The 276,500-nt window shown below is 46.7% G+C and overlaps 7 protein-coding genes across 10 annotated transcripts; 3 read left to right on the forward strand and 4 right to left on the reverse strand.

Annotated features, from left to right (window-relative positions):
• Positions 1-15,058: 15,058 nt before the first annotated feature.
• SYF2 (SYF2 pre-mRNA splicing factor) lies at positions 15,059-23,395 on the reverse strand. Its single transcript, XM_045859287.1, has 7 exons — positions 23,324-23,395; positions 22,988-23,098; positions 20,537-20,662; positions 19,738-19,855; positions 19,295-19,385; positions 18,421-18,519; positions 15,059-15,492 (listed from the first exon to the last, which is right to left on the reverse strand). The coding sequence occupies exons 1-7, from the start codon at positions 23,348-23,350 to the stop codon at positions 15,327-15,329; spliced, it is 738 nt and encodes a 245-aa protein (XP_045715243.1). The 5' UTR covers positions 23,351-23,395; the 3' UTR covers positions 15,059-15,326.
• A 4,739-nt stretch (positions 23,396-28,134) lies between these two features.
• RSRP1 (arginine and serine rich protein 1) lies at positions 28,135-32,683 on the reverse strand. 3 transcript variants are annotated; one of them, XM_045859624.1, is made up of 5 exons: positions 32,524-32,683; positions 31,667-32,264; positions 30,300-30,451; positions 28,971-29,048; positions 28,135-28,521 (listed from the first exon to the last, which is right to left on the reverse strand). In XM_045859624.1, the coding sequence occupies exons 2-5, from the start codon at positions 32,199-32,201 to the stop codon at positions 28,405-28,407; spliced, it is 882 nt and encodes a 293-aa protein (XP_045715580.1). In that variant the 5' UTR covers positions 32,202-32,264; positions 32,524-32,683; the 3' UTR covers positions 28,135-28,404. The 3 variants fall into 3 exon arrangements, 1 of the variants encoding a protein (XP_045715580.1); XR_006788005.1 differs by having other exon boundaries at positions 28,442-28,521; positions 29,884-30,451; XR_006788004.1 differs by having other exon boundaries at positions 28,442-28,521; positions 28,971-29,658; positions 29,884-30,451.
• Positions 32,684-64,728: 32,045 nt separating this feature from the next.
• TMEM50A (transmembrane protein 50A) lies at positions 64,729-83,151 on the forward strand. The gene is made up of 7 exons (XM_045859932.1): positions 64,729-64,887; positions 67,482-67,587; positions 70,104-70,216; positions 72,869-72,936; positions 74,736-74,828; positions 77,645-77,705; positions 82,676-83,151. Exons 2-7 carry the CDS (start codon positions 67,495-67,497, stop codon positions 82,719-82,721), a joined length of 474 nt encoding a protein of 157 aa, XP_045715888.1. The 5' UTR covers positions 64,729-64,887; positions 67,482-67,494; the 3' UTR covers positions 82,722-83,151.
• On the reverse strand, positions 67,603-68,176 carry LOC123832283 (40S ribosomal protein S27-like). Its single transcript, XM_045859933.1, has one exon. The coding sequence runs from the start codon at positions 68,174-68,176 to the stop codon at positions 67,937-67,939; it is 240 nt and encodes a 79-aa protein (XP_045715889.1). The 3' UTR covers positions 67,603-67,936.
• Positions 83,152-84,783: 1,632 nt separating the features above from the next.
• Positions 84,784-118,840, reverse strand: RHCE (Rh blood group CcEe antigens). 2 transcript variants are annotated; one of them, XM_045859495.1, is made up of 12 exons: positions 118,712-118,840; positions 116,629-116,643; positions 110,462-110,473; positions 108,579-108,757; positions 101,533-101,683; positions 100,006-100,153; positions 99,065-99,228; positions 97,426-97,563; positions 94,758-94,891; positions 92,611-92,687; positions 89,399-89,472; positions 84,784-84,891 (listed from the first exon to the last, which is right to left on the reverse strand). In XM_045859495.1, exons 1-12 carry the CDS (start codon positions 118,838-118,840, stop codon positions 84,865-84,867), a joined length of 1,248 nt encoding a protein of 415 aa, XP_045715451.1. In that variant the 3' UTR covers positions 84,784-84,864. The 2 variants fall into 2 exon arrangements, with proteins under 2 accessions (XP_045715451.1, XP_045715450.1); XM_045859494.1 differs by having other exon boundaries at positions 92,611-92,693.
• A 10,944-nt stretch (positions 118,841-129,784) lies between these two features.
• Positions 129,785-188,203, forward strand: MACO1 (macoilin 1). The gene is made up of 11 exons (XM_045859681.1): positions 129,785-130,078; positions 146,300-146,441; positions 147,864-147,990; positions 151,737-151,860; positions 153,741-153,919; positions 155,569-156,070; positions 174,674-174,832; positions 176,217-176,399; positions 178,748-178,868; positions 181,321-181,495; positions 186,255-188,203. The coding sequence occupies exons 1-11, from the start codon at positions 129,999-130,001 to the stop codon at positions 186,455-186,457; spliced, it is 1,995 nt and encodes a 664-aa protein (XP_045715637.1). The 5' UTR covers positions 129,785-129,998; the 3' UTR covers positions 186,458-188,203.
• Positions 188,204-218,212: 30,009 nt separating this feature from the next.
• LDLRAP1 (low density lipoprotein receptor adaptor protein 1) lies at positions 218,213-240,969 on the forward strand. The gene is made up of 9 exons (XM_045859364.1): positions 218,213-218,403; positions 225,940-226,082; positions 226,913-227,025; positions 228,971-229,085; positions 234,668-234,740; positions 235,125-235,211; positions 235,823-235,947; positions 237,385-237,419; positions 238,933-240,969. Exons 1-9 carry the CDS (start codon positions 218,316-218,318, stop codon positions 239,075-239,077), a joined length of 924 nt encoding a protein of 307 aa, XP_045715320.1. The 5' UTR covers positions 218,213-218,315; the 3' UTR covers positions 239,078-240,969.
• The last annotated feature ends 35,531 nt before the right edge of the window (positions 240,970-276,500 follow it).

A 276,500-nucleotide genomic window follows, 5' to 3' on the forward strand; every position in this document is an offset into this window, starting at 1 on the left:
GATCCAGAGCCCAGCTGAGAGCTGGGCAGGGTCCCCGGGGGCGGGCTGGAGACCAGGAGCAAAGGCTTTCAGATTCTATTCTGTGTTCTCGGCAGACCTGGAGCTCCGGGCCTAATTGCCAAGCTTGGGGCTCCAGGGTCAGCCCCACGAGAGGACCCTCCAAGGGCCGGGGCCAAACAAGGTGGAAAGAGCTGGGAGGGAGGGGGACCCTGATTCATGTGAAACTGAGGCCGGGTGCTCTGGCGGGACAGGCCTCTGGGAACCCATGGTGTGGGTGCTGGATCATTTCCAGGATCCGAGGAAAGAGCAGAGTGAGGAAGCGTGTGGGCAAGCGCCCTGTGTGTCAGTGGGTGCCTCAGGAGTGACCGAGGAGGCACCTCCCGCCTCCATCAGGGATCCCAAACTCAGTCACTGTTTCCGGAATGTTCTCTCTGCGTGAAGGCATGTGTAGGAACACCTATTTCTGGAGGACTGTGTATTACGGAGGAATAGACATTTCTCTCTGCGTAGAGGGTGTGTTATGGGATGGACAAAATCTGTCCTGCTCTGGCCTCTGCTTCCCAAAATCTGCTCTTATAAACAGCTCAGCAAACCACCCTGGGATGTGTCAAGAGTCAATGAACCTGAAACAGCAAAGGAGGCTGCCTTCGACATACTCTTGACTTTAAAAATTAAGGCAAACGCAGCATTTGGCAAAGGACCGTTCCATTTCAGCCAAATCCAGAGCTTTGGAACAATGTCCTGAGATGTTTCACCAAATCCGGAGCGAAGTGGGCAGGGCCTGGCTCTGGTCATTATGGGCTATTTGCAGCTTGTTTCTTTCCAAAGCAATTATCTCCTAAGCTCTTCTGACCCAGCCTGATTTCTGCAGCTGCTGCATTTAAGTTCTTCACAATCTGACGGGTGTTAGGAGACAGCTCTGGCAGGCGGCAGGAATGTGAGGGCCACGGCTTCGGTTCGAGGCCCCGAGCACCCTAGCCGCTCTCTGCGTGTCCCAGAGACAGCCAGAACAGTGCCATGGGGGCACCAGGCATGCAAGACACAGCAAGGTAGCGGTCTCCCACAGGGCCCAGCCAGGCTAGCCAAGTCCTGCCCCCTGGAAGGCCAAGCCCGTGTGGTCCCCAAGCTGTGACGGACAGATGGGGCCTGGGCCTCGGAGGGGAGCCTCAGTGCACAGGCAACACTGAGAAGACGAGAGGCATGGTGGTTGGGCCCTTGGGCTTTTTGCAGCCAGCAAATCTGGGTTCGGATCCCAGCCCAGGGCTCACAGGGGCAAGGTGGGGCCAGACTGTGAGCCTCTGAGTCTTTGCTCCCTAGTCTGAGGGGCGAGGGCAATGTACCACCCACACCGGGCTCTCAGGCCAGTTAATGAGCTCCTGTATGTGAAGTTTCCTCTACGTATGCAATGGACTTCTAGGCGCTTTTTTATATCCTCTCTGGAGACTTTTTTTTCTTTTTGTAATCCTCACCCGAGGATATGTTTATTATTTGAGAGAGAGAGAGAGGAAAAGAGAGAGAAAGAGAAGCATCAGTGTGAGAGAAAAACCTCCCCACTGAGGATCGAACCCACAACCTTTCAGTGTATGGGATGACGCTCCAACCAGCCCAGCCACCAGCCAGGGTTCCTCGCCGTGTTTAGGTTTTGTGAGCTTCCTGCCCACTCCATCCTCTGTCGAAAGTGCATCGCAGCTCGCTGTTCTGTGTCCCGCCCCCCTCCCCAGGGACCTTCCACCCAGCAGACAACCAGCCACTGCAGCTCCCCAGCCACTCACAACCGCTGGCTTTCCTGCTCGCCCTTCACCCTGCGGGCTGCAGGTCGCCTGTTGGAGACAGGTTCTCCGGAGCCTTACAAGAGGTCAAGTCAACCCTCAGGAACAGGGAACGTAACCTCAGAAACGGCCTCTCCTCTGGGGAATGTGATTCTGAAGGCCGGGTCGCCCACAGGCGTCCTCCAGCACCGTGGCCAGGTTGGGAAGGAAGGGGAGGGGGGACGTGAGGCCACAGAAAGGCCACTTATCCATACCTATGCCACCAAAGCAGTGACCCTGCTCTGCCCTCAGCGCCTGGTGCAAAAGCGAGGGCGGGGGACCCCCTTCGGGGGGAGCGTGCCTCCAGGAGTTCCCCCACACTCTTTTCTTATTATCCCTGATCCGCACGCCGTCAGCACCTCCCAGGACGAGAAACAAAACACCGAGGAACAAAGAGCAGTGCGCTCCCTGACACACTTATTTCCAGATGCCCTTGTACGGTTCTCTGCTCACCAACGGGACTTTTCCCACTGCCAAAGCTGGTCCAGGGATGTCCCCAGGAGCCTACTCCTGGGCTGGGATGCCTTGTTCTGCCCCAGGCCAGCACTGGAAGCCAAGGCCGAGAACGGGCACGAACCAATTGTCCTGGCCCACGGAGCGCATTTCCGCCTGATTCCCTTCCCGGTGCCCGAGGACGGCCAGTTGGAGGCGCATCTGTTCTGAGTAGCAGCCCCTTCCTCGCCTTTGATCCCCTGCTCCGTGTCCGCCCCGCAGCCGGGGACGGCCACACCTCCGACACGGCTCTGGCTCCTCTCGCAGAAGACCTCGAGTTAACTTAATGGACTAAACAGGGGACCATTTCTATATGATTAATTAATTAGTCCTACTAGGAAGGATAATAATATAGCATCTTAAGTAAGACTGCAAGGCCTAGCTGCCAGTTGATATAAAGAATACCAAGAATAGCACGGGTACAAAGACATCAAAGACGGAGGGAGCATGGAGTCGCCGGCCCAGCGCTGACCACGCCAGGTTTAGGTCGGGGGGGTTCAAATCCAGGGTTCGACTGCTTAACCGAAGAGTTGCTTGCCTTCTCTGAGCTTTTCCTGTCGGGGACAGATGGAAGGACGGAGGTGTGTTTGTCAGGGCTGTTTGGAAATCCAGTAGACATGATGTATGAAAATTGCCCAGGACAAAATAGGCTCATAATGTACTTGGAAAATATTGCTCAGGAAATTCCAGTACTGTAGCTAGCACTAAGGACAGAAATAAATAGAAAGAGGTCTGTCAGCTGTGGTCCATTCTGTTTTATCAGCAAATGTCTTATTTTTCAGTGCACTGTAAATCTGAACCCTCACCTCAAGACCTTCGAAAGTCCCAATAAAAATCATCTTAGGCTCTGATCAATGTGGCTCAGTGGGTTGGGTATCGTCCCACAAAGCAAAAGATCACCACCAGTTCAATTCCTGGTCAGAGCGCATGGCTGAGTTGCAGGTTCGGTTCCCCGTCGGGGCGCCTACGAAAGGCAACAGATCAATGTTTCTCAAAAAAGAGTCATCTGTGTTGATTGCAGATGGACAAATCGTTTTTACCTACAGATAAGTAAATAACCTATGTGTAAAGGTGATTCTGGTTAGTAGATTTGCCGGCTGGCATTTGCACATTTGAGCATTAGCACATTGGTTAATGGTCCAGAGCATCTCGGTGCCCCTTGGTGCCTCACCCAGACCTCTCACCTCCCCCGCACTTCTCCTCTCCCCTCCGCCCCACCCCCACACTCTTGGCCAAGTCACTGCACAAGGTCTTCCACCTTGGACACTCAATTGTCCCGGGGCTGGTGACCCAGTCCCTCATAGCCTTGCTAGATAATGCTTCGTCTAAACCTGAACCTTTTTCTGTAAAGGACCAGATAGTAAATATTTTATGCTTTGCAGGCCACGCAATCTTTCAACTCTGTCTTTGTAGCCCGAAAGCAGCCATAGATAATATGCCAATGAGTGTGGCCATGCTCCAATAAAACTTTATTTACAAAAACAGGTGATGGGCCAGATCTGGCCCAAGAATCTAAATAGTTCTTAGGTGTTGCCCTGACCAGTGTGGCTCAGTTGTTCAGGTGTCTTTACACAAAGTGAAAGGTCACCAGTTCAAGTCCCGGTCAGGGCACATGCCTGAGTTGCATGTTCAGCCCCCAGTCACGGCACATATGAGAGGCAACCAAAGGATGTTTCTCTCCCTACTTTCCCCTCTTTCTAAAAATAAGTAAATAAAATCTTTTAAAAATAAAAATAAAAAGCCCTGGCTGGGTAGCTCAATTGGTTAGAACATTGTCCTACTACATCAAGGTTTTGGGTTTGATTCCTGGTCAAGGCACATAGAAGAATCAACCGATGAATGCATGGATGAGGGAATAACAAGCCAATGTTTTAGTGTCGCAGGTTCGATTCCCGTCAGGGTACATGCCTGGCTTGCAGGCCATGACCCCCAGCAACTGCACATTGATGTTTCTCTCTCTCTCTATCTCCCTCCCTTCCCTCTCTAAAAATAAATAAATAAAATCTTTAAAAAAAAACAAGCCAATGTTTCTCTATCTCTGTAAAATCAATCAATCAATCAATTAATCAGTGAGTAGGTGTTAGTGAACTATAATGGTTCCTATAGTAGATCTAGAGGCTCACATCCTCACTACCCAGCTCAGGCTTTCCATGATTTAGCCCTGAGCCACGACCGATGGGGGACATTGTAGACACTTGGAAAGGTCCAGCATGAAATACACTTGCGACATGGGTGCTTTGTCACCCACGGGTGTGTCTGTCAGTCACACCACTGGTGCCTAAAGCCCACCACACCTCGTCGCCTGCAGTGCTGGCATTTTCAGGCTGCAGAAAGTCTTCAGGCGTGACTGTATCAGTGGCTCTCAAGCTCGAGAGTGCAACAGAATCACCCAGAAGACTTGTTAAAGCACAGGTTCCTGGGCCCCACTCCCAGAGACTCTGACTCAGTTGGTCTGGGCTGCAGCCAGAGGAGTCACATTTCTAACAAATTCCCAGGCAATGATGATGATGCTGGTTTGGGGACCAGCTTTGAAAGCCCATAGTGCAAGCTACATGTTGAAAACCTAAAAGCACACTGCCACCTAGTGGACTGTTCTTAGTAGTGCCCTATGCCAATCTTTGATTTTGAAAGCGCACTGAAAATCACTCATCTTTTGCCATGAAGAATCAAATTCATAAAGCCAATTTGTCATTTGTATACCTGGAATTTTGTAACCATATTCCAAGTTTCTTTAAAGAAGTGAGGGAGGTTCACAATATTTACAATAACTTGGCAACAATTTTATATCAGCTTAAACCAGAAACAGATTCTTTTCTACCAGGAGAAAGAAAAAACATTTTAAATATCTAAATAAAACAAAACAGTCTGTCGTCTGGCCACTCTCCTATTGCCAGATGCACATGCCTCTCCTGAAAGGCAAAACCCACACCCCAGCCCTTCAGCCTGCAGTCGATGAGCCGCGTCTACCAGGTGCAACCGATGGCGTTCAGGAAACGGGCCAAAATGAGCCCATTTCAGACCCTGCACGCTGTGCTCTTTGCACGCACAGGGCAGAAGCAACGGTAAAGGACCCTGTGACGGGCAACTGTGCAAATGTGGAAACTTTGCATTTCCACATACCCAAGTGCAAGTAAGTGCTCACTTCCAGCTACCCAATCCAGCAAGAGGCCAGGGTCTATAACTCCACCTGGCACAAAATAAAAGGGCACCACCGTCGCCAATAGCAGATGATTTGGGATTCCGTGCTTGGCAGGCTGCTGGGTTTTCGTCAGTGTGGAGAAACATATTAGGGCCCAGCTACAAAGGATGGCGTGGTACCAGGAGAACGGAAATGACAGGGACCGGAACAGTTTTTGATGCCAACAGTTTATATTTGATCTCCAGATGCGATGCAGCTGACAGCTAATTAGTTCAACTTAGATCTACACAGATTCCCCTGCTTTTTTCCACACATGCTGTGGGCATGCGAGTGTGAAAATATGTCTGCCTGGGGTTGTGCTTTGATTGAGAATTCTCTGGAATGAACGCACTTGGAACCCCTGAGAACTCTGGAGCCCCGGCACGTGGAACATCTGGTGAGATGGTCTTTGCCGCTCCCGCTTGGCCGGAGAGCAGGTAACGCACTGGCTTTCTTTCCTCGAGTGGCCGACTCCAGCCTAGCAAAGCCGGAGCAAATTGTTCAGCTTCATGGATCAGTGTACGAGGCCACCGTTAACTGCAGACCTCAGTGGTCAAGAGCTACTGGATGTGAATTCTGCGGCTACTAATGAAAAAGCAATTGTGGTACATTAGCTGGTGAGCTGTCTGGGAGGAATGGGAAGGACACGCAGCGGAGATGGGAGCCCTCACCAGCACAAGAGGTAGCACAAGCTCCTCCCTCCCCTCTGTGGCTACACTCGAATGTTACAGCTTCTGGGGAGAGCAGGGGTATCAAGACCCTCCTCTGCTCTGGCCCCAGAGGATCACAGCTAACACTTAGGGAGCCCTACTGTGCGCTAGGCATTTGCAGAAGCACTGTACTATTCACAACAACTCTCTGAGGCGGGGGCTATTATTTCCCTCATTTTGCGGACGAGGAATCTGAGGCATGAAATTGATTGCTCCGGGTCAAAGAGTAGCAGGTGGAGAAGCTGGGGTTTGATCCTAAAAGTCCTTCTCCAGTAGGTCATGCTCTTAACCACCACGCCATAAGACGTTATGAGTTGGATTTGGTCTCTAAGCCATCCACGGCGAGCCAGACCCTACCGTTGGGTCTAAGGAAAGTCACGTGTGGCCTTCCGCCCCTGAGATAGAATTACACTTCAACCCTTACCATGAGGTCGTTGTAGACTAAGTGGATCTCCTGCCCCCTGACTTTGGGCTCAGCCCTGTGACTGGCTTTGGCCAACAGGATGTTTCACTGTGTGATTCAAACAGGGGCTGGACATGTGCGTGAGCCATTGGCATACCCCTTTCCTCACAGGCCCCAGAATGAGATGCATGGAAGCATGCATCTGGCCTGAGGCCCAGAGCCAGGCCCAAGAGAACCCAGCCTTAACCAGCAAACCCCAGCCTCCCCCCTGTCGGTTACTACACACCATCATGCGCTGATTCAGCTCGTGATCCCCTTCCAATCCATGACACACCAGGAAAGCTTTCCAGAATCAGTAGAGCCTCCAGAGGAAGAATATTTAGGACTTTTGCGCTTTCGACCTTGCTCCTCTCTTCCTCCTTGGACACTGGTGTGAGGACATTATGTCTGGTGCTGAGCAACATCTGGCGACCACGAGCAACAAGCACAAAGGAAAAGAGACAATGCCAAGGGTGCCTGAGCGACAGGAGGACTGACCCTAGGTCCCTGATGATCTTATCAAGCCACTGAGTGATCTCTCCCACCTCTACATTTTCATGCAAAAAAAAAAAAAAACCCAAAACAGTCTTTTCTTTGTCCAAGCCTGTTTGCTGAGATTTCTATTATTCACAGCCAAAGTCATTCCTAACTACTATTGACTTTCTTAAGTATGGGAACACTTTTATAAATGCCACGTCTTCACATCTGCCCCTCTTTGCTTTAAATTGGCTTGTCTCCCCAGAACAGCAGGAGGGAAGCCGCAAACCCTTGTTAACATCAATCAGTCCGATGCTTGCCTGCCACACTCGCCCTGCAGCGGCAAGTTCAGAATCGCCCACGTGAGAAGCAGCTTAACTAAAATCGACCCTTGAATTTTGTTCCGTTGATATAGCCAAGCTTCTAGCACATCAGAGGTGCTCGATACAGCTTGTTACATGAATCACTTAATTCAATTGTTGCTATTTCTCCGGATCACGAGTGTTCCGGAGAAATGGGCAATCACCAGTGTGTCTCTTGGGACTCATCTCCAGGGACCTCCTGGAAATCACTCCCAAGTGAACCTTGTGAAGCCTGCGTGTCAAACAGGCCTCCCAAACTCAGTGGAAGTCTTCTCGTGATATGGTTACAAACAGAAACCATAAGAGCTTTCTTGAGATATAATTCTCACACCATAAAAAGTCACCTTTTCAAGTGAGTGCACAGTTCTGTGGCTTTTAGCATATTCACAAAGTTGCGTAACCATCACCACAACTATAATTTAAGAACATGTTCATCACCCCAAAAGGAAAATCCCTACCCATTAACAGTCCTTCCCCTTCACTCCCTCCCTCACCCCACGCAGCCCCTGGCAACCACTAGCCTCCTTCCTGTGTCTGGATTTGCCAGTTCAGGACATTTTATATAAATGGACTCATGCAATGTGTAGTCTCTTGTGTCGGACTTCTGTCATTCAGCAAAATGTCTTTGAGATCCCCCATTGTGGCATGTATCAGCGCTTCCTTCCTTTTTATTGCTCAGTGCCATCCCTTTTGTGGACCTGCCCCACTGATCCATTCATCGGCTGGTGGACATTCAAGCTCTTTCTCCTCTTTGGCTGTTATAACGAAAGCTGCTGTGAACTTTTGCTTACAAGTTTTGCTTTTTTTTTTTTTTTTGGCAATATGTCTTTAATTCTCTTGGGTGCAGATGCAGGAGTGGAATTGTTGCATCATGCGGTGAACTATGTCTTTCCTTTGCAAGGCCCGTCGCAGCAGCTGTTTCCCAAGGCAGCTGCGCACTTTCACAAGCCCACCAGCCGTGAATGGAAGGTTCCAGTTTCTCCACGACCTCGTCAACACTTGTGATTATCTGTCTCTTTGATTATAGCTATTCTGGTGGGTATGAAGTGATACCTCATTGTACTTTGTAGTTCCCTGAGGGTGAATGGTATTAAGCACTTTTTGTGTATTTATTGGCCATTTGTATCTTTTCTTTTAAAAAATGTGCAGGCCTGGCTGGTGTGGCTCAGTGGGTTGAGCGCTAGCCTGTGAACCAAAATGTCACTAGTTTGATTCCCAGTCAGGGCACATGCCTGGGTTGCAGCCCAGGTCCCCAGTTGGGGGAGTGTAAGAAGCAACCAATCAATGCTTCTCTCATACATCGATGTTTCTCTCCCTCTCATTCTCCCTCCCCTCCCTTCTCTCTAAAAAATAAATAAAACCTTTTAAAAAGTAAAATAAAATGTGCACACATAAATTTAATCATATTTACAGGCTAATTTTGCTGAAAACTTTTGTGAGGCTGAATTATAAAACCAAAATTATTTCTCCCTAGTAATGAACAAAATATTATTAAAACCTGATTGATTCACAGGCAACTGATTTAGGATGCTTGTAGCAGCAACAAAGGAAAAGATGATTCTGTCTTCCCGGCCACTAAAGTTCTATCATTTAGTACGTCTGGTGAAAAAATTCAGTATAGTTAGGCAAAAGTTTTTTTAAAATTAGTGAAGAGTTTTTAAAATTCTAAATGGCTTTTTAAATGGTTTTTAAAAACAAAACCGACTTTGGAGCTATGCTCCTGGATTGCCACAAGGGGGCGCTAAACAGTTATCGTGATCACTTTTTCCTCCACCATCCTTTTTGCTTTCAGGCGCGGTCCCTAGCACACCGGCCTCTAAGCAATAGAAGATTAGACCGGTTCTTATTTGAGACCTTCTGTTTTATTAATAAAAATGAGAAGTGTTAATACAGGACTTTGTAAAAAAAGCGATAGTATATTTTAAATGGTTTACATTTATTTTACAAATATGTGATAAATATCTTCCATACACTCTAGGGTATGTTTCTGAGATTGTTGGGTATTTTTTTGCATCTCTCCCCAAAGGACCATTTCTAACTGAAGAAACATACATCAGTTCCCAATACACACACACACACACACACACACACACACACACACACACACGTTTTAGACAGGCGAGAGGCTGCCAACATCTCCCAGTTTCTTGTGGTCCCGCAGCCTGCAGAGCCCCAACCCCCTGCAAGCTTCCAAACATGAACATGACAGCTCCATCCACAGGGACCAGAATGAATCCAAAGCTAAACTATTTACCCAAAATGTGAACCTTTTTATAAATAAGAGGGTTTCTTTCTTCATTTATTTATTTATTTATTTATTATTTGACCGCAAGTGCTGGTTCTATTACAGCAAAAAGCCAGGTGCAACCTCTGGTGCCTCTGGTCCCTCTGGTCTCAGACCCCTGGGTTCTGCAAGTAGGTACTGTTTGTCAGAAACTGGATTTTGACTCTAACTGGAGAAGTGGCCTCTGCAGAGCATGAACTGAATCCTGTAAACGCTTCTGAAGGGAGCCCGGAGCAAGGCCAGGGCTCAGAACAGCAATCAGCCATTTGCTGTGGACGGGGCGGGGGGTGGGGGGACGGGGCGGGGCGGGGCGGGGGTGCTTCCAAGCTCCTGGTTTCCTACCTCTCCCAAGCTCCAGACTGGCAGAAAAAGGAGTCTTTGCTGGTCTTATTTAAAAAATAAAAATAGCCGGCTGGTGTATCTCTCCACACCATGCCTCTCTCCTTTCTTGGAAAGTAAATAAGAACTTTACTCTCTAAAAAAATAATAAAATAAAAAAGCCAAGATGGGGGGTGGGCAGGGAGTAAATCATGTGAAAATCCTACCTCCCTCGGAGACTTTGGAGCTTTCTGAATGTTCAACAATGTGGCATTATCTTGCTTTGCAGGTGAGGAAGGAGAGCAGGTTGAGTAGCAGAAACGCCCATGAGGATAACATTTATGTTCCTATTGCTGCTCTAACTCATAAACCCACTACGAACCAGGCACTGGTCTAAGCACATCACCCACTAACCCTCCCAACAACCCTGCGAGGTAGGTACTATTCACACTCTATAACTGGTCAGACGGAAACACGAAGTGGGCGGGTGATGCTCTGGGCCAGATAGGGTCCTCCCCAAATTCATACGTGGAGTCCCTAACCCCCAAGTGACTGCATTTTGGAGACAGGGCCTTTAAAGAAGTCATTGAGGTTAGGTGAGGTCATAAGGGTAGGCCCTGATTCAATAGGACTGATGTCCTTATTTAAAAAAAAAAAAAAGGAGGCAACGCCACGATTGGGTGAACAGGGAGAAAAGGCCTTTGAGGACACAGTAAGAAGGACACAGTGAGAGGACACAGTGGCCATCTACAAGCCAAGGAGAAAGCTCTCACCATAAACCAGCCCTGCTGGGCCCTTGACCTTGGACTTCCAGCCTTCAGGGCTGTAAAAGAATAAATTTCTGTCCTTTAAGCCACCCCATCCGTGGTATTTTGTTATGGCAGCCCCGGCAGACTAATACAGGTGACCTGCCCCAGATCTTTTGCCTGGCAAACGGAAGAACTGACATTCGAATCCAGGCTGTTTGGCACCTTAGTCCAAGCTTTCACTGGCTTCTGCACAGTGCTTTGTGCCCTGAGAAAGGAGAGAGCAAGAGTCTTATCGGAAAATGTGATAATGATACAGGAACTGCCAGCACTCACGGGCATTTACTCCGCACAGCCCACCTCGCTAGGTGCTTCACGCGGATGATCCATTTAACACAAATAACAATCCTGTGAGGTTAGTGCTGTTATTGCCCCCATTTTACTAAGGCCTTAAGAGGACACCAGTGGGGACAAGCTCACTCCAGAGCCAGCTTGGAACACTGCCACACTGCAATCAATTACAACTATTAGAGATCATTTTGCTACAGTCAGTACCTCCACCTGGCCAAAAACCATTCAGCTGGGCCTCCCAAGTGAGAGAACACAGTTGAGTCAGATAACAATTAAGCCCCACTTCTCTGCGATGGCCTTTGCAATAAATGAGCCAACGAGGTGGCTGTCCCCACTAAGATGTCACAGCTTTGGAGAAAAAGGCCCGTGGAGAGGCAGCCCTGCCCTGATGGGCAGGGGCCGGAGCTTAACCCAGTTAGGACTGCTGCGTCGGGGGGGCGAGCAGAGCCACCGCGCCACCAGGGTTAGCCCACCGGGGTGTTTTCAGGTTCACCAGTTCAGTGGGGGGTCTCTTTTGCATCTTCATGTCACCTCTTAACTTCTTGATCACATGGAGTACAGTTACACTGTTTTGATTTCTTTGTCTTATTCTGAAAAATTGTGTCAGTTCTTGGTAAGTTTAATTTTTCTTCTCATTCTGAGCCCTATTTTTTTTAAGATTTTATTTATTTTTAGAGAGAGGGGGAAGGAGAAAGAGAGGGAGAGGAACATCAATGTGGGAGAGATACATGGATCAGTTGCCTCTCGTACACCTGCAACTGGGGACCTGGCTGGCAGCCCAGGCACATGCCGTGTGCCTGGGGATCAAACCGTAACCTTTGGGTTCACAGGCTGCCACTTGATGCATGAGGCACACAAGCCAGAGCACCTATTTCTCTCTAATTAGACGCTGACATTGTGAATTTGATGTTGCTGGGTATTGCATTGTTATAGAGTTTTTAAGTAACGATTCTTGATCTTTGTTCTAGGATGTAGTTAAATTACTTAGAAACAGTTTTTCAAGTCATCTGAGATTTTTAGGCAAGACCCAAAGTATTTACTCTAAAGATAGTTATTCTCTAATACTGAGGTTGGTGGAAGAACACTAGTCCTGGCCAAGTACCATCCCCCTAATCCTTTCAGGTGGTTCTGCCCTTGACCTCAGGTCGTCCCTCGCACCTGCGCTGGTCAGGACTCTGCCTGGTACTTGAAGAGACCCTCTGCTGCCGGCCGCAGTTCTGTGTACAGCTCTCTCCTCTCCAGCACTCTGCACCCCGAGCTCTCGCCGCTGTGGTCTCCCCAGACTTGCAGTTCCATCTGCTCAACCAAGGGAACCACCTGGGTTCTCCCTCCGCGCGCGCGCGCGGCCTGGGAGTTCTCCGAAGGCGGTCAGCTGGGGAGATCCGGGATCTGCTTGTCTGTTTCGTCTTCCGGATCACTGGCCTCCCTCGCCTGACTTCCGGTACCTTGAGAACTCATTTCATATTCGCTGTCTTTTGTTACGGGTTTCAGTCGGCAAGGTAAGTCCATTCCTTGGCACTCCATCTGGGTTGGAAGTGGAAGATGCTGTTGACTCTTTCGATTAGTTTTTTAAAGATTTAATTTTTTTTGAGAGACAGGGAGGGAGAGAGAGAAACATCGACGAGAGAGAAATATTAAACAGTTGCCTCTCGCACGCTCCCAACCAGGGACCGCCCACAACCGAGGCACGTGCCCTGGCCGGGAATCAAACAGGGGACCTTTTGGTTTGTAGGACGATGCCCAGCCCACTGAGCCGCACCAGTCAGGGCTCAATTAGATCTTATAATTGTTGTTTTTTTTAAATAGGAAAGATGGCTTTCTTTTTTTTAATTTTTTTCAATGATTTTATTTATTTATTCTTTTAGAGAGGGAAGGGAGGGAGAAAGAGAGAGAAACATCAATGTGCGGTTGCTGGGGGCCGTGGCCTGCAACCCAGGCATGTGCCCTGACCGGGAATCAAACCTGCGACACTTTGGTTCGCAGCCCGCACTCAATCCACTGAGCTATGCCAGCCAGGGCTTTGTAATTGTTTTTCACATAGGCCCGGTGACTTTTCATTAAATTAGTGTCTAAATGTCATAATTTTTACTATTGTAATTGGACTATTTCCTGTATTTCTAGGAGTTTATATCTAGAGTGGAGAAAAGCTATTGATTTTTGTATATGTAACATTTAATTTGCTAACAGATGTCCTGAAATTGAATCATGCATTGGTCATAAATTTATTCGGTGTCCTAGCACAGGAAGATGAGAGGCTGGCATCTCCAACTGGCGCAGCCCCTCAGCAAAGCCAACAGGGTCCCCGTCAGCACCATTCTCAGCAGTGACTTTCTGCCTAATGAGCTTGTTACTGGATGGTACGAAACGGCTGCTACAGCTCCAGGCTTCTCGTGTGTGATCTAAACAGAAAGAAAGAAGGTAGAAGCAGGGACTGGCAACTAGCCTATCAGGAAAGTGAAAGATTTCTCAGAATAATTAGATTGTGTCTTATTAGCCAGAACTATCACATCTGACCACCTGTAATAGCACGTCGGTTTTGGGAAGCAAGTCTTTAGCCAGAAATTTTACCACAAATTCACAGAAAAACTCAGGGTCTGATTGGTAGCAAAGAAAGAACTGACATTGGACAGGGAAGTAGCAGGTCTGCAGGTAGCTGCTCTTTCATTTTTAGAATAAACCCTGTTGAGCCCTGGCCAGGTAGCTCAGTTGGTAAGAGCATCGTCCTGATACATCAAGTTTGTGGGTTTGATCCCCAGTCGGGGCACACACAAGAATCAACCAATGAATGCATAGGTAGAACAATAAATAGATGTTCTTTCTCTCTCAAAAAACCTGTTAAAAAAAAAGAAATTCTGCTTGCTCATTGTAAATTCTTTTATATGCACTGCCAGATTCTACTTGATAATCTTTTGAAGTTAATTTTTCAGAGCTATTGCAGTATTCAGGATCAAAGACTTTAAGGTATTGGAAATGGAAACATATTCAATGTATTTTCAGAGGCAGTAGCAGGGCTCTATGATCAGACCTGACTAAATGTACACAAAAATGCAGGAAACTGAGAATAGCAAGTACTTTGTAGACCTAAAAAGGAAATAGTCCCCAGTACTGTTAAATTGCCTTTAAACACTAAAGCTGAAAAATATGCGAAATTTTCTGAGTTTCAGATTTCTCTTAATTTGGCATATCCTTGCGTATTTGGCATTTTAGTCAACAAGTAGGATAAATTATACCAATCTCTCTGGACTTTCATTAAAATAGTATTGTGGGGGTTTTTTTAAAGCATGTATATATTTCAGATAAATACTGGAATTTATAAAATTACACATCTAGTAATTGCTTCAAAATAACATGGGAGATGTGGAGGGGAAAGTAGATAAAGATGAAATGATATTGGCCATGAGATGATTACTGAAACTGGGTATTAGGTATATGGGGTTCATTATATCATCCTGTTTTCTTTTGAGTATGTTTGGAATTTCCCATAGTAAAAAAAAGTTTATGAAATGGAAGCATGTATATTTGTGTGTATATATACAAATTGTTTTAAAAAAATAAGCAGAAAGCTTAGTAGGAGTTTTATTCCACAGGATTATTTGCTCTGTAAAAGGGGAACGGTCCATGGTCAATTTTCATGGCAGGAGAGTTCTGTTCCTTCCCAAACTGGGTCACGAGCAGCCTGGGCCCAGCCCGCACCGGCCCTCCAGTAGCCACTGCCACCCTCCTCGTCACTGTCCTCAGCTTCCTAATCCACAGCCCCAAACAATTCCTGAGACCGGCTCGAGATCATCAAATTCCTAACATTATTCAAAGCAACAAGACTCAGTTAATGTTTCCTACCAGCAATCTTAAGCCCAAAATGTTTCAAAGATTAAATAATCACACATTTAAAATACATAGAAAAATAATATAATTAGATTTTATACAAAGTAGATGATTACAAAACAAGCACACTACAAGAAATACAGCTTATATCCAAGCACAAAAATTTGGAAATATACATGGAAATATATGCTTAAGAAAAAACATTTATTTAAAATTCTGAGTGGGAAGACATAAAATGAGTTCTGGTTTACTGGTGTAACTTTGAATAGAACTGCAATTTGCTAGCAGAAATTTTCACTCCATTCTCAAGCTTCTAAAAACAGTTCCTGGAGGAGATTAGACGGCTGTTCCTCTTTCCAAATTCTGTTTAATCTCAGCTGTATATTTCCCATAGAATCTTTCTGCCTTCTTGTTGAATTTGGCATTCCTTTCATTAATGTAGTCGATATCTGCATCGTCGTTATAAGGTCGTCTCCGGCTATATTTGTCTCGTTTTTCAATTCTGAGGGAAAAAGAAAATAACTCATGAAATCTAGAATATGCCTTCTTTGAGGGTCTTAATAGAACATGGACAAATAGTTAAGAATAGAACCAGTACGCTTAAGAGTAGAACAGACTTCCGGCCAAGACGAAGACATAGGTAAACACATTTCGCCTCCACACACACCCACAGAAAAAAAATTACAACTACACTACAAAACAAGTATCACCCAGATCTGTCAGAAAACTGAGCTATACGGAAATATGACAACCGAGCATTTAAAGCCACATTCACCCAGACGGGTGGGAGGGGTGGAGGCACAGAGAAGCGTGGAGAGGTGGGGGAACCGACGGTCCCACATTCTCGTGTGGCAGATAAAAATCAGGGAAGATACCTTTGGGCACAAGCAATTGCAGCCCCAAACCAGACCACCCAGCCCAGGGTTCCAGCACCAAAAAGATAAATCCCCGTAACTTCTGGCTACAAAAATCCACTGGGGGTTGGGGCAGAAGAAGAAACTGTGGGATTCTCAAGAGACTCTTCTTAAAAGGCCCTCAATAAACTCAGGACTCAAGCAGACCCAACCACTCTGGGAATCAGCACCAGGGCAACAGCTGGAAGGGCCCAAGTAGCACACAGGGAGAAGGAGAAAAAGTGCAGTGACAGGCAAGGGGGCGAGTGCCTGGGAGACGGCTCCCTCTCGGGCAATCTCCAGAGGCCAGGCGGCGGCACTGCCCCCTCTGTGAGCCCTCCCCACACAGAGCCGCAGCAGGGAAACCTAAGGATCTACCCCACACCATTCACAGGTGCCTTTCCACAACAGACCACGCTACTGAGACACTGACTCGCAGCAGCTCCACCTAACACACAGAAACAAACACAGGAAGGCTGCCAAACTGAGGAGACACAGACATAAAGAACAGAACAAAACTCCAGAGAAAGAACTAAATGAAATGGGGATAAGCAACCTATCAGATGCACAGTTCAAAACACTGGTTATCAGGATGCTCCAGGAACTCACTGGGTACTCAGCACCATAAAAAAGACCCAGGCAGAAATGAAGGTTGCATTAAGTGAAATAAAGAAAAATCTACAGGGAACCAACAAGTGGAGAGGATGAAGCTGAGATTCAAATCAACGATTTGGAACATAAGAAGGAAAAAATATTCGATCAGAACAGCAAAAAGAAACAAAAATTCAAAACCATGAGAACAGAATAAGGAGCCTCTGGGACATCTCCAAACACACCAACATCCAAATCAGAGGGGTGCCAGAGGGAGAAAAGTAAGAGTAAGATATTGAAGACTTATTTGAGAAAATAATGAAAGAAAACTTCCCTAACTTGGTGAAGAAAATAGACATACAAGTCCAGGAAGCATAGAAAATCCCAAACAACTTGGACCCAAAGAGGACCTCACCAAAACACATCATAATTAAAATGCCAAAGGTTAAAGATAGAGAATCTTAAAAGAGAAAAGCAGTGAGTTACCTACAAAGGAGTTCCCATAAGACTGTCAGCTGATTTCTCAAAAGATACTTTGCAGGCAAGAAGGGGCTGGCAAGTAGTATTCAAAGTGATGAAAAGCAGGGACCTACAACCTAGATTACTCTACCCAGCAAACTATCATTTCGGATGGAAGGGCAGATAAAATGCTTCCCAGACAAGATAAAACTAAAGGAATTCATCAACACTAAGCCCTTATTATATGAAATGTTAAAGGGAACTATATAAAAGAAGATCAAAACTATGAATGTTAAAATGACAACAGATGTACAACTATCAAGAAGTGAATCTAAAAAACAAACTAAACAAGCAGAATTATAAGAACAGAATCACAGATATGAAGATCATCTGGAGGGTTATCAGCAGGGAGGGAAGGGGGAGAATGGGGGAAAAGGTGCAGGGATTAAGTACAAATTGGTAGGTACAAAATAGACAGGGGGTGTTACGAACAATATAGAAAATGGAACAGCCAAAGAATTTATATGCACAACCCACGGACATGAACTAAGGGGAGGCAGGGGGAAAATTGCTGGAGGGAATGGGGGTACTGGGCAGGGGGTACAGGGGAAAAATGGGGATGTTAAGAGCATAATTAATAAAATATATTTAAAGATAAAAGAATAGTATATTTTAGAGGAGGGGGAAGCAGTTTTCATCAAGATCAAGTTGAAACTACTAATTACCAGCACAACCCTAAGTACCATGAAATCCAGTACTAACTCATCTTCAGAATGCTTCTGAAAGAGCATGACAGCATTGTCAGAAACTGGACCCATGAAGTTGCACTTAAAATAAAATGATTACAATAATTATGTTAGTAATAACCACAGCTAATATGGAATGCACAGTATGTGATAGACACTATTCTTAACACTCCATGTGCATTAGCTCCTAAAATACAAATTCATTCTGCTCTGCCTAATATTCATCCCTATTAGTATAAGAAACACAACTGTGGCCCTGCTGGGTAGTTCAGTGGGTTAGAGCATCGTCCTGGTACGCCAAGGTTGCAGGTTCGATCTCAGTCAGGGCACATACAAGAAACAGCCAATGATGCATAAATAAGTGGAACAACAAATCAATGTTTCTTTCTCTCACCACTTCCTTCTCTCTAAAATCAATAAATAAAAATTTTAAAAAAGAAAAGAAAATGTAATGGAGGTACATTTACTAAAACATTCTTACTTCTTCAAATCCAATAGCAATGACTGTTACATAGAATTTCTTAAAGAAGAATTTTCCCAGAGCATTTGAGATCTGGCTCCCTGGCATAGGTCCTCAGTTCGGCTCAAATAAACTGTTATAAAAATTCAAATAAATGAATAAAAGAGGCTAAGCCAGAAATTAACAAGTATCATATCTGTCTACTTAATTCATTCTAAGCTCATTTTTTCTGTTTCACCATTAAGCATTTATAGTTTCACACGGCTGTACTGAGTACTTACTGTTTTTCCAGATCCGTGACCATCCTATCAACTTCCTGTGAGGAAGGCACATGTGTCCCATGAAGAAGACTGTTGGATGTTGGGAAAAACTCTTCTCCACTGAAAAGACAGTAACAGACTTACAGTAACACTACAAGCGCTCCATAGCTCCAAGTTTCAAATAAACAGCCATTCACAATGAGAGAGAAAATATATACACATATTTGCTGTGGGATCCTACCTTAACTTAAAAAAATAATACAGAATTGGAAGGGACTGAATAAATCACTGACTCTGACACCTTCATCCTACAGGTGAAGAGCCAAGGGCCAGAGGTCAAAGGACTTGCTTCCAAGTTCAGGTTATTTCTCTTTTCACTGCAACAGGGTCAGCCAGCTACACCACCTGTTTTGAGAGCTTCGCTGGGACAGTCACACACATCTGTTTCTATATCCTCCACGTTGCTGTCACATCACAGTGGACCTGAGTCATTGTGACAGAGGCCATATAGTCAACAAAGCCTAAAATGCTTACCATCTGGTCCTTTGTGAGAAAGTTCAGACATGCTGGTTAAAGCATTCTGCTTCCTAAAATAACACCTGAGTGACTATGATAATCTGGGTGTTAACCGCTCAACACCCAGTCTTAGAAAGCCCTGCTAGAAAGAGAGCCAGGAGGTAACCTTAACTGCTGTGGAGTGAGCAACAGTGTTTTAGGACCAGAAACCATTCTTGGACAGCTATTCGACAGCCCACACCTGAGCACTACCTAAGCATTATGTATGCGTCTATGTTTGTGTGTGTAAACATATCTATACATACACACACACAAATGTATCTATATTACCACAGAATGAAAAAAAAAACCAAACCCTGCATTAATCCCATCAACTTACTGCTTTTCTCTCTGCCTCTCGTATGCTTCCATGTCGGGTTTGATCTGTTTGGTCAACCGATGGTACTGGCGTAACTGGGCAGCAGCATAATCTAAAAATAACATGAGAATCAGAGACAATATACTTCCCTGTCTGGTCATTACTACACAGGTTAAAAAAATCAAAATTATTAGTAGCAATATACGTACAAGGCACCAATCTGTGCACAGTATCATCCTGAAGATGCCAATAATACAAACCTTAACTCCACCATGAAGAGTAAAAGAACCCAGGTGATAGAAGTGCAGCCTTTACTGCTACCCTGGGAGACAGGCTTGTGTTCTTCTCGGGTCTCTGTCTCTCAGAGAAGATCCCTGAAGGCGCCTATCCTTTCAAAAATCAGAAACACTGAAGGCGATGCTTATCTAACAGGCCCGTTCAAATAAAGTAAAAGCTAATTTTACCTGAAAATCCCAGGTCGGGGTTTTTTCTCTTCTTTTTCCTCTCCCACCTTTCTGCATCTTCTGCACTGATCGCCAGTAGCTTCACTTTCTCGTAGTCTTCCCCTCTTGCCGCACATTCCTAAAAAGAAAGAGAAGGTGGAACTTGCAATTATGATGCAAGCAATTATTTGATCTATTTTAAATCAAGAATGATTAAATAAAGGTATCTAGCAATACTTTCAAAATAATGATTAATATTCAAAGAAATTTCAAGAATCTGCTATGGTACTTAAGAAATAAGCACACCAAGTGAACAATCACGCCCTGGCTGGTGTGGCTCAATGGACTGAGCACCAGACTGCAAACCAAAGGGCTGCAGGTTCAATACCCAGTCAGGGCACACACCTGGGTTGCCGGCCAGGTCCTCAGTATGAGGTGTGCAAGAGGAAACCACACATTGATGTTTCTCTCCCTCTCTCCTTCCCTTCCCTTCTCTCCAAATAAGTAAAATCTTAAAAAATAGTATTTATTCAACATTTATCAGGTGTCAGAACCTGTTTTAAATGTTTTACATGCATTAACTCATTGTAATGCATAATTGACTCAATTATTATTATAGTGTAAATTTTATTGATGAAAAAACAGAGGCCAAGCAGGTTAAATAACTCGCCCAAAGTGTTGCAGCTAGAACAGGCAGAGCCAAGATCTGAACTCTGGCAGTCTGGCTCCAGAGCCAGCGTACAAAACCACCACGCTCTACTGGGTCAGTACAACAGAAACCGAGTAACCCACTTAGGAAGACAGCAGAGGCATTCCTAACCTTTTTCTTTTCTTCTTCCTGTAGTTCCCACTCCAAACGAGCTTTTCTGGCTTCCCAATTTGCAGGTAACTTAAGTCTTTTATCTTCTTCCACAACTTCCTGATGATTTAATTTACGGGCTTCATTCTAAAACCACAACACAAAGTTTGTAGCTGAAACATGAAAGTCAATCCAAACAGATCTTACCTTCTTTGAGGGTCAGGTAAGGCACACTGACAAGGGGACCTCATTTTATCCTAAAAGCAAGAGAGAGCCATCAAAGGATTTCAAGCAAGGGAACCGTCTAACTAGGTCTGCATTTGTATAAAGTCAAGAGAAATGAGCTGGACTGCGCTGGTTTGCTGCTCCAGGGGCCTGGGGGTTACCGTCAGCCTTGCCTCTATACAGCTGTGTGGCCCCTGTGAGCAGGCCGCTCAGGGTTAGATGGGACAAGGTATCACGAAGTGGGGAAGGACTACTACAGTGGCACTACACTTTGGATGGCATGAAATAATATTAAATCCCATGGTGAGAAAGATGTTCTACTTTCAATTCTCTTTTAATTCTGATTAATTCGAGGAAAAGCTTCAATTTGGAACTGGGGCTTTAATATCTATCTTAGTATCTCTAATGTCTCCAAATCCCCTGTCCTTTTAAAATATTTTAACAGTTTATATCATGGCAAATGAAATTTTCCATTTGGATTACTCCGTGAAGAGTCTGTTTTAAAACAAAATCAGCACATCATCTCAAAGACAAATGCAGTTAGGTGTCTCTTAGGTCACAGGCTGGCGGCAGCCAGTGCAGGAAGCCAGGTCACCTAATTTCCCACCAGGTGTTCTTTCCACAGACCATCCAGGTAAATATTTAAGTGTTTAATTCTGGATGAGACTAAGGTTTGGGAGCAGAATACTCCTCTCAACTAGCATCCCTCAGTCACTCTTACCTCTGGCAATGCCCCCCAGGTGAAAACCCCAAGAATGCACCTGAAGTCAAAGCTGTGTCTGCTGCACTGAAGGAGACAGCAAACTAGGGAACTGCAGGCATTTCAGTGAGAGGGTTTTAGGAGGGGCTAGTTGTAGGGTTTGGGTCTGTATCGGGTGACTGGGGGGAAAATTCATGGAAGCAAGGCTGTGCTCTGCATTGGCACTGTCAGAAAACAGGGCATTTTATGATGGGAGTATCTTAAGTTTTGACAGACGAGGCAGGATTAATGGTTTATTTGGTAATAATGGTCTATGAAATGATGTTAGTAGAAGAGCAGGGTGTGGTCGTTTCTGTAGTTTGAATAGTCTTATTTTTGTCTGACTCCAACAGACAGACAAACGCTGAGGTTTGGTGGAGCCACAGCCAGGCTGTCTGTCAGGTCACTTCAAGTTGAAAGAATCAAGAGCTGCTTTTCCCCATCTCCCCCCCACGCCTTCTCAGCTCCAGCTGCAGCTGGTTTCTGCTGGACTCTTTTCCCTACCATGAATTCTCTTCCTTTCCATTTGGTCCCTCTCCTTGGATATTTATTCCTCCAACCTCTTTGTCCGATAACACCTTCCCTCATCTTCTAAACAGTAGTTTAGGTGTCTTGTACAAGGCACTCTCTGGAACCCCTCACACTGGATTAACCTCTCACCTGTACTTCCAGGGCACCCTGTTCCTAACTCCAGCGTGGCACTTACTACGACATAATTTCTAGCTATAAAGTTCTCTCCTCTTAAGAGAAGAGGCCTTGTCTTCCTCAGCTGGTTCCCCACTAACTAGCTAAACTAGTGACACTATAGACTTTCAGAGATTTGCTGATTGTTATTGAATGAAGAGGCAACCAGCTCTCTTACTAACGTTGGACAAGTTTCATCCAGTCTCAAGCATTTTCCCTAGGTAAAATGAAGAGCTTATTAGAATACAGCAGGGAGGCTGTTAGCAACAGAGACTCCCAAACTTAGCCCGGATTAGTTAAAACAGATGTAGGTGAGATGGGTTGGAGCAAGTGTGTGTGCAGTTGACCCTTGGACAACGCAGGTTTAAACTGCAAGGGTCCACTTAAACCTGGTATTCTTCAGTACCTACATACATTCTGCCCTTCCAGTCCGCAGGTTTATTTTCACATTCCCAACCGTGGACCGAAAATACAGGGGATCCTGAGCAACATGAGGGTTATGGGTGCTGCCCCAGCACAGTCGAAAACCCGCGTGTTTTCATCCTGCGTGGTTGATTCAACCTAAATATTGTCGAAGGGCCGACAGCAGAGTCCAAGTTATATGTGGATTTTCGCCTGCGCGGGGGTCTGCGCCCCTAACCCAGGCGTTGTTCCAGGGTCGACTGTACTTTCAAAAGTGATCACAATGTGTTGCCAGGGTGAACATGGGGAGGTTATCCTTCACCCAGCCCTGCGGGTCTGTTAAGCACGCTGATGCGACTTCCTCGTCCACCCACATTCACGCAAGAGGCCAGACCAATGAGATCTCAGCTGGCGCTACTCACCCGCTTCAGATGCAACTCCCGGAATTTGCGCAGTCTCTGCTCGCGCTTCTGGGCGGCCAGCTCCTCCGCCGCCGCGAGGGGTTGTTCCTCCGCCGCGCTGTCCACCCTCATCTGCGACAAGGAGGACAGACTATTGGCAGGGCCAGTACGGCTTCTCCCGGGGCTGCCCAGACCAATTCCCCGCCGGTCCCGAGAGGCCGCGCTGGGCCCTCACTGCCGACCTCGACCCCACAGTGTCTACTACTCCCTGGTCCGGCACCCAGGATCTCCTCCTCCCCTGCCGCCCCCTGGTAACTTCCCCCACAAAAACTCTTAGATATAGCCAGCAAAACTTACCTTCTCGGTAAGAGCCACAGCCGCCATCACAGACTCCCTCTCCCAGCTTCCGGCAACAACCCGGCACTTCCCTTCGCCTTCCGACAGATATTAATAACCTACAGTAAGTCCCGCCCTTTCCTGGTAACATCAGAAGCTTAGGACCAATCCCTGCTCTTTCTAACAGTGAGCTGCTTTCGATTGGGCAGGAGCTTGCGCAGCCGCAGAAGACCGCAGAAGACCCGGTGAGGCGGGGAGAGCGCTGGGAGGTGCTGGGAAGGGGATGACGAAGAAGAAATGGCCGACTCTGAGTCTGGTACAAAGTTGCTTTAAATACGTGCTGCTCCCGTGAGCAGAAAGTGCTTATTCTAAGTGTCACCTTCTCCGAGGCAGTTCACCCTTGACTACCATGTCTCACGTAGGCCCTTAACTATCATACGGCGCCATTTAATTTCCTCAATAGCATAAGATAATTTCTTTGTTCATTTTCCATTTTCCGCATCAACGTTGTAAACTGGGGCAGCGCGGAAACGTACATCTTGTTTCCTCTTCTGAGTCCAACAGAGAAACTGTTCCAGAATGAGTAACAGTACTTTGAGTTAATAGAGTAAGGTGCTGGATACAAAAGGAATAAGTGAAAAAATTTTTTTCTGCACTAATAACCACTAATTAAATGTAAAAATGGAAAAGCCCCCAAATAAAAAGCTATCTAGGTATAAAATTTAAACTGTAACACGAAGAAAAACAGTTTGAGGTACAGCACTTAGAAAACTAAACGAAAGCTCATTGAACATATTTTTTCGTAGATGCTTTTCTAAAGATACTGCCTTTCACTCTTGACTATTAAGACCAAAACAGAAAGCAGTTTTGATTTCTGCATGTTTCCATAGAATTCAAAAATGAGAAATATAGATGAAGATGATTTTATAATGCCGTTTTTTATAACATTTATGAGATGCCATAGGAACTTAACTATGCCCATTAGCCTATAGTAAAATGCTTTCTTTGTATGTTGTTTTGCTCAGTCACAGAAACTATCAATGATGTTAAGTGAGGACTTACGAACATGTCACTGTGCTGACATGAAAGATATGTTTTTAATAGCCCTGGCTGGTGTCGCTCAGTGGATTGAGTATGGGCTTCCCAGTCAGAGCACTTGCCTGGCTTGTGGGCCAGGTCCCCAGTGCAGGGGGTGTGAGAGGCAGCCACACACTGATGTTTCTCTCCCTCTCTTCCTCTCCCTTCCCCTCTCTATTTATTTACTATTAAATAAAATCTTAAAAAAAAAGATGTTCATAATATATACATATAAAAAGGTTTGTATAGACACAGAAAACAATCCAGGATGTACATCATACTAATTACAAGAATTGGCTCTGAGGAATGGAAATAGCTGTGGTATTTTGACTTTTTTAAAAAATAATTTGTGACATATACCCATTTGTGCTGCCCAGTCTCAGCAGAAGAAAAATGAACTGCTGTAGTTTTGTCCTTCAGCATTTTTCCTTTTTTTTTTCTCTTCTAAGGTTTTATTTATTTACTCTTAGAGGCAGGGAAGGGAGGGAGGAAGAGGTAGGTAAAGAAACATCAGGTTTCCTCCTTAGCGCCCCCAACAGGCCCACAACCCAATGTGCTCTTAATATCTTTGTACTGAGGCAGAAGCCTGCCATGCTTCCAAAATTGTGTAGCTTTTGTATCTTAAGGTATTTGTTTGTAAACCTACAGAAATAAGATAATTAAAAACTAACAGGGGGAATGATAGAACTCAGGTGTTAGTTTAATTAACCTTCATTGATAGGCTTTAGTGACTAATGTGGAAAGCGGTCATTCCAAAATGGTGAATCATTCAAAGACTCCATTCCTTTATTTTTTAAAAAAAGCCTTTGTACTAAGGAAAAAGAAAGGAGGAAAAGATGAATAGGGGTAGGGTCCCCTGGCTGGTGTGGCTCAGTGGATTGAGTACTGGCCTGTGAACCCAAAGTTGCTGGTTTGAATCCCAGTCAGGGCACATGCCTGGGTTTACAGCCAGATGGCCAGCAGTGGGCACACAAGAGGCAACCACACATTGAGGTTTCTCTCCCTATAAAAATAAATCTTAAAAAAAAAAAAAATAAGCCCTGGCTGGAGTAGCTCAGTGGATTGAGCACGGGCTGGGAACCAAAGTGTCCCAGGTTCGATTCCCAGCCAGGGTACATTCCTGGGTTGCAGACCATAACCCCCAGCAACCGCACATTGATGTCTCTCTCTCCCCCCCCCTTCCCTCTCTAAAAATAAATAAAATCTTTAAAAAAATTTAAAAAAAAAATAGGGGTAGGTTTCATAGTTCATAATGACCTGGTTTTTTAAAAAATAGGATTTCTCTAGAGAATTACACTCCCAACAGCCACTGCAACATCAACCAAACACATACACACAAACGGGTTATCAGTATCATTTGAGAACTACAGTACTCTGAAGATGATGGCATGGGTAAATATTGGGTTCGCCAACTCGTTTGGTTTGTTACATAAGATGGATCTAGTAGCATTTAGTTGCCTTTACCTTCAAAATAATTTTGCTAGATTGTATTGTGACAACTGTCCTATCAGTGTGCAGTAAGAAAAAACATCCAAGTTGGTGAATTTTTGTGTAGCCATTTTAATGTCCAAGAAGAAAATAAGCAACATTTTCAACATATGCTCTATTTCAAGAAAAGGTAAAAACGCAACAAAGATTTGTGCAGTGTATGCAGAAGGTGGTGTGACTGACTGAACGTGTCAAAAGAGTTTTACGAAGTTTCATGCTGGAGATTTCTGACCTTGGATGAAGCTCTACGGTCTGGTTAAGTCAGTTAGAAGTTGATAGGGATCAGATGAAGACACAGAACAATCACCATTATACCTCATGGAGATAGCTGACACACTCAAAATATACAAAATCAAAGTTACTGGTGAAAATGAAAAATATTTTACAGGAAAAACTAAATGTACTTTCTGGCCAAACCAATACTAACAGGGTGCTCAGATTAGCCACGTTTTGTTACAAATCTAAACCAATCAAATCTTGCACATTTTGAGAGGTAGGGGAGCATCAATGGGTTGCCTCTTGCATGCCCCCAACCGAAAAATTTCTGAAAAATTTCTTGTTCGAATCCTGTGCTGCTGGGCTTAAGGGATGAAAATGTTACCAAGGCTATGTAAATAATGACAGTAATTATATGTCCAGGACTGTACATATGCAAATCATTATGGATTTAAATTTTATTGTTTCAGCTGGACAGGTGTGGCTCAGCAGATTTAGCCAGGCCTACAAATCGGAAAGGTTGCTGGTTGATTCCCAGTCAAGGCACATGCCTGGGTTGTGGGCCAGGTCCCTAGTTGCCCTCAGCCCAACATAAAATCTTTAAAAAAATAAATTTCATTGAGTCAGATTTAGAGCAGCTCTATCCAACATTGTATTCTTACAAAAATATCTGCACTAACCTCTAGCCATCTCTAGCCTGTCACTGATGAACACCAGTGGCTAGTACAACTGAGGAATTTCAAGTAATCACGTGTGCATAGTGGCTCTTACTGAAAAGAGCAGGTAAAATGGACAGCTTTAGTTGATTAAATCCCACCAGCAGGGGTATCCAATCTTTTGGTGACTAAGCCACACTGGAAGAATTGTCTTGGGCCACACAAATGCATTGCAACATTAATCACACAAAAAAAAATTTTTTAAGTAAACTTACAATTTTGTGTTGGGCCGCATTCACAGCCATCCTGGGCTGCACATGGCCTGCAGGCTGGACACCCCTGCTAAAGAACTTTTTCCGCCTAAATGTTTACTGATTTTAGTGTGAGAAAGTTTGTTGCTTCCCATACACACCTGGCCAGGGACTAAACCTGCAACTTTAAGTATGTGCTCTGCCCAGGAAATGAACCAACATTTGCATGTACAGGACAATGCTCCAACCAAGCCACACAAGTAACCATTGTCTTTTTTAGACTGGAGAGGTCCAGGAACATCAATGGGTTGTCTCCTGCTCCACCCCCAATGCCCAACCCCCACCAGGAACCCAGCCACAAGCCAGGTGTACCCCCACTAGCAGTCAACCCACCCACCTTTCAGGTCACAGGCTTGTGCTAATCCACTGGGCCACACCAGCCAGGGCTCATCTTTTAAAAAAAAAAACAACTTCTACTTAACTTCAGCCTGCTCATCTATTCACCTAGTATCTGTGGGTGTTTCGTTTGCTGTGCCCTGGCATACAGGTACAACAAATTAAGGTGGCTGGCATCTTACATTCAATTCAAACATTTTATCTAGTAAGGCAACACTTGTTTAAAAATGGCTTAAATCATTTTTGGTGTTCACTAATACATATTAATGTGCAAAAACTACATGAATGTCTGTAGTCAGTCTGTATCGACTTTCGGGATCTTTGTATTAACCTTATTTTTAAACTGTGTTTAGTTCCTTCCCAGCTACAGTATTAAAAAAATTTCAACTTGAATCAATCAATATAACCTCAGATTCTCTACCTTAGCAAGGGGTGGTTTCCATTTGAACCAGCTTCCTACCCTAAAACTAGCAGTGTTCAACTTCCAGGATAACACTATACCAGGAACTCAAATTCTGACTATCACATCAACTGGAAATAGTTAAGATTCAGGTTCTAATTCACATCTCAATGAGATTCAGCATTTCTCACAAACTCCCAGGTACTGTCAACCAAGCCCTGTGCTATCACAATTTACGGATTTCGATCTGGGAGTAGCAAGGCTTTAACCAAGAGATACCCCTCCTTTTCTTCATCATTAAATAAAGACCCATCGCATAATACATGTGTAATAAAATGAGACAAATAGTAAAAACACAAACTTTATTAATATATACAATTACTGTTTCATATAAATTTAATTTCTGTGTAACCAATTGATATTACACAAAATATTTACAAGAATATACAAAGACTCCCACCTGTATGTAACCCTCTGGTCCATCTGTGCTCTTATCTGCAAGAGAAATCTAAAATGTTAACAATTTCCTCTAAATTGTTCACAGGAATGATATAATGCTATACAAAACAAACTTGCAATAAAGTGCATTTCAGGCAACCTTAGCCATCAGTTCTTTTTTTAAACAGGTTTCCACAATTCATATGGACTTTTTTTCTGGGTTTTTGGAGATCCTGAAGAGGTCTCTTCAGCAGTAGCTTTAGCTGATTTCTGAAGCATTGGCTTTGCTACAAAATTCTGTAAGAGAACAAATTTGAGTCAGCTTCCCAGACATACATATTGTACATACTTAAAATATCTGCTTTTTATAATAGAATTCCATTTAAGATTGAAAATAAAGAGACACCAACCAAATGCCATTTGTAACCTGACTCAAACTGCCAGGCCAAGAAATTGTGCCAGGTAAATTTAGACATATGCAGGGTGTATCACAATAGTGGTGTCGAAAAAGAATATGAAAATATTCAAACTGAGGATGTGGAGATTAGATATAAGAAGCCCATTATACTGGTCACTTGTAGAAGCAGCACAAAAATATGTGAGAGATTTCTGTGAAGTGGTTTAGTAGGCCTGAATTATCACTACAAAAACAGAACAATGAGCCTTCCAACAAAAATAAAAACCCACACAATGGATAGATGTCCTAAGTTCAACCCTGAGTGGTCAGGGCTTAGATATATACGTACATTAAAGCTACTGCTTTTTTGTTGAGAGGACTTTTCACTGGCATTTGCAGTTCCATCTTCTGTTAGCTTTTCTGACAGCTAGACAGGAAAAGGCAATACATTAAAAAACAAAAAAAAAACCAAACCACCTTTGATTTACAGTGCAATATACAAAACAGCCCAACCGTATTTAAATTTCGTTGTAAAGACAAAACAAGTGGGATCTAACCATACAGTACACAATCTAAACAACACTGTACTGTTGATTCCCCCGTAACAAAATTGATGTATTAAACGGACCTGATGAAGACACATGTCCCCATAAAGCAGTCTTTTATTCCCAATACAAGTTCGAATAACTCTGAAGGGTAAAATCAGTAATAAGAAAATACCTAGTTTTAAAGAATTAATGTATTAGCCAGTTTGACACCTAATCATTTGAAGAAGCAATGAAGATCTTACTTGTCTGGCACTAACACAGGCATACCCATATCTGAGTGTGAATGGTAGATTCATCTAGATAATGTTTCTCTTGTTTTAAACTGAGCATATCAATTCCTAACTACCTTACATTTTTAAAGCTATGGATTTTATGCTTTGGGTTTCAACTAAAAAAGCACAGGGTAATTTGCCAATGCACATTTACTTCTGGAGAATAATAAACTTATCTGCAAGTGAAGCAGGCCTCTTCTGTAATCTCTCAAAACATCTGGAATACATCGCATATATTACAAAAGGGACATCTATATCACAGATGCCCCAAAATTACAAAGTGTACTTTAGTTTAAAAATGGTCTTCTGTATCTTATCCAAACAGCACCTATCCCAAATTCTAGCATGCACATGGATCTATCAACAAAACTAAGCTTTCGGCATGTGAACATAAACTTCAAATTAGTTAAACCTCTGATGCTTATGCCCATGTATCAATTACCAACAGATTTTCTTCAGCAATGTCTGGAGACCACATTCATGATTTCTATAAGACAGAAATAAAGCAGATAAACTATACTGTATGTTGAGTACAGAATTTCTGGGAACATAATGCTGCAAATGAAAACTACAGATAAATACTCTAGAGACTAGTTAGAAAAATTCTTCAGTTAACTACATAGAATCAAAATACCAGCTAAAATCATGACAGCAATACTCTGTCAACTAAAAATAAAGGTCGTTCATCTATTTTCATGGGAGAGACTAAGTATTGTCAGACCTGCTATTTTGACTTTAACAAATATTTAGCTAGCCTTTCTCAAAAACAGTTCAAAGTAAATCAAATAAAAATGCTAATCAGATCTTTCTGGAAGTAGCTTTCTGAAGATTCTGTCTGGATAAACCTAGAATACTTACCTCAAACTTTGCTCCTTTGTTTGGTATGGCTGTTTCATGGTTTGTTTCCTTAAGCCCGGGAACAACTCGGAGGCTGGGGGGCAATTCAAAGTTGGTTGTTCCTAAAGCTTTTGCTGCATTGGCTTTTGCTATTTCTAACAGCTCCATTCGATCTACAAAAGAAACACAAGGTATTTCTTAATCTTGCAGCATTTCCCCAAGAGGACTTAGAATCACAAAATAAGTCTGTATTTATTTTGAACAGCAAAACTAAAATATTTTAACATTTCATCTTCATGTGTAAAAACATCCTTGTTGGGGGGAGGGGGATTCTGTTTTTGCTAAGAAAAATAAGCATCCCTAACGTAATCGTAAATTTCCCTTACCAAAGCCTGAATTTCATACTGTTTTTGCATTCTCTTCAAATATGTATTCTGAACATTTTTGGTCAAAAATATTTTTATGCAGTACAACTGTCACAACTAATGAGCCAATATTGATAAATTACTAAATCCATTTTCAGGCTTCAAGTTTTGGTCTTGACCTATCATGTTTTCTGTTCCATAATCCTATCCCATAAGTCATTTGTTTTTAAAATACTGAAAATTAATTTTTTCAGTAATACAATATTAACTTTTCAAGAAGGAATTTACATTTTGTCATGTAACTTTTTAAGTTGAATTTACCGGGGCGATGTTAGTTAATAAAATTACATCCCTTTCAAGTGTACAATTCCACAATAAGTCATCTGTATGCTGTATGCATATTCACCTCCCACACAGCCAAGGTCTCCTGCCCGGGCCCGGGCTTTTTAAGCCCTGGACGCAAGCAGAGTCCTCCACATCCGTAAGACTGCTTGCTTCTTTGAGCCACAGGAATGTGAAGCACCCTTACACATACATAAGAACCTGCCTTTCAGATGATATAAGTAAGGTTAAGTTAAGCTTTCTGACTGAAGTCACTAAGCTCGGGCCTCTTAAAAAAAAAAAAAAAAAAGAATGCTTTTTGTACTCTTCTTCCTGTTCAATGATTAACTTATTAGCAGAAGCGTAGGGCTGGTGAACTAACATTTACAGGTCTCCACTAAGAAGTGCCAGCCGCCAGGATAAAAGATTATTTCTATCCTGAGCCAATTAACACCTACAATTTAATCCCAAGGGGTGAGAACTGGTGTCCGTTTAGACCGCACCGTACTGCGGTTTTTAACTGTTAGCCTGCTAGTAATGTCCTCCTCTCCTCCTTCCTCCCAACGGAACTGTTAAGATGTCAAGCACCAAAGGAAAAAAAATACTAGTATTACACAACCACCTTGGCTCCCAGCCTACTCATACTGTCGCCGCACCTAGAAGGTGCCTAGGGAGAAGCGAACTGGGCAGCTCCGGACTCACCTTTCTCACTTAAGCGAAACGGCGTTGGGCTCCGCGACCTCGTCCTGGATCTCGCCCGCCAACTCCTGCGCTCCTCCGGGTACACGGAGCGACCGAAGCCATAGTAGCGTCGCCCCCGCATGACCGCGTAGGCCCTTCGGTAATACGACCGTCCCCGAGAGCGGGACCGGCTGCGGGATCGGTCCGGCGAGGGAGACGGAGACCGGTAATACCTCCTGGAGGAGACGTAGTGCCTCTCCCGGTGGCGGCGACGGCGGCTGCGGGATCGCGAGCGGCTCCGCGAGTAGGACCGCGAATAGCGCCTGTACTTCCTCTGGTGGCGTCTCCGGGACCGGGACCGAGACCGGGACCTGCTCCCGCGCCGGGGCCGGCTCCGACTGCCGGACGACCACCGGCTGGAGACGCTGGAACGGGACCGCGAGCTCCTGGGAGAGCGGCTCCCGGTCGCCGACGACAGCCGGCTAGACCGGCCCGAGGCCGACGGCGACTCCTCGGGCAGCGAGCCCGGCCACATAGCGCTCACGTAGTTGGACATCTGGGCCTGCAGCTGGAAGCTCCCCTGCCTTTCAGGATCCTTCTCGAAAGCGCGGTTCCTGAACTGGAGAGGGGGAGGGGAAGGAAGTGAACTCCCGGAAACAAGGTCTGCGGGCCGTGGGGGAGGGGAGCTCGAGAAAGGAACCGGGACTCGCCAACTCCGGGCCCTGGCGCCGCCAGACGCCGGCCCTGCCGCCAAGCCAGCAGCCCCCCTTTCGGCGCCATGCAGAGGCCCCCACTTTCTCTGCCACGCAGAACCCCCCACTTCCTCTGCCAAGCACGCTGAGGTTCCCGGGAATCCGCCCCGCCACCAGAAAACTTACAAGCCACCAGCACTTCGCTCAGGACAGAGAGAAAGGCCCAACGGACGCCCTCCTTCCACAGCGAAGGACGAAGAGGAAATTTTTGCAGCTGCTCCCGAGACAGAGGACACAACCTCCAGCTACAACGACCAGGCGCGAACTGAGCAGGGAGTCCGCTGACGCGCCGAAAGTACTAGAAGCTGACGTACGGAGCATGCGCAGAGACGTTGATGCGTGGGCGTGGCTTCTTTGTGGCCCAACCGCCGCCCTTTGTTCTCGCTCTCCCCACCCCCGACCCTCCCCCGCTCCGCGCACTGGGCCCCAGGACGCGCATGCGCGATCTAGCCGCCAGGGCGTTGGTGCTCTGTCTCGGTACGCGGTGTCCTGTGCTTGTTTTGTTTTCTTGGGTAATACTGAGGGTGGGGCGGCCCAGCCTGCAGCGCGACGCCGGGCTGCGGGACTCCCTACCCGGCTGCTGCCGTCTGAGTCGTTGCCTGCACCTCTGGGCAGCTCAGACTGGGCGGTGCTTCCCTAGACCCTTCTGGCCCACCTTCTGCTGACCTGTGTCAGGCTTGCGATGGGGGAGGACAACCACGTCCTAACTCACCAGGCTGCCTGACCGCGGCCTTCTCCAGGACTCACAGGATCCCTGAAAATTCATTGTCAGCTTAGAAAAGTTGTATTTCCATGTTTTGTCTAGTAAATGTTAGAAAGGTGGAGACAGAATGTAAAGACACCCAGTTGACCTTTAACAAGAGGGTTGGATTGACTGAGATGTCATTCCAAGGACAGTGCGCTTGGTGTTGGGGATTAAACAACCGGGACTATTTTATTTCCAAAGATGTATAGATAGGATACATCCTATCCATACTTGTTGGTATTAATAATGCATGACAATTGCCTTGAGATAACTTTTCATTGAAATGAATTAATCACATCTGCAAGAAGAGACATTACATGAGCTTCTTTGCAAGTCAAGGGTGGCATTTACGGAAGCCTCTTTCTTTGGAGGGAAATAAAAACTCAATTTTCTTTTGTTCACCTTCATCCCACATTCCCAAACTTACCGCGGAATCCTCACCCACCCCTGTGATCACCCTTGCTTGGCACTGTCCGCAGTATCATCCACGTCTCTGAGGAAGTATCCTGATGGAAATACAGGCTGTTTCTTTAGGAACATTTCTCTAAGTGCTATAACAAATGGACAGAAGGCAGTGCTTATCTACCATGAATTTTTGTTGAAAGTTCTAATAAGGCCGTTTGAATAGACAAAATGAGTTTGAAATGTGCAGTTTAGCCCTGGATGGTGTGGCTCAGTGGATCGAGCACCCGCCTGCGAACCTCAAGGCTGCCAGTTGGGTTCTGGTTGGGCACACGCCTGGGCTGCTGCAGGCCAAGCCCGACTCAGGGGCTTGCGAGAAGCAACAGATCTGTTTCTCTCGCACATCGATGTTTCTCTCCTTTGCTCTCTGCCTTTCTTCCTTGTCTAAGAATAAGTAAATGAAATAAATAAAATGTGAAGTTTAACCATGGCCTGGTAGCTCATTGTCCCTGATAATGTGCCCCAGGTCAGGGCACATACAAGAATCAACCAAAGAATGTGTAATATGTGGAACAACAAAACGATGTTTCTCTCTCTTTCTCACTTAAATCAATAAAAAGAATTAAAATGTAAAGTGTAGAAATGGTGTGTCAAGGGAAAATAATGTAAAATTGTGTGAATAAGAATATAATCTCGAGCTCTTAATCATGAATAAGAAAAGAATGGTAGGAATCGCTGTAGAACACAACAGTCAACTACATGCCTAAAATAAGGTGACGAGGGAAATCTTGGATGCCAACAGTAAGAACATGGAATAGCCCCCGCTGGTGTGGCACAATTGGTTGGGTGTCATCCTGGAGACCAAAAGCTCACAGGTTTGGTCCTCAGTCGGGGCCTGTGCAGAGGTGGCCAATCGATGTTTCTCCCTCCCTTCCCCTTTCTCTAAAAATCAAAATTAAAATAAGTTTTTGTTAAAAAAGTACTCACCTGTTAAAAAATATATTGTACACACAAGAGGAAATATTACTCTGCTCTTGTGTAGAATACTAGTGTATTTGTTTCTAGAATACATGCAATCTACCTGAGTTAAACTCTGCAAAGGATTGTGTCAGTGTTCCTCTATTTTGCCAAGCAATATAATCTTCTCTGAGCATCTATCCACACATCTGATTCAAATCCAATTTCAGTTATCATTAAAGCATCTTGCACAGAATTTGTGGGCTAATTTCATCAAAAACAACATTTTTACCATAGTATATATTCTCATCCAAGAACGTAACACTTTTTTCCACATTAAATAGATTTTATTTTTATTTGTTTTTAGAGAGAAAGGAAGGGAGGGAGAAAGAGAGGGAGAGAAACATCAATGTGTTGTTGCCTCTCACACATCCCTCCCTCTGGGGACCTGGCCGGCAACCCAGGCATGTGCCCTGACTGGGAATCCAACCAGCGACCCTTTGGTTCTCAGGCCGGCACTCAGTCCACTGAGCCACAGCAGCCAGGGCCACATACATTTTTTTTAATGTCCTTCACTGTGGTAGGCAGATTAATAGCCCCCAAAGATGTCTACACCCTAACTCCCAGAACCTGTGAATATGTTACCTTAAAAAGGAATCTTACAGAGTGATTAGAATCAAGGACCTTTTGAGATTATCCTGACTGAGTTTGCCCAATCTAACCACAGGAGAGACTCCAAGCAAGAGAATTCCATGCGGGCTGCTGAGTCTGAAATGTTGGAAGCTGTGTGCAAAGACCGGAGAGAGGCCTCTAGGAGGTAGAGCTAGCTCTCCGCTGACAGTCGCAAAGGATACATCTCAGTTCTTCGACCTCATGGGACAGAGGCCTCCGAGAGGGGTGCAGTCCACCTTGACTTCAGTCCATTAGGACTTTTCAGCCACAGAACTGTAAAGGTATTAAACTTGGGTTCATTTAAGCCACTAAGTTTGTGGTAATTTTTTACTGAAGCAATAGGGAACTTACACGTTCACTAAAATGTTACATCTTTTTTCATATACATCTTACACTTGTCTCACTAGATGTGTTCTTGGAACTGGAAGAGTTGGCATTTGTGCTGCCTGTCACTAGCAGAACCAATTATTAGAGACGAGGGTTGAATCTTTATGGGTGTTTTATTCAGATGGCCTGCGATCTGGGAAGACAGCAGGTTATGTGCCCCCCAAAACACTGTCTTAAACATCTCATTTCAAGCTGACTTTTTTATAAGGAGAAGAAAGGGGTGGGTAAGGGGTTTGGAGAGAAGGTTAATTGGATAAGAGTTTCAGCCCAGGGTAATCTTCCTGAAACTTTTTCTTTTGTTGATCAACAATTCTTTATTTGCATTATGGGGTCTCCCTCCCTGGAACACAGAGCCTGGAACACAGCGCCTCAGATACTCTCTCCCCGGGGTACAAAGGCTGACTCTCTCGTGGGCCTCCTGGAGTCACGTGGTCATGCATTCCAGTTCCTGGAGCCTTCCACGCACATTAGTCACTGAAGCCTGTCTACCAAGGCTAAAACCTTGAATCCTTGAGATCCCCTAACATTCTGATATAATGCAAATGGTACTTATGGATTGTGAATAGGATCCTTTTTGTTCTGTGTTCACTTTGTTTTGTATTTATATGCACAATGCTTAGCTAATCTTTGCATCCAAAATGGGAGATTTTTTTTTTTTTCAGTTGATAGGTAAAGTCATCCTATTTAGGCTAATTACAATGTTGATCTCATCTCCTCCATTGATATCTATTTTTTATTTCACTTCACTTTTTTCACTTTTTCCCATTTTATTTTGCCAGCCTGACCAAGTATCTCTTTTTTCCCCCCTCCCACTATTCATTCAGAGGTTCTGCAATGCTTCAGGAGCCTTTAATAGTTTAATGTGTATCTCCTTATCTGTACCAAACATATTTAAATTTGTTCCTCCCCTCCTTCCACAAATATTTAGAGTACTTATTGTATTAGATTATGTTGGGTAAGTTAAGAAAAGTGTGTTAGTTCTTTCCCCTACCAAACATTGTATGATGAGTCAACCCATTTGAGTAGTGCTTTATAACACATTGGACAACCATCATTTGCTTTCCTCAATACACCAGGCTGGCTTAGATTTGACCTCTTGGACAGCCTGGCTCAGATATTACACTTTATCATGCTTGCAGTTTTGCTAGGAGCCAAAGTCACATGCCACTTTCAAGACTGGTACTTTTATTGTTATATGATAAAGTCTCAAAAGTGGAATTGCTGGGTTAAAGTGTTAGCTTAGGTAGCTAGATATTAATAAAAGAAGAAAGCAAAGGGAATCAGACATTATTAAGCATAATAAACTGGGTGGGGGCCGGGGAGCTGAATCAGACAATGAGCTTGCCTGCTTCACTAGGAGGTTATAGCTTTATACACTGCCCAGGGCATCATCTGCCCTGCAGAACAATCCTCTTCAAATTGGTAGGAAGGATCACTATCCGAGGAGGAATAAAAACAGCAGGAGAATTCCTCTGCTGGGCCCATGTAAGTAGAAATCTAGAGGGTGAATGGGGAGCTACTTCCACTTTGAGGCCTGGGCAGTAGGACCTAAGATGGTGACCATAAGTGGTAGTGTCTAGCCTGGGAAAGGATCAGACTTGATAAGCAACACAGAACCCTGGAAGATCCTGGAAATGGATTGGTTAGGGGGAGGATCCTACACAAGGCCGGGAACCATCGGGAAGTTGATTGGTTGGAAGGGGCACCTAGTCCTGCCCAAGCCTGTGTGGGCCACGGTATAACACCGGCCAGTGCACAGCACCAGCTGGGAAGACATGGACTAAACCAATGGCAAGAAATGTCTGGATACTGACCCTATTCCTCCCTCATGGCTCTTCTGGCCAAATCCCCAAGTGGCTGCCCGCCCTCAATCTGAATCCTGATCCTGAGCCTCCTGTGTGACCTCATCTCTGACTCCTCCCACACTGAGCTACAGTTGCCAGTTCTCCTGTATTGTTTACACCCGTTCAGCTGCCATCCCCAATCAGGTTCAGAGTGGCTCAGTAACTCTGGGAGACTCCCCCCCCCCACCCCCACCCCCACCCCCACATCAGGATACTACCTTAAAGTCACACCCACCTTGCCCCAGGTGGCAGCACAGCTATTAACAAGCTATTAAACTAGCTACCAAGTTGCCATTGTTATGAAAAGTATCTTAAGATATATCATCCCCTTCCCCCCTTTCCCCAGCCATGAGCTCCAGCAGAGGAATGTGCTCTGTACCCTGCTTCAATCTCATAAACAGGCCCCTGCCAGATGCCCTCCCATCCACCATCCACACTCAGTTCAAATTATGCTGTTAAGGCAAATATCCAAAGATCTCCCTTCTGGAGTAGGTCTTTCCATCTGAATCTCTTAGATAGGCAAGGGGCAGGGTCAAAGTTTCTTTCTTAATAACCAGCTTAAAAGTCAATATCCCAAAAGGCAAAACTTTTGTTCCCCTTCAGGGGACTGGTGCTCAAGAGATTTTTAACTTTAACATAATGCTGTCCTTAAACAGACACCTAAACCAATCAGCTATCCTATAAAAATGCATAATCTCTCGCTAATGGGGGAACTCAGTTAAACATTTCTTTAGCTTTTAGAGTTAATGGGCTTAGTGATTAATGCATATGGAAAGCTGTTGTTCCAGGAACTGGAATGCATGACCTGGCCTACCCTGACTCCAGGAGGCCTGTGAGCAATGCAACCTTTGTGCCCCAGGAGGACTGCCAGCCATCAGGAAGATATCGAAGATATCGGAGCCACTGTGCTCCAGGGAGAAAAGAACAAAGAACTGCTGGGATGCTAGGAAAATCTCAGGGCTGCAACTTTTATCTGACTAACCTTTTCTCCAGAATTCCAAACCCCTTACCTACTTTTTTTCTCCCTGAATTCCAAACCTCCTACCTACACTTTTCTTCTCTTTATAACAAAGGTCAGACTGAGATGAGATATTAAGATGGTTTTTTTGAGGGTATATAACCCACTGTCTTCTCAAATCACTGGCCATCTGAATAGAGTGCCCTTAAAGATTCAATCCTTGTCTCCTTGTATTGGTTCTGGGAGTGACAGGCAGCGCAAATGCCAACTTTTCCGGTCTCAACACCCCTTATGCCTGCAGAATACAATGATGGAATACTGCCCAAAATGAACAGCTTTAGCTTCCTTTTTTTTTTAAGAATTACTTTTTAAAATTTATTATTTTTAACCTTTTTTAAAGATTTTATTTATTTATTTTTAGAGAGAGGGGAAGGAAGGGAGAAAGAGAGGGAGAGAAACATCAGTGTGTGGTTGCCTCTCACATGGCCCCCACTGGGGGCCTGGCCTGCAACCCAGGCATGTGCCCTGGCTGGGAATCGAACTAGTGACCCTTTGGTTCGCAGCCCATGCTCGATCCACTGAGCTACACCAGCCAGGTAGCTTCCTTTTTATACCTTGCAGAATCCCTTCTCATGAGGATAAATTTATTTACTAAAGAAAAACTTACTCTTTATTTTTCCTTGATCTTCTCCTGAAAATATTTTCATTAAAGGCACAGGAAACCAGTGTGCATGTGACACTGGCAAGGGCAGCTTCCATGGGGTGCTGGGAATGAGAGCCGGGTCGGAGCAGGCTCGAGAAAAACATGGAACAGCAAGGGTCCGAGATGATGGCTAGGAAGAGCCTGAACTCACCCCCCTTCCCATGGATACCAAATCTATACCTACATGTAGATCTTTCCCCTCTGAAAAAGATCTGAAAACCAGATGAACTGCTCCTCCATGACCAAAGTGTAAAGGACCATGTGGAGACAGTAAGAGAGGCAAAGACATACTCTCTTCAAAATACCTCACCCCCAGTGCGGGGACACATGACAGGGAGGGATCTCACCAGTCTGGCCCTTCCCCCAGAGGAGCCATGGGTTTATGCCCCACAGCAGGCCCCAGCCTTTGGAATCTGCCCCAGAGAGACCAACTCTCCAAACATCTGGCTTAGAAAACCAACGGGGCTGATGACCGAGGGGCCCAAAGGGCTATAGGGAACAGAGATTCTCCTTTTAAAAGGCTTGTATGGGATCTCACTTGACCCAGTGTGGCAGGAGACGGCACAGGAAGAACTCTGAGACTGCACTGCTGTTACTGGCCAGCATCTAGCATCCTGGTTGCCAGGGGACACCTTTTATCACTTAGGTAGAATGAAGAACACACCAAGGCAGGGAGGAGGAGGGAGGCACGTCTCACCCACTAACTCAGCAGTCCTGAGCCTGGTACGAGAACACTGCCAGGTGTCCCAACATCACAAGAAACACTATGTTAGCAAGGAAGGAGGGAAGTCCTTGAAATTCTATGTAGCATTTCCACTACCTGGGAAAGAAAGCTTTGAATCTGTGCTTTCATCCCAGGGCCTGGAATGCAGGAGAGGGTCCACAGTGCCCAAAGAAGCAGCCCAAAAATAACTTCGGGTAACTGCCTCAACTTTAATTAACTGCCTCCTGGCATGTATCTGTTTTACAACAAGATGAACAAAGGGAGTCTGGAGCAGGATAAGGATTCGGGCTGACAGCCTCCCACACATATCTATGTTTGGGTAGTCGTGTCCGCCTGGGAAAGCTGGCCCACATTCACCCTCCAATCGATATGTAACTTATTTACTCCCATCCCAGATTCAACTATGTAAGTCCTCAGAACAAAGGACTTGCTCCCTTGGCCCTTGGCTCTGGTCACCAGGCCTCAGGCCACCCAGGCCTTCAGCTGCCCTTACTTTTGCTGCCTGCTTTGCCCTGACCCCATGCTCTTCACTGCCCCCACCCAGCTAGGCCTGCTCTCTTCCACGGGGACGGATCACTAATAGACTCGGAATGCACGCTGACGCAGACCCCGGCTCGTGGGGTCTGCCACATTGTGGATGAGACACGAGACAAATTCACACGGACTACTGAGTCCTGTGGAGGAAGAGGGACGGCACGGCTTCTCTCTCAAGAGGAGAAAAAGCCTCGGAGCACCTCAGCCACTCTCTCAAGGAGAGAACACCCCGACCCTTGACTTGACGAGCTTTTATTGGGTTCCATTTGCACAGGAATAAAGCTCATCAATCATTGTCGGGCAGAAATGATTAAACAATAGATAACATTCAAAGAACTCTGGGGGCTTATTCTGAGTCAGGTCAGATAGTTAAATGGCCATAAAACTTTGGGGAACAAACTCATTTCATGCTTGGACCCTTACCATTTAAATTGAGGGTATTAGCAAAGTAGGTTTCATAGGATTTTACGCATGCTTTCTTAGGCCTGATCACCCTAGGGACTTGCCCTTTCCAGCACAGGGTGGCACCCACCTCCAGCATTGTTTCAGGCTTAAGGCATTGTTTCAGGCTTAAGTCAGGCAGGGGAAGTAAGGCAGCCAAGAGATTAGGAGATTTTCTCGAAGACAGAGTGAGGACTTGGGCTATGTCAAAGCAGAGGTGTGAGGGTCCATCACCCCCTTTTTCTATAGTCCCCCCAAGTCCTTCCCTGGGCCCCCACTCCATGATCGTGCCTATCTTAGATCATCCCTCCCTTGAGGAATCTTACCCATCAATGGCTGACGGACCAAGCATTGGGGGCCAGGCAGGGTGAAGTAAAAGGAGTAGAAGCAGCGCCCCTGCTGGGGAGATAAGCTTTGTCTCCTTAGTGGCTTATGGTCCCAAGGTGGCTCACTCAGCCTTAGCCATTGGGCGCTGGGGGGGGCGGGGCGGGGTTACAGCTCCTGAAATCAGGCAGGGCAGTTCCCAACAGCACATTAGTAGATTTGCTGATCTGTAATTCTTTACATTTGTCAGTAAGAAGAACCATGTCTCTCCCATGAACACCAGGACCAGCACAAAAACAGAAGTTTGAAAAGCGCCTGAACTGTACCTGGAAGAGATGTATTTGCTGATCTTAAAGCGTCTGCTGGAGTAGCAGGGGACAGTTGAAATGACACAGACAGAGGTGCTGGTGGACATCTGCTTTTGCATTCTCCATCCAGCCTGCTAGCCCAGGGGGTGAGCTTGAACTGGGCACCCTCTCCAGGCCTTGCTAGGACAGGCAGTAGCCAGCTGTCTTGGCACACTCCTGCCGCCTTACTGAAACTGGAGAGCAGGGCAGCCGTGACACCCCCTCACTCTCTGGCTGCGGCCTGCTGCACTCCAGCGACCACAGCTCTCTCCCGCTCCCTCTCTACAGCCTGGGAGTGCGGTCCCCACAGACATTCCTGCTGCACTGCAGAGGCCCATGGGCAGGCCCAGTCGAGGCATTTTCTTGCCACCTTGCTGAAGACAAGGAGCGTCCCCCCACCCCTACACTTTCCACCAAAACCAGCAGGAGCCTGCAATCCACACAGGGAACCCTTGATCAGCTGGCCCTGATGGCCCAAGTAGCTGGCCCTCCTGGGCTCCATGGGGACTGTAACAAGCCCAAAGACAGTTCTTGGCAGGCTACCACCTTCAGGACACAGCAGAAGCAGCAGAATGAAACACGCCCCCAGTCTCCTTGAGAGAAAAAGTCTATTTACTAATTCTGGAGCTTCAGCCTGACGGACAGGCCTCAGGTGTCCCGTATGTCTCTAGTCCCATAGTCTCTCTATTGAGCCGTTTGTTCCCAGGGAACCTAGGCAGGGGCGCACGACCCTTGCCCACAGATCCACAACATGGGAACAGTTTACCCAATATAGCAGGTAGTGCTACAGTCTGAATGTTTGTGTCCCCACCCAACCCCCCCCCCCCCCGCCTCAAAATTCATTTGTTGAAGTCTAATCTGCAAGGCGATGGCATTAGGAAGTGGGGCCTTGGGGGTGATTAGGCCGTGAAGACAGAGCCCAAGAAAGCCACCATCTGCAACCCGGAAGAGGGCCTTAACTAGAACCCGACCCTGCTGGCAGGACCCTGGTCTTGGACTTCCAGCCTTCTGAACTGTGAGAAATACGTTTCTGCTGTTACAAGCCACCTGGTCTGTAGTATTTTGTCATAGCAGCTGGAGCAGACTGAGGCAGGTGGGAAGGCAGCCGTGAGTACAGGTGGAGGTAGGATGATTAGCTCGGTGGCAGCCACTTTCGGATGTCCTCTTGTGATTTTCACTTCTCCCGGCGAAATAACAGCTGAGGTTTAAGAGGGACAGGAGGGTTCGAAGGTCTGAAGAGGAGGGAGAGGGGGAGGGGCAGTAGTCATCCACAATGAAGCTGACTAAGCTTTAGGACAGCCGGGCCTCACTCACAGCCACCTGAGGTGAGTGAGCATGAGACTGGGTTAGTTAAAATGAGACTAGTTAGCATTATTTCTTCTCCAGCATCTGACCTCTTACCATATTGGAGGTTTCCAGTATTTAAATAAATAAGAGTTAATGCTGAGTTTATATTGCATGCACAGAAGAGATTTTTTCAATTTGCTACTTATGTACTAATTGGAAATGCTCTCTAGTAGATTTTATTAAAAACTAAGGACTTTAGACAACAGCAAAGAGTAGCACACCCTAGTTAAGTTTTTCTGATCGAGGTGATTAGAATAAAAAAGGATGTTTTTAGTGCCTTTATTTCCCTTGAGGATGTTGTTGCTGAATAAAGATGGATGTAAAACTGACAGTTAGCTTTAAATCTGTGCATTTATATATTATTTCCAGAGAAGAGGGAAACTGGGCCCTGGCTGGCATAGCTCAGTGGATTGAGCGTGGGCTGGGAACCAAAGTGTCCCAGGTTCGATTCCCAGCCAGGGTACATTCCTGGGTTGCAGACCATAACCCCCAGCAACTGCACATTGATGTTTCTCTCTCTCTCTCTCTCTCTCTCTCTCCCTCCCTTCCCTCTCTAATAAATAAATAAATAAATAAAGTCTAAAAAAAAAAAGAAGAGGGAAACTGGAAGCAGATGGTAACTTCTTTAAGGGAGCCATATTAATTCTCAAGAAATTTCTTTCTACAATTTGGACCTATGCTTGAATATGCACTCAACAAGCATTTTCCTCAATATTTCCTTTTTTTCCAGTTACGGGAAAATCACAATTAAGTTAAACATGATTTCTACCTTGAAACAGATCATAGGCATCTGGATGTTACACTGTTTTTAGAAGAGACAGATATTACTTTTAAAGAACTTTGTCCTATGCAGCATCCCATAAAAGTAACACCAGAAAAGAGAATTTTATGAAATTTGTAAAATAAAAAATTCAAACATATTAATAATTTTAAATATACACAAAACCTTTCTGGTAGGGCCTCTACTTCTTTAACAGGAAACTGTGCTCAGAGAGATGGCTTTGTCACAACTACAATCAGGTGCTTTGTGGAATCTTAATGAGAATATACAATTAGAGTCTCACTATTTCCATACTTCCCTCTTTGACGATCACTTGGTGCTTTCGAAGAGTTAACAGACTGCTTTGAACAGTGCTTGTGATTCGTTCCTCCTTAAGACAAGGCCAGAGCCAGGTAATCACCCAGCTGCAGGACACACGGATGGACAGCGCGTGGCAGTGTTTAAAAGCTCTTCTGAAAGCTGATGCCGCAGCCCTGTGCGCCGATTACAAATGCACCCCGGCTTATATTTTTCTTTTTTATTGCTAGGTTTGTCATGGTTTGTTGTTGTTGTTGTTGCCAAACAGTATATGTAAAATGAACATGAGGTTTTCTTGAACAATTCTTTTTTATGTTATCCTCACCCAAGGATATGCTTATTGATTTTAAAGAGAGGGGAAAGGAGGGAGGCAGGGAGGGACACACCAACCAGTTGCCTCTCCTGTGCACCCTGACCAGACCTGACCCACGTCCTGAGCACGTGCCCTGACTGGGAACTGAAACTGCAACCCTTGGGTTTCTGAGACGACACTCCAACCGACTAAGCTACACCAGCCAGGGCTCTTGCACAATTCTTAATAGACACATGATCAGAATGTAAGCTTGATTGCTTAAGAAAATAACAAACACAATTTAGTCACCAGATATGATTGTATGTAAGTTGTTACTGTGGCGTATCTTGGTTTGGCCAAAGTATTGTTTTCACGGACAATTCTGACAGACCAAGATTCTTATTGTTTCCATTATACTTTAGAAAAATGCACACACATGCCAAAAATAAAGATGGGAGGAAAGAAAAAAAATTAACAAGCTACCAAATTACCAAGGTTTAGCTTATATAAATGTAGTTGTATATATAAATTTACTGATTGTTAATTTATTTTTCTAGGGCTTTTAAATGTTCAGCATTATTTGAATGAAAGAGAATTAATCTGCTGGTTATTTCAAAATGAAATGCAATTTTATTTCATAGGTTTTTCTCCCTTGTAGTACATAGTGAATTTAAAGCCACCCCTAAAACACAGAGACGTGTGTGTGCGTGTATCTTCCTCGCTGTCCTTCATGTGACAAGATGATGCCACTCGTAATGACTGAAGTCACACCGGGTAGCTCAACATCAGAAATGTATCTTTTCACAGTGCTGGAGGCTGGAAGTCGGAGACGGAGGTGCCAGCAGGGTTGGCTTCTGATGAGAGCCCTCCTCTTGACTCTCAGACAGCTGCTGTCTCGCTGCGTTCTCCCCTGGACACGGGCGCTGCTGGTGTCTCTTTCTCTTTTTAAGAGGGCGCTTGTCCTTTGCATTAAGACTCCACCCTGATGACCTCATTTAACCTTAACGACTCCTTGAAAGGCTTTATCTCCAAGTCGCAGGCGGGGGTTCCAAGTAGGAGTGGGTGGCGGTGGTGGGGACACACCCACAGCAGCAGCCATTAACAGACATTATGAAAGGATCATTTTAATTTTCTATTGTTGTCCTGGACATAAACTCTCAGTGTGTCTCTGCCTTTCAGATATGCTGCCGTCGGGAAGACTCTGCTTTGAGAAAATGTCATTGCTCGTGTTCCACGTTGGCAGCTGCATTCCGATTGATTGTAACACAGACATGTCTGTGGAGCGCTCGGTGTGTTTCAGGAACCGTCTCAGATCCCACGGACACATGTCCGAGTGAACCGTAGCCCCGTTATGAGTCACTCACAGTCCGACGAGAATTCAGAATATGGCCACCTTCAAGGACATCTAGGAGGCCAGGAGTCCCGGGCTGTGAACAGCCTTACCCAATAATCCAATTTACTTGTTAAAGATAGTGTTTTATGCATTAATTCACTTACTTAACCAGTATTTACTGTTAACTTTAAGCCTAACATACAAGCAATAAACAAATCGGATAAAGTGCCTGGCCTCGGGAAACTTGTGTTCTAAAAGGAGAGACAAACATGAACAATAAACAAACAGATGTGACTAATGGTAGGTGGTAATACACGTTTTGAGTTCAAACAAAGCTAAAGAGAAAAAGGACAACTTGCTATGAAAGGCAGGATGTGAGGGAGGACACCTCTTAAGCGGTAACATCTGGTCTGAGTCTGCTTAAAAGGGGTGAAGGGGTCAGCCCTGTGGGTCTGTGCAGGGTGAACACTCCGGGCGCAGAGGACCATCAAAGAAGCCTGTGGGGACAACGGGGTGAGGCTCCCTCACCTGGAGGTCCGGGGCAAACATAACTTAGCAGAGTTCATATAACCTCCAGCAGGGCCCGCATGGGCAGGACGAAGCTCTGTTGTGTAGCTGAAGGTCAGTATCGGCAGCCAGCCTGCTTTGTGTGCACTTAGCACATAAGGGGGTGGGACTTCCCACTGTGAGACTGGGGCCTGCTGTGAGACTGGGGCCTGCTGTGTGAGACTGGGGCCTGCTGTATGTGGATCGTCCCACCCCAGAATAAAGGTATGTCAGACACCCCAACAGCTCCATGAATTTTCTTCTGTCTGCCGGAGTCCCATGTGAACCTGCTCCTTGAAAGGCTGCAAGAGGAAGCCAGCGCTAGAGTGCAGCGTGGGGCGGGGGGAGAGAGGCAAGTGATGATGTTGGTTGGCGAGGTGGCTAGGAGCTAGAGCATGAAGGATCTTGTAGGATTTTACTCTGCAAGATGAGAAGCCCCTGAAGCATTTGGAGAACAGAAGAATAGAATCTGGTTTCTATTTCAGATCCTCTCTAAGGCTGCTGTGTGGTAAGGTCGCTGTGAGAGACATGATGGGGGAGTGGAGGCCTGAGATGAAGTAGGGACGCAAATGCAGTGATTCGAGTGAGAAACGATACTGCTTGCACTAAAGCAACAGCTGACAGCGTGCTGTGTGTGTGCACGTGCACGTGCACGGGTGTGTGTTTTAACATAGGCCCAACAGGTACTGTTGTCACAACCAAACAGCAATTTTTAATCATGAAATCTTACATGTAAAAAATAACCAACACAGGCAATAGCCCTGACCGGTACCCCTCCGGTCTGTCCATGTCAGGAAAAACAGGGAGAGTGTGAGAAACAGTCTCGGACGAGGGAAGTAAGGAGACACCACAATTAGATGGAACGTGGTATTCTGGACGGGATCTTGGAACAGAAAAAACACATTAGGTAAAAATTAAGGGAATCTGAATAAACTATGGACTTCAGTTAAAATTATGTATCAATATCAGTTCATTAATTGTAACAAATGTACCATAGAAATGCAAAATGTTAATGGCAGGGAAGCTGTACAGGGGAGGTAATATGGGAACTTTCTGTACTATCTCTTCATTTTTCCTGTAAATCTAAATTAAAAAGAAAAAACCCACCAGTGTAACTCACACACACGTATCCATGGAGATAGGTGTTGGTGATGATTCCGCAAGGTAAATATACTCAATACCACAGAACTATACACTCAAAAATAGATAAGAATGATAAATTTTGTTACGTATATTTTACTACAATAAATAAAGATGTTTGACATTCTTAATTTTTTTTCTATTCATGAGGTTTAGAATTAGACAACTTATTTGAGTCACAGTACTATTAAATGGCAGAACTGATATTTGAAGCCAGATTTGACTACCTCCAAAGCCTTTTATTTATGTTATTATTTTTAAAGATTTCCTGGGGGGTGGGCTGGAATGGGAGTGAAAGACAGAAAACTGTACATGAACAAGAATTAAAATTTTTTTTAAATAAAGATTTTATTTATTTTTAGGGAAGAGAAGGGAGGGAGGAATAGAGCGAAAGAAACATCAGTGTGTGGTTGCCTCTCATGTGCCCTCTACTGGGGACCTGGCTCACAACCCAGGCAGGTGCCCTGACTGGGAATCAAACTGGCAACCCTTTGGTTCAAAGGCCAACACTTAATCCACTAAGCTACACCAGCCAGAGCCCAAAGTCTTTAAAAAAAAAGATTTTATTTATTTATGTTTTGGAGAGAGGGAGAGGAAGGGAGAAAAAGGGAGAGAAACATCAATGTGAGAGAGAAACATTGATCGGCTGCCTCTCTCATGTCCTCTTGGGGACCTGGCCCACAACCAAAGAATATGTCCTGACTGGGAATCAAACCTGCGACCTTTTTAATTTGAGAGTCAGAGCTCAACCCTCTGTGCCACACTGGCCGGGGGCCCCAGCCCTGCCCACCCCAAAGCCCAAAGCCCATTTCTTAACCACCTGTATTTTTTAAAAGATTTTATTTATTTATTTTTAGAGAGAGGGGAAGGGAAGAAGAAAGAGAGAAAGAGAAAAACATCAATGTGTTGTTGCCTCTTGCATGTACCTATTGGAGACCTGGCCCCCAACCCAGACATGTGGACCAACCGGGAATTGAACCAGCAGCCCCTGGTTCACAGGCCAACACTCAATGCACCAAGCCACACTATCCAAAGCTTAATCATCTGTTTTATTGTTCCTTCATTAGTGTCCCTGAAACCCCTCCTCCTCTTGCACTTTACGTATATTCCAAGGTCTTATCTCATCCAGAAAGCTCTTCCCCATGTGATTCTATACTGCTTTAGGTCCAAAGGTTAATAGCTCATGTTCATTCCTTCAATAAACATCCATCGAGGGTTTTCTAGTACCAGGAATTATGCTGATACCTGCACTCCTGCAGTTGTCACCACAGCCTTGGGAAAGAGGTATCGCTATAAACCTCAGAAAACTGCAGCTCGGAGAGGTTAAATCGCCTGTTCAGTACTGTAGACTTAGTGGGTGCCCAAGCCAGTCATTAAACTCCGATGTGTCTAGCTCTAAAACCAAAGCTTTTCACAGCTTCCTTTGTTCACTGGAGACAGCATTACTTTTGTTATTTCTTGAACTGCGTTTGCTGTGAGGGAAGGTTCATGCCCCACACTGTTAGCTGCTTGAGTCACCTTACTCTCTGATCATCTGTACTTATATCTTGTCACTGATCATTTCTCCTGCTTGTCTTTTATCTCTCCCATAAGATCTCAGTTTCATCCGTGCATGGAACTTGTTTTTATCTGTGTACCCTGGCATCTGAAGCTGAAGGAAACTGTATGCTCTTCTGAGCCTCTGCTCTCTCAGGGGCTACTTTTTGAACGTAGCCTTGCTTTTGGGTACCACTGCTCATACTTTTAGGATGAATGATTGCACATTCACTTTCACTGACGGTCCCACAGTCATTACAGGCACGACTCAGTTGCTCATGGAGTTCTTCCAGCTGACTGATCTCGATTAGGAATGAGTTGATGTGTGAGTGGCTGCTGAACGGCATTCAAAACTCTCGAGAGCACACAACACAATAGGGAGGTTGTTATGATAACTATGAGGAGAATGGTAGCCAAGGATTGAAAAGTTCCCCAGAGCAGAAATTCCCAGGAGCCAAGATTTAACTAAATAAATCAATAGATGAAGTGTTGCCTATCTGATGAAAGATTCACATCTGAGCTTTAAGATCTTTTCATTTGTGGTAACAATTCCTATTATTAACACAGAGACAACAATTTTCACCAGGTACACGTATGCTCCTCCTGTGTTGGGCAGTTAGGGTGCTAAGATGTCTGTCTATTTTGTAAGACTACTGAAACGAGGTGGGAAATCTTGCTTTGTAAGGCTTGGAGGGAATTAGCTTCGTCTTTGAAGGGATTTATAATTCAGACACCCATGTGAGTAATCAACTCTCTGATAAATGAATGGAATCCAGTATTGTGGGTAGTGAGAACACTGGTGCGTCTTGGATTTCTTTTATGACCTGTTATGAATAAGTGAACCATGACTGGTGGTTTCATTTTCAGAGATAGTTTTTTGTATCTGAATGTTGGGAGTTAAGAGTCCCAATCCACAGTGTCCGTTCCATTCTGGGGAAAGTTCCCAATAAAGGGCGGTGCTGCAGTGGAAAAGCAGTCCCATTTCTCTTCAGGATAGAATCCGATTTTGATGTTCTTGGTTTGGGCAGTTCGTTCATCAGTGAACTTGGGTTTTGTCAAGAACCACGATCAAGCTTCCAATTACTGAATTCAGGTACAGGAAGAGTGTGCTGAGGGGTTAGGCATTAAGGAACATCCAGTTGGGGAAATTTTACTGGGGTCACAGTATTGGTAATGAGTGTAGGTAGAGCAGAACCTTGTACAATTTGTCGAGAAAGCCTAATCCAAACAGTTTCATTACATAATTGAGGAGTGATAAGTCCCAAAGAAAGACCACCAGTTTGATTACTAAAAGTACAGAGTCGAAATTTTTCTTTTATTTGAGGATGAATAGGAAAAATAATTGAAGACGATGTGGTAGTTACACTTTAGGGATGTGTCCATGTTCCATACGGTTGATTCCAAACTGTTTTATCAGCAGGATATAACTGTAAGAACACATCTGGTTCTTTATCAGTGTGGGCACATTCACAATATTCTACTTGATTCATCACAGATGTTATTTTTTTTTAATTATTTTATTGTTGTTCAATTACAGTTGTCTACATTTAGCCCCCACCACTCCCCCCACCCCAGCCACCCCCACCTCCCTCCCTTGCTTCCACCCCACCCTTGGTTTTGTCCATGACTCCTTTATAGTTGTTTCTGAAAACCCTACAAGTGTTATTTCTTGTAGAGTGTCTGTTGGGAACTGCCCTGGTTTCAGGGGCTGTAGCCACCCTCCCCACCCACACACCCCCATGGGTAAGGCTAAGTGAGTGACCTTGGGACCATAAGCCACTAAGGAGACAAAGCTTATCTCCTCGGCAGGGGCACCATTTCTGCTCCTTTTTCTTCACCCTGCCTGGCCCCCAATGCTTGATCTGTTAGTCACTGACGGGTAAGATTCCCCAAGGGGGGAACGACCTAATGCAGGCACAATCATGAGGAGGCCCCAAGGAAGGACTTGGGGGGCTACAGCAAAAGGGAATGTTGGACCCTCGGCTTTGACAAAGCCTGAGTCCTCATTCTGTCTGTGAGAAGCCTCCTAATCTCTTGGCTTTCTTATTACCCCTCCTGACTTAAGCCTGAGATAACGCCTTAAGCCTGAAACAATGCTGGTGGTGGGTATGGGTCACCCAGTAATGATTTCATCAGGTGTCAGCTTATATTTTCCAAAAGGGGTTGATTTTATTGTTAAGAGCTAAAGGCAACACTTTAGGTCAAGGTAATCCTGTGGTCTCACTTAATTTTGCTAATGTTAATTTTAGAATGCCGCTGAAACATTTAATCTTTCCTGAAGATTTAGGATAGGGACAGTGGTGGTGCCATAATGTTTGAACAGCATTTTTTTCATTGTTTTATAACCTGTCCAGTAAAGGGAATCCCTTTATCACTTGAAATTAAGTTTGGGACTCCTCAAAGTGGAAGAATATTTTCTAATCGTTTCTTCGCTACAGTGGTGGCATCAGCTTTCCAGCACGGAAAAGCTCGTGCCCATCTAGAAGACATACACACTACTGTTAAGGACATAGTAATAGCCCTTAGAAGGAGGCAAATGGATAAAGTGCAACTGAAAATGTTCAGGATGTGGCCCAGATGTGGGGGAGCAGTTCCTGGAGCCACTTTCGTGTACTTACCCGGGCTACGTGATTGGCAGGTTAAACATTGATTATAGATTTTTGCACCATCTTAGAACAGTGGCTCCACCAATACTGTTTCATAATTTGAATCATTTTGTTCATCCCATGGCAAACAGTCATATGGACTGCTTGTAGAGTGGTAATTTGAGGAATTCGAGGAGCACCAGGTGGCCATCCAGTGCCTCCCAGTCTTCTTTTAATATTAAATTTGAATCCTTCTTGGTGCCACTTTTGTTTTTCCATATCAGATACATTTGTTAAACAAGTTATCACAAGCTTTTTGGGTCAAGTTTATGCAGTTCATTCAAGTTAGAGTTTGGTACATTAGGAATCTCTTGAGTTGCAGCCTTCGCACTAAAGTTGGCCATAGCATTTCCTCAATATTTACAGTCCGATATGTATGCACTTCAACTTTTATAATAGCAACGTGCGAAGGCAGTAATAGTATAGATAGAAGATCAATAATCTGAGGCCCATTTTTATAGGCATGCATTTTTGATGTTGGGAATTCCCTCTTGTGGAGGACGGTGAAGGCGGGCGTCAAAGCCAAGGTTGAGTGCTTGGCAGGGCCGCACTGACTGCTTGCGTCTGCAAGGCAGATCGGGCCAGCAGTGACAACAGCCGGGACCCACAGGGATTAAGAAGGGGACAGTTAACCACAAGCCTCAGCTGAATGCGGCTGTAACTTTTGCAGAAGAAATATTTATCATTTAGATAGCCTGGGAACAAAGCAATTATGCCTGCAGTTTTTCCCTGAGTCCGCAAAACGTCCTTGAGCTTTATCTAACTAACCCTTATAAAATAAACACGGAGACCATGTTCAGGGTCAATCCATCAGAGGATGATGTCCCACCTGGTCCCCACTTAAACTGTCTGTGTCTGTGTGTGTCTTAATCTCCCGTTGCCCGCGCCCCCCGCCCCCCCCGGACCTCCTCCCCTCGCTGGTCACAGCACCCTCTGTTTCTACAGCAAACCAAAATCGTGGACTACTGCAAAAGCATATCCACTATTGTTATACTTATTTACAGTTTTACCTTTGGGTAATTCACAGGCTGGAGTGAGGACAAATCATTTTGCAGGTTGTGTTGAATTAAAGTGGAAAGAAACTTTTCTTTTTAATAATTCATGTTGGGTGCTACAACATATTGAGCCTGATATTTTCCTGCAGAATTTTTGGCATAGGAGCCATTAATATAGAATATTAGTTAATTGCAGACAGGCTAATGGGGGAAGTGGTTCCTGTAAATCTAATCTAGGAGTCAAATTTTGAGAAATTACCATAATTCAACACAGTTGTGAGCCTCTCCTTTGTTAGGTAAAGGTAGGAAGGTAGCAGGCATTAAAGAGTTATAGCAAAGAATGCATAAGTTTGGAGGGAACAAGAGTAGAATCTCATAAGATCTTAGTCTACTGACTGAGAAATGCTATGAATGCTCCGTATTTAGTAAACTTTCTACAGCACAAAGAACCTATAGATACAAATCATTCCCCTGAATGCTCTGGAGGAGGATTCTACACTTTTGGTGGCCACACCTACTGCTGATAAACAATTTGCATATGCTCTAGCTGCTGGGTGTAGGATATAGGGCTGTTTTCTCTTCCATGTTCTTTTTTAAAAAAAATATTTTATTGATTATCCTATTACAGTTGTCCCAATTTTTTCCCCTTAGTCCCCCTCTACCCGGTACCCCCATTCCCTCCAGCAATCTCCCCATTAGTTCATGTCCGTGGGTCATGCCTATAAGCTCTTTTGCTACTCCATTACCTACACTGTCCTTAACAACCCCCTGTCTATTTTGTACCTACCTATTTGGGCTTCTTAATCCCTGTACCTTTCCCCCGATTTGCCCCTTCCCCCTCCCAACTGATAACCCTCCAAATGATCATATCTATGATTCTGTTCCTGTTCTGCTAGTTTGCTTAGTTTGCTATTTGGGTTCAATTATTGATAGTTGTGAATTTATTGCCATTTTAATGTTCATCATTTTCATCTTTTTTTCCTTATATAATCCCCTTTAGCACTTCATTAATTGCTTGGTGATGATGAAGTCCTTTACTTTTACCTTGTCTGGGAAGCACTTTACCTGCCTTTCCATTCTAAATGATAGTTTGATGGAGAGAGTAATCTAGGTTGTAGGTCCTTGCTTTTCATCATTCTGAATACTTCTTGCCAGTCCCTCCTAGTCAGCAAAGTTTCTTTTGATAAATCAGCTGTCTCATGGGAATTCCTTTGTAGGTAATTGTCTGCTTTTCTCTTGCTGCTTTTCTCTCTCTATCTTTAACCTTTGGTATTTTGCACATGATGTGCTTTGGTGGGGTTGTCTTTTGGCCCATCGTGTTTGGGATTCTCTGTGCTTCCTGGGCTTGTATGTCTATTTCCTTCACCAAACTAGGGAAGTTTTATTTCATTATTTTTTCAAATAAGTTTTCCATTTCTTGCTTTTCCTCTTACCCCTATGATTCAGATGTTGGTGTGTTTAAAGGTGTTGCAGAGGTTCCTAAGCCTCTCCTTGTTGTTTTTTTTTTTTTAATTCTTTTTTCTTCCTACTGTTCTAAGTGAATGCTTTTTCCTTCCTTGTGTTCCAGATCATTGATTTGATTCTCAGCTTCATCCTCTCCAGTGCTGGTTCCCTGCAGATTTTTCTTTATTTCACTTAGTACAACCTTCATTTCTGCCTGGGTCTTTTTTATGGTGCTGAGTACCCAGTGAGTTCCTGGAGCATCCTGATAACCAGTGTTTTGAACTGTGCATCTGATAGGTTGCTTATGCCCATTTCATTTAGTTCTTTTTCTGGAATTTTGTTCTGTTCTTTCATGTGGGCTGTATTTCTTTATATCTCCATTTTGGCAGCCTCCATGTGTTTGTTTCTGTGTACTAGGTCGAGCTGCTTTGACTCCCTGTTGTAGTGCACCTGCTAAGTTGTATGGGGTGAGCCTTAGGTAATTGACAGGGTAGGGCAACCCGTGTCACACTCTGTTGGTCTGTGTGGGAGAGGGCTCGCAGAGGGGACAATGCCATTTCCTGGCCTCTGGAGTTTTTCCCAGGAGGAAGCTGTCTCTCCACTCCCACTTCACTTTCTCCCCATATGCCATGGGTGCCCTTCCAGCTGTTGCCCTGGTGCTCAGTCCCAGAGAGGCTGTGTCTGTGTGAGTCCTAAGTCTGCCGTGGGCCCTTTAAGAGGATGCAGTTTCTTCGGCTGCCCCAATCCCCACTGGTTTTTACAGCCAGAAGTTATGCAGAGCTATCTTCCTGGCAGTGGGACCCTAGATTGGGTGGTCCTTACTGGGACTAGGACCGCTTGCTCCCAAGGTATCTCTCCCATTTTTTATCCACTGTACATGGATGTGAGACAGTCCATTCCCATCTCCACACCTCTCTGCCACTCCATGTCTCCACGCCTCTCCACATCTCCACCCCTCCTACCCCATCTGGAGGAATGTGGCTTCTTTAAATCCTTGGTTGTTGGACTTCCACACAGCTCAATTTTCTGATAATTCTGGGTGATATTTGTTTTGTAGTGTGGCTGTATGTTTTGCTATAGTTGTGCATGGAGGCAAGGCATGTTTACCTACACCTCCATCTTGACAGGAAGTCTCTCCCCTCCATGTCCTTGAGTGAGGACTCCTAGATGAATAAGGCAAAAGGGCTTAGTATAGTTGGGGAGCTCTGATATGGGAGGATTTTATAAAGCCCATTTGAGTTCAGTAGATGTTTCCTCCTGTTTTATTTCCCAAAGAAGAGCTTCTTGGGCACTATTTTTAGTTCATAGAATGGAGAAACCAATAAAAAAAATTGGGACCCAAGACCTACAATATCCCACAAGTCTGAGGAACCATAGGTCTAGTATAATTTTGAGTGGTATTTATTCTTTCTGAAGACAGAGAGATTCCCTTTGCAGGTAAGTCATGACCTAGATAATTAACAATCTCTTGTGATAATTGTGGTTTATCTTTCAAGGCCTAAGACCTCTCATAAGCCAGCTGCTATAATAGATATGTTGAATTGATTCCTGACTTCTCTTTAGATGAGGGACAAAGAAGTAGATCATCTACATATTAAACAAAGGTAGAATTTCTGATTAATTGCAGAGTATAAAACTTGTGTACAGTATGAGGGAGCCTTGATAAATCCCTGATACATTACTGTCCAAGTATACTGTTAATTTTTCCAAAAAGAGCAAATAAATATTGACTGATCACTGGAATGCTCAATAAAGCAGAGCATAAGTCTATAACCATAAACCATTTGGATTCAGTTGGTGTATTTGCCAACAAAGTACTTGGGTTTGGTACCACCGGAAACTTCAGTATCATAATCCTCCTGAACAAATCTCCACCCTGTCCATGTGGTTTCTTTACAAGCAAAATAGTAGTATTGCAAGGACGGATACAGGAAATAATAAACTTCTGACTTATTAAATCTTCTATTACAAGGGTGAGCCCCTGTATGGTTCAAGTTTTAAGGGGTACAGAGGCAACTTAGGAAGTGGTTTACAGGGATCTGAATTTTAATGGGTTTGGTACTTTTGAACTTTTCCACAGCTATGAAGAGACCCTTTGAGTATCAGGGATTTCAGAAAGATCTATAGCATCTACCCTTTTATGGAATTTAATAGTTTCTTCAGGACAATCAATTTGGGCTCAGAGGACACATAATAACACTTCGGTGTCTGATGAGTCTGGAAATTCTAAGGTTCTTTCTCCTGAGGAAAATTTAATTTGGCCTCCTCATTTAAAAAGCAGGTCTTTACCTAGGACATCCACAGCGAAAGTGTCACATAATAGAAAAATACAGCTTTCAGAGAAAGGGTCAAGGGTGACACTTATGCGTTCCAATAAGGGAACTCTTTGAGTTTGGAAACTCCCCCCCATGGACATTTTTATTACTCCAAAGAAGTTCTTCATGTATGATGGTAGGGTGTAAAGTAGATAGAGTTGTTCTGGTATCTACCAATATGGGGCAAATTTCCCCATTTAAGTTTAACTTTTCCATGTTGATTTAAAGCAATCATTGGAAGAAGCCTACTGGGCAATTCCTCAGAAGCCTGCTATTGTTGACAGCTATCACAAGAATCTAAGAGGTGAGGGCTTTCTCTCATAGGGCAATAGGGTATTCAAAAGTGGGCAGTTGTATCCCTTTTGTTTACGGTATTGTGGCATCTCAATGAATAGGGGCAAAACTTGGGAGTGGGAGTGCATCTTGTAAAGTTGGGTCAAGGTAATTGTTGCAATTATAGGGCCCTGAGTTTATTTGCTCTAAAGCCTTTTTTTTTCTGTTCTGTTTTTCTCGTACACCATAGGGTAAGATGTTGAAGCTCTAGGAGAGGAGTGACTTCCCATTCTAATCTGTTTCTTTTTTAAAAAAAATTACTCTATTCATTTTTAGAGAAAGGGTAAGGGAAGGACAAAGAGAGGGAAACATCGATCGGCTGGCTTCCCCATGCCCCCAACCAGGGACCTGGCCTGCAACCTAGGCAGGTGACCCTGACTGAGAATCGAACTGGTGACCTTTCGGTTCCCCAGGGCGGTGTCCAACCCACCGAGCCACACCAGTCAGGGCCCTTTCTAATTCATGTTTCTTTAACAAATCACTGAGTTCTGGATTAAGCCCATTCACAAATATGGGTAACAGGCAAAACCAGTCCCAGGGTCTTTTGAGACCAGAGCGTTGTCTAAATATTACTTCTGAAAAAACTCAGAAACCTGCTACTGCTCCATCCTATTTTGTTGTTGTTTACAGGACTGTATAATAGCTGAGTCAAGTCTCATAGGAACAACTTTGGGAATTGCCTCAACAAGCAGTAGACTTTGTTCTTTGTAGTCTATACCTGGAGGCATGTTTGGTGGGGGTCATCAAAATCTTTGGTATTGTCTTCCCAATATTTCTTTCTTCATTTTATTTTATCTTATTTTTTTAGAGAGAAGGGAAGGGAGAGAGAGGAACACCAATACGTGGTTGCCTCTTGTGCGCCCTCTACTGGGGACCTGGCCTGCAACCCAGGCATGTGCCCGGACTTGGAATCCAACAGGCAAAGCTTTGGTTTGCAGGCCAGTGCTCAATCCACTGAGCCACACCAGTTAGTGTCTTTCCAACATTTCTTGAAGCCATATGCTAAAGCATCTCCTGGATTCACTATCATTTGAACAGTTTGGTATAAATCAGGAAGTCCAGGATCACAGGAACCAAAGAATAATTTAAAATTCTTTTATAAATTTAGTTTGGTACTTTTTAGCATCTGAAAATTATTTACAGTATCTGGAAGCTTGGCTTGAGACCAGGTTTAAATTCTGCTGAGGCTGGAATCCCTGGTTCATTAGAAGGTCTTATATTAAAGGGCATCTAGTTATTTAGTGGGTTTGGAGAGAAAGGGTAAAAGATCAAAAGAGTTCATGGGTTCAGGATAACCAAGTAGAGAAGGATAGAGAGGAGCGGTGTTGCTAGTTGGAGGCCCCTTGAGTCATTCATGTCGGAGCTTTGGTCTTTATCACTGGCTCACTGTAACGATTATTTTAGAGAGGCTCTTTCAGGGCCATTCTGCCTTTCGGAGGCCTCCATACCAGTGAAAGAAAGCATGTCATTGCTTTTGAAAGGTTCAGGATCATCTCTTTTCAAGGGTTCCCCTAAGGTGAACAGTCTTATCTAAGTTAAATTTCCTCTAAAGTGGCCCCTGTAATACCAAGTTATCATCCTTTGTGGAGCTCACCCATTTTTCAAAAAAGGGACAAGATCCTGGTCATTAGTGGATATACACACAGCGAGCAGGAGTTTTTGAGGGAGGTGGGGAAAGAATTTTTGATCAGTCTCTTCTTTGCCTTTAGAGTGCCTGAAATAACTATATCTGGAGGGAGCCTATAATTTTACTTCCATCTAGAAACCCAGGGAATCATGTGTTTTTTTCCCCTTAGAAATAGGAAGTTGACCAAGAAGCTTTAACAAAACACAGGAATGCACAGTAAAGACAGAGAGCTCAAATCAAAGAACGGAAATCAGATCCAAGAGAGTCTTATCCTAAAACCCTGTGGTCCTCGTGGTCAGTGAGAACACTGAGCACAATGGCTCCGTAGGTACTGGTGCCTCATTACCTCTGGCCTCGGGGTTCACGAGGGGGTTGTCTATTTCAGATCCTACTTCTGGCACCAGAAACTGCCAACAATAAAATCAGATCAAAATAAAATTGTGAGTTTATTGTACATACAAAAGAACAGTTCACAAACTGGGGAGTCTTCAGACTAAAAATAGCAAGAAGCTCACAGGCATGTCATTATAAGATGGCTTATAATGCAAGATTGAAGTTGTTTAACTTACATTGATTAGTAATTACAATGGGGGTTGCCAGACAGTAGGGGATTGATTAAAAATGATAAAAGACTTTTAAAATTTATTTATTTTAGAGAGGAGAGAGAGAGAAACATAGGTTTCCTATTCTACTTATTTATGCATTTATTGGTTGATTCTTGTATGTGCTCTGACCAGCTTTTGAACCTGCAACCTTGGTGTATTGGGAAGATGCTCTAATCAACTGAACTACCAGGCCAGGGATATTTATTCTTAGAGAGAGAGAAAAGGAAGGAGAAATAGAGGGAGAGAAACATCAATGTGACAGAGAAACATTGACACTGATGTGACAGAGAAACATTGATCGGTTGCCTTTCAAATGTACCCTGTCCAGGGATTGGACCCACAATCCGGTCATGTGCCAGATCAGGAATAAAGTTGGTAACCTTTTGCTTTGTGGTATGATGCCCAACCAACTACGCCACACTGGTCAGGGCAGAAATGATTTATTTTTAAATTGATACTATTTATTTTAAAGTGATACTATTTTACAAAACCAATTTCAGTTTCATTTATAATTATCAAAGACATTTATAAGAAATGACCTAAATTGTTTCATTTATGTTCATGAAATAAACTACATTAAGTTTTGCTTACATGGCCTAACTGGTTTTGTCTGCTCCAGGGGATTTTAAGCTCAGTCTCCATTTTATTATATTTTACCTGATCTAATTCATCCCAAAAGGCCTTTTCCTACCCCCTCAACAAAAAGTGAATCTTTGGTGGTTCTCATTAACCAAGGATAACTGGTACTCGGGAGGTAAACCCCCCCAAAAAATCACCTTAAAACAGGGACCGAAGTACCATACTTAAGAAGGATAAAAGGACCGATTGTAGGAAGAACCAATGTGGGATAAAACCATAACCAGTCAAAACAAAAACAAAACACACATACACACTGTAATAGACAATAACTATACACAAGTGTTATTACTTTAACATAAAAATATGAAAGACAAGTGTTTATATACTTGAAAGCAGTTACATAAAAGCTATTATTTAAACTAAATAGGACTAGTTATCAGTGACAATTAGTAATAATAGACTAATTATGCAAACAATATATGAGAAATATATAACAATATTTTTATCTAGTATATCTGTCCTCTGATTCAGCAAATTTTTAAAAACTATTGGATATTGAAATTTTATAGTCTATATTATTCCATATTTTAAAAATATTTTATTTATTTATTTTTATTTTTATTTTAAAGATTTTATTTATTTTTAGAGAGCGGGAAAGGGAGGGAGAGGGAGAGAAACATCAATGTGTGGTTGCCTCTCGTGCGCCCCCTGCTGGGAATCTGACCTGGCCCACAACCCAGGCATGTGCCCTAACTGGGAATCTAACTGGCAACCCCTGGGTCCAGAGGCCAGCTCTCAACCACTGAGCCACACCAGCCAGGGCTCTGTATTCTTAAGATGTAAAAATACAAGACTCTTTAAAAGGAGAACATAAATACAATAGGAATAACTAAACAAACGTTACTTATATTTATTAAAAAATAATAATGACAAAAGTAAAATAAAGAGAAAAAAGAAAAAAGTGGAAAACAATAACAATGCCATGTTTCTTTCAGTCCCATGATACAGTAGAGACTTTTGCTCTTTCTGCTTCCTTTTCCACTGATACTTCTCTGAGCTGCCTGCAGCCTTAGGATAACCTCCTTTTCTTCTATGCAGTGGTACCACTGAATACAGTCAGATGTAAAACTCTCTCTGACTTGCAGCTGTGCTCTTATCAGGCCCACATTACACTGATTCCTGGTGTCAGTCCAATGTAATGACCTCGATCCAAATACCCTCTCCACGAACACACCTGAGCACAGGATACTTAGGCTTTTGCTTACTAGCAACAGCAGGTGTTTAGACTTGCAGGAATTCGTTTCCAGCTCTCCAAAGATGTCCACTCATTTTTTTATTGACAGGCTTGTTTTGGTAGGCCAGCTGTTTGTCAACAAGATCCTTTGCATCTATAAATTTATCATGCAGGTTGTCCATGTCTAAAATGTTCATCATTTTTAAACATTCTGAAGCACCCAGGATGTCACCATAAGCTAAACCTTTCTTTCTCGGGGAAAATGGTTTTAAAGCACAGAGGTAATTTGAACTTGTGAAATCCAAACTGGGTTCCAGAAAAGTTATAGTTCTAGTAAAGAAATTGAGAAAGTCCTGTTTAACTGGGGTGCCTTTTTCTGGTGACATTTTTTTCAGTTCTAAAGCAGTCTTCTTCCCCCAAAATGAGTCATGTTTTCGCTGTACGAGTTTTCGTTGCAACTTAGACATAACATCAAATAACTTGGGTGCAGACAGTTTATCCTGTAGGCTCCTTATGGCCTTTTCAAAGATCATCAAGCAGTTCTGGAGAAACAGCATATAAATTTCTGTTGTACTATAATCCTTTTCCCCATTTTCATTCTCAATGTATTTACAAATTAGAGAAGGCCATTCTTCTTTTCCCACACTTTGAAAATAGGATTTTAGGGCAGGCCAGCATAGTAACATCTTTCCTAGGGCTCGCAACAATGATAGCAGTCTTGCAGACATATGTTTAGGGAGTCTATCTCCTTCCATTTCTTCAAAGTCAAGAATCTCATTAAGTCCTTCTGTATATTTTGAGGAAGCTGAAAAGTAACCAAAAACTTTCACTATGAAAGCCTCAGTGTCACAGGAAAGCAAGTCACACCCCTTTTTAGCAGTCTTGTGCATGAGGTGAGCAGGTATTTTCATTTTCTTTGATAAGAAGTTTGCAGACTGAATGGAATTTGCTGGAATTTACATCTGTACTGTCTGCTAAATGTGAAGACAGGTGAGCACAGTCTAGTTTGTATTTGGACAGGATATCAACGATCTTCTGTATAATATTTTCTGAGGTTTCATTAAAATCCTCATAGAAATCAAGAAGACAATTTGACTCCATTTTTCAAATCAAAGTACCTAAGAGCAAGGGGGAACACTTTTTTTGTTGTCATGATTATAGAAAGCATGATTGTTGGTAAGATCCAACAGAATCAGCTCTCCTGTAAGGGGCCAACACATCTGTGATCAAAATTTCCCCTTCTGTTCGTCCACAGGACATTTTAGTTGCAACTTCTGAATCAGGAAAAGGAATTCTACTCAGTCTCATAGAGCAATCAAGAGAGCGATATGATAATGCCTGTTCATTTGTGGGGTATGCGCAAGCTAACTCAGCGGCCGCCATTTTTGATCGAGCACTGGTATCTTTGGGGGAGACCAAAACACTCTGGACTGATTCAGAAGTACTTGCTTGTCTCATCCCAAACTTGTAGGATTCAGTCTCCATATGTGTTTCCACACCCCCTTCTCCACCAGGCCCAACCCCAAATGCTTTCCTGCATATTGTGCTCTGTTTGGTTAACTTACCTCCCTAGTCCAGCCGTATGTGTTCTTCCACCTGTCATTAAAATAACATCGTCCTTTAGTCTTCTTTTTCAGTATTGTCTGGGTCATGCTGACATTTGCATTGTACTCACTCTCATTTTCACAATCTGAACTCTTGGAAAACGTGGTCACAATATTAATAAAGCTAGAAATTAAACTAGTCTATCTCTATATAAAGCACAGCAGTTCATTGGACCGTTGACACTTGTGATTAGAATTTAAATTGCTCTGACAGGACGCTACAATGACTCCATTACTGAGAACCACAGATCATATTTGCCCATAGCAGTGGTCAACAGGAGGCAGACAATCGCCATTTGTTGTTAAAAATAGTGTTGTCTTCAGCATCTTTTTCCAGGGGCCATAGTATGATTTTTGTTCCTGCCCCCCGGTCTTTGGCACTTATTTCTGAAAAACAGGATGTTTTTCACCCAGGAGGGCTTTTTTGGGATATGGGACTTTCTGTGGCAGCCCCAATCTGGTATGGTCAGCCATCAGAAATAAAGTGCATGACTCTTCGATTTTCATGAGTGTGTTTTCAGATCTGCTATTTTGACTTTAGCAATTATATTTTGCTGGACTTTCTAAGAAAAGTAGCCAAAGATAAATCAAATAAAAATGGTCAACCAGATCTTTCTGGCAGTAGTTTCTCTGGAAGTTTTGTTTGGGTAAATCTGGCTTACCTCAAACATTGCAGCATTCCGTACAGCTGTTCCACGGTTTCTTTCTTGAGCTGCGGGGACAGTGCTGGGACCAGCTGGCAAGTCAAGATCGGCTCTTCCTAACGATCTAGGTGTGCTGGCTTTCGTTATTTCTAATTGCTCCATTTTATCCACAAAGTGCAAAAGCAAACACTTGCTAATTCTATAGCATATTCCAAACAAGATAACAATGACAAATTAAGCATGTGCTTTATTATAATAGCAATGTAAAGATGCCCACTTTACAATCATGTTAATACAAGTAAGTGTAGAGTGGAGACGGAAAACAGGAAAAGCTGATACTGTTCCTCTCACAGTCACTAGTTAACTTATTATAATTGGAAAGTAAGATTTGTTAAATGCTGCTCAGAGCTGCTAAACTAATGTTAAGTCATTAATCTACATTAAAAAAAGGGTCCGATAAGAATTTCCTGCATTGGATTCTCCCATCCTGAGTCACTTAACAGTCACAATGAATCGCTGAGGGGTTAGAATGATGTCCATTTAGAAATATGCTACGGATCATATTATATACAGTTTTGTCTTCTAGTCAGTTAATGCTCCTGCCCCCAAATCCCAACGCTCCAGAGATTTCATGTTTCTAAGGAAATTAAAGGACCCAACAACGTTGGCTCCCTAGTTTACTTGTACAGTATACTGTCTCCTTCCATGTAAAAAAGGTGAATCTGCATGCCTCTCTTAACGACAAAAGACCGACCCACCTTCTCTGCTTCTCGACCTCTTTCAGCATCTCTCCCTCCGACTGTTGCATTCTTTCCCATACACCGTGGGGTTAAAGCCTTAGTACTGTCACCCCCACGTGATCACGTAGGCCCTTCTGTAGTACCTTCCCCGAGATCCAGACCTGCCGTGGAATCACCACCGGCTCGGCGATTAAGACTGCAAGTGGCGGCCTGGGCTTTCTCTGGTGGTGCCATTTGGAACGAGACCAGTTCCGACTCCATGATGGCCCCCAAGAATAGACACTAGAACTGGACTGAGAGCTTCTCAAGGGCGCCAGGCGGCCACAAGTCCTTCACATATCTAAGCCATCATTGCTTCCGTTTTTAAAACAGGGTCACTTCCCCCAAGCCCCCATTATCTCTTAAATAGTGCTTCTGACCCTGACAAGTTTCCGGCGTGTGTGTGTGTGTGTGTGTGTGTGTGAGAGTGTGTGACACTGGCAAAGTCTGCAGACATTCTTGGTTGTCACAACTGTGGGAATGATACTGGCATCAAGTGAGCAGAGGCCGGGGATGCAGACACATACCTACAGTGCACAGACAGCCCCCACAGGCTTATTTGTCCCAAATTGTTGGTAGTGCCTAAGCTGAGAAACCCTGCCTTTAAAGCAAAGGGACACACACACACAAGTCAAATCCCATAAATAGGTCACGGCACAGGGGTTAGGGACGCACAGTACCTGAACCAGGGCGTCCCCACCTCGCGGGAGTGACTTAAAAAACACGGTCACAATATTCACAAAGTTAAATTCACAAAATTTCACTCTGAAATTAGCGCCTCTTGGAGGGGGAGCTACAGTGAGCAAGGAGCCAGGTTCTGAGAACGTAGGACTTAAAAACCTTCAATAGCGCTGTGGAGCCGCGAACCTGGACCCACATTTTGCACCACGCGGGACCCTGCACTTCTCCTGCCACCTACACCTGAGATAATTGCCGGACTGACCCCAGCATTAGAAAACTTACCACCTCACTCAAGACCGACATAAAGGCCCAACACGCATCTCCCTTTCGAAACCTTAGGACAAAGAGCTACTTCTGCCATCACTCTCTAAAGTGTACTCAAATTATTTTTCCTAGGCACTCAGCGCTTAGCAAAGCCCCTGTTGCCTACTCCAGAGCGTGCGCAGAGGCATTCATGTAGTGGGCGTGGCTCCCTCTGGCCCCACCTCCGCCCTTTCTCCTCCTACACTCACGCCACTCCCTCAGTCGCTGTCTCCGCTTGCGCAACCTAGCCTCGGGGGCGGTACTGCTACATCCGGGTGTCTGACGGCCTGTATCTGCGGTGGCTTTGTTTTTTTTGGCTAAAACTGGGAGAGTGAGGAGGCCCCGCGCGGCGCGACACGGGGCTCCGGACCGACTGCACGGCCAGGGCTGGACGTAAGTGCCAGGCGGGCGTGGGGGAAAGGGAGGAACCCCCGCAGGCCGGATAGTGCACGGACCCAGGGCTCTGCGCCCTGCTGATGCTGACTGGGTAGTTGCCTCCACCTCTGGGAAGCTGCGTACTGGGGCTTTGCCTTGTTGGACCGTCCCTGGCTACTTTCTCCGGACCTGGTCCGGCCGGCGATGGGAGAGAGCAACCGCGTCCGGACTCTGCCAGGCTGCCGGACCGCGCCCTTCCCCGGGACTCCCAGGATCCCTGAAAATCACATTGCTTCCCTTACTTTACAGCTGGAGAAACTGAGACCCGGCTGGTTCACACTGCGAGCTAGAGAGAGCTAGTTTCCAGGTCTTCCAAGTCCCATTCCTCTCTCTACACCTAAAATCTCTAAGGTCTGGGGGGCGGGGTTTGGGCGAGCGTGCCGAGCGAAGGAAAATGGATTCGAGGCGGGGTCCTTGGGAAGAACCGAAAGTAGTACATACTGGCGTGCTGCTCCTTCCAGGGGAGAATAAAATGCGTTCTAAAAGGCAAATCAGCACTGGTTGTATCACAGTTTTGAATATTTAATCTTAAATAAGGTCGTTACAGTAGGTTCCATTGCTCCTTTTTAGGATATCATGTTTTTAGATGGTCATGATTGCAGGCTACAGAGTAGTTTAATGGACGGGTTCAGATTCGCCCGAGGAGTTTGGGTGTTCCTAGATTATTAGCAAGTTTTACGTAACTCTGGCTTTTTCATACTCTGAAATAGATACTGTGGCTGTGTCTCAAGCCAGGTCTGTACAGCTCAGCTCGGAGGAATGTTTTATGTAATTTGTTAAAAGACATTTTAGGTCAGCTATGGTCATTTAGCAGTGTATTCTTTTTGGTCTGAATTAATATTAATTTCAATTTCGTACTATCTTTTGGCCGAAAAGCATCTGTGAGAATCAGAGATGGAGATATTAAAAGGAAATGGGTGTTCTTTTTGTAGAAATTACTCCAAAAACCAGGCTTGGAGAAGGAAAAAATAATGAAGTGATGTGTGTAGAAGACCTGCAGTACAGTATTTAATTTTTTAAAAGACTTTATTTATTCATTTTTAGAGAGGGGTAGGGAGGGAGAGAGGAAAACATTGGTGTGTGGTTGTCTCTCATGCGCCCCCTACTGGAGACCTAGTCCAAAACCCAGACATGTGCCCTGACTGGGGATCTAACCGCCAGCCCTTTGCTTGGCGTGCCGGCACTCAATCCACTGAGCCACGCCAGCTAGGGCAGGTATTTAATTTCTTAATCTGACTGTGAAGAAACATGTTCTCAAATAAAATGTATAAATTCCTAACAAATATTTTTCACCTGACTGCATACTTGAACTCAAGCCAAAGTTTATCATTTGTCTCTCCACTGTTAGTGCTTCTGGATTGTAAATATCAAAATCATACAATAATTTGGTTTAGGATAAAATTAATAATCATTATAAAAATGTTAAATGTGGATGGACATCCACATTTGTACATATTAACTATACCAAAACCATTTCTTATTTTTTATTGATATGTAATTGGCATATAATCTTCATAGTTCTTGATGTACAACATAATGGTTGGATATGCTTATACATTGCAAAGTGATCGCCACAGTAAGTCTAGTTGACTTCCGTCACTACACATAGTTACAAAGTTTTTTTCTTGTGATGAGAACTTCCAAGATCTACCCTCTTAATAACTTTCAAATAATACAGTACAGGATTCACTGTAGTCATGATGCTGTGTGTTACACCCCCAGGACTTCTTATTTTATAAATGCAAGCCAAAACCATCTTTTAAATTAAGAAAAATACTGAATGGAAAAAAGAAGGGAGAATACTGAAAATACTGAATGAATCCTAGTTTTATTTTCCAAATTTATAATGTGGAAATTTATCAAAAGCTAACTCAAAATGCAAGCCAAAACCATCTTTTAAATTAAGAAAAATACTGAATGGAAAAAAGAAGGGAGAATACTGAAAATACTGAATGAATCCTAGTTTTATTTTCCAAATTTATAATGTGGAAATTTATCAAAAGCTAACTCAGATATTCTGAAGAAGTATACGTAGCCAGACTATATAGTACAGTTGACCTTTGTACAACATGGTGTGAATTGTGCAGGTCCACTTATAGATGGACTTTTTTCAATAAATATACAGCTCTCTGCATCCCCGGTTTCCCATCCTAGGAATCCACAGATGCAAGGGACCAACTGTATGCATTGTTCCACACTATCATATATGGGGACTTGAGCATCCTGGGATTTTGGTATCTGTAGAGGTCCTGGAACCATTACCCTGTGGATACTGAGGGATTGTAGTTCAGTTTTTAGAGAGTCAAAAAGTTATCCTTGGATTTTCAACTGTGTGTGTGTGTGTGTGTGTGTGTGTGTGTGTGTGTGTGTGTGTGTGTGTGTGTGGCGGCGGGGGAGGGGTTGGTATCCCTAAACCCCCCTGTGTTCAAGGGTCAACTATATTTGTAATTTAACTTTTACTAAATTATTTCTGCACTGTTTATTATTTTCTAAGAATATAAGTCAGGTTTGAAGCAAGTAAATAGAATATTTGTTTGTTTGTTTGTTTGAAGTGACCTGAAGAAAATGTCTGGATTTCTGGAAGGGCTGAGGTGCTCGGAATGCATTGACTGGGGGGAAAAACGCAACACCATTGCTTCCATTGCCGCGGGCGTCCTCGTAAGTGTCCTCGGGCCTTCGGGCCGTCGTTCTTTTGGTGGGTTTGGTTTTATGTTTTAAATTCTGCATGATGCTATAAAGTCTGTGCTATGTATTTTATCTTTGACCACTGACTTTATTTTAATAAATGTCGTCACTCTGTTTTGTTTATGAGAGTTACTCATTTCACTCCAACTCTTAGTGGAAATCATGGTTTGAAATTTGATTAGTAGATCAATTGACTTTCTTTAACTGCGTGGTATAATAAAAGACAGTGTATTTTCTTTCATTATTATTTTTAGATATTATTTATTTTATCCAAGATGTGCTTGTTGGGATGGTTCCCCACGCGTCTTGATTCAGGGTACTTTTAGTGCTGGAAGGAATTTTCTTCTGTCAGGCTGGCTCTTCCCCCTGCAGGCCGACAGAGGACAGTGGAGTAGCCAACACGCAGAACTTCCGTTTGTGCTTGGCTGAAGACGGCGGTGATTTTATAGCCTCCCGGGCATTTCACATCCGGGAAGTAGGAACTGGGGCTCTGCACCAGGCGCTGCTTCTTGTGTCTCCTCTCCTCCTCTTCTGGAGAGGGATGAAGGAGATCCTTTGGCATGTTGTGGTGGGGAGGTCCTCACTGCCGGAAGGGTTATTTATTTGCATTTTAGGGAGAGGGGAAGGGAGGGAGAGAAACATACATGTGTGAGAGATACATCAGTGGGTTGCCTTGATTGCCTCTTGCGCGCCCCTAATTGGGGAATCTAGCCCCCAACCCAGGCATGTGCCCTGACTGGGAATTGAACTGGCGACTGTTTGGTTTACAGGCTGGCACTCAATCCACTGAGCCACACCAGCCAGGGTAAGACAGTGTGTATTTTATACGTTTACTCATTATATGGATTATGCCTCCTCTTAATGAGTAAATTAAGTTACCAGGAAGTGTTTTAGAAACAGGTCAAATTAATTGAGATATGATTGCATCTCTCCATAATCGGGCTAACTTTCTTAGTCTCATTATTAAAAAAAAAATAACAGAAAACTCATTTAAAAATACTGCTTAGAAGTGACTTACAATATAAAATTGTTTACATGCAGATCCCTCAAGGCACCTGATATTTGTATTTTATGATACTATATTGTAATATGCTCCAGGTGAATTTTAAGTAAACAAACAAAAATCTAAGTTTAAATATCTGTTCTTTCCCTGTTGCCTGATACTTATAATCTATGAAAATTATTATCCTATATTATCCCCAAGTAGTCGTCAAATATAAAACTGCTATAGAATTCTGGTCTTATAAACATAAAACAAAAAAAGCTTTGAACTTTCGTCTACAAAGAAAATAAATATCTTGAATATATTAAAAGGGTACTTGTGTTAACCAGTAAAAATGTCATTAATAGAATTATGGATCTGTCTGTAACCTGATAAAAATAACTCGATCAGTCTAAAATCGTTATTTTAAAGTAATTGTCAGAAGATGGCATTTCCAGAAGCAGCTGGGTCAGGACTGGGAGTGGGGGCAGGGAAAGGGGTTACTTTCACAACCTCCTAAGCTACTTGTCAGTATTGGGTTAATATTTTATAAGTTTTTGCTCAGATGATGAAAAAACATTTGTGCACTTTTAATGTTTTTCATAATATATTTGCCCTTGATAATCTCCATGACCAAAATTCAATTAAGATAAATGATACGTTGGTGTTAAGTTGAATTCGGCATCGCACCTGAAGCCATCGGTAGGCTGCACTGTAACTAACCAGAAGGAAGAGCAGAGCTGCAGCCTTTCCTCACTCGCAGCATCAAGGGAACAGCTCAGCTTCCATCAGCAACAGTTACTCTCTCTGTTACTTTGAATTTGTTTTTTTTTTCAATAAGTATATCTTCCTGGAGGCTTATCAGCAGCAGGCCACTCTTTTTGTCATTTGGAATCTGAATCCTTTTTTTCTTTTTCCTGCCATGAGACATTGTAACTTACTTCTAGGTCACAAAATTCAGATTGCAGACTTTATTATGAAAAAATAAAATGATGACTAAAGTTGACTTAGAAAGTAAGATCATGCTAATAAATTTTCACTGCTGTCAGACTTAAGGGTATATAATATTTAATTATATATTAAGTCATATACCAATTACATGTAAGAAATTGCTAGAACAGGCCCTGGCTGCTGTGGCACAGTGGATTGAGCAGTGGATTGAGCAGCACTGGCCTGTGCACTGAAAGGCTGCTGGTTTGATTCCCAGTCAGGGCACATGCCTGGGTTGCCGGCCAGGTTCCCTGTTGGGGGCGTGTGAGAAGCAACTGTTTCTCTAACATAACGATGTTTCTCTCTTAACTCTTTTCCTTCACCTCTCTCTAAAAATAGATAAATAAAATCTTAAAAAGAAATTGCTAGAACATTCAAGAAAACTTGGAAATTTATTAGAAGGCATCTCTTTGGTATCTGGCTTTCTTTTTAGTCAGTAATATGTGAAATCAATACATGAAATTTCTCCTTGGCGTCACCTTTTTTGCTTGTTTGTTTGTTTGTTTGTTTGTTTTAGTTTTTTACAGGCTGGTGGATTATCATAGATGCAGCTGTCATTTATCCCACTATGGAAGATTTCAACCATTCATACCATGCCTGTGGCGTTATAGCAACCATTGCCTTCCTAATGTAAGTGTCATTGTGAGTGACACTTATGACACAGATTGTCGCAAAATAAAAATGTTTTACATATAGTTGAATGGATTTAAATTTTTGAAATGTTATTAAATTAACATATCGGGCATGGTTTAAAAGTGAAATGGTAGAGAAGGACTTACAAAGAAAAGCAACAACCTTCTTTTCTTCCTTTTACCTCTCCTCGTCCACTTCTGTCTCCCAGCTTCTCTCAACTATCCTATTTCTACACTGCCAGTGTTTATAACATTACTTTCAGGTCAGTAACCATGTGCTTTGTCTAAGGGTTTGTTTATTTACTCATTTAACAAATACTTGCTAAGCCTTTATATTCCCAGACTCTGCTGTAGAGACAGGAAACAGTGACTAAAATGGGAACATCCATGCCTTTCTGGAATTTATACTCGAATGAGTAAGGCAGATAGTAACAAGAGAGAAACGAATTAAATACATAGCATGTTAGATAATGATAAGCCCTGGAGAGAAAAAGCAGAGAAGGGAGATAGGAGATGTCAACAGGGGGTGTAGAACCCTGGCTGGTGTGGTTCAGGAATTGAGTGCCAGCCTGTGAACCAAAGGGTCGCTAGTTTGATTCCCAGTCAGGGCACATGCCTGGGTTGCGGACTGGGTCCCCAGGTAGGGGCACGTGAGAGCAACCACCCATTGATGCCTCTCTCCCTCTCTTTCTCCCTGCCTTCCCTTCACTCTAAAAATAAATATAATCTTAAAAAAAAACCAAACAGAAGGTGTAGATATTTTAACTCAAGTCAAGGAAGGCCTCACTAGAAAGGTGATTTTTGAGTAAAGACTTGAAGAAATGAAGTTCATCGTGGGGATATATGAGAGAGGATCATTCCAGACAGAACAGCAAGAACAAGGGCCCTGTGGCATGGAGACCAGTGTGACTGGAATAAAGGGTTAAGGTAGTAAAAGCCAAAAAAGACTGAAGAACTGCTCCAGACTGAGGAAGCTAGAGAGACATTAGACATCAGAATAGAATATACCTCCCGATCCTGGGCAGGATCCTCCCTCCCTCCCTTCCTTTTTAAAGATTTTATTTACTTTTAGAGAGAGGGGAAGGAAGGGAGTAAGAGAGGGGAGAAACATCAGTGTGAGGTTGCCTCTCACGCACCCCCAACTGGGGACCTGGCTCGAAACCCAGGCGTGTGCCCTGACCCAGAGTTGAACCAGCGACCCTGCAGGACGGCACTCAGTCCACTGGTCCGCACCAGTCAGGGCTGGACAGGATCCTTTTGCTATTAAGAGCATTATTGGGGCAAGTGGGGAACTTGAATACGCTCTGAAGATTAAATAATAGCAGTGGTAATGAATCGTCGTTCATTTCCTGATTTTGATGATCGTGTCGTGGTTCTGTAGAAATGTCTCATTTGTGGGAAATATATATAATTGTATGTCTCGTTTGTAGGTAGTGCAGTTGCTGGGGTTGTGGGGCATCCTGTTGACAGCTTTTAAATATTTCGGGAAAAGATTTATTTGACCTGTACTTAGAACTTTTCTGTGAATTTGAGATTACATGTAAAACTAGTAATAACAGAGAACAAGTAGAGATCATTTGAAAATGTGCTGAACAGTTAAGACTGACAGGTCAGGGTCATGGCTGTGACAGGAAGTTACAGAGTTTGTTCAGATGGCTCAGCAAGAAGAAACAACTAAGCACCACTAACCTAGGATCATCTGCATTTTAAAAAATATGAAGCTTGTTTTAAACTATATTTTATGTGCCAAGTAATTGAGTTAATATAGAGGTCACTAAAAATAATTATGACCATTTTGGTCATTCTAAAATTTAGATTGGAACGAATTAAGACTTTATATTATTGTGAAAAAGTTAAGGTTCAGATTTGTAACACCTTTATCAAACACCTGCCCTGTGTCGAGCCCTGTGCTGGGCGCTGAGGATAAAAGTGGGCAACAAGGTGGACACGGCCCCAGCCCTTGTGGAGCTTACATTCCAGTGGTGTGTGTAATAGGTATGTAATGTTTAACCGTTTAACTTGGTATATTATAAACATTTTCCCGTTTTAAACATTTAACATTTTTTCAAAGGATACTTCTCAAGAAGGCAAGGCCATCTCAGTTTAGAGAGGTGCTCTGTGAAAGTCAATGAAAGGCATTTTACCTTTGGAGCACCTATAAGGAATTGAAAAAAAAAACAGGTTTTACCACTGGAATATCTTTGCATTGAGTATGTCTGATATGTACAAATGGAAAACTAGATAGGCCCCAGCTACAGACTGTCCCAGTCTTAGCAAGATAAAATTTTGAGAATTTTTAAAAATTGAGATATAATTGACTATTTTAAGAATTCCACTCTCACATTTAAAAAAGTATCAGAATCATGGAAAGGACTTGTTAGCACTCAGATTGCTGAGCCCCATTCCCAGAGTTTCTGCTTCAGTAAGTTTGGGTGGGGCCGAAGAATTTTCTTTCTAACCACTTTCTAGGTGATGCTGCTTCTGCTGTTTGGGGACTTGCTTTAGAGGGTATCTGATTGAAGGGACTTACTTAAGGTCATATGAACCCTAACCTTGAACTTGAGGAACTCTGACTTGTATCTGGTAATCTGATGTTGTGGGTAGTCTCCTCTTGGAGGCGGAGACCCTGATCTTGGTTTCATTTATACAGGATTAATGCAGTATCTAATGGACAAGTCCGAGGTGACAGTTACAGTGAAGGTTGCCTGGGTCAAACAGGTGGGTGAGTGCAAACAGTGTCTTACTATGCGTCCTTAAAGTGAGCATTATACATGGCAAGGACCCTTGTCTGACTCCTTCAGATCAGGGATTGGATGGAGGAGTATCGAGAGCAGAGGGTGTAAGTTCCAAGGCACAAGGTGAAAGTTGCATTTGGTCAAAGTTGGCTTCAAAGTACAGAATACTCAATTTTGAATATATAATCCTGTGCGATAGTGTGTAGATATAAACATATACAGTAAAGAACTGTATGTAATGAATATATATGCAAAATAGAACTTATAGTATTTTCAGTAATACCATATAAATTATTTTCTTCCCTTTTTTGCCAACCTTATTGGATTGAATTAGCATTTGGAAATAGTTTAGAATCACAGGTTTTAGTGTCTGTTTTAAAATTTGGCATCCTAACCATTGCTAAGGGTACAATTTGACAGTGTTAGGTACATTTGTGTTGTTGTGCATCTGATCTCCAGAACTTTTTTTACCTTCTAAAGCTGAACACAATAGAATTTCAGTGCTTAGATTCATGCAGGCCCTTCCTCCTCAACCGAGGAACTCATGGCCCCTGGACCGCATTGCCACGGCCTTGCCTGGGGCAGGCAGGGCACAGGACACTGGCGCCGCTTCCTGGAGTCCAGTTCGCACACAGATTTTAGGGGAAGGACATTTATTAAGCAATTTAAATGATAAACTGCAAATATTACATTTATACAAAAATGAATTTGGATGTGGGCAAATTGCAAGTTTTTTCTTTTTGTTTTTTAATGAAACAGGAGAAGCTACTTGTCAGCTCTGGTCGATGTTTTCAGACTTCTTGGTTCACTCTTCATAACTAAACTTAAATAGAAGAGGTACAGAAACGTCGACCTACCGTAACCTTGCAGACTGAGGGAGTGGGTGAATGTTAGCCGCCAGTGTTGGTACTAGGGCAGTAATAGCCGGAGGTAGGACTAGAATGTGGCCATTGTACCTCTAAATAAAATGTGTTAGCTAACGTCGCTTTGGGGGTTCAGAGACAATTTTATTTGTTTTAATATCACATCTATGAGCAACAACTTATTTCATAAACACTGTTTTATGTTTTGGATATGAAATCAGAAACATATATAGCATCTATATGCAGTGCTTCATTGAATGGGTCAGTGTTTTTATTAAAATTTATTTGTGCTAATTAAATAAACTCAGAATTCGTTTTAGGCAGTATAATGATACCATTTATTTTATAGCATATTTTCATAAATATTACAAAATGTGATTTAAGTCCTCTTCTATTAACAAAATTTTAATGCAGCTTTCCTAAGAGCCAACTGCAATAAATTTGAATTTATTTTGCTGCCTGACTTCCCAGAAAGTGAAACACAGTAGTGTTTAGATTCACATATTGATGAATATGAATTTAATTTTTTGTTAAGTATACCTATATTTTTGTTTGAAAATTCTCTTGAAGGACTTTAAATTTTGCAGCAGTTTCTAAAAATATATGGAGAATGAGCCTGTTAATATGGTGAAAGATACTTTGTAGGATGCTTATTGGATGATGGAGAACAGTTTTTCCAGGTGTGCATTTTTAGGGAAAAGTAAATACAGGCAATGAAAACACATAGACCAGCCGGTGAGGAAAAGGCCAGTGTCTGCGCTGTTGGAAGATACTCGGCACATCTCCTGGTCGTCTTATTTTAGACTAATGGCAACTATATGTTCTTTCTCTTTGGGTCTTTGTTTTCTTTTTGAAGAGTTAACTGAACTGACTGCTGCTGAATGAGAAACAATCCTGGTAAAATGTTGATTCTTTTAAGGTGCTCGCATATGGCTGTTCATTGGTTTCATGCTGGCCTTCGGTTCTCTGATTGCTTCCATGTGGATTCTCTTTGGTGGCTACGTTGCTAAAGGTAAGAGAGAGCACAGTGTGTATGTCACTTCGATGGAATACTGAAATTGAGCATTAATGCTGGTTATTTTAGAATAAAGCGTTTTTCATGCAGCTGGGCCAGCTACTAGCAATGCATTTGTGCCTGAGAACTCCCCTCTCTCTACCAGTGTTTTATTTTGTTCGGTATGTTTTTAGTATCCCTCTCTTCTATATTTCTTCTTCTAATCCAGAGCCCGGAAGGAATGGGACACAGCTCCAAACCTTGCTCTTCTTTGGCTTCCAAAAACCTCAAAAGCAGAATGTATAGGTTCTCCAGCTATTTGGCAGGTTTTGACTTGCTGAGTAATATCCATGGAAAGCTCTAATATCCTAGAACTGAAATTAATTGAGCTAATAAGCTTTCCTGATAATGATATGATCTCCTTTTAGAAAGAAAAATGAGTTAACATTTAATGTGCACCTGCCGTATGAGGCCCACTTAAGGCAAGCTCAGGAAAAGGCCTGCCTTTAGACTCTTGGCTGAAGTTTCACCTGAGGGACACCAGGAAAATAGGAAAAACCACTTCATGTGCCAAGCAAAATTGACTATGCTTATCAGAGTAAAACTGCAACATTAATGATTTATAAAAACGGGACCAGCAAAGATCTGATTTAGCTCATATTTAGCCCTTTACTTCTTTGAATAAAATGTGATTCCTGAATTAAAATGAGTTTCCTGAACTTTTATTAAAATCATTTAAGTTTTATTGTTAGGAATGATAGGCATTTTAAAATATTTGTATTTTTTTCTGCCCTGGCTGGTGTGGCTCAGTGGATTGAGTACCGGCCTGTGAATCGAAAGGTAGCTGGTTCAATTCCCAGTCAGGGCACGTGCCTGGGTTGTGGACCAGGTCCCCAGTTGGGGGCATGTAGGAGGCAACTGATGAATGTATCTCTCACACATCAGTGCTTCTGGCCTTCTCTTTTTCCCTACCTTCCCCCTCTCTAAAAATAAAGTCTTTAAAAAATATATCTTCTATTAAAAATTTATATTTTTATTTACTTTTTTTGAGAATTTTTTCAAGGGTGCATTTGAGCCAAATTGAAGACATGCCAGGAAGCAAGATCTCAAGTGCTCCCTGTATAATTTATTATTAAAACCACATTGCCAAAAATGTAGAATAGAAAGAACTGAAAAAAAAAAACAAAACCCAACTGTAATAATCTTACTGCTCTTAAGTATTTTGGCATGTTTTCTTTGGTCTCTTCTGTTTTTTATGTGCTTATAATTGTAGTATAAATAAAATTTGGAGCCCTGCTTTTATAAATACAATTTTGGAACCCTCCTTATGTTAAGTAGAGAACTACTTGACATAATATGGTAAGTAGTTCTTTTGTTGCAACAAAAAATCTTTGCTACCATCATATCTTAAAAAGAAAGAAATTACTTTCTCTTTCATTTCAGTTACATACTTGTTCATTGTAGAAAACTGAGACCATAAAAGAGCTCAGAGATGAATATACAATTACTGATCATTTTTCTTATTGAGATACAACAACTGCTGCAGAGTTCCTTTTTGTAGGGAAATGTTTACCTCATAGAATTTTAAGATTTTTTTCAAAAGGCTTTTGGAGCCAGGTTATGCTTGGAGAATCATTAGTAACATCTGTAATTTTATAAAGTCGCCTTTCTTCAGGGTCTCTATGAGCCATTCTAGTGATAATAGTTATTTAATGTAGAAGAGTGTGGTCTTGTCGTGAAGGCCTACGCAAAGGAGCTGTTCCGGTAAGACCAGAATAATTAAAAAATGTTCTGAGGACAAGTTGACAGTTCATCTCGTCATCATGCCTGGATTCATCAGTTAGTGAGCACTTATTGACAGCCAGTAGTGGAAATGTGTGAGAATTTTAACTTCAGGACTAAACCGGAACAGAATGTTCCTCTGGCAGTCTTGCCCGTCTCAGCCACTCTGTCCCCCCAGAAGTGCACCCCAGAGCCCTGGGGGTCATGGCCTGTCGGAGCCGATCCCTCTCTCCCCACTCCGCAGCGATCCAGCAGCAAAGCCTGTTCTGATGGACCTCGCATTGGACCCCGTTGTACCTTCCCCCTTGTGCGCACCCTGGTTCAGTGTGTGACAGTCCCCTGCCTGACTTCCAGAAACAGACTGTGCACAGGCTTCTGCTTCTCCCCTTGGCCCCTTAGTTGACTCTCAGCACCGCAGCTAGAGGGACCCTGTTAAAACGTGTCAGCTCACGTCACCTTTTCCCTCCAGCGCCCTCTCACCTCACCTGGTAAAAATCGCAGCCCTTGCTTGCCCTGACTGCACGCCCTGCAGACCCCGCATCCAGCGCGCCCCTCGTGTTTCTCTCCTCCACCTCTCGCTTTCTCTCTGTGGCCCACACGACCATCCCTGCCGCACCGCTGTGGCCCCTGCCCCCACTTCCTCCCTGTCCGTATGTCAGGGTCACCTCACGAAGTCTTCTGGCCACCTGTATGAAATCATTCTCTGTGCCATCATTTGCTGCACTTCCTATATCTTTTTTCTCCTTGTTTATTCTCTCTTGTCTAGCTCCATGAAGGCAAAAACATTTGCCTGTTTTGTTTTCGGCTGTGTCCTCAGCATGTTAAACAAACAGTGCTGACCCCAGTGTGCACTCAGGAGGCGCTTGCTAAATGAGTGAAGAGGTCTGGCAATTACCAAGTCCCTACTAGACGCTATCACGGGCATCAGGTCGTTTAATACTCAAACCAGCTGCGGTCACCAGTAATGTCATTATATTAGGAGAACTGATGTTCAACACAGTGTCAGAAACTAAATGTTTTGTGATGATAAGCCTCTAAATTTTTTTTAACAGAAAAAGCCATAGTGTACCCTGGAATTGCTGTATTTTTCCAAAATGCCTTCATCTTTTTTGGGTAAGTTTGTTTTGCATTTTTCATCCTATCTTTCTTTTCATTTCTTTTTTCCTCCTAGTTTCTTTTACATCATTTATATATTTAGTTGCTTTATTTACCCTCATCCAGTGCCCCTCTCCCATGTTATTGTCATAAAATATGAAGCATGAGAAAGATATTTTTAATAATGTGGATTAGTTTGCTGCCAACCTTGAAAACATACATTGGTTTTTAAAGTTGCCACCGTTGCCCTGGCCGGGTAGTTCAGTTGGTCAGAGCATCGTCCTGATCTGCCGGGGGTGCAGGCTCAGTCCTGGGTCTGGGCACATGCAAGGATACAAATAGATGTTTCTTTCTGTTTCGCCACCCCTCCTTTCCTTCTCTCTCCCTCCCTCTGCCCCTCCCCCTCCCTTCTTCTCTCTAAAATCATTGCTTAAAAATAAATTTAAAAGGGAAATAAATTGAAGAGAGATCCGCTCAAGAACCAGGAGTTCTTTACAAAAATGAAATGGCCACCACCTCCCCTTAATGAAGGACTGTGGTTTGTGTAGGGTTAGTTACGTAACACGGACAGTGTTCGTTTTAAATCTGTATTTCTAGCAGGTGCTTTTAATGAAAAAGCTGATTTAACACCATTTTCCTGAAAACTTTGTTTCTGGATGCATTTTATAGTTCTTTCTGTCCTTGGTGTCGTTGGAATTTGTACATGATTTCTGAGGTGTAGTGGAAAAGCCCTAACACGTTTTTATCCTTCTGACGAATGACAAAAGATTAATAAAGCCCCTAAAAGCCTTAATACTTCTGTCAATAATCTTCTCTGGTGTTTATTCTTTCTTGGACGCTTAGGGCCTGCTTTCTCCTCTGTCCTTAGCCTTTCTACCCGCTCACACCCAAAAAGACAAAAAACAAAAACAAAAAACCCAAACTTTTGTCCTGTACATCAGGAGGTTTTTTTTGTTTTGTTTTGTTTTAAAATTTTATTTATTTATTTTTTTGAGAGCAGGGAAGGGAGGGAGGGAGACATCGGTCGGAACCTGCAGCCCAGGCCTGCGCCCTGACCCAGGGTCAGACTGGTGACCTTTCACTTTGCATCAGGAGTTCCTGACTCCACTCCGTGGCTAGGTTGCTGATGGTGGGGGACCACCAGCCAGCTCCATGTGCCAGACAGTGGTGTTTTTGGGGAGAGATTTTCAAAAAAGTCCCTAATCCAAAGCAGTTTTCAAAATTGCTGTATTCTAGGACAGCCTGTTTGAGGACTTTGCTTTCCCTCTCCTTTGTCACCCCCAAAAGGAAATAGAAGCCCCATGTCCCCTTGAACCATGCATGAAATGTTGATTCATAGTTGCTCTTCAGTAGTAGTAGTCAGCTGTTGGTATTCACACTTACTCCATTTCACCATCAGACATTTTCAATTTTATAAAATCAGTTTGGGAATAAGAAAAATGTGCACTTACATGGTGCAAGATACACAGCCTCTTGGGTCATACCTTGTGTCCTAAAACTAGTGGGGAAACCTCAAAAGAATTAAAAAATACATATTTAAGCCATTGATTTTATGCAGAAAATAATAATGACCAAAGTTTATTGAGTAATTATTATGAGCAAGGCACCATTCTTAGTGCTTTGTATAGAAGCTCTCAGTTAATCCCTATGACAACTCTGAAGGTGGCTCTCCTATTATCCCCATTCTGTATGTCAGGAAGCAATCACAGAGAGGTTAGGTAACTTGTTTGAGATCATCATAAGGTTAAATTTGCGTTGACTCTAGGGTCTAGACTCTAGCAACTATGATGTTGAAATTTGAAATTTGGGATGAATTCACTTGACATTTTGTCCCTTTTCTGGGCCTCCAGCCAGTTGTTTAGTATTAGTTCTGTTACCTTCCTTTTTATTTATTTATTTTTTAAATAATGCAACACTGTACTTGAAAAATACAATATGGGTAAACCTTACCTCCTAACTAATGAAGTAAAGTTTGGGTGAGTTTGTTATCTTGTAGGGTGATGTAGCTTATGTTTATGAGAGGGACAGTGTTGATATTTAGACTTTCTTCTCCATTCAAGCTGCTTTGTTGAGGTTTGAGAATTTTAAAGCTGACATTTGAGAGAGAGAGAGAAACATCAGTATGTTGTTCCACTTATTTACGTATTCATTGGTTGCTTCATGTATGTGCCCTGACTGGGGATCAAACCTGCAACCTTGGCGTATTAGGACAACACTCAAACCAACAGATCTAACCTGCCAGGACCAGGTGTGAGCCCCTTCAAAGATGGACCCAGTCTCCTGAGCTCACCACACCAGTATCTGCACAGGGTTGGACGTAGTCAGGGTAATAACTCAGTGCCCTGCAGCTTCAGGCAAAGGAAGGCAGAGTAACAGGGCCAGAGGCAGGAGTAAGAAAGGCTTCAGGATAGAGTGATGGGGAGGGGAGTTACTGAGAACCAGCCGTGGAGAGACCGACAGCAGCCTTCTTTATTTTAATCGTTATTTATTCTGGCAGAGATAAAGGGTAAGTGCCACTTTGAGATGCTTTTGGCAGAGAAGTTACTCCGTCACAGCAGGGAGGAACAAAGGATTGAGGAGGAGGATTTGCGGGAAATTTTTAATCTCTTCCAATGAGGGAAGAAACACATAAGTTCATTCAGTAATTATCACATTTCACAAAACCTTAGAACGTAATTACTGATTTCAGATTAGTTATAATTAACTTATATGCAACAAGTTTGGTTAATTTCTCATTTGTTACTATTATACTTATTAGATCTTAATACTATACGGAAATCAAAATTAAATGCAACCAGCGGACACCGTCTGACGGTGCAGGAAGGACTGGCGCTGGCCCAGGAAGCTTCGTCACTGTTTACGTCTGTTGACTCGTGTTCACTGCGTCTCTTTTAAACTGTCTGGAGAGTAGAGCCCCCCAGTAACCAGTTCGCGGTTTGGGGGGGCGTGTTTGTTTTGCAGCAGTAGGTCTGATACTAACTGGTAGAGCAGAGATCAAATTACCTTTTCAGGTTTAAATCCTTTATAAGTAGAAATTAATGTACTTCCAAGAGAGACTGTGGCTGACTTGCAGGTTCCATTTTTGTTCTCATCAAAAGCAAGCAGTGTTTACCTTTACAAAGGCCTGTGAAACCCGTTTTAAATGCACGGTTATGGTTGGGGACTGAACCGTGAGTGTACGCTGGTGGTGGGGGAACAGATGAGAAAATGAAGTGAAAACCAGCACGTGCCTCTGAACCCTCTGCTTCTGTCTTCAGTGTCTCGGTCGCACTGTTTACCCACGGCCGAGCCGGGTTGAGTCTGCCCCTGGGTCATCCTTAACCCGTCCTCCTTCTGTCCGTTTCCTTTGTTTACCTTCAGCTGCCGTCACCCCTTCCTCAGCGGTTCCCTTCCCTTGGATCTAGTTCTTGATGTTGTCGTTAATTTTTCTTCTGAAACACAGCTCTCACCCTGTCAGTTTCCATCGTAAAATGGTTACAACTCAGAGCTGTCTAGGGAAGAGAGCAGCACCAGTGGTTGCCCAGCTGGCTTCTGCCCACAGTGCTGTTTTATTGCGCCTTACAGCACTTTTTCTTCTACTGAGCTGATATTTAAAATGTAAAAATCAAGAGATTTTACATAAAAATCTGAATTTTTGGCTTTTCTTGAAAAACTGGAAGATCTGGCAACCCTGGGCCCCACACCAGCAGCAATCCGCTGGAGCCGAATGGTTGTTCCTTTTACATGGGGGTGCATCTCCGCACTGCCCCGCCTCATTCCCTGCCTGGGGCTGATTACTGCTTGCCCCCTTTAGTAGGACATAGAAGCTGGCCCCTGCTTGCTTGCTTTCATTTTCTTTTTAGAGTGGGGAAGGGAAGGAGAAAGAGAGGGAGAGAAACATCAATGTGTGGTTGTCTCCCAAGCGCCCCCTACTGGGGGCCTGGCCCACAACTCAGGCAGGCGACCTGAGTGGGAATCGAACCAGTGGCCCTTCGGTTTGTAGGCTCACAGTCGACCCACTGAGCCACGCCAGCCAGTACTGGTACCTGCCTTCTTGGCTTATTTAAGGCACCTAAGGCCCCTGTAGGCAATTTTCCACACTGGTCAGTTGGTTTACCAGATCCTGGCCATCTCATTCCATATCCTGGTTGTGTCTTAAACTATAGTCTAGCCATATTGGATTCCTGCTACACCTCAGATGTATGTGAATATCTTCTTATGCATATAATTGCGATCCTGCCCCTCTTAAACTGAAAGCTTGAAGACAGCTATAGATATATGTCCACCTAAACCCTGGACTGGAAGTTCTATGAGGGCCTGTTCCTAACACATTGATCTCCTGGGCTTTTCCTGAGGCCCCATGGTCTGTTATTCCTCTTTGCCGTTTGATATACTATTTCCACTTCCTGAAACATCTTCACCTCTCCACTGGTTCCTGTACACACCAATGTTCCATTTGAACTTCTGCTTAGCCAGAGTTTGTCTACTATCACCACCTCTGTAAATCCTTTTCTGACACCTTCAGGCAGGATAAATTCTCTGTGTTTCTGTGCTCCCTTAACATTTGGTATATATACCTACCCCCCCCCCCCCCAATACTTACCACATGGTGTCGTCAAGAATGTGAGCAGCTCAGGGCAGGGACTGTATCTTATTCCTACCTTTACTGCCCTAGCACCGTGATGCCCAGAAAAGGTTTGTTGAATGAATTTGATAAAAGTCAGACGTATAATGGTTACATACTAAAGCACTGATTAACTTTTTAAGGGTGACATATGTCCCCCATACTCCCAGGTAAGGATGTGGGGAAGCTGGTGATAAGTAGCGCAGCTGGGCACAGCGGGAGAATTTACTGCCTCAGAGTGATCAGTTTCTGTTCGAATACGTCCCCTGGTTGTTTTCATACAACTCATCGGTTCTTCCTTGTTGCTCGTTTCCCACGTGTCCAAATCTCACATGTTTTTTTCCAAACTCAGCTAGTCCTGTGATGTTTCTCGCTTTGTTCACAGAGGGCTGGTTTTCAAGTTCGGCCGCACCGAAGACCTGTGGCAGTGAAGGCACCTGGTTACTGCTGCTGCACAGCGGCCCTGCATGGTGTTTTGTTTTTTGTTTTTTTTTTACTACCAATTTTTTTGTAATGCCATTTCCTAAACTTATTTCTGAGTGTAGTCTCGGCTTCAATTTGTGTGATACTAAAATCATGAGAGATCCCTATTTAAATAACAACAAAAATCTATTGTGGTATGCATTTGAGTAACTTATAAAATGTTGAAAAATATTTCACACGAGTAATTTTTATTGTTTTATCATGGTATAATTTGTAAAAATAAAAATAAATTACAAAAGAAATTATGGATGTACCTTATGAGTATTTGTCATATCCAGGGTCCAGAAATGCCCCGAAGATACGTGTGTGTTTAAATGTGGGCTCTTCTGTGTCAAATACTAAGTGAAATACAAACATTTTCTTGTTTTTATAAACTAATCAGTGGTCAGGAGTCTGTTTTTTCATTGTTTACGCTATTACAGATGTCAGTGGTCAGAGTTCCTTCTCACTGTACTTTGTTTCAGTTGTGCCAAAAATTCTGAAAACATTTCAGTGTAAGTAGTTGTTAAGGGTCTCCCAGGGGGTGAGTGAGCGTGTCGGGATAGAACAGCTCCTGATCCAGCCACCAGGCTCCTCAAAAGTGTCCCTTGTGTGCCACTGACCTGGCGAGGGTGGGGGAGGTGGTAATGACTCAGCTGTGACACATGGTGCTGGTGGGGACACGCAGTCACTCCACATCTGCCATTGATGGAAAGAAGAAAAGCATAAGGACTTGACGCTGTACTCAGGTGACGAATTTTGTTGGTTTGATAATAAGTTGGATCCCATGTTTCATTGTGTCTCTGAACTGAACCGCCACTAAGCTCAAAACAGACCAGCCAGGTCAGTCATATTTATCAACAGTAACTACTGGGAATTCTTGTAGTGTGCTCCTCTTTGGAACTCTGTTATCGCCCAGGCTCCCCACCTCGGCACATGGGGTTTTTTGTTTTAAGGAACTAGCTAACTAGGGGATATGTGTTCTTCAGACCTACAGCTTGAAATGTTTTCTTTCATAAAACTTACTGCAATTAGCCCTTCATTAAACACAAAATATCTCTCAGATGACTTACATCTCTCTTCCATGCCAACCATAGTTATCTCCCTGTTTGCAGTAAGCTTTGGATACGGCCTGGTCATCTGGGTGCTACTGGAAGAGGTGCGGTTGCTGTCATCTCACAGAAATCGGTCACGGGGAGTTTTTAGATCCATAGGATGTGAGAATTGGACGGGGTCTTAGAGGCTGAAGGCCACATTCTCTTTTTATGGATGAGAGACCATGGACGTTCAAATGATTTCCTTAAGGTCATGGAACTAGTTGAAATGATTTCCTGAAGGTCATGCACTAGTTTTTTAACATTGAGGCAGTGCACCTCCACAACTGACCACAGTTTCCTTCCCCACAGTTAAATTCCGCATGTGCTCCGGGAATAAGAGCTACCTTGAAACTGCTGAAATAAAAGCATGACGTCTGCAGGACTAAATGTAAATGAGTTCTTAATTTTGCCCTGGCTGGTGTGGCTCAGTGGATTGGGTGCTGGCGTGTGAACCAAAGGGTGGCGGGTTCAATTCCCAGTCAGGGCACATGCCTGGGTTGTGGGCCAGGTCCCCAGTAGCAGGCACACAAGAGACAACCATACATTGATGTTCTCTCCCTCCCTTCCCCTCTGTCTAAATAAATAAATAACAAAGTCTTAAAAAAAAGATAGTTCTTAATTTCACTACTTTTTATCTGCTCTGCTGGTTGTAGACAAGAGTTAACTGGGTAGGATACTTTATTAAGCATGAAAAAAAAAAATCTAAGAATTGTGAAAATTGAACCAAAATCTTAATTTTATGTTGCTTGCACCCAAGGAAATACTGGTAGCATCATTTTTAATGAAACCAAACATTCACTTAAAACTTATGAAATTACCACTTAGACAAGTTCTTAGTCCTTTATTTTAAATACCAAATCTGTCTCTGACCTTATTTTGTTATACACGAGGGGACCGCGGTAACGAGTGTGTGTTCAACACACACACACACACACACACATGCACAAATGTGGGCAACAGTAGAAGGAAGCTCTCGTGTTTTGGAACAGGCCTTGTTTTTCTTGGATACTTTTGCTTAAAATCCAACAGCCAAATGAGGAAACTGTAAAAGCAAAGCAAACATTTTATTACAGATGAACCCTCTACTCTTAAAATTTGTACACATATTGATTCTGGCTTGATCTTTTGAAATTTACATTGACACGCATGTCTCATAAAATCAACTGGAAGAGTTCCTAGACAGACCTCATTTTGTATAGCTCTTCACATGGAGCATTGCTAAACAGTCATCTGGCTTTATTTGAACACCTCTGGTGACGATGGACTCACTACCATTTAAAGGAGTTCACTGCATTTCCCAGACAGTTCAAACTGCTCATTTACACCCCAACACCCACTGGGCCTTGGTACATTCTTTGGAAAAGCATTTAAAAAATCTTTTCTTCTGCATGACAGCTTTCTAAGTGTATGAAGATTGTTCTTAGGTCTCCTCTGAGACCTTCTGCAAGCAGAATAGATCCTGAATCCTTCAGTTATGCCGCATTACAACATGACCGCTCATGAGGTTGTTCGGATCACAGAATTCTAGAACTGGACCTCAGAGTAGCAAACGTGTGTGGGGTGTTTCCTATGGATCAGTGTGCTTACACTTCACACACATTCTCTCCTCTAAACCCTTACCCCAACCTAGTGAGACATCACTATTATCGCCTCCAGTTCAGAGATGGGGAGACGGGCGCTCCAAGAGATCACAGAGCTAGAGGTGGCACCCAGATCTGTCAGAATCCAGCATGTGGACTTTGATCTCACTCATGAGAAAACATGAGTACAAATGAGGAAACAGAGCCCCAGAGAAGTAAAGCGCCTTGCCTGCGGGCACCAGCCTACCAGGGAGGGATGAGCTAGGACTAGAATTCGGGTCTGCCTTCCCGAACAATGCTCCGTGCACTGGGCCTCTCCGAGAGGCCGGGAGTCACTGGCAGGCTCCTCCTCTGTTTTCCGGCTCTGCCTGAACAGTGAGCTCTTGTTGTGGCTGAGCGAGCATGTGCTGGGCCCTTCCTGTGTGTAGAACGTTTCTGTTCAGTCAGGAGCAGGGGTGATACCAGGGTGACAAGACTCGGTTTTGAGAATTTTGCATAAAACAGCAGGAGGCGCTCTTAACACATTTTGTCATGTTTTTGTGCCAGAACAGTGGTGGCGTTTATATTTCTTGGCAATAACATTATTTTAAAAAGAAACTGCAAATACTGATTCAGAAGCCAGTGGAGGGTCTTTGGCATCTGGCAGTCATTCAGAGTCCAGCTCGTGAGGTTCATCCTACCATTGCGCTGAACTCTAGAACATTCACGTTACCGCATAGTTTCCCCCACGGAAACCTGTGGGAGCTCCCAAGTTGCCCGAAGGGATGCTTCAGGGGGCTCTAGCCATCCTTCCTCCTTCTCTTCGCCCACTTTCTGCTGAGCCAGGTTGCTCTCGCTCTCAACATTCCCCTCGCAATGCCTTTCACTTCCTGTCGCTTGGCCAAATCCAACACAACTCCCACCCAATGTTCTATTCTCCCTGACCTCCCCAAACTCATGACCTCCTCCTCTGATTCTTCGAGCAGCTGCTGCCAGAATCACTCTTCTTAACAGGAAGAGCTGCGCACATGGAAAGAGCCAGTCCTTCCAAGTGGCCGAAGCTGCAGTTTCTTTGTTTATACCCCTACACAAACAACACTCGGAGCAGCGACTGAGCCACGGTAGTCCTGCAAAAACAGTTTCTCTCTTCAGAAAGGTTCGCTGTGGAGTTCATTTTCATAAGTGGATATCAGTGGGCCCTCGAGCTCTCGGAAAGCAAGAAATAAAATCCCTGGTTTATTAAACTGAAATAAAGAGTTGAAGGAAGTAATTTATTCTCTTAGTGAAAGCACAGGAAAAATTGTGTTGTGAACTGAATTTTTGTAAAGCAGCACATGGGTTAGGATCATTGCAATCTACAGGAAGACAGAGAATTCATGGATGCAGTTCCTTGAGACCTACAACCCTATTTTACATGGAGCTGCCTCTCTAGCACTCCACACGAGGGCTCTGTCACATTTTAGGTAACTCATCTGATGGAATTAGGGAGTGAACAAGCGCCTCGTGCCAGAACCGTCCCAGGGTGAGGTGGGTGCCCCATCCCGGCGAGCGCCAGGTGTGGCCCGGACAACCTGGGACAGGTGCATCCCTCCTGCCCCCCCAGAAGAAGTCTGGTTCTGTAAAATGCAAGAAGGGCATTCAGTAATGTTTGGAGTGTGTTTCTGGATGGTTTACAAGAAAAAAAAAATCACTCCTGGATTTATCAGCTCTGAACTTTTAAATTCTGCCTTCTGTAATGGATATTTGGCTTTTCAAGTGTAAGATGTAAGGGCTAGACTGCTGAATAAATGCTTATACTCGGCTGTGAGAAAGGAAATCAGGAGATGGGGTGGGGGCAGAAGTAGTTCTCCAGTAGGTGTCCCCCTCCCTCCACGCACACATGCTGTGTCCTTGGAGCCAAATGGATACCAGTCCAAATTCCTCCCCTTCCACTTACTACCGCTGTCATTCTGGATGAGTTACTCCTGGTCTTTAAGATGGAAACACTTACTCTTGCACAGGGTTGTTGCAAAGATAAGATCAGAGAATGTTAAACACATCCAGCACAAAAATGGAAACAGTAGGCTTGCAAAAAATAATGACAGCTAGTATGCTTACGCATTCCTTCGTGTTTGACTAAATACCTAGTAATAAATTTTCATATGGGGGTTTGCAATTTACCCAGTGTGTTGTAGTTACAGACGTCATTATCTCCTTTGATCTTCAAACAACCCAGTGCGGGAGAACAAACGTTACTATTCTTACTTTACCAATGAGAGGGGGTGAGGAACTTGCCTCCCGATTCCTTGTAGAGCGGTGGCTGGAGTCCAGGACCGCTCATTTCCCGTACACCCTCTGCTGCTGCAGTGGCTAGTGTTAGGTGGGGTGCCCCAGGTTTCCTTTACTGGTTCAGCAAAGATGTACTGCCACTCAAGTAACTGAGCTGGATATTTGTCCTGATTGTGGTACCCCTGGTTGGTTAGCACAGTGCTTGGTATTTGTATATAATAGTTGCTCAATAAATAGTTGTGGAACGAATGGGTGGATTAAACCAGTTTTCTGAGTCCTTTCACGAAATCACCCAGCTTCTCTGCTGGAAGGGTAGGAACACTCGCAGGGCGCTGGAAGAGACTGGTTGCCGGGACCGGCGACTGCAGAGAGCAGCTCGTGCAAGAGGAGGCAGGTCACACACCACGACGTGGATGGCTCTCCGAGTAACACGGAGCGAAAGAAGCCAGACGAAGAAGAATATATACCATGTGGTTGCATCTATATCAGTTTGTAGAAAATGCAAACTGGTCCATAGAGACGGAAAGCAGGTCAGTGGCTGCCTGGGGGTGGGATGGGGTGGGGTGGGAAGGGAATAGCTCCAAAGACTCCAGGGAAAATGTCTGGTGGTGATAAATATGTTTGTTATCTTGACTGTCTTCATGGTTTCCAGGGGTGTAGAATAGATGTCAATGTATCAAGTTGTAGACTTGAATATGTGTAGTTCATTGCCCTTTATACCTCATGAAACTGTCTGAAGAAGAAGAGGGAGGAGACAAGGAAGGAGAGAAGAGGCAGGCTCTCTCTGCAGGTTCTCTCTGTTTTGCCCCGACAGACTCGAAGGCCCAGGCCCATGGTGAAGATGGCTCTCTGTCCCGTCAGCGCTCAGTGTGCCTGCTCATGGGCAGAGTATGGGTTGGCCTGGGACTCCGAAGGCCTGCTTCTGGGTTGCGCCTCTGCCACCCGCAAAGTATGATGCTGGGCATCAGCCCGGCCTCTCTTGGCCCCAGCCTGCCATTTGTAACAGGCAGTATAGCTGCTCCCTGCTTGCCCAGCCGACCTCGGCTTCGATTGGGAGATTGCCTGGAGTGTCGTCAGAGTACTCTGTGAACTGCGAGTGCAGGTCAAAGAAAGCAGGGCAGTGGGGTGACGTGTCTAGCCCAGTCATGACAACAAATGCTACAATGTAACACAGATGCTCTCAGTCCAGTGACTTGTTTGAGCTCTGTGTCCCTGGCTAAATGACCCCAGACCTCTGTGCTACAGGTTTCCTTGTGTCCACCAGCTGTGATTCGTAAGAGTCGTTCTAGATTCAGTTCTGCTGCTCGATGAGAACTCGGTGAGTCCTGGCTCCACTCTGAGCGTCTGTCAAACAAGGGGATTAGACCCGCTGGTCTCAGCAGTCCTCTGGCTCTTGCGTTCAGGATTCTAGCACCTTTACATTAAACTGTGTGCCCACTCCCATGACTCCAGGTGGAGAGAAGTGTGGCAAGAGTCCGTTCTCTTATGCCTGGCCTTCCATGACTCTGAGGCATCAGGGAAATGGTAGCTTTTACCGCCTGCCTGCCCTCCCCCCACCACGTGCACACCATGGATTTGCTCCTCCCGTGTTTTGACTTTACTTCATTTTCTCGTGTTTTTACTTTACTCTCGTAAACACCGAATGGACCTGTGGGCCCAGATATCTTTTTAAGTTCATTCACTCAAAAATCTATGACATTAATATGTGAAAAAATGTCTTACCTCCCAGAAAGCTTGGTCATCAAAATATTTAGCCACGTGAGGTGCTCTCCATATTCTGATGTTTAAGAGTAAACCTGTGCAAATTCATAAGTAAATGTTCAACATTGAGGGCACAGCATTTGTTTATCTCAACATTAATCAAAATGTCCTACGTCAACTATGGTGCCTCAACAGAAATCCTGTTTTCTTCCACGACCAGGAGATAGACAAATCGAAGCACCGTTCTTCCTGGACTCGCTTCATTTATTCCATAGACACCTTTTGACAGGAACTGGCAAGAGCAATTATTTCTGAAAGATTGAGGTTGCACTGAGAGGTGTAGGGTAACCGTGGATGCGACACGCTCCCCCAGATAGAATAGAGCTGTCCTATCCCATGATGCCCCCACTTATAAGCTTCTCCATTTCAAACGCGAGAACTACCATGGAGAGCCACTCAAGGTGGGCACCCCTGTAGGTCCAATAAACTCCTGCCAACTGCAGCTTCAGATCCCACTTGTGTAGTTAGGAAAGTAGTTCAGGACAGTTTGCTTTGGTGCCTGTAATTTTCGCCTGTCCAGCTTCTGCCCAGAGAGCCTGGCTCTATGGATTCCCCCAGCTGCACAAACTCTGCCGAATTTCCCAGGATGCATGAAAGGACAGATCACCTTTCCCATGAAGCAGGGAAGTGCCGTTCATAGATTTATCAGTGTATTGTTAATGATGATCGGTCCCAGTGTATTCAATGGTAAGACTGGCAAGAGTAGGCATGCGCATATTCATATTTTCTTTTTATCGTGCATGCCTTCAACTGATATTGGTAGGTAAGGTGCAGTTACCCAGAATTACTCAGAAATGATCTCTATCGCCCACGTCAATTTTCCAGGTAGATGAGGCTTACATATCACTAACGAAAATCCATCTGAGTACATAAATCCACAGTGCATTTCTTGTCCTATGAATTACCACTGAACAAACACATTTAGACCTTTTGAACCATTGCTGGGAACACCGACCAATAACATTTCTGTAAAACGCAGAGCAGGGGTGTAGCTGTGGAGGGTTGTTGGCCTGCTCGTCTGCAGGCCAAGCCTTTTGCGTTCTTGTGTCTGATTTCAAGAATGTCTCTTCCTCTGTGAGGCTGTATGCTCTCACTTCTGACACCCCAGTGTGCCTTACCTCCTGGAACCGACCCCGCCTCCAACCTGCTGTTTCTGGTCTTCCTGAACCGGAAACCCAGCAGCTACGCCTGATGGGACTGTCCCTTCAATAGCAGAGACAGGCCTCCGACGATGGGGTCTCCTGACCAGTACAGTGCTTGGCTTTCATGGGGCAATTTGGGGCCATTTGGGCTGCTTGGGGGCCATTTCCCCTTTTGTTATCCAAGTTCTTTTTAATCACCAGTTCCCTCATGCCCAAAGCAACATGCAAGGAAGAAAGCTCATTGGTTTTAACTCTTAAGGGAATAATATAGGTGTCATTTCCGCTCTTCTCTTAAGTGTAAGGAACTCCCCTACCCCCAGGTCCTTTATAAGACAGTGTCAGTGTCACTTGGGTAACAGAGTGACTAATGGTGAATGAGGAAAGAACCCAGGTATAGGGTTTCGGGATGAAATACAAGATGCTCAGCTAATTTTGAGTTTAAAAAAAATGACTACCTTATACTTTCATTTGCTCAATCTGACAGCCCTACCCAGGATAGAATGTCAGCTTACGGAGGGAGGCATTTCGCTTTTTGTTCCAACGATTGTGTGTGTTCTTTTTTTTTCTCTTTTTTGTTTTTTTTCCCTCTTTTGTGTTTTTTTCCTTTCTTCATTCATCTGTTCTTAATTAATCACCTCTGCCTCTGTCAAAAGCTGAGGCCAGGTGGTGCGGTAAGGGTATTTTAGACAATCTCACTCTCTAAAATTACCCAGGTAGCTCCAAAAAGTACCTTCATATATATTTTAGAGCTGAAAGGAAGCCAAATGATTAGTTACCATAACCTTTTCACTGTACAGGGAAGTAGCTAAGCCCAGAGAAAGTAAAGTGATTCGATGCCACACGACTCATTAGTGTCTGCCCATGCTATTTTGCCTCTTGTTTGGTGTCCACCCCCCAACCCCCCCCACCCCCCGTTTAGGCACACAATATAGGAGCGCCTAGTCAAGAAAAGCTGCTCACTTATAGAACGAAAGTCAACATTTCTGAACAGGATGCATATTTTCACCTGGCATATAAGATTGGCAAATTAATAACACCTCAAGATTAGCTGCTGTTCTGTCATACTGCAGGGGCAAAAACCGACTTCAGTCCTCTGTTTAACGGTCTCCAGTGGCTTTCTGCCTTTCAGAGTGACCTGGCTCCTCGCTCCCACTCTGGTCTCAACCACTGCCACTCTCCCCCTCCCTCCATGCACGTCAGCTCCACTGACCTCCTCTGCCGCTCCCTAGACATACAGAGCATGCTCCGGCCTCAGGGCCTTCGCACTTGCTGTTCCTTCTCGTAGACTGCTGTTCTCTAACATGAGCTCGTCATAGGTCTCCCTCCTTCTCTCCATTCAGGTCTCTGCTTAAAGGTCCACTGACTAGACAGGCCTCCCCTTACCACCCTCCCGGAGGAACAGCCCACCCTCACACTGACTCTGGTTCTCTCACGCCGATTTATTTCTCTTCATAGCACTCATTACCCTCTTATACAGTATGCATTTATTTGTCTGTGTATTGTCAAATAGAATGTCAGCTCCATGTAATCGGGGAATTGTTTTATTCATTGCTGTGTCCCTAGTGCCTAAGAAAAGTGTCTGGCTCATAGTAGATATTGAATAAATATTTGTTTGAACCAAACACTCTTATGGACACCCTTGGGGAATAAAAGGTAAGCATTTTTAGGCATAAAAATTTCCTTGGCCTTCTGTACAAAACTGGGTAAGATCACCGGCCCTGGCCCTAAGGGGCTGCAATGCCACCACAAACTCCTATTTATAACCTTAGCACAGTCTCTTCCTTTCCCTAGTCCTCAGAGTCCACACCTATTGCAGTGACCTTGAGGACCTTTCCATTTCTAAAATGATGTGATTCTGTGTTTGTTTGTTTGTTTGTTCATCCAAGTCTGAGCCCTTGTGTCATTTAGCTGGAGCGGAGGAAGTGGGTTTGCAGGGGACGGGATGGGCTATCCACCTCCAGCCACGGGGCGGGTGCACGCACAATCCAGGCCCTGTCCCTGGGCACTGTGGGAGGGTGAGCCCACACTGACCTGTCAGGAGACCAGATGCCAGACCCGTGGCCACGTACAAGCCGAGTGTCCCACTGCTGATGAGCACCTGGTGGAAGCTAGAACTGACAAAGCAAAGATGGTCACATTCAGGTATCAGGCGGCAGATGTCGTGGCGACAAAAAGCACTGCTTGCATGAGCAGTGACACTGTCAGGAAGGGCCATCAGGAAAACAATGTCCTCTTCCTGGTGGTACATTTCCCTGTCATTTTCCTGCAAAGCCATGCTGACATGAAGGAAGGGAAGGGGCAATGCCAAGATCCTATTTGGCTTACTTTCATCCTCAGAGCCCATGGATAATGAACTAGACCAGGAGTTAGAAAAAACAAGTTCAGGTCCCAGTTTTGTCACTAGTTGCGTGACCCTGGGAAGGTCACTTAACTGCTTAGAGCCCAGAGTTTCCTCATTAGGCAACTGAAGATCAAGTCAAGGAGGGGTGCAGTTTGGTTATCAGACCCATCTTCCCTGCCTGCCCCCCTTGAACGTGTCCCACTGTTCGCTCTCCTTCAAGGCAAGCTTGGGACTTCACTTAAAACAAGGAGGTGGCCCTAGGAGGACATGTACATGACCTTGCAGTTGACAGAGATTTCTTACACAGGGCATACAAGAGCTAAACATAAAGAGAATAATGGTAAATTGGACTACTTTAAAATTCACAGCTGTTCACCAAAAGACACCCTTAAGAAAGTGAAAGGTAACCTACAAAGTGGAAGAAGGTATTCACAACACATGTATCTGACCAAGGGTCTATATTCAGAACATATAAAGAATTCCTACAAGTCAATAAGAAAAAGACAAAGGACACAATAGAAAAATGGGCAGAAGAACTTGAATAGACATTTCAAAAGAAAAAAACATTCAAATGTCCTAAAAGCCTATGGAAAGTGCTCCACTTCGTCAGTAGGGAAATCAAAATTCAAACAGCGAGTCTGATGGTCACATGGCTGACACGAGGGGAAGGAACCATGGCGTGTGAGAGAACACCTGGGCAAAGGGGACTCGCGTGGGCACATCGGCGCAAACCACAGCGGAGAGCTGGTCGTGCCCACTGAAGTGGGTGCGTGAGTACTGCACGGCCCAGGAATTCTCCTTCTAGGCACACATTCCCTACAAGGGCTACCCATATGTGCCCCTAAAAAGCGTTAGAACATTCATAGCAGCAATACTAGAATGTTCATAGTAGTTCCAAACTAGAAACTACCCCCATGGTCAGCAATAATGGATCAATAAATTGTGCTGTACTCACACAATGGAACGTTGTTTTAACTGTGTTTTCTTGGATTCTACAATTGGTCTACTTGGTGCTCACTTTTCAATCACAGTTTACATTCAAGATTACCTTCTATTAGTTTCAGGTGTACAGCACAGTGGTTGGACAATCACATGCTTTACAAAGTGACTCCCCTGATATCAGAATTTGCACTTCTAACCAGTTCCCAGGTGATGCTGATGCTTTGGGAACCACTGCTCTGGGAGAGCCAGAGTCACAGAGTTTGGGGTCTAGAAGGACAAGTGGTCCAGACCGTCCAGGTCAGCAGCCCATGAGCAAAATTTGGCACATGCAATTTTTCTAGAGATTTTGAATCTTTTGCCAGTGCTTTGGGAGAGTACCTAGTACTTTCCTGAATTAACTTATTAAATCCTCTTAACCCCATGGCTCCCGGGCTCAGGCAGCTGCCAACAACCGTGTGCGAGGAGCTGGTGACCTTCACTCACAACTGGTGACTGAAGCCCAGAGGAGTTAGGCAGCACGCCCTGCTAGTGAGAGGTCAAGACGAGCCCGACTCCCCGGCACACTCCTCACCATGACCTCCACCATCCGAGGTTGAAAACTGGACTCAACTGGCTTGGGCCTGATTGCCCTGCTCTGTCTGCTTTTGGGGAACCTCAACACTATCTGCCTCTGCCTTGCACCCGGGCTTCCCTCTCGGGAAGAAGTGGCCTGAAGAGGTGGTGACCCCACACAAGGTAGGGGCCAGGCGGAATTTCTGAACAATATTGGCCAACACGCAGTGACTGTGGTCTGCTGAGTACCTGGCCCTGAATGCACGCCCTCCAGCTAGGGGCTCTGGGCACATTTCTTCCTGAGTTAGGTGGGGGTATGAAGAAGGTGAGGCAAGCAACTCACATGAGAGACCCGACCCGGCTTGCCTTGCGCATCATCAGGATGATGTAGGTGATCCCTCCGAGCAGACCCGGCAGGCCAAATGTGTAGTGCACGCCGCAAGTGTCATGGATGCCCAGTAAGTGGTCAAAACACACCTGGGGGACAAACATCATTATAAACAGATTTACATGTGAGACTGGCATATCCTACCCACCCTTTCCACAGATCCTTGGCATCCCAGGGCCACCAAAAGGAGATGGACTTCAGGGCTCACCCAAAGAAGCCCTTCTCAGATTTGACTGCATGCTCACATCACCTGGGCAGCTGGTTAAACTACAGAGTCAGATTTAGCAGCTCTAGGGCCTGAGATTCTGCATTTCCAGCAAAGCCCCAGGGAATGCCAGTGCTGCTGGCCCACAGACCCCAATCTGAGAAGCAAGAATCCAGCCCAGGCACTACTCGCATTTCGGGCTCTACTTCTGTGATATGAAGGGGGCTGTCCTGTGCGTTGTAGGATGTTTAGCAGCACCCTTGGCCCGCACCCTCTGGATGCCAGTAGCACCCCCAGACTAGTGTGTCAACCAAGAATGTCTCCAGGTAACGTCAGTTGTCCCCAGGAATAATCGAGGCCTCCTGCTCTAGCCGCAACCTACCTGCCGTTCCAAAGACAACACGGCTGATTCGAATAAAAATCAGAAGAAAAGAATCTGACCATACCTTCAGACTCCCATTCAATGCTCCTCCACCTCACCACTTGGCCTCCCAGATGGCCAGGAGCCAACAGATGTGGGTTCAAATGCGCACTGACCGGGCTAGTTCCTGCTTTAGGCTCCCCGCGGTCTTCCAGATACAACTCCAGACCCCTCGACTAGCTCAGGAGATAGATACACCTGAGCGCCTGCCCTCTCTCCAGACTCTGGTCCCACCGCGCTCTCAGGTGAACTCAGGGCTTCAGTCCTGAGAATGTCTTCCTGTTCCCCGTTTGGGCCACAGGCTCTTCTCACTGTCGAGCCTTTGAACACGCTATTCCTTCTGCCTGGAGTACATCTCCCCCTTCTTTGCCCGGCTGATGTGAGTTATCTGTCAATGCTCAGCTGAGGCATCCTCTGCTCTGGGAAGAATTTCCTGACCCATCTCAGGTTGGGTTAGATGTGCTCCCGGAGCAGCTATCACTCTGAGTTGTGCTTATTTGTCAATTTGTATTCACTACACAATAGCTTGGGAAGTAGGGTAGAGGTTAAAACATACGTGATGAATGAATGCATGCATGAATGAATAAGTGAGTGAATGAATAAATTAGTGAATTATCTTTTTTAAAAACATCTCACCCAAGATCATGCTTATTGATTTTAGAAAGAGGGGAAGGGAGGGAGAGAGAGAAGGAGAGAAACATCAATGCAAGAGAGAAACATTGATCAGTTACCTCTTGTACTCACCCCAACAGGGGACCGAACCTGCAACTTAAGCATGTGCCCTGACCAGGAATCAAACCTGCAACCTTTTGATTTATGGGACAATGTTCCAACCATTAAGCCACAGTGGCCAGGGCTTGAATCATGTTTGAATCACTCCCCCGGTGATAGAGTCAGGAAACTGAAGCGGAGAAAACAGCAGACTCTGAGCCTGGTGGTAACTTACGCATGTTTTGCTGCGCACCTCCCCGCTTTCATTACAGGGCCGCCAAGCCAGAGGAGATAAAAGACATCTGTTCTCAGTGAGATGAAAAGCGGACTGCCCCATCTCTGCTCCAACCAAACTGTTGGTGAGTTCCTCCTGGAGCTGAAACTGCCTCCCTCGATATCCACTGCAACCAAAGGCAGCTTCCTGTGCCGCCCGGGAGTGGCTCCTCTGCTTCCTACCAAGCCTTCAAACCCATGAAGACTTGTCATTCCTAAATATTTCTCTAAGAAGTGTATCATAACAAATTGGCTATAATAAAGTGTTTCAGTATCATCCATGCCTGTCGAATATTGCAGGAAGAAAAATCCATCCACTTAGAAGAACTAAACAATCAGAAGTGGACATGACTGGGCTCTGGGTCCTGCCCATCTTTCTTCCAGGTGCTGCCCTTCCCGCCCCCCGTTCTCATGGTTCATGGGCAGCAACCATATATGTACGACATGCCCCACCCACCCCCACCCCAGCCAAAGGTGGGCACATGACCTAAGTTAGACCAATGAGCCCCTTGTTCGAAGAACTTGAAATCTGGGCCAAGAGATGCCGCCCAGCTGCTTTCTTGAAGAGACAGACTACATTCTACCCTGTGGAATAGCAGTAGAACAGAAAGGAAGTCTACAGAGAGAATAAAGCAGATATTCAGGTGAAACAAAGAAAGAAGAAGATTAAGGATTCCTTGGGCTCCCCACGACACTCTGCCATCCCTGGTGCCAGCCATTCCTGAGTCCCCAGCAGCACCCCAGTCCTTGGGGTTCCTGACATCCCGATGGCCTTGTAATGAACTCTCCCTTCTGTCTGAGCAAGCTTGAGTGGGTTCTGTCACTGGCTCCCCAGATCCTAACATATGCACCATCCAACCTGGGTGAGTCCCTCCCCCAAACTTTGAAGCCAAATGGAGAGAGCGCCAGCACCTGTCTAATGCAGCCCATAGTACCATATGGTGGCCCACCGTGGTTCCAGGGTCCTTCTGGTCTAAGACAAGGCAGATGGTGTTAGTCGCCCAGCTCCTTACCGGCAGGTACTTGGCTCCCCCGATGGAGATCAGCCCAGCCGTAAGCCCCAGCACCATGGCAATCCAAGGCTCTAGAATCTGGTGACCCGGGATACTCATAGCCACACCTCCCGCCAGCACTGCATTGTGGATGTGAGTCTGCAAAGAAACAGCCTGTAGGTGAACGCAGGGAGGCACAGACAGGACAGCACCTTGCCCGAAGCTCTTCATCCAGCTGGTAGTAAGGCAACACTGTAACGTGCTCCCTGCTCCGATGGTCCTGGAACCAGCCACTCCCCTCTGCTGAGACTACCTGGCCTGTGTCCACGGCCTTATCTCACCCCACTTCTCGGGCTCAGGGGGCAGTCGCCCTGTTGGGAGGCATTTAGGGGATCAGCTCGAAGGAATCATTCCTCGGCACTCGGCCGCCCTCACACTCATTGGGGGTGGGTCCTTGGGCTCTGCACAGTCCAGCACTTCAACGTTCCTCCGGAAGAAGGGGTTTGGGGTTACACCTGCTTAATACAGGTTATTGTGAGAACTAAATGAGTTACCACACATGAAACCCTTAACCCAGTGCCTGGCATGGAATGCAAGTTAATGCTCAAGAAATAAAAGCCATAGTTAATCTGTTTTTGTTATATTTATTGGCTACTTGGTGCCTATGCCACTCTGCACGACTGAACCCAACACACTGGGTCCAGAATCACATCTGCGCTGCGCCCTTCGCCCTGCAGAACTGGGCCTCGCCCCCTCTGACGCTGCTCACCCCTGCCCTGCTCAGCTCTGACCAGGTCCAGGAGCCTGGGCCCTCTGACCAGCCTCTGGGCTTCCCCGGCCCGCTGGCCGAACCTGCCTCCCCGGATGGCCCGACGTTATCTGATCCCAGACTCCTTGTCACCACAGAGCTCCCTTGTGGGGACACCCACCTCCCCTTAGCACCGTTAACCCGCCATCCACAGCCACATTCTCTCCACTCCAGGCCCCACCGTCTGTCTGGACTTTTCCCCGCCCCCCTCTGGCTGGCTGACCCCCGGCCCTGAGCATCACAGGAACTTGTTTTCTCTTTCACTCTACACTCTCACCATCTCCCCCCGACCCCAGAACTCACACGTGGTCTCCCAGCTCCATTGATAGCAGCAGCTAATGTTCGCCCAGCACTTTTTCCATAGAAAGCGCTTGACAAACCAAATTCAAGTGGCTTCACCAGGTCCACGTAGCCAGATTAACATACTTCTTTACTTCCGATTTTTATCATTCCAATCTCGAAATTTCTTGGGGTAAGGGGAAAGTTGACTAATTCTGCTTTAGTTTTTCTCTGCTGACTCTTGCTCATGGGGGCTGGCTTTAGTAACTAGCAGAAACGGGGTTCAAACCCGGGTCTGTGAGATGTCAACGCTGATGACTAAATCACCACCCTACCCCCACCCCTACCTGCCCCCGCCAGCAAGCCTTTGATCAGTGCACAGTCTCCCAAGTTCCAGTGCCCGTTTTACCACGCAGGGCTCTTCCTCGCGCTCCGTGGCACAGGACACAAGGCTCCGTCACCAAGCATGCACTTTCCCCAGCCACGGGGCCGGTGCTGCGGGGAGCAGGTGGGAACATGTGTGCGGGGCCTAGAAGACCCACGTGCTGCCCAAGGAGCAGCCCCTCTCCTCACCATGTTGATCTTTCCTCGGGGGTGAGCCAAGGCCGACATGGAGATGGCCGATACTGTGCTGGCTGCGAGAGCGTAGTAGGTGTTCAATATGGCATTTTTCCTTTCATCTTGTGTTAGCAGGATGGAGTTGAAACTCGGCCAGAACATCCACAAGCAGAGGGTGCCTGCGGGGCATAGGCGGTCATTGGCCAGAACCAGCATTCCTGCCCCCAGAGCCCGAGCCCCTGCGGACTTCAGACAGAGACTCCCGGGGCTGGCAAATCTCAGCTTCGTCACTCTCCCGCTGTGTGACTTTGGGCGCGTCATGTTCCTTCTGAAATCTAAAGTCGGTGGGGCCCAGCTAACCTACTTCACGGGCAAGGAGACTAAGGTCCTGAGGTTTCAGATCACCAAACCCCAGGCCTCCTGACCCTGGCCTTGTGATGGCCAAATGCTTATTTCAAAAAATTAACATGCTGCTTTCATTCAGCCCCACGGCCTGACCTTCAGTTGCCTGCTGTCAAGCGCACTGGCTGACTTCCTCTGAGCCTCTCCCCAGCGGTCTGAGTTCAGCCTTTTCACCGCAGCTTCTCCAAGCACACCAAGGTTGCTCCTCTGTTCCCACCCCTCATCCTTCCTCCACCTCAGTGTGGGGGGAGACCCAGCTTTCGTCACTCGTCCAATTCCCTCCTTTCAGTTGAGGCTGAACAGGTTGGATAAACTCATTTAAATTTAAATGTGGGGAGTGTCTCCTCTCAGTTGGAGAAGGATGAGGAGAGGACCCTAGAGCGGAAGGCCTCAGTCAAAGGTCTGAGTTCATGGACACCACGTGGGGAAACAGGTCTTGGTAGACGGGCTTCAGACGCCCCGGGCAGGTTGGTGACCCAGAGAAGTTTTCTGCAGAGCGCTTTGGAGCTGCCTGCTCAGTCCGGGTGTGAAACCGCCCACCACCTTGTCCTTACCCAGCATGGCAAACAAACTGGGGCTTACTGCCCTCTGGTCTTTCTCCTCCACTCCCTTGGGCAGAGGTCTTGAGAGGCACCAGGCCACAGTGAGCCCGAAATAGGCCGCGAACACGTGGATGTGCATCAGGCGTAAGTGGTCGTTCGACTGCAACAAAACCCAGCGGGAGCAGTGAGTGTCGGTGTCCCCTGCCCTCGGGCAAACCCCGCTGCTCCTCGGAGACAGCTCTGAGCGTCGCTTAGGAGGTGGGACCTGAAGTCACGAGATTGGTGTTTGGAGTTTATCCAGCCCAGCAGTTCCCCTGTCAGAGGAGCCCTATGAGTAGCTGAGTGTTTATTCCAGGGAGGGTGCAAGTTGGTTTTATGAGTGGCTTTTATTTTATATTTTTATCCTTACCCAAGGACTTTTTTTCATTGCTTAGAGAGAGAGACATGAACAAGGGTGTGAGAGAGAAACATCAACTGGCTAACTGGCTGACTCCCATACATGCCCCAAACAGGGATTGAACCCACAACGTAGGCATGTGCGTTGACCAGGAATAGAACCTGCAGCCTTTCAGTGTATACTCCAAGCACCTGAGCTACTCTGGCCAGCGCTAATCAGTAGCTTTCAAATGCTTTTGGCTGAGGTTCGCTTAGCTTAGGTGGGGCCAAAAGCCACAAGACCACACACCCTCACTACTTCCTAGTTTTCAGCAGAATTTCATGGAGTTATGAGTGATATGAACCTTGCAACATGAAACAGCCAGACTTCTCCAAACTGAACCGAAGTTTTTAGTAAATTCTAGGCATATGCTAATTTTGCTTTATGAATATCAAATTTAGTCATCTTTCCTGACTCACTTAGTGGGCTACTCCTAAATCCTGTCAACTGGGCCTTCAAAAAATATCCCGAATTGGCAGAAATTTTACCACCCCCGCTCACTGACCTCACCTTGGTTTAAGCCACCATCACCACAAACCCAAATTATTGCAACAACCTTCTTAACAAGCAATCAAAGTTAACATCCTCAGGAATGAGACAAATGCCACTACCTTGCTGAATGATCTCGGATAGTGCCTTCCCCTCTCTGGGCATCAGCTTTCTCACCTGTGACCAGCCTGCTTTCACTTGATTACACCTGGCCACAGGGTCTCAACTTACAGGGGAAGAGCTGGGAAAACCACTTGGTCTGGCCTCGGCCTTAGACTTTTGACCATTTTCCCCCATGAGGTCACATGTATCATTAGTGGTACACACTGACTGGTCTGAAAGAGGAGGAGGGCCATGCAGCTTGCTGGACCACAGCTGGTGGGGCCACCAGAATGAATTATCTTTTTATACATCCCATAATTATCTTGTGATTCCTGCAGTATCATATTTTGGACGTTAACAGCATTCATATGCTGTGTTTAAACATTTAGCACAGGCCACGTTTCTGTAACCTTATTTGGGCCTGGCTTTATTTTTTTTAAATCCCAGAAACCTCACCACATGGAGGCCACCCTTTCCACCTCCTCACCCTTCCTCACCGAACCACGACTCACATGGAGGACTTCCTTGTCCAACGTCCTGGTGGCGCTGAAGACGGTCACCTCTATCAGCACCATCACCAGGAGCTGCACTAGGTTGGCCTTCCCCAGGACAGCACCCGCTGAGATGAGCACGGACATAGCGCTCACGGTGGCCCGTTGAATGCTGGAGAGAGAGGGCGAGACAGTGACAGCTAAGGAGGAAGGATGCCTGTCATTCATCCACTCCTTTAACAAACGCTTGTTGAGGGTCTACTACTCTCTACCTGGCACTGTTCAAGACACTCAGGGCGCGGAAGGAGAACAAGAAGGCAAGGTTTCTGCCTCCGTGCAGGATTGGTGCTGCCCGGCCTGGGGTTTCCTTCGTCCCCCTCTTCCATCAGGTTGGCGTCTACACTCTGAGAGGCTGATCTCGCATCCACACTGAGGATGCTCAGAGGTTCTCACAGGTATGTTACTGTGAGTTACAGAGGCCAAATGTTCCCTAGGGCCTCCTCTCAGGGATATGACAACCGGGACTCCGCTTACAGCTTCTCTTCGGCCGTCATCACTTACAAATGCTCGATAGAGGGCGCTCTTCCCCTGCGTACCCCGCCAGCCACCTTCATCTGCTCTCCCACCGGGTTTGGAAGTAGGACAAGCCTGGCTTCCAGTCTCAGCTTTTCCGCTTGAGTGGCTATTTAATCTCACTGAGCCTGTTTCTCCATCTGTAGACTGATAATAAAATTATCCCATGGTAGTACTGTGGGGATTAGAACAAACATTTGTGCATGTGTATCTAGCACCATGGCAGCACAAAGAACTGAGGAGTAGAAGCAGGCATTATTAGCACCATTACTGATTCCTTCCTCCCCTTGACAAATGAGCAAGCTCAGTGCGGGGATTTGGAGGGAGAACACAGTTTTTGTTCTTAAGGAACTTACGATTCAGCTGGAGAGACAGAGCTGACATCATGAACCCTGATATCACTATTTGTGGTATAAGGAGGCTAAAGGGAGACACTGAAGACAGAATAGTGTGGACTAGACTAGTCAGGGAGGGCTTCCTGGGGGAGATGGCACTGAATACAGCAATCCGTGGTGGTTAAACCAACCCATCCTCCCCTGGGTACCTTTCTCTGAGACCCGTCCCTCCCTGGGAGTTGATAATGATGAAGCTACAACCACCACTATTTTCTAATAATCAAAATAGTTTATATTATAACTTAAAATAAGATTCTTTCACATAAAAAATAGCAAACTATAATTAATGCTTTTTCTACCCTCTTAGGAAAAGGACATTAAAAAGTGCTGGACATTAAGACATTAATTGCATTTCTTATATTTAATTTCCACATTTCACATTTGCTATCCAAATTTTACCAAGATCTAGTTCACCTATCCTTTATCTAGGATTTCACATTGTATTTATTATTTTAGAATTGCATTTATTAGCCTGTGGTTATTGAGCATTTGGAATCTGGCTAGTCCAAGTTGAGATGTGTTTATAAATGTAAAATATATCAGAATTTGGAGAGTCAGTATGAAAAAAGGAATTGGAGAACATGATAATAATGTGTTGAGCATCATGTATAACAGGCTCACAACCGCATCGCCTCATTTAAATTTTTTTCAATTACAGTGATATTCAATATTTTATATTAGTTGCAGGTGTAGAGCACAGTGATTAGACATTTATATAATTTATGAGGTGATCACCTCATAATTCCAGCATCCACCTGGTACCACACATAGTTATTACAATATTATTGACTATATTCCCTGTGCTGTACTTTACATCCCCATGACTATTTTGTAACTACCAATTAGTACTTCTTAATTTCCTTACCTTTTCCACCCAGCTTCTCAACCCACCTCCCATCTGGGACCATCAGTTTTTTTCTCTGTATCTATGAGTCTGTTTCCGTTTTGTTTCCTCATTTATTTTGCTCTTTTTATATTTTTTAAAAGGTTTTATTTATCTATTTTTAGAGAGAGGAGAGGGAGGGAGAAAAAGAAGGAGAGAAACATCAATGTGTGAGAGAAATATTGAGTGGTTGCCTCCTACATGCCCCCAAATGGGGACCTGGCCTGCAACCCAGGCACGTGCTCTGACTGGGAATCGAACCAGTGACCTTTCAGTTGGTAGGCCAACACTCAATCCACTGAGCCATACCTGCCAGAGCTATTTTGTTCTTTAGATTCCACATACCACTGAAATCATATGGTATTTTTCTTTCTCTCTTGGACATATCCCACTTAGCATAATATCCTGTAGGTCCATCTATGTTTTTGCAAGTGGTAAGATTTTTATTTTTATCGTCAAGTAATATTTCATTGTATATATGGACGACATCTTTATTCACTCGTCCGTTGATGGGCATTTGGCCTGCCTCCAATCTTAGCTTTGTAAATAATGTTGCAATGAACATAGGGGTACATACAAATATTTTCAAATTAGTGTTTTGGATTTCCTCAGATATATACCCAGAAGTGGAATTGCTGGCTCATAAGGCAGTTCTATTTTAAATTTTTTGAGGAAGCTCCCTACTGTTTTACATAGTGGCTGTACTAATTTGCAATCCCACAAACAATGCATGAGAAACTTTCCACATTCTCACCAATACTTGTTTGTTGATTTGTTGACAATAGCCATTCTGCCAGGTGTGAGGTGATATCTTACTGTGGTTTTAATTTTCATTTCTCAGATGATTAGTGAGGTTGAGCAACTTTTCGTGTGTCTATTGGCCACCTGTATGTGCTTTTTGGAGAAATGTCTATTCAAGTTGTCTTATTTCTTTCCTTTTTTTTTATTTTTTAAAGAATTTACTTATTTATTTTTAGAGAAAGGGGAAAGGAGGGGAAAAAAGAGGGAGAAAAACATCGATGTGTGGTTGCCTCTCACACACCCCCTACTGGGGACCTGGCCCACAACCCAGGCATGTGCCCTGACTGGGAATCGAATCAGTGACCCTTTGGTTTGCAGGTTGGCACTCAATCTACTGAGCCACACCAGCCAGGGTTGCTTATTTCTTAATTGGATTTTTTTTTTGTGTTGAGTTGCATGAGTTCTTTATAGATGTTGGATGTTAACCCTTTATTGGATGTATTATTGATTAATATATTCTCCCATTCAGTAGATTATCTTTTTGTTTTCCTGATGGTTTCCTTTGCTGTGCAAACCTTTTTAGTTTGATGTAATTCCATTTATTTATTTTTACTTCTGTTTTCCTTGCCTAAAGAGATATATCAGAAAAAATATTACTAAGAACAATGTCAGAGATGTTAATGCTTATGTTTTCTTCTAGGAGTTTTATGGTTTCAGGTCTTACATTTAAGTTTCCAATTCATTTTGAGTTTATCCTTGTACATGGTGGAAGAACATGGTCTAGTTTCTTTTTTTTTTTTTCACATATTTGTCCAATTTTTCCAATACCACTTGTTGAATAGACTGTCTTTACCTCATTGTATATTCTTGTCTCTTTTGTCATACATTAATTGAACATACAGGCATGGGTTTATTTCTGGGCTCTCTGTTCTGTTCATTGATCTGTGACAGGACTTATCTGAACAGCAGCCATTCTCAGACAGCAGCCATTCTCAAATAAGCAGTTATCTCAAGGTCGCATGGTAACCCCTGCTTTCTGCTTCTGTATGCCTACTTTCAGCAGCTGCACTCCTTCCCCCTCCTCCTTCTGCCTTTGTAACAAGAATATAAGCGGGCCCCAGCCTGAGCTCAGAGCCCAGAATTTGGAGATGATCTCCTCTGGGTCCACATGCGTGAATAAAACTCCACTTCGCAAACTCCGACGCTGTCTGAGTCGCTTTCCTGTAACAGATCTATGTGTTTGTTTTTATGCCAGTGCCATGCTGTTTAAATTACTATAACTACAGGGAACTGTTCCACGTGGTATGGGGAATGTAAACCAGCCCCTGATTCAGAAAACCAACGGGAAGTGAGGTCAGCACACAGGACCCACACTCACGGATAGGTTCTCCCGTGGGGATTCAGGTCTGCATTGGACCTAGGCTGCTATGAGGCTTGCTTTTGCTAAAATTTCCTCACCCTGAATTGGGGCAGAAAATGCTTACTGCATGTCTCTAAAGTAACTTCCTAAAGTCTGTGCTAAACCTCCCAAGTATGGAGTGTAACCAGTTCAGCCACTTTTCCCCTTGCATCTGAAACATTCTTCTCTTTGACATACATTCTTTCCTTTGTTATCTGTAAAAGGTAATCACCTAGAGGGAACCTGTGCATTGTAAATGAGGACCATCCTCAATGTAATGTACCCAGAAAAGCAACAGAAGCCTGTCCAGGCAGGGGTCGGGGCCCTCTCTCTTACACAGAGAGCAGCCATGCTGTCCCTTTTTCTCCACAGGACTTCTGCAGTCCGTGTTCATCACAGCCACAACGCACGGACCCCGCGGGCCAGAGTCCACATCACATAACCTTGAAGTATAGTCTGATGTCAGGCAGTGGGATTCCTCCATCTTTTTCTTCTTTCTCAAGATTTCTGTGACTGTTTGGGTCTTTTTTGGTTCCATGTAGATTTTAAGATTATTTTTTTTCTGGTTCTGTGAAAAACATCATTGCTATTTTGATAGGGATTGCGGTGAATCTACAGATTGTTTTGGGTGGTGTGGACATTTTAATGATGTTAATTCTTCCAATCCATGAGTGAGGTATATATTTTCACTTATTTGTATCTTCTTCAATTTCTTCCTTTAGTGTCTTTTAATTTTCCAAGTACAGGTTTTTTACCTTCTTGATTAAATTTATTCCTAGGTATTTAAATTTATTTTTTGGTGCAGTTGTAAATGTTGTTTTCTTAATTTATCTTTCTAATAGTTTATTATTGTTGTACAAAAAATGGTACCAGTTTCTGAATATTAACTAATTTCATATCTTGCTACTTTACTGAATTTATTTATTAGTTCTAGTAGTTTCTTGGTGGAATTTTTAGGTTTCTCGCTACATAGTATTATGTCATCTGCAAATAATGACAACTTTCTTTCTTTCCAATTTGGATGCCTTTTATCTCTTTTTCTTGTCTGATTACTGTGGCGAGGATTTTCTTGTTTAGATTTTAATCCCCCAAGTAACCATCTATAAATGGTGCTAGGGCACCATTCAGTACCTCCATTTCACGGAAGAGGACCCTGAGACTAGAAGAGGAGAGACTTTTTTTGGCAATGCCCACACAGCTAGCCAACAACAACTGTGAGGTTCAAACCTAGATGGCCTGGATTCAAAGCCTGTGCTCTGATGTCCGAACACAGCGGCCCCAGTGTTTGCTGCCAAAGTAGAGTCCTGGCTCAGAACTTCAGAGGGAAGGTCAGAGGGCAAAGGGCAAGGGAAGGAGTCTCACAGGAGCCAGGGCTTATTTAGAATCCCTTACTATGTGAGGAAAACAAAGGGCAAGTTGAATAAGACTGGCCCCTGCCCTGAAGGAACTGGTCATGGGTGACTTGAGGCAGAACCAATTCAGTGCCAAGTCAGACTGCATAGAGTGGGTGAGGCTGAGGGAAAGGGAGAGTCTCCATCTGGGCAGCGGGCCTGAGCACCACCCACCAGCCCAGTCCAGCTGGAAAGGTCAGGAAGGAACCCATCCTTCAAATCTGTGATGCCAACCTCAGCAGGGATCATGGTTGGGAGGATCCAGCCAGTCAGAGGTGGGGCAGGGAAATTCACTCAGGCTGCAGATGACCTTTTCTCATCCTTCTGGATTGAGTCAAGAATAAACAGGTCCCCGCAGGCAGGACCACAGAAGAAGGGAGCCCACAGACGCCTGTAGACGGAGGATTGGGAGGCTGACGGCTTGCGTGACCTTATGCCCAGGCCACAGGAGCACCAGACCAGGGCCACCACCGTCAGAATTCCCCCAGAACACCCTTCCTTTATCACTTCCCATGTTGTTACCAAGGCTATTGAATCCCCATGGGGATTTGCTCTAAAATGATTTAGAAGAAAAAAAGTGGAGAGGTTTTTGTTTTTGTTTTTGTTTTTTTTCCCAGGGCCAGTAGGAAGCTAACCAGACTGTTTAATGTCATGACTACTTAGATTGTGCTGGAAGATAATTAAAGCTAAAGCCATGTCACCACTTAGCGATGTGACCCTAGGCAAGCGCCTTCTGCTCCCTGAGCCTGGCCTGTACACCCCTCTGGAAGCGTTACACAAAATAGTCAGTCAAGTGCCTGGCACAGTGCCTAGGTCAGTGGCTAGCTCATGGACAGATGTTCAAGGGCAGTGCCCAGAGGTTTAGCAGGGTCTAAGAGGGGAGGACGGAGTGAGCTTGGGAGGTGACAGGTTCTACAAGATACCTCAGATGGCATTTCCAGTCATCCAGGCAGGACAGGGATTCAGAGTTACTTAAAACAAACAAAAATGATTTGAGGAAAAAGTTGTACCTAGTTACTCCCATCAAGTGCTAGCTAATGCTTTCTCTTTTGAGTGCCCAGCTCGACAGATACATACACTCCCTTGTATAAACCACTACCCAAGGGAACAGAACATTTACTGCACCCCATGAGGATCTTTTGTGCCCCTTCCTCACTCATAACCACCGCCTTCCCCAGACAACTATCATTCTGACTTCCAGTAACATGGGCTAATTTTGCTGGTTCTTAGAACTTCATATAAATACATCTAAACGGATCAAAATAAATTTAACAAAAGGCACAGCTACTTCTTGTCGATCAGCATTTGAGAACTGAGAGTCCTTTGTTTTTAAGAGACTGTCTAGCTGAGTGTAGACAGTTTCTTAAAATTTCTTTTTCTTTCTGTCCTATCTCCATTCATTTTCCTTTGAAGCCATATTGATTGGGTAAGTTTACACAATCGTATTCGGTAGTAACGAGAGGACCTAGGGAGAGCAGTAGATCTGGAGTTGTCAGATAAAATATATGATGCCCAGTTAAATTTGAATTTTAGATAAACAGTGAGTAATTTGTTAGTGTAGGTGTGTCCTAAATATTGCATGGTTTTGATGCTAGAAAGAGAAGGGGTCACCCCGGCTTTTCCAGAACCCACCCTCTCGGGCCCCGTACTCTCAAGGACCCAAAAGCGATCCCACTGCCAGTTACCTGGACAGTGTGATGACCACTTTCTCAAGGGAGAGCTGGTCCAGGAAGCCGTCCACCAGCACTGCCCACTGCACCCCGAGGGCCAGCATGCAGAAGTTGAAGGCCACGCTGCTCCAGCTGTATCTCCACAAAGACGAGGTGAGGAAGCCCAGGCCGAGGGCCGCCATGACGGTGACATCCTGGAGGAAGACTGACGGAGGTGACATCGAGGAGGAGGAGGAAGAGAGGCAGACAAGGCAGAGCAGTGATTTTCAACCGGTTTCATCTCATGGCACACAAATTAATTACTAAAATTGTGCGGCACACCAACATATACACTTTTTTGCTGATATGACAAAAAAAAATAGGTATAATTTTGATACATTCACACCGGATGGCTATTGTTGTGTTGGCTGTTGTCATTTTTTAGTTGGACAATCTAAGGCACAGGTGGCAAACACAAGGCCCCAGGGTCGAATCCAGCCCTCCACCTTGTTTCTACCCAGCGGCAGCGCCGAGCTCTCGCTGAACTGCTCTGGAGTAGTTACATTGATACAGCCCTAAAATTACATCCGGTCCTCTGAAGGCAACTGCGAGGCTGATGTGGCCCTTGGTGACAATGAGTTTGATGCCCCCGACGGAAAAGAGGTCAGTGCCCCGATTAAATAGTCAGGTGTTGCTTGTTTTGAAAGTTCTGCGGCACACCGGGTACAAATCGCTGAGGTAGAGGGTGGTGTGAAATTAGAGTTTTACAGAATGGCAGCTGGAAGGGACATTTAAAGATCATTTGAGAGAGCTTGGTCACGTTACTTCACCTCTTAGAGCCTCAGTTTTCTCATCTGAATAATGGAGGGTTCATGCCACATGGGGCCAAAGGAGGGATCAGATGAGCTAGACTGGTTAAACATAAAGGCAGGGCCTGCCTGGCCCGTCAACAGTGCTCGGGAAATGTAGCAATTATTATTACTACTAAACATAATGATGTGAGCAAGTGTAGAGCATCAGGGCCACTGGTTGGCACACAGCTGACACTCAGTACAGGTAATTACTTCTGCTATTGGGGATCGGGTTCCACCTCCTGGTCACGAGCATGAGAAAATAAGGCTATAGCGGCCAGTGGCTTGGCTCAGGTCATGCAGAAAAGAGTGAAGAGAAGCAGGGCCAGAGGTTCTGTTGGCAGAAACCAAATTATCTTTGCAGAAAACAGCCATCTCCCTTTGCTGCCTGCTGAGTCAGACCTGGTGGGCCAGCAGTAAACACCAGGACCACCTGGGTGACCCACACCTTCCTGAACTCAGGCCCAGTGCAGTGGCCGCTGTGTCAGGTGAGTACAGGAGACTTACCTAATGTTAGAGGGAGGTCCTGCGAAAGGAAAGGGGTGGATGCTTTGATTTAAATCCAGGCCTGAAAAATGGTTAGCAGCTTGGTCTCTAGCACTAGGCAAGCTTGGGTTCAAATCAGGACTCTGGCACTGTCCAGCTCTGATGTCTTCAGCTGGTTCTTTAACATCTCTGAGCTTTAACGACAGCCTACATTTATTAAGTGTTTATCTGGTACCAACACTGTTTTAATCATTTTACATAAACCATCTCGTTCAGTTCTCACAACGACCCACAAGGTGGATGCTGTTATTATTACAGTTTTTTAAAAAAGATTTTATGTATTTATTTTTAGAGAGGGGGGCAGGGAAGGAGAAAGAGAGGGAGAGAAACATCAATGTGCGATTGCCTGTCGCACGCCCCCTACTGGGGACCTGGCCTGCAACCCAGGCATGTGCCCTGACTAAGAATCGAACCAATGACCCTTTGGTTTGCAAGCCCATGCTCAATCCACTGAGCTACACCAGCCAGGGCTTATTACAGTTTTACAAATAGGAAAACTGAGGCCCAGAGGAGTTAAGGAACTTGCCCCAGCTGCTAGAGCTGGGGTTTAACCCTAGTGGGTCTGCTCTGAAGGCTGCGCATTCAACTAAAACACTATCTGCTCTGCTAGTTTTTGTGTCTGTGAAATGGGAAAGATAACCACACCACTTGCATGGTTTGGTGGAATCCAATGGCACAGTGCACAGAATCACTCTGAACAGTAAAGGCTGTTTTATCAGCAAACACCAACTATTTTTACACGTGTATAAATGTCTGCAGAGAGATCTTGAAGGAATTTTTTACCTTTATGGATATTGTATCTGGTTGGGGAAAGTTTTGCTTTAAAAGAAATGTGCAGTGTTTAAATTTGCTACAACCAGTTGTAGACAGTAAACAACTTCAAAAAAAGAAAAGAAAAAAAGCATCGGCTCTGAGTTCAGACAGTTCTGGTTCATTACAGCCCTATCATTCCCTATTAGGTTAAACCATACTAAATTGCCAACCTTTGACCATTTTTTGACTAAAAAATGGCAGTTTATATGTTTTGACTTCACAGCCGTGTGGCCTTATAGGTTGCTGAGTTTCCTCATCAGCTAAATAAGGGCAAACACCGCCCCCCACCCCCACCCCAGAGGGTGCTGGGAGATGTGAAGGAAGTAACTTTTGCTCCAGTTCGCAGCACGGTGCCTGGCACACGGAGAATGCTCGGTGGGTGGAGGCTGTTGCTTCACCACCACCGTCACCATCACGGCAGTGAGAACTCACCTGGTCTCCACGGGTCTCCAAAGTCTCAAAAAGCCCCCTCCGTTTACATTTAAATTCATTTGCATTGAAAAACACACACGCCTAGGGTCTAGCACATAGGGCTTGGGTGCTTGCTGATGTTCCTAATCAGACAACACCAGGATGCAGGAGGCCTCTGGGGACCTGTACCCATGCAGGGGACTTGGGGAGTGGCTGAGAAGGGGGTGTTCAGGAGGATTCAACTTCCTGTACCTTCTTCTCTGACAAGAGGGAGGAGGAGGGTGCAGGCAATGTGTCAGTTTCCGGCTGGCATCCTCCTAGGAATGGGGCTGGGCCGGAGGTGTGCAGGGCACGTTTTGTACGGGGCTTCCTCTCGGGGCGGCTCGGGCTCCTTCAGGAGCCAAGCGGAAAACCATGTGTGTGAAGGGCGCGATGCCTGCTTGGCAGTGGTGCGGCCTACAGCCAAGTGGATGCTGCACACCCCACTTTAGATATTCAAATTCAATCTTTTATTAAATGCTACTGTTTAAACAAACACCCTTGCCATTTCACAGCAACACTATAGGCATAGGGTTCAGAGTTCCTGAAGATTGCATGAATAGAGAGACCCTTCCATTTTCCTCCCATTTTATGAAGGGGACCAGAGAGAGCCTGTGACTTCCTCAGGGCCACACAGCATGCCAGCAGCAGAACCAAGCTCTGAATTCCTGGTACAGCGCCCTTCCACCAGGGTAGGCCATTTCTTGCTCTTGTTTGCCCTTGCCTGGCTAAGAGACCTTAGGCAAGTCCCTTGCCCTCGCTGGGCCTCAGTTTTCCTGTCTGTAATATGGGAGTTGGGCATGATACTCTCTAAGGACCTCACCATTCTGGAATGTTCAGAGGAGGGTATCAGTGGGTGAGGAGAGGAGGGTTGCCAGGGTGAGGGCAGAGGTGGGGCCCTGAAGATGAGAAAGTCAGAGGGCCTTGGGTGGGGGCTTCATCAGGCGCAGCTGCCACCCCTGCCAGGTCCAGGAGCTCAGGGTCTTCCTCCCCAAGACCCCACACCATCCCTCAGCCAGGGGAATGAAATTAGGGTGGCGGTTTCTGGAGCTGTTGACAGAGCCCGTTCACCCCACACTGGTCAGTAAATAACGTTCGATTTCAGGCCCCTTCTTCTTTTATCCCCTGCACCCTCCCCTGCCCTCTCCCAGCCTCCCAGGGTGCTAGGTCCACACCCGCTCCTCCCATGTCTCACTGCCCGGACCCCCACCTCAGGGCTGGGTCCCAGCTCTGGGCACCCCTGTTGATGTCAGCCGCCATCTCTTGGAGACTGGGTTACACCCACATCAGAGGCTGGTCTGATAAGCTCCTGACTCTAAGGTGTCCAAGAGTGATAAGGAATGGACGTGCTCCAGGGCCCCAGAGACTGGGCCTTGGAGGGGAGTTTTGCAGTCTAAGGCATGACTGGGAGAAAGAAAATCTAATCTGGGAGTCCAGCAGCGTGAGATGAGGCAGTAATTGCCATCACTGTAACAGCAGACACATATACGGTGCCCTCCGCACATCAAACTGTTGTTCTAAGCACCTGACAGGCTTAACCTGCAACAACCTTGTGCTATAAGGGCTTTTTATTATCCCCGTTTTACAGATGGGTAAAGGGATGCACAGGGAGATGCTGTAACTAACCCAGGTCACACAGCTAGCAAATGGTGGTGGGAGATCTGAACCCTGACCTTTTGGCTATCACCACCACACAATCTGGCCTCTCCAGGCAGTATACGTAGTGTGATGGTGAAGAGTGTGGTCTCTGAGTGAGCTTGTTAGAGTTCACAGTCTGGCTCTGCCTCCGCGCCCCAGCTTCTTAATCTGTAAAATCGGAACCTACTCGGAGGATTGCTGTGAGCCCTGAGCTCGTTGGCTCACGCAGATCACCGAACCTAGCGCTGGGTGCATGGTCAGTGTGAGTAGCTATCATCCCGTGCCTGCCACTTGTTAGCTGTGTGACTTTGGGCAAGACCATGCCTGCCCTCCCCTCTCCCCCGCCCCACCTCTGGCCTGGGTGCCCCAGCGATTCTAGCTCTGTGTTCCCACATACCCTTGCCCCTCCTCCTGGCCTGATGACACTTCAGCACCATCACCTCTGAAGCCAGGACCCCCTTCTGCCCTCAGCTCTGGGCTTGACCTCCACACGGTGCTTCCCACTGCTGGCTGGGCAGACCTCTGCAGGCCCGGGGCCAGGACCTGTCTGTGGAGCCTCATGCTGCCTTCCCCTCCCCGCACCCTCTACTCCCACCCTCACCCCCACAGCAGCCTGGGAAGAGAAAAAGAGATTTCCCAATCAGAGGAAAGCCAAAGCTAAGATGTGGAAGGCACGAGAATTTGATGGTATTCTTGAGTCACTGGCAAAGTTCCTGTTGTCTTTCCGTAGATCTCCTTCCGGCTTCCAAGGAGTATGGGGAGAGCTGGATGGTAGTCACAGCGCAGGGCCCAGGCTTGTCCCTAATTTGGCAGCCTTACAGTAGGCTCTGTGTGACAGATTTTTACAGGAATGCCCCCAGTGACTCATGCCTTCCAATGTAGACACCTCCCACCTGGGTTGGGCCTTGTGATTTGCTTTGGCCAATGGGACATTAGTAAACATAATACAAATAGAGATTTGAAAAGCACCTGCGCTTTGGGGCTTGCCCTCTGCTGCCACGTGAAGAAGTCTGGTAGCTTGCACCACCCGGGCTAGCTGCCAAACATGTGAATGAGACCATCTGAGGCTGTCTGCCCCAGTCAAATCTCCAGGCTGGAGATGCATGAGTGACCTCAGGTGAAACCACCAGAAGAACCACATTGCTGAGCCCAGCCCAAAGTGCCAAACCACAGAATCATGATCCTTGAGCAACTCAGATGGTTGTTATGTTAAGCCACTGAGTTTGGGGATGGTTTGTTATGCAGCAACAGATAACTGATACACTCTGCTTTTCTTCAGTGTCTCAGAGGCACCTCAACCCCAAGCACAAAATAGACATGTCATTGTTCACTTATTCCAAAGTCTGCCCCTCCCTGTGCCTCTCCTTTCACGAACTGGCACCTCCGTTCGCACATCTGAAGCTATCTGTGACAACTCCTTCATTTTCACCAAGCGCAGCTGATTTTATCTCTTTCTTTAATTTTGTTTTAAAGATTTTTTAAATTCATTTTTAGACAGAGGGGAAGAGAAGCAGAAAGAGAGGGAGAGAAACATCAATTGCGGGAGCCTCTTGAGCTCCCAATATTGGGGACTTGGCCAGTAACCCAGGCATGTGCCCTGACTGAGAATTGAACTGGCGACCCTTTGACTCACAGGCATGCACTCAATCCACTGTGCTACACCAGCCAGGACTGATTTTATCTCTTGAATTCAACTCTTCCTTCTCGTTTACTCCTCCCACCCATTTGGCCTCATCGTAGGTCATCCAGACCAGTGGTCATCAGAGTAGAGAACACACACCTCAGAAGATGCTCCAGACAATTCATACGGATTGCTGAAGGGGATATTAGTACTTCTAGCTTTACTTATTTTTATTTAAAAAAATAAAAAATTGAAGTCTATTAATAATAAAGGCTAATACTGTATCAGAATTTATATGTGTTAATTATTTCAGTCCTTTCAATAATTTGATGAAGTAGGGACCGTCATGTCACAGAGGTTGAAATGGAGGCAGAGAGAGGTTGAGTCATTTGCTCAAGGTCTCACAGCTAAGAAGAGGTAGAGGCTGGATGTGAACCAGTCTAACCCCAGTTGTTCTCAAAACTTCGTTAGAATCACTTTGAGAGGTTGGTAAGACAGAGTGCTGGGCCCCACCCCTGGAGTCCCTGATCAGTAGGTAGGGACCAGGGCCTGGAAACCTGTTCTTCTAACCAGTTTCCAGGGGGTGCTGGCCTGGGGGCCACACTTTGAGAACCACTGATCTACGTTATTCTGCCTCTAAAGGCACTTGGTGAAGTTTGCAGCACTGCAGATATTTAATATTTACATTAACCCAGAAGCCTCCTCCTACTTGCACAGGATGTCAGATAGCTTGGAAGCTGTCCTAGCTTTAGAAGGTGTCCTGAGGGAATATGAAGCCCTGGGAAGGGGTTAATTCGTGTTTCTCCATATTCATCAGGTTGCAACTAATTGCAGGTTTTAAAAAAAATCTTAACTCTTTATTATGGAAAATTTCCAGCACACGCACAAACAGAGAGAGCCTCCCATGGCCCGTTCCCAGCGTTGATGACTGTCCCTTAGGGTGGACCTTATTTTCGTTGTCCTTCTCCTCTTGTTCTCTTCTCTCTGCTTTTCTTTCATTCTTTCTTTGGCATAAAGTAGACCCCAGACATTATTCCATTTCAATGTGCTTCTCTAACAAAGAGGGGCTTAAATAAATCCCACTATGCTATTACCACATCTAACAAAACTAACAACAATTCCTGTGTATCTTATAATATTTATGCTATACTGATTCCCTGATGATCTCCAAAATGTTTTAATTTTTTTTATTTTTTAAAAGATTTTATTTATTTACTTTTAGAGAGAGAAGAAGGGAAGGAGAAAGAGAGGGAGAGAAACAGCAATGCATGGTTGTCTCTCACATGCCCTTTACTGGGCCCTGGCCTGCAACTCAGGCATGTGCCCTGACTGGGAATCGAACCACTGACCTTTTGGTTCCCAGGCTCGTGCTCAATCCACTGAGCTACACCAGCCAGGGCTCCAAAAAGTCTTTTTTAAGAGTTGGCTTGTGTAAATAACTTATTGTAGTTTACTTGGACTAGATTAGATTAAGTTGATTGGCAGATTAAATTACCTAGTTTTTAACTAACTAACCACAAAATGGACTAGTGGCTTAAATGAGTTTTGCAATACTTTCCCTTGTGCAAATTCTTTGTCAGTCACATTTAAGGTTTTAAAAAAATGTCAGTCTAATCAGCTGTCAAGAAGTCAGTCAACATAGTTTGAAATTATCAAGAAGACTCTGAGGAATGAATTTCCATCCACTATCAGTAATGGTTACCTTTAGACTGACATCCTCCTGATCAATAATTAGAAAATATATTTCACTTTGATCTTTCAAATTTTCTAGTTTGAATGTATCTACATTATAATGTACAAAATATATTTGTGCACCATGACATATAAATCTGGTGTGGACTAGAAAATGTTCTGGACTATAGGGAACCTATCCATTTGTATGGGGAATGCAGCCCAGCCCCTACTCGGAAAGGACAGTGGGGAGCAAGGTCGTCACATAGGAGCCACACTCACGGATAGGTTCTCCCGTGGGGAATCAGGCCTGCATTGTACCTAGGTTGCTATGAGTCTTCTTTTGCTAAAATTCCCTCACCCTGAATTGAGGCAGCAAATGCTTACTGCCTATCTCTAAAGTAACTTCCTAAAGTCTGTGCTAAACCTCCCAAGTATGGAGTGTAACCAGTTCAACCACTTTTCCCCTTGCATCTGAAACATTCTTCTCTTTGACATAATTAGCAACATCCTTTCCTCTTATCTGTAAAAGGTAATCACCTACAGGAAACCTGTGCATTGTAAACGAGGACCATCCTTGATGTAATGTGCCCAGAAAAGCAACAGAAGCCTGTCCAGGCAGGGGTCGGGGCCCTCTCTCTCACTCAGAGAGCGGCCATGCCGTCCCTTTTTTTCCACAGGACTGCTGTTATCCATGTGCATTTGTTCATCACAGCCACAGCATACAGACCCCATGGGCTGGGGTCCACATCAGTGGACAGTCTGAAAAGCCTGAAGCCACCACACCGGTGTCCCCCCTGGAGTCATGCCCCGTCTCCCACCCCCTATGCCAGCCCTGGGGCGGTCTCCTCCATCACCCGAACCCAAACTCATTACGTCCTCTTAGGTCGGCAGAATGAGGGTTGAATTCCTAACTGAACCCAGTGGGCCCACCACGCCCTGCCGCCTCCTGATGTTCCAACAACACTGCGTGGTCAAACCCCCACCTGGTCCGCTCCAGTGAGAGCACGTGCAATGGTTCCTGCTGTGCTCTTGACCTTCCGTTCTCACATGGTTAACTCCTACTGAACCTCTAAGACCTGACTGGGTAGTCACCTTCCTGCATGGCTTGTGGGCCCTCCTCTGTGCTTCCACATGGAGTGAGTGTCTGAAGACACTTTATATCTGTGGTAGCTGCACAGCACAGGAGTGAAGGACTTAGACCTGGTGCCAATCGACAGAGTTGGAATGCCGGCCCTGGCACCTGCTGGGTGTATGACAGGTGACCCTATGTCACTGTAAAATCGGGTCATGAAACATAATGGCCAAGTGTATGACACCCAGACCAGGCTGACTAAATTTAAATTGCGGTGCTTTTGCTAGCCAAGTGACCTTGGGCAAATTATTTAACATCCACACACCTGATTTCTTCATAGGAAAAACGGAGATCATAATAGTGTCCATGTCATGGGGTTATTGTGAAAGTTCAGTGAAAGCATTTAGAATAGTGCCTGGTATACAGTAAGAGCTCATTAAATATTAGCCCTAATTAGCATGTGTCTGGATCACACACTGGTTGTGATACAGGATTGAATGAATGAACGAATAAATGAATGCACTGAATCACACTGTATTGGATTGAAAAGAATTAAAGTAAGTGGAAATGAATTAGAATTGTGCCCAGGCCTTGTCTGTCTATAATACAAGGGCTCCGCTGGGCAAGACCATTGAGTCATTTAGGGGTTTCCCTCCCTGAGTCCTACTTTCCACTGCTGAGGGCCCACAGGTGCCTTCCCTTTGCTTCCAGCTGTCAGCAACACTTAGTTAATATCACTAAGTAACAAGCAAGTACTCAACCAAACTCAAGCATCAGCTTTATCTCAACAACATTGCTCAAGGAGGACTGTCCATTATCATAAACAACGTGTTGCCCACTGAGATGCTTGAAAACTTATCTCAAGTTTTGTAAAAAGCAAAAGCCACACCACTGTGGACATCCATCTTATTTACTGTTGCTGTCATCACTGTCTGAATATTTTTAGCCACATGTAAATGACCAGCCATCCTGCACTCCCCTTCAGTCATCCCTTATGGATCTGGAGGATGGAATGCAGACCCTTCAGCCTCCCAGTGAGAAGAGTCCTGTGGGTGGGGGAGGGGCAATAGAGTAAAGCCTCTAAGAGGAGGTTGGTATAGAAATGAGCAAGAGACTCAAACCAGATAACAAAAACAAAAAAACCCGACAATGTGAAATTCCTTGCCACTAAAGAGGGAGAAGTTGTGGGGAGCACAGAATTATGAAGACTATTTGGCCAGGGGAGACTGTGAGGGCACAGAAAAGGAGGCTCCTCACTCTGCCCTGACAAATCAAGGAAGGCTTCGTAGAAGAAGCGATGCCCGCGCTGGTCCTAAAAGAGAGCCTGCGTGGTTGGCGACGTCTTTGTGCAATCTGTGGAAGAAGGTGAGCGAACCCCTTTCCTTGGAGACTTGGTGGAAAGGAACACTTAGGCTCCTGGAGGACCACAGACCTCCTTTGCCCCTGCCCCTGCTTGCCTCTGCGACCACCTCTCCTCCGGGCACTCACCTTGTTCACTCCCCACGGTCTTGTGATCCTTAGAGGTACTGTCATAGTTGGTGAAAAAGAAGAAGATGAGAATGAGAGCCACCTCCAGCATTAAGGTCCACAGGGGCAGGCGGCCCCGCATAGACCTTGGGTACTTAGAGCCCATTCTGCGTGCGTCTCTGTGCATAGTTCCCCCAGCACCAGGCACTGCCCCTCTGTCCTCACACCCACGGGAGGGAGTGATGGGGAGATTCCCGCCAAAGGCCTTATCTCCAGCTGCAAGGCTGGCTCTGCTGGCCTGCCTATGGAGTTAACACAGGAGCAGAGGGACTACGACAGCGAGGGGGAAGAAATGCATGTATTCCAACACTCATTCATTCATTCACTCACTCAATCGATCATTCATTTACTTATTCATTCAACAAGAGGTTGCTGCCTTCCTACTGTAGGGCAGGCATTGTACTCGGCTTAAAAGAAGGTATCTATTCACTTGGCACCCAAACATAAGTTCACTTCCTTTAGTTTACCCTCACCATATTCCTGCAAGAAAGGCAGAGAATGGATCAACACTCCTGTTCTACAAATGGGGAAACTGAGGCTCAGAGGAGGCTTTGGATTGGCAAAATTTCTCTTTAAAGCCTTATCACATGTCAGCATCCAGTGAGCTCTTAATAAGGATGTATTAAATGAGAATGAATGGATGCATGAAAGCAAAGTGTAATACTAGGCTCTGGGGAGGATATAGGGAGGTCCCCTGGAGAACTAACTCCTCAGAGTTACATAGCTGAAATATGCATTTGAATCTGTACTTAAATCTACTTGTTTCTAAATCTCTTAAGGGGAAGTGGGAGAAAAGAAAGGAGCCTTGGATCCAGCTCTAATAAAAACCCGGCAGGAGTCCTGATCCAGTAATGGGCAAAAGCTGCCCCCACCTCTGGTCACCTCCTCACAGAGCAGCCCAGGACTCTGCTTGGGGCGTGAGCACCACGGGGCATTGAGGGGGGCCACTGGCCTCAGCATCGCCAACTCACAGTGCTGGACATCCCTTGAAATGGGATTTAGACTACCTGCTTTCTAACTCCGACCCTGCAGCTAATTTCTCCTATGGCCCACATGCCACAGCAGAAAGTCTGACGTATAATAAGCATCGAGAAAGGAGGAAGAGAAGGAGAGGGAGGGAAGAGGGGAAGGAAGGAAGGAAGGAAGGAAGGAAGGAAGGATAATTTCCTTATCTTTTACACTGGCCCCAGCCACTGGCCAGTATAGACTGAATTTGTGGGGCCCCAGAGAATAAAGCTAGGCTAGGAGCTGCCGGGAGGCAGATTTTGTCCCGCCATGAGTGGATCTTCATTGATCATTACAGCTGCCCAATGAGAGAGAGTGCTCATGAGGTAGTGAGCACCTTGTCACTAGAGGAATACAAGCAGAAGCTGATGGTTACTTGTCACAGATGTCCGGAAAGCGATTCATTCATACATGGATGGCAGCAGATTTTAATCACCCAATATAATCTTGTCATTTTATGTTCCGATGAAGAAACTAAGACCCAGAAGGCCATACAGTCAGTTGACCTCACTTCTTGCACAGTGCAGCTTTATTTAAAAGCAGAAAAAAATGAGAATAACCTAAATATCCAATAATAGGGGACTGGTTAAGTAAACCACAGGCACACACTTTGCCACCAATACGATGGTTCTGAACACATGTGGAAAAATCCAGAGGAAAATGTTTTTTAAGGTTTATCAAAAGTGGCGCAGAGGGTATTCTATTTGGTGAAAAAGCAGGTTACAGAACAGCGTGTATGGTATATTCCCACTTTTGTAAAATAATAATGAAACAACATGTTAATGCACGCCCGGGGGAAAATGTAGCTGCAAACCACTAACACTGGTTACTTCTGTTTTAGATGTTTTCGGGGGCGAACACTTACTAAGCGTTTACCATGGTATTTACCAAGTTGCTAGGCACTTAACGCGTGTAAACTCAGTCATGAACTGTGAGATGGGAACTATTAGTCTTACGTTGCAAATGAGGAACCTGAGGTGCAGAAAGATTAAGTGACTTGCCCAGGTTTACAGGGCTGGTAAGTAGTAGAGCAAGGATTTAATCCCAGGCCGTCTGACTTGTGCGTCTGGGTGTTTAGCCAATTGACTCTATCCCGGATAACTTCTAAGTCTTCTTCCATTTCCAAAAGTCTAGGGATGGAGGACTCTGAGCCCTCTGCTACCTCAACAGTAAATAAGGGAGCAGGTGTCCCGACTCCTAGTCTCCATTCCCTTCATGGCCACTCGGTTCTGATTTCTGGCCTTTTTCTGGCCATCGGCATTTTTTTTATGACCTGGGTACCCTAAGAAGGGAGTCCCCTGTGTGGGGGGAAAAAGCGAATGTGACCCTGCTGGCCTGGGTCCTGTACCAGCAGCTTGTAAAGCAGACAGCTAGACCTACCTAAGGGGCACCAGGCATCCCTTATTTATAGTTCAGCCAGATGAGCACAAGATTTCCAGTCGCCAGCAGCCCCTGTGCCTGGAACCTCCAGATGGTTGTGTTTACCAGCTGACAAACTCAGTGTGAATGGCAGCTGGTTCCACAGCCCTCCAAACCCCTGTGCATCCCGATCCTCAGTGAGGGCCTGGCTGCTTGACAAGAGGGCCAAGCTGCTCGCTGAACAGAGAGAGCTTTAGTTAATAAGGGAGATTCCCACCCCTCATGCTGTTGGCCTCTTGCAACAGATTTGTTCAAAGGGGAGTTTTCTCTCTCCTCCCCTGACTCTTGCAAAAGGCCCCTGTTTTCTGACAGCACTTCCAGGTTGTCGGCAGATCACCCAGGAGAAAAAGCACATGGGATTTAGAGCAGCTATGTCGTCAAACACGTAGAGTTAAATGTTATCTGTTGGGTCTAGGTGGGAGGCGAATGGCTTCACTGAGCAAACCTTTCAATGTTTTTTGTATATGTTTGAAATTTTTCGTAATACAACCCTGAGAAAAGAGCACTGTGCACCTGCTACTCCCTCTGCCTGAAAGAGTCCTCCCAACAGATATCACCAGGAGAACGGGGGCTTTTGACTGTTTTATCTTCAGCACCTGGTGCTCGGTCCACAGTAGGTGATTAATAAATACTTGGTGAATGACTAAGAGCTGCCATTTCTGGAATGCCAAGCACTGGACCAAGGTTTTTGCATACATTATTTCATTTAATCTCCCCCTCAAGCCTGCGGGTGTAGGCATCCTCACACCTGCTTCACAGGTGAGGAACGCGCTGCTCGGAGAGATGCTGTGAACACCCAGTCACATAGCGAGCCCATGGAAGAGCTGGGACCCAGCCCACATCCATCCCACGCCACGGCTTGCGCCATTAACTACGTTACAATTCTGCCTGCCCTTTACCAAACCATTTGCAGCTGCAGTGTCCTTATGAGTCAAGTGAGATGAGTTGCTCTGCCTTCCCACAGGATTATTATTCTTGTAAATATAAGAATACACGAGCATGCTTGGCACCTGTGTTGTAGAAATGAAGGTGAGCGACTGACGTCATGACGGCAGCCTCCAGGGCTGAATGACCAGGTGTGATGAATCAGGTCAGATGGACTTGCAGCTTTCACATGTGGTTGTGCATTTTACGTAAAAGCAGGACTCTGTGAGAATACCCACCACGCCCTCCTCACCTGAGTAAGACATTGTAAAACTCAGTCAAGGGCAATGACCAAGGGGATAAGTGGTCCCTCCATTGTCCCTCACAGAAGCCTGTCCATACCGAGGGTATGATATTGCTCTGGGCACACTCTGGTTCAAGTGTGGCTAAGTCAACGATTCATTCATTTAACAAACATGAGCTTCAGGGTAGGGCAACCTGGGTTCAAATCCTACCTCTGCTGTGTGACTGTGGGTAAGATGATCCCTTTGTCTGTTTCTTCATCTGTAAAGTGGAGGAAATCAGCATCAGTCTCGTAGGGTGCTTGTGACGATTAGATGGGGTAGTTCACATAAAGTGTTGGATGTGTAGAAAATGTTCCATAAATGTTAATAGTTATTATTGCACAAGCTTGCTGCGTTTACTCTAGAAAACTGAAAATGCAGGAATGCATAAAGCTCACATAAACATCCACGATTTCAGAATCTCCAAAAAGCAGCTCTACTTCTTTAGGCACATATTCTTTCAGAATTTTTTTGATTCATGTGAATTCATTTTTGTCCCTACAAAAATGGGATTATATAGCGTCACTGTTTGGTAGCTTGATTTTTTTTCATGAACAGTAGATCAAAAGCAGTTTCCAAGCCAGGAAACTCTTTCCACAGCACTGCAGCATGCAGGCTAAGAGCACAGAGCACAGGCTCTGACACCAGACTTCCTGAGTTTGAATCCCAGCTCTATCACACTTACTGTGCAACCTTGGGCAAATGACTTCACTGCTCTGTGCCATAGTTTTCTCATCTGTGATATTGCACCAGTTACAATCTCTGCTTCATAGAGTTGTTGTGAGAATTGCATCAAAAGGCATACAGGACCCGGAGCAGTGACTTAACCCAGCAAGCGCTACGTGTCATCAGTCTCTATGCTACGCTGACTTCCGTGGTGAGAGTGTGTGATCATTTGTTAGACCAGCCCCTTTTGTTAGATAGCTGTGTGATTTCTATCTGGTTTCCATTCTAAACACTACAAAGAACATTGTCTATGAACAGGGTTCTCTGGGGGATACAGATACATGTATCCAAGTGGCCATCTCAATGTCTGAACTTTTCTGTGACCACTGGGGTGGAGCAGGAATGAAACTTGAGGCAGTTGGGCCAGCTCTGTGTGGTGGGCTTGAGGGGGTCACAACTGCTGAAAGAGGTGGGAATGCAATTTCCTTATTCGTAAATCAGGGTGTGATGATGTGTCTCTAGGCTATCCTGAGCTTGGTTGAAGCTCAAGTTCAAATTCCAACCCGTTGCCCATCAGAAGTCCTAGGAAAAGAGGAGGGATAGACCTGAATTCCTGTCTGGTCCTTAGTCTTTTGAACGAGAGCAAATGAGCTGCCTTCTCTCTTTTACTCATCTGTAAAATGGTCACTGCTGATCTCCCCTTGTTTCTGGATGGTGGCAGAGGTGTGGGAAGCTGGGGGGACTCTGTAGCAGGCCAGCCTCATCTCAGGCCAGTTCTGTGCCCTTAGTATCCTGAAGGGCCATTTCAGGGCTCAGAGAGAAAAGGCTGGCATTTGGCTAGAGCTAAAGGACCTTGTGCTGGGGTGGATCAGGAAAAGAGAGGGTCCAGCTAGGGTGGGAGGAGGGAGAAGGGAATGGAGAAGGGCATTCTTTTTTTTTTTTAAGATTTTATTTATTTATTTTTTGAGAGGGAAGGGAGGGAGAAAGAGAGAGAGAGAAACATCAGTGTGCGGTTGCTGGAGGCCGTGGCCTGCAACCCAGGCATGTGCCCCAACTGGGAATCGAACCTGTGACACTTGGGTTTGCAGCCTGCGCTCAATCCACTGAGCTATGCCAGCCAGGGCAAGAAGGGCATTCTTACTGTTGCCTGTGCTTGGGCTCTTGGCAAGAAGGCCACTCCCATCATTCCACTCCAGTCAATCACCAGACCAACAGCATCTACCAACAGCCATCTACAGGTGCCAGAGCATGCACCTATAGCATCAAGGCTTGGTCTGGTTCAGCTTGTGCCTTAAACTAAATTCATCTACCATACCAAGTGCATGACCTTGTTTTCTCTGAGCCTCAGTTTGTTCTCATCTGAGAAACAATGGGGCTGACATGACCTGCTTCTAAACATAGGGTTAGAAGCAGAGGGATCTTGGATAGGATGGACACGTGACTAAACTAAGGACCCGATGAGTTGGCATCTGAATTGGGACTGGAACCCATACCTCCAGATTGATTTTTCTGGGGCCATCACCCTGAGATTCTCTTTACCCTTTCTCTGCTCCCATGGAGTCCCAAGCCCAACAGTAATTCTTAGCCACACTCTCTGATAGCTCCCAGCTGCTCCACACTTCTGCCAGAGTGTGGAATGCCCTTGTCAGGAACCCATTTGATGGTAGGCTGTAGGGAACCTGTCTGTGTGGCAGTGGTGAATGTAGCCCAGTCCCTGATTCGGAAAACGGACGGGGAGCGAGGTCAGCACACAGGGGCCAAACCCAGGGACAGGTTTTCCTGTGGGGAATCAGGTCTGCATTGTACCTAGGCTGCTTTGAAGCTTGCTTTTTGCTAAAACTCCCTCACCCTGAATTGAGGCAGCAAATGTCTACTGCATATCTTTAAAATGGCTTCCTAAAGTCTGTGCTAAACCTCCCAAGTATGGAGTGTAACCAGTTCAACCACTTTTCCCCTTGCATCTGAAACATCCTTCTCTTTGACATAATTAGCAACATTCTTTCCTTTGTTATCTGTAAAAGGTAATCACCTACAGGGAACCTGTGCATTGTAAATGAGGACCATCCTTGATGTAATGTGCCCAGAAAAGCAACAGAAGCCTGTCCAGGCAGGGGTCGGGGCCCTCTCTCTCACTCAGAGAGCAGCTATACTGTCCCTTTTTCTCCACAGGACTTCTGCAGTCCGTGTGCATTTGTTCATTGCAGCCACAACACACAGACCCCACGGGCCGGGATCCCCATCAGTAGGCTAGACCTGTGGACTCCAGAAAGCTGGCACGTGCCCCTAGAGCCTCTCTCATTTTTTTCTCTGGATTATTCACCTGTCTGTACCACAGTGTGCCAAGACACTGTCCTAGACAATAGGGACACAGAGGGGAGTGGGAAGAAAAATACAGGTTTAGCCCCTAACCTCAAGGAGTTGTCTGTCTTGATCTCTGGCCCAGATAATCTGGAACCTTGAAGTCATAGAGATGAAAGCTATTCAGATACGTGCTCCCCGTGGAATCTGGAGCCAGGATCCAGGATCTCACAATGTACCCATCCACAGCTTACCCTTCAGATCCTTTTACAATGATAGGCAGTCTTGGTGAAAGTTTGAGCTGAGTTTATCCCTGGTTACCCAGTGCCACTTTATCAACATGCCAGAGTACAGGCAAGGAATGAAAAACAAGTATCTTATTAACAGTAATTACTTGCTGTCACCTACTGAATGTCTGGCCCTGAAGTTCATTATCCCGGAAGCCTTAAAACACACCTGAGTGGAAACAGAGGCTCCAAGAGATTCTGTAATTTGCCCCAGTTAGTAAGTGGCCCAGCTGGAATTTCAATCTTGGTCTGAAGAAGCAGGTACTCTTGCCATTTTTCTAAACTGCATCTCTGCAGGGTATGAATCCACTCCCCAAGAAGCTTTTCAGATGGACAAGTCTCACCCAAGAAACCACAAATTAAGAGCAGTACTGATGGAGATGATGCTCTGTGTAAACGCAAGGTTGGGAAGGAGGGAAGACAAGGTCATAGTGGGTTTGAGGACAGTGAGCAGATAAGGCTTGTTTGCCTGGGTAGGCCTGGAAAAGGAGAGCGGGGCCCTGCTGTGACCAGCTCTGGTGCTGTAATAAAGAAAATGGGTTTTATCTTTTAGGCACTGAGGGACACTTGAAGATTTGTGAGCAGGAGAAAGTAACAGAGAGAGGTTGACAATGCATTTGGTATAAATGACCAGTTCCTCCTTGGGGTGGGTATTGATTAAAGGCGTGTTCACAGGGCAGGGAGAAGTCTATCCATCCTGGGGCAAAACAAGATGCCATCTACCTCCTGGAATTTTACTTTATTATTTATTTATTTATTTATTTATTTTAAAATATATTTTATTGATTATGCTATTACAGTTGTCCCATTTTCCCTCCTTCATTCCCCTCTGCCCTGCACACCCCCTCCCATACACATTCCCCCCGCCCCCCTACTTTAGTTCATGTCCATGGGTCATACATATAAGTTCTCTGGCTTCTACATTTCCTATACTATTCTTAACCTCCCCCTGTCTATTTTCTATCTACCATGTATGCTACTTATTCTCTGTACTTTTTCCCCCTCTCTCTCCCTCTCACTCCCCTGCTGACAACCCTCCATGTGATCTCCATTTCTGTGATTCTTTTCCTGTTCTAGTTGTTTGCTTAGTTTGTTTTTGTTTCTGTTTTAGGTGTGGTTGTTAATAACTGTGAGTTTGTTGTCATTTTACTGTTCATATTTTTTATCTTCTTTTCTTAGATAAGTCCCTTTAACAATTCATATAATAAGGGCTTAGTGATGATGAACTCCTTTAACTTGACCTTATCTGGGAAGCACTTTATCTGCCCTTCCATTCTAAATGAAAGCTTTGCTGGAAAGGGCAATCTTGGATGTAGGTCCTTGCCTTTCATGACTTCAAATACTTCTTTCCAGCCCCTTCTTGCCTGCAAGTTCTCTTAAGAAATCAGCTGACAGTCTGATGCGAACTCCTTTGTAGGTAACTGTCTCCTTATCTCTTGCTGCTTCTAGGATTCTCTTCTTCATTTTAATCTTGGGTAATGTAATTATGATATGCCTTGGCGTGTTCCTCCTTGGGTCCAACTTCTTTGGGATTCTCTGAGCTCCCTGGACTTCCTGGAAGTCTATTTCCTTTGCCAGAATGGGGAAGTTATCCTTCACTATTTGTTCAAACAAGTTTTCAACTTCTTGCTCTTCTTCTTCTCCTTTTGGAACCCCTATGATTTGGATGTTGGAATATTTAAAGATGTCCTGGAGGTTCCTAAGCCTCTCCTCATTGTTTTTGAATACTTATTTCTTCATTCTGTTCTGGTTGAATGTTTTTTTCTGCCTTCTGGTCCACACCATTGATTTGAGACCCAGTTTCCTTCCCATCACTGTTGGTTCCCTGTACATTTTCCTTTATTTCACTTAGCATAGCCTTCACTTTTTCCTCTATTTTGTGACCATACTCAACCATTTATGTGAGCATCCTGATTACCAGTGTTTTGAACTGTACATCTGATAGGTTGGCTATCTCTTTGTCTCTTAGTTGTATTTTTTCTGGAGCTTTGATCTGTTCTTTTGTTTGGGCCTTTTTTTTTTTTTTGTCTTGACACACCTTTTATGTAGTGAGGGGCGGAGACTTAGGTGTTCACCAGGGTGGGGCAATCCCATCACTGCAGTCCAAGAGGCAGCAATGGTGCTTGCTCCAGTCTCTGCTGGTTTTCAGTCACTTCCCCCACTACCCACAATCAAATTGGGCCCTTCTGGTGCTGATTCCCGGGTGGGTAGGTTTGTGCACATTCTATGACCCTGTGGGTCTCTCCAATGAATTCTCCTGTGAGGCTGGGAGCTTTTCCTGCTGCAACCCCCACAGGTGTTTTCAATCAGAGGTTTGAGGCTTTATTTCCCCACATTGCGAGGTCTGTCTTGCTCCCCCGTTGTTCCTCCCGGTTTATCTGCGCGCAAACGTTGGACCACCTGGTCCGCAATCCACAGCCTTATCTGTCTGCCAGCCATCACCTTGCCCTCCTCAGTCCTCCAGCAGCTGCCTTTCCAGGAGTCCTCTCCACCCGACTGCCCGTCTTTGCCCCTCCTACCGGTCTGGATGAATGTTTCTTCTGTAACTGCTTGGTTGTTGGATTTCCATACAGTTCAATTTTCTGTCAGTCCTCATTGTTTTTTGTTTTTAAATTGTTGTCTTTCTTTTGGTTGTGCGGGAGGCACAGTGTACCTACATATGCTTCCATCTTGGCCTGAAGTCTACTTCCTGGAATTTCAAAAAAGTGCTGGAAGACCACCTAACAGTCTCACTGTTTATGAGTGGTTAAGTTGGCACAGCCACTTACTAGGAAATTCTGTAAACATCGGAAGTATTTAGGAGGGGAGCATAATAACACTTAAAAATGCCTATATTAAATACAGAATACAAAAATGAATGTCTAGTATTATTACTGTTCTCTTTAATAACAACAGTAATAGAAATATTATCCATGGGAGAAAACAGAAAATTAAAAATATAGAATACTAACAGATAGTAGTTGTGTTAGGGTGAGGAAATAAATGGGTGTTTTTTCCCTCCAGTGACTTTCCTACCTCTTCTGTTTTCTTTAATGACATACACTCTTCTTTTTCTCTTAAAAAAAATAACTTTTCTGTGTTTTCTAGTAATGATTTTGCCATGCCTACATTGCAGGGGAGTAATGAGGAACAAGTGAACAACAGATGCAAAACACCCTGTAACCGTGCCTGGCACAAAATCGGTGCCTTGGGAGTGTCAGGTGAGAAAAGTCACTGGCCTAGCTTCTCCACTTCCGAGGAGCCTGGCCGAGGCCTGGCCGTGCAGCTGAACAGCCTCCCGCCTAACCCTCAGTCTCTGCAGCCCCGGGGCAGAAACACCTCCTACACCGACGCTCGCCCTGTCCAGCAGGCGCAGTGCCATCAGAGCCCGCAGCCCTGCCCTCCCTGCGGACGTGGAACCGGGCTGCACCGCCCCACACACCACACCTACAACCCTGAAGAACGTCGCGCGCACCCACGGCTCCGCCCCCGTGACGTAAGGCCAGGGGGCAGAACCACAATAGCCCCGCTCCGCACTTCCTCCGATTGGCCGTAGCACTGTCATCAGCTCGCTAGAAGCCGGCAGTGTGAGTGCGTGTGCGTGTATTTGTGTGTTGGGGGGGGGGGGGGTTGCTTTGTCATTCATACTCCCAATCCGAGGTGACGAGGCCCGCCTGGCGGAGAAGAGGTCAAGGATTTGCAGAGAAGGTCCCCAGCGCTGAGGCCGGAGGCTCCTGGATAGGAAGGGTGCTGCGAGCCCCTTACATAATGACGCGACTGACTGGAGCACATGTCAGCGCAGGACAAGCACTTGCCGCAAACCCAGGCCTCGTTGGTGCTATGATAGATTACAATGAAAATAGCACGGTATGCTCCAGTACGGATTACAATACAGTGAAACGCATTCCAATAATCATGAAGTGTACCTTCGCAACAAGGAATAATATAGGATGTTATATTTATAGGGCCTATTTATAAGCCTCTATTTAAATCTTTCCTGATAGGCCCAGGCACCGGCCCAGACACCATAGTGATTGGTGCATTTTCCTGTCCTTCAAAGAGGCGGGTTCTAGAGTCCGGTTTGCCTCAATGGGCTCTGGGATTGGCCGACAGTGGTATAGCAGTGCCTCCGATTGGCCCCAAGGGCTGTCCGTTGGAGCCTAGTAGGCGGGGCAGGTGGCTGGCTGGTGCTGGGGCGGGCGGCCCGGAATTGTCATTTCTTTGTTTCCGAAGGCGGAGGAGGCTCTGAACCCCCCCTTCCCGTCCCACCCCCCTCCCCCTGGTGCTGGCTCCATGTCTCTGTGACCGGCCCCAGGGGTAGAGTCCAGGCCCGACACGGGGCGGGCCGGCGGCGGCTGAGGTGAGAGACGGCGGCGGCAGCACCCGGCCCCCCAGCGGGAGGATGAAGCGGCGGAACGCCGACTGCAGTAAGCTCCGCCGCCCCCTAAAGCGGAACCGTATCACCGAGGGCATCTACGGCAGGTGAGCGGCAGTGTTCCCTTCCTCCGCTGGCCTGGGCCGCGCAGCCCCTGGCCGCTCTGGAGGGCCGGCCCCGTTATGTAACCCCGACTAGGCCGCACGCCCGCGCTGGGGGCTCTCCCTTGGAGCGCTGCACTGGGGGCCCTGGCCCGCCCGCTGGGGGTCCCTCCCGGGGGGCGCGGGGCGTGGCTGAGGGCCTCCTGCTTGGCAGGCAGGGCGCGGCGGGCGCGAGCTGAAGGAGCCTCAGCACCGCCGTTGGGAGCGCCGGGGGGTGGGGGGGGCCCCCACTGGGGGGGCAAGGGGGGAGGGGTAGTGAGCCCCCTCCTCGTCGGTGCTCCCAGCCAGCGTTGCTCACCCTGAGGGCCATTCCGGAAGCGGACCGGCCTCCACTGGCCCCACGGCCCGACTCTAGCTTGGGAATCACCACCCTGAGCCCAGAGGCTCGAGGACCATATGTACTGGGGGGGAAAAGGTTGACAAAGTTAGGAGCAGACAGTGTCCCTGCGGTCCTCCGGCAGACCGGGCAGATGGCCACGTTGCCCCTTCTTTCGCCTTCTACTTCTTTTATGGGATCTCAAACTTGGCCCTGAGGGCTGAAGCCGATACACTCAAATCATGCCCTGTGGCCCCACTCCAGCCTCGAAAGGAGCTGATGATCATTTCGTCAACAAGCGTTATTTTGACAGTTACGAGCGAATGGCTTTCTTCGAACCTTTCCAAAGGGGTTTTCTTCCAATTCGCATTTTTTTCCCCTGAAGAAAAGCAGTGTCCCTTTAAGTAGAAACTGAATTCAGTACACCGAGGTGGGGGGGGGGGGGGGAGGACAACAGGTTCATGGGGCAACTTAGTGACAATCACAGCTTCCCTGAGCAGAATTTGTGTACGACTGTTATTTTCTGGATCTACTCAGAATCTTAATTCTAAATGGTCCTTGCCTTGATAAAGAAATTGTTTCAGTGGAGAAAGTAATTAGTTTACAAAGGAGAATTCTCAGCCTGTGAGTATAGGTTTAAATGAGCCTTCGTGGTGTTTTACAGTTCAGCTCTTTCAGCTGTGGGACTCAAGGAAGTACGTGAGGTAGTTTATGACACCCTAGTTGTCTCAGCATAACTGTACACCTTGCACATGCTACTGTTTACACGAATGGAATGAGTGCTTTTTCACAAGCAGCTGACTGTTGTAAACATCGGGGGGTTTCTTTATCTCCAATTTAAAAGCATTAAGAAGTCAAAGTGAAAAGTTCTTGAATATATTCTTATGTAATGAGCCATAGATCATAGAAATCATTCATTCATTCAACAAATATATACACTCAGTGCCAGGCCCTTTCTAGCCGGTAAGAGTACAGCAGTGAGTAAAACAGACCAAAATCCATGCTGAATCAATCAAATCTGACCATTTTAACTGAAACTGTGAAAGAAAACAATTTTTTTTCTATAAATTTAATGGATGGAGGAGAGGTCTCTTCAAGTTACACACACTCTAATTCTTTAATAACAAAATGGCTTTTTTCCCCGGCTATTGAAAAAGATTTGAACAACTAAATAAAAGATTTGAAAAAGATTTGATACAAGAATAGGAAAAAAGTATATACAGCAGAGTTGGTAGACAAAGGACATCTGCAGCATTTGATTGGCTGCTATTTACAGTAATATATGAAAAGTATCTCCATTTATAGCAAAATTGGCAATCCTGTGTTTTTACATGTCTTCTGTTATATTTCAACTTCTCTTTGTATTTGGACAAATACGCCCAGTTTAGTACCTGCCCCATTGCAACCACTCACTCAATCAGTGTGAGTAAATGTGAGGAAGTGAATTCATTGTCTAAAGAAGATTATTTTACTGGTAATCTTTTGCAATTTGAATTCTTATGTTAAAGATTAATAGTAAATACCTTATGCAAGTGAATTAGAATTTCATGTGTAAAATTTTAAGAAACAAACAGTGCTTCAGCTCTCAAATCTGTTTGGCATTGTTTAATTGTTAATAAAAGACCTAAATATATTTTTACATCATATATCAAATTAGTGTTTCAGCTATCTGTTTCTTAGTTTATATTATGGAGTATTGGACTGAAGAATGGGATCATAGGTTTTTTTTTCCAATTCTGTTTTTAAGAAGAGAGTTAGAAGGGGTCTGGGCAGTGGGGGAATGGGGACATCTGTAATAGTGTCAACAAGAAAAATAAGGAAAAAAAGGAAGAGAAAAAAATTTTAAATTATTTTTAAAGCAAACATAATGTGTGGGCCAGTTATAAATTAATGTTTGAGCTTGTGTGAATATCACATTTCTGTTGATCATCAAATTTAACTCTGTACTAAACTTTTTCACACCTTCTATTGCCCATTTTGTTTCTCAACATCTAGCCAGTTTTGGTCTCATTAAATAGAGAGCTTTCTTCTTGTTTGTTCCCCCCTGAAGCTCTGTTGACAATTTTGAGAACTACTTTGTCCACTTTTACAGCATAACCTTTCATGGACTTCTTATTTTTATGTTTTCAGTTGGTACAACTTACTGAACTTTGGGATAGCAAAGAGGCAGCCGTGGTGAAGAAAGCACTGGACTGCTGGCATCAGTAGATCTAGGTTCATTCTCAAAATGCCACTTTGGAAAGGACAGGGAACCCCAGCTTTGATCCCCAGTTCTTTCATCTCTCCAATGAGTTTTGAGGACTAAAGGAGATATGTACAGTTTGTGAAACTCTTCAGATTCTAGCATGCTATAGAAATATTGTTTGCCGTAGTATCACATGTTAGACCTACCCTTTAAGGAGGAAGGAAAGACTATAAGATTTGATACAACTATCAACAAAAGTCCAGTAGTCAAAAACAAGTGTCAGTTGCTGCTTGGTCTTGTTGAAGGAAATTCTGTTGCTGATAATGCTTTTAATCATGGGCTCTAATCCAACAACTGTGACCAAGGTGATTGTCAAATGATATTATTACTGCCAATACAATGGTTGTGATAGAATTTTGTTTCAGGGGCATATGGTAGAAGGGAAATTATTATTTTAATGTGAGCTACATTTATATATGTGCCTATCATTTGAAAATTGACTTGTTAGGAATATGTTATTCCAGTCAAGTTAATAATCAAGAATGAGAGAAAGGAAACAGGAATGGTGATCATTTTCTTTTATATAATAAAGAGCTAAAATATCATTAAAAAAAAATCTGAGCCAGCATAGAGCCTGGCACAGTAGGAATTCATTGCTCAATAAATGTTGAATGAATTGATAAATGAGTATAAGCTAATCTATTCCCCTGTTTTAAGAACCTACATTGTCTGGGGAATTAGGGAGGGTAAAGGATATGACAGATAGTTCCTTGTCTTCGGGAAGTTTACAGTCCAGCAGGTTATAGTAATTCCCTCTTAAATTTGTGCAGTGGTTTTAAGGTTCTAAAGAACTTTGAGTTCTGTTCAAATAAAAATATTTGTGTTGAATTAAATATTAGTTTGCTATTTTAGTGGTTAACCTGATACATTAACAGCTTTATTTTGCCCTGTGCTATTTTATGGTGAAGTAGACTCTAAGTGAGAGAATATTTTCTGTCTCAAATGAGATAGATGTGAAAGCACTTTGCAACTTATGAACAATAGTTATTAAAAAGGGAATGTAAAATGAATAATTCCACTTAATGTTACATGTTGGGTTTTATGGCAGTGATTCTCTCCCTGGATCTGCCTTCACACAGGCACCAGGCACTCCCAACAGTCATATCCAATTACATGCAGTGATTCTCCAGGTGGAGTGGAGTTGGGGTGCTATGTAGATTTTACAAGCCTTAAGGGGATTCTGTGGATTCACCCACCCTTCACCTTGCCATATCCTCACTCCCTTCCGCCTGAAATTACTGACTTATAATAGGAAGATGAAGAGATAAGTGTGGTAGGTAGAAGACAGAGGCAGAAACATTTATGTTTCAAGTCTCTGCAGCTAAAATTGTTACTTACATAAGTAAAAGTAAGCATTTTATGTAAGGCATGTGTTTTAAGCTTCAGGGAACTATTTTATATCTTTGTTACTGATGGTTGAAGAAAGCACTTCTTCACTTACGAATTTATGAATACCTCTGTCACCGTGCTTGGTTCTGTGTGTAGCATGTTTCCTGAAGCTGAGGTAGTGCAATACTTTACGTGTCTCTTACTTTTTTGTTTGTTTGTTTTCTTAATGCCTTAAAACTATGACTGAGGACTCAGGACTTTACTGGCTGGCAAATACATATACAGGGTCTGGCAGAAGTAAGGCCTGCTTAAGTGTGGTTGGTAGGATGATAATATGGGTGTAATAATTTATAGCTTTAATTTGAACATTTCACCTAAAATGTCATATGGTGTGCTTGAGTGTGATACTGTTATGTTACAGAATTACATACTCATGATTTTGTAATAAAATAGGGGCGTTATTTGTGCCGGACCCTGGTATATAGGATAACTTTTCCCATCTTTGTTTCAGAGGAGTTTCTGGGCCTTTAACTTTTTAAATGGTCAAAGTTTGCATCCTTTTTAGCTTCCTAATGTCCTTTTTCAACCCTTGTCTCAATGATCTGGTCTCCACAAATGTCTCTCGACTGCTTTTTCTGCCTTCTGAATGTTGTTTCCTAAGCCTAGTTTTAGGCTCCTTTGGGATATGCTTATTAAAGCCACTGGAGGCTGACATGACCCTTGGCTGCCTTGATTTTACACGTGTTCTGCAACTGAAATCCCAGATACTAATGTTGCAACCTCAAAGCCTACTTAGCCTTTTGGTGGTCTTGGTAGGCTTTAATTTCAACAATGCTGGACCTGACTTAAAAGTGATAAATTCAGTATTGTTTTAGAGGGGTATTGGTACAATGGAGAATTGAAATGTTTCACTAACCTTCCCAGCGAGATGTTTAGCTAAACCCTTTTATTTGTAGTTTTGGTTAAATATATTTAAAAAACCCTGCCACACTGGACTTTTTACCTTAATTTTTACTAGTAGTGTACTATGTTAAAAATAAAAAAAGTATTGATACTTTCTGCCTGGGCCAGTGTGGCTCAGCTGGTTGGAGGGTCATCCTGGAGGCAAAAGGGTTTGGGTTTGATTCCTGGTCTGGGCACATGCCTAGGCCGCAGATTCCGTCCCCAGCCCAAGTGTGCACGTTGCTCAGTCCAGGCCTGTCCAGGAGGCTGCCAGCCGACGCTTCTTTCGCACGTTGATGTTTCTTTCTCCCTTCCTCTCTCTAAAAGCAATAATAAAAAAATATGTCCATGGGTGAGGAGTTAGGAAAAAACTGCTTTCTTCTAACTTTCATTTATGATTCTGAGCACTCTTGGCATTTAGTTTCATTAGATGTTTTAAAAATTCCTTTTAAGTTGCTGCTACCAGTTGAAGCCGGGAAAGGAGGGAACATGATCTGTTTTGGATTATTTGCTTAAAAGCTTCCTGTTTTATCAATGATACTCTCCTTTCTCTTCATATTGATTCCTTAAGGGCTTTCTTGAACCTCACTAGATTTGGAGACTGACTTTAATGGTATATTTAACAACTTATTTTTTCACTCTTATTATAGGTCTGTATACGGTGGACCCAATTCATATTTTATAAGTACTTACATTTTTAGAATTTTTTCTCTGTACATTTCTCCCATATCTCCCTACTGATATTAACCCTTTGGGGTTTTATAAGTGTATTTTGTTTTGTTTCACGTCATTTTCTAGGCTACCATCCAGGCGATACTTAAGGGCATGTAACAAGATATAACTTGTACAATATGTGTCTTATGGAATCTGGAGGGTCAGAAAGAGATTTTACCAACGTAGTTAAAAACTCAAAGTGAAATACTATAATTGGGTTACTTTTCTTGATGAAATGTAGTATGCTCTTCAAATATATTGATTACTCTCTAGGCTCACTAGATTTGGGTGTACTCAGTTTACTTGGATCATTTTCAAGAAGTAGGCCCAGAAGAAAAGTAGGTTGTCTGTTCAACAAGCTGCTTAAGTGTAAAGGAACATACCAATGGTAGAAACATAAATTCTTTGCTAGACTTTTTTTTCCCCATCGTGGATTCTTCAAATACCTAAGGAGTGATGATTTCCTTAAGGTCTCTTATCTTTAGGCACGTGAATCCTGCTCATGGGAACTTCCAAAGATTTAACCAACTGTTAGAGTATATTTGTTGAGGCATTACATCTTTACTTTGGCATTTACCTAACTGACATCAAATTGACCTCAGCTCATCAGCCTTCTAGGATGCCTGTCATCCCCAGTCTCTGAGACCCTTTCATAGCACTGGCCTCTGTTCCTTTGTATTTTTTCCTGTGCTACTATTAAGGATGATGTGTTCACATTGAGTCATGAGACTGTGACATCAGAAGTGATTTATCCTCACCCTATCTCCTTTGTTGCCTTTTATTTTTTTAGAGGTTTTGCACTTAGTAGTGGATTGAAATAGTGCAATAGCCCACTTGATGTGTATCCACAGATACCACCTATTCATTTGAGCTATTTAGGATCTGTTTCCTACCCAGCACAGGGAAGGTGGCTAGAAAAATCTCATTCTGTTTTTGTTTACATTTCACTAATTTTCTTGAACTGTATATCCCTTAGTGCCTTGCTCAGTTTTTAAATTGTATTATTACTTTGCTCATTTTCTTTAAAAAAATTTTTTAAATATTTTATTTATTTTTTGAGAGAGGAGAAAGGAGGGAAAAAGAGAGGGAGAGAAACTTTGGATGGATGGGTTGCCTCTTGCCCACTCCCATCTGAGGATCTGGCCTGCACCCCAGACATGTGGGAATCCAACCAGCAACCTTTTGGTTCACAGCCTGCACTCAATCCACTGAACTACACCATCTGGGGCAAAAAATTTTTATTTATTGATTTGAGGGTGGGGGAGAAACATTGATTTGTTGTTCCACTTATTTATGTGATCATTAGTTGAGTCTTCTATGTGCCCTGACTGGAGATCGACAGACAACCTTGGCATATTGGGATGATGCTCTGACCAACTGAGCTAGCTGGCCAGGGCATAATCATTTTCAAAATATTTTTTAAAACCAAATAAGCTGCTCAGTACTGAAGTCAGTACTTAGCCTGTCATGTATAGCAAGGACACTTGAACTCTAGCAAGAATGAGTACTATGTTCATGGCCATATAAAAAAATCTGGCCTGAGATGAGAGAAATACAGGGTTGGAGTCTTCCTTCTCAGATGTAATAAGTAGTATTTTCTTGTCTTTTTCTAAGCTTGATAAGGTATAACTCATTGTTCATTGTGTTTCTGACTTTTTAAAGAAATGAGTTGTCTTTTTATTTTTAAATTACATGTTTATTACAGTGACCATTCTGGGGCTGTGAATATTGTTGGAAATCTGTTTTCAGTTGTCCCACCTTTTGTGCCATTATGTTATTTCTTCAAAGAACATTTGATTTAAAAATTTTTTTTCTACAGAGCTTCATTGTATGTTTACAAGTTGTTTACAGATTTATAATTTATGAATTAAAATAAGGGTTTATTCTCTCACAAAGTACATCTCATTTTTTAAAAAATTGGTTCTGTTGGAGAATTAAAGAATCGTGTAACTTGAATATGCATGAAGGAAGGGATATAAAGAAGGAAAGTAATATTTATTGAGCATCATATGTGAGATGAGAAACTCCAGTGCAATGGATCAGCATGTGGGCTTTAAATTCATATAAATTGGGTTCAAATAATGTTCCTGAACTCTAGTTCACTTAATCTGCTTTAACCTTCAGTTTTCTTAGCTGTAAAACGAGGATAGTAAATTCATCACCTACTTTATAGGATTATTATAAGAATAATTGAGATAAGCACATAAAATACTTAGCATAGTGCTCGACACAGGGAAATTGCTTAAAAAGTTACTTGTTGCTTCTGCTTTTCCTGTAATATTTTTATCTTCATTTTCTTATTTAGTTCCAATAAGGATATATAAGTGTTTTAGCTTTGGTTTCACAGTGAGAAAACTGAAGGCTGGAGGTTTAGTTACTTTGATAGAGAACCACATCTGTCCAACACCAAAGTCTGTCCTCTTTTATTGTCTTGTGTAGTTTCATCCTTTCTGAATGGTGGTTATGTGTAATAACTTATGTGATCCTCTTGAATTCACCACTACATGTAGGGAAAGGTCATTATCTTCATTATCCAGGTGAAGCAACAGGTACCAAGAGTGTCTTGTACAAGGCCGTATCTATCTATCTTCCTGCCTACCTACCTATCGATATAAAGGACATTAGTGAGATAATTACTGAAATTTGAATAAGGTCTGTAGATCACATAATAGTATGGCCAAAAAGTCCATATGTTTTTTTCCATAAAAGACACATTTTTCATTTTCATCAATAACTTTATTGATTTGGATATTTTGAGTATGTCGGCTATCTCATTTCTGGTATAATGTTGATTGTTCTCAATTAATGTCTTGATTTGAGCGCTATCAACTTCAACTGGTCTACCTGTTGAAGCATTGTCCCGTGAGAAATCTCCAGCACAAAACTTCACAAATCTCTTTTGACACATTTGATGAATCATAACACCTTCTCCATACACTGCACAAATCTTTTTTTTGTATTTCAGTTGTGTTTTTACCTTTCTTGAAATAATAAAGCATAATATGCCAAAAATGTTGCTTATTTTCTTCCTTCTTCAATATGAAAACAGCTATACAAAAATTCATCAGTTTCGGTAAGGTTTTTTTAATGGACACTGATTATGACAGCTGTCACATTACAGTCGGACAAAACTGTTTCAAATGACGTTAAAGGCCGCTAAGCACTGCTACTGGAGCCGTCTTAGAGAAGAACCAAACGAACTTTTTGGTCAACCCAGTACTGTTGCAGTGGATAATTGTGCTATGGTTATAAGAGACTGTCCTTGTTTTCATGAAATTTAGGAGTAAAGAGCCATTTTGTCTACAATTATTTTTAAATAGTTTAGAAATAAACTAATATGTATATATATATATAGGGACAGAATAGGAAGAGAAACTCGATAAAATGGCTTTATCATTTGTAAAATCTGGGTGAAATACGATTTATGCAGCTTTTCTCTAAGTCTAAAATTACTTCAAAATGAAGAGTTAAAAGTAACACATGCTTGTTATTAAAAAAAAATATGACATGTATAACTAACGTAAAAGACCTTAGTACTCCTGCTTTGGAATGATCACTGTTATATGATTTGTAATTATAGTTTCTTTTTTTTCTATATAAGCAAGCATGTATTTCTTTATCGCAAAAATGGGATTCTTTTTTACATAAAAGTTTCTTTGCATTTATCCCCACTTAATCTCTTGTCCATTTATTTACCTCCAATTTTTTTTTCCCAGCAACATAGAATTTTATGTAGAATTCACTTGGTTCTCTGTGGTCTCCTAAATCCCATTTCTGTGTTCTTTCAGTAGTGCCCTTCAGCCTATCAGTGTTCTGTTTCTCAGGTTTCTTTCCTATGAAATGGTAATAACTGCCCTGCCTATTTCATACTTGCAAGGATAAAATGCGATAATTGATATGAAAGCATTTGAAAAAATTGCAAGTGTGATATAAATGAAGGCATGGTGGTTAGGTATTAAAGATGTGAAGCGTAATACTTATTTCACTTATGAAATGAATTTCTAATGTCCATTCAGCATTAACAGTTTTTTTAGGTACTATGGGTTGTTTCTTCCTGATATGCTTCTTAACCCCTCTCCACCTTAACCCTGTAGAATTCACACTGTTGAAAGTGTTTTTGAAGCAGAAATTTTAAAATTCTAAATTCCCTGGTTGAATTATGTTACACCACCTGTCCTTGATATTCCTGTAGTCTATGTAATCTCTTACAAAAGTACAGTGAAACTTCGGTTTCTTGAGCCTCTCGGTTCTTGAACAATTTGGTTCTTGACCAAGTGTTCACCAAAAAAAGTTTCAGTTTTCTAACAAAGTGTTAGGTCTCCATTCTCTACCCGACAACGTTTTCTTGCTGATAGCTGTGTGATCAGTCACGTGTCTCTCAGGTGACAGGAGATTCAGTTTTCGAGCAAATCGCTTCTTGAACAGTTTTGGGGAACGAATTAAATTAGAAAACCAAGGTTCCACTGTTCTGTACCACACAATTCTTAAAACTTTTCTTAGTGATTTTCATTCTAGGTTTCTTTTTTGTTTTTAAAAAGTTTCAGGTTTAGTTTTCCCTTTTAAATTGGGCATATTTCACACTGTTAGATTTGTCACTGCAGCAGCTGTGTATGTTTCAGTCTGAGTTTGTGCGTGTGTGTGTGTGTGTGTGTGTAACTGACTGTGGAAAGGTTCTCTGTGCAATCTGCTCGGGGCTTAGAATGGAGAAGAGACAGAGGGAATAGCTAGGTCCTCCCAGGCTGCCCTCTTCTGGGTTTTACACAAGGATGTGCTTGCAGAATGCAGCACTAGTTTTAGTCCGTTTTATCTTGAGGCTCACGCACAACTTTCTGTGCTCCACCATTTTACGGTATTAGAAATTAAGACAGAAAAAACATAAAACAATTAGTAGTTCTTATAAAGATAACAATAATTAATCCATGAGAAGAGTGATGTGGTTTTACATTTTTCCCGATTTCTTTAATGTCAGGCTTACCAGAAGACACTCTGAGAACCCCTACTGTAGTCAGAGCCAGTGGCAGGTGGGCCAGATGGAGTGATAGTTTGGCATCCAGAGTAAGGCTGATGGGAGTCGTTTCTCCGTAAAGAATAGTCGGAACAGATTGGGAGCATGTGCTTGGTAACCCTTCAGGCGGAAGCTGCATTTGTTATCTTTGTTGATGTTGCTTTGTTAGGCACCTTCCCACTCACCTGTATATTCCCTCTCCCTTCCGTGTAAGTGTGCTTTGATAAAAGCCCTACTGTGGCCCTGAACACTCCTGTGCACTGCAGGTCATTTGCCCCACGTCCGCAGTATGCAAGGTCCCGTGCTGGGCACTGAGGACAAGGCAGGGAACAAAGTGGGCAGGACCTTACATTAAACACTTAATCACACAGAATGTTATTTAACTAGAAATTTGACTATCCTTGTGGCACAGCATGCTAGGTAAGCATGTAGTAGGGTAACAGTCTTTACTTTGGATCAGGGAGTGCTTTGCTGAGCACGTGATGTGTATGCTGTGTGCTGAAGGATGAGCAGTAATGGAACTGTACCTCCCGTAGTTTAAATTGTACTTAGGTAGGGATTTTGTCTGTGCCTCAGAAAGAAATGTAGAAAAATGGAAGAATTAACCCTAGACAATTTAAATATTCCCAGTTGAGGGAGGTATACCTGCCAGTTTGGAGATCATACCGATTATCTGAGTAGATCGTTGTTTTCTTTCTGAGGCATTTTGGAATTTAGTGGAAGCTCCATGGCAATGAAAAGTTTATACTGCAGACCAGTACTTCTCAAGTTTTAATGTATGCACAAATGGCCTAGGGAGTCTGACTCAAATACAGGCTTAGATTAAACAAGCTTGGTGTGGGCCCTAAAATACCGCTTTTCTAAAAAGCTTATACATGATGCTGATGCTGCTGGTCCGTGGACCACACTTTGTGCAGCACGACTATAATCACACATAATAAGGCTTTAGAAGCAATACCAGTTGGATAAGAGGCTGGATGAATATTCTAGAGGCGATATCCAATAGGGAGCAATATTTCTTTTTAATTTTTTTTATCCTGACCTGAGGACATTTTTTTATTGCTTTTAGAGAGAGGAAGGGAGAGAGAAACATTGATTGGTTGTCTTCTGTACACACCTGGATTGGGGCTTAGACCCACAACCTAGGTATGTGCCCTGATCGGGAATCAAGCACCCAACCTTTTAGTTCCGGCACAGCATTCCAACCAACTGAGCTGTACCGGCCAGAGCCAATAGGGAGAAATATTTGATAACAGAGAAGACAAAACAGTTTGGTGCAAGTATTGTGCTACCTACAAAAAGCTAAAAGCGATTCTCTGTTACTATTACAGAGATGACAGAAAAGCTAGGGATTGAGATAGATGGCCTCTAGCAGAGCCAGTGGAATATTCCAGAGTTGTTTCTGTGGTGAGGACCAAGTGAACTAAACGATCATTAGTCTGCCTAGAGGAAAGGTCAGGTACTAAGGATTGATGGCCGCCTCATGATAATTATGTGGACTCCACAAAATGATCTAAGTGACAAGCAGCTACAGATACTAGAGAGGAAAGTGCACTTTACTTGGAAAAAGAAGAATATTTAATACTACTTTTCATTATTCATAGATCATTAATCCATAGATGGAGGGGTACTGCCATGTAGATTCAAGTAAAAAAAATGGTTGTAAATGGCAAAGGTAGGAATAGAATGGGGGAGAAGGAAACTTATAGTTAATATGCACTTTGAAAGAGTCACCACCATGAAGCCTGTTAATTGCACATGTCTCTTCTCTGTTTCACTGGAACCTAGAATAGAGGCTTGTAAGACCATCAGAAGACATTACTGCTCTGCCCTTGTTTCCTATATCATTATGCAAAATATCTTTTTGTTGCAGTTAGGCTGTTAAGGCTTTGTTTGAAATGTTTTATAGTTCTTAGCAAATTTATTTGGGTCAGAGAATTAAAGTAATGTCAAGTTAGCCTGTCATTATGAACTGTATGTATAAAATATTTTATATTTAATCATATTTTCTCCCTGGTTTAAAAGAAACATTTTGGAATGCTATAATGGCTTAAAAACCCATCTACTTTTTCCCCCTTTTAGGATGTCGTCTCTTTGGATTTCACAAAATCATATGACCTTCAGTGTATTTGAAGAAAGGAATCAGGGTTTCTACAGTGATAAGCAGTTATTTTAGGTTACTTGTCTTTTAACTTTTGTACATTAACCTATAGAAGGATAACAGAAATAATTTACTGATAAAGAGGGCTAAGAGAATATTAAGTCAGGCGACTGTCATAAAGCTTTTTAAAACCCTATAATACAGAATTAATAGAATTCTTCAAGACTCGTCCTAGAGTAAAATCGTCTTTGTTAATTAGATTGCCTCTTGATTTTGGGACGCAGGCCTACCTAAAAGGGCCTGAGGAAAGCCAACAGTGTGGCACATGTTTGCGAAAAATTATGTTTCCTTAGATATCTGTGCTTCTAAACTGTGACTCAGTAAGAACTGGGTGTCAAGGAACATCAGAGGTATTAGAGTAGTAGTTTGAAACGGTATGAAATAGGTAAAAGGGAACCCCCTTGAAGTTACAGAATTGAAAAAGAGTAGTCACGCCCTGGCAGGGTGGTTCAGTTGGTTAGAGCGTCATCCCGATAGGGCAAGGGTACGGGTTCAACACCCCCATCAGGGCACATCCAAGAATCAACCAATGAGTACATAATAAGTGGAACAACAAATCAATTTTTTTCCTCTCTCTTTCTCCCCCTTCCTCTCTCTGTAAAAAAAAAAAAAAAAATCAAATAAAAAAATAAATCAATACAACTTTTTAAAAAAGAAAGAAAAGAAAAAGAGGAGTTGCTGTAGCAAAGGGGATCTTTTTTGTATTGGCCTAGATTGAAATGACTGAGTAGAGACTGCCATTCTGTGGATAGTACTGTCTACTCAGTGATATGGAATGTTGCCGGTTAGACTGGGATCCAGCCATGCCTTGGGAGCATTTGGGGCACAGAACGGTTGGTAGCACTCTACCTTCTCCATCTGCGGGATGGTCTGACTCGAGACGTGAGGTACAGCTACATTCCAGAGGCAGCCCCATGGAAAAAAGGATTCCTTAGAGAAGTAAATGCCATTTCTTAAATGCCTTAGAAACGTGGATGAGGAACTATTATTTATTCTTTAAAACCTAGAAACAATTCTAGAAACAAGGAAAAATTCTTTTAGTTTTAAAGCCAAGCAGCTTGGCAATCTAGTTGCAAACTTTATTTGTGCTCTTGAATGCCTGTGAGGGGTGGGGGCTCCACTCTCAGAGCTTCCCCCGGCCACCATGGATGAGAATAAGTCTACCAAGACATAATCTGCTTGGGGAGGAAAGGTGGCCGATCTCTCAAAGGAGAAGGGCCAGGAGCCTTTTCCTCAGTGGGCTTTTATTGGGTTCAGTTTGCAGAGGAATACAGGTAAAGCTCGTCTATCATTGTCAGGCAGTAAGGATCAAACAATAGATAACATACCAAGAACTATGAGGGCTTATTTTGAGTTGGGTTAGTTAGCTAAAGGGCTATAAAACCTTGGGAAACAAACTCATTTCCTGCCTGAACCCTTATCAGAAAACTGAGGATATTCTTAGCAAAGCAGGTTTCACAGGATTTTGTGCATTCTTTCTTAGGCCTGATTGCTCCAGGGAACCTGCCCCTTCCAACACAGGGCTGCACCGCCTTCTGTCATTGTTTCAGGCTTGAGTCAGGTAGGGGAAGTATGGCAGCCAAGAGATTAGGGGACTTCTCAAAGACAGAATGAGGACTCAGGCTATGTCAAAGCCGAGGGGCAAGGATCCATCACCCCCTTTTTCTGTAGCCCCCCCAAGTCCTTCCCCGAGGGCCCCCTTCGTGACCATGCCTGTCTTAGGTTGTTCCTCCCTTGAGGAATCTTACCCGTCATTGGCTAACTAGTCATCCGCTCGGGGCCAAGCAGGGTGAAGTAAAAGGGGGCAGTATGGCGCCCCTCCAGGGAGATAAACTTTGTCTCCTTATAGGTTTAGGGTCCCAAAGTCTTGTTACTCAGCCTCAGGCACAAGGGGTTAGTTTTTGAAACCAGGCAGGGCAGTTCCCAACACCTGTGTGATTCAGTTCCTTCCAATAAAATTTGCCTTGCTCTCCACTGGACTAGTGATGGGATTTAATGAGTGAGAATGAGGGTCCTCTCTTTATCTGGCTAATGTGACTCTAGTGAAATGGAACTAAAAGGTAGGATTTAGGATTCCAGTCTGTGTTCTCCTGGTTTGTTTTAGTTTCCTCTATTCTTCAATAAACCTCTTAATTGAAACTTATTATCAAGCCCCAAAAGTTCTACCAAGAATTAGTATTGGAAATTGACCCTAGCTGCAAATTATGTGTGTCATTATGATACCGTATCATTCATTGAGGGCCGGATGTGTCTGTCCTTGACATCTTTTCCTGTGTGGCTTCAGAGGGCACAGAAAGGGCCCTCAATGTTGGATCCTGTTTTTGTTGTTTCCTCCCCCGACCCAGGTATAAGTGTTTTTGTACCTTACTTTATTTCAAACTTATTTATTAAAAGTTGTGATTTGTTGCTGGTATATATACAGTTAATTTAATTATATCATTATTGGAATATTTGTATTGCAAAACACCATGCAAGGCTCTAGCCCAAGTGAAAGTGAATTTTATTTCCAATCCATCTATTTTAGAAAACCTTTAAAAAAACCTGAATTTAACTTGCTCCAGAATCAATAGGGTTAAGGACATGGAATTTAGGGGCTTATTCATAGGTAGAAGCTGAAGACTTCTATTGTCTGTTATACAGATAATGAACTAGAAGAATGGACTTTTAGATTACATAAAAAATATTTTTTAAAATTCAGTCCCTTACCTTGTTTTGAGTTGTGCAGCGGTTAGATGTATGTTCTGACTGGTTTGGCAAAGTGTGTTTCTGTTTACCGTAAGTCCAGAGGGAAGTGGGAGTGCATGTCTATCGAACAAGGCTGGGATGCTTCAGGGGTTTTTTTCTTTAATGGATATTTTTTGTGCCCTCAGCCCTTAGCGTTGGCATCTGCTCCCTAAGTTGGTTTCTGGCTATTTTGGGAAGTCATTTGTTTTTAATTTGGTTAATGTGGATGAAAACGACAGAGAGGCAAGAGGAGAAGAGGGGGTGGAGGGAAACAGGATTCTCCAGGCGTGTGGGATGCACATAAAGAACGTCAGAGACTTCGGACAGGTGTGGAGGGCAGGGAGACAAGAAACCAGAAGCCTTTCCACGGTGGCATTTTCTTCTAATGAAGAGCAGCTTGAGCACTGTAATTTTGACAGTGTTGCAGTATTTCAAAGTCAGAGACTTGGCACATTTTAAAATAGTGGCGAGATTTAATTTTTTCCATCTTAAATGGAATTAAGTATATTTGGTCACCATCTCACTTTGATAGCTGTGGGCCCCAGAATGAACCCCAGAGCTTTGGAAATTTAGACGGGCCAGGGCAGCGTCTCCTTTTGTCCTTTATCTCCCTTGTTTTTGCGGCGTATGAAGATACTTTTTGTCTCTTTTAAGCAAAACAATGTGTTTTTTTCTCTTTCTAGTTCTTCACAGGTGACCTGAAATTAATTCTTTATTTTTCTATTTTGCAGTACATTTTTATACCTGAAATTTCTGGTGGTGTGGGCACTTGTCCTTCTGGCAGACTTTGTCCTGGAGTTCAGATTTGAATACCTGTGGCCATTTTGGCTTTTCATCAGAAGTGTCTATGATTCCTTCAGATACCAGGGACTGGTATGTTTATTAACTCATGAGCTTAATAACCCTTCTAAGAAAGTCTTCAACAAATGCTAATGAAACTGTTTAAAGTAGATTTTATCAGTTATACTTAGGTGACTATTGAGCTAAATTGGGTCTGTGGACTGACACTGGCCTCTCAGGCTGTTTTGTCTAAACCCATTGATCAAATCCTGATCCTTCCTCCTCTGTCACTGTGGTGCGGAGAAGGGGAGGGAAGGAGGCCTTAGGGAGGGGACAGAGTAGTAGAGGAAGAAGGATTGCCCAGTTCTACTCTGAAGTATTTCTGGAGCCCCTTTCACTGTGTGAGTGAGTGGCTTCGAGTTAGAGCTGTGCTTCCCAAACTTTCTGGTCTCAGAGCCTGTTTACATTCTTAAAAATTATTGAGTACTCACTTCAAGGAGCTTTTATTTATGTGAGTTGTATCTATCCATATTTACTATATTAGAAATTAAAACAAAAACTTGAATATTTATTCATTCACTTAAAAACAACAAAATCATTCTTTTAATACAAATTAAATTTTTTTAATGAGAAATAAATTTATTTTCCAAAACAAAAAATTGGGTGATTGACTATAGTTTTGCAAGTTTATATAATGTCTGGCTTAATGGAAGACAGCTGGATTTTCATATCTGCCTCTGAACTCAGTCGATTGTAATATCACATATCATGTAGCTTCTGGAAAACACCATCATGCTCCTGAGTGAATGAGTGTGGAAAAGGCAGATAACATCTTAGTGTTATTATGAAAATAGTTTTGACCTGGAAGACTTGCTGAAAAGATCCCAGAGACCCCCAGGGATCTCAAGACCGTGTGTTTTCAGAACTACTGACCTTGTGGTTCCGTTGTGTTACTTAGCCGCATCTTAGACCTCTTTCTCTTCCACCTGGGCCCGGTGCTTTGGTCAGAACAAACCCATGCCTCGAAGAGACAGTTTTGAGCTCCTGTCCCATTGGTAATAGGTAGAGGCACATCCAGAGGCAGGCTGCATTATTAAAATATTAACATCATAATTCTCATTACTAGTATGGTTCATCTGTACTCCAGAAGCCTACCCTTTAAGCGTGAGGCTCTTTAGGAATGTATTGTGAGGAGAGGAGCCTTTTCTGTGTTAAAATTCCAGTCTTCAGATAACCCACCTGTGGAGTCCAGGTAACCTTAACTGTGAACTGACTTCAGTTTGTTCCAGTCCAGTTAATCTTCATGTTTTGAGGCTATAAATAGGATTACTCTTTAGTATTAAATTAACCACTATTTTTTATATGGTTGATTTTAAATGTTTAAAATTTCCTGTTATAATTTTCTCTGTAGTTGTTTCATGGAAGTTTTAGAGATTTTGTCTGATACGCTTTTTTATTCTCTGTTTGAAAATAACAAGTTCTAAGATGTGTTTTTTGTTTTGTTTTTCCCTTTAGGCCTTCTCAGTGTTTTTTGTTTGTGTAGCGTTCACATCAAATATAATATGTCTGCTGTTCATCCCCATACAATGGCTTTTTTTTGCTGCTAGCACGTATGTGTGGGTTCAGTACGTATGGCACACAGGTAAGTCTTACTGGTTTCTCAGATGGACAGAAATCTTAGATTCAGGCTCTTTAAATGTGGTGATTAATCTTTGAATAAATTATTTAGAGTTGAGTTTAATGCAGGCAATTTAAAATTGTCTTTTCCTAATAGATTATAATAAATTGTGTCTTTAAAATATATTTTATCTTTTTCTCATTATTGATTCAAGAGTTTAAGCCTTTATGATTTGGTATCTTGATTGTTACTGTCTCATCATTTTTTTTTAAAGTGTAATTAGTTGAAATCTTATTTGGTACAAGAATCCCCACAGGATCCCTTGCACATGGTGTTTAATCTCTGATTGAAAACCTATAGTGACAAGGAACTCATTACTGTCGTTTTGGAGCAGCTATAATAGGAACTTCTTTCTCATACTGAGCCAGAATTTTCTTGTGACTTTTTTTACACTTTTGACCCAGTAGGTCTTGACTATTTTGGGGCTCACTGATCTCTTAGAAGATGTAAACAGGTTTTCCCCAGAAAAAAATATATGGGAAAGTACAAAACTTTTCCTTAAACTTTCAGGGAGCCTACAGGCCATCCCCTCAAGGCCAAACATTGGACCCACAGAAGGAGTATAACCTCCATCCATGTTAACATTTCTTTAGAGTTAGAGACACCGCCATATCCTCTCAAGTCTTCCTTTCTGTAGGCACGACACCTCTGGTTTCATCAGCTTTTCGTCGTGTGTTATTGTAAGCACTTCACCATTTTGGTCTCCCTAGTTCTCTTAGCCAAAATTTCCAGTTTCGGTATGTTCTGACTTGAATGGAGTTACATAGTCACCTCCCTTCTTCTTAAAGCTATACTGTTGTTTCAAACTAAGATGGGATAAGATGTTTTGACAGCTCCCTCCACTGTGAAAGCCTGAATGTGGGATACATGAGGATGTGAGGATTGGCTCCCAGATCATTTAACTTGCCTGCAGAACTGCATGAAACTTGATTCTTAGGCCCAGCTGCAACCTGTAGGATTTTGACCACTCACGGAGCACCAACTAATAAAAGCTCTTTGGAGCAACATTCATCCTCTCCTCAAAGGTGCTAAGAAGATGATGTTGACCCACGTAGAAGATACAATTCAGCTGTTATTTAAAGTCTCTACTAAGAGCGCAGTTTTCTTCATCTCCATCTTTACCACTCTTTCCTAGAGGATTGATTTATGAGCTAGCATGATGGCTTCTTAGTCTGCTTTCCTTTAACTCAAGTGATTTTTCTCCACACCAGTTTTTGCTTGTATTTCTTTGTCTTGGGCCTCAGTTTCAAGTGAGTTGCCATTTACAGTTTTCATTTTCTCTAGGTCTCAATTTCTTTGTCATATGAAAGTAGAGTAATCTAGATAATGTTTAAGGGAGCCATCCAGCTCAGATGAGCTGTGACTCTGATGAACTATTCCCATTCCCTATGTTACTGTAATAATGTCTCAGTAGTTGAGGAAAAGAAAATACGCACGTAACTATTAATAGAACCTATTGGGAACGAGTTCAGTGGGTGACTCACAGGGCAGCAATGGAGCTAAGATCATAAATGATACTTGTGTCTCTTTAGCCTTAGGCTCAGAAATGTATGTTGGAATAGCTGAGCTGTGAAGTATGTTTTAATTAGGAGTGATTAGTGCTCAGGCAGACAAACAAAACAGACTGTGTTCTTATTGGGCCTGACAGATAGTGCAGTTTATATAACAGGATTAATTTCTCTTCCAGTTGTTAAAATTTTTAAATTCTTTTTGAAGAATATTAGGAATGGTTGATGAAATTATGTATTGCCACAAAAGAAGATAATACTATATTATAAACTTCTTTCCTTGCCGTTCAGAGGGAAAAAATAGGATATAAAACTGTGTACATGACTATCACACTTGTTCAAAAATATTTTTCAACATAGTTTTATTATGTTATTTGATAGGTTAAGAAATATAGGTATTTTGTCTAAATTTTTCTATTTTTTTCTGTAATGTGCTTATTATGTTTGTGATAACTTTAGCAATTAATTTTTAAGAGGCATTTTGAAATGAATTTGAAAATACATTATCCTAAAGGTTGCTATTTGTCTTCTTACATTGTAAAAATAACTTGGTGTATGTGTGTGTTAAATCTGCAAGAATGATTCAGTCCATTAGCTACCTTCACAGAGCTTGGGGTGTGTTCCTTCTTCACAGACTAGGTCTAAAGGGACTTAGGGTTATTCTCATTAGAAGCAGACTGTATTATCTCTGTAAACTTGGACGCAATTTGTGTAAATTCTGGGTCTTACTTTACTCTTCAGTAAAATAAGGAAGTTGGACTAAATTATCTTTTTTCTAATTCCAAAATTCTATGAAGTTTTTGTTTGTTTCATCCCAAAGATCCTTAGCAAAAAGCCCTTTAGTCCTTCAGGTGACTAATTTTTTCCCTCCTATTCTCTCCTTCATAACTACTTGCCTTATATAGTCTCAGAGGAGCTCTTTCCACAGTTACTGGACCTCATGCCTGTGTAGTCCATCTTTGTAACATACCCCATTGTTAGTCACATCCTGACAAATACGGACCTAGCCTGCAGATATTGAACAATGTTCCATTATTTGCATTTTATTTATTCTGTTGCAAGTTGCTTTTTTTCTCCCTTGGAAATTGTTTTTAATTACAAAAGGAACATGAGCTTGTAGTTAAGAAAATAAATTTTGAAAAGTACTTAAATGTCAAAACCATTTCTTTGTGCTATAACTCATTCTTACTTAATTATTTATTTGCTTGCTTACTTTTAGAGAGAGGGGAAGGGAGGGAGAAAGAGGGAGAGAAACAGCAGTGTGCAAAGAGATACATGGATTGGTGCCTCTTGCACGCCCCCACCCCGGGACCCGGCGTACAACCCAGGCGTGTGCCGTGACCCGGAACTGAGCCAACGATCTCTCAGTTCGCAGGCCAGCACTCAGTCCAGCGAGCCACACCAGCCAGGACTAATCATTGATTTTTTTATGTATCACTTCATAGTAATACAATTTTTTATTCTTTTGAAAGCTGTATTATGTTGTTATTATATAGATTTACCAAAATTAAACAGTTCCCTATTGATAGACATTTAAATTAATTCTGCGTTTTTACTTTAACAAATAATAATACAATGCATATTCTTATACATTTATCCCATGGCTCTTTTATATTTCTGTAGGGTAAATTTCTGGAATTGGAATTTCTAGGTCAAAGGTATAAGTATTTTAAACTTAATTATAATGCCAGATTGCCTTCTAAAAAGTATGTCTCAATTTATATTATTGCCAAGTATGAGAATGAATTTTGCTCAGACCCTCCCTATACTATTACATCTTTTAAATTTTTGCTTAGCCGATAGGTTAAAAAAATGGAAACTAATTTTTAAGGTGGGACTTGTGTCTTCTAATCAGTAATGAAGTTGAGCATCTTTTCATGTTTAAAGCCTTCTGTGTGTTTTCTTTTTTACTTGGATTTATTGCCCTTCCATTGATTCATTGGAGTTCTTTGTATGCTAGTGCTGTAACTTCTTTGTTTTACATATATTGTAAATATTTTCTGCCAGAATGTTTGTCTTTTATTTCTGCCTATGATTCCACAGTATCTTTTGTTATATAAAAGCTTTCAGTTTGGATTAAATTGCTTCTTAATTGGTTTAAAAGTCTTAATGGAACTTACTGTAGTTGAACTAGTCTTTCAAACAACCCATCTGTTCTATTAATGTATCATTGATGTTTGTCTCTCTGCTGCTTTCCCACAGAAAGGGGAGTGTGTTTGCCCACTGTGTCCCTCTGGATACTCTTTGTTTATATTGAAGCAGCAATTAGATTTAAAGACCTTAAAAATTTTCATGTAGACCTTTGTCGTCCATTTGCTGCTCACTGGTGAGTATTACATATATTCTTGATCTTTAACTCAATTCAGTGTTTTTAATGTAAATGGTAAGTTCAGTTGTAAATTTTTTCCTTAGAGATTTTACATGAACCCAGAAGAGCATGAGCCCTCTATCTAGGCAGATAGGTTTTTTTAATCCCGGCAGCTGTCCCCCAGCAGCCTTGTTGCCTTGGGCATGTCACTATCTCTAAGCCTTAGTTCTCTAACCTGTATATTGGGGACCTGTCTCATGGGGTCGTGGGAAGATGAAATGAAGTGATATATGTCATGTGTTTTTTTTTTTTTTAATTGATTTGAGAGTTAGAGAGAAACACTGATTTCTTGTTCCACTTATTTATGCATTCATTTGTTCATTCTTGTATGTGCCCTGACTGGGGATCAGTCTGGAACCTTGATGTATCTGGATGATGCTCTAACCAACTGAGTTACTCAGCTGAGTTACTCAACACTTTTTTTACTTAAAGTGTTTTCTTTTTTACTTAACTTAATGCCAAGTACAAATGTTAATCTATTTTTATTATAATCACATACTGATTTCCAAAGGTGTCGATAGAATATATGGCTATTTCATAAGCTTAAATGAACTTATAATTTTCTTAGCTAATTTACAAAAGCAAGAGAATATTATTAATAAAATTTAAAGGAATATTATTTTTTATGAAATGTAAATGAATATTAAGATATTTTATTCATTTAACCTTAACCATGAAACATTTTTTTTAAATCCTCACCAGAAGATATATATTTATTAATTTTAGAGAGAGGGGAAGGGGGGAAGAGAGAGAAACATTGGTGTGAGAGAGAAACATCAATTGGTTGCCATTCGTAGGTGCCCTGGCTGGGGCTCAAACCCAGGCAGGTGGGCTTTGATATACAGGTGGCTCCAGCCAACTGAGCCAGGGGAAACAGTGTTTAAAATGAGCTTGATTCTTATTTATATGTATTGTGGAAAGCACCACTTAACGTGTGTTTCTTTTGAACACACCAATTTTTGCTAATACTAAGGCAGAAACCAAGATAAACAGGAATCAACTGAAAAAAAAAGTTTCCAGTTTTTTAAAGCCTTTTCACAAATAAGTGAAGTAAATAAACCTGGTCAATAAAACTTGTCACTGAAATTGGTTGTGAGGTCACTTCTAGACTAACTATGATTAATAAGTTTTAGAATTATTAAAGTTTAATATGGGTTTTGACAGTGCTTGCAGAGGCTTTGAAACAGACTGATGAGTTGAATGAAAATACTTCAACTTTTAATCCCAGAGATTAGAGTTGTAAGTATAGCTGTTAATTTGATGTCACAAACTGATAATATCAGATACTTATTTAAGTGATGGACAGTTTACGAAATAATTTTCCAGAAATAGCTGGTGATAGTGCCCTTCAGGCAGCAAGATTAAATTAGTCACCTGAATTTGACCCTGTCTTCTGGTATTAAAAACCAAAGGATGTCCTTTTGGTTTTTTAATGCTTTTAATGTTTCCTTATGACCCCTTATGAAATCTCTACCCCGTTAGATCTTAAAAGCATAGATGCTCAAGTTCTAATACTGCACAAGGCAGTCCAGTGTTAATGAACAGCATTAGCCACTGTATCCAACAACACCACGGTACTTCTTGAGTTAGTCTGAAGAACGCCGAAGTCTGATGGGCAGCCTTATGTCTAACAGTCCTCCTCTTTCCTGGGGCTTTGTTCTGCATGCCAGCTGCTTCTGATTTCCACAGCAGACATCACACTTATTTATGTGTTGACTGAGTGCTCAACTGTCATCATCTAAAATTTATTTCTTAATTTCAGTCATAGGTGTCCTCATGTGCTTGATGCATGTGTTTTTTATTGTTAACTTGGAATTATGGCTGGATTTTCTTTGCAGTATTGGGTACCCTGTGGTGACTTTGGGCTTTGGCTTCAAAAGTTATGTAAGCTACAAAATGCGGTTAAGGAAGCAAAAGGAAGTGCAAAAAGAGAACGAATTTTACATGCAACTTCTTCAACAAGCCCTCCCCCCAGAGCAGCAGATGCTACAGAAGCAAGACAAAGAGTCTGAGGAAGGTAGGTCTTTACCCTAAAGCTGTTGGCTCAGTAGGTCAGTTATTATTAGGTGGCAGGACTTCTTTTTTTTAAGTTGCTGAGATTTTGGAAGATTACCAAGGACTTCCTGTTTTCCAGTATTCCTTTTTTAGGGCCATTGATTTGTTTGGTCATGAACTAGAGTGTGGGTGATGTTTTATACCTACTGTCAGAAGATCATGTGCCTTTAAATATGTGTCTTTTATATATATATTTTATTTTTATAGCTTATTTAATGTTTAAGTATTTTACTTGTTAATAAATATTTTAAAGTATTTATTCTCAGTAGCAAAATAGTATGTATAATTACATGAGTTTGTAACTGAAACAAGCCAAGAATCAAAGCATAAGATAGAGAAGTAGATAAAATTGTTTTATAAGTCAAAATTTTTCTGAATAGAGCAAAAATGAATAGGTTCCATTTTAAATGGTTCATATAATGCAGTGTGGAACCTAAATTGAACCTTTTCTATAAGGACTTCTCTAATAAGCATCTACCGTAATCAGTTCAGTAGATGAATTGACAGCAGTTTTTTTTTATTTTTTGGTTTGAGAACTGGAAGTTTGGGCCATAGTTTTAGTTGATATATGCCAGATCTTATTCTCTGCTGTGGTGTGAAAATACCTCTTCAAGTGGACTTTGACAAATTAGAATGTGTAGACCTAATACAGAAAATTTTTTACAAGTTTCCTAGTAAATGATATAGACTTCTTATTATGTTAACCCTAGAGTCAAGAAAAAACATGCCCTGGCGGTGTGGCTCAGTGGGTTGAGCACTGGCCTGCGAACCAAAAGGTCACTAGTTAGATTCCCAGTCAGGGTACATGCCTGGGTTGCAGGCTAAGTCCCGTGTTGGGGGCATGTGAGAGGCAACTGATCCATGTATCTCTCGCCCATTGAAGTTTCTCTCCCTTCCCCTCTCTAAAAGTACATAAATAAAATCTTTTTTTAAAATTTAGATGTCTTATATTCTTTTTTAAAAAAGATTTTATTTATGTATTTTTAGAGAGGGGCAGGGAGGGAGAAAGGGAGAGAAACATCGGTGGGTTGCCTCTTGAATACCCCCAAGTAGGGATCTGGCCTGCAAGCCAGGCATATGCGCGGGGTGACTTCTTGGTTTGCAGGACAGGTGCTCAATCCACTTAGCCACACCTGCCAGGGCAGGATTCTAACATCACTCTTCTTTCGTTTCATTTAATCTCTCTTTCCAATAAAGTTATTAAGTTTGTTTAATTCAGACTTAAGCACCTTTTAAAATATGGCCTCTTAGGAATATGATCTGCCTGTGTCCTCTCACCCCAGTGATAGACAAGTTGGATTTGACTGATAAGTGAAGTGTGACTTAATTATAAAATCCTCATCTTATTTTTGAGGCAAAACCTTTAATGGCTTTGTGTTTAGAAATGATGACAATTTTCTGAATGTTCAGCTTCACAAATTTATTTGGATTTGCTTCTTGAAGTTAGCATAATGTCGTATAGTTACTGCTTCTAAATGAAGTTGCAAATTAATGCAGTGAGTTTCTAAGCGTAGATAATACAGTTTGTTGAATCAGTTGATTCTGTGGTTTTATACAACTAAATATTCCGGTGTGGGTTTTTTGTTTGTTGGTTTGTTTTTGGTATTGTAGCAGCCAAAGGATTACCTGATATGGATTCCTCGATCCTCATACACCACAATGGAGGTATCCCAGCCAACAAAAAACTTTCCACAACTTTGCCAGAGATAGAATATCGAGAAAAAGGGAAAGAAAAGGACAAGGATGCCAAAAAACACAACCTTGGAATAAATAATAACAACATTCTACAACCTGTAGACTCTAAAATACAAGAAATTGAGTATATGGAAAACCACATCAACAGTAAAAGATTAAATAATGATCTTGTGGGAAGTACAGAAAACCTCTTGAAAGAGGACTCATGCACTGCTTCCTCAAAAAATTACAAAAATGCCAGTGGAGTTGTGAACTCCTCACCTCGAAGTCACAGCGCCACAAATGGGAGCATTCCTTCTTCATCTAGTAAAAATGAGAAGAAGCAGAAATGTACTAGCAAGAGCCCAAGTACACACAAGGACTTAATGGAAAACTGTATTCCTAATAACCAGCTAAGCAAACCAGACGCACTGGTAAGGTAAGTGTGCCTGCTGTGTCCTTCCCAACACTTTCCAATAAACTTCACTTAGGTCTTGAAAAGCACGCATTTCCACATGGGCCCGTGGAATTGTTTGTGATCAGATACTGTGACTGTTAACTCTGTGGCCTTTGACATTTGAGAGTATTTCACAAGGGTTTGTTGGCCACCAGTGCCACTGTCCTGAAGCATTGACTCTAGCTCTTTCCAGCGTTCTGAGTTAGAGGTAACAATTACTTTCCACATTTGACAGATTTACATGTAACTTGATTTTCTAGTGGTGTTGAGAAACATCTCTTTAGTTTTGTCCTTTCATTTTTGCGTATCCAAAGCCCTTGTGGAATAGACATGAAAAGCAGAGTGTGTATCTTGTTGATGCAAATCTCTTTGAATAGATACCAGTGGGGTGAGGGAAAGATCCTCTTTACCTCCTGGTGCTTGTTTTTGTTTCTACTTAATATGCAAATTATTCCCCAAGTAACTCTGGGAAAGTTAGGTTTGAAAAGCAATCTCTTTCTAAAAGTTCCATAGGTAAATACAATGTTAGACATGGATTTTAATCACAAATATTCCTTTTTTCATTTTTAATTAAAAGAATAATAACATTATTGTATTGCCTTAACTGGCTCAGACTTAATTTTACTATATTTTATATTTTTATGTATTCTATAAACTACTCATGTTCCTTTTTCCTCATATCTTTTAATTTGGAAACTGGAATCTGAACTGGTGCTTTTTTTTTTCCCCCAATATGCAACTCAAGGGGGCAGTTGTAACTCCCTCCACAAAATTGTCTTATATTCCTCTCCCTTTGGCTTGCTTAAGAGCAGACATTACATTCTAGGAGGGAAGGTGGTCAGTGTTATAACTTATATAAACTAGATTATTAATTTGTTTTAATTTTCTGCTTGGTGGCTAGACTAAGGGAAACATATTTAGGTTCTACTGCGAAGGGCTCTTGACATGTTACAGCCTCCAGCCACTTCTGGAAGCACACTGTGCTATTGCTGGTGCCAGGCTGGTATCCTCCTCTGTCTGTTGTGACATCTGCCCATCATGCTCTGCAGCAAAAATACTCAGCAGAGAACCCTCTTCTAGATGCCTGTGGGAGAGAGACCAGTTAGTTGACCTTTTAATTCACTTCTCCCACAAACTCACTGTATGCTATAAGTAAAAGCTTTTGATATCTGTCACAAACTTTCTGATATCCTTTCTCCTATACAAGTTTAATAACAGCAGTCAACCTGAAACAGTTTTCCTCTGTTGGGTATTGCAGAGAGAGCAATCAAGTCTCAGTCTTGTACCATTTCACTTGGGCCCCAGTTGTGGTTGTCGTTTGACTCTACTGCCTAATCTGCCTTCAGTAAAGAAGTTCAAGGACTCGCTCAGATGGCCTGTTTTCCATATGTGGGTCCAGTGTCCCAGGCCTCTTCCTGTGGTCACTAATGTGATGTGCTTGATCAGAAGGATCCCAGAATATTACTGTTTTAGGGAAGACCTTCTGTCAAATATATAAATAGAAAATATTGCATTTAAATAGTTTTATAAGCTTCCATAGGATTATTTTCAACTTGTAACATAATATAAAAAATAAGGAGATGATCTAAATATCCAACAAGAGGGGACAGATTTAAATAAATTATGGTTCATCCATTTGAGGGACTTTTTTTTTTAAACATCAGTGTGTGGTTGCATCTCATGTGCTCCATACAAGGGACCTGGCCCGCAACCCAGGCATGTGCCCTAGACCAGGAATCAAACGGCAACCCTCTGATTCACAGGCTGGCACTCAACCACTGAGTCACACCAGCCAGGGCATGAGGGACTTTTTAAAAAAGATTTTATTTATTTATTTTTAGAGAGAGGGGAAGGGAGGGAGAAAGAGGGGGACAGAACCATCAATGTGTGGTTCCCTCTTGTGCGCCCCCTACTGGGGACCTGGCCCACAACCCAGGCATGTGCCCTGACTTGGAATCGAATCAGCGACCCTTTGGTTCACAGGCTGGCGCTGAATCTACTGAGCCACCAGCCAGGGCTATTTGATGGACCTTTAATACAGACATTACAAAATTATATTTTTGAGCTATATTAAACAATATAGGGAAGTGCTTGTGACAATATTTTCTAAAGAAAGTAGAAAGCAATTTTATTTAAAACATTTTTTTTTAAGTATACATAGAAAAAGGGTTTGAAGGGAAAGGAACCAAAATGATAACAATAGTTATTGCCCCATGGTAGTATGTGGGTTTTATTTTTTCTTTTTACTTTTCATGCATTTTCAGTTTTTTCTATGATGAACAACAATGAAAGTTTATAAAAAGATGACTTATTTATCTGAGCAAATTATCCAGCTTGGCTGTAGGAGACCTTATCATGCTTCCTCTGGCCCTTCTTGGCTGTCTCTTATTTCCTCTTGTTTGACTTCATGTATGTTTTGATGAGTATTAATAAGACTGAAACTGATCCAAATCTGACATGTTTGAGTTGTTACCTAGAGAGTGCATTTGTTATCTTCAGATGGAGAGGGTGGACTCAGTGTTCTCTAATGCTCCTTCTGACGCAAACCTAAACAGGCTGATATGTATAATATATAGACCCTCTGCTACTGCAGACTCACCAGGGTTGTACACAGGTCCAGGCTGGCTGTGACTTTCAGGTGCTGGCTGGCTATAGGGAGAAAACTGAACTACCCTTTTAAATGTGCTTTTTAAAAAAATCAGCTGGGCCCTAGCTGGTGTGACTCAGTGGGTTGAGCACTGGCCTGGGAACCAAAGGGTTACAGGTCCAATTCCCGGTGTAGGGCAGTGCCTGGGTTGTGGGCCACATTCCCCAGTAGGGGGGCGTGCGAGAGGCAGCCACACATTGATGTTTCTCTCCCTCTCTTTCTTCTTCCCTTCCCCCTTCTAAAAATAAATAAATAAAAGCTTTAATGGAAGCCATTACTGCATCATTAGTGGATTGATCGTAACACATTGTATAGCTATGTCTGTCTCAATATCAATATCATGGTTGAGAACTGCTATATTTGAGGAACTGATTCAGTGACTTTTGAGGGAGGAATTCATTAGTACACCACTTTCAAAGAGAATCTTGTAGCTTGATATGGCTGTCAAAACAAGATTTGATGGTTATTCCCTTAGAAGGGTCAGGTTGTCCTTCAGGTCTTTATTCCATTTATCCAAGCTCCAAAGATGTTCTCTAGTGTACTGTGCACCACAGGTTGGCCAATGACTGCACACAGGCCAAATCTGGCCCACTGCATTTTTGTGAAAAGTTTTATTCACTTACATAGCATCTGTGGCTGCCTTTGCACTACAGTGGCAAGAGTCCAGTAGCTGTGTATGGCCACAAAGCCAAAGGTGTTTACCATTTAAGCTTTTACAGAAAACATTTGCTGATGGATCACTAAGATTAAGGAATATGGGTGAAGGCAATGAACTTGGGAGTAAGTGTTGCCTGTAGGATCCTTCCCAGGAAAAGTTCAGGAACTTGCTAAAGCCAGTCCAGAGCCTGTTTTGGTTTGAGAAATTTTGGTTGGCCAAAAAAGTTTATTTTGTTTTTTCTGTACGATGGCTCTAGTAGTGCTTAATTGTCTTTAACTTAATTCAGAACAATTTTGTTAAATTGTATTGTGACAGCTGTCATATCAGTGTGCATTTAAAAAAAAACTTACCAAAATTGGGGAATTTCTGAACAGCCACTCTCAGATTAAAGATTGAAGAAAATACACATTTTCAGCATAGTATGCTTTATTATTTCAAGAAAGGTAAAAATGCAACTGAAACACAAAAAGATTTGTACAGTGTATGGAGAAGGTGTTGTGACAGATCGAACGTGTCAGAAGTGGTTTGTGAAGTTCCTTGGTACTATTGACGTTTTGGTCAGATAATTCATTGCTGTGGGGCTGTCTTATGCATTGGAAGATGTTTTAGCAGCACCATTGGCCTCTACTAATTATAAGTCAATAGTGGGAGATAGCCAACATACTCAAAGTATCCAAATGAATAGTTCTTGGTGAATATGAAAAACATGTTTTTTATTTTACAGAAAAAACTAAATGAACTTTTTGGCCAGCCCAATACATATCTTACAAAATGACCCGATTTCTGCCAGCCTGATTTCTCAATTCTTTACCCAAGGTTTTTAGAAACAGACACATAATGTTGGTAGCCAAAAATATCTTTAATTCTGACATGGGTAAAATTCTAGACAAAAATAGAAAAAGCAGTGAGGAAGATCAATTTTTTTTTTTTAACTAAGTGCTGGGTTAGAAAGGAATAATGTGAAGTAGAATGAGATTTGCTTAAGTTTTTTCTTCAGTGGTCATTTAAAAAATATTTTAAGAGTGAAAAAATATAGACAGTTTAGAGGAAAGAAGAAAATAATCCCACTGCTCGACACTAATTACTGTTAAATTTTGTTGTACTTTCATCAACCACATTTATATAATTGTGGTCACAGTGTTGAGTAGTTTTTTGTTCTGCTTTTTCACTTACACCAGATAGAAAGCCTTTTCCCAGCTGAGCCTAACCCTCACTTTTACTTGATGTGGAATATTCCATGGCGGGTCTGTGCGAGCATTCAGCAGCCGCCCCAAGACGGGGCAGATCACTGTGGGACACCTGAGCCGCCGTCCTGCAGTTTCAGGGCCTGCAAGCAGGAGCGCCAACAGATTTGTTTGCACTTGGCACCCGGTTCCCTCTCAAATACAGCCTGAGACTGTGGGTTTCTTGTTGGTGATTGTTACTCGTTTCATTTTCCTGGTTAAGGGAGAGAATTTAAAACTTTGAGTACAAAATATAAAGTGATCCAAATTCTGTAGAAATGTTGAAGCAGAAGTCTCTTCTTGGTTTATTTCTATTTCACTTTTTTCATAGATTTGTCTTTTTTTTTCCTTTATTTTTAGCGCTAATTCTTAATAAGATTTCAGCTCTTTAATGTAGTTGAATAATGTCTGGTGTGAAGAATCATAAAGGAAAAGTATCCGCTGTTTGCCTAGTAGCGATGCATTCAGCACAACCAAGTAGAATTTAGAGTAATGATTGTTTTTTTTGGGAACTGTGAGAGTTCTAAAAGGCATCTAAACTGCCTCCACAATCCTTTTTATCAGTGAGGTAAGTGAGCCCTAGAAGGTTCAGTGGCGAGTCCAAGCCACCCAGCTGGACTGGCGGCACCAGGACCAGAACCAAAGTTCCTTGACTTCTGCCTTTACTTTTATACCATGCTGCTTAAAAGAAGTTTATCGACCTGCTTTATTTTTCTACTTTATATTTTTGTTACAAATGTACCCATAGCTAAACTTGGTTCGAAGGATTGACACCAGACCTAGATTTTGTGCTCCAAATGCTAAAATTTATAGAAGAAATGCTTAGAATCTCAGAACTCATTTTTCTTTCTTCTAGAGAGATGCTGTTCTAAGTGTTTTTAAAAGTCTTGCTCTTGCCAAAGACACAGGGGCATACTTAGAAGAGGAGAGGGCCATCTACTCGTACCCTTGAAAGCTTACAGGGTCTCTGAGAATTTAGCCCTGGTTTGGTCTAGCTTTGGAATTAGTCTGGTCCAAATAGCCTAGAGCCGCTGAGCATGGAATGTGCCTCTTAGGGATAGGATGTCGTAGGCTTAGCTTGACAGCAGCAGATCTAAACGCCATGAACTGGAATGCTTAAGACCATGGATGTAACCATCAACTTAACCCTGAGGAGAGGCCACCATTGATTGCTTAGAAGACCTGGGGTCCTGGGTTGTAGATAACTGAAATAGTAAGTTCCAAGAAAGTTTGAAGCCGCAGAATGGGGGAGAGCCTGTTCTTCAGGGGAAATTGGAAGTCTGGGAAAAGTTACAGTATGTTAAATACTCATGCTTTTATTTCTCTGTAATTTCATTGGTTATTTCAAATACTGTTGGGTTGGCCAAAAAGCTGGTCTTCTGTAAGATGACTTCCATAGCACTTGATTGTCTTTAACTTCATTTGAAATAATTTTGTTAGATGGTATTGTGATAGCTGTCATATCAGCATGAATTAAAAAAACTTAGTCGATTAATTTTTGTGTAGCCATTTTAATATTGAAGATAGAAGAAAATAAGCAACATTTTTGGCATATTATGCTTTATTATTTCAAGAAAGGTAAAAATGCAAAAAAGATTCATGCGGTGTATGGAAAAGGTATTGTGACGATTGAATGTGTCAAAAGTTGTTTTCAAAGTTTCATGCTGGAGATTTCTCCCTGGACGATGCTTCACAGTTGGGTAGACCAGTTGCAGTTGATAGCAATCAAATTGAGACTTAATTGAGAACAATCAACCTTAAACCACATGGGAGATAGCCAACAAACTCAAAATATCCAAAACAGTAAAGTTATTGGTGAAAATGAAAAATACATCTTTCATGGAAAAAAACCATATGGACTTTCTGGCCAAACCCAGTAAAAGTTGGTGGTGAACACAATGTCATGGCTCTTCATTCCACTTTCAAGTCCATATAATTCTTGTATTTATGTTTTATGATTTTAGGTTTCTCTTAAAAAGGGGGGCGAAGATAGCAAAAGCTAAAAAGTAGTCAGCTTTCCCCTTTGACTGGCCATGCTGGTGGCACAGGTTGACCCAATGTGTTTGACTAGCAGTTCAGCCTTTGTACTTCTGAGTGGCCTTATCCTCCAGGCACCAGCATTTGAGGTGGTTGTGTAACCTCTGGCTTACGTAAGGCTGCTTAGTGTGGTCTTGCTGTTTGGGGAAAAACCACAGGAGATAGTTTACAGTACTTCATATTTCTTATTTCCCTACATTTTAAGATGTTTACACACATTCAACAATTAGATATCCATTGAAAAGAAAGGACCATTTTTTATGTACTGATTTTTAATAATCAGCAGATTCAGTATAACTTAGTGTGAATAACTATGAAAAAGAACAAAATGAAGAGAATCCAAGAAGCCCCTGTGTTGTCAAATTAAAGAAGCATTTCAAAGCAACAAGGAAAATTGAGGGCTAATGCTATTTACCAGAAGAACAAAGAGACATCAGTTCTTTCTGCAACAGATATATCCACCTTTCCTTTCCCTTGTAGCTGTTGGGATACTGGCCTGGATTCTGGTTAGGAGTGGCGGGGGTGAGGGGGGGTGCTTGCTCTTAGTTCCCAGGGCAAGGAAGGGCAAGGAACTTGTTAGTTCCAAGTTGGCAGATAGTGGGGAAGAAGATTTAGATCATGGAGCCCAAGACTGTAGGTGCAAAGAAAGAATAGAATCCAAAGCTGAGACCTGGCTATGGGGAAAAACCTCACTTTAGGAGGTAAGGCCTATGAGCATTCCTGAGACAGGTACCTTGGGGGCAGGGAGCCTTTTATGAACCATTCCAGCCCTCCCCCAAGGTCCCAAAGAGCCCTAAGTGGGGAGTCACAGTAGTTTAAGTGGAAATGGTTACAAAGTATTCTCTTGAAAGGTGGAAACCCATTTTAAAAGAAGGTAATTGGAAAGCCCCCAAGATGGGTTGTTAAAGAGGAGGAAGTAGCAAAACAGATTATTTAGTATGTACCCATAACAAAATATGGGAGGATACAGTTCTCATGTATATAGAAAATTATTTGGAATGGTATATACCAAATGGTCAAGTGGTTGTAATTGATTATAGGGGATGTTTGAGTTCTACATTGTATGTTTCTGTATAGTTTGAATTTTTACACAGCTTATACCCATAGAAGAATGTGTCCTTAATGAGGGCAGCAGTCTTCTTTTCTCCTGTCTGCCACAGTACACTGTGCTTTGCACAGAGTAGATGCTCAGGAAATACTTGTTGAATGAATATTACCTTTGTGCAGGGAGAATATTAGGGGGTAGGAGATGGGCCTCAGTACTTTCATTACAGTGTAGTGTTGTCTTCAGAGTTTCTTCAGTGTAGCGCAGAGGCTTTCAAAGTTAGAAAAACCTACATATTACCTTGGACTGGGCCAAGGACCAGACATCCATTGCCATTGTTAAAATATTTGTTGTTCTTGAGTAGGTTGTTAATTGATTTTATTTCTAAAATATGTAAGACCTTCCACACTACACTACTTTCCTTGGTATTTCCCAGAAAGCTGCAATTCAGTACTGTCAGTACTCTTTTCCAGGGCTGTGCAGGAAGTTGGAAGTTCAAGAACTTCTAGAAGTTACAAGGGACAAGGGGAGAAAACTCCGAGAGACTGCTGTCAGAAACGCCATTTGATCCAGCATTGGTTAGTGGGAATCTGGGCACAAGCCACATCTCAGCCAGGAACAGCCAGGGAGGAAATCTCAATTTGCCTAGTCTTACTCAGCTATTCAGCTTTCCTAATGAGTATTTCTTATTCATCTATTCAGCTTCTCCACCTTCTACATGCGCCCCCCTCCCCCTTGCTCTTTGTCTCCGTGGTATCATGGCAGCAGGTGGAGAGAGCGTAGATCCCATGTTTCTGTTCCAACCTTTTCTCCAAGCAAATCCCCCAGGTTAGAAAATGGGCTGACTGTTTACATATCAGCTCTGGTGCTACAGTGTAATTTGTTTGTTTTCTTTTATATTTGAATACATTTTGTTGTGTGTCAGGAATACTTTGCAGAAGACAGTCTGACCTGGGAGACAGTGATACGGGTGTTGGGCCTTTGCTCTGGCGGCTGTCCGCACATGTATTACCGGCTCTGACAGACTGCTGCTCAGAGTGACTTGCTCCACGCCCTCCCCAGTGAGTACTGACTACCGAAGCAGCCCTCTCCACTTCTGCTGGTGCACAGGATAATTTATTCCTCACAGTGTCATTTCCAGCTGAGAGCTAAAATTTAGTGAAAATGTACGACATTTTAGGATGAAGATTATGAAAATGACACAGAGTTTCTAACTAGATTAGGTTGAATGTATTGGACATATAGCTGCTACTAAGTTATTTAGGAATTATTAAGTGGAAAAAATAAGCAGAAGAGCCAAGTTTAATGTGTTCCATGGAAACAAATATTTGATTTATGTTTGTCCAGCCTCGTCTCTGAGCAGATTATGGTCTCACACCTGATTTATTTTCATTTTCTTCCATCCTTATAATATTTAAGGTACTTCCAAGTTTTACTTAGTTTACTCTACTTATATTAATTCACAATATAGTTTGAATTTACTGTAACTATTGCAGTGATTTATAACTATAACATTCTTGGATGTAATCGTGGTAATAGAAGCATGATCATTACATTTAAACAGGCTGTTTCTTGGCTTGAAACCCCTGTAGCACTTTAGAAATTCATTAATGAAAGCTGTCATTAATGAATTCAAGCCAGCAGTTTACTGAGTGAGCCCATATCCAGGTGGTCAAAGGAGATAATTATGTTGCATGGATAAATAAATTATGAAATAACACATAAGTTATTTGGGGGTTAGAGTCCATATTAGAAACATTTTTATGTTGAGTACTGAGAGTTTATTCTGACAAAACCGATTGCAAAGTGTCCTCCCTAGAATTCAGAAGGAGCTACTATAGAACTTCGTGTTAACTCCTGAGTCAGTGCCCCTGCTGACACATAGTGAATTGAGATTTCCAGTTAAGGGGATTAGAGGTGGATTCCCTGAAGGAAAAGTACTCTAAGCAAAAGGAACTATATTCTTTAAATGTTATTTATGCTCTCATTTAGAAACTGGCTATTTGAATACTTTGACATCCAGTGTGGGTATACTTCAGCCTATGCACATCTCTTGGGGATTTCTTAGACCTTTTTTCTAGACAGCTGGAACTCTCAGGATTAAAACAAATGTATTTTTTTAATGGGGAAAATGACAACTCCTCTCATAAGGTATATTTCACCTTTCCTAATGGAGTGCTGTAACAGATTTGAAACAAACTCAAAATAGTTAACTGGAAAGAGCAGGTGTTCCAGACTTAGCCCCTGAGGGCATGGGCATGAGGGGCAGGCCAGGGTTGGCAGCATTTGGATAAACTACTGCACTGGGCACCTGCGAGTTTGGGAGCACAGACCCTTCCAAACAGGACAGCCAGCTGTGGCCTGGGGGGATTGCAGGCCCAATGTTGCTAAATGTGGTATTTTGAACAGATGCTGAAAATAGATTATCATTATGTGAAATCTACCAGTTAATTTTTTTTTTTACATTATGTGGGAGACGGTCAAACAAAACATCTTTATGGACCAGACTGGCTCGCCAGTTTGCAACATCTGCACCTGCCCCTTCCTGTTATTCTTATATTTTGCTCCCTCCTATCCCCTGACCCCACGAATCAAAACTTGACTCTTATAGGAAGGACTTTTCTGTTAGGGATTATCTGGTAAATCCCATGTACTAATCTACCATCTATAAATGGGACTTTTTTGCCTCCTCCTCTCCTCAGTTCCTTGTGCCCCTGGAAAACATGCACTTTTTGATATTTTTCCACCCCCTAGTCACAGACCACCCTTTTTATTATTTAATCCTCACACCTGACTATGGGACTTTCGGACTACTTAGAGGAGAGGGGACAACCTTGTGATAAGAAGGTGGTTTGGGTTTCTGGTTGGTGTTCTTCAAACAATACAGAAGTGCTTAGGCCTCCTGTACCTAGGACTGGAGACTTCTTCCATGCCAAGATGGTTTTCTGCCATGATTTTAGAACATAAAATACACAAAAATTTGGGAAGTGGATATTAGTTGTTCACAGACTTCACAGGCCACCTAGTTTAGAGCCTGGACCCCCTAGCACCATCCTTGTAGCATGTGTAATGTCAAGCTTGATGTCAGAGCAATAACGCCTGCTCTTCTCTTTCCTCAGGGAGCCAGAGCGGGGCAGTAAACTGTAGCTCTAGAATCGAGATTTAGGGAAGCTGTTGTTTCAATGAGAAACTCGTTTCAATGAGAACTAATGAATGTGATGCAGATTTAGGAACTGAATTGTTGTCTACTTCAGAAAGTTAAGTTCCCCTTTTTTGGAATGACCTAAAATGTTTGTCAAGTAGAAGAGTTGGATTTTCCCTGAGGCTTTCAGATTATTCTGAAACTGACCTGTAATGTGGGAAAAATCTAAGAGGAACAGTGAACATTGAAAAACCATGGAAAGTTGATTAACAGCCTCCTCTTTTAAAATAACTTATCTTCCAATTATAAAATAAGAATTCAAATGTTAGAAATAAGTTACATATATTGATTATATTTAAGATAAAGAAGAGAGCCACTATCTTAATATATCGGCTCTGAGTCATTTTTCTCTGTCTTTTTCACTGACTGTGTCATGAGCGTTCTCTCTTGTCATGGCTTATTCTTCCTCAGTGGGTTTTTTGGGTTTTGTTTTTGGGGTTTTTTGGTGGTTGCTTTTTGAAAGGCAGGAACAGTTTGTTTGTTTGTTTGTTTGTTTGTTTTAGAGCAAGGGAAAGAGAGGGAGAGAAACTTCAATGTATGCGAGAAGGGATGTGCAAGAGAAACATCCATCAGTTGCCTCTCTCACACCCGCAACTGGGGACCTGGCCCCCAACCCAGACATGTGCCCTGACCAGGAACTGAACTGGCAACCCTTAAGATTGGTGCTCAATCCACTGAGCACACTAGCCAGGGCTCTCAGTGGTTTTTTTAATGGTTGTATGTCAGTCAGACAGACACGTGAATGAAGACACAATTTATTTAGCCAGGCTTCTGTTGAATATTTAAGTGTTTCAGATATTTTTATTATAAATAATGCTGCATCAAACATACTTTTACCTCAGTCTTTGTGTGTATCACCAGTCCTCCAAATAAATAAATGTCTGGGAGTAGTATGCTGCATCAACAGATAGGAACATTTTAAGTACTTTTGATACAAACTATCAAATCTGACTGCATCCTTTAAGGACCTTATTAAAAGTACTAGTTTGTGGCACTTATAGCTTATAGTTTTATCCTTGAAGGGCTTCAAGAAGTCAGTTTTTCATTTCCCAGATTGACCAGTTGTGTGAAAGTCTCTAGGATTCCTTTTCTGCATTTCTTTGCATATGTTAATGAAAATGAATATGTTTGCCTTTTGTGTTTAACAGATTAGGGGGCAGAGACATAAGTACTTTGTAATCTGGTCACCGGGCTGTTGCTTATTTACAGATGCTTGTGCCTGGTAAGCAATGGTAGTAACCACAGTGCAGTGAGACCTGCGGCAGCTTCATCTCACTGTTGCAGAAGCTGTGGTTTATAGGATATACTGGAGCAGCTTCTAGTCACTGATGAGATACCTTCACATTTTTATGTGAATGGCCCATGCTGCCTGTCCGATCAGTGTGAATGACTGGAAAAGAAGAGGGGAAGGAGTTAGGGAGAGGGGACACAGTATTGCTTGTTGGGACAGAGCTTTGATATATGAGCTCAGCTTTCTGCATAGACAGCTGTGCAGTCCCTAAACAAGTCTTGTCTTGTGTGATTAATGTAGACCAGCAGGTCTCCTAATAGGATTAGGTACTTACCAAGATGGAGCAGTTGCTGTTCATTCATTCTTCTCATGTGCACCTGCCTGCTTGGTAAGCAAGAACCCACTTACCCCGTCTCCTTCAGCCATTATTTAAACTAAATATCTGACGGCCCGCTGTGGATAGGTTTCCAGAGCCTCATTTGTCATAACACTGACCCTGTTCTATCTAAGCACTGAGGAGATGGACACAGAGTGAGGGTTAGAGACATGGTCTGGAAGAATTGGAAGAAATTTTAGAAATAACAGTTCCAGCTTCCAGTTTCATAGCACTGTTGGCCCCTGGTTCCTGGCTTCAAAGAACTTACAGCCTTTTTCGAAATAAGATACACACGCAGGAGAAGATTAAAAGCCAGAACAAATTAAAAAACAGCACCAGGCAATAAGGTTTAGTCCCAAATGAGAGGCATCAACGGTAAGGGCTTTCAGATTTCGGAGAGAGAGGGAACTTGGGGCCCTGGAGATCAGTGCCTCATGCTGGAGAATGTATTTAGTTTGTTGTTTGTTTTTATTTTTTAACTGAGCTTCAAAGAATGAGTAAAATTTGAAAATCGGAGGTGGTTCCTTCCAGATGGGTGGTGCAATTAAAGGTAGAAGATATCTGGAAACAAGGAGTGGGCCGTTTTGGCTTGTGTGGCAGGTTTGTCAGAAAAACCCACCTTTCAGGCACTTGGCAGTCTAATCTGTGGATGACCCGAAGCCCTTCTCTTACAGAGCAAGCAGGATTGTAAGCTCTGCACTGTCTTGCAGAGCCTGTACAGCATCTCCGTCACCAGCACTTCAGAGTTCAGAGACAGCCAGCAGAGCCAAGGCTCCTTGTCTTCCTGACGAGTTCTTGGGGTCAAGCCAGCAGCCCATAGCAATATACACTTAGGTAGTTTTCTGGAGGGCTGGTGGAATGTGACTCATGGAGTATTCGGGGAACCTAGTCATCCCTCGGTGAAGTCCCGGGTGAGAAAAGGTCTCCCTCTCTTTTGTGAGACTTGCTTCCTGGGGAGTTTGGTGCCCCACGGCCTTCAGGTTCCACTGTGCTTCCCAGTCAGGCCTCAGAGCCTCCGGCTTTAGAAAGCTTTGGAATTACTGGCAGTACCCATAGGAGACTTTTAAATTTTCAGTGAAGTCATAGTACTGTGGGCTATGATTCTAGTAATTCGCAAAAGGTAAGGATTACAGACATTTAGACGTAAATATCTTCCTACTTTTCAGATACTTAAAAACAATACCCCTTTCAACTAAAAGCTGGCACTTGAATACTGTACTTTGTTTTACTATCAGGTGTACTTAAAGATATTCAAAGATATTTTTCCTACTTAGCCTGCCTGAAAAGCTAATGTTGGAGTTTCATTCTTTTGGAGAGTATTAAAATATAAATCTTTTTCTATTAAGATTAAATAGTCATCAACCATTTATATTGTAACTTCATTGGGAAGAGTGAGGGAGAAGATGGGATAGACTTAAGGTTTGGAGTAGGTAAGAGGGATCTCAGCTGGTCAGTTTTGCTTGGAGGTCAGCCCAGCCCGTCCGAGTGCACACCAGAGAAAGTTGTGCCCTCCACGGCCCCACCTCCTGCTTGTAAGCTGGCGTTCACCTCTAGCTTCACAAGGTTAGAGGTTGAGTGCTGTCTTCTAAAGTTATCAGTGAAGTGGCTAGGAAAGATGCCTGGACCCAATAGTTAACATTTTGAGTTGGTTAGAACCCTGGCTCATCTAATTGGCACAAATGGACGTATTTATTGGACACATAGACTCTGGCTTTGCCATGGGCCCTGCCTGCATCCCAGGTGGTGACCCCATCAGGCAGCCTTTGTAGGACTGACAACGAGTGCCACCGGAGTTGGGAAAGCAGGAAGTGCATTTATTTCCTTCCTAAGCCTTACCAAAGGTTGGTTAAGATCTGTCTGGCCCAATTTTTGCATGAGACTGTAGTTCTTCTGGAGGGAACTCCCTTTTTACCCCTTAATCTTCTATTGTGTAGGGAAGAATGGGATTTAGCTCTCATAAAAGGGGTATGAGCTCATGGATGAATTTTTTTCCTCTTTCTTTTGATCCCTATTTACTGAAGTGAGTTTTAGAGCTATAAACTATTACTTTTGCCTCATGTTCTTCCTGACCACTTGCTTCTAATTTAGTTGCAGCTGTTGACATTTTAATAAAATCCCATGAATACATTTGAAGACTTTACATTAACCTCTTAGCATCATTTTAGCAGTACTTCTGGGTGTGTCACACCAATAAATTATATATCTGCTTTTTTACCTAGGAAGTCCTGACCTTCAGCACCGAAGGGTTAAGTGTACCAATAAGACAAGTAGTAGCTATTTGTCTAATAAGTGCCCTGGCACTTGACTGGCTTGATTCAGTTCAACTTACTGATTCACATAATTCTTTTAAAACTCATTTATACTCCTTGTAATGAGCATATGGAAAACCTGAGCTATATCTTAGAAAATAGGACTATATAGTACATTCACATGATGGAATATTATGCAGCAATTAAATTGTTTATGAAAGATTTCTAATGGTGTGGAAGGCACTTTAATGTAAATTGTGTATATGGTACTCTCTCGCCAATATTAAAAATATTTATATGTGTTAAGAAAGAGAAAGGAAAAAAGACATGCAGAAAAGAAGTAAACCAAATGTGAATAGTGAATGGTTCTATCTGGATAAGAAGATATGAATTAAATTTTTATTCTTTATACTTTTCTATTGCTGTATGCAGTTTTTTTATATTGACTGGGTGTCACCTTTACAATAAAAAATAAATCTAAAATAAATAAATAAATCCAATAAAGAATTATAAATCATTTTAACCACATATCTCAGTAAAGGCTTAAAATATAGTGAACCTTTAATGTTAAATTAATGCCTTCTGTAGCAAGACAATGAGAAACTTCCCCACATAAATTTTAAAAATTACTTAGAATTTATCATTTAGTCCTTTAAGTTATCTTACATGCCAGTGTTGTTGTTGTTGTTAATAAAGATTTTACTTATTTATCTTTAGACAGAAGGAAAGGGAGAGAGAAAGGGAGAGAAATGTCAGTGTGTGGTTTCTTCTCATGCGCCCCCTACTGGGGACCCAGCCCACAACCCAGGCATGTGCCCTGACTGGGAATCCACCCGGCGACTGTTTGGTTCATAGGTTAGCACTCAGTCCACTGAGCCACACCAGCCAGGGCTTTGTCGGTGTTTCTTCAATTGGGTGATGCTGGTACTAACTTACAGGTTTTGCTGCAACTTGGAAAGCAGTAATTCAGAGTTTTACAAAATTGATGGTAGCAGTTATGAAAATCTAGAAGCTTTTCTATTTTATATCTTGTGAAATTATTTTATATTTGAAAGTAAACTTTTTATTGAATTATGACACACATTCACAGAAGTACATAAATCAAGTATACAACTTATATTTTCAGCTTACCCTTGTAACCACATCATTTATTTTTGTTGTTTTGTGCTCATACATAGCCTTGACAAAAATTTCTTAGTTCTACTTTTTATAAAAAGATATATTGATGTTCAGTGTTCTGTGGTCTCTAGAAGTTACACTCCAGATATTTTGTACTTTTTGCTCTCATAATTACATTAACTCTTTGGGCTTTTACACTTTGCAAGGAGCTCTAAAATTTCATTCAGAATATTCTTATTCTTAGTTCACGGCAGGAAAATTGGCAATTAAAAATGCAAAAAGAATATGCAAATTACTGACACCTAGCCTGCGCAGATTTAATTTTTCTTTCATCCCCGATGGGCACATGTTTTCCTCTAGTTGGCCGGTTGTGTGGAACCTGACTCCTATGCGTGTGACACAGCTTAGGTTTCTAATCTGAAGAAGCAGATCAGCAGCCAGCGGTAAGTGTGTCAGGCTAGAAATCCTAGACCAGGCTGGGAGGAACTTTAGAGATCATTGGCCTCAGATGGGGAAACTGAGTCCTAGAAGGTTACACGCCTTGCCCAGCCAGGGTCACAGAATTGACGCCAGAGCAGAGTCTAGAATCCGGATCCTAAACGCATTACTACACCATGTAGGTTCCTATTCTCGCCTTAAAATTCACCCTTTCTACCGAAACTGCAACTGTCAGACTGTGAAATCAGCTTCGCAAGAAAGGTAAATTACCTAATACGTTTTTCAGCCAAGCTTCTTAATGGGGATAACCTGACAGCATCGACCTGTTTTGGAAAATATCCCTTGGGTTACTTCGGGTGAATGAGGGATGGTGTGGGGTGGTGTAAATGCCAGTCTGCAATTGTTTAGAGCAGTTCTGAGAGGACATTCAACTGGGTTAACCCTGGCAATAGGGAAAGTGTGGCGTGATGTTGACTTGTGACCCTTCCCTGGGGAGCGAGCTGGGTCAGGAGACCCAGTAGAGCTCCTGGAACACAAGGTCTCCAGTTTGCGCTCGCGGTCGCTGGGCCGGGAGACTGACTACTGCGTCTGGGAGAAGACCATCGATGTTATAAGACTTTCTGTTTTTGAGGCTTTGTTTTAGTTGGCAGAGGTAGAAAAGTAAATAAGGCTACTCGTTGGTTATCTAGGAGATGCCAGGCAACATATATTTAGTAAGTATTGATGACTGGTGGGCCCTGGGGATTTGGCGCTTAATAAAACGTGTCTGTCGGGACTTAGTCTGTGGAGCGGGCAATCCCAAGGAGAGATCACCATTGCCCTCCAGAAATCCCGGTTCTGTTGGTATGTCGTATTCGTGAAATGCACAAGTCTCATCAGAGCTAACTGATTTTTTTGCCTAATTGTAAATGTGTAGGAAAAGGTACCTGTGAGTCTCAGATGGCAGCCATCCTTGGCCCGACCCTCAGCGCCACTCACCAAAGCCCCATCCCACAGACCCACTCTGTTCTTTTTCACTCTCTTTCCACAGAGCAAGCCTTCCTCAGAGGCTGGACTGATTGCTCGGCCCCTCAAATATCTGTGGCTGCTCCTGCCTTTGAACTTTTGGACATGTTTCTCCCTTGTTTAAAACACGCCCTCCTCCCCGTCTGTTTCTGCAAATCCTGCCCAACCTTTGAGGCCCAACTCAGTTCCCATTTTCTCTGCTCAGAACTCACGTGGCACTTCTGCTCCTACCGCGCCATGAGCAATAGAACTGCAGCTCGGCTTGCTGGTGGAGAGTTGACTCCGGAGCTGTCCTGCCTGTGTGACCTTGGCTGGAAGCTTTCCTGATCTAGATTTCTTCATCTGTAAAAATGGGAATAATAATTGCATTTAGCCATAAGTTGTGCAAATTGAATGAGTTTATACTATGAAAGCCGTAGAGCAGTGCTGGTACGTAGTTCTCCTTAAATACTAGTTCTAGCAGTTATTCCTTCTGGCGTGTATTCAGTCATGGTCTTTCTTCCTTGTGTTATTGCTTACTCATTTTAATTATCTATTTATTGGCCCTTCATGATATTGAAACGTCCTCTCTTGAAGAAAGGGGCTTGATTTTACACTTTTTGTTGACCTTTTCTAGCAATACATGTTCATATAATAGTTCCCCAATATATATCGCTTAAAATGAAACTATTACTGTATTAAATCAAGTGGATGGAACAGGAGTAAGGAATTGAGTAGAAAATACAGGCTTCAATTCACAGATGGAGTTTTTTTATGATTCTTAAACATGCGATTTGTTCTTTTTTTCATTGTCATTGAGTCTAATGAGCTCTTATGCCATAATCACCGGAAGTGTGAGCATCATTTAGCGAGGATGCTATAGTAATTTCAGGAGGTTGTCTCAGACATTGTTTTCTTCCAGGCCTGTGGTGGGATGGAATCTCAGACAGTAGATTCTGATCTCTCAGACTATCTCAAAGCAGGTGGGTCGTGAGCTGGATGTTACTAACATTCCCTTGCTGAGGGGCATGGGAAATTTGCCAGTAGGGAGGGGACCTTGCCCTTCAGCCACCTTCTTTCTGCCTTTCCCGCCTCCTCCGTCAGCAGCTCAGATGCTCACAAGCACCGTCTTCCCCTGTCAGGGTTCACAGACATTTGGGGGAAATCAAAAGGTACCCTCCCAGGGGAAGAGGTGGGGACCCAGGCGGAAGCTTTCAGTAAAGAGCTAATTGCAGGCGGGAGTTGTGGTGGTGGCAGGAACTGCCAGAGGGGTCCTCGGCTGTCCACCCAGCAATCCAGGACTTCAGCCAGGGCCTCCGCAGGGCCTCATGGGTGCCCGCTCCGCGGTGAAAATGCTGTGTTTCTCCTTCTCCTAGGCTGGAACAAGACATTAAGAAGTTAAAGGCTGACCTACAGGCCAGCAGGCAAGTGGAACAAGAGCTCCGAAGTCAGATCAGCTCCCTCTCGAGCACCGAGCGAGGGATCCGCTCAGAAATGGGCCAGCTCCGGCAGGAGAACGAGCTGCTGCAGAACAAGTACGTGTGCCCGCTGGGCCTTGGGTGCGCCAGGCGGGCTGGAGCGCAGGGTCCGTGACGACAGAGGGACCTAGCAGAGGGGTTTCTAAGTAAAATGTTTAACGTTTCATTTAGTACCAGATAGTCAGCATGTTATAAATTCTGTAAGCACTTACTTCATTTCAACAAGTTTATTAATATTGCTGTTTGTCTTCTGTCATTTAATAACTTCTCAGCTTAAAGTGTTCACCGAGCTTTTGTGATAATATAAGTAGAGTTAACAAGTATTTCTGCCACAATTTAAAGCTCTTGCTCCACTGAGTCAAAGTTTCCCAGAGAATTAGACTCCATTTTCTTTGATTTTCAAAATTAAAAAATGACATTGAACTTTGAGTTTATTTGAAGAGGCAGGCAAAAAGCCAGGTCTTCTGTGTGAATTCTTATGCTTTCTATTAATTCTTTCTGGAATTACCTCTTGACTTAATGTGGGCTTGCCCCATTGAAAGAGTAGTCCTTCAAGCCTGAGTCTCAGGGTCGGGTTCCTGGGTGGGGGGGGGGGTGCGAGGGGCAACTGATGGGTGTATCTCTTGCACGTCAATGTTTCTCTCCTTCTCTTTCTCCCTCCCTTCCTCTCTCTCTAAAAATAAATAAAATTAAAAGAAAGAGTAGTCCTTCGACACTTTTAAGGAATATAACTCAAAAGCTAAAGCATTATAGGCAAATAACCTGCCCATTTCTTCTGACCCACATATGTGATAGCTCTAGCACTGATAGAGAACATCTCACCCTTATTGATATATTTAGATAAACTCAACTTACATGGATCTGTTGAGCTGGGAATGGTCTTAGGTAAAGAAGGTAATACGGCTGAAATTCCTATCTGAAATGAAGCGTCCTATGACTGTAAGATCTATTTTGGGATACTCTGAAAAGAGTGTCTCACAGCCGGAAAGGAAAGGCTACAGCATAATTACATTCAGGCAAAGACAGACCTTCCCCTGCCTCCCCTTGGCCTCAGTTTCAGCGAGGCTGGTTCCATTAGCTGTTCCTCGGTCAGACTCAAGTTCTTCAAGGTGCTTTGGGGCACTTGAATTAGTTCTACAGTTATCTTTCCCTCTGATAGAAAATTGTTTTACCACATTTTTTGAATTACCTTCTGCAGGTAGAGCAAAGGCTAGGTCTGCTTCTGAGTCTTGTATGGCAGCTTGCCTATTGATACTAAGAATTATTAAATAATAATGACAACGTATTTTCCCTGGGCACTCTGGTAGTTGATATTTATGATTTGCTGTTCAACCCTCTTGTTTACTTTGGCCTTAAAATGATCAGGAGGAGCAGCGTTTTCCAGGGTTTACAGTGGGTATTTGTAACCGTAAAACTCTGTGTGACAATCATCTCCATGTAGGTTACATAATGCTGTACAAGTGAAGCAGAAAGACAAGCAGAATATCAGCCAGTTGGAGAAAAAGCTAAAAGCTGAGCAGGAAGCCCGAAGCTTTGTAGAAAAGCAGTTAATGGAGGAGAAAAAAAGGAAGAAGTTAGAAGAAGCTACTGCTGCCCGGGCTGTCGCGTTTGCTGCCGCGTCTAGGTATGTATGTCCATATCACCTGAGTGCTTCACCTATGGTTAGCTTTCCTTGTACCAAGACAGCCGTGGGAATTTGATGCCTCAGGCAGCACTGGAAATACAACAGTCGTGCACAGATGGATTGCTTTTAAATAAGGTTTTATTAGCTGGTTTAAACTCTGTCCATGCAAGCTTGTGCTCTCTTATAACAACTTCATCCTCAGTGACCTCATCTATAAAGTGGCGTGAGGGAGTCACCATGCCTCCCCCGCCTGGGTTTCCAGGCACTTTCTTTCAGACTGATAACGACTAAACACTTGGAAAGAACCAGTCCGGGATTTTATTCCCTTTATAGAATTATTATTATTACTCCCTACAGTTAGTTGTGTTTCTGGAGTTTTTATCTTAAAATGGAGGAAAGGTAAGATCTTGGTTCCCCAAGTACTGTGTACTGACTTCTCATGTTTTCGTTGGCTATCAGCAAACTGTCAAATGAGCTGGAAAAGATGGGGGCAAAAATGAGGCCTGGCTGGTGTGGCTCAGTGGACTGAGCACCAGCCTGTGAACCAGAAAGTCACCCATTCAATTCCCAGTCAGGGCACATGCCTGGGTTGCAGGCCAGGTCCCTAGCTGGGGGCGTGCAAGAGGAAACCATGTATCTCTCACACACTGATGTTTCCCTCCCTCTCTTTCTTCCTCCCTTCCCCTCTCTAAAAAAAGTAAATAAATAAAATTCTGTTTTTTCTTTTCTTTTTTTAACATTTTTCATTGTTCAAATAAATAAAATCTTTAAAAAATATGTTTTTTTAAAAAAATGAAACTTAGTCACTATTGAATTTGTGAAGTGATGAGAGTTAGGGACTGCTTCCCTATACCACTGAAAAGTATGCAGATACTCCAAAACCTGCTGTGTAACTGCCATCTGAATATCGGCAAGGAGGGGAGAGAGATAAGAGCCTCTTTGTTTTTGGCTTTTACTTCACATTATCACTTTTTTTCCTTTGCTTTCTTGACTAGTGAAGTCAGCTGCATAGTGGGGGTCAGTTATGGGTTTACAGATGCAGAATGAGGGTAAATTATTAATATTTATTTCATTTTAAGTTTCTATTGTAATTTATAGCTCTGTGATATAAGTCCCCTGGCATTTGCCCTTGGGTTTTGCAGTTTTGTATTTGGTGTGTTGGCCTTCTTGGGTTCTGGCATTTGCAGGACAATTGATGAATCATCAGCTTACTTTTCAGGAAATAACAGCAGGAGACAACTTTTTCTCATGTGACCCTGTCTCCCCTCAGCAGACTGTAACTGCAGACGGCTGAGCTCTCTTGGCCGTCAGCATCTATATAGACACACAAGACCTCTACTAGTCTGCCTCACCCTAACCCTAACTTAGTGTGGGGTTTGGGGGGGTTGCTTGTGTGTTTGTTTGTTTAAAGATTTGTAAGCATCTCTGAAGCACTTACAATTGCAGTTTTCCCTGAACAACTATCTGGTATGGCCCATGCTGTCCTTAATTCATCTCATACCTACACTTCTTTCAAAAATCCACTGAGGAGGGTGGGACCGTTCCTTAACCTCTTACTTGTAGTGCCTCGTATGCTTGAGAATCAGTAAATTGGTTTTAGTCTCTATCCTAAATCCTTTTTGTTTCCAGTTAGGCTTATTTGTTTTGGTCTTATCCTTAGATAGTCTTTGTTTGCCATCACTGGTGTAGAGGTTGTTTTTATTCTTCAGTAAATCTCAAGGCATTAAGTCTCTCACTGGACCTACATTTTTGGGTAGATAAGGACACCTACTTTCTTCATCAGGCTGTCTGAAATCTGAACAGTTGGTCAACTTTGGACTAGTCTTTGCCATCATCTGTTGTAGATTATCCTTGTTATAGCTTTGAGAAGCCACTCAGTGCTGCTCCCTTCTTATTTTTTATTCCAGGCCTATGGCAACTTCATGACTAAAGAAAGGTGCAAGTCCCAACTCATAGTCCTTTAAAAGTGAAAACTTTTTTGGCTCACTGTCCCCTGCTGGGCATGCCTGTCTTTGTCTTGGCAGTTTGTGTGCATTGTCTCAAGTCATATGACCCAGTGGAAACCTCACCTCTTAATCCCAGTTCTCTGACCTACCAACTGGGTGACACTGGGCTAGTATTATATCAACGCAACCTCAGTTTTCTTTTTTATAAAATGGTATAATATACCATAAAGAAGGTAGTATGGATAAAGTACCTAGCTTGGTACCTGGCTCATATTAGATACCCAGTTAATAATTATTTTAGAGAGTTTGTAGAGAGAATAAGCTGACGCCTCACTGACTCTGGAATATACAAGAACTATAGTCTTTCAAGTGCCCTTATTTCCTTCTCTTCTTTTCCAAAAGGGGAGAGTGCACCGAAACCTTACGGAGTCGGATCAGGGAATTAGAAGCAGAGGGCAAGAAGCTCACGATGGACATGAAGGTGAAAGAAGACCAGATCAGAGAACTAGAACTGAAAGTTCAGGTAATGAGAGAACCAAAGACTTTCTTGTACTCCAATTCCTCTTCTGTGTTTGATTTGCGGTCTGTGATATAACGTGGAGAGGGTGCCTTTTCATACAGGCAAATCCCATTGCATGTGACAATGTCTGTATAACAAAAGGAAGCTCTAATCTTGTCCAACTCATTCATATTGTATTTAATTTAGCCAGATTCTAATACAAAACAGAAATGTTGATGGTCCCTTGAGATGTTTTATACCAGAATTTTATATAGATTCACTTCATTTTTTTAGGTTATAGGCCAGGTTAGTGTCTTTTGAAATTTATACATATCTTATTAGCCTAACCCTCTGTCCATCGCCAGGGAATTGACCATTCTAGGTGGCTCTGAACCTTCCAGATTGCAATTCTGAGCAGTGCATGGTGAGGGAAGCTTCCAGTGCTGTGGGCATAGCCAGTTTTGGGACCATGTGTACCATAGCCAAGTATTTGGCATTGGCTCTTCAGGGGAACCTTTAAACCTAATGTCATGCATTGTAAAATTATAGTAATTTGACTCATGTGGAACTGGTAAGAAATTACTGGCAGGTCAGTGGAGTAGATAGATGACCCAGAGAGAAAACCTAAAGTGTGCAGGAAAGGCTGCATCAGAAATGGGTGGGAACAGTGAAGAAAAAATAGCAAAATTAGAAGATCATCTCATATTATACAAAAAGAAATTCCAGATGAAAAGTTGGGAAAAAAAGAAACATTTTGTTTTAAAGTAGGTAAAAATATGGTAGAATTTCTTTGATTCTTGAAATAGGGAAGACTTTCTAAACAAAATTAATGGAAGAGGTGACAGAAGGAGGCCAAACTTTGGGTGATGAGCACACAATGAAATATACAGATGATGTATTATAATACGGAAACTTACACAGCCTTATTAACTATTGTCACCCCAATGAATTTTTTAAAGATTTAATTAATGTTTTAGAGAGGGGAAGAGAGGGAGACATCAATATGTGGTTACCTCTCATGTGACCCTACTGGGGACCTGGCCCACAACCCAGGCATGTGCCCTGACTAGGAATTGAACCAGCGACCCTTTGGTTCACAGGCAGGTAGTCAATCCACTGAGCCACACCATCAGGGCCCAATAAATTTAATATAAAAAATGAGATAAATGAAAATTTACACTGCAGTCATAATGGAAGAAATCACAAGGCCAAAAAATATAAATGAAAAAAGTCAATTGGAGAGGTTATAGATAGATGTTGCAACAAATATAAATATGGAACTAATACTCTTGATACGTAAATAACTCATAAAAATTGCTAAGCTCAGATATACAGAAAAATAGGTGATTTGAACAGTTAATTCCAAGAAGAAATATAAATGGCTGATAAGAACATATCCATATATCCTTACTACTCATCAAAGACATAGGTTAAAATTGGATATCATTTATCTACTATGAAGTTAGCAAAGAATTTTTCAATGCCTGAGTAAGCTTGCAGTGAAATAGGCCTCATACATCACTGATGGAAATGTAACGTTCTGAAAAGGGTTGTGTACTTTTTAAGTATTTCCCTTTTTAGGGCTCCAGCCTAAGGTGAATATTTTAAAATCTCACTAATGATAGATATACAGAAATGTTCATCATGGTAGTATATAAATGCAAGAAATATGGAAACAGTCTTAACAAATAGGCAATTCACTTAATAAACTATGGTACACACACACACACACACACACACACGTGTGTGGGAATATTATACAGCCATTAAAAATACATTTTCAAAGAACATTTGAGATTATATAAGTTTTTTAAAAACTATACAAAGCTGTACATATACTGTAACTTCAGTTATGTTAAAAATACACATATGCTTAAAAGACTAAAAGAATATATATAAAATTTTTCACAATGTTGGGATTTTGGGCAATTTTCCTTTTTTTTCTTGAACTTCAGTATACTTTAAAATTCTCTGTAGTAAGTCTGGATTCCTCTCCTAAAATGAAGAAATTAAAATATCTATATACATATATTTAATAAGTGCATTACCAGATGTTTTAAGTGGACTTTTTCTGCACTATGCCCTGTCAAAGTAATTAACATTTTTACAGTTTTTAGTGCGGGGTGACAGTGTAGTTTTGGCAAATTTGATGACAATATTATAGCAACATTTGCAACTTGCCGCAAGGAGAAAGCCAGGAAAATTAGCCTTGTAAGAAAGTGTTTCACGTGGAGGCTTCACAAAAGCCCAGCATAGGCAAATTTATCTACTAAAATGTTTGCGTATGTACACATTGCCGTATACACCCATTTTGCACCCCCTCTAAGTGGTGAGGTCTGAACCCATGGAATACTAGTGTTCTGTGTTGTAGGGGCCAGGTCGGTAATAGCAGGATTTTATTTGTGATTTCAGGCTAATGTATAGACATCGATGCCAAAACTGTCTTGTAACATTGCTGCTTTGATGATATTGATAGGAGCTTCGGAAGTATAAGGAAAATGAGAAGGACACGGAGGTGTTGATGTCAGCTCTCTCAGCCATGCAAGACAAAACACAGCACCTGGAGAACAGCCTGAGCGCAGAAACAAGAATCAAGCTGGACCTGTTCTCCGCACTAGGGGACGCAAAGCGACAGCTGGAGATTGCCCAAGGTAGGAGAGCAGCGGGTCCCAGGTGAGGTGGGTGTGCCTGGGAGTGCACAGAGGCACAGGGAGCATTTCCGTTTGCTCCTTCAGCAGTGAAGTGCCCAGTATTGACATTCAGGAATCATCACATGGATCCGTTCTTGCAGACATATTTTGAAGTGAGAACATGTCATACAGCAGGAGCAGGGCATACAGAGAAGAGTATGAGCTTCTGTGCTCAAGGGGATCGTGGTGTTGTTGAAAAATTAGGGAACTGCAGAGTTACCCGGAGGTGCTGGTGGCCCCAGTATGTGCGGGGTCTGTGGGAACCTAGAGAAAGGCAGGGACAAAGCCAGTCTGGGGAGGCAGAGCGCTCGGGGAAGCTGATGTCCGAGCTGGGTCCTGAAAAGTGAGAAAGGACAGCCCAGTGAAGAAGGAGTTTAGCCGGGGAGAGAGCTAGAGAGGCATGTAAACTGAAACAGCTCCAGCAAGGCCCTGGCCAGGAGGCTGAAGCTAGGAGGGCCAGACGTGTTCAGAACGGACATTGGCTCAGCTTGGCTGGAGCGAAGGTTACAGATGAGGGACTGGCGACAGGAGGGGAGAGTCTGGAGAGCTGGCTGTTTACTCGGCAGTTATTTACTGAGACCCACTGTATGCCAGGTACTGTGACAGTCCCTGAGGGCACAGACAATAACACGCAATCATATGTCAGATGGTGATGATGCAGTGAAGAAAACAAAGCAGTGACTAGGCGGCAGGGGTGTGTGCGCGCACTCGCGCTAGTTTGACGTGGTGGACAGGAAAAGTCCTGTGAGCAGATGGCCTTTGAGCAGAGACTGAAAGAAGAGAGTGAGTCCTGTAAAGCTCTGGGGGGACAGCACTGCAGGCAGAGAGGGAGCGTGTGTGGTGGCCATTGGGGCGGCAGCCTGAGTGACGGGAGAGCTGGCAGCCTCAGCAGTAGCAGGAGCCACATTCTGCCGGATTACGTAGCCCATAGAAAGGACTTTGGACTTGACTCTGAGTGACGGGATATTTTTGAAAGGCTTCTGAACAGAGGCATGACATGAACTCATGAAAAGAAATTTGGATTTTTGTCCAAGAAATTGATTAGCCACCAATAGATTACTGGAAAAGAAAATCTAAACAATTGACCTAGTAGAAAGGAAAGGGTATTTCAACAAGTACTTACTGAGCGTTCACACTCACTCGCTATAAAGCATTGTCCTAGGAGCTAAAGGGGAGGCAGGCGAACCAGGTGTCGTCTAGGGCAGTGGGGCTCAGACTATTTGGTCCTAGGGGCCTTTATGCTCCTAAAATTACTGAGAATACCGAGGAGGGTTTTTTTTAACTGGATTATATCTGTCAGTATTTATCTATTAGAAATTAAAACTATAAACATTTATTTCTTAATTCATTTTAAAATAAAATAAGCATATTACTTGTTAACATTTTTATGAAAAGTAACTATATTTTCCAAAAAAATTAATGAGAAAAGCAGTGTTGTTTTATATTTAGTAAATCTCTTTAGTTTCTGGCTTAATAAAAGTAGATCCATTCCCATCTCTGTTTCTACATTCCGTCTGTTGTAAATCACTTGTCAGGTTGGTTCTGGAAGGTTTTCCTGTGCCCACGAGGGACTGAGTGTGAAGAAGGCGAACAATGTGTTAGTGTCATTGTGAAGACAGTTTGGACTCTGTGGCCCCTGGGAGAAGGCGAGCAAGCAGCAAGGCCCGCGCCACCGGGTAGAGGCAGAGGACTTGAAAGGCAGGAGGAGAGATCAGGGGTAGCTTCAGGAGGGAGGGTCACTGCGTGGGCTTTGGAGGATAATTCCGAGAGCAGAGAGCGGCAGGGAAGAGCGTTGTTAACCTGAGGGAAGAGCATAAGTGAAGGCAAGTGCTGGGAATGTCCAGGTGGGCAGTCCAGTGACCGCGAGCTGGGGGACCTGGAAGAAGATAGTGGGAGGTCAGGAGGACCACGAGCGAAGCCATAGAGGAGAACAGGAGAACGTGTTCCTCCATATCCAGGAGGAAGGAGTGACACTTTGTGGCTATTGTTTTGGAAATCAGTTTCCAGTGTGAAAGATGGATTGAAAAGATGGAGTGGAGGCAGAGAGGTCAGTTAGGAAGCTACCACGGTCTTGTAGGAGGTGGTGAGTGTGGGGGAGGAGGATGGTCCACACAGGGCAGGGAGGGGGAGAGCTACTGGAACCTCTGAGGAATCAGAAGAGAGAGTTTGGTTGGGATGTTTCCACGGGGAGTTGCTTCTTGAACACCCAGGTAAAAATTGTTCAGTCAGTGGGAATTTTGGGCCTAAAGCCCAGACAGAGAGGACCAGAGCCTGGGCGGGGGATGGGATATAGAAACTGTGAGAAGTTAGCGAAGCAGAGGAGTGGCTTGGGATGTCCCCGATGGTAGAGCAAGAAGAGAGAAGGGAGGTGAGAATTGGGACCACTCCTCTGCGGACTCAGAGAAAGGCATTTGAAAAGAAGGTTCCTGGAAATCCTGCTTTAAAGCTGAACTTCTGATCGTACACTGTGGGGTTTTTTTTGTTTTTTGTTTTGCCCGTTTGGCTCAGCTCCCTGAGAATTGGCCACCTCTCTCTGCTGCAGCCTGTGTACTTGGATTTGCAAACTTGGAAGAGATTCCTCGCCCCACCCCTTGCAGTGAAGCAGCACCTGGTCTCGGAGTAGCCAGGGGAGCTCGGTTTAGCAGCCTAGGAATTCTTGTAAAGCAACAAAGAAGCAGAGAGAAATGTCTTTTTCAAAGCTCTGGCGGTGTTTGCATATTATTGATTAAAGAAATCAAACTTAAATCTGTGTAGAAAAAAGATCCAGTGACTCGTATATCAGATGCCAGAAGGTATTCTGTTCATCTGAGGCTTATTTCGTTAAAAGGGAAGGAGGATTCTGAGGCTCCCTTAAAGCTGAGGGAACATGAAAGAAGTCACAGGGGGCAGGTCCTTTCCAGGGCTCTTGCTGCCGCCGCCCTCAGTACTTCCCTTCACTGCCATGCTCAGAATATTCTAATAAGAACCCAACTTTGTAATTGAAATCAAACCCATGTTCCTTTCCTCCTTTCTACTTTCTATATCATTTGATTCATCCTGGTTCCAAAATGACTTTCATCTCTACTACATCCTTTTAAAAAATATGGCACCATGTTCAGTTACATTTTTAAATATATTACCATCTTCCATAGGACTGGGATGCAATTCAAATTCAGCCTCTTTCTTTTCTAAGCATTTAAGTTTCTGAAGGCTATTCCTAAGTGTTCTCCCCCTAAGAGACCAGGGAGCTTCAAAGAGTGATGGAAATTGCATGGGCTTTTAAAAAAAATTATTTTTAGAGAGAAGGGAAGGGAATGAGAAAGAAAGGGAGAGAAACATTTGTGTGTGGTTGCCTCTCGCACGCCCCCTACCAGGGACCTCACTGGGAATAGAATCAGTGACGCTTTGGTTCACAGGCCGGCATTCAGTCGACGGAGGCACACCAGCCAAGGAGGAAATTGCATGGGCTTTGGAACAAAGTGGTCCTGGGTTGAAATCCTGCTCTACCTCTTACTAACGGAATGACTGGGCAAGATATGTAACTTGCAGTGCCTCAGCTTTATCCTGGGCTGGGCACTAGGGATGTAGTAATGGAAAAAAAAAGTAGATAGTCTCTGCCCCCATGGAGTTCATGGTCCAGTGGAGAGACAATGGACACAAATCGTTACCTAAATCAGAACAACAGAAGAACTGTCTTCTGTTACCTAAAACAGAAGAACTCGGGAGGTAGGAGTGCAGACAGTGGAGCCAGGCTGCAGAGATTTGAATCCTGCCCCTGCTCAGCTTCTCTGTGCCTCCGCTTCCTCATCTGTAATGTGGATGATGATGATGATTTCCACCTGATAGGGTTGTTGTAGTAAATAAGTAAGTTTGTATGTGGAAGTACTTAGAGCAGTATCTGTGCATATGTGGTAAACACTGTAACATTATTACAAAGAGTAAGAGTAAGGTGACAGAAAGGGAAGAATGAGAGTGTGTTGAGAATCTGGGAGTTGGGGCGGGTAGGTAGGGTCTGGTTTAAGTGGAAGGGTGAGCGAAAGCTCAGTGAGGAAGTAGAAACAGAAACCGAGAAGAGTTAACGGCAGAGAGAGCAGGAGCAGCACTGAAGGCGGAGCAGCCCTGAGGCAGGCCGGTCGGCGCCGGCGCTGGCGGGGAAGAAACCCGCGCAGTGAGGGAGAGGGCCACAGAGGGCCACTTGTTTTCTGTTAAGGGAACCTCCAGGCAACGTGTATTGTTGGGCCTGATTCTGAGACCTCAGTCGTCCTGTATTCCTTGGTCTGACGCTCAGAGATAGTCTGCCCTCCCAGAAAGGTACTTCGGCTTGAGAAGGAGAGCCTCAGTTCAAAGTCAGCAAGCTCTTACACTGGCGTCGTGACCTGCCACGCTCAGAACGCGGCTCCTGGAAATGAGCCTCTTCGCTTAGTCACACCTACACATACGGAGTCCCTTTTTACCTGTAAACCATGGCCCTCAGGCCAGACCTTTCCTTGTACCACCATGGGCCAAGAATGGTTTTCATGTTTTTCCATGGTTAAAAAAATAAAAATAAATAAAAAACGTGACAAAGACAGTATGTGGCTCGCAACACCTACAATATTTACTGTTTGGCCCTTTATAGGAAAGTTTGTCTGCCCTCACAAACCATCAAAGCTGGGGTCACATCCGCTCGGGATTGGCCCAGAAGGGCACTGCATTGGGTTAGCTCTCCCTTCTCACTAATGGTGGGTCTTTGATCTTCCAGGACAAATTCTTCAGAAAGACCAGGAAATCAAGGACCTAAAACAGAAGATAGCCGAAGTCATGGCCGTCATGCCCAGCATAACGTACAGCGCCGCCACCAGCCCCCTGAGCCCCGTCTCCCCCCACTACTCTTCAAAATTTGTGGAGACCAGTCCCTCTGGACTCGATCCCAATGCCTCTGTGTACCAGCCCCTGAAGAAGTGACGGCCAGCGTGTGTTGTGCCCAGCAACGTGGTTACCAGAGGCATTGCAGAGGAGCATCTCTGGCAGTCAAGATAAAAAGTTTATATTGTATTTTGTGGGACTGTATATGTTGTCGTTTTTAAAAAGGGGGGGAAGATAACATCCAAGTCTGATTAGAACTGCCCATCGGTTTTTCTTGTAAATTTTTAGAAGACCTCACAGAACTTTGCAGTTTATTTTTCTCGGCCAATACATTAAAACCGTTCTTGGATTTCAAGTAGCCAATTTTGCCTTTTATGTATTCTTACAGTTTCCTCTTGAAGAAGAAAAAAAAAGCAGGGTTTTTGCTTCTCAATCTTCTATTTTTGTTCTGTTTTGTTCCTGAATAAGCAAAACCTGCCCGTTGGATCCACATGGGGTGGTAATGAGAAATTTTAGTTCTTAGAGTGAAAGAACTAGTTAAATAACCTAACACAGTGTTGATCATACAGCTGATTCAAGAACGTGATTCTTGATACCACAGCAAACAAACATCGATCACCCCTCTAAGGACCAAACAAGTTCAAGGGGTGGCATGTAAGCCGAGGGGAGAAACTCAGGCGACGAGACAGCCGTGAGACAGGGTCGGGTTGTGTTTGACCTGTCCACGTTCCCGCCCGTGCGTCCAGTCCCAGACAGTTGCTAGCAGCAGTCCTGTTCACAGTGCCTTGGGAAACGGCGTTTCAAGAGGAAACTTGCTGACGTTACACTGTCTTCCCCCTTTCCTTCACCTGTCTCCTCTCTGTCTCCGGCTCACTGCAGGCCCTGCTGGGAGACCGGAGGGTAGCCGGGCTGTTCGTTCCCACGCGGCCACTTCTGTTTCTGTTTGTAGAAAGCACGGCAGTGTTCTGGAGTGTTCTGGAGCGTTCTGGGCTGTCAGCACCTGGGACGGGGCGGGGCGGGGCGGTGTCTGTGTACGAGAGATTGCGATGACAGCTAATAAAAGCTGCAGTTCCAGGCTTTTTGTTTTCGTTTTGTTTTGTTTTCATTTCATTTAACTGTGCTTTCCACTCTTCATCATCTTGTGTTCGACAGTTTGGGAGAAACTTGACTATTCCTCAGCTCTTGTGCCAAGGGGTATTTTTTTAAAGAGTTTTCAAACAAACTCTGCACAAAGATTTCAGTTTCAAGTGTATATTATACATTGGTAGAAAAGTGTTTGCACTGGCAACTTTTGGAAGTGTTTAAGAATCAGGGTGGGGGTGGGGGAGGGACTGGGAGAGGGAGGGACAAAGCAAAATTGTATTTGGAAACTAGAAAAATTAAGAAACCAAATAGATTGGTTTTGCTTCCTCGCCATGGATTCTGGAAGGACGTAGTTCTTCTAAAATTTTCCTGTTAATTGGCATGTACGTCTCATTTAAAGCAAATTAAGTAGGACAAGCAAGTCAGCAAAATAGAAGTATTAAAAAGAATCATCCTTTTAATCACAGATCTTATTTTGGGATTAAAAAAAAATCTAGCTTTAGCCAGGTGTGCATGTGCTGCCATTTTGCATTTCTGAATCATCTTGTGTAACTGTCACCATGGAAGTGTTACTCAGAATTGTCATAGGTTTTTTTTCATCTTTGTGCAAAAACATGGAAAATTGTCACTGACTTTGTGTTGAGGTTTCCCCCATTTTGCTGCCTTTTGGGACGCTATTTTCGTTAAATACTTGGTCTTGGCTGCATTCTTTTTTTTCCCCCTGTGGGGTTCAAAAGAATAAACATTTTGTTACAGATAAAACTAGTTTTTGCCTTTTTAACTCTTCAGGAGGGCACGACAAGTTAGAGTGTTCTGAAGGGACCTTAGGTTGTCGCTCTTGCTCTCTCATCCCAGCACCCTGTCAGGTGGCCTTGTCCCGTGCGGTGGGGAACAGACGCAGGATTCGGGGTGAATCCATCCAGGGTGTCAGGTTGGTTTCGATTCTAGTCTTATTAAAACATACCCATTGCCCTTCTCTTTCCTTCCCCTCCCTGCCATCCCTCTGTCCCCCCGCGCCCCCCCGCTTTCTTCCTCTCGGTATCTGATTAGAACCAAGGCTGACCTGTCTTCTGGTACAACCCTTCTTTCCTAAAAAATCATGTTAGTCGTGGGGTTGGAAGGCCATCGGTGAGATTAAATCTTGAGAGCAAATTTTATTCCCAGCGTCCAGAATCTTGTCGACCCACTTTGGGACCAATACCCTGTCGGGGTTCCTGCCTTGCTGCTGACCCCGAACTGACCTCCAAGGTCACCACTTCGAAAGCCCCCCTTGCTTCTGGAGGCTTTGCTTTCATCTTCTGAGAGGCCAGGTGCCTCTCCTGGCCCCGGTTTTTCTCTCGGCCATTGTTACCATTGATTTGGGCTGCAGTTTTTGAAAATTCTGCTCTTGGCACCTCATCTCTGTCCCGGTCGCCGGAGAGCCTTCCTGAGCCTCAGCGACGGAGGCTGTCACGGACACAGCGCGCACTGCTGTCAGCAGGAGTCCTCGGGGGAGAGCTTGGGCTCGGCTTGTGCCTGTGCCTGTGCCTTCCCTGGAGAAACGCACCTGCCTGTAGCGTTCTCGCTGGCACATTCTTCTCCACCGAGGAGATCTCCAGTTGTCGTCTTTGTTACTTTAGGCCCGTCCTAAAATGGTTCCGTGTCTTAATACTTTATATTTATTACTTGCCATAAAGCCGGGTTTGCCATCCGGGATGGTTACGGATTTACCTACAGAGCAGGCCGAGCATGGTTTGACTGGCTGAGTAACCTCTCTTCACTGACCTAAGGGGTAGCTCTTGTGCGTGTCCATTCCTTCTGTGCCAGTCTCTCCAAGGGGTCCTACAAAATGAGAATAAATGGTTCTTCGTGGCTCCCATCCTGGAGGAAAGGAATGGTCCTTTCCCTGACCACCCCAGTTTCCCATGCTCACCAGCTGTGTGAGTTGGGCTACGGCAAGCCACAGGGGAGGGCTGAGCATTTCTGACAGCTGCTGTCAGATGGCTTCTTGCAAAACGCACACCATATCAGAAAGCGCTGAAACAATGAACTAGAAACCTACCCCAAAGTCGATTCAATGGAGTTCAACTAGTAAAGTGTTTTCAAGGGGGCCTGTGGTGGCTAGATCGGTTTACAGTTAAAGGGCCTCTGAGACATAAATGCCTGGTTTCCTGTGACTCTCAGTGACATTTCCCCTCTCAGATGACTCTAGCCTGCTCCAGGCCATGCGGAGCCTGTGACAGTGGCATAGGTAAGCCCTCTCAACGAGGACAGGAGTGTGCTCCCAGCTCTGCCGCCTTCCTCTCCGACCCCCTTCACCTCTCTAGGCAGGTGCTGTTTCCTCGCCTCAAACAAGCAGTATTTGTGCTGGAAGGAGTCACTGTGGGAACTGGGTGAGATGATGCAAAAGCACTCTGCCAATCATGCAGGGCCTTCCAGATGGAAGTCCAGAACTGTGGCCCGGGAGTCCTGGTGAGGCAGGGGACCTGGCTGAGAAGGCCTGTTCCTGGGCTGTCTCCATCCCCACAGCCCGACTCCTGGGTGGAGCTCCTCAAAAGTGTGTGGTCTGCAACTTCACTTTGCTTCGGCCGCGACAGCATCCCTGGGGCCTCTTTCAGACCCCCACCCCCCCCATCTGAATCTGCAGTTTTACAAGGTCTCCAGGTGATTCGGTTGCATATTAATTATTTGCAAGCCCTTGTCTAAGTGGCTGTCCTAACCTAAAAACTCAGCACTGTCACTCTCTTCCAGTTTGGAAAAAGCCAACCCTCAGGCTTCGAAAACTCAAAATTAAGAGCTTAATTGATGAGCGGCAAGCTGGAGATGAAGAACTCTAATAAGCTTCATACATTTTGCTTATTTTATTTCCTCTCCATTAGAATGTAAGCTCTAGGAGGCCAGAGACTTTTCATCTGCTTCTGCTGTCACCCCAGCAGCTGGAACAGTGACTGCCATGCAGGAGGTGCTCAATGAATGTCGAACGAAGAAGGTTAGCTCATAGGTTAGACAGGCAATCTGCAATACTGCATCTTAACTGAATCTGAGCATCTCTGCAATAGTTCTAGTAGAGTGACAGTAAAAGTAGAACTGTTTCTAGAAGAGAGGGGGAAATTTGAAGTGGCACACTTACCATGACATCATCCATCTATCCGTCTCTGGTTGCCTCTGAAACCTTGTTTTCCTTGTGAGGTTCTCTCTACCAACTCCTGCTTGACCCAGCCAGCAGCAGAGATTTCCCCAACAGCTGGGTGTGTTGAGAACAATCACTCCTCTGGCAGGGAAGCTGCTGGGGGCCTATCCATTCTTCACCCATTTGTAGCCTCAGACCCGATTTCCCCCAAAGTGCCAGCCCCGCTGCATCTTAAGTCAACAAGGGAATTTCTCATTTTGACAGTAATTGAATTAGAAAGCATCTCCTCCAGGAAGGTATCTGGTTAAATGAATGTCCCAGCGATCTCCTTCCGTCTGCCCAAGGGGCCAGACTTCTTTTCTTGCCTCCTCCTTCCGTGGGTTTACTCTGCTCTTGCTTTATTCCTCCCTCATTGGGGGTTTCTCACTTCCCTGCCTTCGCCTGAGGTTCGAGTCTCTTGTCCCCTCAGGATGAGCTTGCTAGGGTTCTGGAGTCACCCTGTCATGATTCCTCCGATCTCTCTCCTAAGAATCCCAGGCTTAGCACCACACAGTAGAGTGTGGCCTCGTAAGCCCCATTCTGGAAGCCCGGACTGGTTTTCCTCTCGGAGATGGTCCCTTCTGTCCCTGTGCCCTAGCGCTGCAGCCTGCAGACGTATTAGGGGTGAGAGGGAGGGGGGACTGAGTGTGGGCAGGGACTCATGTGAGGTGTGTGTGGCCCGGCCCGGCCCCAGTGCCTTCAGCGTCATCCTTGCTTCTCCACTCCTTTCCCCTTCAGCCTTAGGCCTCTACGGTTTGACACATCATCTGGTACCAGGCCCATGCTTACCTAGAATAATAGTTCTCAAACTTGATGTTTCACCAGAACTGCCTGAATGGCTTGTGAAAACGCAAATTTCTGGGCTCCATCCCCAGTTTCTGATTTAGGATGTCTGGGATAAGGCCTGAAAAATTGTGTTTATAACAAATTCCCAAATGAAGCTGGGATCCAACTTTGAGAACCACTTACAAAGAGGAAGGGCTGCCCCTGGGCCCCAGCCCCGCCTGAAGCCATCCCCGCAGCCGCCACCAGAGGGCGCATGCCACCTTAGGGAAGGTCTCCTTCACCTCAACAGCCAGCTCTGCTGGACAGCTAAGGTTCTTCCTTAAAGAGTTCTTTCTTTTTAACTGTAATTCTTGTTATAATGTATTAGGAAGAAGAAATGTTGATCTAAAAACCAACATGGAATCTCATAGTCCATCTCTGACAAGTGTCAAAGGTCTGACGGACCAGCCTTTTGAGGGTACCCACGGGGCAGTTAAGATTATAGGTGATTTTCTTCATTTTTATACTTCACCATATATTCCAAATTTTCTACCTTAAATTTAATATTGCTTTTATAATAGAAAAGAACAATGTTTTTAAGACATATTTTAAGTGTAATTAGAAGCCAAAACAACTTAAAAAAAAAAAGCCAACAACAACCCAAGGGGGAGCTCCGGGTGGCCGGCCTGAGGTAGAGAGGTCCTTAGCTGGAACTCGCCCCCACTTTCCTGCTTGTGGGCTGTGCCCAGGTGTCTACTGCCGGGGGAGGGGACGGCGGTATGGGTCACAGTGGGCTCCGTGCGCAGAAGACCTGCCTGGAACCGAGGAATTGGGTTACCTGTGAGGGCTCTGTCCCCTCTACAGTTCACCTGTTGTTGCAGCCGGAGCCTGAGGCCGGCCTGAGCACAGCATGGTGTCACGTCCACCCCAGGGCTCCCTGGGCGGGCCAGGTGGTGGAAGCCGGCCAGACACTAAACTTAGAGACTCGGCGGCCCAGAGGTTCCTATCTAATGGCCCCTGGACGTATTCTGTTTGAACAGTATAGAATTGAATGACTTTGAGCTGCCATTTGAAACTTGGGAGATTTCACGTTATCCAGATTTTTGTTGTTGCTGTTGTTTTCCGCTGAAAAATCTGCTGAGCTGGCACCTGGAGGCAGGCACCCTTCCCTGTGCTCCGCAGAGCTCGGCTCAGGGGAGGCCTCTAGTCTCCACCCGGCTGCCCACCAGAACCACACGGGGGGCTTTTAGACATGCCCACCCTGAGTCCCGTCCCCAGAGAGCCTGACGTAACCGGGCTGAGGAGGAATCTGGGTTTTTTTGTGTTTTGTTTTTAACTCTCCAGGGGTTTCTTGATGTACAAGGGTTGAAAAACTGGGAAGTAGAGGGTAATAATAAGAGGAAGCCTCAGTCCCAGCTGGGGTTTGGGGCCTCAGGGGATGTGTCAGGGGGTCCGTGGCCTGGGCCTTCGACCGACCGGGACTTTGGGTGTTCTTAATGGGCCAAAGTGAGACGTGAGGGTCGCTGCTCTGTCTGCCCACCGTCCCCGTGGAGACCCCTGTTGGCTCTCGTCTTGCTTTGTCTTCTTGCCCCTGGGCTTCCCTCTGGGCTCCTGGCCTGGATTCTCCTTGCCAACCGCATTTGTCACACGGACCTTCACCAGTTTAAGTTGTTAGCCCTCCAGTGTCCCCAGAAGAAATTCCGTCAGCGTGATCTCGAATCTGTTGTTACCACGTGCTCTCTTTTCATCTGCTCTTTTTGATATTGCAAGGCCAGTATAAACCCAAAGGGGAATTGAGTGGAAAGGGAAGGGGTGGGCACAGAGAGGGTGGTCTGCAAGCTGGGAAGCCCACTGGGAAAGACAGGAGTCGTCCACTTGGGCTCTCGGAGGGGGCTGGGCCCTGCTGCTGGGGTGAATGGGTGGGTGCGTGACCCAGGCTCTCTCAGGCAAGAGTTCTGGGAGACTGGGATAGGCCTGAATTATTGTTCCCAAGTATCCCCTCCATTCCCACGGAAAGGATTATACATTCACCCTCCTGGGTGTCGGGATTGGCTCGTGGAATTGAGCGGATACCCCGTGCTTCAGATCTGTGCAGAGTAAAGCACCCAAGGGGGTCACGTTAGCCTCTTGCTGTCTCGGCCAGGAGAACGGTATTTCCCTGATGGGGGCCACATCCTGGCTGAGAGCCGAGCAGAGTGGAAACCAACCCTCAGACCTGTGAGCAAAAAATACACGTTATTGGTGTAAGCCACTGAGACACAGGAGCTGTTTGTTACCACAGCGAAAGCTGACTAACGCAGGGAGAGTCCAAGCTCTCTGAGCCCCTGGGATGGAGAGCAGGAACCTCAGGAAGGAACTCTGGGCCCCTCTGCTTCATGGTGGGAGACATAGCTTGTGGGTGCTCCCACCCACCTCGGGCTACACGCATAGCCAGAGAGGTTGTTACAAAAAAGAAACCAAGGCGCTGCTGGGCTGGGGACCGAGAAGCCCACGCTGGCTACCTTACCAGTAGCTCTGGCAGCCAAAGCCCGAGGCAGTGAGTCCTAGCCTTCTGCCCCCAAGGCCCCTTCCATTATCTTTCTCTCCCATGAGCTCCCTGTTAAAGGATTTTACCAACAAACAGCACTAGTCCAGTGTGTAACTTACGATTAATGGCAGTGGACAGTGGAGGTGAAAAGCAAGAGAATTTAACCTTTCAAATCGCCTGTGCAGCCTTTTTGAAATACTTTAGGAGTGCACCTTACAGCTTCCCTGGCCTCTGTATATCTGGGCCCCCCGGCCAGAGACCACCAGCTTCATCCCTCCCGTCCCTCAGAGCACACCCCTCCAGCCGCTGGCACTGGCGTCCGACATGCCCTCAAGACTCAAAGGGAGGGGCCCAGCGCGGACACTTCTGCAGCGGAGGTCCTGGGTGGGGTGAGGCTGCTCTGGGCACCCATCGGCCCTGACTTTGGACAGACTGACTTCTTTGTGAGAGCAGAGGGGTTCGGTGTGACCCCCACCCTCCGGGATGCTTTCTGTGGTACAGAAGTTGAGCCAAGCTCAACTCTCTGTGCCTCGCTTTGTTCATCTGTCAAATGGGCACGATGACAACAGTCCCTGGGACACAGTGTTGCTGTGAGAATCAGTGCATCTGTACCTGCCGGGCCCCGGGCTAGGTAGCACTTGACCTCACTCGCCACCTCACTGGTCCTAACGGCTGTTTCAGAGGGAATATACAAGCAGAGGGCTGGCAAGTTGCAAGGATAAATGAGTCAATTCAGGCAAGTCTTGAAGCTCATTTAAAAACGGCTGTGTCTGTGTGTGTGTGTGTCTGCACTCACCCTCTCTCCCTCCCGGAGATCTCACCTCCCCAGTTTCAGGGTTTTAAATTCTGTTTGTTGCTGACGACTCTCACCCTCTCCAGTTTAGACTCTTCCCAACTCCGGGCTGGCATTTCCAGACGCCTCTTGACATCCTTTCTGGGATGTCTCACGGGCACCTCTGACTCAATATGTTTAAACTGAGTTCCCGATTTCCCTCCAAACCCTAATTTTCTTGTCCACTTTAGTCAATGGCAACTCCACCCTTCCAGTTGCTCGGGCTGTCCCCGGGTCCTCCGTGACTCCTCTTTCTCTTGTCCCTGACGTCTAATCAGTCAGCAAATCCAGTCAGCTCTACCTACAGAATGTTTCCAAAGCCGGATCCGTTCTCACCTCCTTCGCCGCTGCCATCCCGGTCTGACCCACCATCCCCTGCTCCCGGTCTTTTTCAGTCTTCTTGCTTCGGCCATGCTCCTTAGGGTCCAGTTTCAACAACGCGGCCAGAGAGATGCTGTCAGAGCACAAGTCAGATGGTGTTAGGGCCCTCCAGTGGCTCTCCATCCACCTTGGAGCAAAGGACAGAGTTCTTAGAACGTCCCCCTAGCCTATGCACACGAACCATCCCCGCCCCGACCTACCTCTCTGACCTCCTTTCCTCCCGCCCTCCCTCGAGTGGTGCCCCCTCACCAATCCCGCCGAGCTCGCTCCTGCCTCAGGGCCTTTGCATTTGCTGCCTCCACTTTTTTCATAACCATTTTATCTTAGAATAGTTTTAGATTTTACAGAAAAATGATAAGATAGTACAGAATACCCCATACCCAGTTTCTATTATTAACATCTTAATATCAGTATGGTGCATTTTGTTACAATTAATGAACAAATATTGACACATTATTGCTAAGTCCATACTCAATTCAGATTTCCTTAGTTTTTACCGAATGTTCTTTTTCTGTCCCAGAAGCGCATCCTGGATGCTACATTACACTTAGTCATCCTGTCTTCATAGCCTCCTCTGGGCTGTGACAGTTCTGCTCTCTTTAGAATGTCTGACTCACATCCTTACGCCTTTCCGATCTTTATTCAGATATTACCTTCTCAATGAGCCCTGCCCTGACCAGCTAACCAAGGAGTCTCTATCCCTCTCTCTGCCTTTATTCTTCTCATTACTTATTTCCATCTATCACCTATTTACTCATATTTAGTTTGTGGTTTGTTTGTCTCTCCTTACAGAAATGTCAGCTCCCCAAGGACAGGAATTTGTTGTCTGTTTTTGCTCCCTGTTATATCCCTGGCACTTCGAATCATGCCTGGCATATAGTAGGTGTTCAATAAATGTTTGCTGGCTGAAAGAAGGAGCACTAAAATCTGACTATAAGCTTCCAGATTCCCTTTCCACCCACATTCTGCACTCCCGCCCAATAACATAAGAGAATCTCTCTGAGTGCTGAGGAAACAGGCTCAGAGACAGATGTGGGGTCACACAGGCAGGAAGTGGAGAAGCCATTGGCTTCCTCCCATCTCCAGCCTGTCTGAGACTCACATCTTGGTCCAACACGGGACTCCTCTTTTTTTTTTCACAGTCGGGAAAGGCAAGGCCTGGAGCAGGGGCTTTGGGTACAGTTGGCAGGGGGAGAATAATTCAGCCCAACCAGAACATTATTCACATTCAAGGAGGGCTCTAGTGGGCAAAGTGCCTTCTTGGTGTGGACCCCAAGAATAAATGCACCTGTTACAAAAGGCTCCTGGTGGCTAACTGGGCTCAAATTTATAAACAGCGCCTAGCAGCCACTGCTAAACAAGGGCCTCCCAAGCACGCCATGCTTCAGAGAGAAGCTACACTGAGCTGCCTCCTCTGCTGTGTAAGAAGCGCCTGGGATTATAAATGAACCAATGGGCTGAAGACCTGTCCTGGCCAACTGGGGCTGCACAACCATATCCTGATTTGCATAATTACTGACCAATCAGAGTACTTCCATTTCAACCAGTCAGGAAAGTGGTTTTTTGGACCAATCAAACCAACAAGATTTGTAGACCTTATATGCATGTAAATAGACTAAGCAGGGACCAGGAATGGACAATATTCTGTATATAAACCAGTTTCAAGTCCGCCTCAGGCAATCAGTTTCAGTTTCCATCGAAAACTGCACTTCCCTAGCTGGAGCTGCAACCCAGACCTGAGGTGGCTCACCCTTTCCTTTCTACAGCTGAGGAGTTTCACCAGTGAGCTTCCCACCCCTCACCGAATTCCCAAACTGGGGACAGCGATCTTCAGTTGATACTGGCTCTGGCCTGGGACCCTCACCACAGCTGAGCAGACTGAGGCCCTGCCCCAGCCCACACCGCCAAGAGGAGGAGCTGGGCAAGGAGGCAAGTTTTCTTGACTTGGAGGCGCCAGCAGCTCCTGTGAGCGAGAGGGGATTTGTCTGGAGTTCTCAGCTTCGGGCAAAAGCAATGAGTGGGCAAAGGTGGCCCCCTCCAGGCACCCGCTAGTCTTCTTCCACCCAGATCCTGCCTTTTCTTTGGGGTACTCGAGTCTCTCTTTAACCTCCTTTGTGGCGGAATTAACTGCTCCTCACTTCCGGGGCCAAAGAGAATCCGCCTATGGAGTCCTTCACACCACCCTGATTGGTGTGGGGATGAGCACTCAACCCAATAAGGGCCAATGAAGTGCGAGGAGACATTAGCTGGCCTTCCTTGAAAGAGCGCTTCCCCTCCCAGCGGGACCAGCCGCAAGCTCTCTCTTGCCCGGGGCCACGTGGTGTGAGGATACTGATGCGTAGTTCAACGTGGCCGAGGCCCTTTTCGGCAGGCCGTCCTGAGCTTACAGGAGGTGCTGAGTGAGGAGGAGCCATAGGCAGCGCTCACCCCCTGGTGCTCACCGGACCACAGAGCCTAACCTGGACTAGGGATCTCATAGGTGTCAGGCGTGGCGCGTCAGTAAACTTCCTGAATAAAGGGATGGGTGGATGCATGATGTCTGCCCTCAGCTTTCCATCCCAAAGGGGCTGCTGAGCTGGACTTGTTACCTCTCCTTCAGTTGCTCCCCATCCCAAATGTCTCTAAGCCTCACTTGCCTAATCTGTATAATGAGTGTGATAATAAGTATCTACCTCCTAGAATCATTGTGGAACTAAGTTCATACAGGTCTGGCCGTGGTATATATAACAAATGTCAACAATCGTCATTAGCATTATTTCCTCTGGGATTCTCAGTTTGCTCAGCTGTGAAGTGGGAATTCATTTATTCATTCTACAAACTGCTGATCATCATCCTTGTGCTGGGTGTTGATTTAAGATCTGGAGCAATTACAGAGATGAATGGGCCATGGGCTCTGAAGCAACTTGTATTTCAGGCATTTTTTTCCACTAAAATATTACCTTAATTTAAAAAAAAATTACATGAAATAATGTATAAGCCTGATTCCTTAGAATTTTACCTTGTTTTGAAAAATCAATGAAATTTTTATTTTAATGGAGCAGCCAAACTACACCTCCACCTGGCGGCAGCAAACTAAAGTCACAGGTTGGTTTTGTTTCATCTGAGGTGAGTGAACAAACACTGCAAGATCAATTTTCAGACTTGACGAGAGATACCCAGGCCATTTCCCCCTTTCCCTATCTCCCCACCCTTTGCTAAAACTCAGCTTCCGTAGTTGAAGCTTCCAAGTTCCCAGCTGTTTGCCTGAGCCCCACCTGCTCCAGTTTCCCAGCAGAAAAATCAACTTGTATTCCTGCTTATCTCCTGCCCCTTACCAACCCATTCTGCCCTCCTGCTTTACATGGGCGCTAACATCTCCCCAAGCGCTCAGCCAAGCCCCCAGCCAAGCCCCCACGGGGGATGTGACCTTGTTAAGGGTACAGATGCTACACTTGGACAGCTGTGGGTTCAAATCCCCGTTGACCATTGGCTGGTTGTGGGTCTCTGGACCTCTCTAAGGCCTGGCAGAGCTTCAGTTTCCCCATCTGGAAAACAGGGTAGAGTGGGGATTCAACAAGACATTTCTTAATCTTTTTATTACATGTCTTTCTGTTAGAGCTGAAGTAGGTGGAGACAGGAAATGTTGGGGAGGAGTGTGGAAGCAGAATGCCCCTTCATTGCACTTCCCTCTTGGGGGCCTTCTCCAGAAATGGCTAGGACCCACCCTGTCTGGAGCTCCCTGGCAGTCTCCAGTCCCCATGATAGTCGGTCCAGTTCCCTCCTCTGGACTTAGTCAGAGTCTCGTCCCCTACACCTTGCACCATCTTGTAGCTCACTTAGCACTGAAAGGAAAATGACTGAACAAAGGTCCTTTGCCCCTTCCCGGGAGCCCGGAGAGGGTAATGCTTCAATGCTCCTGAATAGCTCACAAAAGGTAGTATTCCAGGCACTTGTGAAGGGGAGAAGTTTCAGAGCAGGGCTTCCCCAACCTTGGCAACACCAGAGCCTGCCCTTAAGCTCAGAAGGCGGCCTCCTGTCCGGAGCTGATGCTGCCTGGATCTTGTCATGTGACCTCGGACAAGTCATTTCTTCTCCCTTGAGCCTTGAATTCCTCATTTGTAAAAAGGAGCTCTCCAATCCGGTCCAGCTCAAAGAACATGACTGCTGGGGCTGCTGAAGGGGTGGGCAGAGTGGGCGTGTGCTCCCCTCCCCTGCTTCTTTGGGGAACCCTGGGCCCCTGCCTGGAGGAGGAGGCACCACTTTCCTTGGGGATGTGGATCCCAGCGGCTCTGTGATGCTCCCCCGCACTCGCTGTGGGCAGCCAGAACTAAGTGCTGTATTAATTATTACCAACTCCCTCTGGGAAGCAGATTCAAAGTGAGGTCACCATGGTAACCCAGACGTTGCAATGTGACCAAATTTTTTAAATGCTCAACATGTTCCAGGCAAATTACCTCTTAGTGGAAGAGAGAAGAATGGAGCCTCCATCCCACACCTCAGTGGCCTCTGGAAGAAAAGCCCAGGAGCTCCCATGGGGCCCAGAACCTTTCTACAAGAGAGGGCGGGGTGGGGTGGGGCGGGGCAGGGCGATGAGAGCCTCTGCCCTGAGAGGCTGGAGCTGCTCTGGAATGACATCTGGGGTCCTGAGTGAGGTCTGGCCAGAGAGCCAGAGGCCTGGGTTCTAGCTCCAGCTCCAGCTCCATCACTGTCTTACCTACAGCCCCAGGCTGGTGCCCTGCCTTCTCTGGGTCTGCAGTAAAGCTTCACCCAGTAGTATTCCTTCAAGGACCAAAGGACCACACATTGGGTTGGGGGAGTGAGGGAGAGGGCTGGGGGTTTGCTAAGACAGAGAGACCTGGATTCAGAACCCGCCTCTGCCACCCGTCAGCTGTACCACTTTGGGCCACTGACTTCACCCCTCTGAGCTCTGGCTGTCTTGTCTGTGCACAGGATGGGGGCAGTGCAGGGGCTAGTAGTAGTCCCCCCTCTTTGGGGTGGTTGTGCGGTTTAAATAAGATCCATGGAAAGCACTCAGCACAGTGGTAGGTGCTATTGTTGCTGCTACTGAGTAAGTGTACCAGGCCCTGAGTTGAGCAAGGCGCACATGAGGTCACCACCTTCCTCCCATAAGACAGTTGCTATTGTTAGCCCTGCTTTACAGATGTGAACACTAAGTTCGGCAGAGTGAGGCAACTCACCAAGGTTCACAGACACCCATGGGTGGGGCCTGGATTCCAACCCAGGTCTGTCTGCTTCTAGAACTCAAGCCTCTCACCCTTCCCCACGTGACCTGAGGAGGAAATGAGACCTGTGTTGAGTGTCCGAAACAGCGTGTGGCACAGGGTGGGTGCTCATTAGATAGCTGGGCACCCATAGGCACATCCAGTTTTCATGTCATAGCCACTGTATTGTCCCTGACCTCCTGTCTTCTGGGACTTGGGGACCCAGATCTGATGGGTTCAGAACTTCCGTGGCTCAGGCAGTGATGGGGGAACTAGAGGTAGAGACCCCTGAGCAGGCCCTCCCTTCGGGCCACTGCCCATGGGAGTGCCAGTGTCTATCTGCATAGCAATGGCCCTGCCTTATCTTCTCGCCTGTCCCTCTGGCTGCAGTCACACTACTGGGACACAGCTGGCCAGGAGCTGCCACTGACCTCAACCCACCCTAGTCACTCTCTGGCCTTGGATGCCTCCCACTGACCCTTCGCTGCTGGGTCAGCGCCCATCCCACTTACCCTCCCGGCCTCCGCAGACAGACCTGGCTTTCCAAGGACAGAACGAGGTCAGGCGTGCCAAGTGATGGATGGATTTAATAGCCAGCCATTCCTACCACTAGCCCATTAGACCTGCATTGTCCCAGGCCCATGTAGGGGCCAGAGTCAGCCTCCCCAGTCAGGGCAGAGCGGTCAGAGGGGTGGAGACCACCCTCCTGGCCTGCTCAGGGCCCTTCCAGGAGCCCAGAGCAGCTCAAAGGTGAAATCTTGGCATAAGGACACCCCAGTTTTAGCCCTTCTCCCTGACGGTGGTGCAACCTTGAGCAAATCACTGCTCTTCTCCAAGCCTCAGTTTCTTGCATCTGTAGTGTGGGGTGGCTAATCCCCATTGCCCATCACCTGGGGTTGCTGTGGGGACTGAGCCAAGAGCAGATAAGATCTCAATTTGTAAATCTTGGGGCATTGATAATCTGGCTGCTGTCTGGGTTGGCTTCCCCCGGAAGCAGACTCTGAGACAGGGATAAGAGACGTCCCCTTAGGTGGTGATCCCGAGAAGCCCACGTGGGAAGTGGGAAAGTGGGGCAGGGGAGGATGAATCCGATGCAGGTTGTGCCCACGAGCAGGCTGCGGCAGGTAACGCAGCTCGGCCCTTCTGGAGACCCGGGAGATGGGGTAGAATGGGCCTCTCAGATTTGTCCTAATCAAGAGATGTTTAGGCTGCGCTATTTGTCCACCAGCTCGCAGCCACCTTTGGTTGAGGGTGCTCCTAAAGACGTAATGTCCCAGCACTTCCAGCCTGCCCCGGGAGAGGACTGAGCGTGTGCTCTGACAGAGAAAGGCCTCAGCTGTAGGTAGTTACATAGGCGGCTCTCACGGGTGCCCGGGAACCGTGATACTGAAGGGATGAGGGCAGGGGTCCGCACACACGACCTCTCTCGTTGTTATCCTCACGTTGGCCTGAGGAGGGAGGTGCCAGTAATACGCCCATTTTGCTAAGGAGGAATCTGAGGCTCAAAGAGGTGAAGGTCACTTGCCCCAGGCCACACCAGGGGTAGCACCAGCATTAGAACTGGCTGCAGGGCCTTTGGTCTTCTCACTGCCTCCCAGATCGGCAGGACCTGTTTGCACGTGGGTTGGAACCAGCAGCTAATAATGTTTAACAACGGAAGGAAAAAAAGCACAACAAAACACTGGCTTATAGTGTTTGCCAGTTGCCATGGTATAAATACTCCCACCATGGCTAATTTCAAGGTACCAAAGTGACACCTGTCACTGAACACAGAGATGAGGAAAGATGCTGACACTGGGCTCTCCTGAGCTGGTATGAGCTGGCACGCCACTGGTTGGAACATTTGTGGTCTCATCTCCTGCCCAGCATAGCCCTCTGCACCAATCAGAGTGAATTCCTCTCTAGGGTACAAACACGTCACACTTGTTCCAGCTCCCACCCCTTTGTTCTCTTTCTGGGGTGCCCTTTCGCCCTCTCCATGTGCCCAGGTCTTACTCATTTTAAGAGCCTGCTCTGGTCTCACTTCCTCCAGGTCGTGTCACTCAGGATAAATACCACCAGCTGCTGTAAAACCCCATGATCTCAAGAATTTAACACGATCTAAGTTTATTGCCCCCTTGACCTGCAGTCTCCTGCAAGTGGTGAGGGTGTGGGGGCCTGTCGGGGAAGGGCTTCTTGTCTCAGCAGCCACTGAAACCCAGATTCTTTTAACACTTCAAGTCCAAGTGCACCGCAGAAGTGGGAGAGGGCATGGAGGACCACACAGGGTTTGTGCCGAGGCCTGGAACTGATGCTCATCACTTCCGCTGACTCTGTGGGCCGAACTGCCCCTCCTACCTGCAGGGGGGCCGAGCAGTCTGGTTTACCTGGAAATGTGGTTTTCTTCCAAGGGGAGAATGGAACCATGAAAACAAAGCCAGCTTCTGCTTCTACTCCCTGAGCTTCCACAGTCCAACCAACTTCTTTCTTTTCTGGAAACTGCTTCGGGTTTTGACTCAGACTGCCCAGCATGGTTATTGGGTTGGTCTTTTCCGCCTTCATGAACTCAGAGAGGCTGAGCTATGAAAGGTCCCTAGAAGCTGGTTTCCCAGCGCTTGCTTCAGGTATGAATCACTTATGGCTTCAGGGTCCCCAGGCCTGATAGCACAGGTCTAGAAAGGTCCCAGCAATCCGTATTTGTAATTAGCTGGTTAGGCTGTTCAGAGCTACAGCTCACATTGGAAGCACTGATCTGGTCCAAATGTCCCATTCCATGGCTGTGGACACTGAAGCCAGGAGAGATGGAGGAATTTTCCCTAATCCATGGTCTAAGTTAAAGCTGGTTGTGAAACTTGAACCCAGGACTCCTGGATTTTACCCCCGGGCTCTGTCTATACAGTATAGTGTATGTCCCTTAAAAGCCCTAATTGTAGACTGCAGCACAAGACACTGGTGGATACTGAGTCTGTCACAGGTTGTTACGATGACCTTTGTGTGGTCAGAGACAGTGGTTGAACATAAGATCTACAGCCTCAGACATGGGCTCAAACTTGGTCTCTTCCAACTACTTGTTTTGGGATCTTAGGCAAGTCTTTTCATTTCTCAGAGCCTCGATTTCCTCATCTGGAAAATGGGGAGGATAATAGTACCTATCCCGTTGGGTAGTTAGGAGGGTGAAAGGTAAGAGGAGCGCCCAGGGCAGTATTTAGGAAATTCTTTTTTCTTTCTTTCTTTTTGGTTTTCTGTGCTCTTCTCTACATATACGCTTTATTTTACACACTTGTGCACACATGAAGGCTACCAACTCGGAAGGGTGACCTACAACTCCCCGGGGGATAGGCGGGGAGGGAGAGATTATGCAGAGAGCATAAGACCTGTAATGCTACTCGAAGAGGAAGGAAGAGTTGCACTCTGGCCCGATGTCATTGGGGTGCAGAGAAGGAAGTGAGGGCCCCCGTGGGAAATTTCTGATAAATACTGTTGGCTCTGATCGTCTGCCGAGGTGAGCGATAGCACTCAAGGAGCACGAGAGGCATCTAGAAATGACCTCAAGGATGAGGTTGATCCAGGGGAGAGCCTTATCCGGGTATAGTTTCGGTCACTGGGCAGCCGGATATTTCATGACAGTCGGCTCCCAGAATGTACACGCCAAGCCCTTGGAAACTCAAGTCGCACCACCTGATCTCGGTTTTTATCCAGTTTGGCGCTTAACTGATTGCTTCACAAATCTCCCCAAGCGGTGTGCATGCATATTGAGCCGGGGCTTTGCTTCTGTGCACAGGGGCTGCGTGGGTCCCAGCCCGGGGGAGGATGTGTCAGTCCGGGGAGGTGAGGCTCTGCCGTGGTAACAAATCATCCCTGTGTCTCGGTGGCTTAGAACCACAAAGCTTTCTTTCTCAGCCACTCTCCATGTCTACCGTGGCTTTCCTGGAGCTCTGCTCTCAGGAGGCACCCGGGCACACAGGGTGAAGGAGCAGCTGGCAGCTCGAGTGCTGCTGTGCCCTGTGGCTGACGGAAAGGGGGCTCTGGAGGGTCTCACTTGGGCAATAAAGTCCTCTGCCCTTGGAGGGTTTCAGTTCCTCGCTTGAGTCTGAAGGCAGATGCCAGCTCCCTGAGGCACATGCTTGGGCCCATCTCCTACCCCATCTGCATAAGGGGGATTAGAACAGTTTCCACCTCACAGGATTGGTGCAAGGGACTGCCCGACATAATGCTCTGGAACTCTTAGACCAGTGCCTGGGATGGAGAAAGACTTGATAAATGATAGGTTGTAATAGGCAAAACGTGCAAACAGCCCACATGTCCATCAGCGGGTGAATGGGTAAACAAAACATGGCTCACCCAGACAGTGGAATACTGCTAGAGCCGTGGAATGAATGAAGCGCTGACTGATACGTGTTACGACATGGATGAACCCTAAAAACACTTAATGTGAAGTGAAAAAGCCAGTCATACAAGGCTTACACCATACAATCCCACTTATATGACGTGTCCAGAACAGGCAAGCCCACAGACACGGAAAGTAGATTAGTGATTGGCAGGGGCTGGGGGTGGGAAGGATTTGGAGTGACTGCTTACTCAGTACAAGGTTCCATTTGGGGGAGGTGGGAATGTTCTGGAATTAGACAATGTGGTTGGTTGTACAGCTTTGTGACTAAAACTCACTGAATTGTACACTTTAAAATAGCGAGGTTTGTTATATGGATTAAATCTCAATAATATAAAATTAAGTAAATACTTAATAGCAATAAATAAATAAGGGGTAAAAAATACTCTTCTCCCCCCTCCAGAGTTGTCTGTCTCTGCCCCCCAAACCACCGGGGAGTCCCCTTCATTGTCCTTACCTTTATGTTGTCATTTCTGTGGATGGGTCTGTCTCCGGCCCAGGAGCCTTCAAGGCCACGGTGGAGCCTGGTCACTTTCGTTCCTGTCTGTGGCACCTGCTCCCGGCAGGCGGTGCCAGGTGCATGGCCTGTGGGCTGGCTCCTCTCATCCACAAAGCTGTGCCTGCCCCGTGTGTGGCAGGGGAGGGTAGTGCAGGCCTGGAGCAGGCACGGCATGTCCCTGGGGCTGGGGGCCTCCCCTTTGCAGTGGGAAGCCTGGGAGGGAAGAGCCCTCTGCTCTCAGCCATTCAGGCCCTCCACTCAGCAATGAGGAAGGCCGGGTGCAGGGAGGGGGCACTTGTCCCATGTCACATGGTGCGGCAGTGGCAGAGCTGGACCAAGACCCCAGGCGCCTCACGGCAGGCCCAGTGCCCGTCTGTGTGGTGGTGCATCGAGGGCCGGCAGCCAGGCTGGGCAAGCACAGGGAGGCTCTCGGGTCTTCTCTGAGCCCCTCCTGCCAGACCGGCGACGAGCCTGGTGTGTGAAGATGCGGAGGGGACGGAGGGCAGGTGAGGCTGGGGAAGGCTGAAGTCAGGAAGGGACAGTCGCAGACGCTTGATACTTCCTGTGTTTATGTTGCTCTGATTGCAGGAGGCAGTTGTCACCACAAACATGCAGCACCAAACCACGTGCTTCCCTTCACGTGGGCCCCTTCCCACAGTGACCTTTCTGGAATCAGGGATCCCTCCTCCTCGCTCCACGCCCACAGAAGGGGGTTCCCCCATGTCAGGGATGAGGCTGGACCCTGAGACGAACCAGCCCTTCTGGGAGCCGGTACCACAGCCAACCCCAAAGGCTCACTGAGGGTCGTACCCATCCCGTCTTCCAGAGGCTTTGCATTCATGTACTTATTGAGCACCTACTGTGTGTCAGCTCCTCTACCACATGCTGAGTTTAAAGGGCATTGAAACTGGTTTGTCCAGAACCTGCATGAGACAGGAGCAACCAGGCTGAGGCTGGGGTGCAGCTCTGGGACCCGGCTGGGCCCTGCAGGGTCCCCGATCCAGAGGCCCCAGCTCCTCCCACCCCAGCTGCGAAAGGTAGTTCGTCCAGGGACACGTCCAGGACTCCCCGAGGGCAGAGCTGCCCAAGGAGGAAGCACATTATGAGATGGGGTAGGTGGGGCACAGGTGCCGCATTAAAGGGGGAAATGATCCATTTCTGCTGTGAGAGGGGAGTCTCCGTGGGTGTTCCCCATCTTCCCACCTTTAACACCTTTCTGACCTCTGTTCCCTTCCCTTTGGAAAGAGATTCTGGCCCTCAGGTTCAGAGCCCTGGATCCAGCTAAATTGAAGAATGCTGCTTGATTAACATCTTACTCCTGTGATTGCTTAGCTTCTATTTACAGCAACCATGCAGTTTTCCATTTACATAGTTTCCTTGGAAAATACATTATTTAAGTAGGGATGAGTTGATTTCTCAAAAAACACCAAATCGCTATCAGTACAGGCAAAAGGGCAGCGGTTTGGGATGTTTGCGAGTTTGGGGAAGCACAGCCCAGGGCGTCTGGGCGGTTTCATCCTGGTTCCCTTCTGCGGGAAGGACCCTGGCCTGGGCGGCACAGCTGACTCACGGGGCCCTGAGTCCTGTCTCTCAGAGCATCCGGGTGTCAGGTGTCCTGTCCCAGAGCAACTCTGGGGAGGGTGCTGGTGACCCTGCAGGCCGGCTCATGGGTGGGAGCTCAGTGCGTGAGCTCAGTCAGCAGCCTGGCCTGGGGCCTCTGAGTCACCTGTGGCTCAGGACCAGGAAACCATTGCCCTCCTCTCTTCCCACCCCTCCCCCGTAGCTTTTCCTAGAAACCCCTCAGATGGAAAACAAGGAGTCTGGGTACCTGGCCTTCCTCCTCTCCCCCTCCCATGGATTACTGTCCTAAGTAAGGCCTCCTGGAGGCCCTGTGCCACCTCTTCCAGTTCAGCCCCCTTCCAGGACCACCCCCCGCCCCCCACCCCGAGCCTGGCTTCCCACTGCTGGGAGAAGCTGCCCTCACCGAGTCTGAGGTGGTTTCTGGCACCTTCCTTTAAAATACCACCATGACCACCACCAATGTCTGTGGGAACCCTGTCGGACAGGGCCAGGACGGGGTGAGCCTGGTGGGTTGCCAAGGGTGCAACATTTATGGGGGCACCCTTCTCAGGGACCACCCTGAAAGCGAGGGCCTCCTTTAACGTGGGTGCTCTAGGCCCCTCGTTGCCCTGCGCTCGTCCCAGCCCTGGTGCGGAACTCCAGAGAAAGAAAGCCTCCCAGTTAGAACAGTGTTGGGGGCGGGGCAGCAGGGAAGCCCTGGCGATCACGCAACATCCCAGACAGGCCGGTCGGCAAGGCCGCTGCCTGAACACGACTGTGTGCAGTGAGGGCGTGAGGCCAAGAGGGACGTGTGGCTGGAATCCGGCCTGTCCCCGCTCTGCGTCTGAGCGCTATGGCTGCATCAGCCTGGAGGAGGGGCACCTTTCTGTGTTTTGTCCACCAGTACATACTCTGTCCTTCCCACAAGCGTGTCCGATGTGCCGGCGGTGGCCCTGAGGGCCCCGAGAGGCCAATGTGAGTAGAGGAGCGGGGACCTGCCCTCCCCGGTGCGGCAGAGCCAGGCCCCACGTTTCTTGAGTCTTTCCTTCATCCCCTCCCCTCTGCTTGCTATGGCCCTCGTAAGACGTATTAGAGAGCTGGGTGGTTCCCGCAGGCAGGGGTGAATCTGGAATATGCTGTCCCTTTCACGCCCCCTCTCGTCTGCCCCTCTCTGGCCCTGCCACGCAGAGTTAATTCCCTCCTTCGTTCTCGCAGTGGCGTGGACGCGCCTCCACCGCTGCGTCTGCCTTCCCCGCTGGACTGTGAGTTCCCGGAGGGCGAAGACCGCGTCCTGTAGCCTCAGGGGTTGCATGCTGTGCGTGTGCTCTGTGTGCGTGACCCACGTACCCTGGCAGCCCAGGAAGCTCGCTCTCAGCACCGTGAGGGCAGAGCACTTAACAAGACATACACCATTAACCGAAAGTAACTGAAAAACAATTCCAACTGTGAGTTGCGTCTCTCTCATACTCTTAAAATCCTCTCTCTCCGCATCCCTGTCACTTCTCCACTTCAGGCACTCTGTGACGCATAACCTAGAAACCGGTTTGTCCACAACCCAGAGTCACCGGGGGGAGCAAGAGCGGATGTTGCAGGTCGACTGGCCATCCTCCAAAACCCCATCCTCCTCTTCCTCGTGTGCACGTGGCTGCTCTGCTAGATGACATTTCCCAGCCTCCCTTGCAGGCGTGGCCACAGGACTAAGGAACGGTCATTGGAATGTGAATGGAAGGGATGGAGGCCACTTCCCGGCCTGGGCCTTAAGCCACCGTGTCCCTCCTCTCCTCCTGGCTGGCTGAAACCAGACATGGTTACAAACTATCAACACGGCAGTCAAGTGGGGTGGGAGGAACCCGAGTTTCTGAATGACTGCATGGAGTAGAAATGCCCTCTGGATCAAGAACGTTCTCCCTGGGACTGTTTTGTGAGAAAACCACTTCTGTGTTCTTTAAGCTGCTGTGTGTTGGCGTTTCTGTGCCTCGGCGGTGTAGTTTTACCCCCTAAACCAGAGAGCAGGGGAGGGAGAGACACCGGCCGAATGGTCACACCAGAATTCTCCTTAGGAGAAAGGGGAAGCAGAGTCTGGGACCGCTCCCACATAACAGACTCCGTGCCGTCACATGCTGCAGAATGACTGAGTGGCCGGGGGTGTGGGCACTGCAATGAAAGATGACTGTTTCTTGTGCAATTAAAGGGGAAGGGGGAAGAATGGGGTCACAGGGCATCAGGGGGGCAGTGTTACCAGCAACTCAGATGCAACAGAAGCAACGTTCATCTCACCCAGCACTGTTCTGAAGGATTTGCTGCCCTTCCCTGGCAGGAGAACAAAGCAGACCCCTCATTCCAGAAGGGCCTCCCGAGAGGAGAGCAGCCGACTTGAGCAAGGTCACCCTGGCTGTTATAAGTGGAAGGGGCCACAGAAACCCCCAGAGAGGATTTGGTGCCAAAAAGATTTGAAACTGGAAGCAGATGGGGTAGCCAGCAAGGGAAACTTCCCGAGGTGGAAAGATTAACTCAAGAAGCTGCAGCCAAAGACAATGGATGGAAATGAGCGAGAAGGGATTCCAGGAAGGAGAGAAGCCTGTGGTCCAGGCACCTGGTGAACTTGCAGCTTGCAGGGCAGCTACCACTCACACCTACAGTGCTGGGGGAGGGGCGGGGCTGGCAGGAAGCAGACAGGCTAAAGCACGGAGGCCTGAGAAGGACCAGGAATGAGGGAGACAAGGCTTGCTGATATAATTTGCAGACGCTGGTGCAAAATTAAACATGGGGCCCTTGTTCAAAAAGCAAAGAAAATGTGTCATTAAAGGTACACAGGAAACTTTCTATTTCCTTCTGTGAGCTCTAGCTCTCTCTCTCCTTTCCACTGTGGTTTTTATTTGGTCGTTAATGTCACTCTGAGTAAGGAAAAATGTAACATTTAAATGATAAGCATGAGTTTTATCATTCCTCTTTATATTGCACAGTATCGGTTTTAAAGGCAAATCTGAGAGCATTTAACTCGAAATTGGAATCGCGGAAAATACGCAATTTGTATTTAATGACTCTTCCCCAAGCATGCCTGCCCCAGTCTGCCGGAAGAGGCAAACAGGAAGGCATCACTCCAGCCAGAGTGAGGGAGCTGGCGCTCCCGGGCACAGGGGCACACTTGGCATAAAGACTCTCATAGCACCCAGGGGGCCCCACCGCACTGCCGGGGACACGCCCACTCTCTCTGGAGCCTTGGCAGATGGGCAACCCCCAAAATGTTTTTAAACGGCCATTCCAGGATGTGCTCAAAACCTGGGTCGGGGTCTCGCCCCACTGAGACATGGGCCATGATGCTGCCAGCCTCACCTCAGGACACTGTGGGGCAGGTGCCCCTGATCTCCCTGCACCTGTCCTGCGCCCGTGACCAGTGTCTCGCCAGGCACCAAAGACAGCCGCAGTGTGGCAGGGGAGCAGGCGGCAGGAGCCAGGACACAGAGGAGCTGAGGCCAAGTGGTTGGCTCATGCTTCCTTATCCCATTGAGCTCACTTATAAAACACTAAGATAAAATTAGTGAGAATTTCAAGACAGTGATGGCTGAGCATAACATGCCAAGCACAGCCCTTCTGAGCATGGCATCCATGCAAGTGCAGCAGCAGCTTGCGGAAGCTGGGCCTGGAAGGGCAAAGGTTATTTTAAACGAGTGTTCAGACCAGACGTTGTTCACAAGGTGTTCAAGCGAAGACTTGAAGGACGAGAGGGAGTGAGCCACTCGGGTTTCAGAGGGAGGCATGTTCCAGGCAGAAGGAACAGCAAGTGCAAGGGTCCCGAGCTGGGCGCATGCCTAGTGTGTCCAAGGGAAAGTAAGGAGGTCCATGTGGCTGAACTGTGCAAGGCCTTGGGGGGAGGTTTAAGGATTTGGGCTTTTAGTCTGAGAGAAAGGGAGAGCCAGGGAAGGGTTTTCAGTAGCGGAGTCACACGATCCGATGGTTTTTCAAAGGATTCCTGCTAGGTTGAAAATACGCTGTAGGAGCAGGAGCACAGCCAGGGGGCCACTGCAATAACCCAGGAGAGGAATGGAGGTGGCTGGGACCGGCCTGGGAGGATGGGGGCTCAGATTCTGGGTATTTCATAATAACAATCTAACAGATATTTATTGGGTCTCCAGTGTGCGGCCTGTGGTTCAAGACTCAGAGTGTTAGTTAGGCCAGAAAGACAAGGTCCCTGCTGTTAATGGAGCTGGCACTCTGGTGAGGTAGCGGCGGATGATCAGCAGAGAAGGAAGAACAAGAAAAATATTGGGCAGGGATCGTGCTTCCACACAATTAAAATGGGGTGACTGGAATACCTCGGATGGGTGGCCAGCAGAGAGGCATCTCAGGGCCTCTCCGAGATGCTGTTTAAACTGCAATTTGAGTGACAAGAAGGAGCCACCTTGGGATCAGGGGGAAATCATTCCGAACAGAGGGCAGAGCACGTGCAAAGGCCCTGTGCATTAGCTCGGGCTGCCATAACAAAAGACTGTAGACGGGGGGGCTTAAACAACAGAGGTGTGTTTTTCCTCATAGACCTGGAGGCTTGCAAGCCCGGAGCACGGTGCAGGCTGATTTGGCTCCCGATGAGAGCTCTCTTCCGGGCTTGCGGACCGCCGCCTTTTTTGCTGTGTTCGCACGCTCCCACCTCAGTGCGTGCACACACATTCTTCCTCTTCTTATAAAGCCACAGTCCAGCAGATCAGGACTCCACACTTTGGACTTCATTGAACTTCCATTATCTTCTAAGAGCCCTACCTCCAAGTACAATCATGCAGGGGCGGGGGGTTAGGGCTTCAACATAGGAATTCTCGGGGAACACCACTCAGTCCAGAGCACCCAGAGTAGTTGGGAAATAGGCTTGGTCTATCCGAGCCAAGATAAAGTGCAGGTCGGCGGGCAAAGAAGAGAGTGTTTCAGATTGAGGTGGGACAGGCAGGCAGGCGGGGGTCAGCTCATGCAGACTTTATAAGCCAGGCTGGGAAATTGGGATTTTTCTCTAAGTGCTGACCATTTTTGAGCCCTTCCTATGTGCCAGGCACATGCTAATGGCCCTTTGGGCATGCGTTTATTTAATCCTCAAATAATCCTACCAAGTAGATATATTATCTCTGCTAACTGCACAGGTAAGAAGACAGAAGCCTGAGCAGCAGCGTTTAGAGAATGGAGACAGCCTGCACTCACCCCCTGTCTGCTCGGGCCCCAGGAGATGAGTGCAGAGCAGCACTTGGCCGAGCCAGGAGGATGGGCCCTCCCGACTGGGCGGCCTCGGGAGCGGACACTGGATTCAGTCCAACGGAGGCACATTAAGCTCCGGGTGCTGGTGAGGGGTTACGAGGCCTCCGCATGAATCAGTCACAGCCTCAGGGAGTTAGGACAGTTCCTCCAGGTCAGGTTCTCAGGTCCTCTGTATCCAAATCTCCTGGGGCACAGATTCCTGAGCCCCACCTGTGGATACAGAGGCTCTGAGGGAATTGCCTAGGAATTTGCATTTTTAGTAAGCATCCCAAGGAAACCACTGCTACAGGGGCAGGGGGCACGGCACGGGCCGGCAGCTGGAAAGGGGGCTCCCAGGGAGACGTGCGTCCACATCACCTGTGGAGCGGGCCCCCGCTGGTCTGCCAAGTACAGCTGAATGACTTCTCTAAGAAAGCGGTGTTTCAGCTGGGTGTTGAAGGGGGAAGCGTTTTCCAGGTTAGATAACTGGGAGAGGAGAGCACTCCGAGCAGAGGGAACTGCACAGGCAAAGGTTTAGAGGCCAGGCATGAGTAGGGAAGGGAAAGACAGCAGGTGAGACGAAGGTGTGCACAAACTGCGACCAAGGGACACTGTGACCAGGGTTAGCTTCCTTAACCTGCAACAGCTGTGGGGACAGGACTATTGCAAATTGGCCCCTGTTGGCCACATGAGAGCCTCCCTCCCCTTGCCTAAGCCCCTAAGATTCACGTGATGGATGGATCAGCTGGGCCCATTGGCCCAGCTTATGTTCTTCCTTCTGAGGAGGAGATAGATGAATGATTTCACAGGCTTTTATCCCAGAGAACAAAGGGGCTGGAGGATTGGGGGGGGTGAGTGAGGACCTCTGAGGTGGGCATGGCCCACCTGATGGCCCTTCCCTGGGTGGCCCGCAATGTGCTGGCTGGGAAGAGGGCACGGGAGGCAGCCTGTCTCTCAACTGGGGCCCCGAGCCTGCTCTGGCTGCGCTTCTGCTCAGTGCAGTCACACCCAGGAGGGTCCCGGAGGGGCACTGGTACTGGGTGGATCACAAGAGCAGACTATAAAATATTCAGGAGCTTTGCAAGCTGGTTGTTAAACTTGATAACTTGAAATTGGCCGTGCATGATAGGTGTATTTACACGGTGGAAATTGGCACAAAAATCAATCAATCAATCAATCAATCAATCAATTGGGACCTTTGTAAAATACAAGGAAAATGATCTAAAAAAAAGGAAAGAAAGAAAATCCAAGATATAAGCCTTTTTAATTATGAGGTTCATAACATAACATTACTCTATCAAATTGCTCTGTAAGTTCACAACCCTTAACTTCTGTATTCAGTTTGATAGAGATGGGCTTGTCCGGTGGTCTTTGTGACAGCCAGAGATTTGGGACAAATGCAGGCTCTTCTAGTAAGAGCTCCATCCCATCTCAGAAACGAAGAACCAGTTGCTCAGAGAAGGTAAGTGGCCTGCCCAAGATGACCCAGCTGGTGGTGGTGGCAGGGCTGGAATTCAAACCTGCGCCGTCTGCCTTGCTGCACCCACATCCGTCTGGCAGATGCAGCTCAGTCCCTAGGCAGAGCCCCTTTGACCAGGCCCCTTAGCCTTGCCCTCCTCTTAATACAAGGTCAGGAGCCCTGAAACAGGGAAATGGAGCCAATATAAGAAGGGAGCTTCCCTGCTCAGGGTCCCACTGCAAGGCGGTCGCAGAGGCAGCCGGCCTCCAGGTCTCCTGAAGCCAGTCTGTGCTCAGTTCTGCCACTCTGCCTGCCTCTGTGTCTGTGTGGTGACCTCCAACACAGACAGTGCCAAGGAAGGCAAGGGAAAGAGGCAGGAAGAGGCAGGGGACTTATCAATTGCTGGCAGTTACATGGTGCTTTGTCGTTTTTAATTAGCTCAGCAGCTCCATAGTCAGCGACTTCCCTGCGGCTGCCCAGGCTGAAGGAAAAACAGCCGCTGGTCCTACCCAGGATGGCAGTTTGGCCGGGCAGGGGCCCCTCAGGGGCGCCTCCCACAGCCCTGCAGGTGCTGCTGCCTCCCCACGCGCAGACAGTCATCCACTTGCCGGACCCACTCGGAGAGCCAGAGGACAGAACTTAAGTCACATGCCTGGATGTGTCCTGGGCGCCTACCTCCGCTGTGCCAGGTACTGGTCAGCTGATCCAGGGAACTCTGGGGCGAATGATGGTCTCTAGGCGTGCTGAGCTGCTGGGGGAGGCAAACAGGTTCAACAAAAAACATTAAATAAGAATGATACCCAGAGTTACCATTTGCTGAACTCTTGCCACATGCCAGGCACTGGGCTAAGCATTCCCCACATATCCCACAGAAGCCTTATGAAGCCCTCTAAGGCAGGTATTATTCCCATTGCACAAATAAGGAAACTGAGGCCCGGTTAGCTAAAGTTGCATATATATTGTATATATACGGAGAATTTCATTCTAGAATCGAGGCACATAGTACTCTAGGGTCAGACGTTACTGCCTAGGAGTGTGTGTGTGTGTGTGTGTGTGTGTGTGTGTGTGTCTGTGTTTTGAGGTGTGAGGTGAGGTGGTGGGTAGTTGTGACTGGGAGTACTGGGGAGAAGGCCAATTAGGTGTTCTGGGCAAGCACGGGGAGGCTGGGAGACTTGAGAAGACAATCTGCCTGGATGTTTCTGGAAGAGGAAACAGCATGGAAAGGGTCTGAGGAGGGACGGGTTCAGAGGCAACTGGTTGGGGCTGCTGGGTCAGTGGGACACAGCAGGCAGGAGAGGCCCTGGGGACTGGGTGAAAGGTCAGAGCCAAGTCTAAGCATGAATCCCCTTGGGCATCTGACTTACCAGTAACCCAGGCTACCTCTGCTACCTTGGGACAAGGCTGCCGCAGACCTGGGCCCAAGAGGGGCAGGGGTGGCCTTACCCCACCAATGGGGAGTGGGGGTGGGTCGCAAAGGGGTGAGACTGGATTACCTACCCACAGGTCAGACTGGCCAGGCTGATTCCAACCCCCAAGGAAACTCCCTTCCTTGGGGGCCAACCAAGAACTGTGATAACAACCACTCCATCTTCACTGTTCATTCTGGTTAGGAAGGTGGTTTGAGTTTTATTAAAATGTGCAACATATATAGCATTATTATATGCCAGGCATAACTCCAAAGATGAACCGAACATTAACTCTTTTAATCCCACAACCACCCATGAGGTATTGTGTAATCCTATTTATTTATTATAACTCCCAATTGACAGGTGAGGAAACTGAGACCTATAGATTTAAATAACTTGCCTAAAACCATAAAGAAGCAGGGGAATTCTAGATGGGTGGCTCAGCTGGCTGGAGCATTGTCCCGTGCACCAAAATGTTGCAAGTTTGATCCCTGGTCAGGGCACATACCTCCGCTGTGGGTTCAGTCCCTGGTTGGAGCGTGTATGGGAGGCAACCAATCGCTGTTTATCTCTCACACTGATGTTTCAATCTCTCTCTCCCCACCTTCCTCTCTAAAATCAATAAAAACCTATCATCAGGTGAGTATTTAAAAAAAGAGAGAGAGGGTGGGGATGGTGGGGAGAAGGGATCCCAGGCTCCGGTATCCACTTAACCACTGTGCTCTGCTAGTGGGGGCGAGAGTACGTACTCTGCTATAAAAACTCCCATCTTATCGATGGAAAAACTGAGGCCTGGCCAGATGCAGGGACTGACTGGCTCACAGGGCAGTAGGGAGGACACATCACTTGAGGAGAGCAGGGCTCCTGATCCTGGCCTAGGCTCTGTGTCGGGCCCCACTGCAGGTCCAGGTGATAGCTGCAGAGAGGCCGCCAGCTCCGCCAGCTCCCCGGCACCCACTACCTCACCGGGGTCCCGCAAGGGCTCAGAGGGGGGAGAAAACAGTGAGATTGTAATTTTGACACCATTTTCTTAAACTTTTTCCCATAGTTAGCTTCCCCTTCCCTTTCTGTTTTTTTTTCTCTCTTTCTGATTATAAAGGATAGATGATTATTGTAAAAATTTTCACAAAGATCAGATAAGGAAAAAAAAGAAAAAGAAAAATCATCTTAAAATTCCTTTAACAACACTACTGGCATATTTTCAAGCTTTGCTCCCTCTCCTGTGTTTTAGAGGCATTTGAACGGGGAGGCAGGAGACTTGGTGCTTCGTCCTGGCTTGCTGTGTGACCTTGGGCAAGTCCCTATCCTTCTCTGGGCCATATCTTACCTGTGAAATGAAAGTTTGGACACGATGACCTCAGAGGAGGCCCCTCATAGCTCTGACCTTCTGTTTCTGCTTGTTTCTGGACTGGCAGAAGGGGCACTAGCAGGCTGCCCCTCTGCAGGGGTGCGTGGCTGACAGCTCACAGCAAGTCACCTCCGGGAGGATGCGGTGGCCCTGAAAACAGCCTTCACTGCAGGCCCAGTGTTCCCAGGCCTGCCTGTTTTACTGGGCCCATATGGTGCCCCCTGCCAGCCGGACGTCACCAGCTGCACTTCAGCAGCCAGTCCTGGGTGACTGCTTTTCCAGTAGGCTCCAGAATGTTCTCTCTACTGCCCCAGGACCCAACTGGCTCGGGGTAAGAGAGCTAGGGGGGCTTAGCCCTGAGCACCTACCTACCCATCTCCACAGCCCTTTGTGGGAGAAGACAGCTTGGTGTGGCAAAAGCTGGGGAGAGGAAGGGTGGAAAGGAGGGAGAAAAGAGAAGAACATTGACTTTATTCCAACTCCATCTGGACCTCCGGCGAGGCATTTGCGATTCAGAAATGAATCAGGAAAACTTAACTGCTATTGAAGGACACAAGGTCGAACCAGGGCGAGGAGAGTAGAAACAGACAGCAGCGACCCTGGCAACACCATCAGCTCAGGCCTGTGGGGTCCCACAGGGAGAAGCCTAACCAATGGGTGGTATTCGGGGAAGACCTGCTAGAAGAAGCAACTTTATAGGTGAGTCCTCAAAGACAACCCCTGTTATTTAATCTTTACAGACAGCCCTGGGGAATAGCTGTAACTGTTGCCCCTTTTACAAATAAGGCTCAGAAAGGTGAATTCACACCCACCAAAAGAAGGAAAGCTGGGCTCCAACCCGTGGCACTCTGCTCTGGCTTCTGGGCCTGGGTTTGAGTTTGATCCCAGCCTCTGAGTCAAAGAGACTCTCAGTGAGCACTTCTCTCCTGGGCCTCAGGCTCTTACCTGCAAAATGGGTCTATTGCTGGCTGCAGTGTTGTTGCAGGGGCAAAGGACACAATGGCTGAAAAAGCACCTAATTTATAAACCGAGAAAAGAAATATCAACAAGGCCCCCTATTCGGCTGGAGATAGCTCCGCGCTTGGGGTCTTTTCTCAGACGCAGAAACAGGACTCCTGCCTTCTAAGCCAGGAGCAGCCCCAGAGGTTGAAGCTTGCCTTTCTGAGGCACCCCCATCTAGCAGCAGCCAGAACAGAGTATATGTGCTCTTCTTTGACTCCCTTCGGTAAAGCCTGACTGGATGGCACAGGGTCCTAGAGAGAATTCTAAATTCCGGAGTTAGAATATCTGTGCTTGAGGAATTCTAGCACCCAGAATCCTCTCCATGTGCCTCCTAGCCGGCAGGGCAGGGCCTGGGTCTCTGTCAAGCAGCACCTGGCCCTGGCAGAGAGGAGGGATCACTAGAGATAGGATCTGTCTCATTTTACAGATTAAGACTCACAGAGGGAAAGGACTTCCTGAGGTCACACAGCAAGTCAAAGCTAGAGCTAAGGCTTCTTTCTGTATACCTCAGAGCATAACACCCAGACCATACCTCCTCAAGGCTACTTGGGAAGTGGGGTGAGCATGGGGCGGCCGAGGGTGCCTCAGTGACACCAAGGAGCAGCCTGGGTGCTGCTGCGCTACTAGAGTGCAACTGGTCTTGCTAAGGCGAACTTTTACAGCCCTTCCCCGTTCCCAGCAAAGTTCTACAACCTCCACCTCCTCTTCTAAGCTTCCCACTGCCCTGGGCATCCTCTTTCTCTTGAACAGGACCCTTATCTCTGGACCTCAGTCTCCCAATTTATGAAAAGGTTTCCAGGTACCCCAGCGGAGAGGAAGGCGGCTGGCGGACCTTCAGACTTCTACGGGGTGAGTAGTAAGGGAAATAGGGAGAAGGAGGAAAAGACGGGCTTCCTAGGGCTTTCAGCTCCCTACCTTAAGGGCGCCCTTTGTCTGGACAGCCTCGGGGAGCAGAGGCTGGGGCCGCTCTGAGAGGGGCGGGGTCGGGCTGTCGGGGGCGGGGTCCTGGGCGGGTCCCGGCCGGGCCCTCGCCCCGCCCCGTCGGACGTCGGTGCGGAGCTCGCGCTCCGAGAGGAGGAGCGCGGAGCCCACGCGCCGCCCGGCCGCTGCGGAAAGTTTTCCCTGACGGAGTTTTGGCGGCGGCAACCGCGGCGGCCGGAGCGGCCATGGACGCGCTCAAGTCCGCAGGGAGGGCGCTGATCCGAAGCCCCAGCATCGCCAAGCAGAGCTGGGGGGGCAGCGGCCGGCACCGGAGTGAGTGTGTGCGCGTCCGCCGGGGCCCGGCGGGGGCCAGGGGAGCGGGTCAGGCCGCGCGGATCGGTTTCTCGCGGGCGCCCGGCGGGACAGGCGGGGCCTGACCCGCTCCCTGAGGGGCTAGGGGTCGCCTGGGGTCAAGTTGTAGCTCCCCTTCCGTGCCTGTTCGGTGCCGGGGGGCAGAAGGGACAGAAGCCGGGGGAAGAGACCGGAGCTCGGAGCCACCAGGTGCAGGCGGCAGTGGGAAGGGGATTGCAGGTCAGGAGGAGGGACCTGCGCGCCCCCCAGCACCTCGTCACCGGGCCGCCCAGGACTGTTAGGGGATGCAGGAGGATCCCCGCGTCGGTGCCCGGGGAGGGGTAGTGGGCGCAGGGCTTGGGAATATGCTCCCATCCCCTCACCCCTGCGCCCCAGCCGCGACATTAGCGGCCGGTTGGAGCCCACTTTGCCCCCTCCACCTGTCCAACCCAGGAGGTCATCCTTTGACTTCGGGCACCCAGAAACGGTCTCACATATGAGCTTGGGTTCGCAGGTACCTACTTGAAGTTGTGTCGAGTTTAGCCTAGGATCTCAGGAGATCCCACACACTCGGCCATTAGATCCCTGCGTCCCCTCCTCTAGCCGAGTCCAGGTGTGGAGGTTGGCCTCCTGGCTGTTTTGGAAACCTGTTTTCTCTCTCACCTCCCCCCTCCCTCGGGCTTCGAAGGTCCCTGGGCGCCCGGGAGAATTACAGTCTCGACACCACCTCTCCCCAGGGCGTCTGGGAGGCCGGGAGGGGCCTCATCCGGCCTCCCTCCTCTCCCCGTCTCGAGTTACTCTGAGGGAACCCGTCACCTGGCACCTTCCCCCGAGGCCTGAGAAACCCAGCCCGTCTCTGCGTTTTCGCTAGGACAAACGGGGTGGCTTGCCTGGAGTCACACAGGCCTCCCTGGCAGATGTAGAGCCAAAGCCAGGACTCGTACACACTCCCGCCCCCTGCCAACCACCTGAACCTTGGCCTCTCCCCCCACCGGGAAACCACTGACAGAGCCACACCTCACCCCCTTCCCCGTGTGTTCCAGGGCTCGGCCAGGGGAGCCGGAGTTCCCTCTGCCCAGGAGTGCCAGCGTGTCTGGGCCTAGAGAGCCGGCCCTGCCCCTCCTCTTGAGCTCCTGTTCCAGCGGTGGCCGCCTCCTAAACCGAGACTGGCACTGGAAACAGGCTGGTGCCTGTGGGTGGGGGCGGGGTCAGAGACCCGTTAGGGCCGGGCCGGGCTTGTACCATCATCTCCCACACTTAATGACTCCTGAAATAGCCCCTTTAAATATTTGTGGGATTTGACCAGGACCTCTGAGAATAATGAACTGTTGCGGTGGGGGAAACCCTGCCATTTTCTCCTGGGATAAGGGAGGGAGGGGGTGCTGGACAAGTCAAGGAAACTGAGAAGTTCCTCTCAATCTGGGGAACTTGAAATTTGAAATCTTTGTTGGTAGAAGAGAGTTTCTTTTGCCTGCTCTGATCTTGGACAAGCCACTTGTCCTTTCTGATCCTCAGCTTCTTTCTCTGTAAAACAGGCATGAAAATGTTTTTTTAAATCTTCACCTGAGGATATGTTAATTGATTTTTTTTAGGGAGAGAGGGTGGGGGAGAGAATGAAACATCAATCCTGTGTTCACCCCAACCAGGGATCGAACCCACAACCTACGTATGTGCCCTGATCAGGAATTGAACTTGCAACCTTTTGGTGTAGGCATGATGCTTCAACCATCTGAGCCACCCGGCCAGGGCAGGATAAGAATTCTAACCTCACAGGGGTGTTGAAGAGGTTATTGATAACCTTGCCTCCTTCTGGAGTCTGATTGGTGGTTCCTTCTCCCCACTCCCCTTCCCCCACTTGTTATGCGTACCTTTCATATGACTGTTACTGTGGTGGGATAAGTTTGGGGGTGGTCTCAGAGCCTGCCTATCCCTGCAGAAGAAAGGAGAGCAGAGTCCCCCTCTCCTACAGACCCCAAATAAGCCCAGAGTGCTGTCCTGGGGCTTTCTGGACCAAGAATGGTCTGGATCGAATCCCCACCTGCCCCTCATTGTTAAGTCTCAGTTTCCTCATATGTAAATTGTAAATAACCTCAGATTGTTTTGGTGGGGGTTAAATGAAATTGTGTTTTGCCTGGCATAGGGAAAGAATTTGATAAATGATAACTACCGTTTTTGTCATTTAATGTTTTATACAGCGTTCTTGTTTCTGTTACTTCATTTGCTCTTGTGAGGTGACAGCAAGGATTCTTATCAGGCCCATTTTAGAGACACAGGAGCAGAGGCTCAGGGAAGTGGAGTCACTGACCCCGACACACAGCTCCACATGGTGCCTGAGAGGCGGTGCTGGCGGTGCTGGCGGTGCTCCCGGTCCCCGGCCCTCCTGTCTTTTCACTGTGGCTCAGGGACTCGGCTGCGGGAGGGGCTGGTGCAGGCCCCGTCCCAGGTCGGGCTGGCAGCCACAGGATGGAGAGGGAAGCTGTGGGGTGTGTCTGGGGTGGCATGTAGGGGCAGCCTGGCCGGGGGTGGTGTCCTTGGGCTCAGACCTTGAGGGCCCAGTTGTTTTCGGGCCAAACCGAAGCCAGTAGAGATAAGGGTGCACTTGACACCTGCTGCCAGCTTTCACCTGCTCCTCGCCCCTCAAGGTCCTCAGCTGGGGTTGGCATGATCGGCCTTTTATTTGTGGCGAAACTGAAGCCCAGAGAAAGGAGGCAGGTTACCTGAGGTCACACTGCAAAGTCAGGACCCCGGGCTTCTTTGCACTGAACCTCACGGCCTCCTGGCTTCCAAGGAGGATTTTCTCCGTCTCCCACGTGTGGCTTCCCCCTCATCTTCTCGGGAACCGTAAAATTACTATCTCGGTCCCTGGCCAGGGATTTTCCTTTCTTCCAGCTGTCTGAACAGTGACTCACCCTGGCCCCTCAGGACCTTTTCCCCCAGAGGGTCCTTGTGACCCTCAGGCTCCTGCGAGGGTTGTGTCAGCCTATCGGAGAACTCCATGAGAACAGCTAAAGAAGTAAGAGGCACGGGTTCACCCAAGCTAGTTCACGGTGGTAGGTGGGGGGCAGAGGATCTGTGCATACTTCTTTTTAATATTCACAATAAAAGATACAAGTAAACCCTCAAACCTCAACAGTAGTTGTCGAGCACTGACTGCGTGTCAGACACCGATAGGTGCACCGGGGAGTCTGGTGAACGAGCAGGTCTCCTTTCCGTCAGCATTCACCCTGTGCTGGGGGAGGCAGGCTGGCCGGGATGCGAAGGAGTAGCCCGTTGTGGGCGGTGGTGATTCTCTGAAGAAAGGTAAAGCAGGGTGAAGCCATGATGGGGCAGCTGCCTTACATAGGGTGGTATCTTCATTCCGATTCTTCTAGAAGCAGATGCTGAGACAAAGATCTGAGTACAAGTCATTTATCTGGGAAGAGGTTCCAGGAAATGTTAGGAAGAGCGAGTAGGGAAGGGCGTCCAAAAAGTGAACACTGTGGACCCCTTCCCACTGTGGGTGGGCGGCCAGAGCGCCATCCTGTGGGGAGCCCTGGGAGGAGGTGTGGAATGGGTTCCGCAGTCACTCTGTCTCGGGGCGGCTCCGTCATGGGTGGGCTCAAGGCTGCTGGACACGGGAGCTCGAATGTCCCAGTCTGCATGGGCATCGGTGTCTCCAGCAGCCAGAAGGCTGCAGGCAGAGAGTGGTACGTCGCGTTGCATGTGTGGAAACGGTCCCCACCGAGGAGATAGAGGTGGGCACTGATAGTGTCAGTGCAGGAAGGCGGGGAATACCTCTCAGAGAGGGTGGCTTTGGAACACATGGGTGAATACGAGGAGGGAGGGATCTGGGAAAAAGCATTCCAGCCAGAGGGACCAGCAAGCACAAGGAACATTCGACTGGAGGCTGGGATTCTGCTTCTCACAGGTCTGGCAGAGGAGGGGTATGTGGCTTGATGGAGTCCGATCACCTACTGGCCACTGAGGGCGCACCAGACATTCCTTTCAGGAAGCCCTGCAGGGCAGGATGTCCGCCCCTCCTGGGCTCTCCGGAGCCCCACTCTGCCTCGCATCAGGAGGGCGTGGTGGGCTGCAGGAGTGGGCAGAGGGCACGGGCTGTGGGATTCCAGACCCAGCACTGTCAGTTGCGAGCCATGGCCAGGCTCCTCTGTGCTTCTTCACCTGTCAGACGGGAGCCCTAATGTCTCCTTGACACTTTCATAAAATACTGCAAATGGCTGTGTGTACATTAAAGCTCTCTGCATTTAACCCTTGGAAATGACCATAGCTCACACTTCAGTGGCGCTTGGTCTGTACCAGGCATGGTTCTAAGACCACCTCCTTCCTTCCTCACCACAGCCTCATGGCGTGGACAAAGTTATCATCCCCATCGAGAGAGGGACAGAACCGGGGAGATGAGGAGACTGTGAACCCCACAGCCCACTATAGACCCTGTTGTTTTAAATTTGCTCTTGATAATCTTAACAACTTATGAAATTCGCCTAGCACTTTTCACACCCTGAACTTTTTTCTGATGATGTTCCCGAGGAACTGAGAACCCATGTGTCAGATAAGGAGACTGGCCTAGAGAAGCAGCCACACCCCAGGTCACAGCAGAGCCTGCGTCCTCTTCTGACCTCTTCTGAGATGTCACTCTGAGAGTTCTGAGGCTGTCTCTCCTCCAGGCTGGGGGAGGCTGGAGGCCAGGGCCCCGGCCCGAGGTTCCCCCAGCCATGGGTTTGGCTGCCACTCTGATGTTCCGGACGCCAGCCAGGCCAGGGCACCGGGGGCAGCAGAAGGGGCACAGGGACACCCTGCCCAGCTCTGACTGCTGGGCAGGGGGCCTTAATGAGGATAGGGCGCATGCTTGCAGCCTCAAGTTAGACTGGGCATATGGTCTGTCCCCAGCTAACTCGGATAGCAGGTCATCTGTAAAATTGCAAAGTTAAAATAGCCTAGTCATTACCCACCACAGGGCCAAAAATAACCCGGACCGGAACAAGGCTGTGGACTCAGGCCTGTGTTTGTCTGCGGGCCTCTGAGAGCTCTTCCTGAGGCCCAGCCTCCTCCTGGGAAGGGGCCCGGGGCCTCCAGCCTACGTGAGGCGACTGGACAGTGAGCAGGGCGGGCATGGTGGCGAATCCCGTCTCTGTGTATATGGTGTGCTCTCAGGTGCTGGTTCCTCAGAGAAGGTGTGGGGCATGAGAGGCCACACACCTCATCAAAGAGATGAGTCATGCCCAGAAGTACAGGAGTGGGGGCTGGCTTCCCTGGAGGAGAAGGAGGATCCCTGCGGGTCCTGGGAGGGCGAGGGGGTGGGAGGTGGGCCAGGGAGAAGCAGGACAGCCGGAACAGCAACACTGGGTGGGAATGCACCTTTCTGTACCAGTTTCTGGGGGAGACAGGGATGGATGCCCTTCAAGAGGAAGACGTGTGGTATGGAGGCAGCCGCTTGACTGTGGGAGGAAGACAAGGAAATCCACACTCAGGAGAGGCAGGAGCTGCCCACCGATCAGGGGGCTGGGGCCCGGTAGCAGGCATAGCTCTGGGTGGGGCCTTCTCCTGAGCACGTTACAGTTTATTACCTCATTGAAAGTCAAAACAGCCCAGTAAGTGAGAACTGCTGTTTCCTCCCACTTTATGGATGAGAAAACTGAGCTTCAAGGATGGTAATGAACTTGGTAATGAACTCGCTCAAGTCTGCTCGGTGTCAGAACGGGGATTCTCAAGTTAACGCCCTTGCTTTTCTAGGCCATACTGTGTCAATGAGGTTTCGTGGAGGAGGCTGGATTCGAGCAGTCTCTGTCAAGCGAGGGGAAGGGTGTTTGTGGCAGAGGGAACTACATGAGCAAAGGCACAGAAGTGGGAAAGTAAATGTTACATCATGAGGAAGGCGCTCTGCATGGTTAGAGCTGCTTTCGGATGTGAGCACGTGTGTGTGAGTGTGTAGGGGTATTGTGGGAGGGAAGGCTGGGGAACCTATGACTCCCCCACGGTCACTGTGGGAATTGCCTATAGTGGGTTAGGAGCTGGGGGTCCCTTTACTTGTGAGAACCTGCACAAGTCCCATTCTTCTCTGGGCTTCCGTGTCCTCTGTCGAGGGCGGGGTTCGGCCAGAAGGTCTCTGAGGCTGATGAGTGGCAACCAGTCTACTCAGGCCCTCTTCCAGGGGACCACAGAATTGGGAAGGGGTCAGGCCAGGGAAGGAGGAATGCAGAAAAATGTCGAGCATCTCAGAGGTCAAGGAGGGCTGGGGAATGTTTTGACAGCAAAGAGGTCGTCTGTGACCTTGGCAAGCTTTGGCCCTTTGGAATGGAAGCAGCGGAAGTGGCTTTGGCCATAGGCCAGGAAAGGGCTGAACTGGAGGAAATGGGAGAGTGGGGACATGAAAATGGTGGTGATGGGGGGACGTTTGCCGTAGGGCAGTGACGGATAGTGAAATGAACAAGGCCACTGCTGATTGGTATTGCCTGCTTAGAGCCTTGTGCTGAGAACCAGTCCAAAGCCTGGAAATTAGAGGGAATAGAGAGGTCTGCAATTGATTAGCAATGTCTGCCAGGGACACAGAAGATGGACATGGCAGCACATACTTTGCCATCCCTGCTTAGATGGACTTGTGGTGGGAAGTGGTGGTCTGGGTATCTCCCAACAGCGGAGAAGCCTCAGGAATTAGGAACTGAGGGAGGAAAGACCTCTGGCTCTAGGAACTTCCCTCTGACCTTTTGCTAACATTAAGCTAGTTTGCCTCATGGGAAGATAATATTGACTGATGGCCAGGCTTTGGGCTTTAGACAGATAGACAGCTAATTGGACATGTTACTGGTCTTTTGAGCCTGTTTTCTTATCTGTGAAATGGAAATTAAAAATGCCTGCTTGCAAGGTGGCTGTAAGTACTAGAGATAATGGTAAGAGCTGCTGCTTTGTGATTATTGCCATCCGTTACTTGGTAGCTCTGTTGTATCCTGATGGCGGTGGTGGTTCTGATTTCTTCTCGAGGAGGGCCCATATCTGAGTGACTCCTGGGCTCCCTTTACTCGTTATATGGGGCCATTGTCTGGTGACTCTGCCTCTCTGAGCCTCAGTTTCCTAATCTCTGAAGTGAGGATAATATCAACCTTGCAGGATTACATTGAAGATTCAGTAGGAATATGGTATGTTTTGCCCTCAGCAAGTGCTAGTATTGAATTTGAGTTTAGGCTTTGAACTTGAAAGCATGAGTTTGAATCTCGGCTCCTGTACTTGCTGGCTCTTTGGACTCGGTTATGTGATTTCGCCTCTCCGAGCCTCAGTGTCTTTGTAAGTGGGTGTGATAAAGTATCTGCCTTCTAGGTCCTCATGAGGCTTAAAGAGAACATTTTCTGTACCACAGGGCATGGTACACGCTGGAAAATGTTCATTTGGCCCTTTATTAACTATAAAAAGAACAGTGATGGGGGACTCTGCCATCCCTTGCTGGGTCTCCTGGGAAACGGGCTGTGAGAGCTGTAGCCGGGATGGGCCTGCCCAGCAGGGCCTGAGGGCCTGTCCTCTCCCTCCCAGAGCTGCCTGAGAACTGGACAGACACTCGGGAGACATTGCTTGAGGGGATGATCTTCAGCCTCAAGTACCTGGGCATGACACTGGTGGAGCAGCCCAAGGGCGAGGAGATGTCGGCAGCTGCTGTCAAGAGGATCGTGACCACGGTGAGCCCCAGCTGTGGGAGCCAGGGCCAGCTTCTTTCCGGAGTGCCGATTGTCCCCTGCTTATCATCCCAATTGGATGTGTCTGACCCGTCCCTGCCCTTGAGTCCCCTTGCATCTGGCTCAGGCACTCTGGGAGAGGGTAGCAGTTAGACTTGCAGGGGGAACCCTGGTCAGTGCCCACGTCTCTAGCAGTTGTGGCCTTGCCCTGCCCCAGCCGCCCCTCCACAGCCCAGGCCCCCTGCCTAATGGCTGGTGACTTTGTGCTAGGAAGGAGTGGGGGAAGTTACTGTCACCCAGTCACCTGCTCTGTAGCCTGAGGGGCAGGTTAGCACAACAGGGACCAGATTTTCCCTTCTGCAGCTCTGAGCAAACGTGGGCCCTATAAATTCACCTCCCTTGGTGGTCTCAGACCCCTCAGCTCAGGCCCTGGCGGGGTCCGTGGGTGGAGCAGAGAGTCCCCAGGAGTCTTCCTGCCGGGTTGCGATAGTCCACTCAGTGCTCAGAGTCTGAGGTCCCTCCTAGCTGTGTGTCCTTGGGCAAGTCCCTTAACCTCTCTGACTCCATTTCCTCCTGGGAAGAAGCACTGCTGCCCGTGAGGATGCCTCGAGGTCCAGTGCTTGGCAGACAGCCGGTGCACAGTGAGCAGCAGTTGTCCCCTTCTCTGTTAGAAGAAGGTGGTGGCTGAATCGTCTTCTCAATCACATCTTCCGGTCACCTCAGCTGAGGCCTCACATGGGCCTGGAGTCCAGGGCTTGGAGCAGCTAGATGAAGCCATGAGGGTGGGTCCTAAGTGAGGCAGGCAGGCTCCTTTGACCCATGTCTGCCCCAAGGCCAAGGCCAGCGGGAAGAAGCTACAGAAGGTGACTCTCAAGGTGTCTCCACGGGGGATTATCCTGACCGACGGCATCACCAACCAGCTCATTGAGAACGTGTCCATTTACAGGTATGCTCAGCATCGCCCACATTCACTCTGCTACTGGGGGCAGTAGGAGTGTCGTGTCTGCAGCAAGGCTCTATCATTCCTGTCTGAATGACCGTGGAGACTTAGTTTCCTCATCTGTAAATTGGGGTGGAAACAGATCCTGCCTCACGGGGCTGTAATGAAACGTGGGTGCACAGCACCTGGCTTACATCAGCACTTGGTTAAATGGCAGGGGCTGCTGCCCTGATCACTAGTTGCAGCAGGCAGCTGAGGCCTGATCAGGACTGGGAACTGTGCCCTCCCACCCACCCAAGCAGGCTGCTGCTGAGTCAGGCTTGGAGCAGAGAGCTGCAGAGTCATGGTCCACTCCCTCTGCTGTGAATGCAGCAGCTCTGCTCTGCACGTCCGGCCAGGTGTCCAGGATTCCACTGAATTAAATGAGGTGATATCTGAAGGCAGAGTCGCAGGCCAGAGTGTAGATGGTATCAGTTTCGAAGGAGGGGGGAGGCAGATCCCAGCCCTTGGAGCCTCAAGCTCTCCCCATCCTCTCTTGGCTGGTCAGCTGTAGGGTTTCAGAGCTGGAAGGGACTGCAGGGATACATATTACAAACAGAATCTCAGGTCCAGAGAGGGAATTGCCCAAAGCCTCACAATGAGGTAGTGGCTAAGCTTGGACCAGGACACCAATGCCAGAGTTCTGTCCAGCCAGCCCTGGTCTGCCAAGCATCCCTCTACCATATTGCTTTGTCTCTAAGCAGGCGGCTCAGCTGTCTGGAGCACAAGCCAGTACTGGGGTGGGGGTGGGGTGGCTTTCGAGTTTCTGGCTGGTATTTTTAACCTTAATTCTGTCTGCCTCTGATACCTGGGTGAGGTATTAGACCCAGCCTTGCCCCTCAAAGAGTTTCCAGTCTAGGAGGGAATGGAGGGGAGGAAGTAGGAGATAGGGTATAAGTATTTCCCAAGAGGGAAGAGAAGGAGGGCCCTGCCTGGGGAAAACCTGGAAAGGCCTCTTGGCAGAGGTGGCAAGCTGGATGGAGAAGGGTGGTCGACCATCTTGGGAGTCTCAAGTGGTGCTGCTAACGCCTATGTCAGTGCCTGTGGTTGAAGCTGGGCCCACACTGGGTAAGGGAGTCTGCTGAACTCCTATCCCCATTCTGGGCTGCCAGTTCCCCTGCTGACTGAGATTCTCGGCATGACTGGAGCCAGCATGGAGGGGTCAGGCAAGGGAGGCGAGTGTTGCAAGAGGAGGGAGCTCCTGGACCCACGGGGGCTCCTGGTCTGGTCATTCCCATACACCTCACCCTACTCCCAGCTCTTCCACTCCATCTAATCTCCAGGAGAATCTGCTAGACTCAGTCACTCTGGGAGGGACAGGCTTAGAACTCTTCTGACCTCTGGTCAGGGGCGTGATCAGAGGGCAGGGCGGGGAGGGGGAGGCCAGGTAAAGGGCCCCAGTGGGTGGGCAGTGTTCCACTTCCCTTCCAGTTGGTCCCCACAAACCCTTAAGAGGTAGTATGGCAGTGGTTACGGCCTCTGGAGGCAGCAGGTGAGGTCAGGTTTCAGCTCCGCCACTAGCTTGGCGGTCTAAGACTGCTAGCTTCAGTTTTCTCATCTGAAAAGGGGGAATAATAATAGAACCATCTCAGAGGGCAGCTCAGAGAGTTAAATGAGCTGATATCTGAATGTTGCCTGGTACACAGTAGAGGCTCAGCTATTATAGTTTTGGGGTGTGGCTCTGTAGAGCAGAGAAAATGCCCCTCTTCCTGTCTTTGCCCCAGTCCTTCCTGTCTAGCCTGGGTTGTGGCCTGCCACCCCTGCCTCACCTTCCCCCATAGATAGCCCAGAATACCAGGCCCAGAGGCCAAGGCCAGCTCTCTGAAACTCAGGGGAGATGTCCTATGGGGTGTCCTGGAGGTTGTCAGGCCCCCATGCAGGGATCTGGTGATATTTCCCACTTGCCTTTCAGGATCTCCTACTGCACGGCGGACAAGATGCACGGCAAGGTGTTTGCCTACATCGCCCAGAGCCAGCACAGCGAGAATCTAGAGTGCCACGCCTTCCTCTGCACCAAGCGGAAAGTGGTTAGCAGGGCGGGGCTGGGACTTGGGCAGGCTCTGCCTGCCTTGGCAGCCTGTCCTCGGGGGCCCTGTCTGGTGGGGGGGCAAGACCAAGGTGACACATCACTGAAAATGTGAAATCCCTGGGAAAGCCACGTGGGTGGTGAGAGCCGGGGGGGCACCAGGACACCTGACACAGTGGGCTGTGAGCAGTGACAAGCCTGTGTCCCCAGTGAGTGCCCTGGGCCCCTTCCTCTGTCTAACACGATTTGTTGGATTTGAGATTTGGGGGGCATCTCCTGTTAATAGTGTGGTCTGGAGGTGCAGGGCCTTGTAAGGATTAGTCCTTATAGATGGGTGATCAGAGGGTCCCAGGATGAAGGGCAAAAGCTCTTCCTGGGAGGCTCGGCTTCCTGTGGCCAGAGCAGGGAGGGAAAGGGCCACTGTTTTGGTATGTTACGTGCTTGTTTCAGTGGTGGGCTTTAAGGTGTCTCATTTAATACTCACAGCAGCGCTGTGAGGTGGGGGCAGTTGCTGTCTTCATTGTTTTCATTTTATTTTTAATGAGAAAACAGACTCAGAGAGGTAAGCCGTCTTGCTGAAGATGACAAGTATCCAGGCAAAGTGAGGGTATTTCCCCCTCCTTACATGGCTGTAAGGAGCCAGGGACTCCTGGCCCCGTATCCAGGCCGCCCCCGGTCACATCTAGCAGGGACCAGTGGGAATCTCGGTGGTCTCTGGGCATGTGAACTTTGGGGCCCGCACACAGCTGGAGCAAGTGAACCTTTGGTGTTGAAAACCTCCTTTATTTTCAAGGCTCCCGAAGTCTGAGCATTTGCCCTGGAAAGAGGTTCCGGACATGTATTGATTTTAGTATTGGCCTCTATTAACCTCTGTGTACGGAGCCCGGAACACCAGTCCCCATGCCCTACGGTCCTGGGAGTCAAGGAGACACGATCTCTCCCCCTCCCGCCCCCCCCACCCCCGCTGTCATCAGGGTCGTCAGTCTTTAAACGGATCCCCAGACCTCCTGCCATACCCATCAGGCAGGCTTTAGATACATTTCCTATTGCTGCTGTAAGAAATTACCACAACCTTAGTGTTTATTTTGTTTTGTTTTTTCATCTTTGCCTGAGGACTTTTTTTATTGCTTTCAGAGAGAGGGAGGGAGAGAGAGAGAGAAACATCCATGTGAGAGAAACAGCCCACAGTTGCCTTCTTGTATGCGCCCCCGACGGGGGGATCGAACCCGAGACCTTTTGGTCTACGGAGTGACACTCCGACCTGAGCCACACTGGCCACCACAGACTTAGTGTTTAAAAGAACACAGACTTACTCTCGCATGGTTTTGGGGGTCAGAGGTCTGAAATGGGCTGGCGGGGTTGTTTCCTTCTGAAAGTTCCAGGGGAGATACGTTCCCTTGCCTTGTTAGTTTTAGAGGCCACTGCGTTCCTTGGTTCACGGTCCCTCCTCGCGCCTCGGCCCCTCCTTGCGCCTCGGCCCCTCCTCGCGCCTCGGTGTCAGCAGCGTAGCATCTGCCAGTCTCTCTGTTTCCCTCATCACATTGCAATTTCTGACTTGGGCCCTCCTGCCTCCCTCTCATAAGGCCCTTTGGGATTGGGCCCACAGGGTAATCCAGGATAATCCTCCACCTCAAAATCCTTGATGTAACCACACCTGTGAGGTCCCTTTTGCCTTGTGAGGTTACACTCAGTTTCCAGGGATTAGGATGGGACACCTTTGGGGGCACAGTTCAGCCGGCCACAGGTCTCACTACAGGAGGAGACAGGTGAGGGGCCTGATCCTAGCTGATGTACTTACTGTGTGACCACAGATAAGACCCTGCCTTTCTCTGGGCTGCTTGCCCATCAGCAGAATGAGGAGGCCACCTCAGGGACCTCCAGGTTGGTTCTGAAAGGCCCCGGTTTCTTTTTCGCACCTTTTTTCTTTTCTGCAGACTCGGTGCCTCCAGCCACTTACCCCGTGCCTCGTTGATGCCACGTCCCTGAGTTGTGGTGACTTCTCCCGGGATAGTAGACTCCCGGCTTTGTTTCTTGTGAGGCCACACTAACTTAAAAATACAGGCTCATTATGAGCCCATTGTTCGTCTTTTCCTCCCCACTGACCAGAACAGACACTGGGCAGGGCAGCTGGCTGTGACCATTGCTCCGGGCTGTGCGGGGGGTGGGGCGGGGCGGGGCGGGTGGGCGGGGGAGCTCCCAAGATGCAGAGGCTTCCTCTGGGAAAGGGAGGTTGGGGGGTATAAGAAAGCAGATGCTGGCCCAGTGGTGAAGGGAGGCCCGGTCCAGGTCCAGAGGACTTTAGATGGGGCTGATCAAAATCAGCCTGCCCCAGGCCAAGAGGTCAGTGCTGAGGTAAACAGCCCAGCTACCGCTTCATGCCGACAGCAGAGTCCTGACCGGGCAGAGGGAAGGGCCCCTGCTGGACATCTAGGCCCAAACGCTCACCCTTCTCAGCAGGCTCTCATCTGTGTCGGGGATGACTGGCTGGATCACGCCTTGTTCTTCTTTTCTGCCCTCTCCTGCCTGGCCTCCCACCTTCAGGGAGGCCCAGGGAGGCCCCTTGAGGAGCTAGCCCAGCCCTGGGTGGTGGAAATAGGACCGTCTGATGCAAGGATGCGGTCCCTAAGGCCTCAGCTGAGCCCAAGCCGGCAGTGTGTTGATGGCCTGGTGGCCTGGCCATCATGGAAATCCCGAGATTCTGGGGGCTTAGTGGATGTTTCCGAGGAGGAGGCAGCAGGTGAAATGGCTGCCTCTGGGTTTGCTGGCAGGGACTCCCACGGATGTTCACTGCTGTCTGTCCTGGGCTAAGCCCTGCGTCGGGTGCCAGGGACCCAGGAATTGGCCATGGAGACGTGAACTAGGCAGTCGGGGAGAAGAAGCTGGGTTCAGAAACCGGAATACGGGGGTCTTGGTTCTAGCTGGAGGTTACAAAGTCTTGCTGGACATCAGCAAGACTTGCAGATAAGGGGCATTTTGAATTGGGCTTTGAAGGATGTGTATAGGTAGAAGTTCGCCAGGCAAGAGGGTGGGGGTGGTGAGAGGGTGAGTGCAAAGACACAGCGGTGCAGAATTTAGTCGAGTGAACGGTAGTTGAGGACTCAAGTGTCACTGGAGCCTGGCAGGATGGCAAGGTGGAGTCAACCTGCAGGGGAGCCTTGAATTTGGATGTTGACTGAGTCCTCACTCCTTTTGGCCCGGGGCCCACAGTCTCTACATCCCCACCCTTTCTTGCCTGGATGTCTGAATGAGCAAGATGCCCATAACCCATGCAGGGTAGGGGGCAAGGGGTTCCTCCCTGGGTTGCCCACCAGTTCAGCTCAACTCAGGCAGTTCCACCCCCGGGCCTCCCTTCCCCAGTGGCCCCTGTCAGGCATGGCCAGGATACGTCTCTACAAAGCAACATTTCTATTTCCCAGCTGGGAAGCCTCAGCAAGCACTTCAGCCTCTAGACTCTGAAGTGAAGGTGGAGGGTTGTGGTGCAGGTGCACTGGTGGTGAGCAAAGTGATACCCTTAATCCCAGCCCGGGCAGGGCGGGGTAGAGCTGTTCTCCCTCACGTGGCCATTGGCATTTCTTGGGTAATCCTTTTGTGCAGAGATTTATGCATCTGGGCCAGCAGAGTGATAGGGGACTCTGAATACCAGGCTAGAATCTGGGATCCTGTGGTCCTATCCCAGTTCTGCAACCCTAAACTAGACCTGGCCCCACTGAGGAGCTAACAGCCTGGTTACTGGGAACAAGACAGGGACATGAAAAACTGGGCAAAGTAGAACCTGGTTAGGGTGACAAGATAGACCCACAGGCCAAAGGCACTGAGAGGAATAGGCAAGGAGGACTCCCGCCCTCTGCCCCTCTCTCATCTCCCCACCACCATGGGCAGGCTGGGGCAGTCGTTCCTTCTTATGCTGCCCGACTTCCTGCAGCTGCCCCAGGAAGCGGGGCCCAGACCCCTCCCAGTCCCTGCCCGGCCTGGGCTTGCGGCCACCTGTACACCTTCAAACCTTGGGTTATATTTGGTTTAACTTTCAGTTCAGGAATTCAGGGTGAGAGGGCAGGAATGTATGCAAATGAACAAGCAGATTTATGCAAAAATGCTACTAGGCTTGTGCCCACAGATTTTTCTGGAGGCAAAAATAATGGTGTTTCCACCTCCCTGCCACACTGGGTGACCAGCCCCTGCTTGGGTGTATAGTGGTCTGACTTGGGCTTGTAATTAGTCCATATTTTTAGTTCATGGGCAATTCTCAATGGTAACTGGGTCTATTAAACTTGATTCAGACGTGACAGCTTAAATTGTAAACAGCTGTGAAGAGTTTCATACTTAATTACCATATTTAAGTTTTGCCATAAAGTGCCTGTACTTCCATCAAAAATGTAAATGACGGAGACATTCAAATGAGATTTTATACTTCGTGAAGTTTAATTGGCGTGGATCAGTCAGCTTGTTTAGGGATTTTAAATGAAAAAAAAAAAAGAGTTTTAAAGGCGGTAGCCACAGATTCATTTCTCAATTAAAGTAAGTTGTCTGGCAGAGTGGAAGGGAGTGTGGCAGAGGCTGGTTCAGCCTGAACTTGTCCACTTGAAAGGGTCTGCTGTTTGCTTCCCAAGGCCCAGGGTTTCAGAAGGAAGCTGGCTGTCGCTTCCAGCAATAGCTGTGAGCTCTGGGACTCCCACTCCCAGAAGCTGAACCGGTTGAGTAGAACCAGAAAGGAAGGAGCCGAATGCGGGCTGGGGGTCAGTCCTGGCCGGAGCGGCAGGCCTCAGGATGCCTGCCTCCTGGGCAAACTCAGGTCAGCCGGCATGCTGCGCCTCTGGAGGGCTCAGGGAACCAGGGTGATTCTTGCCTTTAGTGAGTACCCAGATTGGGCGACACAGGCATGTAAGCTGGTGACACGAGGGAGGGGGTGACATTTGAGTTGGGTTTGAACAGTGGATGGGAGTTCCCCAGGGGCGAAGGGCCAGGGTATGGCCCCTCCTTACAGGTGGGTTATGGCACGGACTGGTTTTGATCCCCTGCCACGGGCGCTCATTGACCTCTTGCTTTTGCCAGGGAATGTGTGAGCCTCCAGCTGCCTTTCTGGGATTCAGTTATGAGCCCCCTGACCCTTGATAGCAATAACCAGTCTGACCTTTGCCTCTGAGGCTGTGGCTCATTCAGACGGTGCTCGGAACCTTTCCAAGTCTAGCTTTTCTATTCTTTAATTCCAAGAGTTAAGTAACTGTGTGAAGTCCTCGAGTAATGAGGGAGGGCTTCCCAGAGAAAGTAAGCCTCATAGTTAATTGAATTTAGGGAAGTCCAAAGGGAAGGGAAAAAGCCATTGCCAAGGCAGGGGCTGGAATGAGGGCGGGACCTTGGCTAGGCTACAGGTGGTGAAGATGGGGCCCCAGCTGTCTGGGGAGGGGGCAGCTTCATTATGACCCTAGCTGCTTTGTGGCCTGGGAGGGGCCGGGACTCTGCCTCCATCTATCGGGCATTCTGGAGCCTTGGAATGGAGCCAGGGTGGGCCCGGCCAGCCTCCGGTTCAGACGTGCTGTTACCTGCCTAACACTGCACCTCTGCCCGACCCCACTTCCTGTTTTTCAGGCTCAGGCTGTCACCCTCACAGTAGCTCAGGCCTTCAAAGTTGCCTTTGAGTTTTGGCAGGTGTCCAAGGAAGGTGAGTCTTGTTCACAGACATCACGGGTGAGTGGGGGTGTGGAGGGAGCGTTGAAGAAGGCTGGCAGAGCAGTGTGGGGCGCAGAGAGGACGGGAAAGGCCTGGGCTGGCTCTCCCCCTTGTCATCTACCTGCTTCGCGGCTTTGGACAGGTCCTTGCACCTCCCTGAGTCTCAGCGTCCCTCTCAGAGGAAGCGGGAACCCCTCCCTCTCCCCCGCCTACCCCAGGTGCTTGTGGGGATTAATTGAAATCTGCAGAGTTCCTTTCCTTCCAATGGAGACCTGAACTTGCCCCCTGGGGTTGGCCACAGCCTGCTCCCTGCCTGGCAGGTGCTGGGGACAGTGCTGGGGGCAGAGCTCTGCAGCGCTGTGCCTTGCTCCCGCAGAGAAGGAGAAGAGGGAGAAAGCCAGCCAAGAGGGAGGGGACATCCTGGGCGGGGGCCGCCGCGACAGCACCCCCTCGTTGAAGAACCGTGAGTCTTGCCAGGGGAAGGGGGGCTGGGATCAGCTGCATGGCGTGGGGTCTGCCCTCTATCCAGAGGCCTCACTCCCTCCTGGGCAGGAGCAACCTCTGGGTTTTTAAAATTTTTTTTAAATTTTAATTGTTGTTCAAATACAGTTTTCTGCCTTTTACTCCCTTCCCAGCCCACCCCCATAAATTGTTTTGTTAAATAAATAACACATGGTAGTTATAGAGAAATTAGAATATGTCAATAAGGGAAAAGCCTCATTATGGTGCATGTTCTTCCAGATATGTCCCTAGGCAAAAATAAGAATATATGTATATATCTCTCGGTATATATTTTATATTGTGTTGTGGGATTTCTTAAAAAACCTCACACTTGCTGTGGATATAAAGGTTGCAGCCTAAACCAGTAGTTGGGGGAAGGTTCTCATGTTGTAGGCAGGTGTCCAGCGGCTTTGGGAGGCGCCATGGTGGGGCTCTGGGTGGAGACTGGGAATGGCCATGCCCAAGGAGGGGGTCAAGGACCAAGGCAGCCCAGGACGCCCCAGGATGGACCAGGAGATGCCGGGAGACTGGAGGCCCCTCTCCCACTGACATGTCTGACCGGACCCCTCATAGTGGTTGCCACTGGGAACCTACTGGACTTGGAAGAGAAGGCCCCGCTCTCCCCGGTCAGCGCTAATACCACTAATGTGGACGAGGCGCCGAGGGCTCCAGCCTTGAACAACAGCAGCGTTGTCTGGGTGAGTGTTCCTGCGGCCTGGCGACCCCACGGGGGTCCAGTGGGCCTCAGCCTGATCCCTGGATGAGGCTGAAGGGTGGTCCAGGGCCTGGCGCCATGACCTACAGGCATCTGAGAGGGCCAGACCCAGCCTAGCAGCCCCCAGACCCAGGGTAGGGGGTGAACAATGTCCCCTTTGAACCCAGGGCTGTGTCCCCAACAGGCCTGGCTCCCAGCACAGCTGTCTCCTCACAATGCCCGGCCTCTTGGGCAAAGCATCCACGGCTCAACCCACCGGCAGAGGAGCCAAAGGCTCCCTTGTTCTCTGGGCGGGCAGAGTCTGTTCCTGACACCCCTCCCCCCTCAGCCCTCTGCACGAGGAGTCTGAGAGATGGGCAGGCAGCTGCTGGCCCTGACTTGCTCTGTGACCTCGGGCAAGCCTGCTGACCTCTGTGCATCTCGGAATTTTACTCCTTCAGTGAGGGTGCTGACCTCCGTCTGCAGAAGCTCCCAGAGGAACCTGATTTTTTTAATTGAAATTAAATTTTTTTTTCATTTGGAAGTAATTTTAGACATAAAAAATGTTACAAAAACAATACAAAGAATTTTTGGTCCTCCTTCCTCCAGATTCCCCAAACCTTAGCATCTCATGTGACCGCGTCACAGCGATCAGAATCACGGCAGTGACACTGACATGGCATTATCGTGTCATCTGTAGGCCTCGTCCTTGTTTCTCCGCTGGCCCCCGCAGTGTCCTTCCTCTGGTCCAGGGTCCATTGCCGAATCACGCATCACTTGTCATATCTCTTCAATTTAAAAAGTCTGGTGCGTTGAAGGACAGGAAAACTGTCCAATCCTGCTGCCCGGTGGGGGCCACCCGGCGTCCGCCGGGCAGGCGCTCTGCGCCTATCCTGTGCTGCCCGGAGCCACCCTTGGCCCCTGTCCAAGCCTCAGAGAGACCGTGCCGGGGCCTCCCCCATTGTTTTCCCACCTACGCAGTTATCCTTGAGCTTGGAATTTGGGCTGGGCTTTTGGAAGTGAATGAAAGCAAGGAAACCTTCCCCACCCTCTTCCCCTGAGAATCCGAAAGCCTTAGTAGGCTTGCGGTCCAACCCCTCATTTTATGGAAGGAGAAGCTGAGTCTCAAAGAGGAGTGGTGACTTGCCTGAGGGGTCAGTCGAGCAGTGACAGAGCTGGGAACTGAGCCCACCCAGTTGTCCAGGCACCGGGGTGCCCTTTCCCCTGTGCCACATTCCAGGTTTGGGCTCACGGGCTGAGATGCGGGCTGGTGGCAGCAGCCGGGCGGGAGGCCTGCCCGTGCCCGTTCCGGCAGGTTCCCACCGCACTTCGGTGCTTGCGTCTAGAGCCCCCGTAGCTTATCCGGGGCTGGGACTAGTCCCAGCTGTGAGCACGGGCTCCCCCGCCCAGGGCTCACGTCTCCCCCTCTGTTTCCCCCAAGGAGCTGGATGACGACCTGGATGAAGCATTTTCAAGGTAACATCACCTGGGCTCCTTATGCTGGGGAAGGAGGCCTGGCTTTTGTGGGCTGGTCTCTGGGGCCCTTGCCATGTTTGAGAACGTGAACTCTGACCTCCTCCGGCGTGAAAATCTCCACTTGAATACCTCCAGGGTGGGGAGTTCACTCTCTAGGGTTGGCCGGGTCTGCTAGAAAGCTCTTGCTGCTGAGTCAAAAACTACTCCTGGTGGCTGCTTTACTGTCAGCTGAGCTGAACTAAACACACTGCTCTAGCTCGGGCTGATTTTTCTCTTCCTCCACCTGCTGTAACCTTTACACATTAGCTTTTTTGCAGGCTTTATTTCCTCCAAAGGTTTTACATTTATGGAAAAGGGAAGGGAGAAGGCAGTGCTTACTCAGGCTCATGAAGCATTGCGCAGAGGAGGAATGTCGGGCGGAGCAAGGAGCTATTTCCGTCTCGCCTGAGGTGTGAGCCTTTTCCTGTCTTCTCCCAGGAGCCAGCCTTGTGGCCCTGGCCACCTTCGGCTTGGAAAAGGCCACCGAGAGGGCTGAGGAGAGGCCTGGGCAGCCCAGGGTTCCAAGTTAGGCCTTCCTTTCTCCCCTGGGACACTCGGCAGCCCCTACATCCCTCTCCCTCCTCCCCCAGCCCTTCCTGCCGGAGCCAGCGGAAGGCCCTGGTCCCAGGGCGGGGGCACCTGCGGCTCCTTCACGGAGGCAGAGACGGTCTTGTGGCTGTTTCCCGGCCTCACTGGCTGACTACCGCCCCCTCGTTTGAAGACAATCTTTCATCCGCTTCTTCCAGATTACCTGAGTACTGTGTAGCCTTTTACTAACAACTCTGAAAATCAGCCAAGCCTTAAACAGGGAATGATACCACCCTGTAATCCCGCAGCCCAGACTGTGGGGCTTCATTCGTGCTAATCCTGTTCATATGCATTTTTTTGCATCGATCAGCTCGTCATATTTGCACTTGGGTTCCTGATTTGCACTTACCGCTGCCTATCAGGAGCAGGTCTGCAGGCTGTTTGAGACGCCTCCCTCCTTCACGGACTGCCTCACATTCTTTTAGGGGCAGGGACCGTCGTTTACCTGACTCCCCTCCCCTCCCCTCCCCTCCCCTCCCCTTAGGCTGCCTCCCTTTTAAGTTCATTCTTGAACAGCGCTGTGTCAAACGCGGTGATAGCCAGTAGTTTGTATGGTCACGGTTGTGCCATCTGCCTCCCACGTGTGTCCCTCTCACTGTCCTCGCCAGTGCAGCCCTTTTCCTGGTCTTGAGCATTTCCTGATGGAGCCGGGGACGGTGTGGGTGCCCTGGCCTCTCTCTGTGGCAGGAATGCCACTGCCTGCCCCATGGTTTTCTGAGCCGTTTGACCTCGAGGGTAGACTCCAGCTCTCCTGACGTCTGGGGCTTTCTCCTTTGGCCCCCATGCCCTCTCACTCCTGACCCTGGTGCTGGCGGGGCTGGACTGACTGCTCGGCCCCCACCAGCCCCTTGCCTGGGCCCTCGGCTTACACAGCTCTGCCTTCCAGGCTTGCCCAGTCTCGGACGAACCCTCAGGTCCTGGACACTGGACTGACCGCACAGGACATCCATTACACCCAGTGCCTCTCGCCCGTCGACTGGGACAAACCCGACAGCAGCGGCGCTGAGCAGGAGGACCTCTTCAGCTTCTGAGCACCCAGAGCTGGCAGGACGTGTGACCAAAGCCACCTGTGGTTAGGATGGGACAGCCCTAGGACCCCCAGCCACCCCTTTCTGGTGGGCAGCACTGTCAGCCTGCACATCAAAGCTGCAGCCAGTTGAGCAAAGGGAAGGAGAAACTTTTTTTTTAACCCCACTCTTTCTCTAAGAACTGAAGGATGCCTTGAATATTTATTCAGTGACTTCTGGTTCAGCTCGGATGCGGGTTTTGTGTCAGGCACGAACGCTGTGTCATAGCCAGCTTCCTGCCTTCTCTTAGGCGAGCTCCGCCCTGCTGTGGGTATCTGGACGATGACCAAAGCCTTTCTTGCCCCTTTTTTCTAAGGACCCGGTTTCCCTGAAGGCGGCCCTGCTCCTCAGTGAAGGTAGTCGGAGCATTTGTTCTCATCGCCTTTTGAGCACGGGAGCGCACCGCAGCCTCGGGAGAGGACTGCAGCCTCCAGCTCATCTGCTGCAGGGGCCCCAGCAGGCCTGGGCTTCAGCCCCTGGCCCCGCGGCTCTCAGAGGCAGGGGGCAGCCCCTGACCAAAGACGACACACAGCTGGCACTTTAAAGCACACACAGTAGGTGTGGCTCCTGGGGGCTGCTCCATGGTGCTGCATGCAAAGAGCATCCCAGCTGCCCTTCCACGAGAAGGGGTCCAAAGTCCCGGTGGGTGGTCCTGTCAGTGCTCCGAACAGTGTGACTGGCTGCCCACAGACCCCCAGCATCTGGCTGCAACAGTGGCGATCACCTGTGCATGACCACCCTCCATCAGGGTCCCCCACCCCACCGTCTCCCCCAGTGGTGAGCTGTGCTCACTCTTCGGCATGTCTGCACGTCCCCGTGTGTGTTTCCCTGAGTCCCACCTCCCCTACTTCCTGGGGGAATGTGTGAAACCTCACGCCCAGATTTGGGGAAGAATATTTTGTTGCCTTTTTATGGATGAGAAAACCGAGGCCACCAGCGTGGAAAGGGTAGAGTCCAGAGCAGAGCCCAGACCTAATGCCAAAGCCGCCTTCTCACCTGTGCCTCACACAGTTCACACCTCCTTTCCTCTAGCTTTGTTGTGCTCTCAGAAACCAAAAACCCAGCTATTTTCTGACCAAAGTGTGTTTTGTAACAAACCATCTGGTGCCTTTCTACAGAAGGGGCGTGAGCCTCTGTGCCCTGCTAGCTGTCTGGTTGCTGTTGATTTCCGTGAAAGTGGAAGCGTTTGAAGTCTGTTAATTTGGAGAGTTAAACAAAACCAAACTCAGAGCGTCCTGACACTCTGACCCTGGGTTGGGACACACAGGCAGCGGTCTGTTCAGGGTCTTCCCTCCTGCCTCCCTGTTCATCCCCGCAGGGCGGCCCACAGCCTGGAACGTAGCCACGCAGCCTCCCAGGCCTGGCTTTGCTGGCCCGAAGTAAGTTAGTGCTTGTGGTTGGAGCAGGTTTCACCCACCCAGGGGTAACACACACCGTTCCTTAAAATCGACTTGTCTAAGCACTTGAACCAAAACACGAAGACAGAAGTGCCTGGGTGCAGGGCGGGGTGGCATTTGTGGGGTCTATACCAGAATATAGGCGTAACTTCCTTTCCTTGCCCAGATCCTGTACCCCCGCTGCCCTTCCCAGACCTTGGTGTCGGGCCCTGTGTTTGTCACCAGGCAGCAAGGTCGGTCCTGACACGCGCCGTCCTTGGCACCAGGGCCCAGAAGCCCCAGAAAGGGCTGGGCCGTGTTGTGTGAACGGGACTGTGGCCTTCGCTGTGGTCTCCCGCCAGCAGTGGTCATGTGCTCCCTGTAGGTCTACAGATAAGTTGTGCTTTTCTTTGTGTGTTGTAAAGGAATTTCTAGTGGGGAAAAGAACAAGTAATAAACGTTCTCTTTTTGAAACACAAAGTGTTTGGATGGATGGCCTGGTAGCCGTGCGGAAGCGGGTGTCCAGCAGTGTCTGACCTTCGGTGGTTGGAGCAGCAGTGACCACAGGCCCAGAAGTGGGAGATGTGGTCTTGGGTCCCTTGACTGGAGCCCAGCTGGACCCCCTTTTCACCCGGCAGGTGGGGCGTGTAGTGGGTTCATCTCTGGACAGCGCAGCAGGGTCAGACTGAAGAGGTCTCTGAAAACAGGTCTGGGCTTCCTGACCAGGGCCCGAACCCCCAGAACAGGCAGACACTTGTGTGTCTGCGTGTACATTCTTCATGGGGAGAGTGTCCATTTCTGTCACATTCTCAAATGGGTCCCAGAATTGATTTGTTTGACAAACCGCCGAACACAACCCTGGCCTGGGGTTCGGTGCTGAGGGTGGCCGTCCAGACGGCCCAGTGGGCTCAGGATGTGTGGGCTTGGGTGGGACCAGGGACCAGGAAGGGGGACAGTGGAAAGTGTTTTAGTGACTTGGGGGACCCAAGGTCCAGCTCTGGCTCTGCCACTTAGGGGCTTGACACTGGATCATTCGCTTCTTTCCTGGAGCCTCAGTTTCCCCATCTGGGAAAAGGGTATAATAAGCTCTACCCTTCCTACCTCCCTGGGTTTTGTGAGACTCAGAAGTGACCATTATCTTACTGGTGGTGTACCTAGAGGGCTCATCTAAGGCTGTCTCGGAGCAAAAGGCAGTTTAAGGAAGTGAAAGTAAAATTGATAACTTGACAGTTTCTGTTAACCGAGCTCGCTCTCTGTGCCACGGGCTGTGCTGAGCTCTCGACACCATCACTGTAGTCCCGCTGAGCCTTGGTATGAGCCCCTTTGTGGCTGGGGGCAGCGAGGCTCGAGGAGGAAGGCACTCACCCTCCCAGCACTTGGCAGAGCCGCGGCCCAGACCCAGAAATGTGTGACCGCCGTGTCCTGGCCTGCTAGGAGCCACATCTGCGGTCCTGGTGCCCGTGACCTCCTGGCGAGCCACTGGGTGCCGCGCAGAAAGTCTGCTCTCTCCAGGCTCCAGCGGGGGTCTCCTCAGACGTCCCTCTGCCTGTCCCTTTCAAACAGTGCTGTGCAGCACCCGCAGGCAGAGCCCTGTGATGTCAGCCATCAGGCAGACTCGCCATGAATTTTGAGTGGATCCTAGATGACCCAAGAAATTCATTCCTCTCTTCTTCCCCCATAATCTGAAAAGACACGCAGCAAGTTCATCTTTCGGTTTAAATTTGGCCAATGTCTTTAGTCTCTGGATGTCTCAAATTATGAATCCTGAGTCCCCGCTGTCTGCTCTTTCATGCAAAACGGAAAAGCCAGAAAGAACAAAGTTGCCTTTCAGATTAGATGTGACCATGAGCTTTGCTGGTGGATGTCGGGGTCTTTTCTCCCAGGAGGAGATAACATCCCAATTAAATCTCCCTGGGGACTTCTGACAAGCTCGGATAGAGAATCTGGGTGAATTCCGTGCACCCACGGGGTCTGGTCTGCCCTCCTCATTTGGCCACCCACTGTGTAAGGAGTCACAACAGGTGGTCTGTTATTTATTAGGGAGCAAGCTTTTTTCTGGTGCTTACTATGAGGGGGGACACAGCCCCAAAATGGAATTACCTTCTGGAGGGTGGACCCCTTGTAGTACAGGCTTCCCCCGCTAGGTGAGCTAGGAACCCATCTGTGTCAGTGCACCAGCTGGCATGAGAGGCCGTGTTCGGCTTCAGTTTTTTTTGAAGACTCAACATATTTGCCCATTTCGTGGTGGGTGGTTTATGAACGCATCTGCCCACACCATGCCATGTGATCAGTTTTTTACCAAAAAACGTCCTGACCTCCATTGCCCACCCTCTCTATTCACCCGATCTTGCCCTACGAGACTTTTTTTGTTTCCTTGGATGAAAAAAGTCCTCAAAGGGAAACTTTTTGCTAATGTGGAAGAGATGAAACAAAAAAATAGCAGAAAGAGTGAAAGGTATTAAAATCCAGTTCAAAAACTGCTGAGCAGTGAGGGGAAAATCTCAATATGTAAACTGCATCAAATGGAGAGTACTTTGAAGGTGACTAAAGTTTAGACACGTATGAATAAGTGCACAGTTTTTTGTAAATAAGTTCCGTTTCTTTTGCAGGGGTCCCCCTCTTGTACGTGCCAGTCCTATTAGGTTCTCGATACCTGAGGTCAGTGATACTGATCCCAACAGCCAGGCTACGAGGTGGGGAAGCCTAGTCTCATGCTCAGGATGGGAGGGACAGCGGAGGGTCTGGGAGGGTAAGTGAATTGACCAGTCTCATGGCCAGTAAGGAGTAGACCTGGGATTCGAACCCCAGTCTGTCTGACTGCAGAATTTGTTTATTTCCATGGCACCACCCACCCTGTGAAGGGCAAATCCTAGCTGAGCTGCCCAGGCCCTGCTCTGCCCTGCCCTGCCCAGCAATGGGCAGCCTCTACCACAGTGCAGACAGACCTGTGGGAGGTGCTCACCAGTGGTGTCTCCATAGGCCTCGGCCAGGCTAGTCCCCTGAGGCAGGGGCTGTCTTCATTGACTGGTTAGAACAGATCCTTCCCCCCACTTCCCAGGCGGCTGCCCTTTGGGGCTGCTGCTCTGGACATGCCCAATTTAGGGCTCAGCAGGGTGTGTCTCGTCACATCAGGCCCCTGTCTTGCCCCAGTAGGTGCTGCCCAGCCTGCAGGGTTTGGGGTGGGAGGAAGGGGGGCCCAGAAAGAACTTTGGTGCCCCTAGAGGAGTAAGGCTTCCTCCAGGGACAGACTCAGTGTGTTGCTGGTGGTGAATGCCGACCTCAGAGGGGCCAGGAAGGAACAGAGCACATCTCTGGACCCCGTGGCACCCGTTCGTGTGAGCTTGCTTAAGCTGTTCTGCACAGGGACTCTCCTGGTAGGCATGATTAGCCCATTTCAGAAACAATGAGACTGAAGCCCACAGAGCCTGGGGTTCCAGGCCTGTGTTTTCCACTGTCCTGGGGTGGCCCTGCCTCTCAGCAGGCCACTTGAAACATTTGAACATCACAATGATCTCACCTAAGAGCATCTGAGCCCAGCACAGAATAACCTTAGCCGAGTGCCCAGTGCCTAGATGCTGGGTCAGGTTGGTGCCGCTCCTTCCGGCCAGGACAGATGTGAGCTGTGTCACAAGCAAGGTCTTGTAGCCAAGCAACAGTTCTGCTGCACCTGCTGAGCCCCCGCATGGGGCGGGGCTGCCAGGGTCTGGCTGGGTCTCCTCAGAGTCCAGGAGTTGTGGGTCACAGTGCCCCAGAAAGCTCTTGGGCATGGCTTAGGTGTGCACCACACGAGGGGGGCTTGGGAATCAGGGTTGAGGAAGCCAGGGGAGCTCCTGCACGGAGGGGTGTGGGGGGTGTCCCAGCTAGGCGTTGAAGGAGGGTAGGAAGGTTGACTGAAGGTAACAGCCTGGGAGCTCCGAGAGGCCAGCGCCTGTGTCTGATTCACCCTGCAGCCCAAGTGTCCAGCATAACATCAGTGACTCCTGTCAGCGTATCGAAAGGGGGACATCCAGCCTGGCTTCCTATGAGACACTGCTGAGAGAAGGGGCAGCCCTGGGTCAGTTGGCAAGATGCGCCTCCGCAGCCCGGTGGACCACTTTGCAGGTTATCTGTTCTGGGGGCAAACCCATCCCATGGCCAGTGAGTGCCCCCACATGCACTGGGCTTTGGCACGCTTGCTCTCCGTCACTTGGCCAGTGGCCTGGTACACCCAGCCCACTCTGGTTTGGTAAAATGTATGGTCTACTCCTCTGGCCTGATCAAAGATCTTGGTTTTCAAATGTCCTTAAGGCAGGATTCTAGAACGTGAGTGCTGGAGGAGCCCCTAATTGTCCTCCAGCCTGTCTTGGTTTCCAGCTGGGAACTGAGGCCCCCAGAGGGACAGGACTTCCCTGGGCCCCGTGGGCAGTTAAGCAGCGCTGAGGTTTGAGCCGTAGTCTTTTCCACGGACCCCATGCCAGTCCTCCATCCGCCGCACAGAGAGGAAAAAGAAGTCTCTTCCCCGCACCCGCTGGATGGGGGCCACGTGCTTGAGGTCTGTCAGGCTCATGGGGAAGCAGAAGTGATCATGATGAGAAGAAGCTGGAGAAAGGACTTCGGTGGATTCTCAAGCAGGTAATGAGCGTCCACTTGTCACCACCCTTCATTTTCCCACCTCCAGGGCCCGGGGTCTCATCTGCAGCCTGAGCTGCCGGTGCAGACTCCCGGAAGAGAGGACAGGGAGTGTGCATGTGAGCATGGCCTGAGGGGTCTGAATCTCAGATTTGCCGCTTTCTAGCCACGTAAGTGAGTTCCTAGCAAGTGACTTCATAGCCTGGGTCTCAGCTGACTCGTGTGTACAATGGGGTGACAGCAGCACTGTCCGAGCTGGGGTGCTGTGAGGAGTGAGTGAGTTAATGAGTTCACACCTGCAAGGTGCTCAGAACACTGTCCCCGGCGGCCAGCACTTGGTCTTCACTGTTGCTGTAAGGGCAGCAACATGGGCGGGCAGGACGGGGCTGCGGGAACAAGTGGGGGTGACCGGTCTCCCCCCAGAGGTAAGGCCCAGCCAAGGTGGCAAAGCTGGGGCGGAGACAAGTTGGGGAGGAAGCCGTCCTGCCGGCTTCCACGCTGATGCCCCCCAGGTATGCAGCCTGGCCCCTCCCCACCACCAAACTGTGCCCTCTGGGAAAACTTGAGAAACGCCCTTGTCCAGTTCTTACTCAGTCAAGAATGCATTCCCCCCTCAATGTTTCACATAGGTAATACATCCCTTAATAAAGAGATTCTGCTCACAAAACCCCTGAGGGCTAGGGGGGTGAGGGCGGCCTCTGGAAGGGCTTGCGGAATCAGGAAAGGCTGGAATTGCTGCCCGGGGCCCCGGTGGCCTGCTTTCCCGATCTCACCGGCAGAAGCGGACCGGAAGCCTGCTGGCAAATGGAGGTGGGAAAGGGGTTCGCAGGCGTCCAGCCTGAGCTGCAGGAGGGCCCGCAGGAGGGAAGGGAGGTGGTGCTGAGACGCCGCCAGACCACCTGGCACCCCCTCCTGCCTGACGCTCCTGGTGGGCAGGGGCAGAGAAACCTCACTGTCGTACTGACTGTGTGTCAAGAGCTGTGTGAGTGAGACCCACACATGTTCTCTCTACTCCTCACAACAGCCACGTGAGAGCCGAGACTCTGACAGGTGAAGTGACCTGATAAAGAAGTGGCAGAACCAGGACTGTACCCCAGGTCTGTCTGCACATGAGCTTGGCCCCCCCCCGCCCAGATGCTCTCTGCGCCAGGCTGGGGGTCGAGAGTCATTTATTCAACACCCACTGACTGAGCATCTACCATGTATCAGGCTGGGTTAGGTGCTTAGAATATGGCAACAGGTGAAATGACAAAAATCACATCCTCGTGGAGCTGACATTCCTCTGGGAGGAGAGGATACCCGAGTGCCCCAAGGATGTGTAAAGAATCTCCATGGTGCTCAGTCCTGTGAGGAGAAAAGCAGGGGGAGGGGACAGCGGCACGGCGAGCAGTGCTGCTTTATGGAGTGTGGTCGGGACGTCTGAGCAGAGACCCACGGGAAGTAGGGAGGCCCGCTCGAGGCTGTCCCAGGAAAGAGCATTTGGGACGGAGGAAATGGTGAGTGCACAGCTCCCAAGGCAGGTGCAAGTGCGGAGCATGCGAAGAGCAGGAGAAGCAAGTAGTTCAGCCTGGCTGGAGGGAAGAGGGCTGGGAAACGGGGTCAGACAGCTGGTCCCGCCCGCCCGGGGGGAGCTCAGGGCCATGGCAAGGGCCTTCGACTTGCTTCCGAGAGAGACAAGAGTCATGGGAAGTTCTGTGCGGAGAAAGACGAGATTGCAGAAGCCACACCGGGAGGGTCGGTTCAGTGATTTCAGGGGACCGTAGCAACTATCAAGGGTCAGGCCCAAGAGAAAGCAGGCTCACAGCTTAGGAAAGGGGCAGGTGGAGGTGAAGAGGGAACTGCATTTCCTCCCATGTTCCTGCTGAGGGACAATGGTGTGCGCCTGGCCTGGGGCCTGAGTTTGGCGGTGTTCCCAGCTCGGTGTCTGTGGATCTGCATCCGGGCTTTGTGCACCCTCGTGCGATGTGGAGGGCTGGCCCCTCCGAGTCCCTGCCAGCCGTGAGGCTGAGGTGCAGCGAGTGTCCCGGGCACGCTGTGTCATTTCTCTGGGCACACGGAGCAAGCATGTGTGTTGGCTCAGAGGGCCTGAGGGTGCTGTAGGCGAGCATACCTGAACGCGAGCTTGTGGACGGTGCGTCTGGGGCTGAGCAGGCGTGTGCGTGTCTGTGCGTGTGCGTCTGTGTGTCTGTGTGTGCCTGCTTGTCTGTAGGGGGCAGTGATGGGGAATGCCCAAGTTTGGTCCCTCACTATCTGGGCCCCTGGCTTGCTTGACATTCCACAGAGCTCAGCTATAGTTTTCACAGTGAATCAAAACAGATGGCCTCTGGCTCCTAGTGAGTTAACGGGTACTTCCTGGGTCAAGGGTCTGCCCCCTGGAGGTCTCTGACAGCTGAAGGAGGCAGAACCGCCAGCCCTTGGTCCCCACAATGCACACACAATGCAGTGCTTTAAACCCAGAGACCCCCCTCCCTATGTGACGGCCAAGTTGGGCCAGGGGCCTCACCACCCAGTGAGGAGGACGGTCTGATGTTGGGGCCCTGCCGGCCCTAAGTGACAGTCCGATCCCTAAACCTGGGCGCCTTCAGGTACAGCCAGGACTTCAGCACTGGGGAGCGAGCACAGAGTTAGGAGTTGGAAGCACCTGGGCTCAAATCCCACCTCTGTCACTTGCTACTTCACAGTCTCGGTCAAATGACTGCTCAGTCTCCTCTCTGTGGGGTGCGGAATAACTTCCTCATGGGGTCACGAGGAAGATTAAATGAGCACTTACTATGTACCAAGCACTATGTGGTGGGCACAGTGACCGAACCACCTCATTTAATCTTCACAAGAATGCTTCGAAGTGGGCTCTGTTCCCATTTTACAAAAGAGGACACCAAGGCCCAGGGAGGTCCGATTACTTGCCCACAGTCCCTCAGCTGGGAGTGGGCAGAGCCTGGGAGTGGGCAGAGCCTGGGATTGGGCCAGGTGGCCTGACCTCAGCAGTAGCAGCAGCATGAGACAGCAAATGGGAAGGAGAGCTGGAAGCAGGCTGACCAGTGCTGGTTATCGTTATTGAGGCCAATGGCTATTCAGGATCAAACTCCCGACCCTCAGAGGATAGCTCTGGACTCTCTTTCCTCCTTTTAAATTTAAGGGGGGCTGTAGAAACGCATCAGACTCGGGAGACCAAAGCTCAGGCACCATCTGTGCATCTCCTTCGCTATGCGAGCCGTGCTGGCCACTGCCCCTCCCCGAGCCTTCGTGTTTCCTCGGCTGTAAAATGAGGACACTCGTCTGCAGCCTGCCATTGAGATCAGATGTGTACAAAGGAGTCTGCAGCCTGTCGTGGGCTGACTGCGTCCTCTCCAAAAGATACGTTGAAGTCCTAACACCTGGTCCCTCAGAATGTGACCTCCTTGTAGAAACAGGGTCTTTCCAGGGATGGTCAAGTTAAAAAAGGCCATTAGGCCGGACCCGAATCCAGCACGACTGGGGTCCTTGTGAAGGGGGAGATTGGACACAGGGACAGACGAGCACCGAGGGGCACAGGGAGATCGCCTCGCAGAGGCTGGAGTTTCTCGGCCACGGCCGACACGCGTCGGGGGCAGTGAGGACCGGGGAGAGGCAAGGCAGGGTCCTTCCGCTGCGGGTGGCCCTGCTGGCACTTCGATTCTGGTCTCTGGCCTCCAGGACTGCGAGAGAATACATTTCTGCTCTAAGCCGCCCACTTGGTTCCTGGCAACGACAGCCCCAGGAAACTGTGCCCCTGTGACATAGTACCCACAAGGCTCACCATTGTTTTTCTGGGGTTACAGCTACGCGCCCCACTGACCCTGTGAGGAGACTGAGGCTCAGAGAGATGCCGTCACCAGCCCCGTCACACGTCAAGGGAGCGCAGTGCCAGGACTCAAACCCGGCTCTGCCTGGCTCCAAAGCCAGTCTGCTCTGCCCGGAGCAGGGCCAGGGGCAGGAGACCTCGTGGACGGGTGAGCCCAGAGCAGCCCAGGAACCCGGGCCCAGGTCTTCAGCCTGCTCCTGGCCTCCCCCTGGCCTCCTCTGTTCTCCGGACAGTTACCCTGCCCTGCCTGCCTCCAGGGCTGTTGGGTCTCATGGCCTTGGTCACTGGGACGCACAGAGGATCTCCAGCCACATGGCTTTTGCAGGGGGAGGGGGCAGAGGCGGCTTACTGGTCTCAGAGCCAGGGGTTCGGGTTCAAGTCCTGACTCCACCACTGCCCGGGTATGTGACTTCAGCGAGTCACCACCCCAGGCGCTGAGCCGTGGTTTCTCTGCCTGTGGAATGGGACCGTGAATGGAGCTCGGCCTTCGCTGCAGGGTGGCGCGAGGGTGCAGCAGGGTCAGGAGCGGGGAGAAGCTCGGAGGGTGCTGTGACTGGGGGCTGCTGCTCGGGCAGGGCCTGTGAGTACAGGAAGTCCTGTCCGGGGCCAGCAGAGCTGTGTCCCCGACACTGGCTGATGGGTCTAATCAAGAGCAGGAAGGAAGGCGGGTCAGGTTCGAGAACATTCTAAAAGCTCTAACTTCCCTCTTCAGTTCCCCTGACCTTGGTCATCTCTCAGCCCCCAGGGCTACTGTGGGAACGAGGAGATGGATTTAGGACAATCATAATTGTAACTTATCAAGTGCCTAGTCTGTGCCTTATTTTTGTTGTCATTTTCAAAATAGCTCTGCACAGAAGGTGATGTTGGTCACATTTTATAAACGAGGAAACTGAGGCTCAGAGACAGAGGCACATGCCTCAGGTCACAGTCAGGAAGGGGCAGGCCAGGTTCGGAGGCCGGCCTAACTCCATGGTGGGACTCATCCGGGACCACAGAGAAGGGGCGGGGCCAGACCTTAGGCCCCGTCCTTTCTTCCCCTTCCGAAGGCGGGGATTCATTCAGGGCAGAGGCCAACACCCATGCAATTAGCAGACCCCAGCAAGGCCTGGAGCCCTCCCCTGCGCCTCCTGGTGGGGAGGGAGCAACGTGGCGCCATCAGGCGGGCCATTGGCACGGGCCCGAGGCAAAGACATTGTGGCCCAGGCTGGTGCTTGGCCCCCAAGAGCAGATGGGCCTCTGCCTACAGCACTGAGCCGCAGGCTGGCCGTGGGCGGCCGTGGGTGGCCGGCGTGGCTCCAGCCCGTGGCAATGTCCTCCAAGCACGGCACGTAGCCCCCACCCTGCTGAGTCACCTCCAGGCGGCAGAGGCCCCACGAGTTCTCACTTCCACTACCCAGGAAAGATCAGGAGAGAGAACTGTCTCGAATGCTGCTTTATCGCAGTAAGTTTGCCGATTCAGCTCATTACATTTAATTAGAATTATTTAATTAGAATCTTAATAAAAGAGTAAAGCAGGAAGGAGGCTGAGATGCAGAGGTAAGGAAATCCGTGCTGAGCCTGTGAAGTAGACCCAGCGGGAGAGGCGGGGTGGCGGAGGGGCTGCCGGGATCTTTGCCTGGAAGGCCAGGGGAGGGCAGTGCCGACCGGTGGTGACCCCCGGGCGCAGGTGCCAGGACCAGTGCTGATCGAGTGGGCCTTGTGTGCCTGCCGGGCCTGAGCTGAGGACACTGGGCCTGTGGGATGAGCAAGAGCTATTTTCTGTCCTCAAGGGAAACAGACAAGAAGCCAGATGGTTACAGTGCCCAGTGCCAGAGGCTCCGATGGGGGAGGGAGGGGCCACAGTGCCAGCCACAGCCAGGACCTCCAACCCAGCCTGAGGTTAGAAAGGTTTCTAGAACAGAGAGGCCCACAGGGAAACCTGAACTCAGGCGTGGCGTTAGATGAGGAGGGCAGGGCTCCAGGACGGTTTAGAGGGAAGGCGGTGACTCAGGTGCTTGTGGGGCACAGTGGGGTGGGGGTTTAGAGCAAGGACCCGGAGCCGGCCGGCCGGTTTCCTGCCCTGGCTCCACCACCGTGGGCTCCTCTGGCAAGTCTCTCCAAGCCTCGTTTTCCTCATCCGTGAGTGGGGGCCGCTATGGGACCCCCTCACAGAGCTATTGGGTGGTTGGATGAGCTGATTCAAGTAAAGCACTTGGAACAGCAGCTAGTGTGTGGTCAGTGGTATATACATTAGCTATAGGGATTATTGTTCTTATCATCCGCATGGAGATGTCCAGTAGGCGGTCCGTTAAGCAAGTCTGGGTGGGGCCCTAGTTCTGGCAGTCAGTGAAACCACAGGTGTGAGTGGACATCCCAAGGACATATGGTGGACTCGTCACCTCCTCCCCTCCTTCCTCATTCTCTAAAAGGCATGTTTCGTTCAGAAATCTGCCTCCAACTGAGCCCTTGCTCTTCAGGGGGGCTGACCTCACACCCTAGCTCCAGCGAGATTCGGCCAGTCAGGTTGTAGTGTTCCCCGGTGCTGGTTCTCAGTGAGGCCGGAGAGCCCAGCCAGCTCCCCAGTCAGGGGAGAGATCTCCCCACCGCCTCCCTCTCTCTCTTCCCGTCTCCCTCTCCTCCCTGGACACATTTGCAAAGAAGCCGGTGGTTCCACTGCCATCCCTTAGGGAACCAGACCTAGCAAGAAGCCATGGTGTGCTGGTATACCATCTCTCCAATTAAAAAAAGAAAATACAGCGCCGATTTGTAGCATTTACTGATTTCCATGGTGTAAATATCGTCTCCATGGCCAATTTCAAGCTGCCAACATGAATGTCACTGAACACGAAGGTAGGATGCACACCATCAGCTCTTGCAAGCCAGCATGGGCAGCTCTGGCACCCCTGGGTGCAGCCAACCCGGAGGATGCTGGAGCCCAGAGAGAAAAGCACCGGTCCTTCTGACAGAGCAGGAGCTGTGGGGAGCTGGGCATGCCGGCGGCCCACCTGCCCTGGACCTCCCCTCCTGCAGAGTTTCGTGTTGCTGGCAGCCGAGCGCATCCCACACGCTGCGGGCACGCAGAGCAAGAAGAGAAGAGGACCCAGGACCAGCCTTGACGAACTGTCAGCTTTAATGCAGCGAGCAGAGGAAGAGGAGGCTGTGAACCCCACTGCCATTGTGAGCTGGCAGTGCAAAGGATCAGACTCTGCATTCGGTTTTCCACAAACATAATGGCTGCACTAAAAGACAAGGGAATTTTAAGCTCAGCTACAGAAATTTCCAGGGCTCCAGCCTACGCCTCGAGCCAAGAATCTAGTGATTGTAGCTCGTTACTCTTGTTCTTTCAATTGCGCAGTGTTACAGAAGCAGCCGCCCCATCTCTGACACCTTCATGCGTTCGATCGCAGTAGCAGCTCAGGCCTCAAAGCTTCGCCTTCCGTGGCGCTTCTTTCCAGATGGCCGCAGGCCATGACTTCATTAATTAATTACACTTAATTAGCAGTTTCACCACTAACTGGATTTTCACTCCCTTCAGCCCCACCTCGCCCAGATAATCATGTCCCCTATTTCTTCACGGGTGTCTTGTCTGGAACGCACCCCCACAGACCGTCTCCCAACCAGCCAGGTTTCTCGGTGGAGAACAGGGGAGACGGGTGCTTACTGATTTCAGCAGAAGAGGAATGTATTGGCAGGACACCAAGGAGCTGGCAGAATCGATTAGAGAACAGGACCAGGGGAAGGACAGATGTGGAAGGGAGCTGGCACGAGTCCCCCAAACAGGAAAGGGGGGTGAGTGCTGATCGGGAAACAAAAAGCCAAACTAAACAGCAAGTGTTCACCGTGGCTAGGCTCAGTGCTTCAACTCAACCTTCACAACTATCTTTTGAGAGGTGTTGCTTTTATCAAATGCATTGTACTGCTGGGAAATAAGATCTGAGTTTCTTCATCAGTAGCAACCCCAGACTTCCGGGGTGCACTGCGGGGCCAGGCCGGGTACCGTGGATGCTGGGCAGCTCCGAGCCAGCAGGGGTTGCCCCAAGTTCAGGCCACGCTTGGTCTTTGGGCTGTGATCACAGAGGCAGGCGGGGCCTGTCCAGTCTGAGCACTTGCTGATTCTAGACACCGCTGCTGTTGCCCAGCTTGGGACAGGCCCTGGACCTAGGGGCCACCATCCCCAGGGACTGTGGCAGCCACGGCTCAGCCAGAGAGCTTCGCACCAGAATTGAACAGTGTCACAGGAACGTGTCCTCTGTCAGGCCCCCGCATATGGGCAGTTTGTCATGGCCTGGCTGCAGCCAACGGCCTTTGGTGGGGCCCCTGCCGTGCAGACAGCCGCTGGGTTCTGGGAAACAGGGAGGTGTGAGCCCTCCGCCCCACACCTGGAGGCAGGAGAGGCTATCTGAAAAAGAGAGAAGTCGAGCAAAGCCCCAGCACTGGCACAGGGGCCTCCTGCTGGACCAGGTCTCCCCCATCGGACCAGGAGCCTGAATCAGAGGGGTCTCCCTCCTTGGAATGGAGGCTTCTTTGAGTAGAGCGACATCTTTTCCAATAGATGCACAGGTCCTGTGTGCAAGGCTGTGTTTCCCACCTCACACTGCGGCTTCGAAGGGTGGAGTGTCTCTTCCCTCAGACTGGGACACTTAAAGGCAGGCTGGGGGCCCTAAGAAGTCAGTGTCAGCAAGAGCCACACAGGATGGGACTAGCAGAGTGGGTGGAACTTGATTCCACTGAAGGGGAAGGTGAGATCAGAGAGGGGCGGGGGCCTGCTGAGTCCATCCCCCAGGGGGTAGTTGACCAGCACAGTCTCCCGGGATTCCTGCCTCCCAGTCAGGAGGAACTGGGGTGACGGGGAGAGGTGCAGCCCCAGGACTGCAGCTCCCAGGGCCAGGCAGGAGGAGACAGCCCTGCAGGACCCGGGCTGCCCACCTTGGAGGAGCCTCCTGTGGCTCTGTCCCGGGTGTTCGCATCCTTGACCAGGCCTCTGGGCAGTTGCCTTACCCAACTAGGGCCGACAGATGTGCAGAGCTGGGGGAAGGACTCTGTGCAGAACCCAGCCCTGCCCAACACGGGCCTGGGCCACAGGCGGTGGAACCTCGGTTCCAGTCCTGACCTCCACCGTTTCGGTTGTGAGGCCCTGGGCAGGGCCCCGTTTCCTTCTCTCTCCGATGAGGCAAGTTTTCAGTCTCCCGTCAGCCTCTCCGACGCTGTGTCTGGCTCCGTGCTGAGCCCAGGGCAGCCAGACCCAGCTGCCCTGCCTTCGGGGAGTTTGTGCTCCATGGGAAGCAGACAGTGAACATCTGTACCAGTTTACTGAGCTCTCTGCGTACAGGGGTCTTAACAGGGAGCAGTTTCATGTTTCTCTGATCACTGGCCCCAGCTGTGCAGGGGCGGGTCCCCGGGTCTTGTGGTCACATTCAGTTATCACAGGACCATCTGTTTGAAATCCTGATCCCAGAGGCTCTTCTCTCCCTTTGTCCCCAGCCACACACTTGTGGGACTTAGAGAGAGAGAGAGAGAGAGAGAGAGAGAGAGAGAGAGAGAGACTGACTCAGCATGGGGCAAGGAGCCACTGGTTCTTCCTTGGTCTCTTGTCTCCAGTGCTCCAGTGTCTTGCAATAGATCGGGGGGACATAGTCTTGTTTTGAGACACTTTGCCCCCCCTCCATTTTTTCAAAATTAAATTTTTACTTTTTAAAAATAGTAGTAAAATACACATAACATGAAATCTCCCACTTCAGCTGTTTTTAAGTGGACGGCTCAGCGACATCGAATATCCTCACATTGCTGCCACGTTCTCCTCCAGAATTTTTTATCGTCCCAAACCCAACCCCCTCCATTTTTAAATAACAACTGTTTTGAGATGCAATTCACATAACATACAACTCACCCTTTTAAAGTGTCCATGTTCATGGTTTTCAGAATATTCACAGCGTTGTGTAACCAGCATTACCATCGGTTTCGGAACACTTTCATAACCCAAAGAGGAAACCCTCCGTCCATTAGAATCCCACACCCCACCCTGCAGCTGCCACCGGCCGTCTTACCCGCCTGCCGGCCTGCGTCCTGTCTCTGGGGATCTGCCCGTTCTGGGCATTTCCTGTCAGTGGAATCGTACACCGTGTGGCCTGTTGTGCCTGGCTGGTTTTGCTCAGCAGGGTGTTCTCAACGTCCATCGATGTCACAAGTGTCAGTGCTTCCTTACTCCCTTTCCATTTTTAAAACAGAGCTTCTCTGGTGTAGACGCCGAGGGAATCAGGGTTCGACAGGCACCTTCTTGTTACCCACCCACAGCCGGGCTCCCCGCTGTGAACTCGCCCTGCCAGCCGCCATTTCCCTGACCCTGGCGGGCACTGAGCGCTGCTCTCTGCTGGGCATGTGTGTGTGCTCTTCGGGGGTCCCGTGGGAGCCCCGGCCTCCTTCGTCCGCTGATGTGGGTGTCCGGCTTGTCACGTCTGCCGCCCACCTGCAGCGTTCCACCCTGTGGCTCCTGTTGCCAGGCCCCTCGTGTGCCTTCCCGGGCGGCACAAACCCAGCTGGTTTCCATGGCGTCTGCTAGCCCTCACCAAAGGGCGGGCATGCGGGCTGCCCCGTGGCCATCCCTTCCACCCTGCTCTTTCTCTCCATGCCTCTCCTCCCCTGCTCAGGTGGGCTCTCGGCCAGAACAATCTGCTCCACCAGCAGGTGTTCCCAGGAGGGAGATGCCCACCTCATCTCCTAGGAGGACCCTCCTGCTTCCATAGTAACCGGGGATTTTCTCAGTACCTCTGCCAGGGGCTTGGTTGGGAGGGGTCTCTGGGGATAAGTGAGAGAAAATCCGCAGTGTCCACGACACGGAAGCTTCACATCACTGAAGCATCCCTCTCCCCTGCCACCCCTGGCCTCCCATGGGACGGTCAGTGTTGCCCCTCAGCAAGCCCTGAGAGGCCATCTGACCCCAGCTTGGGGCCCCCTCTTCAGAACATGGGGTACTCAGCAATTGTTCACTCCAGCTCTGCACCCCAATTGTCAATTCTGGGGCAAATGGGGGAGTTCCTCCCAATATTCTATTGTACGCACAATCCTACCCTCATGTGACAGTTCTGACAAGTGCTGTTAAGGGAAGTACAGAGACTATTCTGGTCCCTCTGGGGGCGTCACCAGAAAGTGACCTCGACGGCAGGCCGGGCTGAGAGAATAGCGCAGGCAAGCTCCTGAAGCAGGAAGGACCGTGGCACGCTGGGCAGACAGGGAGGCTGGTGTGCGGGGGCAGTGAGACGGCGGAGGCAGCGTGAGCAGCAACATCTGCAGACCGTTCACCCTGCACAGCGCTTCCTGCCAGTTATCACAAGGAGGAAATCACTCCATGAGCCCTGTTTCATAGATGGGGCTTTGCATCTTGCTCAGACAGGTGAGATGACTTGTCCAAAATCACACAGTAGGTACGCAAGGAAGCTGAGATTTGAACCTGGGTCCAGAGCTGGAGCTTCACCAGCACAGGACAGGCCTGGCCTCTGAGACCGTTCAACTGTTCTGCCCTCCATGATCCCAGCAGACCCAAGGGGGATGGCTGTCCTGCCCCAGCCTACCCCTTCCCTTTGCCGGCCTTTCCCTGGAAGCTGGATGGGGTGGGACATGAGCAGGCTGTGATCCGTCCTGGAGGCAAAGGAGGCGTGAGTGACAGGAGAAATAAGGGCTTTAGTGCCAGCAGGCCTGGGTTCTGGTCCCCACACTTCTCACTGGGCTGTGCGACCAGGAGTGAGACCTTCCCTCTCAGGTTGTCAGTTTCTTCTTTTGTCAAATACCCTTCTTAATTTATTTTATTCCCATTTTACAGATGGCCCAGAGAGAGGAAGTAAGGCAGGGGTCCCCAGACCCCTAGGATCGAGCGCAGGGCTCTTTCCTCTGTACCTTGCCATCGTCCTCTCAGGGGGCTGGGCAGGGCCGGTCACAGTGGACTTGCGGTGGGCAGTTGATGCCGAGGCCCAGGTTTCAGAAGATGGGCTCTATCGTAGCAGGCTCAGGGGAGTGCAGCCTGAGCCACCACCCCTCCCCACACCCGTCTGTGGGCCTGCCTGGGGGCTGACTCTGATTTCCCTGGAGGCCCATCTGGACTGTGCAGACCGTTCCCTGCAGACGGCAGACTCCTGCAGTGCCACAGCCTTCCCAAGGGCTCCTGCTTCCCGTGTAACACGCGCATGCACCCACCCCAGCAGTGGGGGTGAGGCTTCGGCTGGGCTGAGGGGGTGGTGTCGTGGCGTCAGTCCTCCCTGAGTTTGTCCTGCCTGCTCCCACCCTGGGTACAGCGCAGACCCCAGGCGTCCAGGGGTCTGGAACGCCAGAGCCCTGACGGTCCTCGGTCCAGTCTCAGATGCGGATTCACATCCCTGAGCCCCAGCCCAAGTCTTAACCCTGACTCTGGTCCCAGGCTGAGACCCAAGCCTGCCCTGAGACGGAGCCTCGCCTTGGCTGCATTCTAAACCCTGATTATAGCCCCAGACTTAGTCCTAATTTTGGCTTCAGGCCAAGCCCTGGCCTTGTTCTAAAACTGAGCCCTTATCTTTTTTTCTAGACTGTTCCTTAACCCCGAGTCCAGGTTAGCCCTTACTATAGATTAAGCTCTAAATCTAGCCGCCAACTAGATCTTGACTCTGGTCAGGAACTCAGTTACGACCCTGCTCTAAGTCAGCCCTGACCTCCGTCCCCAGCTGAACTGTGCCCATGGCCACAGGCTGACCTCTAATTTCCAAACAACAAACCGACCGTTGACCTGAAACCTAGCCTAGTGGGGGCCCAGGGTCCCTCCAAATGGCCAAATTTGTGCTGGACCAGAAGGAAAGCCAGTGTTTCACTGGACAGAGGTGTGGAAACTGCGCGAAGCACGGAGGAAGTCATGGAGGACGAAGGTGACCACTTCGAAGAAGAGAAAACCGTGACCGAGGACTGGTGTCTGGACTGCGCGGGGGTGCGGCAGGACTCGGTCAGAGTCCGCGCCGTGGATCTACTCTGGGCTCCGTCGTCAACTGAAACCCGAGTTTCAGTCCATTGCCTCACTGAGGTTGTTCCTCCATCTCAGAAGGGTCTGCCTGTTTCCTCTTGGGTTACATGGCTCCTTGAGAGTGCCCTTTGCCCTCTTGCCTGTAGGTTTTCTTACATACTGTCCCCTTCAGCCAGACCACTGTTCTTTCCCTGTCCAGACCTGCATCTTCAAGGCAAATGCCCCTTCCCCTAGGAAGTGCCCCTGAAGCTCCTTGTGGTGGACATAAGGGTGTCACCCAGATCAGCCTTCCGTGGAGGACTTGGTGCCCCAGGTCTGCAGACAGCCTGCACCCTCCGGCTGTCACCCGGTCAGGACTGCCCACATCCCATGACTGATCAGTGACTCGGGCCGGGGAAGATGCAGCCATCGCCAGCCACGTCAGGACAACTCGGAAGGGCTCTTCTAGCGCCCGAGCTCCCGTAGGGTCAGCTGAGGTGTCACTGGACCTGTGCTGGGGTCTCCCCTTTCTCCCAGTTCTGCCTCTTGCCCTTCCATCCCACGGGTGTTGATCTCAGAACATTCCCTAAAAACATCTGCACACGGACCTCCACCTCCGACTCTGCCTCCAGAGTACCTGGCCTGTGATGATGCCCCGAGGCCAAGTCACAGGTTCCTCCCATGGCTCTTGGTCATCTTTTTTGTAACACTCATAATGATTTAGGGTGCTTCCTTGTTTCCTGACTGCTTCGACAGATTTGTCATGCAAGACAGGCAGAGGGCCACACGGCACTAGCACCACGTGGTACAAAGAAAGAACTGGGGAAAACCTTGGAGAAGGAGTAGAGTGTCTGTCTGCAGCCCCACACTCTCATCAGCCTCAGCAGGGGCTCTCGACCTGGCCAGTGTGTCCTCCAATGGCCAGCGGTCCACAGAGAGGAGCCCGCCTCACCCAGTCCGCAGGATGGGCACCAAGTCCCAGGAAGAAGGGCCTGCCCCCACTGTGGGTCAAGGAGAGAGGATGCGTAATTTCTGTAAGTAACAAGAAACATACCAGGGGATGTCTGGGCGTGAGCGACACCAGGGAGTGTGCTTACTAAGGCCCACGTGGAGCCATACCGCGAGGACCCGAGAAGAGCCTTGAAGAGTCCCGGCACAAGGAACACCAATATCTGCCAGAGCTGACGTTCCCCACAGACTGGCCTGCACCAACCAAGCCAGCTCCCTGCGAAGCTATCCAAGTCAAGGGGGGGAAACGAGCCTCCAGAGCCCTCCAGTCCTGTCTCTTATCAAAAATATATGCTCCATGAGGGTAGCAGCTGAGTCTGTCTTGTTCCCTGCTCAATCAATTATATATGTGCTGTGGATAAATAAATGAATAGATCAAAAGATAAGAGCTAAAAAAGCAATTTACAAACCTGAAACATTAAGCAAGGCAGGGGATCATTGGGGAGAAACGCTTCTTCTAGAAGTTATGCCTTAGGAAGGGTAAAAAAAAAAAGGCTATTAATAGAGCCGATTAATAAACATCAGCCAAGGTAAATGTTAACAGGAAGCACCTCTGCAAATGTTGGCAGTCTCCTAGGCGGGGTGGGCGGGCAGGCAGGCACACTCGCGGTCCTAGGGGAGCCTCCTTCCTGAGCCCCAGAGCAGGGGCGGGCACAGCCCGGGCTTTCTGCTTCCTGGAAGCTCCCGCCGCTGCAAGCACTCTGGCCCCTTGGATGTTCCTTAAACTCGCCAAGCTCGTTTGTACCCCAGGATCTTCCTCCTCGCCGTTCCCACTGCCTTCTTCCCCTGGGGTCCTTCAGGTTTCTGTGCAAACATCACCCCCTCACACAGGCCTTTTCTGACCCTGATTTCAAATACAGCCAGGGCCCCCATTGCTGCCCATCTTTAATTTTTAAAACATTTACCTAACTCTGTTTTAACTTATTGAAAGGACTTCTTAAAACAAGGACTTCCTGGCTGGCGTAGCTCAGTGGATTGAGCGTGGGCTGCGAACCAAAGTGTTGCAGGTTCGATTCCCAGTCAGGGCACATGCCTGGGTTGCAGGCCATGACCCCCAGCAACAGCACATTGATGTTTCTCTCTCTCTCTTTCTCCCTCCCTTCCCTCTCTAAAAATAAAAATAAATAAAATCTAACCCCCCCCACAAAAAACAAGGACTTATTGTCCGAAGATGGACAATATAATATATGCACTTTATTCTATTTGTATCCAACTCCCCCTCTAGAAGGAAGACAGTGACTTTTTTGTCCCATTTACTGCTGATCTTCCAGAACATTGCGCGGCACTTCCGCAGGCGCCCAGTGAAACTGCTGAGTGGATACGTGAGGGTCCAACCGGACTGAGAGCCTGAGCTCAACCAGCTCCCCTCGCACCAGCCGTGCAGGTGGCTGAAGGCAGTTTTTCCACTGAGGGCCCAGGCTGAGCGCCGCGATGAAGGCACGCAGGCTGCTCTAGCGGCGGCACGGAAAGGTAAGGCAAAGGAAGGCTTGCTGGGCTACGAGGCCACGTCTGAACCAAGACTGGAAGGCCAAGTAGGAATTCTGCAAGGGAGAGGAAGGAGGAGAGTCCCGACAGAGAGATGTACAGGTACAACCGTTTGACCGCAAGACAGAGCTGGGAAGTTGGTAGAATGTACAGAAGTTTCCTGCGTCTGGACCAGAGTGGGGAGCGGGAGGGGGTGCAGGGGAGCCTGGGGTTGGGGTGGGCAGCCGTCCACTCCTGTAGGATCGGGAGCAGACATGAAGCCTGGAAGTGACATAACCGGACTATTTTTCTCTATAAACATTCACGATCTTCAGGAATTTTGCCGTATGCTCATCTCTTGTCCCAGTGATGTTAGTCACTTACTATTTCACAGGCAACTGACTCGCTTTACTTAAATACCTTCATTTAAAAGGGAAACTTTTTATTTTTATTTTATTTTAATTGTTGTTTAAGTACAGTTGTCTGTCTTTTACTCCCAGCCCAGCCCACCCCCCTAAAAGGGAAACTCTTTGGAATGCCATTCTAATCTGTGTCCTAAACACAAACTGAAGTAATGTCACATTCCATCGCCTGCTTAGGGCTCTGACCCCAAAGTCTACATTCTCTTGTTTCAAAAGGGAGATTAACAAGTGTCATCGAGGTGTTAAAGACAGGTAGCACCTAAGGGGACTTTCTCCTTGACGTAAGATCATAAGATCAAAAGGGAATACTTTCCTGTGATATGACTTAGCATTACTTCCAGCTGTGTCTGGATTGCTTCTATGATTATTTCAGTAATCACATAAAGTAATCTTACGCATGACCAGTGGTAAAATTCCCACACATTGAGAAGTTCTCTGTAGGTCTTCAGGGTGCTTGACTGAAATGGGATTAGGGTATAGAAGAGGAAATGAGGTGGGTGGCCAAGAAAACCAAACAAGACAATCAATCAAAAGTCATCCATTCTCTCCCCTTATGCTGTAAAACCTACCTACCCATCCAGCCACGTGCGCGTCTACCTGCCTGCCCTTGTGACCACCCACCTGTTGGCTTGTCTGCCTGCACACCCACAAATCCAATCACTCAGCCACTCACTCACCTTCTTGCCCATCTAACTGAGTATCTTCTCACCTGCCATATATACAGAGTGGGCAAAAGTAGGTTCACAGTTGTTTGTATGGAAATAATACAGTGATGACTAAATAATACAACAAGAAACTGTTTCACGTACACAAAACTCTAAACCTACGTTTGTGCACCGTGTATGTACCCGTTCCCTTCATCCCACTGCTACCCTGCACATTCCCGTCTGTTCTGAGGTCTACCTGTCTGCCTCCTATCTATCCATGTTACCCATCCATCTGTCTCAGACACTGCAATCCACCTTTAGTGTCTCGACCCTTAGTTTTCTCATTCTTTCTGAAATAGGAACCACAGCCGTGACCTCTGAGTTTTGATTTTGAGGTTTGTTGCCTCTTACAAGCTTCAGTTCTCCCTGAGCTGCCTCTGGGGTTGTCCTGGAATGGAATCTGTGGACAAGAATAAATCACTCTATTCTTGCTGCCCCTGGCCCACTCCCTCATATGCTTCTCCCACCATGGGTCTTGTTCTCCCATACCCTTGCCAGGGCACAGTCCTGGATTGTCAAAGCGGAAAGGGACTGTGGAGACCACCAGTTCCAAAGCTTTCAGGTTCTAGGGGGCAAAGCTGAGGGCCAGAATGGGCAAGGTTGCGGGATGAGCCGGTCACAGTATCAGGAACAGTTTCTTTCACAGGCTAAATCCTCCAGTCTCTACAAACGGACTCGTGGATTTCCGAAACGGCAGGGCTATGCAAGATTGTTTTGAACAAAGGTTTTACTGCTAAGGAGGAAGGTTTAAAACTTCTGTTCTCATCCAATGCCCTCATTTCATGGACAAAGAAGCAGATTTAGAGAAGGTTTTGGCCCAAGGCCACGTAGCCGGCAAGTGGCGGAGCAGGTTTACTAACCCGGGCTTCCTGGTCTTGTTTTTTCCCTTTGCTGAGCATCTGCTGGCCTTGGAGGGGCCTGAGTCACGGCAGCCAGGGAAGAGGAAACACTGTTCCTATATCCCTGGAATTCCTTTTACACCTACCTTAGGGAGGGCGAGTGATTCCGTTTGCTGTTTGTGGACTGAGGAAATACTACATTAAAAAAAAAAATCAACTGTCCTCCGAGTTTCTCAGCTCTCTTCACTGGGCCCTGGCCGCCATGGGGAAGCAAAGAGAGGCACCAGTTGGACCCCAAGCCCTTCCTTTATGAGGGTTTCTTCTCCTTAACAGCTCTTTGCCCTAAAAAATCCTGCCTGCTCATGGTATGAGAACTGAACACACTTTGTTCACTGTGTTTGTGGTTTTGCCACTGAAATGGATAACCCCTCTTGGGAGAGCCACATGATGCTTCCCTCCCCTGACGCAGCGCGAATTGCTCCCTGGCCCCTAGTGGAGGGTGGCAGTGTCGGGGCTCCGTGCACTGATGTGCCCCGGGAGCTGGGGCCAAGCTCCACTGCATCCAACCTTGTCCTGAGACCTTCCACCCACACCTCCCATCACTCCCAGAGGTTTCTGGGCTGGTCAACATTCGCTGAAGCTTCATTCTTGTTTATTTGCAGGGCACCCTTATGCCCTGCCCCAGCCTTTTAACCCAGGTGAACTCGTTTTGCATAAGACAATGCAGCTGTTTGAGAGCAGGCTCTGGGGTTGGTCTGCCTGAGTTCACATTGCAGCTCCCTGCTTACTGGCTGAGTGCCCTTGAGCAAATCACTTAACCTTTCTGGGCCTCAGCTTCTTTATCTGTAAAGTAGAGATATAAAATAATAGGAAGATCAGAGAAGATACTCATGCTAGGATCTGAAAAAGAGGAAGAAGAGGAGAGGGAAGAGAATCCTGGGTAGAAGCCCTGTGTACAAAGGCCCTGTGGCAAGAGGGAGCAGAACATTGCTAGGGAATGAGAGAGGGCCCAGGATACGGCAGCTTGACTTGCTCAGCATCTGTTTTTAAAATTATATTTTACTGATTATTCTATTACAGTCATCTTGATTTTTCCCCCTTCCCCACCCCATACCTAGCATACCCCCCTCCCTCAGGCAATCCCTCCACCATTGTTCAAGTCCCTGGGTCATTTGTATAAGCTCTTTGGCTACTCCATTTCCTCCATTGTACTTGACATCCTCATGGCTCTTCTGTAACTACCTGCTTGTACTGTGTAATCCCCTCACCTCTTCACCCATTTTCCCACACCCCTTCCCACCGGGCAACCATCAAAACGCTCTCGATATCGTGATTCTGTCTCTGTTCTTGTTTGCTTAGTTTGTTTTTTAGATTCAATTGTTAATAGATTTGTATTTTTTGCCATTTTATTGTTCATAGTTTTGATCTTCTTATTCTTAAATAAGTCCCTTTAACATTTCTATAATAATGGTTTGGTGATGATGAACTATTTTTTTCTTGTCTGGGAAGCTTTTTATCTGCCCTTCAATTCTAAATGATAGAGGAGTCTTAGATATAGGTCCTTGCTTTTCATGACTTTGAATAATTCTTGCCAATCTCTTCTAGCCCGCAAAGTTTCTTTTGAGAAATCAGCTGAGAGTCTTATGGGAACTCCTCTGTAGGTAATTGTCTGCTTTTCTCTTGCTGCTTTTAAGATTTTCTCTTTATATTTAAACTTTGGCATTTTAATTATTATGTGTCTTGGAGTTGCCCCCTTTGCATCCATCTTGTTTGGGACTCTCTGTGTTTCCTGGACTTTCATATCTATTTCCTTCACCAAATTAGAAAAGTTTTCTTTCATTATTTTTTCAAATGAGTTTCCAATTTCTCTCTTTCTCTTCTCCTTCTGGTACCCCTATGATGTGAATGTTGGACCTCTTGAAGTTGTCCCAGAGGCTGCCTATACCATCCTCATTTTTTTTTATTCTTTTTTTCTTCCTGTTGTTCTGATTGGTTGTTCTTTGATTCCTTATATTCCATATCATTGATTTGATTCTAGGCTTCATCCACTCTACTGTTGCTTCCCTTTAAATTGTTCTTTATTTCAATTAGTGTATTCTTTGTTTCTGACTTTATTCTGTTGAGGTTCTCACTATGTTCCTTGAGCATCCTTATAATCAGTGTTTTGAACTCTGTATCTGATAGATTGCTTATCTCCATTCTGTTTAGCTATTTTTCTGGAGTTTTGATCTGTTCTTTCATTTGGGCCCTGTTTCTTTGCCTCCTTGTTTTGGCAGCCTCCCTGTGTTTGTTTCTATGTATTAGGTAGAGCTGCTTTGACTCCATGCCTTGGTAGTATGGCCTAATGTAGTAGGTGTCCTGTAGGGTCCAGTGGCACAGAGTCCCCTATCACCCAAGCTGGGTGCTCGAGTGCATCCTTCATGTGGGCTGAGTACACCCTCCTCTTGTAGTTGAGTCTTGGTTGCTGTTGGCAGATCAATGGGAGGGATTTACCCAGGCCAGTTCACTGCAAGGATTGGCTATGACCACTGACCACAAACTTCTGCCCTCCATGGAGGATCAGCTGTGCAGGGGCAGGGTGGTGGTGCTCCAATGTGGTCTGTAGCTGTCCACTGGGTACACTGGCCCTGGGGTTCCCAGTTGGTGCAGGCCAAGGTCAGCCCTCACCTGTGTTTTGCCTGGGGCACCCTGCCTGAGCTATAAAGCAATCTGAGATGGCTGCTACCTGTGCTGGGCTTGGAGATTCCCAGGTGAAGCCAAGCTATAAATCTAGGCTGACTGCTGCTAGTGCCAGTCCTAGGACTCACTGAAAACAGCTGTTGCTTATTTGATACAATTTAGGAAGTTGTGAATCATAAGCCAAGACCAGCTATTCATATGGAAAAGCAGCTTGGTTGGGCCCATAAGTTTGATGGGGCAGAGTCTCTGGGGTTCTCCAAGGCAGGGTCAGTGTTAGCCAGGTTGATGGAGTCTCAGGCATGGCACCAGCTTACCAGCTCTGTGGGTGGAGGGTTTAGAAATGGGACAAGGGCCTCTGCTCACCTTGATGCCAGACACTGCAGTTTCTCCCTGTATGCCACTGGTGCCTTTTCAAGCCGCACTCCAGTGCTCAAACTCAGAGGGAGTGAGTCTGTGTAGGTGAGTCTATGTGTGGGTTCTTTAAGAGGAACTGCTTGGGGCTCTAGCAGTTTCCTCCACCGACTCAATCCCCACTGTTTTTTGTAGCCAGAAGTTATGGGGACTTATCTTCCTGGCACTGGAGCCCTGGGCTGGGAGTCCTGATATGGGGCTGAGACTCCATGCTCCCAAAATATCCCTCCCAGATTTTTATCCATGTGGGTGAGGGACCAGCCCATTCCGCATCTGTGCCTCTCTTACCACTCTGGATGGGTGTGGCTTCTTTAATTCCCAAGTTGTCAGACTTTCATTCAACTCAATTTCTCATTGTTCTGAGTGATGGTTGTTCTGTATTTTAGTTGTAATTTTGCTGTGGTTGTGCGAGGAGGTGAGCCATGTCTGTCTATACCGCCATCTTGACCAGAAGTTCTACTCAGCATCTTTTGTAGTGTGCTTTCCTGTACTGGAGACACACAGAAGCTAGATTTTAAAAACCAAGTGACTTCAGTCCTATTAATCAGAAGCAGCGCGGACATTAACACTGTAAGGCAGAGGTCATGCTTCTCTGATTTTTCCGTTATGGGGATATTTTTTTTTCAGCAGCTGCAGTAGCACGTTCAGTGTCTAGCCAGGGGCATCCAACCTTTTGGCATCTCAGGGCCACACTGGAAGAAGAAGAGTTGCCTTGGGCTACACATTAAATACACTGTGACATGTAATCACAAAAAAATCTAATAATGTTTTAAGTAAATTTATGATTTTGTATTGGGTCACATTCACAGCTATCTTGGGCTGCACACAGTCCATGGGCTGCAGGTTGGACACCCCTGGGTGACCCTTGTTTTGTGATTGTAGGAGAAGCACTTAGGGCACCCATTTTGCTGGCAGGGGTCAGGGCTGAGTATAGCCCTGGAGCCAGCAGGGGTGGTGGCAGTGTCTGGATTCCCCAGCTTCTCGATCATGGCAGAGGCTGCAGGGTTACCCTGGGAGTCATTTCTGGAAGCTCAGCCTAGAGCCAGCCTCTCCTGAACTCCCAACAGGGTAGTAAGGGCTATTTCTCTATATTAAATTCCTTCCTGTTTAAAAGAACTGGAGTGGTTTCTGGGATATGAAGCTGTGGTTGAGGCAAGAGCTGAGGGTAGTTTTGTGGGGAGGGTGTGTTTGGGGGGCAGGGTGGGTAGTGATTGAAAGTGGATGGGTCAGAGATATTTAGGAGATGAAATTATAAGACTGGGTAAGGACGGGGGGCACTGCTGGTAATCTGTGCGAGCGCTATGTGGCATGGCTGATTCCTTCCACTCTCTGTGCCCCTGTACTCAGTGTGCCTCCGCGTAGCTCTACAGAGTCACACAGTGGAAAGAGTGAGGACTCAGGTATCAGATACATTGGGTGTTAACCCCAGGTCCACCCCCTACCTGTTTTGTTACCTTGGGCAAGTTACCGAATTCCTCTGGACTTCCGGTTTCCTCTTGAATCAAACAGGGGCAATAAGAAGGATGACCATAGTAATTCCACTGGTTTACTGAACAGTGCCTGGCACATAGTAGGCACTCAATAAGTATTTGTTGAATGAATGAATTCAAGAGGCTGGAGCTGATGAGGTACAAGGAAGAAACCACCTCATTTCTCTTATCTGCCAGCAAGCATGGTCTGTCAAGGGCAGGTTACCCTCCTTGCATGGGGCTGGGAGCAGGTGTGAGTCTCCCCAAATATGACACCCAGGTATGCAGATCATTTTTGAGCTGAAAACAAGTAAAGCCCAACACACTCAGGAAGAACTTCTTTTTACCAGCCCAGTTCCTGTCTAACGAGATTCAGATAGAAAAACCTGCTTCAGGAAGGGAAACAGGACCACCTTCGGCTGTGTGAATTGAGTGCGGCAGACAGGGAGGATCTGAGCGAAGATCCAGTTCACTGGATCCCCCGCCGTCCCAAGGTCTCTGAATGGTCCTGCAAGAATTTGTTTACCAAATGTTTCCTCTTTCTCATCCACCTATGGATTGCCGACTTCCCCCTCCTGTCCAAGATGACACATATACCTCATTTTGCCTCACTGTCTTTGGAATTTTCACGCTTATGTGAATTCCCCATGTGAATACTAAAATTTGATTTTCTCCTGTTAATCTGCTGTATGTTGTATGAATTATTTAACCAGTCAGAAGAACTAATGAGGTAAGGGAAAAATTTCCCTGGCTCCATCCTTGACTCCTAATGATAAATCAGGCAGATCCATGGCTTTCTGGCTCCTTTCGGTCAAAATAACTGTTTCATCTTGATAATTAAAACTCGCTTTCAGTAACTAGGAAGTCCAGTCTCACCCAGTGAAATCTAAATTTTGATTTCACATCCAGTTCAAAGCACAAACAAATCCCTCCTTCAGTAGGTACTTGCTATGTGCCCGCCCCTATGCTGGGACAGATGGAGTTGCCAGATGAAATACAGAAAGCCCCATTAAACTGGAATTCCAGATGAATAATGAGTAACCTGTTACTGTATGTGTGTCCCTAATATTGCACGGAGCATACTCGAGTGTAAAAGTTATTAGTTGCTCATCTGAAATGCAAATGTTCCTGGACTTCCTATATTTTTATTTTCTAAATCACAGTACTGAAACGCGTGGGCCCTTGTCCTGTGGGGGCACAAGCATTCTCTACCTCTGCCAAAGGCATCTGACTCCAGGTAAGTGGACCGTTCCTGGAATACCTTTCCCCCTATTTTCCCTTTAGCACAGAGGACATTATCTATAACACTGACCAATGACAGCTGAGATTTGAGTAATGCTTGGCCCTGAGGGCCTTGTTTTCCACCTTTGACCTCTGGAAGCTTGCTCCTCTTCAAATGGTCGGGAAAGCTCCTTTGCCTCCGAGAGGGTTGAAGGCACATCAGCGAGCACTTTATGTGACAGCTGATTGGGAGTAGGAGCTTCTGAGAATGAGAGTCAGGGGTGGTTTCCTGGAAGGGGGTGCAGCCTCACTGAGGAGTGGGAGGCCCCACATTGAGGATCCTGAGCCCAGCTTCCGGCTGAGCAGGTTGCTCCCTACACGCCTCAGAGCAAGGGCTGGAGGGAAAGCACCGGGAGCAGGTCCTGGAAGAGGCCATTGTCTCCCTGGTGGAGAATGGGGGACACGGTGAGAACAGGGGCTGAGGGAGCTAACACGTGTGGACTTGGGGCAAGGCCCTTGTCCTCTCTGACCGCAGTGCCCATCGTGACGTGGGCCATTGGAGCAAAGGCTCTGTGTGAGGCAGCCCACCAGACCTCCCTGTCTCAGTCTCCTCTAACTTGCCCTGGCAGGCTGGCCTTTCTGCTGGATGCTACAGAGTCTGCCTCCTACAGCTCCTGCTGTGTTTCTGTGTCTGCCACCCTCCCCCACCAAGGACACCTGGGGCCTGGCATGGAGTGGGCTGGATTGCCTGGCTCACACCTGCCCTCAGGCCTGACCCGGTTTTCTACCCAGAAGACCAGGGTACAGGGGAAGGAAGGGAAGAGCAGGGACGCACACTCCTGTTCTTAGCCTCCCCTCACCTCGGCCTCTGTAGATAATCTCAGAGCCTTTGGGGGGTTCCAAAGTGTAAATGTGGCCCTGACTGGTGTGGCTCAGTTGGTTGCACGTTGTTCTGTAAAGCAAAAGGTTGCCGGTTAGATTCCCAGTTGGGATCCATGCCTGGGTTGTGGGCCAGTCCCTGGTTGAAGACGTGAGAGAGGCAACCAATCACCATCCTCTCAAACATCAATGTTTCTCTCCCTCTCTTCTCCCTCCCTTCCCCTGTCTCTAAAAATAAATAAATAAAATCTTAAAAAAAAATAAAGTATAAATCTGGATATTCCTAGCTTTCCCCATTGGCAGTTTAGGGTTCAAGATTCTCGGTCCCCCTAAATTACGGCCCATTGACTTGCTTTTCTGCCTTTCAGATTTTAGTAATGCCATTTCCTCAGCTGTGCTAATTGTCCTGGTAGTTTTATGTCTTTAGAAAAATCACTTTTGCCTTCTTGCTAGTGGAGCATCAGGAGAGAGCGGAGCTCTGTGTGTACTCACTCAGTCCTTTTTAGCCAGCATTCATCACCAGTCTGATTTAATCTTCACAGCAGTACCAAGGGGGAAGCATTATTATCCTCATTTCCCAAATGAGCAAACTGAGCTTAGAGGGGATGTCTGCAGAGCTAAGGAGCGGCAGGACCTGGAACCACGGTGGCCCTCTGTCTTTAGCACCCTCCACCTTATGCAGCTCCCCCAGCAATGCTCAGAGAAAGCCATGCCCCCTCTCCTCCACAGAGGTTAGTGTCTCATGTGGCAAAACCCCACAAAGCGGGAAGGACACCTTGAGGGTGATCATGTGTTTCTCTATCTGAATATGTCCTCTGACCATGCTTTCTATGGGAATTATGAGAGTGATAAACTATTGTCAAATGCAATGACAATTAGGAGTGACCTTATGCCCAACAATAGTGGACTAGGTAAATGAAGTTTGGTATCTCCATTTTAAAAATGCATTTGGCTGTCAGAATGATGGAAGAGAAGAATATTTAGTGTCATGCGGAAATGCTCCTGATGTACTGGTAAATTAAAGAAACGTGCTGCAGCCCTGGCTGGCGTAGCTCAATGGATTGAGCGCGGGCTGCAAACCAAAGCATCGCAGGTTTGATTCCCAGTCAGGGCACATGCCTGGGTTGCAGGCCACAGCCCCCAGCAACCGCACATTGATGTTTCTCTCTCTCTCTTTCTCCCTTCCCTCTCTAAAAATAAATAAATAAAATCTTTAAAAAAAAAAAGAAACGCATTGCCTAAGCAGTAGGTGTGGAACAATTCCACTTTAACAATGACAAATTAATCATAAATTAATAAGAAAATAATTAGTATTTACCTGCAGCCCTTAATCCTGTTGCATAGGTTCCAAGTCAACATCCCAAGTCAAAAGGAATTCTGTTTTCCCCAGGGTAAGAGATCAAGTTCTAATGCCTTAGTCCCTCCCACCCCCACCCATCCCCCATCCCTCAGGACCTCGAAGCCCACAGCACATACTCCGTGGAGAAGCAAGTGCTGCTCCCCACTCCCCTGCCCCCACCCCAACTTGCTGCTGACATCTAGTGGATAGCAGTCAAGGATGCTATTAAACATCTTACAATGCACAGAACAGCCCCCCACCCTCACCCCCATACACAAACACGACAAAGAGTTGTCCAGCCCCAAAGGTCAACTTGATTTCCTCATCTGTGGAAGGGGATCAATAGTAATACACTCCTCGTAAAGATGGCGTGGGAACTAAAGGAGATAACTGACTATGCGGAGCCTGAAGCAAATATTACGTTCAGTCTCCAAGTGAGCAGGGGCTGGGTGAGACTTACGGTTGGGATCCACCTCCCAGACCTAAGTCCTCAGTATGCTGGAATACTGTGGGCATTGAGAATACTTTAAATAGTCATACTTTCCTCTTTACTTTCAACCTGGGCCTCTTGGAAGGCTCCCCACTTTTTCTGAGAGAGTGGAGGTGAGTGAATTAGCTAAAGGGAGGGAAGTGACAGCCAGTTTTAATGCAGGAAGAAACGTCCCCCACCCCCCACTGCAGACTGAATGAGGAGAAACGCGTCTGAAGTCTGGCCGCAGCCTGTTTTATGAAACATGGGATTTCCTTTTCCAAAGATCCTTCGCACAAAGAACAAGACTGATTTATTCAGGAAACACACCTTAGAACAGTGTGTTTCAGAACGCGGGTGACTTGCTACTACAGCTGCGCTGTCCAGTCCAGTTTTCGCGAGCCACGCGGGGCTTCGGGCGCACCTGAAGTGTGGCCAGTCTGAATTAAGTGTTGTAAAGGTAACATACACACTAGATCGGGGGTCCCCAACCTGTTAGGAACCAGGCCACATAGCAGGAGGTGAGCTTGAATGTCACACACTTGAGTCATCCTAAAATCATCCCTCCGACCTCGGTCCATGGAAAAGTTGTCTTCCACGAAACCGGTCCCTGGTGCCACAACCATTGGGGATCACTGCTGTAGATCATGAAGATTTAATGTGTTAAAAAAATGTAGCCTATCTCATCACTGGCTTTTAAAATAATAATTGAAATGATAATTATTGGATATATTGAATTAAACAAAATATACTATTAATGTTTACTTCACCTCAAAAAAACTTTTAAGTTGAAAACCTTTTGAAAGCCCCGTGGTTTGAGTGGCCTGACACAACACATTAACTTCTCATTTAAGTGCCAAGATTTCTGCCCGTCAGAGTCGCACAGGGACCCTAGCTGATGCAGCAGCTGCCACCTCAGTCCCTGTCAGTCACCTTGCTAGAGAGAAAGCCAGCACTCTGGAGGATATGGTGCTGGCAACGAAATGCTCTGGACTAGAAATGACATGTGTCATTTCTGCGAGCAGCTCATTGGCCAGAACTAGCACATGGCTCTACTGACCACAAGGAGGTGGAGCCACCCTCCCACATGCCCCAAAGGTAGACTTCCAGAAACATTTGACAAGCAGTGCAACTGACTAGCTCAGTTTCCATCAGCTTTTTTTTTTTGTATTTGAAAAAATGCACAGGATATTAGAAAAAATAGAATGGAATCAAATAGGACATATCAGAAGCATCACAAAATTATTTTAAATCATGGTTGAGGCTCAATAAATACTTGTGAAATGTTGAAAATTATTTTTCTGCAGGGGTCACAGCCACAATGCACACATCCCCTTGGTTTTAACACTAACAAGTGCCTGCTTGCTGGTTACCTCACGTAGGGTGTTGGGGGACCCCTTTAGGGATGGAGAAACTGCCTCCAACAGCTGAGTGGCGTACCCAGGCCACCCAGTCACATGGAGAGCTGGGACGTGGGACAAGTAGGATAACCGATGGACCTCCCTCCTCAAGCCCCAGTGTTTCTTCTCTTTCACTGTCAACTTCAAATCTTCAATATGCTGGTTGTTTGCTTCTTTTAATAATACTAGCATTGGACATATACTGAATTTAGTGCTATTATTATTGCTATTTGTATAGCCAAGGAAACTGAGGCTTAAACAGATGAGGGGACTTGTCTAGGGTTACAAGGCCACCAAGAGGCAGGAGTTGGATTCACAGGCAGGTCTATGAGATCCAAGGCTCTGGCCACAATGCTCTTTTGTCCCCTGGCATATCGATCTGTTTCTAGAAAACACTTGGATGGCATAATGAATAAGGTTTGAGGGAATTTCCCATGATCGTTTGGTCCATGTGGTCTTCACCCAACAACACCTGGCTGATGCCTTGGGCCCCTGTCGCCATCCTAATCCCAGAGGGGCAGAGACTCTGAGGCCCCACATAGAAGCTGAAGCCTCAATAATCCATAGACATTAAAAAACAAACACCCGAACAACAAAAAACTCCTTGATATTAGCAAGTAGAACAAGATGGCTAAATTTTGTCAGGGTTACATTTTGGATACAACTTTATTTCTTGCTTGAGGGAGGATTGATGTAAGATTTTGGAAATGTACTTTTATGAGATTCAAACATATTTATTTTACATGCCCTTTAAAAAGTACTAGCACCATAAATAATAATAACTAACATGTAGTTCCTGCTGTATGCTAGGCACTCTGGCAGAACATTAACATGGTTTATTTCATTTAATCCTCACAATGTCAGCTAGGCACCTGTAACCCAGGACTGCTCGGGGGGCGGGGTGAGAAGAACCTTGACCCCTTACCTTAGCATGCTTGTAGAAGTGGCCTCAGCTGGGATTCTCAAGTGCTGAGATTCAGCGGCACTTCTACTGCGAGTTACTGATTTATATACTTTGATCTTTAGATTCCACATCTGCAACATTCTACCATTCAGCTGGATCGGGGTCCCCAACCCCAGGGCCGAGGACCCTAATGGTGTGTGGCCAGTTAGGAACAGGGCACACAGCAGGAGGTGAGCAGTGGGTGCAAACAAAGCTTACTGGCTGAGCTCTGCCTCCTGCTGCTGCCCTCCGCTTCCCACCACCACCACCCCCCTCCCCACCCCCACCCTCACTCCCAGTCCATGGAGAAATCATCTGTCAGGAAACCTGTCCCTGGTGCCAAAAAGCCTGGGGACCACTGAGCTGGATGATCTAGATCCTCCTGGAGAGGAGGGGCTTACCGGAGCCTGACTTCATAAACAGCACTATTATTATTGCTGTCGAGACAGGGACCATATCTTCTGAGATGAAAATCAGTGTGTAAGCTATGTCCAATCTGCCGCCCACGGGTCGCTCGCACCCCGGATGGCTAGGAATGCGGCTCAACACAAAATCGTAAATTTACTTAAGATCTTTTTTTTTGGCTCATCTGTTTGTGTTAGTGTTTGTGTATTTAATGTGTGGCTCAAGGCAACTCTTCTTCCAGCGTGGCCCAGAGACACCGAAAGGTTGGGCACCCCTGGTACAATCTGACTTGTGAGAGTGCTCACAGGGACCATGGACAGAGTATTTGAAATTGGAGCTTCCCTGGAAACTGAGTTACAGAGATTCGGTTTGGGTTGCCAGCTTGCTTACCAGGAGGAAATGAAGCAGCACTGATTCTTTTTGTCTTTGATAATATGGGTCACATTTTTTTCCATTGCTCACCAGGTACGAGATTCTGTGCTAAGACATTTACCTTTAGTCCCCATAGCACCCTGTGTGGTGGGCACTGTGGTTGTCTCCATTTAGCAGATGAGGAAACTGGAGCTTCAAGAGGTCTTGCCCAAGGTCTCACTGGTGGGAGGACATGGAGTCAAGACTCCAGACTGGTACTCTGAGCTGAGGGTCCTTGTTCTTACAACTCTGCTTTCCTTTCTTCAGCATAATTTAATGCTTATGTCATCTTTATGAGTGTGTTACTATTGATCCCATTTGACAGGTGAAGAAATCGAGGCTCTGAGAGTTCAGACAAGTTGCCCAAGATCAACAGCCAACTTGTGGCAGAGCCAGGATGCAAACTCCGGCCTCTGTGACTTCAAAGCCTTGGCTTTCGGCCGGCGTTGCTCGCCTTCGGCACTGTTGACATTCGGGGCTGGGCAATTCCTTGTGTCGTGGGGGTGGGCTGTTCCGTGCTCTGTGAGCTGTTTAATGGCATTCTGACCGCTATCTACTAGATGGCAGCAGCACTCCTCCCCAGCTGAGACGAGCGAAATTATCTCCAGACATTGCCAAATGTTCCCTGGGGGCAAAATTGCTGCTGGTTGAGAATTCTTGTTCCTGGCTGACTGGGCCACCTCTGATGCAAGGCTGGGGACTCGGGCGAGAATTGAAAGGAAACTTTCATGATCTTGTAAGTCTGAGGGCAGGTGCTCTGGGCTCTGTAATCCTGAAATGGGTCCAGCTGTACGGCGAGGTATTGACTGCAGCCTGCTGGCGTGAGCCTAGGACAGCCGCAGGGCCTTTTATCTGGGGACTGACCTGGCGTGCTCTCACCTGGCAGGCCCCCGTTCATCAGTGTCTCTCCTGCCGGGGCTTGAATTTATCTGGAGGCCATTAAGGAAGCTGCCTGATGATTATCTCTTGGCTCACTTGGCTTCATTTCTAGTCTTCTATTCTAAATGGGACTAATGACCATTTGAGATTCAGATTCCATACCAACTGGCCAGCACCTCCTCGGGCAGACAGGAAGCCCAGGGACTGAGTTCACTGCTCCATTTCCAACAAACGCCACCGCCCCCAGGCAAGTTGGAGACCTGGGACTCTGGCAGATGTCTCCCTCTAACCACATCCAGTTTCCAGTCATCGCCACCCACCGCATCCTATCAATTTTGGATTCTAAATATGATTTGGATTCTGCGACCCTGTCCATCTTCACTTCTCCAGTCCAAGATACCACAGACTTGCAATGTCCTCTGGAAGGCACCCACTTTGTTCACTCCTGCCTCCTAGGTGGTTTCACACTGCAGCTAGAGTAGCCTTTTTAAAATGTTAATATGAATCCACCCACCCACCCACCGACCCCTACACTCCTGCCCTAAATCATTCAGTGACATTTCCTCTTTCCCGTCATTCTCTCGACTGCAGATGTCCTGGCTTGTCTGTTCTCTAAAGCATCATGTTCCTCCCCCACCCCCCACCCTAGGGCCTTTGCATATTCGCTCCCCTCAACCTGGGTGTTCAATCTCTCTTAGCTTAGGTAACTCCACTCATCCTTAGGGGTGTCTTCCCTGACCACTTCTCAGCCAGTCCAAGTCTGGGTCCAGATCCGGTGTTACATGTTATTATAGCAGCATTTCATTCTCTTTCCTCGCTTATCTCAGCTTGCATACTTATTTGGAGGTTTGCTTATTTGTTTTAACTCCTCTTCCCCATGAAACTTTAAGCTCTGCAATAGAAACAAAGTATCTATTTTTGCTCACCATTATCTCCTTAAAGCCTAGTGTATTGCCTGGAACATAGCTTTATACATCCTTGTTGACTGACTGAATGAGCTCATACAATCCAACAAGCCTGTGGTGATTTCACCTGGGGCGAGTGTGCTCTTTCCCCCACCCTGACCTCCTGCAGCACCTGCTCTCGTGGTGTTAAAAGGTGCAGAGCGATAGACTCGATAGACTCGGAAAGACAGAAGGGGCTCTGGAGCCTGACCAACTGGGTTCATGATCCCCCCTCTGGCACTTCTCTTCTGTGTGACATCAGGCAAGGTCCTTAACGTCTTTGTTTTAGTTTCCTCTCCTGTAAAATGTCAGCAATAATAGTACCTGCCTCATGGGGTGGTTGTAAGGATCAGATAAATAAGATTCTATACCATGTTTGTATGAGGGTTTCACACCTAGTGAGTGCCCCATTAACCTTAGTTATTATTAATATTATTAACAGAAAAAGCATAGATTCCGGGGTTAGACGAATGTGGTTTTCTCTCAGATTTATCATTTATTCTCTGTGTGTCTTTCAACAGGTCATGTCATGCTCGGGAACCTCAGTTTCCCCATCTGTTAATTTGGGGTCTCAAGGCCGACTTCAGGGAGGACCATTGTGAGGGTGAGATAGGATGAGAGAGGAGGACCTGGGCTAGGGCCCAGTGCTGGGGTTCCCTTCCCGACAGGCTGAATCCGTCCCTGTTGCCTTTAGACAAGCAATTCCCTGAAGATCGGCTTCATGTCTGCCTTATTTAGGGCTGTTATGCCAGCCCCTCTGTA

The sequence above is a fragment of the Phyllostomus hastatus genome, unplaced genomic scaffold (assembly GCF_019186645.2).
Source record: "Phyllostomus hastatus isolate PE091 unplaced genomic scaffold, TTU_PhHast_1.1 phas_scaffold_182, whole genome shotgun sequence".
Classification (NCBI taxonomy): Eukaryota; Metazoa; Chordata; class Mammalia; order Chiroptera; family Phyllostomidae; genus Phyllostomus; species Phyllostomus hastatus.

Coding starts and splice junctions, on each gene's coding strand:
- SYF2 (XM_045859287.1), bottom strand. CDS start 23,350: ATGGCGGCTGTGGCTCTTACCGAGAAG. Junction 23,099..23,323: donor CTGTGGCTCTTACCGAGAAG/GTAAGTTTTGCT, acceptor TCCTTGTCGCAG/ATGAGGGTGGACAGCGCGGC. Junction 20,663..22,987: donor GGGAGTTGCATCTGAAGCGG/GTGAGTAGCGCC, acceptor TTGTGGTTTTAG/AATGAAGCCCGTAAATTAAA.
- RSRP1 (XM_045859624.1), bottom strand. CDS start 32,201: ATGTCCAACTACGTGAGCGCTATGTGGCCGGGCTCGCTGCCCGAGGAG. Junction 29,049..30,299: donor ACAAAGGAGCAAAGTTTGAG/GTAAGTATTCTA, acceptor TTTCCTGTCTAG/CTGTCAGAAAAGCTAACAGA. Junction 28,522..28,970: donor AAAAAAGCAGTAGCTTTAAT/GTACGTATATAT, acceptor GTTCTCTTACAG/AATTTTGTAGCAAAGCCAAT.
- TMEM50A (XM_045859932.1), top strand. CDS start 67,495: ATGTCTGGATTTCTGGAAGGGCTGAGGTGCTCGGAATGCATTGACTGG. Junction 74,829..77,644: donor TGGTGGCTACGTTGCTAAAG/GTAAGAGAGAGC, acceptor TTTTTTTAACAG/AAAAAGCCATAGTGTACCCT. Junction 77,706..82,675: donor AATGCCTTCATCTTTTTTGG/GTAAGTTTGTTT, acceptor CTTTGTTCACAG/AGGGCTGGTTTTCAAGTTCG.
- LOC123832283 (XM_045859933.1), bottom strand. CDS start 68,176: ATGCCAAAGGATCTCCTTCATCCCTCTCCAGAAGAGGAGGAGAGGAGA.
- RHCE (XM_045859494.1), bottom strand. CDS start 118,840: ATGGGCTCTAAGTACCCAAGGTCTATGCGGGGCCGCCTGCCCCTGTGG. Junction 99,229..100,005: donor CAGTTTGTTTGCCATGCTGG/GTAAGGACAAGG, acceptor TATGCCCCGCAG/GCACCCTCTGCTTGTGGATG. Junction 97,564..99,064: donor CCCGAGGAAAGATCAACATG/GTGAGGAGAGGG, acceptor GTTTCTTTGCAG/ACTCACATCCACAATGCAGT.
- MACO1 (XM_045859681.1), top strand. CDS start 129,999: ATGAAGCGGCGGAACGCCGACTGCAGTAAGCTCCGCCGCCCCCTAAAG. Junction 146,442..147,863: donor CCTTCAGATACCAGGGACTG/GTATGTTTATTA, acceptor TTTTCCCTTTAG/GCCTTCTCAGTGTTTTTTGT. Junction 153,920..155,568: donor AGACAAAGAGTCTGAGGAAG/GTAGGTCTTTAC, acceptor TTGGTATTGTAG/CAGCCAAAGGATTACCTGAT.
- LDLRAP1 (XM_045859364.1), top strand. CDS start 218,316: ATGGACGCGCTCAAGTCCGCAGGGAGGGCGCTGATCCGAAGCCCCAGC. Junction 227,026..228,970: donor GAGAACGTGTCCATTTACAG/GTATGCTCAGCA, acceptor CTTGCCTTTCAG/GATCTCCTACTGCACGGCGG. Junction 235,212..235,822: donor CACCCCCTCGTTGAAGAACC/GTGAGTCTTGCC, acceptor GACCCCTCATAG/TGGTTGCCACTGGGAACCTA.